The sequence below is a fragment of the Lynx canadensis genome, chromosome D3, assembly GCF_007474595.2.
Source record: "Lynx canadensis isolate LIC74 chromosome D3, mLynCan4.pri.v2, whole genome shotgun sequence".
Lineage (NCBI taxonomy): Eukaryota > Metazoa > Chordata > Mammalia > Carnivora > Felidae > Lynx > Lynx canadensis.
Window position 1 is genome coordinate 64504507 of NC_044314.2, and position 280545 is coordinate 64785051.

Below are 280545 nucleotides of genomic sequence, written 5' to 3' on the forward strand. Positions count from 1 at the left end.
AGACAAAAGTCCTTTGAAGAAAAGGTAGAGAGGAGGAAATGTAATGAGGTTGTGCCCCACAGGTCTTTTTCAGGTGAAGTGGGAAACGGCCTCTGCCAAGAATAAAGGAGAGCCAGCATGAGAAGTGGAAATGAGCAGAATGCCTATCTCTGCGAGGCCCTGATTGAGATGATGCCCATAAGTCTGTTGTGAAGTACCAATCCATGGGGCTTGGATGTTCTTCCCTGTGCAGTGGTGTTGTTAGCTGGCTTTGCAGGGTTGGGCAAAACAGAGGCCCAAGGAGGCTGGGGTGATAGGAACACAAGATCCATCACGTGTTGGGTGTAAAGATGCTTTTCTCTTTTCATTTCTTGGCCAGAGGAGCAGGGAAGCCATCGCCCCTTTTTTAGTAAGACCAAAAGGTGACAAAGCCTCTTATCAGCTGTGGAAATGGTGGGAGGACTGGGAGGGCACATCTCAGGTGGGAAGGAGGGGACAAGGAGATGTGCAGGGGCCCCAGGGCACATGGAACACCAAGGCCAAAGGTTTGGGGCCCAAGCACTGGTGGGAGTTCTGCTGCAGACTTGCAGCATGGGCACATAAGCTGACTGTCTGCTTGCAGAGGGTCACCAGGATGACAAACTGCCTTGGAGAGTGAGAGACCAGTGGCCCCATTACCACTCCCAGAAATCTCTGCTCCCCTTTTTTCCCTTCTAAACCCTGGACAGTGCCTTTACTTCCTTCTTTGCCACTACTTCCACACTAAAGTATTCCCATTCCTTGGGGAGCCAGTTGGCTCTATAGCCTAGAAAATGTGGAGTTTCTGAGATTGAGCCAACTACCCAGGGTGGGGAGAAGGGCACTAGTGCAAGCAAAGCAGGGATGGGAATGGGGATTGGTTTTTTAATTGCTTTTGAATTTTTGCTGTGTGCACACATCCCACACAGCAGTGAGTTTCAAATATCTTAATCACCAGAGCCCTTTTGTGAAATCAGTACAATTCGCCTATAAGTAAGCAAGGGTGGGGCTACCCAGCACCTTACCTGTCACCCTGCCATGAGTAGCATCATGCTTCTGCCCTAGAGGATTCAAAAATGGAGCAAGTACTGCAAAAGGCCAGAACCAAAGAAATAGAACAAGGCCCTGGGTGACAGCACGTCACAGTGGTCAGGGGTGGACCCACAGCTTAAGAGTTTCCGGCAGAAGTGTCCAGCAGGTGGGTTCAGTAAGACTCTCCTGGTTTGGAAGTATAGGAAAATTAAGATCACGATGGAAGTACAAATAAGGTTGGGGTGGGGCAGTAGATAAGAAAGATGAGCTTGTAAGGCAGCAGGGAACAAAGCCAGGGCTGGCGCTGGGCTCAGCTCGGACGAGTGTCAGGCACTCAACTGCGAGCAGTGAGTATTGCAGAGAACAAAACAAGCAGAGCTGCCCTCATGGTGCCCATCCCATGGCAGTGAAGACAGGCATTAAATTATTTCTAAAGTAAAAACTACAAACGTGCCAAGTGCTTAAAGGAGAGCAAACAAGAATGAGAGGCGCCAAGTCGCGCAGCATTAGAAGAGGCACCATTATTGCTAGATGGAAAAGTCCCTAAAGCTGTAATGAGCTGCGTTGGCTCTGAATATGTCTTGGTTAGAAGGGAGATGCTGGACCAAAGCAGGTTTCAAAAAGGAGGGAGTCGCACATCAGTGATTACTTGCCTTAGAATAGTACCACGGGGACAGTGTTTGCCCTTTGGGCCCCTGGAAGGCCAGGACGGTGCCTGGCGGGGAGCACAGGACCAGGAGGAGTCACAGGAGGACCCAGGCTGCCAGAGTTTAGTCCCCAAAAAGACAAGTAGCTACTGCCAGCAATATGCAGATGAGTGAGGCCAAGTATTTTAGTGAAATCAGAAGGACAAAGGCAGAAGATGTCATGACCGAAGAGGAAACAGGATGCCTCAGCCCCTGTTCTGTACTGTTTTCTCTCAAAGGTGAACACGGGCACATGTGCATTCATTTCTGGGGCCACTCCCAGGACTGTGAACCAGAACTCTGCGAGGGAGGGGCAGGGGCCACCCCTGGTTGAATTCTATCCAATTTAAGATTTTTTTTTAAGTGTTTGTTTATTTTGGGAGAGAATGTGTGTGTGCATATGCACAAGTGGGGGGAGGGGCAGAGAATCCCAAGCAGGCTCTTCCCTGCCAGCACAGAGCCCCACCCAGGGCTCAAACTCATGAACCATGAGATCATGACCTGAGCCAAAACCAGGAGTCAGTTCCTTAACCAACTGAGCCACCCAGGCGCCCCCAATTTAAGATTTAATTTTGTCTGTAAGAACAAGTCAGACTCCAAGCATGTCTTTCCCTTTCTCAGATGTGGCCATGAGACTCAGCAGACAGTGGAGACGCCATTTGATAGCTGACTCCCTCCCCAAGTGTGGTGTGCAGCTGTACTGGCCTGGGGCTGCAGGGAGCCCACCAAGCCAGCCCAGACACCCTCTCACACCCCCCTGTGTTTCCCATGTGCTATAGATGAGGCTGCATGTGTGTGCAAGCTCCCCTGTCTGAATGTAAGTGCATGCTGTCATCAAGGTGGCATGCCCCACCTGAGATGGGAGAATACAGGTCTCCCCCAGCAAGAGGAGCTCCCCAAAGGAAGGCAGATGTGCCTACCACCACCTAAGTGGCCGCTATCAGAAATGCCCTGAACTCATCCCCACTGCTGGGTAGCCAAGGGGCTTCAGGCAAAGCCATGTGGGCTCTCAGTCTCTGCTGGTAGAACTGGGGTGGCAGCACCTGCCTCCCAGTGACTCCCAGGACTCAGGTGTCCTGTGCCTGCAGCAGGTTCTGCACCAGTGCTCTCCTTCCCCTTTTCCTTTTTTGTTGGTTGAGCTTTGGGTTTGTTTTTCCTTGGAGGTAACAGGTATCCATTTCTGATTCTGGGGGGCCTCACCAGGCCCCTAAGGGAGCCCCCTCCACTCTGGTCCTTGACACCATGTCCCTGCCTCCATCACACCTTAACAGAAGCCACAGGCCTCAGGAATCAGGTCACAGTGATCTCCCTTGTGCAGAAGGCCCTGATCTTGCTCCCTGCGAACTGCTCCAGCCCACTGACCCCACGCCCTTCCAGGCTCGGCCCTCTGCACTCAGCCCCGAGGGTGAATTTGCTGTGTGTGCCCACCCGGTGTTATTACAAACTGGAGGATAGAGGAAAGGCCTGAGACCACAGGCCCAAGGCCTCACAGCAGAGACGTGAAGTCCTTCCCGTAAAGCATCTCCCCACTCAGGCTGATAGTCCTACTGTCCACCAGATTCACGTAGCACTCCTGTCACATAGAGGAATTTCTAAAATGCAGTTGACAGGTCTCAAGAGGTTTAATACTTTGTGTTACTCTGGCAGCTGGAGAAGGGCAACCATTACAGTTAGAAAACATTGCGTGGAAGTTGCCATATCCATGACTGGGAAGGCTGCAGACAGTGCTGCTTACTTATGTTTACTCTGTGCAAAAAGTAGAACTTGGGCTTTATTTACAACTGCATTTTGCTCCCCAGGACTCTAATCCATGCATTAAATCTGGAAAGCAGTTAATTTACCACTGCCAGAATCCTCTTGGGTCATGGGGCACCTGTATCTCTCACTGATGGTTCTCAAACCAGCTTAGTCACTTCCTGACCCCCACATCTCCTGAGAGCTTGTCTCCTTCAAATCTGGCCACTCAGTCCCTCTTGCTCTTTTCCTTATTTTTTTTTTTTTAGTAGACTTTATTGTTTTTATTTGTTTTGGATGGACAGAATAACAGTAGCTAGCACACAGACCTCCATGTACCCCCTCTCCCTTCAGTATACCTATTCCCCTTTCTCCTCCCCCTCACTGCTGGCAACCACAGATCTTTTTGCTCTGTAATCTCCATAGTTCTGCTTTTTCCAGAATATCCTGTAATTGAAAATATACAGAATTGGCCTCTTTCATTTAGCAATGTGCATTTAAGTCCACTTAATGTCTGTTTATGACTTGATAGCTCATTCTTCCTCCAGCTTTACTGAGATTTAATTGGCAAAATTGTGTGTGTGTGTGTATGTGTGTAATGTGTACAAAATGATAATTCAAAATACAATTACTTCATGAAATAATCCCCACTCTCAGGTTAATACATCCACCAACCTCACACAGTTACCTTTTGTGTGTGTGTGTGTGTGTGTGTGTGTGTGTGTGTGTGATGGAAACACTTAAAATCTACTCTTAGTCTCAAGTATACAACACAGTAACTATAGTCGTCATGCTGTGTACTACATCCCCAGAACTCCTTCATCTTATAAGTGAGGGCTTGTACCTTTTGACAAGCATCTCTCCATTTCTCTCACCTCCTAGCCCTTGGTAACCACCACTGTCCTCTCTGTTTACAACAGCACATTTCTTTTCATCACCAAATAATATTCCATTGTATGGATATACCATAGTTTGCCCATTCACCTATGAAGAGCATCTTGGTTGCTTCCCGTTTGGGGCAACTATGAATAAAGTTGCTATAAAATGTCATGTGCAGGGTTTTGTGTGGACATAAGTTGCAACTCATTTGGATAGTACCTACCCAGTGGTGCATGATTGCACCAGACATATTTTAAGGAAGAAATGATAGGAATTCTCTATTACAGTCTCCTCAGAAAATAGAGGGAATGCACCTGGTTCTAATGTACCCAAATCAGATAAAGATACTGCAAAAGAAGAAACTACAAACCAATATCTTTCATGGCCATAGATGCAGAAATATTCAACAAAATATTAGATCAAATCCTACAATATTATAGGGTCGCCTAGCTGGCTTGGTGGAGAATGCAACTCTTGATCTCAGGGTTGTGAGTTCAAGTCCCACGTTGGGTATAGAGATGACTTAAAATCTTTAAGGAGTGCCTGGGTGGCTCAATCAGTAAGTGTCAGACTTCGGCTCTAGATCACGATCTCATGGTTTGTGGGTTCAAGCTCCACGTTGGGCTCTGCTGACAGCTTGGAGCCTTGGGCCTGCTTCGGGTTCTATGTCTCCCCCTCTGCCCTCCCCTGCTCACACTCTGTCTCTCTCTGTCTTTCAAAAATAAACATTAAAACAATTATAAAAATAAAATATTTAAAGGCACCTGGGTGGCTCAGTCAGTTGAACATCTGAGTCTTGATTTTGGCTCAGGCCATGATCCCAGGGTCATGGGATCAAGCCCTATGTCAGGCTCCATGGTAAGTGTGGAGCCTGCTTGCGATTCCCTCTCTCTCTCCTTTTTTTTTTTTTTTTTTTTTTGAGACAGAGAGAGACAGAGCATGAGCAGGGGAGGGGCAGAGAGAGAGTGAGACACAGAATCTGAAGCAGGCCCCAGGCTCTGAGCTGTCAGCACAGAGCCCGAGGCAGGGCTCGAACTCACAAACTGAGATCATGACCTGAGCCAAAGTCAGATGCTTAACCAACTGAGCCACCTAAGTGCCCCTCCCTCTCTCCCTCCTTTTGCCCCTTACCCCTGTTCATGCTATGTCTGTCTCTAAAATAAAAAAAAAAAAAGAGCAGCTGAGTGGTTCAATCGGGTAAGCATCCAACTCTTGGTTTCGGCTCAGGTCATGATGTCATGGTTCATGGGTTGGAGCCCTATGCAGGGCTCTGCGCTGACGGCATGGGGCCTGCTTGGGATTCCCTCCCTCTTTCTCTGCCCCTTCCCCACTCATTCATTCTCTCTCTCTGTCTCTCTCTTTCTCTCTCTCTCTCTCTCCCTCCCTCCCTCCCTCAAAATAAACATGAAGAAAAATCTTAATAAATCTTTTAAAAAAAGAATTGCATACTCATGACCAGGTGGGATGTATTTCAGGCATGCAAGGCTAGTTCAACATTAGGAAATCAATTAAGGTAATCCATCATATCAACAAGCTAAAAAAGAAAAATCACATGATCATATCAATAGATGCAGAAGAAACATTTAACAAAATCCAACACCTTTCATCATAAAGACTCAGCAAAGTAGGAATAAAGGGGACCCTTCCCAACTTGACAAAGAATATCTACAAAAAACCTGTAGGTATGTGTCAACTATACTTCAATTAAATGATCAACAAGAACAAAAACCTATAGATAACATTGTTAATGATGAGAAGCTACATGTGTCCCCAAGCACGAGGCAAGGGTGTCTCCTCACACTACTCCTATTAAACATATTGAAAGAGAAAAAAAAAACACCAATCTAGAATTTTGTATCTAGTGAAAGTATCCTTCAAAAATAGAGAAATACTTTCTTAGGCAAAAGCTAAAGGAATTCAGGGCATCAGAGTGGCTACCAGTAGAGCATGCTACTTTTGATCTCAGGGTCATGAGTTTGAGCCCCACGTTGGATATAGAGGTTACTTAAAAAAAAATTGGGGCGGCTGAGTGGCTCAGTTAAGCATCCACTTTGGCTCAGGTTATGATCTCAGAGTTTATGAGTTCAAAGCCCCACATTGTTCTCTCCCTCTCTCTTTCTCTTTCTCAAAATAAATAAATTTTTAAAAATATTTTTTAAAAATGAAAATTTTTAAATGGAAGGAATTTGTTGCCAGGATACCTGCTTTGCAAGAAATGTTAAAAGAAATTCTTCAGGGGCGCCTGGGTGGCTCAATTGATTAACATCCGACTTCATCTCAGGGCATGATCTCACAGCATGATCTCATAGCTCATGAGTTCGAGCCCCACATCAGCCTCTGTGCTGAGAGCTTGGAGCCTGGAGCCTGCTTTGGATTCTGTGTCTCTCTCTCATTATTTCCCTCCCCCACTTGCATACTCATGTTCTCTCTCTCTCTCTCTCTCTCTCTCTCTCTCTCTCTCTTTCTCTCAAATAAACATTAAAAAATTTTTCAAAGAAAAAAAATTATTTAGAAAAAAGGAAAATTGTATAGGTCAGAATCCCAGATCTACATAAGCCTTTTAAAATATTCTACTCCCTCCTTGCTTGCATGATTTCAGACAAGAAATATGAAGTGGTTTCCATCCTTATTTCTCTATAGGTGAGCTGCTTTTATATTTTTGTTTTTTTCCTCTAGCTTCTTTCAAGATTGTCTCTTTGTCTTTGGTTTTCTGCAGTTTGAATATCATATGCCTAGGTGGAGTGTTTTTTATATTTATCCTGATTGGTGGTGTCTAAGATTCCTGAATTTGTGATTTGGTTTCTGTCATTAATTTTGGAATATTCTCGGGGCGCCTGGGTGGCTCAGTCGGTTAAGCGTCTGACTTCAGCTCAGGTCATGGTCTCACAGTTCGTGAGTTCAAGCCCTGCATCGGGCTCTGTGCTGACAGCTCAGAGCCTGGAGCCTGCTTCACATTCTGTGTCTCCCTCTCTCTCTGCCCCTTCCCTGCTCATGCTGTGTCTCTCTCTGTCTCAAAAATAAATAAATATTTTAAAAAATTAAAAAAAATTTTTAGAATATTCTCAGTTTGTTGTTTGGGTTTTTTTTTGTTTGTTTGTTTTTGTGTTTTTCCATGATGGAGACACACCAGTGCACCCACATGGCTTTCTGGGAAGCCAGGGCCCCACTCTGTTTTTCTTAGCACTTTTTTTTTTTAAGATTTTATTTTTGGGGCGCCTGGGTGGCGCAGTCGGTTAAGCGTCCGACTTCAGCCAGGTCACGATCTCGCGGTCCGTGAGTTCGAGCCCCGCGTCGGGCTCTGGGCTGATGGCTCAGAGCCTGGAGGCTGTTTCCGATTCTGTGTCTCCCTCTCTCTCTGCCCCTCCCCCGTTCATGCTCTGTCTCTCTCTGTCGCAAAAATAAATAAACGTTGAAAAAAAAAAAAAAAGATTTTATTTTTAAGTAACCTCTACACCCAACATGTTTGAACTCACAACCTGGAGATCAAGGATTGCATGCTCCACTGACTGAGCCAGACAGCGCCCCTCCCAGCACTTATGTTATTGCAAAAATGAGTTTGCCACAAATACTACTTTGTAAATGACTTATGTCACTTATGGAGAACTCATTTCTGTGCTGAGGACAAAAGCTCACTGTTGCTTAGGGGCTGTGATGCCTGGCTAGATGGCCAGGCTTACCTCTGGCTAAGGGAACTCAGGCTTCCACCTGTAGCTTCTGTGGCTATATCTGTCCCTTTCTGTGTCCCGTTCCTGTGATGCATCCATAGTGTGCTTGTGCAGAGAAGGGTCCCAGAATGCCCACTGGGTTTGGGTTACATGCTCCAATTCTGTTCAGCCACCCATTCCTGGATAGCCATGGTGGATGCTGCTCAGGTGTCCATGAGTTGTGAGCACATCGGCCATACCACCAGAAGTTGGGAACATATCTGGGGTTTACAGTGGTTCAGCCACCAAGCCCAGAGTGCCTGGTGCCAGGACGCACTCACTGATGCAGCACTCCGAGGCTGGTGCCTATGAAGGGGTGCTGGCTATACTGGGCCCATCCCCAACAGTGACAGGGTGCTCACCCAGCCCAGAGCTGCTGCTGTGGGTGCCTGGGCCTCTGAGCCACATGTCTGCCACCACTGACCTCACAGGACATGGGCAGTGAGTCCCAGCCATTACACTTTAAGTATAATCTTCTGTTCCTGTCTTCTTCCCGGAATTCCTATTTTGTATATGTGACATCTTTTATAATTGTCCTGTGGTTCTTGAACATTCTGTTACTTTTCTTTTTTTATTTTTATTTTTCTCTTTGCATTTCAGTTTGGAAAGTTTCTAGTGACATATCTTCAAGCTTACTGATTTTTTTTCCACCTATGTGCCCACCAAAGCCATTCTCCATTTCTGTTCATTTTTTTTTCTAGCATTTCCTTTTGTTGTTTTCTTAGAGTTTCCATCTCTCTGCTTACACTATCCATCTAATTTTACATGTGGCCCACTTTTTCCATGACAGCCCTTAGCATATTAACCAGAGTTGTTTTAAATTCCCTGTCCAAGGGGGGGAGGGGGGTGCCTGGCTGGCTCAGTTGGAAGAGCATGCAACTCTTAATCTTGGGGTTCAAGCCCATGTTGGATGTAGAGATTACTTAAAAAATAAAACCTTTAAATTTTTTTTAATGTTTACTCATTTAAAAAAAAATTTTTTTTTTAAAGCTGTCAGCACAGAGCCCAACACGGGGCTCGAACTCATGAACCAGATCATGAACAGGATCATGACCTGAGCCAAAGTTAGATGCCTAACTGACTGAGCCACACAGGTGCCCCATAATGTGTATTCATTTTTTAGAGCACTCAAGAGCAGGTGAGGGCAGAGAGAGAGGGAGACAGAGACTCCAAAGCCGGCTCCGCACTGTCAGCACAAAGCCCAATGCGGGGCTTGAACCCGTAAACCACAAGATAACCTGAGCTGAGGTCAGATGCTCAACCAACTCCACTCAGGTGCCCCCAAAAATAAAATCTCTAAATTTCCTGTCCAGTAATGCCAACATCTCTGCTGTAGCCAAGCGTGGTTCTGATGCCTACTTTTTCTCTTCAGATGGTGCCTTTCCTTTAGCATGCAATTTTTTTGTTGTTGTTAAATGTCAGACATATATTGGGTAATAGAACTGAGATAGACAACATTTTAATGAGAGGTTTTTATGTTTTTCTGGCTTGGAGTGAGGCTCAGAGGCTGCAATTTCCTCTCCTGTACTTGTTTTATGTTTCCCCTGTTGTCCTTGGGTTTCCCTAAAGACTCCTTCTTCAAAAGAACCAGTCTTTAAAAAAAGGAAAGGAGGGGCGCCTGGGTGGCGCAGTCGGTTAAGCGTCCGACTTCAGCCAGGTCACGATCTCGCGGTCCGGGAGTTCGAGCCCCGCGTCGGGCTCTGGGCTGATGGCTCAGAGCCTGGAGCCTGTTTCCGATGCTGTGTCTCCCTCTCTCTCTGCCCCTCCCCCGTTCATGCTCTGTCTCTCTCTGTCCCAAAAATAAACGTTGAAAAAAAATTTTAAAAAAAAAATAAAAAAAAAAAAAAAGGAAAGGAAAGGAAAGGGAAAGGAAAAGGAAAAGGAAAGAAAAAGAACCAGCCTTGCAGTGGTGCTCACTTGGGCCGCACATATATGGAAATTAGAACGATACAGAGAAAATGAGTATGGCCCCTGCACAAGGATGACACACCAATTCATGATGAATCAGCCTTGCAGCTTTTTCAGCTGTAATCCTCTAGTATGCAGGAGCCCTGTTAATGGTGCAGGAAGGCATGGAGGGAGGGGAAGTGTCCCAGGATCGTATGATTAGGTTTGTCTCCTAGTGGGCCTGTGGCCTGGCCCATGATCCTTGCAAGTGCTGCTTCTCTGGGATTTTTGCCCCGTTAGGGTAAGACAAAGGCTACAAGGGGCTGGGGTTAGGGTTATCCATTCCCCCGTGTTGGATGAGGCTCTGAGGAAGTTGTCTTCCTTGCTGGCTGGACTTTTTTTGATGGACAATGAACAATCTGGGCATATTTCAGATGGTTATATTTCCCCTTCCCCTTGTGTGATACACAAAAGAATTTTGCTCTGATCTTCATTCACTGTGAGAACCTGGTGGGACTCCTTGGAGGTAAAACCCATAAAAATGTCCCCCCCCCCCACCCACATTAGAATGGTTCTCTTAAGGGTGAGATTTTTTTGTTTTTAATTTTTTTTTTCAACGTTTATTTATTTTTGGGACAGAGAGAGACAGAGCGTGAACGGGGGAGGGGCAGAGAGAGAGGGAGACACAGAATCGGAAACAGGCTCCAGGCTCTGAGCCATCAGCCCAGAGCCTGACGCGGGGCTCGAACTCCCGGACCGCGAGATCGTGACCTGGCTGAAGTCGGACGCTTAACCGACTGCGCCACCCAAGCGCCCCAAGGGTGAGATTTTAATTCTCAAGCTCACCCACACTCAGCCTCCAGCATTTCACTGACACTACCATTTAAGGGGTCACGGAGGTGTTCCTACCAGTTCCTGGTTCCAGTGGCTTCTGCTACTGATAAGTTGTGATACTCTGTCTTTAATGTCTCTACAGTTTTGGGGATGGGGTGTTGTCCCATGACCTCAATTCACTGATGGATCTAAGAAAAGTCCTTAGGGGCACTTGGGTGGCTTAGTTGGTTAAGCATCTGACTTCAGCTCAGGTCATGATATCACAGTTTGTGAGTTCAAGCCCCCTATCAGGTTCTCTGTTGTCAGTGCAGAGCCTGCTTCAGATCCTCTGTCTTCCTTTCCCTGTTCCTCTCCGGCTCATGTTCTCTTTCTCTTTCAAAAACAAAAACAAACAAAAATATATGTATATATATATATATTTTTTTTTCAGTTATTTCAGCTTTTTTCTTGTTTTGAGGGCAGGAGTGATGATTGCAGGTTCTCTACATGTTGAAGCTAAACTCGAAGGCCATTCTTATTTTTATGCTTGCTGCCCAATGTCTTTCTAGCAAGTGTTTCTGGAAGGACAGACACTCAGCAAGTGTGGTTGGAGAAAACTGTTAAGAAAGATCTCTGCATCTGATTTTAACACAGACGAATGTAAACAGTGGAGGGTAACCACAGGAGCCTGGGGCACATCTGCCATGGGTGACCAATAATAAAATCTATTTTCCAAAACGTAAAAAAAAAGCATAAAAGTACGAAAGTATAAACACCTTGCCTCATTCCCAACTGATAGTCAATCAAAGAATATTATCTACTTATATGAAGAAAAGCATCCAGTGCCATTAGAAAATAGAAATTACTAGGGGCACCTAAGTGCTCAGTTGGTTAAGCATCTGCCTCTTGATTTTGGCTCAGGTCATGATCTCATGGTCCATGGGATCAAGCCCAACATCCAGCTAGGCACTGACAACATGGAGCCTGCTTGGGATTCTATCCCTCTCTCTCTGCCCTTCCCCTGTGCTCATTCTCTCTCTCACTCTCAAAATAAATAAATAAACTTTAAAAAAATGAAAATAGAAATTACCAAATTAAAGATCAAGTGCCATTTTGTGCATACCCTACCTTCTGTGTGTGTGTGTGTTTTTTTTTTTTTTTTTTTTTTTTTTTTTGGTTTGTCTGCTCATTTGTTTTTAGTGAAAGCAAAATTTTAAAAGCCAAACGTTGTGAAGTTGTAAGGAAATGTGCCCTTTGGCATTGCTATTAGTGCTAGAAATAAATACAATGGAATCTAATAAATGTGACTGGAGCCAATCAGATGTGTTTTGACTCAGTAATTCCATTACTGGGGTTTTTTTCCCCCTAGACAATAATCCGAGGGAGAGCAGCCACCTGGACAAAGGTGTTTGTACCAACACTATCTGAAATACCAAAAAGAATTGCCTCTACACCTGACTTTAGGGAATGGCCTGGCAAACTTGTAAGACAATACAGCAATTAGAGTCTTGACGTTACCACCCCTCACCCCAATGCTTCGATCCTCCAACATGCAAATCCCAGCCACATTTGTGAATCAGTTTTCTGTCCACTCCTCTGAAATGACATTGCTCCTTCTCTTGTCCACTTGCCAAGAAGTTCCTGGAAAGCACACTGTGTGGCTTGCTGATTTCAGGACACCTGGTACAAAGAAAGGCTCTAAAAAGGCTGCTGTGCAAAATGTGGGTCACAGACCCATTGCATCACCATCACTGGGATCCTGTTAAAAACCCACACTCTCTGGTTTAAGAGGGTAAACTTTATGTTAAATATATATTACCAAGGTTAAAAATTAGAATGCAGGGGTGCCTGGGTGGGTGTTTAAGTGTCTGACTTGATTTCGGTGCAGGTCACGATCTCCCAGTTTGTGAGTTTGAGCCCTATGTCAGGCTCACACTGTGGGTGCAGAGCCTGCTTGGGAATCTCTCTGTCCTTCCCCACTCATGCTCTACCTCCCTCTCTCCCTCTCTCTCTCTCTCTCTCTCAAAATAAATAAACTTTTAAAAAATTAGAGTGCAGAATCTCAGGACCCACCTCAGACATACTGCATTTCAGCAAACACATTTTAACAAATTCCCAGGTGATGTATTTACATTTTGAAAAACCCTGTATGTTGGATGTATAGTTACTCTTAAAATATAAATTCCCATCATTAGTTACTACTTCTAATCAAAGCATATACTTTATTTTTCTCCCTTACGTGGGAGGCTGCTTTTTATCTTCTCTTGGACTCCTTAATTTGCACGAAGAATGGAGACATTGCAGTGGCAGGTGGCAGACTCCAAGGACAGCATGATGCCATGGCAACGTCTTCCATCAGTAACTTAATTTCATCTCTGCTTTTACATCTTTCTCTCCTCAGTCTTGAAGCTGGGAATTTTTTAATTTGAAACGAACCTAAGATGGCTTGCGGTTGCCATGCCAACACCAAATGTACACTTCCTAATGGGCTTGAATCTCATAAAGGAAAGATAACAGAAAGTCAAAGAATTTTAGACCCAAGGGGTTACAGAGAGACTTCATCCCCTCACCTGGCTGAGGAGGGCCTTGGGGTTGGGAGGTGAGTGAGGCTCCCTGCCTGCTGCATGGCAACCTGCCACCCTGCTTTGAACTCACACCTAAGTGAGCTTCTCCATCTGGTCAACCCAGGGTTTTAGGCAGGATTTGGGGACCAAAGGCAGGCTGAAAGACCCTTCAGAAGAATTGCTTTAGGTGTCTTTCTACCCCCCCAAACACAGTAAATTCACTCACTTAGGGATGTCATAACAAAGTACCACAGCCTGGGTGGCTTAAACAACAGAAATTATTGTCTCAGAGTTCTGGAGGCTGGGAAGTCCAGGGTCAAGGTGTCAGCAGGTTTGGATTCTCCTGAGGCCTCTCTCCTGGATGTGTAGATGGACTGTCACTTTCTCCCTGTGTGTGTCCGTGTCCTAATCATTTTCTATCAGTGCAGAACCCAACATGGGGCTCGATCCTGCAAACCATGAGATCATGACCTCAGCTGAAATAATCTCTTATAAGGACACCAGTCAGACTGGATTAGGGCCCCTCCTAACAACCTCATTTTGTTTCTTTTGGTGGGGAGGGAAAGGGAGAGAGAATCTTAAGCAGGTTCCATGCTCAGTATGGAGCCTGACACAGGGCTTGATATCACAACTGGCCATGAGACCATGACCTGAGCCAAAATCAAGAGTTGGATGCTTAACCTACTGAGCCACCCAGGCACTCCCTAACAACCTCATCTTGACTTAAACACCTATTGAAGAATATCGCCAGGGGCACCTGGGCAGCTCAGTCGGTTGGGAGTCTGACTTCAGCTCAGGTCATGGTCTCCTGGTTCAAGAGTTCAAGTCCCATGTCAGGCTCTGTGCTGACAGCTCAGAGCCTGGAGCTTGCTTCTAATTCTGTGTCTCCTTCTCTCTCTGATTCTCTCCCCAGCTCACACTGTCTCTCTCTCTCTCTCAAAAAAAATCAATAAACATTAAAAAAAAAAAGACTATCTCCAAATATAGTCACATTTGGAGGGACACAATTTAACATGTAATAACTGGCCACACTAGATCCTCCAGGGAGGCTGGCCATGCCCTAATCCTCAGCCATCTCTGTGTGTGAGAGCCGTGCAGGTCCTGCTCCAGCACATGACAGCTTACATGCCACACTTTGTTCACACACGGTTCTGGAGAGACTCCCACAGGCATTGACACAACTGCAATGTCATGGATTCCATATTCCAAACCACGTTTGATGTGTGTAGCCTGATCCCTTCACCTATGTTGGGTTGGAGTCCATAATCACCAGGCAGGCTTGCTGGCAGCTGTTGTACAACACGTTAAACACCAAGCACCATGCTATGTGCACAAGGTTCTCATGAATTCTGCCATCCCTTCTCCTTGGTGCTGTTTCCAGCGCACTGGGCAACCCGGAGGAAAGACCTGGGCGTCTTAGAGCTCATTTACTCCTCAATCATCCTGCAGGAGTGGCTCGTTTAGCAAATGTTCCAAGCCCTGCAGATACAACTGAGAACAAATCACATCCTTGCCCTCAGGTGGCTCACATCCTGGTGGGGGGGAGATGGACAATAAACCAAACACAGAAGAAAACTGTGGTGGTGGTGGTGTGTTAAGGAGGAAAATCAAAGCTCGGTGGCAGGGTAGAGGGAGTGGTGGTCAAGAGCCCCTGTTCCCCAGACCCTGGAGGAGACAGCTTCTCTGGTGAAGACACATTCAAGCAGAATCCTAAAGAAATAGGGGCCTTCCAGGGAGAGGACAACAAGCACAGAGTCCCCTAGAAGGGGCAGCAAAGATGTGCTGAAGAGGATTAAGCAAAGGGAGGTGGTAGGAAAGAATTTAACCTCACCCCCAAAGAGCCTGTCCTTTGCCTTCTGCTTTGGGGAGGGAATTACTAAGCTCTAATGTTTGCCTGGGGGGGCTTTGGATAGCCTAACAATGTGATTTAAAGTAGGGACATCACACCACATAATATTCAGGTGGAACTGACCACAAACCACACAAGAAAAAACAAAATTGTGATTGGGGAGGGGGGTGGGGGATGGTGCTGTAGACTGAGATCACTAGGAGGGCACTCGATCAATTACACCTGTGCAATGGAGCCCCATTAAAAGCTCTGAGCACCTGGCTCTGATGAACTTCTCTATTGGCAGCAAGGTGCGTGTGCCGTCATTCATGACTGTCAGAGAGGGGGTTGTGTGTGGCTCTGTGGACAGGACAGCCGGCAGCTCAAGTTTGGCACTTTCCTAGATTTGTCCCTGGGTGCTTTCCTGCTGCTGGTTTTAATCTGCATCCCTTCTCTGCTATAAACTGTAACCATGAGTATAACAGCTTGCTGTGAATCCCTCCAGTCAGCCTTAAATCAGGTTCATCTAGGGGACTCCCAACCAAACCTACAGCTGGGTGTCAGAAGTGGGGATGGTCCTATGCAGACTGGTCCCTCCAAACGGCATAGTTGGTCAAATGCAGGCACAGAAGTAGGAAATCAGGAGGAATAAGGATGTGCCAGGTCCCAGGGGGGCATTGGAAGGACTCTGGCTTTTAGTCAGTGCAGCGGAAAGCTCCTGGAGGCTTTTGAGGAGTGACGGATCTCGCTCTTGTTCTCAATCAATGTATGAAGAGTAAAGGAGGCAAAGCTTACTACTCACCTATAGCAATTCTCAAGACAAGAGATGAGAGGGGCCTGGGTGCTAGGCACTGGTGGCAGGAGAGGGACCTGTCGAGAAGCCACTGTCGGGCATGATGGGGAGAGCCAAGGTGAGGGGGCTCTGAGGTTTTGGCTGGGTTGGAAGTTTGGCTATGCCTTTTACTGAGGTGGTGAGGGCTGTGGCTTAACTTATTTAGAAAAATATATTTATTTGGGGAGTGAGAGAGCACACAAGTGGGAGAGGGGCAGAGATAGAGGGAGAGCAAGAATCCCAAGCAGACTCTGTGCTGTCAGTACAGAGCCCAACACAGAGCTCGATCCCATGAACCACAAGATCATGACCTGAGCCGAAGCCATGAGTCAGATGCCCAACTGAGAGCCACCCAGGCGCCCCAGGCTGTGGCTTAACTTAGGGCACACTGGCTTTGAGGTGTCCGCTAGAGCTCTGAGGGTGCTTTAGAGTGTGCAGATGGCCTTGTATGCCTAAGATTTGGGGGTTGTGGGTCTGTAATGAGGCACAGGCTGGGAGACATCAGGCTGTGTGAAGTGCTGCTTGACCACCAGTGAGACGTGGTTGAGCCCAGATGTGAGCTTTGGCAGTAAACAGGTGCAGTGATTGTGGAGGGAGCCCAGGAGTGGGAGGAGCCTGGCCCAGCTATTCCTGAGCAATCTTGCTCTGAAGAATTGAAGAGAAGCATGGTGATGGCGAAAGATGGAGATGACATTGTGTCTCCTATCCTGATGGGACAGCCCAGTAAAGCGGGGATTGAGGAGGCAGGTTAAAGAGGGCACTGTGACTGAAGCAGATATGCATGCCAGGGGGTGGGCTGCATGCACAGTGACACCCGGGTCTTAGAGAACAGAGCAATGTGTGCATGGTGGTGGGCATGGGCCAGCAGAAAGGTTTAGTGTGGGAGCATCAAGGAAGGCTCTCCTGCTGACATTCACACCTTCAGTAAAGTAGGACACAGAGATAGTCCACGCAGAGGGAGGCACAGGATCACCTTTCAGGAAGGTGAGAATCCGAATGGCCACAACAGGTGGAGCAGGTGTAGGTCAGCCAGGAGGACTGCTCTGCCCTAAAAACTTGTCTCTCCAAGGGAAAACATTTCTGCAGCCATGCAGAGTCACATTACCTAGGACTGGGGTTCACCGGACAAGTATGTGGTGTGAAGAAGGTGCTAAAGGGAGGTGAACACATGAAGGAGGACAGCCACCAGGTAGGTAGATGGTGAGGACAGTGAGTTGTGGCTCCTAGCACAGATGGAGGCAGCTGTGGTCCAGATGTTAACAGGAGAGAGCCACAGAGCCCCATGGCTGTCTGAAATTGAGCTTATGGGTGGGGGGAGGGGGGTTGACAACAAGGACTAGGCCGTAGGTGGCAGACTGCAGGTCATGGTTGATAGACACCTCATGAAATCACATACAGTCATGTGCAGGATCTCATCAATAAAAATAAAACAGAAAAGGATTAAACAATGTTAGTGCATTGCACAAGAAAAGAGTATATATTAAATCATGAAATTTTTTTCATTTGTGTATTGGATCATAATGTAATATACATAAAGCATAAACTTTGCCATTTTAACTGTTCTTAAGTGTGTAATCCAGTGGCATTAAGTACATTTACATTGTTGGGCAAGCATCCCTACTATCCCCCAAATTTCTCATCCCACAAATTTTATACCCACAAAATTTATTTTTTTAATGTTTACCCATTTTTGAGAGAGAGAGCGCACACGCGAGAGTGTGAGCTGCGAAGAGGCAAAGAGGGAGATAGAGGATCTGAAGCAGTCGTCTGGAATTGGGTTTGAACTCACGAACCTTGAGATTAGGACCTAAACAGAAGTTGGATGCTTAACCAACGGAGCCACCCAAGCATTCCCTATAATTCTTTACTGTGGTCATAGTTTAAAACATTTGAAAGGCACTGGACAGTGGGCAGGAAGGTGGTCCATGGCTGGCGTCCTGCACAGGGAAAGATCCTTACAGGAGAGGTGACAATGAGTTCACAGGCCAAGGGCACTGAAAGAATCCTCCATGATTCACATACATACTTCAGTCACTTAGACCTTAAGGGAAAGATGTAATCTCTAAGAATTAAGTTAGGAACCATAATGGAAAAAACAATAGAAAATGTGGTGCAAAATTTTTCAAAGACTGAAGGATTCTGAAGAAACAGAGCAGAAATCATTGACGTGCCCGAACTACCACATAGTTACTTAGATATGTTAAGTTTAACATTCTGCAGCCACTAAAATTACTCATGAAAAATCGCAATAGAAAAATGCCCCTTCCCAAAGGGGCTCACATAAAAATCAGGATTTTTTTTTTCCAACAAAGGACTGAGGACAGATATTTGCAGTAGCAAAAAAATAAGTTTTTAAAGACAGTCTAAGGAATCTTGAAAATTTACAAGAAAAAGGAACATCCCCATCCCCACCCCCAGTTGGAAATTGAAGATCTGAAAGGCTTAACAGTTAATGAAGAGATGCCAACACACATGTGACAAACGCATCTTAAAAATGATCATGAGTTCCGACTTTGCAGCCACATTTGTAAAAGGAGGGGATTTGGAGACATCGCTAGGAGAATGGCTAAGTTCTGACAAATGGACGATAAACAGAGACATTCTAAGTACAGTAATCAGATGCACACCCAAAGACCTAGAGAGATCTTTAAAAGATATACTGCATTGTATATGGGGGGCCAGGACGGCTTCACGGAGGATGGGGCTTCCTGTCGGGTCCGATTTGGGGGTTCTGGAGCAGAAGAGAGCGAGATACAGATAGAGGTTGTCAAGTAGAGTGGCTTGGAGAGTTCAGGGCGGGTGGTCGGAGTGGAGGACCCCAGATTCTGGGGACCGAGTCTCTGAGTGGTCCAGCCAGGGAAGCCCGGGTCCCGCTCGTGACCAACCCGTGCGCCCTGCTTCGGTCCTGGAAGCCCTGGGCCCAGCGTCCCCTCGGCCGTTCCAAGCGAACGGGGAGACCGAGCGCCCGGGTCCAGGCCAGCCCGCGCTTGCGCGCTGAGGTCTTCTTTGAGTCTGCCCCGCGCCCCGCCTCGCCTCGCCCGGCGCGGCTCCGCCCCCTAAACTTTGCAATCCTCATAGGCTGGCTCCGAGGCCGTTCTCGGTAGGCCGGCCAATGGGAGTGCGTCGCGCCCCGCGGCACGTGCGCCCCCGTCCAGCCCGGCCGGGCGCGAGCTGATCGAGCTCCCGGGCGCCGAGCGCGCGGGGCGGGAACGCGCGGCGCGGGGCGGGGCGCGGGGCGGGGCGCGGGCGCTGCAGCGCGCTGATTGGCCGGCGCCGCGTTCCGAGGCCGTTAACGGCGGCGCGGCCGGGCCGTGGCTCCAAAACAAAGGGCAGGCGGCCCGCGGGGCGGCGGCGGGAGGATGCCTCGCGCCCTGCCGAGGCGCCAACGGCCGCAGCGCGTCCCGGGCAGCGCCGGGGCCGCCTGAGAGCCGAGCCCGCGCTGACCGGGGCCCGGGCCGGATGGGCGCTGCGGGCCGGGGCGCGGACCGCCGAGCGGCCGTGAGTACGGGCGGGCCTGGACGCTGTTGAGCGGGCGGCTACTTTGTGGCGACCTGCGGCTTCGGGCGGGGCCCGGAGGCACCTGTTGGGCGTCCGGGCTGGCGGGCGGGGCGCGAGCGGGCTGCACCTGTGGATGTTTTAATTTGCTATTTGGCTCCGTGTTGGAACAGACCACAAAGCCTAATCTTTGATTTTGTCCCCCTGTCTCCCCCCCGCCCCCCACGTCTCCTTCCCACTTCGGCCACGAAAAAATTAACAGAATGAACTAGATGCCTGGTGTGTAATAGGCTTGTCCCTCTTAAAAAAAAAAAAATGTTGTGACTGGTGAGGGAAATGAGGACAAAAGAGGTCTCCTAGGAATGTTTATTAAAGGGGAGGGGGTGTTTTCAAGTTGCCCACATAAAGATCGTGACTAAAATGAATTGTCCTCCGTATCAGTTCCCCGCTTGTGGCACTCGGATTTTACTAAAGCAGAGCTTGCAAAAGCCTTAGCTTGGGAAACCTGCTAAGTAGGGTCCCCCTCCCCCAGGCCTGCCTCTGACATCTTTGATGTCCAGATAATGCGCTATGTTCCAGGATGGAGGGGTGGGGGTGGGGGAGCTGTAATTTCATTTTGGGTAGATAATGACTTTGGAAGACCCCAGTTTTCCCACCCCCAAGCTTTTTCTGTTCACTTGCATTTTTTCTTCTTTGTAGTCAGAACGTACACACTTTAACCTGTTGTTTCTTTTGCCAAGAATATTCTTCTTTCCACCCACCTCACTCCTAAACTCCTACCCAAGCCTGAAGAGGAGGCTTACCTCCTCTAGGGAACACTTTCAGGTGTTTCATCTGAGCCAGCTGCCCCTCTCCCACACCCATGCACCCTCCAACCTCTGCTCCCATCTAGTAGGTGTGACAAAGGTTTGCTGAGTCCCTGCTCCATGCCAGGAGCTGTGTTTGATGCTGGTTTTGAGTTTAGTAATCCTGCATTTGTTCTCCCCTACTTCTGGCCCTGAGCTCTTGGGTGGCAGTAGTGGCATAATTGAGGAATGCTAATACTGAGGGCTCTCCTAGACTCTTACACCTCCCAGGGTTAGAGTGTTTCCTTCTCGTAGGAACCTCTCCACGGTAGCACGGGGGCAAAATCATATCCTACCATGGACCTACAGCACAGGGTCTGGCCTGTATTGGGCACATAAAAAAACAAACAAACAAAAAAAACTGATCTTAATTACCAATCTGAATAGTGGCCTCAAAGATTTCATCTTTAAGGAATCTCTGTACCCAACATGGGGCTCCAACTCACAATCCCAAGATAAGAGTTGCATGCTCCACTGACTGAGCCAGCCAGGTGCCCCAATAGCCTTTGCTTTTTAAACAAACTTTTTGTTATGGAATAACTTTAGATTTCCATAAAAGTTGCAAAGATAGTACAGACAGCCCCAGTATGCCCCACACCCAGTGTTCCCCATTGTTACTATCCTACAATGCTGTGGTGCATTTGCCAAAATGAACAACTGACATGGATACACCCTTGTAACTGAAGTCCAGACATTAGATCTTTCCGGTTTTGAAGCACTGAAATGTGTAAAGCCCTTTATATTGGGAGCAGTGTTCCTGTAATGCCTATTCTTTGATTCCTGCCCATTGTCTTGTCTCTAAGTTTCACAAGGACTGCTATGCTGAGGGGCAGGGATGAGCTGGGAGAGGGAATGGGACTGCCAATAGAGTTTTACTGCATTTTTCCAAACCCTCGGAGACTGATAAATGAAAACTAGAATATGAAGAAGCAGTATTCTTAGTTATTCGGTAGCATGTATAACCACGTCAGCCCTATATGAAGTGGCCCTATAACCACTTCAGAGCTGTTCCAATGCGCAAAGCTGGCAAAACCAATACTCAGCTGCTGGAAATGCTTTAAATGCCAAGGTCAGATTGCCAATAGACTCTGCCTGGGTGGATTTAATGCCAGAAAGATATAAAATTGGCATTTCAAGAAGCTGCTATGCTAAACTTTAATAACACAAATTCTTTTTTTTTTCAACGTTTATTTATTTTTGGGACAGAAAGAGAGCATGAACAGGGGAGGGGCAGAGAGAGAGGGAGACACAGAATCGGAAACAGGCTCCAGGCTCTGAGCCATCAGCCCAGAGCCCGACGCGGGGCTCGAACTCACGGACCTCGAGATCGTGACCTGGCCGAAGTCGGACGCTTAACCGACTGCGCCACCCAGGCGCCCCTAATAACACAAATTCTGTTACCCTTGGAGCCCTGATTAAAACACAGATAAGCAAGGAAACCCCTATTGTTAACTAAGCCCAGTGTGGCTATTTATTGCTATCCCTTTCAATTTGTAAGGGCTTGTCTGACTGTGTAATGACATCTGTTCTCTACCTGCTGGGTCTTTGATTTTGCCTTTTCCACATGTTCTGTTAGATCTAAGATACCGGAAGTAACTTCACTAACAACTTACCTACAGTTGTAGAAAATATGAACACTGAAAAAAAAAAACAGCAATAGAAGTGCTTTCAAACCATTCTCTGATGCTCTTCATTTGAGATTCATTTGGTTGTATGTTTGTTAGATCTGCTAATCAGCAAAACCTCTAGGGGGTGGAAATTTTGTCAGGAGGATCTCAGGGGAGGTTGGAGAAAGTTATGAACAGCCAAGACCCAAGGGCTGAGGGTTCTGGGGAGGACAATGCCAGTTGGATTCAGAAAAGCAGTCACCATTCCTCCTGTGATAGACACCCTGGGGCACCTGGGAAGGCTGCCTGCTGGTGATAGTAAAATGGAAATCCTGGAGCCAGCCCACTGTCGTCCACACCCAAGAAAGGGCCCCTTAATCTGTCACCTGCAGAGCCTCACAATCAGGACCAGATTCCCTTGGGGCTTATGAGGTGTGGAGACACCCTTGCCAACCCTCTGTCATACTGTAGCAATGACATGACATCTTGTGTAATTCTCTGGACCTCCTTGTGAATCACAGTTTACCCACAGATAAGGTAACAGCTTGGCTTGAGGTTCCACGGCCACCAAATATGTGGCGTGGTCTGAATTGACCCCTCTTGTACCTTTGGTTCCCCCCTGCCCCATACCACCGCCCGGCAGCCTGTTTCTTTCCAGACCTCACCTGCTGGCTCCCTCATGGTGCCACACTCTCACCCCTGAGCACTGGCCCACTTCTAATTGCTCTTTGCATCTCTAGTTTTTCTGTCTCTTGCCCCAACACAGGGCATCAAATGTTCGATTATGTTCTTTTTAACACTTTTTTTAAAGTTTATTTATTTGGGGGAGGGAGGGGCAGAGAGAGAGAGAGGGAGACAGAGGATCCAAGCAGGCTCTGTGCTGGTAGCGCAGAGTCCCATGCTGGGGCTCGAACTCACGAACTGCGAGATCATGACCTGAGCCGAAGTCAAGCGCGTAACTGACTGAGCCACTCAGGCACCCCACCCCCCATTATGTTCGTTTTAGTATGCAATTAAATAATTACAGGTTAAGATTCATACTCTCTGTCCTCCCACTTCCATTGGCATTTGGGTCTAGAGCCCACCCTTTCAAGTGAGAAGGGCAGTGGTGTGTGGATAGTGCCTTGGCCTTTCCCCCTTGTTGATAGCAAGGAAACCAGTAGCCTCTGCTAGGATGTGTCCCAACGCCCTGGCTCTGGGGAACTTTGTTACCAGTGGGTGAAATAAAAAAAGAAGGTATTCCAAGTTGTTGGAAAAGAAGGGCTCAGTGCGAGCACATTAATCAGTAGTCTGGTGGGAGACAGATGATGGAGGCAGGACTTGAGGCAGGAGGGAGGAGAAGTGAGGACTGGAGCTTGGAGAGCAGAGGCGCCTAGCCACTGGGTGTTGAAAGAGCCCAGACACCCCTTCCCAGATCCCCCAGAGACGCAGAGCCTGGGGGAGGCTAGAGGGCCAAGGGGGCTTTATTTGGGGGCAGCCAGATAGGCGGTAGGACTGAAGGAGTCTTCTCATCTCTCCCAGTGGGTCCACTGATCACCAGGCCTGCAGTTCCTGAAATGTGGAGGAAAGCATTTCATCCTGTAATTCAAGTAAGAAGGAAGACTGTATGAAGGGAAGCTGGTTCTGCCAAAGGCAAACTAGACTCATGCTATTGCCCATTGATGTGAATCCTTCCAGGCCTTTCCATGCACGTGCTGTGTGTGTGTGTTTGAACAGTGAGTACATACATTTGGTGTCAAAAATCAAAAGTTCCCAAAAAGCATAGTGTAAGGGAAGTTGCCTTCCCCCATCCTTCCTACCCCCAGCTGAGGTCCAGCCTTGGAAATGTTTATCAGCGCATTTACCCTTCTCCTTTGGTTAGACTTGAGATGGTTTCTAATGTTTTGTTATTGTTGAAAATATTGTAACAACCTTTATCCAGTTACTTGCACATGTGCATGTCAGTCCGGAGGTAAAATGCCCCAGATGGGCCTGTGGTCTAGGGGTGTGTGCCCAGGAGTACTGATAGGTGTTACCAGGTGGCTACAACAAGCCCTCAGCAGTGGTGGTATCAACTTTTTAAGTTTTATTTATTTAAGTAATCTCAACATCCCACATGGGGCTTGAACTCACGACCCTGAGATTGAGTCGCATGCTCTTCTGACTGAGCCAGCCAGGTGCCCTGGTGGTATCTTTTTAAAAAATTTTTGCCCACCTGCTGGGTTGTAAGACATACCAGACTGCCTTTAATTTGCAGCGATGAGTGAAGTTCACACCTGTTCATGTGTCTTCAGGCACAGGGGTCCAGGGCTTGGACTATGGCTTGGAATCCACAGCTTACTAGCTGTGTAACCTTGGCAGATTGGTTAACCTCTCTGGGCCTCAGTTTCCATATCTGCTCAGTGGGACTAATAAGAACCCCCCCCCCCCCCATCTTTTAGGGTTGCTGCCAGTTCTCTGATTCTCATGAAATCAACAGCTTAAAATAGTGCTGGTTTGGGCTGGGAGTCTCTTCAGAGCCCCTGTGTTTCCTTTTCTGTGATGGATGTTGATGTCCCTGCCACCCACCTGGGGTTCCACTTTCACCATGAACTCTAGCTGAATGCTTTCTCTGCCTGGTGCCTCCCTTCCTCCTCACAGGGGAAGTGGTGGGTTGGGACTGGAGCTTATGTGCCAGGAGCAGTAATACTGGGAGGTAACATGGTGGCACGGGTAGTAGAAAGGATGGGTATCCCCAGGTGTGGGGAAAGGAGCCTGCGGCCCTCGGGCAGCCTCCAGTCCATCCTGTAAATGTCAGAGCTGCTTGGTTGGGGCTTTATTTCTCAGTGTTTTTGTCTTTAGAAGTGTGATAATGGCACCATATGGACATGGGCCTGATTCACATTCTCTTAAAATAATTATACATGATTATTTTAGGAGAGAAATTTCTGAAATCCAGAATATTGTTTTTGCTCTAAGAAATTACCCTGCACAAATACCTTTTGGGGGGATGGTTGCTGCCCTCCAAACCCAAGGGAAACACAATGTCCTGTAGTAAACGTGATTCACTGAATGCATTTGCCTTTTAGTTACTTCACGGTGGTTCTTAACTTGCCAGTAGATCTGGTTGTAAAAGCCCATTTGTACACTGGTTGCCTGAAAACTTGCCCATGATTTCCCCAGTGCCACAGTGGATATCCAGCTTATTTACTTATTTATTTACTTTAACGTTTATTTTTGAGAGAGAGTGAACACACAAGGGGAAAGGAGGGTGGGTACAGAAGATCTGAAGTGGGCTCTGTGCTGAGAGCAGAGAGCCCAATGCAGGTCTCAAACTCATGAACCATGAGATCATGACCTGAGCCTAAGTTGGATGCTAAACCAACTGAGCCACCCAGGCACCCCTGGATATCCAGTTTAAAAGCCAACTGAAAACAGTGTGACATACCCCTCAGTGACCATGAATCTGGGCCTGGCTGTTTCTCTGCCAGGACACCCTTTGAGGGATGGTGACAGGGGTGGAGGTCAGGACAAAATGGTAAAATGTGTGTGTATGAGACACACTCCTGCTTTTTTTTTTTTTTAATAAATTTTTAAAAATGTTTTATTTATTTTTGAGACAGAGCATGAGCGGGGGAGGGGCAGAGAGAGAGGGAGACACAGAATCTGAAGCAGGCTGCAGGCTCCAAGCTGTCAGCACAGAGCCTGATGTGGGGCTCGAACCCACGAATTGTGAGATCATGACCTGAGCCGAAGTCAGACACTCAACCAACTGAACCACCCAGGCACCCCCACACTCCTGCCTTTCAAAGGTTGGCCATGAGTGCTGAGCATGGACAAGGCTCAGTAAAGGTGACAGGGCCGTTCCACAGAGGCAGACCTTCTGGACGCTGGCAGCTCCTCAGGTAGAGGACACCTGGGGCGGGGGCCGTCCAGTGGAGGCTCGCAGTGGAATGGCACACATCCATGCCATCGAGCAGAAAATAAACAGAAAACCCTTGGCAATTTGCCACTTTGAAAGCTCCTTCCCATACAAAGGGAATTGCACGCGAGCTAAAAGTGAGAGGTTTCCTCCGTTCTTATGAATAAAAGTGAAATCACTTTTTTGTTTTCAAGTAAACTCTACCCCCTGACGTGGGGCTCAAACTCATGACCCCGAGATCAAAGAGTCACATGCTCTGCCCACTGAGCCAGCCAGTCGCCCTGAAATCACTTGTTTCAAGGCTGGAGGGCAGTTTCTGTAGTTCTCCAGTCATGGGGAACAGTGTTTCGGCCACTAAAGGGACAAGACTCCAAATACCTGACCAGCTAGCTTGTGAATAATCTGAGATTCCTGTTTCTCGGCCTCTTCACTGTGTGCTTTTGGAATCTTTTAGAATCAGAGGGAGTCTGAAGAAAGGAAAGAAGGGACAAAACTTAAGCCTCCTTTCAATAAAAAGAGAAAACTCAGGTGAAGATATTGAAACAGACTCAACATGAGTTCGGTAAGAAATAAAGTCAGGAAGCACCTGGCTGGCTTAGTTGGTAGAGCATGCGACTCTTGATCTCAGGGTTGTGAGTTCAGGTGTGGAGCCTACTTAAAAAAAATAAGTCAGAACAGGTTCATTCCTTCCTTATTGGTCATTACTGATGGGTGGGGCATGTGTGTGTGTGTGTGGATCGACTTCGTCTATGTGGCCAGTGTGGGACATTGGGTGGGGACACAGGAGATGGAGCTGGGCCGGTGCAGGTGGTATCTGAATTGACACTCACCTCTGTGACCTCCCTCAAAGATGGGAGGGATGCCAGGGTTCAAATTCATAGAGTGTCCAGTAGTTTGGGGCAACCGAAAAAACCTGATAAAATGTATTGGGACTAATGTGATATCGTGAAAAAGTGAAAGTTTGAGGAATCATTGATCTGGAATATCTCACATAATCAGACTTCTTCAGAACTACCTTTACACTTGGTTGAGAAGACCATATTTTGGAGAAAGAAATGGAGCTTCATTTTGGAGGATAGATGTGTAGGTGTGGATGTGTGTTTCTTGTGTGGAAATTTCCTCCACAATATTCTTTTTTTATTTAATGTTTATTTTTTATTTATTTTGAGAGCAAGAGCGAGCGAGTGCGGGAGGGCGCAAGCAGGGGAGGGGCAGACAGAGAGGGAGAAAGAGAACCACAAGCAGGCTCCACGCTGTCAGTACAGAACCGGACAAGGGGCTCAATCTCACAAACTGTGAGATCGTGACCTGAGCCTAAATCAAGAGTCAGACGCTTAACCAACTGAGCACCCAGGTGCCCCCACAATATTCTTGTAGTTGAGTTTCTCTGTTGGGAAATGGGATGAACCATTAATTTTTGTTTATGGTATAAAATAGGATCCAGCTTTTTCTTTTCCTGTAGATGGGTATCTGTAATGTCCAGCACCATTTTTGGAAACCTCTCTTTCTCAGTGAGGTGTAATACCACTTTGCTATATCTGGTGTTCATCTATGAATAGGTCTGTTTCTGGGCTCTCTTTTGGGTCACATTGACCTGTTTTCCTGTCCTGTGCCTGTGCCTTGATGACCATGGAAAATGGCAGGACTTGGGGCAACTGGGTGGCTCAGAGCCTGGAGCCCACTTCAGACTGTGTGTGTCTCTCTCTCTGCCCCTCTCCCACTCACACTCTGTGTCTCGCACTCAAAAATAAACATTAAAAAAAGAAGAAAGGAAGGAAGAAAATGGCAGGACTTGCTCTCTGGCAGACTCCGGTAGAGTACATGCTTCCTTTATGCTCTTTAAGAGGGTCCAAGTGTCCTCACTAGTTTTTAAGCTTTTTTTTTTAACATTTATTTTTGAGAGAGAGCAGCAAGAGCACGAACAGGGGAGAGGCAGAGAGAAAGGGGGACAGAGGATCTGAAGTGGGCTGTCAGCACAGAGCTCAACACGGGGCTCAAACTCATGAACTGAAAGATCATGACCTGAGCTGAAGTCAGACCCTCAACCTACTGAGCCACCCAGGAGCTCCTTGTCTTCACTATTTGACCTTTGACATGATGGGGCTCAGGGTGTACTACCCTAAAATATGTCACCATATTGAATATCTTAAGCTGGAGGAATTTGAGAAAATGGCAGGAGGAGGAAGGTCACTCTGACCTCCCCCTTTGCCTTTATTCCCTGAAACAGGTCATTAAACTCCCATGTGAAAGGTGCCCTTCTGTACCAGGAGAATGGAAATTCTTACCACCAGAGACCAGGAATTTGGGGCAAAGAATTCTGTGTAAACAAACCTTGTTAAACCTACCCCACCTTCCTAATTATTTCTTCACCATGGTCTGCCCCTAGCCCGAACCCCTCTACCTTGTCAGTTCTTCACAAATAAGTGGTTTCTTTGTCTAAAACGTAGAAAAGCTCCCTGCTCCGCTACTACTTTGGGTCTTCATTCTTCTGTGAAGGCTCCCAGGTACATGTAAGCATTCAATAAAATTTGTGTGCTTTTCTCCTGCTAATCTGTTTTTGCCAGTTTAATTTTTAGACCCAGCCAGGGACCCCAAGAGGGTTGAGAAAACTTTTCCCTCCCCTACAGACACTTCTAGGAGAAGTTTTAAAATTACATCTCTCTTGCTGGCTCCCTGGCTTGCATATGTGTGTGCGCGTGCGCGCGCGCACACACACACACACACACACACACACACACACACCCTCAACACATCTTCCTCGATTTTTATTTGAATTGGATTTAATTTAAAAATTACTTTGGGGCATCTGGATGGCTCAGTCAGTTAGGCATCTGACTCTTGATCTTCACTCAGGTCTTGATCTCAGGGTCGTGAGTTTAAGCCCCGCACTGGGCTCTGTGCTGGGTGTGAAGCCTACTTAATTAAAAAAAAAAAATAGGGGTGCCTATGGCCTGGGTGGCTTAGTAGATTGAGCATCCAACTCTTGGCTTTGGCCCAGGTCATGATCTCCTGGTTCGTGGGATCAAGCCCCACTTTGGGCTCTGCGCTGACAGCACTGAGCCTGCTTGGGATTCTCTCCACCCCTCCCTCTGCCCCTTCCCCGCTTGCATGTGTGTGTGCGCTCTCAAAATAAATACAACTTTGAAAATAATAAAAATTACTTTGAGGAGAATTCATATGTTTATAATATCTTCCAGTCCTGATCTTGGTGTATCTCTCCATTTATTAAGATATTCCTCATTGTCCCTCAAAGTTGTATACTATTTTCTGTAAAGGTGTTTCAGATCTTTGAATTTATTCTTGCTTTGTGTTGTTACACTGTTGTAGAAATGTATATTTTCCATTCTAATCTTTATGCCTTCTTGCCTTGCCTTCCCCAGCTGGCTGGGATTTCTGGAAGTGCTGAATGAAAGTGGTGATATGGAGATTCATTCCTGATCTCAAAAAGAATGTTTTCTAAGTCTGACCATTGAACATGATGTTCACTGTGGGTTGTTTCATCTTTATAGGTATCTTAACAGATATCTATAAAATCTATCTATAACAGATACCTATAAAATTAACAGATAAGGAAGTTCCCTGATGTCCCTTAGTCTTCATGGAATGTTAAAATTGCGAATGGATGTTAAATTTTGTCAAATGCTTTCTCTGCATCTATTGAGATAAACAGATTGAGGGAACCATAGGCAGTACATTTTATTAACTAAATTTTCTAACGTTAAATGATTTTGTATTCTTGTGATAAAGTCAACCTAATTGTATTTTATTATCCTTTTAAAATAGTATTTGATTCTGTTTGGTAGTATGATTTAGGATGTTTGCATTTTGGCTTATGAGAAGAAAATTATAGTGAATTTTATTCTTTCACTGCCCTGGTCAAGGTTTAGTATCAAGTTAAGCTAGCTGTGTTCACTTTGATTTCACTAATGTTAATCAGATCTGAATTCAGGTTTGCTCTTTTCTTCCTGAGTCCTATTTTTCAGTTGTATTTCTTCCAGGAATTTATGTGTGTGGTTTGCATTTTCAAATATATTAAATTGATCACAACATCCATAAATCTCACTCAAAGTGATATTCCATTTCTATTTCTGCCAGATTATTGCTTTGATCTGATCTCTCCCCCACTCCCCACCTTCCCTCCAATCATTGGAACAAAGCTTTATCAGTTTTATTAGTCTTTCTGAGAACAAACTTTTGGCTTCATTGATCCTTGTATATCCATGTTTTTCTTGTCTGTTGCATTGAATTTTTTACTATTTCCATATATTTTCTTTAGGTTTCTCTGTCACTTTTCTAACATCTGAAAGATGGGTGTTTAGCTCATTAATTCCACCTGTCTTATTTTCTAATCTACCTTCTAGAAAATTTTATGTTTCCTTGTAAATACTAGGAAGTACTTATTGTTTAATTCAAAATATCTTCTAATTTTCATTGTCCTTAGACCCATGGGTATAAAGAAATATGTTCCTTTTTTCCTCTTTGGATTATACTTTAAAAAAAAATCAGTATAATTGACATACAATAAATATCTTAGTGGCTTCAGGTGTAAATCATATGGACTGGATAATTTTATATATTATGAAATGATCCCCACCATAAATCTAGCTATCCTCTGTCCCCATTCAAAGTTATTACAGAATTACTGACTATATTCTCTATCTGTACATTACATCCCCATGACATCTTTATTTTCTAAGTGCAAGTTCCTACCTCTTAATCCCCTTGACCTGTTTTGCCCATTCCCCCAATGCCTGCCCCCTCTGGTAACCAACCATTTGTTTTCTGGATCTGTGAGTCTGTTTTTGTTTTTTCTTTTGTTTTTTTTGTTTAGATATAAGTGAGATTGTATGGTATTGCTCTTTCTCTGTCTGACTTATTTCACCTAGTGTAGTACTGTTGATGTTGATCCATGTAAGATTTCATGGTGAGATGGTAAGATTTCATTCTTTTTATGGCTGTGTAGTATTCCATTGTGTATACACACCACATCTTCTTTATCCATTCATCTATCGATGGACAATTGGGCTGCTTCCATTGCTTCCCTTTTCTCCACATCCTCACCAACACTTGTTAATTTTTTGTCTTGTTGATAATAGCCAGTCTGACAGGTGTGAGGTGATAGCTCCTTATAGTTTTGATTTGTATTTCCCTGATGATGAGTGAGTGATGTTGAGTAGCTTTTCACATGTCTGGTGGCCATTTGTATGTCTTCTTTTGAAGAATGTCTATTAACGTCCTCTGCCCATTTTTTTAAGTAGGCTCCATAATCAGCATGGGACTCAAACTCATGACCCTGAGATGAAGAGTTGCATGCTCCACCAACTGAGCCAGCCAAGTGCCCTCTTTGCCCATTTTTTTTAAATTTTTTAAATGTTTATTTCTTTTTTGAGAGAGAGACAGTGACAGAGCATGAGCAGGGGAGGGACAGAGAGAGAGAGACACAGAACCTGAAACAGGCCAGGCTCTGAGCTGTCAGCAGGGCTCAAACTTACAATGAGATCATGACCTGAGCCGAAGTCGGATGTTTAACTGACTGAGCCACCAAGGCACCCCCCTCTCCTGCCCATTTTTAATCAGGTTGTTTATTTTGTGTTAAGTAAGTAAGTTGTGTAAGTCCTTTATATATTTTGGTTATTAACCCTTTATCAGATGTATGATTTGTAGATATCTTCTCCCATTGCCTGGGTGGCCTTTCGTTGATGGTTTCCTTTGCTGTGGAAAAGCTTTCCAGTTTGATGTAATCCTATTTGTTTATTTTAGCTTTTATTGCCCTTGCCTAAGGAGACTGGTCCAAAATACATTTTGCTAAGAATGATGTTAAAAAGCTTACTGTCCCTGGTTTCTTCGAAGAGTTTGTTGTTTTCTGGTCTTACATTCAAGTCTTTAATCCATTTTGAATTTATTTTTGTGTATGATGTAAGACAGTGATCCAGTTTCATTTTTTTTTGCATGTAGCTGCCTACAGTTTTCCCAAAGACCATTTATTGTATATTCTTGCCTCCCTTGTCATAAATTAATTGACTGTGTGTGTGAGGTTTTTTTCTGGGCTCTTGATTCATTCCATTGATCTGTGTGTCTGTTTTTATTTATTTTTTGTATTTTTTAATCTATATTTTTAAATTTAATCTTTTTAATGTTCATTTTTGAGAGAGAGAATGTGAGCAGGGGAGGGGCAGGGAGAGAGGGAGATACAGAATCTGAAGCAGGCTCCAGGCTCTGAGCTGTCAGCACAGAGCCCAACGTGGGGCTCGAACTCATGAACTGCGATATCACATCTGAACTGAAGTGGGAAGCTGAACCGACTGAGCCACCCAGGCACCCCTGTGTGTCTGTTTTTGTGCCAGTACCATACTGTTTTGATTACTGTTCATTTGTAGTATAGTTTGAAATTAAGGACTGTGATCCTCCAACTTTGTTCTTCTTTTTCAAGATTGCTTTGGCTGTTCGGGATCTTTTGTGGTTTTATACAAATTTTAGGATTCTTTGTTCTAGTTCTCTGAAAAATGCCATTGGTATTTTGTTTGGGATTGCATTGAATCTATGGATTGCTTTGGGTAGTATGAGCATTTTAACAATATTCTTCCAGTCCATGAGCACAGAATATCTTTCCATTTATTTGTGTAGAAAGTAGTACATTTCTGAATTTCTAAGCATATGAAAATTTTCTCTTGTGGTATTTTCTTATTGATATCTAAATTCAGTGTTTTGTGGTCAGAGAATATATTGTGTTTTCAATCCTTGGAAGTTGGTTGAGACTTGTGTGTTTGGCTTTTCTGAATGTTTGTGTGCTTTAAATGAATGTGGATTCTGAAGTTCTTAGATACAGTTTTCTCCATGTCTTTTATGTCTAGTTGGTCCATCACATCATGCACATCTTCTGTGTCTGTATTCATTTGTGTTTGCTCTGCCAGTCACTGAAAAGAATAAAATAGTATATTTATACTATATATGCTGTATATTAAGTGTACTATACATATGTAATAAGTATACCATGTTTATGCTTTATATACTATAATCAGTAATCCTGTGATTAAAGATTTATCTGTTTCTCCTTACGGTTCTATAAATGTTTGATTTATATATTTTGAGGCTATGTTATTAAGTAGTCAGATTTACACTTTTTTTTAATTTTTATTTTTTTAATTTACATCCAAGTTAGTTGGCATATAGTGCAACAATGATTTCAGGTTTTACTGCTTTATTTTTTTTTAAAGTAATCTCTACACCCAACACAGGGCTGGATCCCACAACCCTAAGATCAAGAGTTGCATGCTCTACACACTGAGTCAGCCAGGTGCCCTGTCCTTTTGCTGTTTTAGCTACTTTATTGTGAATCACATGCATATAATAAATACACAAAACAGGGGCACATGGGTGGCTTAAGGACCTGACTTCGCTCAGGTCATTATCTCACAGTTCATGGGTTCGAGCCCCGTGTCAGGCTTTGTGCTGGCAGTTCGGAGCCTTGAGCCTGCTTTGGATTCTGTGTCTTCCTTTCTCTGCCCCTCACCCACTCATGCTCTGTCTCTCTGTCTCCCTCTCTCTCTGTCTCTCTCTAAACATTAAAAAAAATTTTTTTTAATACATAAAACAAATATATTGTTAGCAAATAATTATAAACTGTATGTCTGTGTTGCCATCACCCAGGTTCTAGCTTCATCTTTCAACCATTCTGTGTCCTTATGTTTAAGATATGTCTCTTGTAGGGGCGCCAGGGTGGCTCAGTCAGTTAAGCGTCTGACTTCAGCTCGGGTCATGATCTCACAGTTTGTGAGTTCGAGCCCCACGTCAGGCTCTGTGCTGACAGCTCTGAGCCTGGAGCCTGCTTCGGATTCTGAGTCTCTCTCTGTGTCTCTCTTTCTCTGCCCCTCCCCCACTTGCACTCTCTTTCAAAATAAATAAATAACTTAAAAAAATATATGTCTCTTGTAAATTGCATCTTAGATGAATTTTGTCTTCTATCCAGTCTGAAACCTTAAACTACCATTTAGCTTGATTTGGGGCTTGATCCTACAACTGAGATTATGACTTAAGCTGAAATCAAGAGTCGGATGCTCAGCCGACTGAGCCACCCAGGCGCACCTACCGTCCTATCTTTTTAAAGCTGTACAAAACAACACTGCTGTCTTTTACTCACCTATTTACCATCTTCTTTATTCACCATTCCTTTTTTTAGACTCTGACGTTTAGGTAGTATTGTTTTTCTTCTGTCTGAAGCACACACATCCTTGTACTTCCTTTAGTGGTATTTTGCTGAAGTCAACCTTTATAGTTTTCTGAAAATGTCATTCTGGAATTCTTGAAAGATACTTGCACTGGATATAGAACTCTGGAATAGCCAGATATTATCTTTCAGGACCTTAAAGTTACCTTTCCTGACTACCCTCTGGATTCTGTTATTTTACTTGGGAAGTTGTTCTGTTGAAAGGTAGTTTTCCCTCTCCTTCTGGATACTTCTAAGACCTTTATTTCCTTTTCTTGGTGTTCTACAGGTGCTCTGCCCCATTTTTCTCCCACTTTACCTTCTATAAATCTAAATATTTTTCTGAGCTTTTACTGTCCTTTTCAAGAAATCAAGCCACATCAATATTGTAAGTGTTTTCCCCTATATTTTCTTCTAGGAGTTTTATAGTTTCCATTCATACATTTAGGTCTTTGATCCATCCTGAGTTAATTTTTTTCACTGTTGTTTTGAGAGGCAGCAAGTAGGGGAGATATGTGTGTGGGGGGGTGGTGACAGAGGATTTGAAGTGGGCCCCATGCTGACAGCAGGGAGCCCAATGCAGGGCTTAAACTCGAGAACCATAAGATCATGACCCAAACCAAAGACATTTAACCGACTATGCCACCCAGGCATCCATTTTTTGAGTCAGTTTTTGTATGCGGTGTTAAATAAGGGTCTAACTTCATTCTTTTGCATGTGAGTATCTAGTTTTCCCAGAACCACTTGCTGAAAAAACTGCCCTTTCCCTAATGAATCATAGCACCCTTGTTTAAAATCATTTGACCCTACACAAGGGTTTATTTCTGGACTCATGTAATTTTTTTTAAAATTTTTATTCATTTTGAGACAGAGCATGAGCAGAGGAAGGGCAGAGAGAGGGAGATATAGAATCTAAAGCAGGCTCCAGGCTCTGAGCTGTTAGCATAGAGCCTGACATGGGACTTGAACCCACAAACCATGAGATCATGACCTAAGCCAAAGTCAGAAGCTTAACTGACTGAGCCACCTAGGTGCCCCGAGGTATTAGTATTCTTTATGTATAATATTAAAGAATTAGATCTTCCAGTTCTGGCCCCCCCCCCCACCCTATTCCTCAAAACGCATACCCCCTGAACGTGCCTCCTTGACGTATTTTGTTCCCTCCATAACCCACTACTTTGTCTTGATTCATTGACAGGTTGTGACATTTTTCTCTCGTCCCAGCTGTGTGGACAGTGCCACACGCCCTCCGAACAACAACGGCTCTTGCATGCATATTTCAGTGTCTCTTTTGTCAGAGAGCCCAGCAGAGCCACGGTTCTTCCGGTGCCAGCCCTGAGCTGAGCGAGGAGTGCCCTGCCGAGATGGTGAAGATGACAAAATCCAAAACTTTCCAAGCTTATCTGCCAAACTGTCACCGAACGTACAGCTGTGTCCACTGCAGAGCCCACCTGGCCAATCATGATGAGCTGATCTCTAAGGCAAGTGGTTTGTGCCCAGAAAATGATGAGATCCCCCTGAGGATGATCAGACCTAATTCATAGACAAACATTTAACCATCGTGTGACTTTGTGGGTCTGTTGTGTCCTGGAAGTGTAGAGACTCCTGGGCAGCATTGATGAAAGTTTCGTGCATGGTGGAGTGTGACTGCACTGTGATGTTGGTGTGCTTAGTGTGTTGGTCGTGGTGTTTGTGCAGTGGGTGGGTTTTGGAGGGGTAGAAAATCACAAAAAGCAAGAGGAGTAGGTTAGTTTGTCAGAGCAGTAAAGTTAATGTAAAACCAAAACACATCAAAGGAACAAAGGAAGTCTAGCAAATCTGTGGGAAGAGTTTAATAATAAGGGAATTAAGAAATTTTAAAAACTCAAAATGCTTAAGGAGAAAACAGCCCATCATAGAGGAATGGGGGAAAGAGGATTTTTTTTTTTATGTTTTATTTATTTTGAGAGCGAGAATGCCAAGCAGGTTCTGTGATGTAAGTGCAGATCATGCTGTAAGTGCTATTGTGCTATAAGCACAGATTACGCAAAACTGTGAGATCATGACCTAAGCCGAAATCAAGAGTTGGACGTTTAACCAACTGAGCCACCCAGGCGCCCCGAAGAGAGGATCTTTTAGCAAAATCGTCAGGACGGACACTCTGAACAGGGCCACAGCAGCTGCCCTGGGCACTCTGTGTGGGACCGGGAGCAGCCTGGTAGATGAGAAAAGAACAGCCCAATTCCTTATTATTAAGTTGGACCCTTTTTTAGCAGCATCTGAGGTCTATAATCAACCACTTGTGAACACGTAAAACGATTCAAATGTAGTAGGTGGGAAGTTGTGACCGTTCTCTCCTGCCCATCCTTGCGGGTCACCACCACCTCCCCCCATCCTCACAGGTTTGCCTTCTTGGGCTACGTGAACCTCATGCTCCTTCAAAAACAAAGTCAGGAAGTTGGGCCTTTCAGGAATCCCTGCTTAAGCTTCGCACTTTAGTCAGTAGGAAGATCGCTTGCCTACTTGTGTTTTAGCTAGGTGATAATGAATGGTTGTCTCATTTCTGTTTATCATCTAAAATAAACACCGTGAAACGAGGCAGAGAGTTCCTGTGCTCTTGCTGCTGTGGCTCCTTTGTCCATTCAGAAGATTCAAGTCAGAAATGCGAGGGCCTCGGTTCCTGGTTTCTTGGGTGCCTTCCAAGGCAGGCTCCGTGTGTGTCACAGTGTCTGAGTTTGTGGAAGGCAGAGCCACTCTGTGACCGTCAGATGGGGCTGTGTGGCTTGGTGACCTCCCTGAGCCATGCCATCTCAGAAGGCATAGGTGTTTGTTGGCATCATCACGGTGTTGGTTCTGAAGCATGCTGGAGGCTCCATCATGGGGTGGGCCAAAAGGAATTTGGGATGCTTCTTTCAACGAGCCCGAAAGACTGTTTTTTAAATTACATTGAAAGTAGAGACCTGCTAGGTGGAAACAACCATGACCTTAACTGAGTATCTCAGGATGAAAGTCATGCTGAGAACCTAAATGCACCAAGCACACAGTCTGCCAAGAGGCATCAGACCTTGCATTTCAGCTGGTGATACAGGAAACTGCTGCTTTTCCTTCCATACATTGTTAGTCCATAAGTTACCATGTAGAGCAGAATCCAGTTCATATGAGGACAGAATTATTGTCTTGACAGGTGTTCACGAGCCTCTGGGGCCATCTTTGTCACTAGTAAGCAATGCCTTGGTCCAGGGGAGCTATTCCTGGTACAGGCAGGTCTAGTTGTTAGAAGGCTCTGATTTTATCTGTGGCCCACATCTGGCACACCACCTGTTTTCTGTGAAGTATTATTGGATCACAGCCACGTTCGTCTATTTATGTATCATGCCAGAGTAGTTGCAACAGAGGCTGCGTGGCCCCCAAAGCCTAAAATATTTATCAGCTGGCCTCGTTTACGGAAGTTTGTAGGCCCGCACTCTAGTCTGACTTCTATCTAAACCCGAACCTCAGATCTGACCATATCACTGATCCAAACCCTGTTTAAACAAGTAAGGATTTGCAGAGTAGGTGAGAGAATTAGGAAAATTGGTCTACCGAATTGAAGGCTGATAAGGATGTGCAGGAAAGCCTATGAGATGATTATTTGTTAAATTGGCCATGATGTAATATTCCTTATTCTAGAAAACCACTTGAAAACTCTTCTTAATCTGAAAGCTGTATATTTCTTTCTTTTTTTTTTTTTTTTTTTAAGTTTATTTATTTTGGGAGAGAGAACACACATGTGAGCAAGTAGGGGAGGGACAGAGAAAGGGAGAGAGAGAATCCCAAATAGGCTTCGTGCTATCAACGCACAGCACCACCCCCTCTCCCCGTCCCCCATGCAGAGCTCAAACTCACAAACTGTGAGATCATGACCTGTGTCAAAACCAAGAGTCAGTTGCCCAACGGACTCAGCCACCCAGGCACCCCTAAAAGCTATGTAACTCAGTCAAAACACTGGTAGCCTCAAGCTAGGTTATACCACAGTAACAAAAAGCCCCCAAGTCACAGTGGCTTACCACACAGGTCTTGCTCCGGTGAAATGTCTGTCCAGGGTCTGGGAGCACTGTGACTCCCGGGTCCTGTGTGGGGTCCAGAGCCCCAGAGGCCTATGGTAGCCGTTCCTCAGCTTGGCCCTCCACTCACGTTGAGGCCATGACCTGAAAAAGTGTCTCCACCTTTATTCCAAAATGCAAAACTCACCATCCCTTTTCATCTTACCACAACAGATATGTGACAGCTTTTTCTTCTTTGCAGTCTTTTCAGGGAAGTCAGGGACGAGCCTACCTCTTCAATTCTGTGTGAGTACCACTGCCGTTGGCCTGTGGACCTGCTGTGTTCATGGTCACGTTACATTTATTGCTTCTGTACATCCGTGCAAACAATTACTCAAAGGCTAGAATGACCAGAGGGTTTTTTTTTTAATTTTATTTTCATTAAAAAAATTTTTTTAATGTTAATTTTGAAAGAGAGTGCAAGTGAGGGAGGGGTGGAAAGAGAGGGAAACACAGAATCTGAGGCAGGCTCCAGGCTCTGAGCCGTCAGCACAGAGCCTAACGCAGGGCTTGAACTCACAAACTGGGAGATCATGACCTGAGCCGAAGTCGGATGCTTAACCAACTGAGCCACCCAGGCTCCCCTTTTTATTTTTTTTTTTATTTTGAGAGCGAGAGGGTGCGTACGAGCCAGGGAGAGGGAGAGAAGAGAGAATCTTAAGCAGGCCCTACACTCAGCACGGAGCCTGTCATGGGGCTTGATCCACAACCTTGGGATCATGACCTGAGCCAAAACCGAAAGTTGGACGCTTAACCAACTGAGCCACTCAAGCACCCCAGGTCAAGTGTTTTTAAGTGATCTTAAAGAATTGTACCCTCCAGTCAGAGTTTCAGGGAAGAGTGTGCTCTTACCTGAGGAACTAGCTCCCACATGTGGTGTGGTCTGTGCCCCATTTGTGGTGGGTTTGAATTTTACTGCGCTATGCACCACAGAACTGTCACCTCCCTAGGAACCTGGCCCATCTTGGAATTCTCCTGGGGAAATGAACAGTTGTTCCTTCTCATACAAGGTGGTGGTGGGCAGGGGGCGGGAAGGTGGGGCATTAAGAAGAAACACTGGTGCCTTTGGTAACCAGCTAGCTGGAGAAATAACCACCTGAGGCGGGAGCCGGGGAAATGCTCTGGTCTCCAGCGATTTCCTGCCTCCTCCCCTGTAGGGTGAACGTGGGCTGTGGCCCCGCTGAGGAGAGGGTCCTTCTTACTGGCCTGCACGCGGTCGCAGACATCTACTGTGAAAACTGCAAAACCACGCTCGGGTGGAAATATGTAAGTAACTGTCTATTCCAACCTCTTGGACACTGCACAGATTACCAGATAAAACACATTACTAACAGACACAAAATTCGCGAAGGAGTAAGCCCTCCCCCTGGAAGTGTCAATCCATGTTTTAAAATAGAAATTCTGAGCCAACTAAAGATAGACGTAATCACATAGGCACACCTGCCCACACCTGCGCTCCCAGGGCAGGGGTGACAGCCATGCCTCACAGTCCCACCCTGCAGACCTAGGCCCCTGAGGGGCCCCTGGAATGAGGGGAGGGTCCCACCTGTCTGGGGGATGCTCGCCGACTGGCCAGGCCTGCGGTGGCTGCTGACATTACTTAGCAGTAGCGATGTCAAGCAGAACCGTCTGTGGTGCTCAGAAGTTTCCGCCGCACCGAGGCCTGGCCTCCCCCTGCCCATCAGAGGTTTGGCCTGTGGGCAGCTTCTGCTCCCCCACACTCCCTGCTCCCGTTTTCCCCACCCCTCCTTTCAGCTCCCAGATTTGTCCCTCTGGCCCGCACACTTGGTGCCCCCTGGCCATTGAGTGCACGTCCACCCTGGGCTCTGGCATCTGAGAGGCGTGTCTGGGTGTGGCTGGCACCTGCCTTCATGACGTGCTCTTCTGCAGCGATTCTGGTCATCTTGGTCAAGGCCAGCTGCTCTCCCTCTTTCTGTAATTCCCGATTGTTCCTATTCTCTGCATTCCCCAATCACACATGGAGATGGGCTTGGTGAGGCCTGCACACACACCCAGCCCATTCCACTCCACTCTCACTGCCCACCCAAGGGCCTTCTCTTCTTCCTACGTCTTGAATGACCTCCAGGGCACTTGGCATAGTTGCCTTCACTTGCCCCTTACCCGAAGTCCCTGCAAGGAGGCTCTGGCTCCTCGGCCTCCCAGACTGCCTCGCACATGGTAGAGGCTCGGTAGCAAATTTGAATTAGCCTTTCCCTGTGAGTTTATCGGCAACTTCACAACGAGTAGGAGTGGCCTGTCCTGGTCTAGGTGTGCTTGTCACCGAGACAGACCCTGCCCCCCCGCCCCAGCCCTGGTCAGTACTGCACACAGATCACCTGGGGAGATTTAATACCATCCACTTATTTTCTTTACCAAGCGTGCAGTGAAGCCAAAGTGAAATCAATTCTGCCCTGAGACCTTCTTTCTACTTTTTTTTTTCTTTTTCAAGGAACATGCCTTTGAGAGCAGTCAGAAATATAAGGAAGGAAAATTTATTATTGAGCTTGCCCACATGATCAAAGACAATGGTTGGGAGTAAAGTGAAAACTTTGTTCTCTTCTGAATCCTATTTTGTGAAAGAAACTGTAAATGTAACGGAAACCTAGGAGCATCCTGGATGACAGTATTTCTTGAACTTTGAACCTTGTAGGCTGGCCTCTCCCAGCTCTTCTGGTGGTAAGGTGTCCCCTCAGCCTCTGTCCTGTTCATGTACATGGCTGTTTCCGAAATGTTTCAATGACCTTTTCTTCTCAAGTTCCAGAGAAAGAATTAACCAACTGATGACTTACCCGTCTAGTTAATACCTTCTTTTAACCTATGCCTTTACAATAGAGTTTGGTTGTGCTCTTTCATGTTTGATAGAAAACCAAACTGAATTTCTGCGGACTACAGGGTTAGGGTCTTTTTAGAGAGTAAGTTCATTCCTCTCTTTTGGAATGAGGGTATTATAGCCCACTTTTTTCCCCTAATTCGTGAAACTACAAATGCACTGTTCCTCTTGCAGATGAACTGTTAAGGCATAGTGCTCATTTAAGAATCTTCCAGAAGCAGCCAATGAATCTATATGCCAAGGGACCTTTTTCTTTTTTAAGCTTTGCTCAAAAACAGAAGACACCACTGATTACATTTTAGATAAGCTATAAATAGAGAAATATGCCTAATGGAACATCTTGTTTATTTAAGCCAACAGCTTCCCTATCTAGAAAGCAAGCATTAGCAAAGACTATTCCAGGGGTCTGCAGGGGCACGCTATTTAGGCTGCAGTCCAGCAGGGCCCTGGCGGTGGGGCTTCTGCATCAGTTGCTGAGGGTGGGTGGTCCACAGAGTTAGAGTTTAACACACTGGACCGAGTAAAATCGGATTTCCTTTTCTACTCTGATGTACTTGAAGAAAAAGAATTACTTTTGCATATGAAAGAGGCCAGAACGAGCAGGATAAACTTCCAAACTTGAGATTTGGGAGATTGTTTTAACATTTTTTTCAGGAAAGGTTAAAGTTCTAAGACCTATTTAAACTTTGTAAATGAATATGGGTCTCCTGTGCCCCATTGGTTCTGTCCCTTGAACTGATACAGAAGGGATCTGGGCAGTCTTCTAAGTCCTGTGTCTCAACCATCCACCTGTGCCTCTGCAGGGAGAGGGCACTGTGCAGAATTTTGGCCAATGTTCAGAGCATGGAGGTCAAAAATCATTCCCAAATAAGTTCTGTTTTTCAGTGTTTGAGCCTGACTCCAGCTGCTAGGCCTGGCCAGCTGCTCCAGGGGTCTGGTGGGGCCTCCAGTGTAGCTGGAGACCCCTGAGCCCCCATTGCTGGGGGTGGGGGCAGGAAGAGAGGGCCCAGGGAGGCAGGGAGAGAGAAGGGCAGCATGCCCAGAGGTTTCTCTGCTGGGCCAATGTCTGAAAGACAAGGTCAGCCCCGTGGCAAATGTGAGCTGGCTGCGAAGGCTGAGAACGGCTTCCAGTCCAGTGGGAGGTCCCTTTCCTCCTTCCAGCCCTCCTGAGCCCCAGAGCCCATGGCCCCCCTGGGTGGTTTTGGCACAGCTGCTCACCTAGTTTCCCTTTTGGCACCATCTCTCGGGTTAAGCCTTGGAACGTGGGGAAATGGCGCTGCCTTGCTGTGGGTGAGGGCACTGGAGTGCGAGCTAGTGTATACGCATGTCTCCAAGTATCGGAGGCAGATCTCTGTACAGCCGCGTAGGCCTCTGCGTGTACAGGTGCTCTAGCAGGCTGCTGCTTCCTGAGCTGGCGTGCCCCCCCCCCCCGGCCCCAGATGTAGGTTGTCCCAGAGCAGCCCCGTGTTTGAGTTCATGTGCAGCTATACAGCCTTCAGGCTCCCAGGGCACAGTCCTGCATGCATGGCACACTCATTGCCACGGTCAGAAACCTGAAGACGCCGCACTTGAGCTGGCATGTGAAGCATGGTCACCTGCAGCTTTGGTCCTTAGTGGCAACTTTGAAAGGACAGAAAGACGCCTTCGTTGAGGAGTACTCCTCTTTGAAAACTTCACCTAAACTGACACCTCCCTTCTTGCCTTGGTGCCTCCATGAGCCTCAGTGCTGTGTCTGAGGCTCCAAGAGGATGAGGGAAATGGGGGTCCTGGGGGTGCTGAGGGCAGGGCTCCCGAGCACTTCTCCACAAGATCTCCACGTAAACTGAAGAATCTTCTCAAATTCTTCTGACCGATTTTTGTATATACTAAACTTCTATTTAAAGCTTTTATATGTTCTGGGCAAGTTTACTGCTCCTTCGATTTGAGCACTTTGGTTTTTGTATTGTCTTTTGTGATGGCATTGAAACATTTTTACTAGTGGTCTTAGGAGGCCTTGTTTTACATTTTGTTGGTAATTGATACCAACAAAAACCCTTACCACTTTTTTTGTTGGTCTTCTGAAAAACCCAAGCTCCTCTTGAAACCAAAAGAACAGACCGTGAGCTGACTTCAGGGAAGGACATTCACACACGAGACCACAACCAGATGTGCTGGTAAAGTGTTGGAATGTTCCACCCTTTTAAATTCCTAAACAGTAAATATCATCCTGTGACTTTTATTTAAATTATTTAAAGTATTTTTTTCCTTGAAGTTTGGGAAGTGATGCCAGGATCATAAATGCATTTAAACTATGTGGTGTTCTCTGGCACAGCACATCTACTCTAAAAGTGTGGTTTAGTTTTGTTGCTGTTTTATATATACATATATATATAGTATTTTTATACCTTAACGCTTATTCTTGATGGCATCTGTCAGATATTACGCGAAATCAGAAATGGGAATCTTTTTTCAAAAGTCCTTTAATTTACCTGATGACTTCACCAGGTACTTAAAAAATCCAAGTGGTTTTAATACCTAGAAAACTAAGTTCCAAAATGACCTACAGAAATGTAAACCCTCATTTGTCAAAGGCTCTTGGGTGGATCTGCAGCCCAGAGTGGCCTGGCCATGCCTTGGGCCAGGTGCATGTGGTCACTGGGTGCAGCTGGAGGGACGGACCAATGGACAACAGCCCGAAGGTTTGCCCCTTGGAGCAGGACTGTCAAGCTCACGTGCACAAGCCTCCTTCAGCCTCTGCGTCCAGCCCTCTGTCCTCTGTGTCCGTGTGAGGTTCAAAAATAAAGCTTCCAATGTCAGATGTGTCCTTCCCAGTAGCACCTCCTGTTGTGGGCCCTGGGGGCCCTGGATTCCCACAGTTCTCATTGTCCATGGCTTCTCCCATGTGGGGTCCTCCTGTTCCTTGAGGTGGAGAGGCAGGTAGTCCTGGGTGTGGGCCACAGGGGAATGTGGCTGTGACTACCCATGGTCCTTGCTGGGCGGGCCTCAGTGAGTCCAGGCATAAGGCAACAGAGCTTTCCCTGCTGCGGCTCCGGTCCCGTGTGGGGCCATGCGGCCCACTGTCTCCTAGAGCTCTGTGTCACCGGGCTCCTACCAGTTGGGCTTGTGCACGTAGCCCGAGAACGCCTAACTTGAGCTCACCCCTCCTGAACGCTGAGGGGTTAGGAGCCCTCTGGGACTCCCTCTTCACCCCCACGTACCCGGAGTCCACGAGCGACTAGTCAGTGGCCTGCAAGTGCGTTTACATGGCTGTCACTGCATCCAGCCCTCTCCTCCTGGGTGAACCAGACTCTTGGGATACATTTCAGGCACAAACACTGGAGTGTAAGCCCTTCACTAATTGGGAGGGTAGTGGTGAGGAGGTCATGAAGAGGGATGAGGGCCAAAGGCAGAGGCTGAGAGGTCACTCCCTAGAGCCCAGGTCCCTGGTTCCAGTTATGGTCACAGGCAAGGGATTGCAGAGGCACAGGGTGCCTGTGGGGCTCAGCCTTGTTCTCAGCACAGAGGAAAGCTGGTGGCAGGCCTGAAGCAGGATGACCACAGGCTGATGAGCTTTAGGCGGGTGACACAGATATGACCTGTGTGGATATGCACAAGGGGCTTGAACAGATGCAGGTGAGAGATAAGGGGCTTAGACCTGGGGTTCAGCATTAGAGATGGAAAAAGAAGAGCCCCCCAGCATGTTCTGGAATTTGAAGTTTGGGTGAGGGGAAGAACCAAGGACAAGCTAGAAAGAGTGGTGGCCTGTGCTGACCTTTAGACCATAGGCCTTAGGAGTGGGTGTGAGGAGTGGACAGCCTTGGGGCCAAAGGAGACAGACAGTGGGAGGCGGCAGCTGTCCCCACCCTTCTGCAGAGGCACTTTGGGAAGGCCGAGGTAGCCGTGTCAAGGTCAGAAGCATGGAAACCAGGCTGGCACAGGCTATGGAATGAAAAAAAAAGGGTGGGCAGGCAAGCAAGTATGTTTTTTAAAAGACATTTATAGAAAAATAGAGTTAAGGGATTTTTAAGTCTGGAAACGCTGGTGAGGCTGGCCTAGAAGCTCTGGTGCTAGGGCTGGGGGTCAAGTGAGCATGTGGGGAGGCAGGGGGCCAGGGGGCACACCAGCTCTCTGCGGCCTTTGGCACATCCATTGGTAACAGCAGGCGCTGGCTGGCTTCTCCCATGTGTGGTCCTGGTCCTGTCCTGAGCCGGAGAGGTGGGCAGTCCTGGGTGTGGCCCTCGGGGGAACATAGCTGTGACCACCCATGGTCCTTGTTGGGTGGGCCTCAGTAAGCCCAGGTATAAGGCAGCAGAAGAGGTTTTAGAAACTGATGTCAAGGCTCTAGTCTAGCATCCTCAAGCCACCGGCAGCAGGGGCCCCCCAAGGTTTGGATGCCGAACCCTGCCCCCAGAGTCTCCCGATCAGAAGATCCGAAGTCTGAGACTCTGTTTCTAACCAGGTCCCAGGTGATACACTGAGTAAACAGTCTCAGACAAAATGACCGAAGTGGGGTGGGGAAGGGAGGAAGGCCAGAGTCAGGACACAGCCTTCCTCCCTGTCCCAGACCCGTGCTGCAGGCTGGTCTAAGGGCCACAGCCCACGCCTGGTGGTCCAGGTCGAGGGTTCTAGGTAGGTTCAGGCCTGGAAACAGGGCCAGGCCACTGTACCAAGTGAAGGTTGGGAAGGCCCAGGGGCCAGGAAAGGGGAACAAGCAAGAGCTCTAGTGAGATGTAGTCAGGAGGACAGAAAACTCTGTGATGTGGATACAAGTCCCCAGCCCTGAGTCCCTACGGGGACCCAGAGTGACAGACCTGCTGCTACCATGAGCTGAAGTCCCCAAAACCTCGGCTGGGTTTTTTCTTGGCTACAGGGACAACTGCACTGGTTGAGGGCTCTTCCTCTGCTACACGTTTCCTAGAAAGAGAAGAACCACTCTAGCTGCTGTGTACCAATTCCTGGAGCTGGGGGCCCACACCCTCCCACGGCTCCCCTCAGCGTGATGTCACCCAGCCACGTACCCCCAGCCCCAAGTCCTCAATCCCCAGCCTGCGCAGTGGCCCCCATGGCCCCTGCTTGTCCTCACCACTGGTGGGTTCTGACCCGTGGGCACTGGTAAGCTTGGAGAGCACCATGCAAAACGGGACAACAGCCCTCGCTCCACTCACGTGGCTGCCGGGTTGATGTACTTGCCCACCCCCTGGCGGTACGTCTGGGGGCCCTGGCTCCCCGGCTTGGGCTGGCTTGTTTTCACTGTGCTTTCTGGGGCCACCTCCTCGAGCTGCGTCTTCTTCCGCTCCTCAGCAATCTGTGAGGAAACAGGACAACAGCTGGCCCGGAGCTCCTCAGGCTGGGCAAGTTCCCCAGAAGCCCTGCCCACCTGGTGGCTGAGGCCCCCTCACCTGAGCGTCAGCCTCCTCGTAGGGGTCCACAAACACCGTGGTGGAGTCAATGCGGATCTCCTCCTAGCAGCAGAGGGAGGCAAATGAGGGGCCGGCAGAAGGCAGCAGGCCCCTCCTAAGCCACCTGCCTGATGCCAGGCCTGAGCAGCGGTCCCTCTACTCTCCCTGAGTACATACCTTAGGGCGGTCAGTTTTGGGGTCACTCTCCACGTTCTCCATGGCTGTCAGTGTGTCAAAGCCCCCAACAACCCTGCAGCAGGGGGACAGGGGTACTCTGTGCTGCAGGCAGTGAACCCCCAAAAGCCAAGTCCCTGTGGCATGCCAGGAAGAAGGGCAGAGGATGGGCCTGAGAAGGTCCCATAGGGGTGAGGGCCATGGCCCAGGGAGGAGGGGCCGAGGGGAGAGGTAAGAGCAGGGCCAGTGGGCCACCTGGCTTGTTGAAAGTTTTATTGGGACGTAGCCACACCCATTGCTTCTATGCTAGTGCCTTTGGCGCTACAGACAGCTGAGCTGAGGGTTGTGACAGACCATGAAGCCAGGAAACTGGAAATACCATCCGGGCCTTCACAAAACAAGAGGACAGAGAACAAACATGGACCAGACTTGAGAATTGGAACCATCCAGAGGAGAGCCTGAGGGGGGTGAGTTCAGGGAGGGCAGCTGGCCAGAGGGGGCTAGAGCTCCTCTCAGCCAGCAGGTCTGCATGGCCATGACCGTGGCAGTGATGGTGATGAGGGCAAATGAGCATGGAGCCAGGCGAGGGGGAAAGGCAGTGAGAGGGTCCCACTGGGGAAGAAGCCCACCCGCACCCCAGACCTCAGCAGCAGCTTCTCTTACCGCCCGAAGATAGTGTGCTTCTTGTCAAGGTATGCGCAGGAGCGGAAGGTGATAAAGCTGGGCAAGGAAGAGAGGTCATCAGGACGAGCGTGCAAGCTCCCCCACCCAGCCTGACTTGGGTCATGGCTTCTGGGCACAAACCAGGCGTCCTCGTCCCTCAAGAGCTATTCTGGGAAGCTGGAGCTCACTCGCGTGTGTGGCCTTCATGCCCTGCCCGTCCAGGGGACCAGGACCCCTGGCTCCCCAGGAAGAGGCCCAGGGCACAGCTGCCTGGGAAGGAGCAGGAGAGGCTGTGCCTCCAGACCCGGCTACTGCCACCTCCTGTCAGGCAGACACTGCCAAAGCCTGCAGGGAGAGGCTGCTGGGGGAGTGAGTGGCTGGGGAAACTGGACACCAGAGCCTACACCAGTGTGACAGCAGCTCAAGGAGCAGGGACTCTGAACTGGAAGAAAGGACACGAGCAGGAAAGGGAGCAAAGACACTGAGGAACATGGGTAAATACCCATAAACACTGACCAAGTAAATTTTTACATCTAGTTTGGTATAAAAATGAGTGAAATTCAAATGCCTAACTATACTAATGTGAGATGGTAGAGCTGGGGGGCCAGGACTGGAAGGATCTGTCTGGGAGGGAGAGAGATAACTAACTAGTAACTATAGACTTTAAATAAATCTACTTAAGTGACACATCTAATTTCCAAATCAGGAGAAAGAAATGAAAAATATTTTTTAATTTTTTTTAACATTTATTTTTGAGACAGAGAGAGACAGAGCATGAATGGGCGAGGGTCAGAGAGAGGGAGACACAGAATCTGAAACAGGTTCCAGGCTCTGAGCTGTCAGCACAGAGCCCGACGCGGGGCTCGGACTCACGGACCGCTAAATCATGACCTGAGCCAAAGTGGGCCGCTTAACCGACTGGCCGCCACCCAGGTGCTCCGAAAAATATTTTTTAAAAGGGTGACTAGAAAGCACAAATGAAGGTAACAGAAAGCAATCCAGACACTGTCTGGAAAGTTAGGTATGCACTTATGACTGTCAGGCTGAGGTAAAATAGTCCCCACTCCAGCATGTGTTGTTAGAAAGACAGCCCCAAGACTTCAAGGATCTAGAAAGCTCCAAGTTAAAGGATGGAAGGAGATGTTTAACAAGAGATGGAGGCAAAAGCATTCTGGGGCGGATCCCGGTGCATAAGGGCATGAGGCCACACCCCTGGAAGTGGTGCAGGCCGGGCAGCCTGCTGGGACACGGTGCGATGCCACCCACATCCCCGACAACCCACAGCATGCACACACGCACACACACCTGGCAGGGACGGAAGGCTGAAGCACATTCCTCCAGGGACAGCACTCCCTTGGGGCCCACCAGGTCTGACCCGATGACAAGGCCAGCGGGCAGGTGTCCACAGACGTCAAAACCCACAACTGTGCAGACCTTAACTCTGGCCACCGAGTGGGTCACTCGCTACCACTCATTTCTAACACACATGGGGAACCTTAAAAGGGAATGAAATAGTCCCAAAGAAAAAAAAGGAAACAAAAACAATGAAAGGGCAAAGACATAATACAAAGAAGTCTCAAATTAGTTCTTTGACCTAAGAAGAAAGTGCCGTCAACATATACAGACTCAAATGTCTTCAGGGTGGAGAGCAAGATGCGAGGCTAAGAAAGGAGAGAAAGAGAAGAGAAACAGGAAGAAGCCATTAAAGATGGAAACTGAGGGAACTTACATGAAGTAAAAACAGAGAAGCCTTTCGTGAGCCATTAAGGAGAGTGGGAAAGGAGATACGGTGAGCAACAGGAAAAGAGATGCCATGGAAGCAAGTTTGGAAATCTAGACATGGACCAGTTACATTCTGGCAAAACAGAAACGTGGGCCAGTTGGCCCACGGAGTGGAATCTGACTAAGGAATTAGAGTGAATGATCTGCAAAAGCTGTCCTTGACAAGCTAACTGAACAAGCAGCTGACTCCAATCTAAGTTTAACCACCCCAGGCTATAAAGTGAGGGCAGGCTCACTGTGCAGGCTGCACCCTCTCAGACTCTGGTCCCACCAAACCAGTTCTGACAAGCCACACCTGGCTCCAGAAGATAGATAGTGGCACATGGTCTAAAACAGTGGTCGTCGGACCATCATTGCACAGCAAGGACCAGACCGGGTTTACTCCAGAACAAAGGACTGACAGACAGCAAGGCTGGTCAGCCCAGAGGATACATCCACAAATTCCAGGAGGAAAGGAAAACCATAGGACCATAGTAACAGATGCTAAGAGAAAAACATCTGGAAATGCCACAGTCTCTCCAAAAAAGTAGGCCCCAAAACAAATTTGACCAGATGGCAAAACATGTTACGCCCACTCCTCTCCTTACAGGCCTATGAAGTGACTGGTGTTCACACTAGAAGAGAAGACAGAACACCACCTTGTGCTGATAAACGTGAGTATCTAGAAAACCCAAGACACTCTTAACAAAAACTATCTGAGTTATAAGAGAATTTGATAAAGTAGCTAGATATAAAATAGACTTTCTTGGGCGCCTGGGTGGCTCAGTCGGTTGAGCATCTGACTTCAGCTCAGGTCATGATCTCATGGTTTGTGAGTTCGAGCCCCGCATCAGGCTCTGTGCTGACAGCTCGGAGCCTGGAGCCTGCTTCGGATTCTGTGTCTCCTTCTCTCTCTGCCCATCCCCTGCTTGTGCTCTGTCTCTCTCTCTCAAAAAAAAATAAATAAATGTAAATAAATAAATAAATAAAATAGGCTTTCTCCACATGCGCAACAGAATTGGAAAAGAATTCTCATTACAAAAATATCACAAGTCATAAAATCCTTAATGAACAGGCTTATCCAGGAAGGCAGGGAGCCCAGGTGAAGAAAACTATAAAGCCACATTAAAAGATATAAAACACAGCCTCACAGAATGTCAAGACACATTCATAAATGGAAGAGGTCATACATCTATCCTTCCAAACTATCAACATCACATCACTCCAATTAGAACCCCCATAGTCTGCTGTAGATAAAATGATCTTAAAATCTGGGGTGTGTGGCAGGCTCAATCGGTGGAGCATGCACTCTTGATCTTGATGTTTTAAGTTCAAGCCCCACACTGGGTGTACAGCTTGAGAAAAAAATAAAATCAGGGCACCTGGTGGCTCCATTGGTTTAAGCGTCCAACTTTGGCTCCGGTCATGATCTCGTGGTTTGTGAGTTCGAGCCCCACATTGGGCTGTCTGCTGTCAGCACAGAGCCCACTTTGGATACTCTGTCTCTCTCCCTCTCTGCCCCTCCCCTGCTTATGCACGCTCTCTCTCAAAAAGTCTTTTTTTTTCAATGATTATTTTTGCGAAAAAGATCACGCGTATGCACACGCACACAAGTTGGGGAGAGGCAGAGAGAGGGAGACAGAGAATCCCAAGCAGGCTCCACACTGTCAGTACAGAGCCCAACTCGGGGCTCTTGGTCCCATGACCCTGAGGCTCAAGACCTGAACAGAAATCAAGAGTCAGATGCTCAACCGACTGAGCCACCCACGTGCCCCTGTATTTTTAAGAGCTTTTTAGTCATTGATATTCCAGATGTTTTTCCCAGGTATTTTCCATTTGACAAGATCCCAGATAATATTTTGTTTTAATGTTACTTTTTGAGAGAACAGGGGAGGGGCAGAGAGAAAGCAGGGCAGAGACAAAGTGGGGCAGAGCATCTGAAGCAGGCTCTGTTCTGAGAGCAGAGAGCCTGAGGCCGGGCTCGAACTGTAAGTTCGAGATCATGACCTGAGCCGAAGTTAGACACTCAACGGACTGAGCCACCCAGGCACCCCTGCCGTTGACTCACCTCTAATATGAGGGTGCCCATCAGAGCCCCTGTCAAGTGTGCCTGGTTGGCCCCAGACACCACGGGCACAGTGGAGAAGGGGGTGCTGGGACTGCCTGGGCCCCAGGGTGTCCTCTCTCAAGGGAGGCCCCTTTTGTATCCTGATGGTCCCCTAGCTTAGGTGACTCGTTCCAGGTGATTTTCCATAAATCCTTTACATCCTAAGCCAGGGCCCTCCTGCTGGGTGCTTCCTACAGAGAAGGTGCTCCTCCAGCAGGTGTTCTAGGAGAGGCCCGGCTCCTTTCCCCACCTCCTCCCAGGCATGTGTTACATCCTTGTGTAAATCAGGGCCTAATTCCAGATTATATATACATATGCACACACAAACTTCCTCATAAAAAGTGAGCAAAGAGGAAAGAGTTGACAAAGAACAAGCAGAAACTAAAGACTTTTAAAAATCAGAAATAATGAAACTCAGTGAACTCCTCCAGCTCCCAAGAGAGGGAATGATTGAGGCCAAGCGAAACCCTGCCTAGCTGGGCACCCCCATTCTACCCAGCTGCACGGCTCTGCGGGGGAATCCCATCAAACGTCCAGGAAAGCCACCACTCCTGCCCCGCTCGATGCCACCATCATCGGCCCCCACATTGCACAGACCGATCTCCCCTGCCCTGCCAGCCCCATTGTGCAAGGCTCCTCCGGAAAACTGTCTTGCCGCTGCCCCACAGACATCCCCCACCCCTGTCCCTCCCAGGTTGAGTCTGGCTGTTCCCCTTCCCACACTCACTTCCGGTGGGCCCTCACCCCTCGCCTTTTCATCTAGACCAGGGTGGCCAGGTCTTTACTTCCAGCTCATTCTCACCCCCTTGGCTGACCCACTAGGACCAGGCTGAGTGTCCCAAGCATCTTACACCTCAATGCTGCAAGCAGAATTCTCACACCCTCACTGGGTCTCCCCATTTCCAGAAATGCACTACAAGTTCTAGCCACCCCTGCCCCCCATCATGCACTCTCCCCACAGCCCGGGCCAGCCACACCCACACCCGCATCTGCCTCCTACAGCCGCTCTGGGTCTCTGTGTAACCACCCATGTCTATTCTTTTATGGGCACATACAAAGCACACACACTTGGGGGGTGGGGGAGTGGTGAGTCTCCCCCCGGAGTGCTGCCCACTTTCTGGGTGGGATTCAGGTAGTGTATGCTCTCTAGGGCAAAGCTGAGAGGGAGAACCCACCCACAGCTGCTGGCTGACTCACAATTGAGACTTGTTGGTGTTGGGCCCCGAGTTGGCCATGCTGAGGATACCCCGGCCCGTGTGCGAGAGGTTGGGCCGGAATTCATCTTTGAAGGGCTTTCCCCAGTACGACTCCCCACCTGGAAGAGAAAGCAGCATGACTGGCAGTAAGAATGACTGGGTCCCAGGCCAAGTGCAGCCCAAAGGACGAAGCCCAGCTCTGGAAATGTGTGTTGAGTCCCAAGGGGCACTGCTGCCAAGTACCTCAGAGGGCAGCCCTGGCCCCGAGGGACCCTCATCACTATCTCCCCATGGACTCCTCCCAGCCCCCAGGTCCTTCAGAGCCCCTACATGGGGCCAGGCCCCTAGTACAAGGAGTAGAAGGTGAAAACCACAGGTTATTACTGCTCACACCACGTGGGGTGAGGGAGTGGCCCGGGCCCAAGGAGCCAACAGGCTGAAGGGTTCAAGAGGCAGCAAGAAGGCAACATGTTGCTTTTCATCCTCTAACCAGGCCTTACAACCATCTCAAAATGAGAAAAATGAGGGATGTGCCTGAGGTCACACAGCAGGCTGGTGGCTGGTCTGTCACATTCCACATCTGGAGCTCTCAGCACAGCCTGCACCCACCTACCCCCTCGCGGCCTATGAAGCAGCCAAAGCTGCCAGGGTGGCCCCCATACTAGTACCTACCTGTGCCTGTGCCAGTGGGGTCTCCCCCCTGGATCTGTGAGAAGACAAGAAGCCAGTCAGCAAGCTGTACCCCTTGAGCCCGAGGCCCTGCCTGGCCCTCCTGCCACCGCCCACCACCACTGGCTGAATGAACTCCCCACCTGCCAGGGGGGCTCAAGGGAGTTCTGGGTGAGGACAAGGCCCTCCTAGGCCACTTCTCTGCACAAGCCTAGTGTGGCCAGGCTGGGGACTCTTAGGGGTCAGCCTGCAGGCTCCCTGCCCTGAAAAAAAGGGGCTCATAGGAATCACTCCCAGGAGTCACCTGCAGGACTCACGCTGGCCAGGAGTCACAGGGCCCCTACAAAGAAGCAAGTCTTTGGCCAGTGCTGACTCTTGTCACTCACCACAAAGTTCCTGATGGATCTGTGGAAGATGGTGCCATCGTAATACTGCTTCTTGCAGAGTTTGATGAAGTTTTCACAGGTTTTTGGTGTCTACAAAATAGCCCAGATACTTCTGTGAGGCAAGGAGCAACTGATGCAAGGATCACAACTGCCACCCAGGGCCCTTACCGTGCAGGGGCAATGGTCTGCTGCCCAGCCCAGACATGGTAAAGAAGGACCTGTGAAGCTAAGTGACAAGACGCTTGTATCTGCTGTGACCCTAAGCCAGGGCCGTGGAGAGACACTTGAACAAGTGGGGGGCAGGGGTGTGTGTGTGGAGCCTGACCCCTTTTGTGTGAAGGTTGTGCACGCAACTGCTCAGAGCACGGACCAAGGAAATGCAGTGCACCGCTAACAGGGTCCCTAACAGAAAGGGAGGTGGGGGCACCATACTTTCTGGAGACCAAGTGGAATTTTTTACCATGAGCATGTGCCAAGTGCAGCTATGTATTTAAGACCCTGGCAAGGGCCTGGACTTAGGTGGAGGGGATGGCAGCCACCTACCATGTCGCAGTGCAGCTCCAGGTTGAGGTCGCCCTTGTTGGTGTGCAGCCGCACATAGCCCTTCTTCTTCACAAACTGGTAGCGCAGCACATCCTCATCGATGGCAGCTGCAAACCGAGGCCAGAGCTCTGTGCTGCCCTCCATCTCGGGCAAGCCCACCCCACACCAGACTCTAGGGCCGGGGACGCAGCCCCAGCTTTGGGAAGAGCCCAAGAGTCTTCCTGGTCTGAGCATAGGCTCACAGGGGCCACAGTGGCAGGACAGGGTGAGTGTACAGGTAGAGGGATGAGGAAGGGCTCAGAGGTTAAGGAGGTACTAGAAAAGCCTGGACACAGCAGGCTAGGAGGGGCAAAGGGGATGGTGGGGACTTGGGAGGCTGAGAACACAAGAGGAAGGGGCGTGGGGACAGTGCCAAGGTGGGACGTGGGCTGGAGCCCAAGGCAGGGCAGCCCCGGCAGGTGGAGGGAGGACCTTCTACTCCCGGCCTGGCCCCCCTGCAGCCTCTGCCATCCCGGACAAACATACTTTCCAAAAGGGCCTATGGCTGCCTGACCATGCCTGAGTTGCCTAAGCACCCATGAAGGTCAGGCACGATAAAGTGATGCTCAAGGGGGCGCCCTGCCCTTGGATGCTGTTAAGCAGCACTGCTGGAGATGAAGGTGCAAAGGCAGCTACCTGCTTCGTGCGTAGTCTCTGGAACCATGGCAGTGGAGGTGAAGGAGGCGCTGACCTTGCCAGTGGAATAGTGCGCCTGGAGAGGAAACCACATGGGTGCATTAGCGGTGCCCTGAGAGGCTGGGGCCCCACTGCTCAGGCCCTGCTTGGTGCCCTTCCTCCAAGAAACTGTCCATGGCCGCCGGCCACAGAGCCCAGCAGGGACCTCCTGGGGGCTGGGCCCTCTAAGAGCTCACGGACTGAGGGGACCGAGCCGGGGTGCTCGCAACACAGGGCCCCGCCTGTGCAGGAGGCTAAGGCTGAGCTGGCCAAGGCTCTCATGTAAACTGAAACCCTGGAAGTAAGTAGAAACTGGTCACCTCTGGTATTCACAGTACCAGGGACTCTAGTTCTTTTGCAAACGTTTCAACTTTTTACAGTAAACACACTGCCTTTTTAATCAGGAAAAAATAAACCCCAATAGGTTTTATTTTTATCTAAGACAGTGGGAAAAAAAAGATTTCTCCCCATTAGAAGGAAATACATCAAAATACTAAGCACTGTTGTTTTAGAGGAATGGGATTATTAACCACAACCCTTCTTTTCTTACTTTTGCAAATTTTTCTGGATAATTCTTTAAGGATGGAGCCTCAGAGCCCCCTCTGTCCCCCTCATCCCCCATAGCCCTGCCCGAACAGGCCATGTGTGGCCTCCAGCACCCCACCTGCCATCCCCAGCCTCCTGAGGCCCATTTTCAATGCAGCCCTCCTATGGGCCTCCAAGGGGCACGTGGGCTCTGAGGGGTCCTGGCCACCCCCCTCCAAGTGTATCCCAAGGCCTCCATGAGTCCCTTCACCAAGACCTCTGAGGGGCTGAGCTGGGCAGGCTGGCTGAGCTGGCAGCTGTGTGGCCCTCTGCCTACTCACAGCATTCAGCTTGTCCACTTTCTTCTTCTCTGGGACTTTCATGGTGGCAGCCAGAACCTCGTCCCCTTTGAACTCTTTGTAGAGCTCCTGCAGCGTCTCTCGGGTCTCGGTGTTTGTATTTTTCAAATAATAAGATGGGTCCTGTTTGGCCTTTTCTTCATCTATAAAACAGCACAGTGGCCCTGATCAGCCGAGCCCCCAGCAATGTCCCCAAATGTGCACGACAGGGACAGGAGGCCAGAGCCTGCTGTAATAGTGGAAGCCCAGGCTAGGACTTAGGCTGGGTAACCTGAACCTCCATCACAGTGATGCTTTCCTGGTAGCTATGATGAAGAAAAGGGTGTGCAGAGGGAGAGAGAGCGAGGAAACGGCTCACAAGGGTACAAGTCAACCCGCCCACAGTGTTCTCCACAGTCGGCTCTGGTCTGTCCCCAGCCGTGACCTGGCCCCAGTGGCTCATACACAGCCCTGCACCAAATGACATTGGGAGCAGCAACCAACTAGCTGAGCAGTGGCCACAGTCACCACCCCTCACGGACTACCTATTCCCACAATGAGAACAGAGCCAATTTCTAAGAAGCGAGTGGAGGACCTGGGAGAGGAAGCAGCCTAGAAGGGCCTTGGAGCTGGGTGTTGAGTGGGGAAGAGGCGGCAGCCAGGCCTCCATGGCATGAGGCGGTGGGCACCAAGGATACTGGCCCCAGCTGGGACGCCCACAACAGGCCCCCTGTGGGCAGGCATGGGCCAACAAGGTCCTGCCAACTTCAGCACAGAAGCTAAGTGTAGCCAGTCTAGGCTTGAGCAAGACTCCTGGATGCTCCAGCCCCAGGAAGGTGAGGGCTTTACCCAGAAAGCACTGGCACCCAAACCCCTGGCACCCAAACCAGCTGCCATTGCACCTACCAGGATCTGTTATTTTTATGTTATTCTTCACATGAAAGAAGTTGGAGACATTGAATTTGTCCAAATTGGTGGGGTCCTGCAGCAAAAAGAACACACACAGCACAGTGAGCCAGGCAGTGAGGCAGGCAGGTGGCCTGAGTGCTGGGGTTGGGAAGGAGAGGCCAGTGGCAGCACAGAGATCTGGGGTGTCGAGCAGGGAATGGAGGGTGGGCGTCAGGGGTCAGGGGAGGGCTCTGCCTGAGCACGGCCAGGAGCAGGGGTGGGGTGGGGACAGTGATATAAATGGCTAGCTGCTCTCCAAACTGTGTCCCCTTCTCCCTAGCACACGGAAGATGAGCATGTCTCGCATCAGGCAGCCATGGGACGGATGCAGTTTCGTGGAGGGGATGCAGGCAGAATGGGGCACCCATCTTAGCCTCCCACATGCCACACCCCACGCTCCCTTCGGCCGGCTGCCACAGACCCCTTGGTGCCTCAGGTCCTGGTGACAGCAAGCCCACACTGTGGGAGGGAATGTGCACGGACCTCCGATGAGGACAGGACAAGCCCTGGATGGGAGGGGTCCACAAAGGCCACCCCTGGTTTCTAAGTCCAGGTCTTTCAGGAACCCACTCTCTGACACTCAGAGGCACACCCTAGCCCTATGCTCACCACTGGGGTAGAGCACACACCAGCCCATCCTCTCCCACTTGGATACGGAGATGGCTCTGGGGCAGAGAGGAGCAGCCTTGACGTAGCAAGGGCAGGCACTGGAAGAAGAGATGTGAAGCGGCCTCCTGAAGGCTCAGGCTGACAGAGAGCAGGGGTGCTGCCAGGAGCTGAGGGCAGCTGGGAAACAGCAGGCAGGTCACAGAGCCTGGGTGGAGAGGTGGGGTTGGCAGAGGGGTGCCACGGTCCCTCCTGGGAACAGCAGTGGGAAGGGGACACCCACCTGGAGGGTGATGATGTCCTGCCGAGAGAAGGGCTCGTCTGTCAGCAGGTCTCGGAAGTTCTTGGCCTTGATATTTAGTTGCTCCACTGCCTACAGCCAAGAGAGAGCCCACTGTTACAGTGCTGGCCCCAATGCTGGCACCAGGAGCCTGGAGCCCACCCAGATGACAGCGCCATCTCAGAGGTGAGGAAAAAGACGGGACCCACCAAGGGCTCACAGCAGTGACCCCACCACTGAGGGCGGAGCTTGATGAGCCTGAAAGATTCAAATTCAGCCATTTGAGCAAAGCTCACCAAAGGACACTCTCATGATACACATCTTATGTCAATAAGCAGGCTCAACAAGGCCAGCCATGCATCTCTATCAAAGCCCTTCCACCAAATCTGTGCACTCTTTGGGCAAAAGTGACCCCTGGAGCCCCGAGGGTGGCACTGGCCACCAGGACCCTGCCAACAGCTGGTGACAGGTCTGATAACATCTCAGGGAGGGTTTCCCTGCAACATGGGGCCCACACCCTGCTCTGTACCCTGTGCTGGCATACCCAGAGCAGGAGGACAGGTATGGAAATCAGGGCCTCCTCACCCTCACACTTGCCCACCAGCCTGCATCTGCTCCTCCTGGGGACTCCACCAGGACGCAGTGGAGGGGGGCTCCGTGCTCCCCTCAGCCCCAGGCCTGCCCTCAGAGCACAGGTTCCCTTCCAGGGCCCAGTCAGTGAAGATGAAGATGGTGGGAAGGACCCCTGGGGTACAAAAGAACTGGCCAGGTTTCAGGTCTGGAGGCTGCAGGAAGGGCACACCTCTTCCTGTCTGCGCTGACAGCTCTCAGAATGTAGGCTCCACGGGGACAGGCTGTGCCCACTGCACCCAGTGCAACCTTAACGCCAGCCCAGGGTTTCCCTGGAGCATACACCCAAAGAGCCTGCATGGGACACAGCTCCCAAGAACCCACCTCATAGGTATAGACATTGCCCGTGGTCTTGACAGCTACGATGTGGGTGTTGTTGGTGAACACGGTGAATAGCACTGGGCAGTGGTACTTTCCTAGAAAGAAGGCTCATCATCAGGGAAATACAAATCAAAACCACAATGAGATACACCTCACACCTGTCAGAATGGCTAACATTAACAACTCAGGCAACAACAGATATTGGTGAGGATGCGGAGAAAGAAGAACCCTTTTGAATTGCTGGTGGGAATGCAAACCGGTGCAGCCACTCTGGAAAACAGCGTGGAGGTTCCTCAAAAAATTAAAAATAGAACTACCCTACGACCCAGCAATTGCACTACTAGGTATTTATCCAAGGGATACAGGTATGCTGTTTCAAGGGGACACATGCACCCCCATGTTTATAGTAGTGCTGCTGACAATAGCCAAAGTATGGAAAGAGCCCAAATGTCCATCGATGGATGAATGGATAAAGAAAATGTGCTGTATATATATGTGTGTGTACACACACACACACACACAATGGAGTATTACTCAGCAATCAAAAAGAATGAAATCTTGCCATTTGCAACTACATGGGTGGAACTGGAGGGTATTATGCTAAATGAAATTAGAGAAACACAAATATCATATGACTTCACTCATATGTGGAATTTAAGATACAAAACAGATGAACATAAGGGAAGCAAAAATAATATAAAAACAGGGAAAGGGAACAAAACATAAGAGACTCTTATTTTGTTTTTGTTTTTTAATATTTACTTATTTTTGAGAGAGTGAAAAAGATACAGCATGAGCAAGGGAGGGACAGAAAGAGAAGGAGACACAGAATCCAAAGCAGGCTCCAGGCTCTGAGCTGTCAGCACAGAGCCTGACGCAGGGCTCGAACTCACAAACCACGAGATTATGACCTGAGCTGAAGTCAGATGCTCAACCAACTGAGCCACCCAGGCGCCCCTAACATAAGACACTCTTAAATATAGAAAACAAACTGAGGGGGGCGCCTGGGTGGCGCAGTCGGTTAAGCGTCCGACTTCAGCCAGGTCACGATCTCGCGGTCCGGGAGTTCGAGCCCCGCATCAGGCTCTGGGCTGATGGCTCAGAGCCTGGAGCCTGTTTCCGATTCTGTGTCTCCCTCTCTCTGCCCCTCCCCCATTCATGCTCTGTCTCTCTCTGTCCCCCAAAAAATAATAAACGTTGAAAAAAAATTAAAAAAAAAAAAAAAAAAGAAAACAAACTGAGGGTTGCTGGAGGGCTTGTGGATGGAGGCATATGCTAAATGGGCAAGGGGCATTAAGGAGAACACTTGTTGGGATGAGCACTGGACTCTACTCCCTGAAATCATTATTGCACTATATGCTAACTTGGATGTAAATTATAAATACATAAATAAATAATAAATGAATGAATAAATGGGAGGAAGGAAGGAAGGAAGGAAGGAAGGAAGGAAGGAAGGAAGGAAGGAAGGAAGGAAAGGGAAAGAGGAAGGGAGGGAGGGAGGGAGGAAGGACGGATGGACGGATGGAAGGAAAGACAGGAGGGAGGGAGGGAGGACACGCAGAGACCAGAGAAAGGCCCAAGGTCAGAGAAAAGGAGGAGGCAAAACTCTGTGTCTGCATGCCCAGAGTGGAGACCCAGAGGGACAGTCAGATACTCAAGCCCCCTCCTCCCACTCCACTGGGAAACTCCTAGTCATTCTGCAAAACCCAACCCTTACTTGGCCTTCCTTGGAAGAGTCTGCTCCATCAGCCCCCAACCCACTGCTAACTATCACCACCCTGGCCCCATCCTCCATCTCAGACCTTGCCACATTCCATCACCTATGTTACTGCAACAAACTCCCATTGCCCTCCCTGCCCCTGCCCTGCCAACTCCGCACCAGGCAGCCAGGAAGCCTGTTCAAGTAAGTCTCAACAAATAAACTGAGAAAAAAGGGCAGGAGAATATTTGCAGATTAAGAGACTTAGATATCAAAGACACGGATTTGTGTGGACTTAAAAAAAAAAATCTTGATTTGAAAACTTAAAAAAAAAAAAAAAAGGAATGCATTCCAGAAATTTGACCACTGGCTGGATATTTGACAATACTAAGGAATTCCTGTTAATTTTTTAGGTGGGATGATGGTAGTATGACTAGTTTTGGAGTCCTTATCTTTTGGAGATACACACTAACGTACTTAAGCATGAAATGATACAGTACCTGATATTTGCTTCAATATCACCTATGCACATGGCAGCACAGATAAAATCAGACAGCCCGGAGTGGATGGGACTGAAGCTGGGTGATGGATGTGGGGCAGGGGATCACCATACTAATTCTACTTTAATGTGTCTGAAGTTTTCAATTAAAAACAAAGCAAAAAGGGCAGTCAGTCATTTGAACATCCAACTCTTGATTTCAGCTTGGGTCATGATATCACAGTTCATGGGTTTGAGCCCTGTGTCAGCGTGGAGCCTACTTGGGATTCTCTCTCAATTTCTCTCTGTCCTTCCCTCGCTCGCTTGCCCACACTCTGGTTCTCTCTCTCAAAATAAATAAACATAAAGAAAGAAAGCAAAGAAAGGTGCTTACTGGTCAAAAGTGTTTAAAAAAAACAAACAGGTGAAAGGTCAAACTTGTCTTTTCCTCTCTGGCTGGTATCTGAGAGTCCTGTGGCTGCCTGGACCCTGCATGACTGCCCGGCACCATCCCCAACCCTGACCCCTCTGACTGAAGCCCCTGCTTCCACCCCTTGTACTATTCCAGCAATAATGGACTGCTCAGGGCCTTTGCACTGGCTGTGCCCCCTGCCTGGAATGCTTTCCCCCACATCTCCACAGGCCTCCTCTTTCATCAGATTCCCACTCAAATCCTATCAGTGTGTTTTCCTAGGAGTCTCTTCCCTCATCTTTAACTTTGGTTGGTGGTAGAAGCAGTATCTGACACACTAAGGTGATCTGTTTTCCAGTTTCCTCCCTTGCCATTCCAGAAGCTTTTATTCCAGAAGGGATGTAGCCTATTCTGCTCTCTGCATGTGGTAGGTGCTCAGTAAATATTTGCTGAATGAGAGACACACTGTGGGCCTCTCTAACTCAGCTGATCTCAGAGAGGAAGATCTACACCACTTGGCTACCGGTCCCTGACCTCCAGGGACTGTCCACAAAGCACTGTGCACACTCACTCATTTACAGCGAACTAGCACCTATTGTGAGCCAGGCTCTGGGGTGAGATAGGACTGCCCGGTCCCAGCTTCACGTGTTTCAGCATCTCCCCAAAATGTACGTTCCTGGTTAGCAGAGACAACCCCCACCATGGCATCTATATGGGCCAAGAGAACTGTGCCAGGCCCACAAAGAACCAAGAGCAAGGTTGGTGCCTGTGGGGGTCACCTCAACTCTGGTATCTGATGAATAAGAATGGTGGAGGGAGGGGTACCTGGGTGGATCAGTCGTTGAGTAATTAACTTTGGCTCAGGTCACGATCTCGCGGTTCATGAGATCAAGCCCGGCATCGGGCTCACTGCTGTCAGCACAGAGCCTGCTTCAGATCCTCTGTCCCTCTCTTTCTGCCCTTCCTCCACTTGCACTTTCTCTCAAAAATAAACAAACATTAAAACAAAACAAAACAAAAAAAAGAATGGCTGAGAGTGCAGAGAGATATAAAGCAGGAGGACCCCAGGGCTGGGGTGGGCTTTACAACCAGTGGTGAGGAGAAGCCCAGACTAAGAGCTGCCTGGCGAATCCATCACACTGCCCATACCTACTGCCCTGGGCCTCAGTCTGAGCAGCTTCTGGTTCCAGTGATGAGCAGACCAGCGCCTCATCCAGACAGGGTCCATGCCCACAGGACCCAACTATACACACAAAGGCCACCAACAACCCTCACAGCCCCACTGCCCTTGCGGGAAGAAATATCCCACCCACCCCCAGCTTTAAACAACTTGGACCTTTAAGGAAAAATTATACATCTTTTTTTTTTTTTTAATTGGGGTAAAGTACATATAAACCTTTGCTACTTTAATCATTTTATAATTTTAAGTAACCTCTACTGCCAACATGGGGCTTAAACTCAAGAGTCATGTTGTCCATTGACTGAGCCAGCCAGATGCCCCTACATCTTTGAAAAATTAAGTGCCTGGGATGGGGTGCCTAGGTGGCTCAGTCAGTTAAGCACCTGACTCTTGATTTCAGCTCAAGTCATGATCTCATGATTCAGGAGACTGAGCCTCGGGTCGGGCTCTGTGCCAATATGATGGGGTCTGCTTAGGATTTTCTCTCTCCCTCTCTCCCTCTCTCTGCCTCTCCCTCACTCGCACATGCTCTCTCTCAAAAATAAATAAACATAAAAAAGAAAAAAAACCATGTCTGGCTTGATCAGAAAGGAATGATGGATTCTGCAGAGATCTTGGTGAGAGACAGGGGCTATGGGGTCTGTGGGCCAATTTTTGAATTGGGTGTCAAAGGGATCACTCACCTTCGTTGTTCTTTGCAAAGTTCAGCTTGATCAGGGACCTCCCATCCAGCTTCTGGAAGGAAAATAATTAATAATTAGTAACAATGATGGGGCGCCTGGGTGGCTCAGTCGGTTAAGTGTCTGACTTCGGCTCCGGTCATGATCTCACAGTTTGTGGGTTCGAGCCCCGCGTCGGGCTCTGTGCTGACAGCTCAGAGCCTGGAGCCTGTTTCAGATTCTGTGTCTCCCTCTCTCTCTGCCCCTCCCCCACTTGCACTCTGTCTCTCTCTGTCTCAAAAATAAATAAACATTAAAAAAAAAAATAATTAGTAACAATGAATAAGTGGCTGATGTGAAGAAATGCTGAGGCTATGAGGCTAGGTGAAGCAGAGACTGGAGGTCTCTGACCAAGCAAACCTTTACAGCTACAGGCAAGAGGAAAAGCCACACAGGTGCTGACCCAAGGCCCCCAGGACACAGAAGTAACCTGGAGAAGATGGGCTGTACAACCCAGGCTCTAAGTGGGCAAACTGCTCACAGGGGCAGACCCCCAGCTAGAGGTGGAGGCTGAGTGTGGAGATTTGTTTTATACTTCTCAAATGTTCAGACATTTTTATTGTGAGCACTGATTACTTCTGAAGCTAAAAAAATGTGTGTGTTTCTTCTTCTGGGTGGTGGATACAGAGATGGGCACCTACAATTCTACTGTATGACTATTTAAAACAGAATATTAAAAAGTGGGGGGAAAGGAATCAATATACCCAAATGCTGAGTGATTGTGATGGGATCCTCTATTTTCCAAAGTTCCTGCACTGTCTGCAGTTTACCTCTTCTGTGGGAAACTTTACAATAAAACAAAGTCCAGGAAGCCAGAGGAAAAATGCTGCCCCAGTGTGGGAGGGCTGGGTTGGAGGCAGTGAAGGGGGCTGTGGAGACCCCAGAAGGGGAGGCAAAGCTGTGCACCTAGGAGCACCTGAGGGCCCACAACCTGGCAGCCTCTGACCACTCTGGTGCGGGCCCAACCCTGACTACCTAACGCACAGAGAAAACGCTGGGTGGGCATCCCTGGGCCAGGCCCCCATGTCCTCACCCTCCTGAGTGGCCAGGCCACATGCGAAGCCTTGTGAGGCCACTGCCTGCTGGCCAGCCCACCCTTGTTCCTCCACGGCTGGTTTCATTCCTTCCTTTGCCACTCAATGGCCCTTCTCACCAGTGCAGGTGAGCATTAGACTCTACGACAGACCACAGGGTCCCTGCTCTGAGGTTGCTCCCATCAGAAAGCCCTCCTCCTTCAGGCCCAGGCACATGATCCAACCCAGAGAGACCCCATATACAACTCCTGGCGGGAGGCCAAGCCCAGGACATCTACATGTTTTGGGGGCCCTGACAAGCACCTGAGAAGCAAAATGTCCACAGTAACAATATCCACTGGGAAGGAGACAGAGGACATATGGACAAGAAAACACGAGAGGGGTCAGGGGCAGAGTGGGGCCTAAAAGACACCATTGACACCACAAAGCAGACCCTCAGCAGCAGAGGAGCCCCAACATCAGATGCTCCACTGAGGCAGAAGTGACCTTCATGTCAGGGAAGGCAATGTACCCCAAACACAAGCCAATCGCACGGGGCACAGGCAGGCAGCACAGACCCCATAGGAAGCCCCTGGAAGCCCACAGTGGCTCCCAGCAGACAGCCTCACAGAAAAACACTGCCAGTCACACTTTCAAATGACAACAAATGAGGAAGGACACAGCAGACACCTGAAAGAGAGCACTCTCCTTAGGGAGGCCAGACCACCAGCAGCACCTCAACCACCTGAGAGAAAAGTCCACAGGCTCTGGGCAGCCGGGCCCAGAACATGCACCACTGGTCTAGCCCTGTCTCATCCAAGGGCAGGGGAGCCACTCACTTGATCCAAGGGGCTCAAAACACCCTACACCCTGTCACAAGTGCCAGAGGAGCCCAGATAGCACAGAAGGGCCTCCAGAAAACAGGTAATAAGACCTCGGCTAAGTAAAGAACCAGTGACATTTCACTTGTCCCAGGCTGCCAACCAGGACACTGTTCACATCGCTCACCCTCTCACTACCTCGCCCTCAAGCCTCACAGCAGCCAGGTCCTCCTGGGCCTCCCTGACGATGGCCTCCACTCTGCATGTTCTCAAGGGTCTCTGTCACAGAACTAGTTGGGCCACACCCAGCTTACTATCTTCTCAGTCAGGTCGGGACCTCATCCCAGCAGACAGGGTTCCAACCCCAGCCCCCTGGGCCAGCTCTCCACTCCACCGTGCCAGAACCCACCCTGCCCACCTCGTCCTCACACTCCTCCTCCTTGAACAGTCCATATTTCATCAGGTTGACCTCTTAGCCTCAAACACCTCCCTTGGACACCCTGGAGTTGACTTGTCCTCTAAAGTCCCACAGAAGTCCCCACCCTCCCTGCTGGCCCCCCCTCATTCCCCCTCCACTCCAACTGCCCACCCTCACTCCGTGCTCCCAGCTCCCTCCTGCTGCCCTGCCCATGGCTCTGCTTCTGAGGGATCCACCTTCCTGCCGAAGCTGCACTGGCCCGGAGCGCCAAGCACAGGCTGTATCACCCAGTTCCACCTGTTGTCCATGGCACAGAACGTGCTAACTGACCCAGTCCTCTCAAAACGTGGCTGCACTTGAAGATTTCTACTGAGCTCTCCCCCCGCCCTGGGGACACACAGACCCTGATGTGATGGCCCAGCAAGTCCCACAGGCCCACCCTTCACAGCCATCTTGGGTCCAGCCTCTTTGTGCCACCTCCCCTGCCTCACCCTGGTCCAAACTCACATACCACCTCTTACACAAACAAGTGCACAGCCCCCTCCCTGGCTGCTTTCCCACCTTCCACCCTTGACTCCACATAGTCCTGTTTCCCACAGGGCAGCCAAAGTGGGCCTTTAGAACACAGGCAGGATCACAACACGCTTGGGCTTGAAACCCTGCCCGGCTTCCAGCACCACCCCCCAGAACAAACTCATGCTCCTCCCACGGCCTCCAAGCCTCCCCCCACCGCCCATGTGCCTCTATCTGCCACCATTTCCCCATCCCCCTCCGTCTCCAGGTCTCAGCTTCAACGGCGCTGTGCTGCTCCAGACGTTCCCCAAGCCCCCCACCCCCAGCCTGCCTGTCGGTGAATACCTCTGCCTCCACAGCTCACGGCTCACTGGCCCTGCACACAGCACAGGCTACCACCATGCTGAATAAATGGATGCAACGATGCAAATGAAGAAATGAAGAAATGGGCCTGGGCTGCAGTGTGAGGGAAGGAGAGAGACCTCTCAGAAGAAAAGGGACCAACAGAATGTGTAAAATATAGGAACACCACAGGTTTGTGATGGAGGTGTGCAGTGGGGGGCAAAAGAGGAGAATAAGCTGGAACTTGGCTCTGGGAACCTCTTCCTGAGCAACACAGAATTCGTGTCATTGGACCTGTATACACGACATATAAATACCTGCTTAACCTAACTCATGATACAAATACAAATTAAGGGGCACCTGGCTGGCTCTGTCAGTAGAGTCTGAAACCCGTGATCTTAGGGTTGTGGGTTCGAAGCCCACGCTGGGTGTAGAGATTACATAAAAATAAAATCTTTAAAAAAAAAAAAAGTTAAAAAGTGTTTTCACTCTGAGGCAACAAAAATTTTTTAAAAAATTGATGATATCCATGGTTGTTGAGGGTATGAAGAAACAGGCGTTTGCAACTTCTCTGGAGGACAATTTGCCAGTAGCTACCCAAACTGAAAATACTCCCACCCTGTGACCCAGCCATCCTGGAAGGACACTCCCATGTGTGCCCAAAGAAACGTGCACAAGGGTAGTCCCTATCTGCTGTTAGTAACAGCAGGGGACTTCAGATGTGCTTCAGCAGCACATGTCCTCCCTACAGGAGGACACATGCAGCAACCACAGAACGCAGCAGGGCTCTATGCACCCATGTTCAGGTCTTCAACACACTGCGGGGGTGGGGGAGAGGGGAGAGCAAGTACAGAGGAGTTCGCGCCTGTGATTACAACCATGGCCCAAGGAAAGAAGATGTACGTTTATGCATATGCGTGTGCACGTAGGGAACATTTCTGGAAAGAAACAATGTGGGGAAGGGGGAGGAGGACAGTCCCGCTCACCATGCCTCGTGAACAGTCCTCTACCGTGCTTGCATGTACATGAAAACCACAGAACAAAAGGTCAGACAAGAGGATAGCATTCACTGGCATCACTTAAACTCCTGCCCGGCCACCTACCTCTCCATTGCTGGGGTTGGTCCCATACTTCTTAAGCCAAGGGACGATGTTACTGAAGGGAAGAGAAGAAACAGTGTCAGTAAGGCAGTCAGGTGCAGGCTGGTGAGGAGGCCACAGCTTAGGAGGGCTGCGTCCAGGTGAGGGCTACGAACAGGCTTTGCTCTACTTCACTTCTGCTAGCAGAAGCCAAGAAGAGGAGCATCCAGCCTTGACCAAGGAAGCAAGGGAGTGTTTCTGGTTTCAACACATGTCCAGGGTTTTTATTGTGGTTACATATAAACAACATAAACAAGCAAAAAAAAAAAGACATATATAAATGCTGATACGTCTGTGCAATGAGGTGCTGAGCCAGCATCAAAAATTATACTTCCAGGGGCACCTCGGTGGCTCAGTTGGTTAAGCTTCTGACTTGGGCTCAGGTCATGATATCACAGCTTGTGAGTTCGAGCCTGCTTCAATTCTGTGTCTCCCTCACTCTCTGCCCCTCCCCCGCTTGTCCTCTGTCTCTTTCTTAAAAATAAAAATAACAACAACACAAAAGTGTACTTCCAGAGAACTCTGAATGGCACAACTGAGTGAAAAATGGATTCAGAACTATCCTTGCAGTATTACCTCAACCATGTTGCCATAAATAACCTCACAGAAAAAGAGGAATATAAGTACTGACAATGGTTATCCTTGACAGTGTGATTACGGTAAGTTTTTCCTTTTACCGTCAAGTATTTTCCACATTTCTAAAAGGAGACTAAAACACAGGAAAGTTTTAGAAGCTGGTTTATGTTGGAACATAAGACCTTAAGCATCATGTTCTCATGGTTCATGAGTTTGAGCCCCACATCTGGGTCTCTGCTGACAGCTCAGAGCCTGGAGCCTGTTTCAGATTCTGTGTCTCCCTCTCTCTCTGCTCCTCCCCTGCTCGCCCTCTGTCTGTCTCTGTCTCTGTCTCTGAAAAATTAAACATTGGGGTGCCTGAGTGGCTCAGTCAGCTAAGCGTCCAACTTTGGCTCAGGTCATGATCTCAGGGTTGGTGGGTTCGAGCCCCACATCAGGCTCTGTGCCGAAAGCTCAGAGCCTGGAGCCTGCTTCAGATTCTGAGTGTCCCTCTCTCTCTCTGCCCCTCTCCTGCTGGCACGCTCTCAATCTCTGTCTCTCTCTCTCTCAAAAAATAAATAAACATTAAAAAAAAAAAAAAAAGACTAAGCAACATGCTTCAAAATACAGCACTGGGAAAGTATGTACCTGAATTATGGCTCTACTTTCATAAAGTGGAAAGTACTCAGTTTGTTAACATTCCAAAGCAGGATAGGTAGGCCAATTAGAACACTAGCCCCCCACCCCCCATGTGTGTAGAGAGGTCAATGCCACCCCAGGCAGGGACAGCAGCATCTGCCAGCAAGGTTGCCTGCCCAGGGGTCACAGCAGCACTGCTGTCTCATCCCTAAGGCCCTGGAAGTCCCTCCTGGGTCCCCAAGAGGCCCACTCAGGTCCCGAGGTTGCCAAGACTTCAGTATGGCCTGGCGTGGCACGGCCTGAAGACACAAACCCTCCAGCTGGTCCCATACCCCCTTGCTGAGTGGGTGTCAACAACCTCACCCCTTTTGTTAGCTCAAAAGTCGAGGGCAAACTCACAGCAAGTCAAAGACGACTCCTTCGGGGGTGCAGACTGGGTAGACGAAGGGCTGCAGAGAGAGACTAAGAAAGGACAGAGTCACTCCAAGTCATACAGTGATTCCCGTGTCTTCTCCCTTTGCTCCTCCCTCCTTCCCTCATTCCTGCAACAATACCAGTGCTCCTCTGCCCAGCCGGGGCTGGGTGCCAGTACAGAGGTGACCCCACAGCCCTGACCCTCAGAAGCTCCCCACACAAACCAATAAATACAAGGCAAGGGTCCCTGGAATGACAAAAGCCTGGTTCTCCCCACACTCTCTGTGTCATATAACACACACGTGATCACATTCAAGCCCCAAAGAGGTTGGGGGTTTGGGTTTGGGACTCCCCAAAACCTCACATAGCAGGCAGGCCATACTTTTCTACTGAAAACTACCCTCTCGCATCCCAAGAGACTCTGTGGAGCTATTGTGATCTGGGGGTGCCCTGCCTGCTCCTGACCAGAGTGTGCACACAGTTGCCCAACATTTCCAAGGGACAGGCACGTGACTCAGGCAACAGCCGATGCCCTAGGAGCCCTAGGTAAGTTCTAATACATGGATATGGGGGTAGAGGGGTGTGCAGAGATCCAGACTGCCACAAGCCATTTGCCACCTCAGGAGGGTTGGCTTTGGAAAAGGAGAGCCCACAGATGAGGGGAGACAGTACCTGGTGAGCTTCTTTATATCAATACCCTTTTTTCTTGCATGAGGTTTCCATCACTAGCCATCAAGAGCCCTGGTTGACCTGGCTTGTTTGCACCTCGGTCACCCAGATGGCACAGGCCAGTCCTCTGGACCTGGACCGCCTGGTGGCAATGGCATCACCTCCCCAGATGCTGCCCCAGAAAGCTCCCATGGGGCAACCTCACCACCTCCCCCTCTGGCCCAACCACTGCTCTAACCCAGTGGTGATCCTGGTGCTGCAGGGGACTGATGAGAACACGACCCAGCACCAAAGCAAGCTCCAAACGGCAAGACACTGCACATTCATCTTCTCCCAAATGGGCCTTGAAGGGCATATTCTCAAAGCACATTTTTACCCAGAACCCAAGGTAGTTAAAAAGTAGATGAAACACAGCTTAGAGAGACCTCTTGGAGGAACTGGAAACCAAGGACCAAAATATTTCCATAAAATCCATTCATACCCACTCTGAAGGATACCACATTCCCATGAAGGTGATGACAAAACTTGGTGGGGGTGGGGAGAAATCCAACCAATGAAGCCTGGGTCTCACTTGCTGACCCTCCCTGAGCAAGTGCTATGAGAAGGGAAAAGCCCTCACTCAGCACTACATGGGAGCCTCTCGGAGCCGACCCAGTGGCTGCATCCCTGGCCTTCCCTGCACCCTTCTCGCCCTATGGTGTCTGGCTGACCTGCCCCAATCAGGGTGCTGGGATCACTAGTAGAGCTTTGTCAGTTCTTAAGCTCATCATGCCCAATGGGACACACACACACACACACACACACACACACACACACACACAGCATGTGTCCAGGGCAAGGATGATCACAGCTTGAGCTTGGAGAAACTCAGGCCCAAATGGACCATTGGACCTGCCCAATCCCCAAAGCCCCAATGTCTTGGGGTTCATTAATCTTAGCCCCACTTCTCCAGCAGACACACCTGTTCATACACATACCAACCACAGTGGGAAGAAGCATCTGAGTGGCTCTGCAGCTGGGTCCCTCCTCATCCTCACCAATAACCTGTGCTCGCAGGGAAGGGGGAAGGGGTTCACAGTATCATGACTGTTGCTGCTGCTGTTACTGCTTAGACTGTGGACCAAAAGTAAAGCATGAAAGACATGGGCCCGGAGTCAGGCCACCAGGTCCAAGCCTCAATGGCATCACTTCCTGGATGTGACACATGGGTGAGGGACTTGCCACTTCTAAACATTAATCCTCTCACCTGTAAAGTAGGCTAAACAACAGAGTCTACCTACCTTGGAAGGCAAGAAAGAGGCTGGAAAAAAAAATGCAAATACATAGACACCGAATGAGCAGAAATATTAGTTCTTATCATTGTTAGGTCATCTTCTCTCAGTTCAAGGAAGATCTAGACAGGAGAACACAGACAGAACCCACATCTGCATCCCCAAAAATCATATTCACTGTCAAAATATGTCATTAAGTAACAGAAAACAACTAGGAGGGAAAGATAAACACTCAAAACTCTTACCTGCAGTGATCAAAAGGTAGGCGACGAAAATTTGCTTGTGGGATATCTGTTTAAGATGAAAATAAAAGATGGAAAGTTTATTCTGTAAAACACTTCATGTATGTGTTCCTACCAACAATTCAATTCCATGTTAAGAAAAAGTTCATGTGGAGGCACCTGGGTGACTCAGTCAGTTAAGCATCTGACTTCAGCTCAGGTCATAATCTCGAAGTTCGTGGGTTCAAGCCCCACATCAGGCTCTGTGCTGACAGCTTGGAGCCTGGAACCTGCTTCGAATTCCGTGTCTCCCTCTCTCTCTGCCCCTCCCCCACTAGTGCTCTAACAAATATTTAAAAAATAAATTAAATAAATAAATAAGAAAAAGTTCATGTGAATTACCTAGTGCAAAAACTGCTGTGGATTAAAAACCTTTCAATAGGTAGGACACATGGAACACATCAAGAAAGAACTTAGAGAAAAAATGACATACTTGCGTAAGCCGCTGGGGTTGGGTTTCTCCCATAATCCTAATACCCTTGCTGTGGGGCCTGGCTTTGCTTTCCAAAAATCCTGTGCTGGTTTTACCCCGGTCAACAATTATGAAAATGTGCTCTTTTTATTTCATCTTGTTTTGTGAATCATCTGTGTTCTCAACCCATTTGTCTGCTACACTTTGTGTTCTTGTTCATTGTTAATTTTTATAGTCTCATTGTGTAGTAAAAACATCATCCCTTAATTACAACACCCACCCCCCGCCCCGCCACACACACACACACATCCACATCAAGGAAAACAGAAAGATTTCATGCCTTACCTGGTTTCTTGCCACCATAGAAGTGAGTGTATTCAGCACAGGTAATGTACCTGAAGAAGAGACAGAGAATCTTATTACCACCCCCCTTTATAAAGAAGACAGTCTCTAGAAGTAACTGATGATTTTTTATTTATTTATTTATTTATTTTTCAACGTTTATTTATTTTTGGGACAGAGAGAGACAGAGCATGAACGGGGGAGGGGCAGAGAGAGAGGGAGACACAGAATCGGAAACAGGCTCCAGGCTCCGAGCCATCAGCCCAGAGCCTGACGCAGGGCTCGAACTCACGGACCGCGAGATCGTGACCTGGCTGAAGTCGGACACTTAACCGACTGCGCCACCCAGGCGCCCCAAGAAGTAACTGATGATTAAATCATTTCACTCATTCAGCAAATGCTTATTAAACACCTATAATGTGTGAGATGCAACACAGACATACACAAACTAGTAAGCAAATACAAACATTCTTGCTCTGCTCTGAAGGAAATGAACAGAATTTAACAGAAGGCTTGATGATGCAAAGGAGCAAGCCATGTGAAGATGTGCAGGAAGAGCTTTCTAGGCAGAGGAACCAAGCAAGCTTATCCCATATAAACGTCCTGACACAGAAAAAGCTGGTGTGTCTTCAGAAAAGGGTGAAGTCACTGAAGAAGAGTGTGCACGGGGGCATGTGGCAGCAGGTGAAGGCTAGCAGTTGGATCACGAGGGGCCCCACAAGCTGTGTGATGGCTGTGGATCTACTTTAAGCGGTATGGAAAGCGGCCGGAGGGTTCTGAGTAGGGCCCTGACATGCTCTAACATAAGTCCTCAAAGCATCACTCCAGCAGCTGTGTATAGAGGGACAAGCAAGAGAGGCAACAGAAAACCAATCAGGAGGCATCTAAAAATGTCAAAGGAGGGGTGCCTGGGTGGCTCAGTCGGTTAAGCGTCCGACTTCGGCTCAGGTCACAATCTCACTGTCCGTGAGTTTGAGCCCCGTGTCGGGCTCTGTGCTGAGTGCTCAGAGCCTGAAGCCTGTTTCAGATTCTCTGTCTCCCTCTCTCTCTGACCACCCCCCCCCCCACGTTCATGCTCTGTCTCTGTATCAAAAATAAACGTTAAAAAAATTTTTTTTAATAAAAATAAAAAATAAAAAAATAGGGGCGCCTGGGTGGCTCAGTCAGTTAAGCGTCCGACTTCAGCTCAGGTCACGATCTCGCAGCCACGTCGGGCTCTGGGCTGATGGCTCAGAGCCTGGAGCCTGCTTCCGATTCTGTGTCTCCCTCGCTCTCTGCTCCTCCCCCGTTCATGCTCTGTCTCTGTCTCAAAAATAAATAAACATTAAAAAAAAATTTTTTTTTAATAAAAAATAAATAAATAAATAAATAAATAAATAAATAAATAAATAAATAAAAATGTCAAAGGAGATGAAATACACTCCACCTACTGAGGGGTTTGGTGGATTAGTGAGTGCCTTCCTATTCCACATTTACTTCCTGGATGAGCCACAGGATTTACTGATGAACAGGGGGAGGAGAGAGCCTCAGGAAAGAGGCACCAAGGCTAACTCCCAGACTTCTGACCTGTGTAAACTAAGTAGCAGTATGACCACTGAGATAGGGAAAATGAGGGGGGAACATATTAAATGTGAGATGTCGGGACACCTAGGTGGCTCAGTCGTTTGAGTCTCTGACTTCAGCTCAGGTCACGATCTCTCCCGGTTTGTGAGTTGGAGCCCCACATCGGGCTCTGTGCTGACAGCTCTGAGCCTGGAGCCTGCTTCAGAGTCTGTGACTCCCTCTCTCTCTGCCCCTCTCCCACTGGTGCTCTGTCTCTCTCTCTCTCTCACTGTCTTAAAAATAAATAAAAACATTAAAAAAATTTTTTGTAAGTAAATGTGAGATGTCTATCAAACCTCCAACTGGAGATATCAAGTAAGCAGTTGACCACTGCAAGATGAGAGATGACCAGGGAGAACGTAAAGGGAGAAGAAACGTGGGGGACATGGACGTATGAAGTCTGAGAGAGTGGGAGAAAGACCCAGCAAAGGAGACTGAGAGAGGCCATTGAGACAGATGGAAAACAAATGGAAAAGGGCATATGGGGTCTCAGATATCAAAGAAGGGCCTCAGAGGGAGCAAGGTGGTCAACCGTGTCACACGCTATTGACAAGCCCAACAAAACGAGAACTGGGAATTGACCACTAGATTTAGCAACAGAGAAGTTACTAGGATCCTGACAGGAATAGTGCTGGGGAGAAAAGCCTGACTGGAGTGGTTTCAAGAAACAGCAGAAAACAGCAAGTAGACACAGGTCTTTGACGCCTTGTTCGGAAGAAAAAAAAAAAAAAAAAAAAACCACGGTGGCAGGAGAGGAGCACGGGGCAAGGCTGGTTTGTTTTATTTTTTTTTTAATTTTTTTTTCAACGTTTTTTTATTTATTTTTGGGACAGAGAGAGACAGAGCATGAACGGGGGAGGGGCAGAGAGAGACGGAGACACAGAATCGGAAACAGGCTCCAGGCTCTGAGCCATCAGCCCAGAGCCTGACGCGGGGCTCGAACTCACGGACCGCGAGATCGTGACCTGGCTGAAGTCGGACGCTTAACCGACTGCGCCACCCAGGCGCCCCAAGGCTGGTTTGTTTTAAAATGGAAGATTCCGGATGTGTGTAAGCCAATGAACGGCACACAGGAAGACTGGAGGTGGAGGAGAAAAAGGGGCTGATTAGGGGCAGAATTCGAGAGTGGAGATGGGGCGTTCCAGGGCAAAAGCCGAGGAGCCGAGGAGCCGAGGAGCCGAGGGGCCGGGGCTCGCACGGCGCCGACGCGGTAGGAAGGCCGCGCTCAGAAGCACTGACGGTGTTAGTACCAAGAAACCCGGGAGACCTCGGCGGTCGGGGTAATTCCCCTGCCTTGGAGGAGACAAAGGCTTCCGAGACGAAACGGCATTTAAGAGTGGCTCTGGGAACCAGCTCTGAGAGAGGGAAGAAGGGCGGCGCGGACTGCGGGTCAGGTGGGCACTGAGGCCGAGCGGGGCCGCGCTTCCGGCTGCGGTTCAACTTACATCTTGTCCTTCTGATGCTGCCGTTTCCCCATGGCGGCGGGAGCGGTAGCAGTGCCAGGACCAGCGAGTGAGGAAAAACGACAGCAAACGATTTAAAAGCCGACTTCTCGGCCGAGTTCCCTAACGACTTCCGGGCCCCGCAGACCCGCCCCGGAAGTGGGCGCAGGGCATGCGCGAACAGTGGCGCCCGGTGCCAAGTGCGCATGCCCAGTCGGTGCACCCCAGTCCTTGGGCACCTGGGCAGTCTGTGGTAGGGTTTGCCTCCTGCTGGGGGCCGAGGGGCCTCGAAGCCCCTCTTCCTCGGGCGAACAGAGATGGCTCTCTCTAGACCTTTTCTCCTTTCCATCCCCCCGCTCAAGCCTGCCCTGGTTTGACCTGGTTTCTCAGATTTTTTTAAAAGTCCACCTTAAGTCTCACCAGCCTCTGTCTCATCTCTGCTTCCTTCCACGGCACACGTCTCCAAACCTACGTCCACATTCGCTGTCTACCCGTTCTCCCATTCAGTCCCCACCACCTCCAGCCCTCTCCTGGGAGGCTTAGGGGCAAGTAGCCATTAAGCCCGAGAGTCCAAAGCCCTCACTCATCTCTCTTTCGGACCCTTCCCGCGGCCAGATCACTATGTTTGTGTGCCCCAGCCTAAGCCCCGGGCCTTCGTCTACACACAAGCACCTGGTGATCTTTCCCAGGCTTGTGGCTTTAAATACCACTCATATCTCTTGACTCACATCATTAAATGGCCAGCACTCCAGATTCCTGACCTCTATTTTAGGTACCATTGATCTCAAATTTAACATGTGTGGTCAAAACAGAATTCTCCACCCCCCCACCCTCCCTCCCCCTCCGCATAGGCTCCCCTTGCCACAACTGTACCGCTATCTAGTCACCCAGAGCCAGTGGTCCTTGCCCTTTCTCATTTCATGGCTGCCTCCTTATGTTTTTCTACGTTTCAACATAAATGTCACCTCCTCAGAGAGATCTTCCCTGACCACCCACTGCATACATGTCCAACTCAGCTTCCTTAGGGCTTATCACAATTTATAACCGTGTTATTAATCGGATGCACTGGTTACACATACAGTCACACACACACACACACAGAGGAGGATAGGATGTAAGCTCCTTAAGAGCAGGGACACCAACTGCTTGGTTTATTATCTCCAGTCCCAAGCAAGGTGTGGAGCATACACAAGGGTTCAACAAGTATCTGCTAATGTCCAGCAGTCATTAAGCATTTTGTGAGGGCTCATGTCTCACATGCAGGTTTGACTCTAAGGCTGGTGTGTAAAGCAACAAGAGTCACATCTCTGAAATTCCTTAGGGAGGTGCCAAGTTGGAAACTAACATGCCAGCTTATTTTCCTCCAGGGAGGGAACAGATCACTGTTTCTAAACCTGCACCCAGATAAGGCTTGAGTTTAGAGCCCAGGTGTAGGAAAAAATGATGGAACTGCAATTCAGTGAGGTCAAGTGAAGCTCAAAGGGGCCACAGAGTCACTGTAGAGAAGGGCAGTGCTGTCTCCTCACTCATTTCTCTTTCAAAGTGCCATGGCTAAATTCCCAAGTTAGAGAACAAGCAAGGGGACTTCACAGTAGCACTGACCTGAACAATTACTGTATGCAGGCTCAGACTAAAGGGCCTCTGGCTTGCACTATTCTGACAAACTCTTCCAGCAGGACGAAGCCCAAGGGACTGCACAGCCTTTAGGGAGCCCAGCACAAGTAAGGCACCTCCATGGGAACTTTATTCATTGATCTAGCCGTGGTCTGTAGGAAAAGAGGTTACGGACCCCTCTTGTGGGGCACAGACTCCGTGCTGCTAGGGTCATTCTCAGAGTCATCTTTGGGTCTTGGCACAGGCTGGAACTTGAGCAAGACAGGCGGGGTGAAGATGGAAGTCTTCACAGGAGGGGATGGTGTCTCCTTGGTGTTGGGGGAGCCACTACAGGCCAAGGTCCTGTGCAGGAGACAGCCAACACATGTCCATGAGGTGGGATACCGGCACACAGAGCCATCAGAAGTACGCATGACAAAACTTAAGGCTGTGGGATGGCCTTCAATACATTTCTACTTCCATAATGCTCTCTCATGGATGTTTTGTTCCAGGCTGTTCATCACAGCAATGTTGGTGATAATGAAAGCCTGGAAACAATCAAACATCCATCAAAGAATGGCTAAAGGAACCATGGACACCATGCAGCAGACCATTCTGCAGCTGTTTAAGTTCTGATGATGGCCCAGCCCTGGTGCATGGCCCCACAATTCTGTGAGGATCTGATGATGCCAACAATGCCTTGCTTCTACATTTTGCATCATAACAACACTGCACAAGTGATTGCCGGCAACCCCTTCTCCATCACTCGGCAGTCAGTCACCTTCCTACTCTTCCATCCTACCAGGAGGTAGGATGATCTGATTGGATAGCTTATTGTTTCCACTTACACATAATTCATGAATCTACATAATCAGGTTTAACCATGTTCATAATTTTATGTCTGCATAATATTCCGTAATTCTGTGAATGCACATTTAAGCTGTTTCCATTTTTTCTCCTTTTACACTGCCATAAACACTTTTGTACACAGTCGCTTTTTTCTTTCCCTTAATCATCTCCTTGAATTGAAACTCTCCCAGAATTGAAAATACCAGAGCAAAGAATATGAGAACATCTATGGCTCCTGATATTTTGATAAACTGCCTCTCAAAAGACTAACCTTAAACTTTGGTGATCCAAAAAGACCAGAGAAAGAGAGAAGATAACCCACATAATATGAGGAAATATTTTGCAGATCCTACGTCTGATAAGACTTGTGTCTTTGGCAGTCCTTCAAAATATATTTACCATATGACCCAGCAATTCCACTTTTAAGACTATACCAAAGAAGGGGTGCCTGGGTGGCTCAGCCAGTTAAACGTCTAACTCTTGATTTCAGCTCAGGTCATGACCTCACAGTTTTGTGAGTTCAAGCCCCACTTTGGACTCTACACAGAGCCTGTGTGAGACTCTCCCTCTCTCTCTGTGCCTCCACTGCTCACACTCTTATCTTTCTCAAAAATAAAAAAAATATTTATAAAGAGTGTGCCCAAGAAAACTGAAAACTATGTCCTCACAGAAACTTGCACAGAAACGTTCATAACAGTATTATTCATAAGAGCCAAAAATGGAAACAACCCAAATGCCCATCAACTGATGAACTGACAGATAAAATGTGGCATATCTACACAGTGGAATAATATTGTTCAACCATAAAAAAAAGTCAACCCATAGAATGTACACCACCAAAAAGGAACCCCAGTATAAACTATGGACTTCTGGGTGACGCTGAAGTGTCAATATAGGTTCATCAGTTGTTAATAAACACACCACTCTGGTGGGGGATATTGACAATAAGGGAGGGTATTCATGTGTGGGGGCAGGGGACATAGAGGAAACTTCTGTACCTTCCTCTCAATTTTGTTGTAAACCTAAAACTGCTCTAAAAAAATTAAGTCTTAAAAAAGAAATTTAAAAAGCAGGAAATTCAGAACTGACACATGCTAGAACATGGATGAACCTTGTAAACGTTATCCTAAGTGAAAGCAGCCAGTCACCAGAGACCATGTTATTGTATGGTTTCATTTATATGAAATGTCCAGAATAGGCAAATCCACAGAGAAATGTTAGTGGTTGCCTCGGGATGGAGGAGAGAAGAACTGGGGGTGACAGCTTAGTGGTGCTAGAGTTTTTCCTTTTTTTTTTATTGTAGTAAAATATGCACAAAATTTACCATTTTAACCATTTCTATGTGTACCATTCAGTGGCATTATACACATTCACAGTGTTGTGGTGACCATCATCATTATCTATCTCCAGGACTTTTTCATCATCCCAAACAGAAACTGTACCAATTAAGCAACAACTCATCTCCTTCTCCCAGGCCCTGGTAACTTCTCACCTACTTTGTCTTTAGAATTCTGCCTATTCTAGATACTTCATGTAATGGGAACCAGACAATAACCTGTCCTTTTGTTCTGGCTTATCTCACTTATTTCAACATTCTATTATATGGATAGACCACATTTTGTTCATCTTGGGTACACCTGGCTTATTTTCTCCTTTTAGCCACTGTCAATACTGGAGCTGTGAACACTCATATACAAGTATCTGTTTGAGTCTCCACTGCAATTCTTTCAGGCATATACCTACAAGTGGAATTACTGGGTCATATGGTAATTCTGTTTAGTGTTTTGAGGAACCACCATACCCTTTTTCCATGGTGGCTACACCCTTTTACATTCCCACCAGCCACACACTAGAGATTCCAATCTCTCCACATCCTCATCAACACTTGTCATTGTCTTTTTAAATTTATTTTATTTTTTAAAGTTTATTTATTTATTTTGAGGGGGTGGAGGGGCAGAGAGAGAGAGAGAGAGAGAGAGAGGGAGGGAGGGAGGGAGAGAGAGAGGATGAATCCCAAGCAGGCTCCACACTGTCAGCACGGAGCCCAGCTCAGGGTTCAAACCCAAGAACTGTGGGATCATGACCTGAGCCGAAATCAAGAGTTGGAAGCTTAACCGAGTCATCCAGGTGCCCCTTTTGTCTGTCTTTTTGATGGAAGTAGGTGGGAAGTAGTAGTTCACTGTGGTTTTCACTTGCATTTCCCTGATGTCTAATGATGTGGAGCATCTTTTCCTGTGTTTATTGGCCATGTTGTAGGTCTTCTTAGAAGAAATGTCTATTCAAGTCCTCTGCCCAATTTTTAGAATGGGATTTTGATGATTTACAAATATTTTCTCCTATGGGTTGTTTTTTCAGTCTCTCCTATTTGGCATGATGGAAATGTTCTAAAATTGGATTATGGTGATGGCTTCACAAATGTGAACATACAAAAAGCCACTTAAGTTGACACTGTAACTGGGTGAATTTATATGATACTATGTAAGTTATCTCAATAAAAGAATTTTTAGGAGCACCTGGGTGCTGTCAGTTAAGCATCCGAACGTTGATTTAGGCTAAGGTCATGATCTCAGAGTTTGTGGGTTCGAGCCCCACATTGGGCTCTAGGTTGATAGTGCAGAACCTGCTTGGGATTCTCTTTCTCACTCCCTCTCTCTCTCTCTGCCCCTCCTCCACACTCTCTCCCTCAAAATAAAAAAACTTAAAAAAAATTTTTTTTAATTTATTTAAGTATTTATTTGTGAGAGAGAATGTAAGCAAGGGAGGCACAGAGAGGGGGTCAGAGGATCCAAAGCGGGCTCCATGCTGACAGTGGAGAGCCCAATGTGGGGCTTGAGTCCATGAACCATGAGGTCATGACCTGAGCCAGAGTCAGATGCTCAACCGAGCCACCCAGGCACCCCCCCCCCCAAAAAAAAAAAGAATTTTTAAAAGAATTAAAACAGGGGCGCCTGGCTGGCTCTGTCGGTGGAGAATGCAACTCTTGATCTCCGGGTTGTGAGCTCGAGCCCCACATTAGGTGTAGAGATTATTTAAAAATAAAATCTTAAAAAAAACAAAAAGAATAGGGGCGCCTGGGTGGCTTAGTCGGTTAAACGTCCAACTTCGTCTCAGGTCATGATCTCATGGTCCGTGAGTTCGAGCCCCGCACTGGGCTCTGTGCTGACAGCTCAGAGCCTGGAGCCTGCTTCAGATTCTGTGTCTCCCTCTCTCTCTACCCCTCCCCCACTCTTGCTCTGTCTCTCTCTCTCTCTCTCAAAAATAAATAAAGATTTTAAAAAATAAAAAAAAAAAGAATAAAGCCATTTTATATTATTTTCACAGCAAAAATGAGTCTCTGCCTATAGCCTCAATAGCACAGGATTCTCTACTTTGGGCTTTTTGACAGGTATATAACATACATGCTAGCAACCTTAATGTGTACATCTTTCATTACTAAGTATGCCAAAAATATTTTTAAAGGTTTGCTTACTCTTTGGGTGTCATCTTGGATAAACTTTCCATCAACTAAATTTAGAATCAGCTTTATAGAACTGCGTAGGTTTCTTACAAAAGAAGCCATCTGAATTCTCACTCATTGCTAGTGGGAATACACAATGCTATAGCTACACTGGTAGTTTCTTCAAAACTGAACATATTATCACCATGTGATCAGCAAACATGCTCCTTGGTGAAAGAGTTGAAAACTTATGTCTGTAAAAAACCTGCACATCTATGTGTATAGCAGCTTTACTCATAATTACCAGAATTTGGAATCAGTCTTTCGGTAGATGAATGGATAAATAAACCACAGTACATCCAGACAATAGAATGTTATTCAGTGCTAAAAAGAAAGGAGCTATCAAGCCATGAAAAGACATGGAGGAAATTTAAAAGTGAGTATTACTAAGTGAAAGAAGCCAATCTGGAAAGGCCACATACGGTAGGATTCCAAGTATATGACATTCTGGAAAAGGCAAAACTGTGGAGACAATAAAAAGATCAGTGGTTGTCAGGGGTTACAGGAGAGGGAGGGGCACAGAGGATTTTGAGGACAATGAAACCCTTCTGTATGATACTATAATGGTGGACACATGTCATTATACATTCGTCCAAACCCACAGAATGTACAACACCAAGAGTGAGCCCAAACATATGACTTCTGGGTGATAATGATGTGGCATGGTAGGTTCATCAATTTAAGGTGGGGAATGTTGATAGTGGGGGTGCCTGTGTAGGGACAGGGGGTAGAGGGGAGCTCTCAGTACTTTGTCAATTTGCTGTGAATCTAAAACTCCTCTAAAAAACAGTATTTTTTTTTTTATGTCATCTGAAGCAATGAAGTGGTCAGTTTAAATATATACTTTGAAATAACACTCCATGGAATGACATGGGAAATACTTAACAACACCCTAAGTGGAAAAAACAGGCGACTAAAAAACAAACCAACAACCATATTCAGTAAATCCCTGCTTTGCAAGACACATGTCTATAAACCTTAGGGCTGCCCACAGTTGACAGAATTGTTTCTAGTGGGTCTCTGAGCTGCTTGTTTCTGATTCTTGCCATTACAAACACTAGGAAGGGGGAGTGACTTTTCCAGCACCCTATTACATTAGGGTCTTTTCATGAAACGCAAAGGACTATCATAAAGAACGTTTTTCTGGCCCTCATGCACACTGCCATGATGCCATCAAGCCAGGCAAGCCAGGATGGTGTCAGAGGCATGCTTACCAGGGGTAGCCAGGGCAATGAAGCTGATGTGCACTGTTTCCAGCCAAGTACGAGAAATGGAAGCCTCCGGGGTTGAGGACCAAGGGGGTCAGATCAACCATGTGGCTGCAAGACAGAGCGGAGAGGGTAACGTCAGCTCTGGGCTCCTCCCAGGCAGGCCCTTCCCAGCCTCATTGCACATGTCTATACACAGAGCAGACCCAAGCCTCGATTCCTTCCCTATTAAATGGGAATAACAACACCTCAGGATTATTGTGAGGATTAACAAGGTAGGGAAGGGGCGCCTGGGTGGCGCAGTCGGTTAAGCGTCCGACTTCAGCCAGGTCACGATCTCGCGCTCCGTGAGTTCGAGCCCCGCGTCAGGCTCTGGGCTGATGGCTCAGAGCCTGGAGCCTGTTTCCGATTCTGTGTCTCCCTCTCTCTCTGCCCCTCCCCCGTTCATGCTCTGTCTCTCTCTGTCCCAAAAATAAATAAACGTTGGAAAAAAAAAAAAAAATTTAACAAGGTAGGGAAGAAATGGCAACCGAGTGTTGGCACACAAGCTACCCAAAACACTCCTTTTTCATTTGCCCCAAGTTTAAATTCCACCTCTTTGGGTTCGATGACAGGCCAGCCCAGTTTAATTTCACTTCGGACCTTGTAACTTCCAACTTCTCTATCTGCGGTATAGAAACAAAATCTTAGGACAAGTTTGGGGGCCTCGCTGAGAAAAAAAAACACCTTATACAGGAACCAGGGGAAGTACATGACTGTCCTTCATTTGACAAATACGTCAGGGTCATCCTCAGTGCCCACCTCGAGCTTGGTGTTAGGGTAACAGAGAATGTGATGGGGGCTGGGAACTGACAGAGGATGGGGGTCTGCCTAGAGTGAGAGTGCGGGACAAGGGGAGATTAGCAGGGACAGGCAGATAGGAAGGCACACTGCAGAGGCACCTAGAGAGTGGCAAGAACACCACCCATGAGGCGAGGCAGGTGTGGGGCTGGAGACATTGGGGGGCAGCCATGGTTCTCCACCTGTCCTTTGGGCACCCCAGAATTCTGCCCAGTGTTTTGGGGACTGCCTCACTCAGCTGAAGCACAGCAGGTAAAACTCTGTGCCTCCAACCCTTCAACAAGAGCAGACCCCTTTTCATCTGCTTTATCCGTCACCATTCCACCCAAGATAGTGCCTGCAGATAGAGTTCTGCCACTTAAAAACAAAGTTCTGAGAGCCACTGCTGTGGGCCCAGGAGAACCACTGGGGTGGTTCTGAGCGAGGGGCAGAGGCTGCCCTTCCTGGGACCACATGAGTGGGGGATGCACTCACTGACCGACTTGCTGGGCAGAGGAGGGAAGGGGCCAAAGACCCTAGGCATAGTGTAGACAGACGGTGATGAGGCCACCATGGAGGCCACGGTAGTAGCAGTGGATGGCAGTGGTGGAGGTGGCAGCACGGTTGGTGGCAGGCATGGGGAGGTGGACTGGTCTTGCAAAAGGATGGGTTCTGGTTTCTTCAGTTTTGGCTTTCTTCTCTTCTTCTTGGCATCTGTGACAAAAGGGACCAGTGAGTGCCTACCCCACAGCCAGAACAGGATAGAGTGGGAGCCCAACAGTAGTATAGGGTCTTCACAAGGTTCCTCCCCCAAAAGGGACCACATTATAATGCCTAGAGCCACTGTTGACAGGCACCAACATGTACCATCTCATCAGCCCATAACTATCCCATGGGGAAAAGGTATTTTTGTCTCTCTTACAGATACAACTGTAAGCTCCAAGTGTACAAGGCACAGGCAGGATCCATACCCCAACTGTCTGACTCCAAGGCCAGAATTTCAGGGGAAGTGACAGAGTATCACCACCAACGAGGGCTTGGCTTGCCCTAGGCAAGTCAGTCTGCCACCTATGCCCAAGCACTGTGGAAAGCTCCTGAGTCTGCCAGCACCTTCATGAGGTATCCAGGCTCTGGACAGTAAGCTCACCAACTACACCCAGCCCCAGGGCCATCCTAAGGGTGTGCAAAGGCTCCTTTTTCTGTAAGGAAACCCATATGTACAAGGTCTTACAGAGGTGGGCTCAGGGAGGGAATCTTTGAGAAGCAGGACCCTCAGGCCTACCCCCTCTCCTCTTTCTGTATTAGGTTTTCCTCCTATATTCAACAAGTCTGGCTATTTCTACTGTTCAGAGTTATAGGAAACCAGCAAAGTGGGTGTGAACAAGTGCCTCATACAACCCATTAGAACGGCTCATCTAGGGGCGGCTGGGTGGCGCAGTCGGTTAAGCGTCCGACTTCAGCCAGGTCACGATCTCGCGGTCCGTGAGTTCGAGCCCCGCGTCAGGCTCTGGGCTGATGGCTCGGAGCCTGGAGCCTGTTTCCGATTCTGTGTCTCCCTCTCTCTCTGCCCCTCCCCTGTTCATGCTCTGTCTCTCTCTGTCCCAAAAATAAATAAAAATGTTGAAAAAAAAATTAAAAAAAAAAAAACAAAAAAAAAAAACAAAAGAACGGCTCATCTAGAATGATGATCACCACCACCAAAGAGCACTGACCCAGAGCTAAGAGCCTGAGCCTCAGAGCAACCCAAGCCCGAGTTCAATTCCAGATTCTACTACTTACTATGTGACATTGTTGTCACATAGTTGGCTACCCTCCCTGGGCTTCTATGCTCTCTTTCATAAAATGAGGATAAATAGGATCCCATACCTTGGGAGACTATGGTAGGAGCTACATATGCCATGGGTTGGGATGAAATGGTGACGTGGAGCACTCACACTTACCATCATGGAAAGTAGGACCCCCAGGTGAGCCAGGCTTCCTAACATAATGAAGCAAGCAGCTCCACCGCTAGGTAGTCTATCACTGAAGACAAATGCACTGAAAGAACTGAACCCAAATCTAATCAAGGCTTTAGAACGACTGTCCAAGACATACAGGCAGAATGGGCCGCCTGGGTGGCACAGTCGGTTAAGAGTCAGACTCTTGATCTCAGCTCAGGTCATATCTCACAGTTTGTGAGTTCAAGCCCCGCATTGGGCTCTGTGCTGACAGCAGGGAGCCTGCTTAGGAGTCTGTCTCTCCTTCTCTCTGCCCCTTCCCTGCTTGTGTGCACTGTTTCTGTCTCAAAATAAATAAACTTAAACACACAGACACACAGACACACAGACACACACACACACACACACACAGGCAGAGGAGAATAAAACAAACAACACCAATGAGCCATAACAACAGATATAAACCCATTAAGTGGATTACCCCAAAGGACAACGCAGTTCTTCAAGTTGATGGCAGGGGGGACAAAAGTGAGGGCATCCCATCTCAAGAGGTTTCAACAGATGTGGCCACTATACTCATTTGCCATCCCTGTGTGGTCATTAAAGTGGCCCCTTCCATTTCACTCTCACAAATGTCCTAATGTGGACACAAAGTATATAGCCATCCTAGTAATGGAAAGTCAGAGGCTGAACACCAACCTAAGTATCAGCTAATATTATGGAACTGTTGTCAATTATGTCCGGGGTAACACTGTGATTACAAAATATCTTTTAAAAAAAAATTTTAAATGTTTACTCATTTTTGAGAGACAGAGCATGAGCAGGGGAGGGGCAGAGAGAGAGGGAGACACACAATCCAGAGCAGGCTCCAGGCTCTGAGCTGTCAGCACAGAGCCTGACTTGGGGCTCAACCCCACAAGCTATGATATCATGACCTGGGCGGAAGACACACTCAACTGAGCCACCCAGGCGCCCCAGAAAATGTCTTTTTTTAATATCTAAAAAAGCATTCGAAAGTATTGAAGAATACAATGATGTCTGAGATTTCCCCTAAAATGCTCCAGAAAAAGAAAAGGGGGGATGAAGCAAGCATGGCAAGATGGGGAGAATTGCAGAAGCTGAAGGGAGACCAGTATCTGAGTGTTCACTGCAGTCTCCAGTTTTGTTTATGTTCGTTTTCATAATAAAGACTCAAAAAATAAACACCAAACAATCGAAAATGTACCAAGCACAGGATCAGGGATCAGGGATCCTAAGCCAGGTGTGCTGGCAGAGATTGACCCTCACCCTGGGAGTAGAGGTGCACGCGGTGGATGCTCCTCTTCAGCTGTTCCAGGCGCTGGTGCATTTCCAGGGCACCCATGCTGTTGCAACAATTCAGCTCCCCCTGGACTGCACAGAAAAACTTCGCCTACAACAAGGGGAGAGGCAGGGCAGGAAGAAGCGGGAGAGGTGACACAGCTGCCTACAGCACTCCCCACGCTGGGCCTCCTGGAAGACCCTACCCTGCAGCTCCACCTACGCCCGACGGCCCTCCCCACACCCGCTCCAAACCTCCAGTCTTCAGAGCTCCGCCCCATCGCCCGAAGCCCCGCCGGCGGACTCGCACCCAGAGGAAGGAGAGGAGCCCGCGCCCCTCGTACTCGGCCAGCTTGCCCTTGCGCACCACCCTCTCGGCCAGCGCGGGGTTGCGGTCGATGCTGCGAAAGAGGCGGCGCAGCGCGCGCTCCGTGTAGGTGGCCGCCTGCCTCTCGAAGTCCTCCTCGGAGATGAGCTGGCAGAAGGTCACGCTCTGGGAGAACTCGCTGTCGAACTCGTCAAGGACCTCCATCCGAGAGGCGCTGCGGGCTGGCTCGGGTGGCCTGGGGGCGGAGCGGTCGTCGGGGCGGGGCCACCGAGACTCCAGGCGCGCCGACTCCCACCCGCCTCGGGCCAGGAGGGGCTTCTCCCGAGGGCCCGGGATCGGTCGCCGAGGGCGGGCCGGGGCCAGTAGGGGCGGGGGCCGCCGGGACCCACCTGCTCTCTTTCCCACAGCCGCCGAGCCTACGCAGCCTCTCTCCGCGAGCCGCAGCCACCGCCCCGACCGTTCTAGCCAATCCCCCTGGAGCTTTCTAGCAGGGGGCCAATCCGCGCGAGGGGGACGCACGTGACAATGCCCGCTGCTCTGGGCATGCGCTCTGGCGCCTTCGACGGGGCGAACACTCGCGCGCGCGCGGCGGAACCCTGGTCCTGATGGGGTCCCGCAAGACTTGATGAGGGAGCGGGCCATGGCACGCTGAGAACATGGTCCGCACCCAAACTCTTTTTTAGGCCCTCACTCCTCCTTGTTCCGACAGCTCACCAACTCTCCTTGCGGTCTGTAGACAACACCCCAAGGACTTCACTCAGCCCGACTCATCTGCCCCAGACTTCACTCTTCCACTCCTGATTTACTCTCCAGCATCAAATCCACCCACCCCTCCCCCAGCTTCTATCTTCTCTCTTCCCCTGTATAACTCAATACTTTGTGTTACTTTGCTCAATACTTTATGTTGCCTCTTCAGCATCTAGCTGCTCCTTATGGGTTTAAGAAGGTCCTATCTTCATGGTACCATCTTGGACAATTTAGCCCACTCTGAGCTTCCAACTCAGGGCTGACTTAACTAACTCTAACTTATATCTCAGGCTCAGACCTTCCTTGAGTTCCAGAACCACATCCAAGTGTCCGATGGGGAAGTTTTGGGGGCATCTCATGCTGCACACATAAGATTGGCATATAGGTTCTTCTCTCCCAACCCCAAACCTGCTTCTTTTCTCCTCTCCTACTTGGTCAGCGATGACACCACCATCCACCCCAACCATTAACAGGGGGGTGCACCCTGGATTGCTTCCTTCCTATCACCTCCACCGCCCTTCACCCCCAACAATCCATGGAGTGTACCTGATAAGTCTAGACAATTTTCACCTCCCACCACCAAGCCACCAACCCTCTAGGCTCTGCTGTCCCCAACATCGGGCCCTCACTTCCTCCTGCTTTGAGGTCAGAGAGCAAGATGGAAACAACCAAGGAGGAAAAATGTTCTAGCCTAGGAGGACAAATAGACTTAGATACACCTGGATTCAAATCTTCATCCTGCTTCCTGACCCTGTGTAACTTAAAATGAGACTTTACTTTGAAATATGTAGTATGTGCCTTTTTATAAACAGCAGAAGCATCCTCTGAGGGGTAGAGTAGACCCCTAATTAATCTTCCCCCATGTTCTGCTAATAATACTTTACACTTTATGTACTTATTTGTATTTTTTTTAGTTGTATCAGTCCCCTCCTCTGTGCCAGGCACTGCCAAGAGAGATATAAAAAGGGATATTGTCCCTGCCCTCAGGGTCTAATGAGGACTTCAGCCACAAGGAGAAATTTCAATCTAACATGCTCTGCTGGAGGAATATTGGATGTTGTGGAGCCCAGGAAAGGCTTACCCTAGGACGGAACATTTGAGCAGAACCCTGAGTTCAAAAAACATCCCCCAGCAAGGGTGAGAGACAGATGTATGAGAGTCTCCAGGCAGTGGGCACAGAATCTACACAGAAGGATGGCCACCTCCAAGCATGCATGCCCGGGCTTCTACTCTCAGGGTGGGGTGAAGCTGGCATCTTGATGTGCTCAGCCAGGAGTGAGGGGTATTCCCAAAGGCCCATCTGGAAACCTGGGCCTCCTCTTAAAGGAGACAGGCTTGAATAACTGTCACTGGACACAGAAAAGCCTTTTGCATTGTGTCAGGTCCTGATGGTGGAGCCGGCCCTGCAAGCATGCCTGGGGCCTGGCTCTTTGACAGTGCCTTTAATTGTAGCTGTTAGGATGGGCATGCCAGGCATCTCTTGGTCCCTTCTGCAGTCTCAGGGCAGCACACCTCCCTGTAAGAAAACAAGCTGACATGGTTGATGGGCATCACCTGTGGTCTGCATATCCCAAGTCCACCTACCCAGCCCAGATAGTGCTGCTCCTAAGATCCCAGGACAATGTTCTCTCCAGAGCCTGACCCTCCCCAAGCCCTCAGGGAGGCCTGGGTGCAGTTCATCTGCACATGGTCAAGGTTGAGCTGGGTCTGAGCCAGACCCTGGCATACCCTTCATGCAATACAGTGAATCTTCATTTCTCCACAAAGCCCTGACCAAACCTGGAGTCCCCAGTCTTACCCAGGGAGTTGGTGTGGAAAGATCCTCTTCAAACCAGAGTTTTTCTGATCCCAGGGCCTCTGCCCCTGCTCCTGTCCAGCAGTATCCCAGAAGGAGAATTTGTGGGATGATCCCCCAGTTCTGCACTCACCTAATCCTCTGATGGAGGGTCCAGCCCAGTTCCACACCTGCTCCTGCTAGGAAGTGGAGCGAGGCAGCAAAACTCCCTCCCCTCAGGCACTGTGGGTGGTGGGCTGGGCCTGACCGATGCCCTTTCATCATTGCACTGCTTCCCAGCGGCCCACAGTAGTGCAACAGGGAAAGAGTGTCAGGCAGGCCTGCCAGCGCCTCTCCTGGTGGTGGTCAGTGAGGATCTGAGATCTGGAATGCAGGCCCACTGGGGTGGGGCCCCGAGGCCTGGGGGAAGGGTGCCCTCTGACCCTAGAGGCCCAGGCCTGGCCAGGATCTCAAGTTTCCATGGAGAAGGGAGTGAGCTGGGGAGGGCGGTGGGGGGAGGGGAGGGCCTGCAGGCCCAAGGGGCCCGGCCTGAGGAGGGTTGTGGTGTGGGGAAGGGGGGTCCCCAAGGCTGGTCCCAGATGCTTTGACAATATCATTGCACTGCTTCTCAAAGCACAGTAGTGCAACCTCGTCAGAGCAGCTGGGGCCAGCAGGGGAGACCCGCATGGTCCCCAGTAAGTGCAGAGCGGGAAGCTCAACCGTGGGTGGGTGGGGCTAGAATCCCTGTTCAAGACCACAGGGAGGGGAAGAGGATTTCAACAGGGCTGCTGTCCTGGAGATAGTCAGAAGGCCTGGGACTTTCTCCAGGCACTCTCCACACTGCGGTGCGGGAGAAACCCCAGACTGAGGGGTAGCTCCAACCCAGGAGCGGGAGAGGACGGGGGAGGGGGTAAACACACAAAGGAGAGGGGCCCGCGCTCCACCGCAGTCCGAAGCCCACTCGTGCACGGAGCGAGGGTGGGTACACCCCGATGACCCTACTCCCTCACTCGACCCAGGGCTGCAAGAGAAGGAGGGTGGCCCCATTCCGATCCACGCGCCCCTGTCGGCTTACGCCCCCATCCCTGGCCCCTAGTCCCCAACTCCGCTCCGTGTTCAGTCCTAAAGATTCTCTGCCTGGAGGCCCAGAGCGAAGCAAAAGAACGGGGGGGGGGGGGGGCTTCCCGCCCTGCTGGAGTCCCCTGCGGAGAAGGCGCCAGGGATCCGGGCTGCGCCCCTCCGCACAGTCCCACCGGGTAGGGCCGCCCTGCCCGTGCTCTCCACCTCGGACCCTGCTACTCACGCGGCGGGACACACCTTTCGAACCAGGCCAGGCCAGGACGCGGAAGGTTAGCAGGAGAAAGGTCTTAGCGGTTGTTCGCTCCCCTCGTACCCATCAGAACGACCCCGCACCTCGTGGCGCCCTCTTGCTCACCGGCTCCATCTTTAACCCGCTGACAGTCGGCGGGGCCCGGCCCCCGGCTTCTTAGCATAACGCCGCGCTCATTGGCCGGAGCCGACGCGGGGCGTCTCTTCCCGCACGCCTATTGGCTAAAACCGGAGCGATTTCAAAATAGCCTCCGGGCCTGCATTGGCCAGGCGCGGGCCAAGTCCCAGGCTCTGTGGTTTTAACAATGAGTACTACAAACACTTTCTCCTCATTCATAACTTATCAAAAGGAATTTTACCCGCCTTTTCTCGGCTCCAGTCTCCGCGAGTTTAGAAGCAGCGCCCGCGAGAGCGCTTAGAAGCCCGGGTGGGGGGGGGGGGAGGGGGTGGCGTCCGCGCAGCTGAGCTCGCTGGGAAGAGGGCTGCGATCCTAAGAATTCTGAAACCCTGAAACCTGTGTCTAGCCTGCTGTGGAGCAGGGCTGCTTCGTTTTGCGTGCTCACATCCCTCCTTGTGTCTCCCGGATTTGATATTCAGCTGCATTGGGTTTCCCGGCTGGGTAGCTCCCCTCCCCACCAAACCCCACCTAATCGTCCTGCTTGACCAGAACGGGTTTGCCTGAAGCAAGCCGGTTAGGTCTGAACTTCAGAGATCCGGTCCTGGAGCCCAGGGAGCCTTGTGGATCTGTGGGAGGTATGGGGAAGTGGGGGTCGACTTGAGTCCATTTTGTAGATAAGCATTCATTAAGTGCCTAACCGAGGCTGATGACCCAAAAGGATATACATTGGCCCTCACACAGCTGCAGTGTGTGTGTGTGTGTAGGCGGGGCGATGCTTAGGCTACATTGCTTCTGTCCCTTCCCATACCGCCCCCCGCCCCCCATTTTATTCTCAGTCCAATGGCTGAGAGTAAATGTTTTTGAGGCAGGCAGAGCTGGGTTTGAATCTTTACCAACTTGCTGCCTCCTCTGCAAAATTAAGATGATAATTGAGCCTGCTTCAGGGTTGTTGCCAGGAGCAAATGAGATGCTGTGTAAATCCTTGGCCCAGCACCTGACAGTGTTCAATAAATGAGTGTTCTACTGCTACCGCAATTTAATTTTTGGTCTTGTCCTGCATTCTGTCTGCAGCTATCTTATATGCTCCCACAGCTTCAGCCTTGGTTCCCCAAGGATTCCTATGTGCTGTGCACTTTTTGATTCTGCTATTAATCTAGTTGTACTCCAATCCTGTCACAGGTCAGGTGAGTGATGGGAGAGGAGGTTAAACTTGTAGACAGTGTCTGAGAGGTTTGGCAGTGGAGGGGTCAGGAGCTCTGTGTTTGACTAGAGCAGGAGCTCATGGGTTGGGAGAGTGGGGAAGTAATGGTTCAGCACCTACATGTGACCCACCTCCCCTCAAGTCTCACAATTGGCTAGAGCTATTCTCCCACCCCCATAACGCCAACAGATTTCTCACCTGCAGTGTGCTCTGCCCACATTCCTCCAAGCCTCTTCCAACCAGTTGCCACCCTCAGCATCTCCTTGGGCTCTTGTATTCTCATTCAGGAAAAGTGTCACTCTCTACCCCCAGCAGCTCCCTTAAACCCCTCCCCTCCTATATAAACAGCCACACCTGGGCCAAGTTTAGCAAATCCAGGAAGCCTGTAGTCTCCACCATAACCTCTAGAGGTCACCTACACACCAGCAAAACTAACTGTTCCCTTCATTAGGGCCCTCCTATTTATTGTTCCTGCCTTTAAGTTGCAATGTTTTGCTTGCCCAAATTGTGACTGTCCTTCCAGGAAGCCTTCTCAGATATCTGCAGGTAGCAGTTCTTTGTGGTTACTTTCCCTTGCAATATCTTTTGAAGTTCTGTAATCTCCTTGGGACCCTGGAAGGTTGTAATGGGGGCTAGAGATGCCCACATACCCAGGCAGGCTAGGGTGTGAGGGGTGCCATTTGCACCAAGAGTGAGGGAACTTGTGATGTTAATTTCCAACAGATGGGCAGTCTTGGCTTGGTGCTGAATCGAAGACAAATGTCAAGACTGCCACAAATGCTAGAGGAGACGTGCCAGGCAGGAGAACAGGGACCCGCCTCAAGGGATGAGGGCACTAGAGAACTTGTGCTTCATTCTAGCTGGCAGGCAGTGGGCCTACTGTTCATCCTGCTGAGGCCCTGGCCCTGGTCATAGCCCTTAACAGAAGATTGATGAAGCTCAGGGGCTAGGAAACTGGAGTCACTTGCTATTAGAGCATCTAAGGATAGAGAAGGGTGTTGTGATGGCCCAGGGCAGTGCTGGAGTACATGAAAGAGCATCAAGGTTTGGACAGGTTTAGCTGTCATTCCGTGCTGGAGACAAGGGGTTTTGCACTAAGGAAGAGACAGTGAACCAGTCAGGGAAACTGGGTACCTCCTGGCCACCCCAAGGCTCACAGCAAAACACAATCACAGACTAACATTCTTTAATCACAAAGGCACTTGAAAACCCCTACAAACCCAAAGTCTCCACCAAGAGTGGTCCTGTAGATGCCCCACCCTTCTGCCCTCCATCCACCCATCCATGGCACTCAGAGTTCATCGTGACCTGCAGAGGGATCCACACTGGGTTTGATGAAGATGCCTTCCATGGCCTTCCACGTATTGTGTGTATTGGCACTGGACATACCATGCACTTCGTGCTGCCCACGGATGGGGCTCCCATACTGCTCCCCGGTAACCGACAGGAACACGGAGGTGCCCACGTGCTGGAAGCGCACGGCAGCCTCTCGCTCCCAGTGCTGCCCTGAGCAGCGCACGGTCCACAGGTCCAGGTCGTCACCCTCACCGTCTTCCCCAAAGGCGCTCACCTCCTATGGGTGCAGGGGGCAGATGGACAGTGTTCACCACAGAAGGCACAGAGTCCCCTGTGGTCACTTGTCTGGCACCAACACTCACACCCAGAACACTGGGCCTTGGGTCCTTCCCTGTACCTTTCTGAGCCTTAGCTTCCATAGCTGCAAAATGGGACACTGCAACCGCCACTCCCAGCACCCAGTAGGCTCTCCCCAGCAAGGGCTCTTCAAATACACGTCCACCCTACCCCATCTGTCTGCGCGGTGATCACAGGCCCCCACATAGCTAAAGCCTCCTCCTCTCTCCATGTTCTCCTTCCTAACCTCTCTGAGACTCACTCAACATGATGCCCAACAACCCCTCACTCAATTTCATACTTTTTCTTCTGACAAGTCCCCTAAGCACTCAGTCCCTAACCCCACAAACCCCTCCCACCCCAACTCCACCCCTCTACCTCTCCCTCCCCAAGTTCCAGTGAACTCCATTGGAGCACAAGCTCTTCCCCAGGCCTGCAAAGCCGCTAGTCTCCCCTCTGTGGCCTAGAGGACTCCTACTCATCCTTCCTGACCCAGCCTGAGTTCCTCATCCCCTGCTGGGTTTCATGTTCCCCACCCCAAAGGCCTTATGGATCCTCTTCCTGGGTCCAACTCACCCCCAGGAGAATAAGTTATCCAGCCTGGTCTCTCTTCCTGTCAGTCGCCGGCAGAGGTAGTGCTCAGGCTCAGAGTCACTGAGAGGAGTCTAGATTCTGTCCCTGCCCCCCCCCCCCCCAACACAAGTAACCTCTCCCGGCCGGCCACTCACCTGGTTATTGGACAGCGGCGACGGAAAGTGGTGCGTGTGTAGGTTCTTACCGGTGAGCACGTGCGTGAGCCTAACCGCCTGCCCGCAGCGCACCGGGGACCCACGCGAGCACCCGCCCTCCGAGCCGCCACGGATCCGCCAGTAGCTATTGGCGTCGTCAGACGCCTCCACGCCAGTCACCGACTGTTGGCCGCTGCCTGTGGGGCGACACCCCACCCCACCGCGAGGTCGCGGTCAACCTTTGAACTCCCTATACTTGACTCAGACACCATAAACTTTCCCGACAACCTCAACCCTGGGACCCCAAGGGCTCACTCCCAGCCCCAATCCCTGGCCCTTGGTCTCTGGCTGAACTCTCAAGTCCCTTAGCCTGAAGCTCCTGGACGACCCTCCTCGCTCCCAATATCCCAACGACCCCCTTAAAACCGCCGGTCCTTGTCCCCCTGGGCCCCCCAACAACTCCAAGCGGCCAGTGAGGCTCCCTGGTGACCCCCAGACCCGTGGCTCTGCAGACTCCCCACGACCACCCAGCCTTCAGACTCCCAGCCCCGGGCTCCGCCCCCTGACGATGCCCCATTCACGGGCCTCTGCGCACCGGATCCGTATTTGATATCGTGCGAGTGCAGCCGCACCCTGTGCTGCGTGTTGAACAGCTTCAGCACCGACCCGCAGGTCACGAGTCCCGCGCCGGTCTTGGCGGCACCGCTGCCTGGCACCAAGAGAGTCAGCAGCAGTCCTACAAACGCCGGTCCGGCAGCTCGGCCGCGGCCCGCGCTCCACATCGCCCCGGCCGAGCTCCGGCAGCTCGGGCCCATGGGCCGCTTCCGTCTCCGCCATCGGCCAATGAGAGAGGCACTGGAGGCAGCCAATCGCCAGCCAGCACGGCTCTCCGCCTGCACTGCCATTGGGTCGGTATGGAAGGGACTCGCCCCTAGCTTTCCAGAGAGGCAACTGGGGAGGGGGCTGGAGACACGAGGAGGGTTTTGATTGGTCCACGCTTCCGAGGACCCACCAATGAATGATGCCTAATGAAGGCTGGTGCGGCGCCAAGTGGTAGGAGAGAAGCTGCGGAGTCGCGCTGTAGGTGAGGGCGCCCCACCCAGCAGCCGCTGAGACCCTGGACACCAGGCTGGGAATCCAAGACCCTGCGGGTACGTGTTCACAAAGCCCTTTGATCTTGGATCTTCGGGGCTTCAATCACGATCTTTCCTCTCGGACTCTTGGTCCTCAGCTTCAGGGTCTTGAGGTTGCCGGACTACTAGATTTTGTAGTTACAAGGTCGATGTGTCTCAGATATTGGATCACTTGGCTCTTCAGTCCCTGGATCCCGGGATTAGTTAATCCCCCAGTTACTCGGTCATTGCCTTCCTGACAATGGGTCACCTCAGTCTCTGGACTTTGTGGGTTTTTAATTCCTCTGACCACTCACTTTTTCCAGGGCAGAATCACATGGTCATTCGACTATCGGGCAGCAGAGGGCAGCAGAGATCTGTGGTGTTGAAGATGATGGGTTCTCTCACCAGGAGACCCCAAGGTTTCTTAGGAAATCAGAGCCCTGGCCAACCAAGTGACTTTGGGAAATAAGTGTAGATAACCATGTGTCCCAGGTTTCTGACACGAGTGGGTCCCAGTCTCACTGCCTTCTCAGAGGGCTGTCAGCTGTCTTCAAGGGGGAAAACTTATATGACTTTATTTATTCATTCGTGGAACATTCTTATCTTGACTTAACTCCCTGTGCTAGGGGCCACTGGGGAACTGGCTCTGGGCTGCATTGCTCAATGGGCTGACTACCCATGCACTTGGGGTGCAACAAAGCAGGGATAGAAGCTTATATTTAATTAAATCATTCAGAATTTTGCGTTCAGAAAGTCCAGAATAGAGCCATTTTAATTATAGAAACATGTTATTTTGGGGTTTTCATGTTTAATATTGTTTCTATTTTGAATTACATATGGTATAAGACACTTGATTCTTTCAGGGTTTAGGGTGTCTAAGTTGCTAAAGGTATGCCCTGGCATTGGCAGACCCTGCCCTTGAGGGGCCTCCACTCCAGGGTGGAGGGGCTAGAGTGTAATCTGGGAAGCAATGAAAATATCCTCTTGGATACCAACAAGCATCTCAGACTTATTATGTCCAAAGCAGAATTCTTGGTCTCTTCCCTCAAACTGCTCCCTCTCCCTAGAGGGAGTCTCAGTAATGGTACCTCCGCCCCCCCCCCCCCCCCCCCGCCACCGTTTGGGACTTATCTTCAGTTGCTCTCTTTACCGCATACCTAGCATCTCATCCAACACATATTGGTGGCTCTAACTCTAAAACAGATTGTGAAGCATCTCTCCTGCATTCCTTATCACCACCCTAATCCAAGCCACCCCATCCCCCCTCCAGATATTGACCACTGCCTCTTAACAGATTTCTGTATTTCCATCGCTCCGGCCCCTCCAAGTCATTCTCCAACAGGGAGAATATATACCTTTTTATACCTTAAAAAGCATATATCAGAGGGCACCTGGCTGGCTCAGCAGTAGAGCATGTGACTCTTGATCTCAGGGTCATGAGTTCAAGCTCCAGTTGGACATGGAGCCTACTTAAAAATAATAAAAATAAAAAGTCAGGGGCACCTGGCTGGCTCAGTAGGTGGAGTGTGTGACACTTGATCTCAGGGTTGTGAGTTTGAGCCCCAGGTTGGGTGTAGAGATTACTTAAAAATAAAATCTGAAAAAAAAAAAAAAAGCATATATCAGATCATGCCAGGCACCTGCTGAAAGCTGCCAACAGCTTCCCACTGCATGTAAGACCAGAGGGTGGTGAGGACACAGCAAGCAATCTCCCCGACAGGCAAAGACAGAATTCCAAGTACAGCAGAGACCCAAGAACTGGAATAGGAGAAACCAACATGACTTTCCATCAACTTTCTCAGAGCTTCATGGCTGGAGCTGTTCTCTTTCCCTGCTCCCCGCTGCATACCGGCTTCCGCAGCTGGCAGATGCTCAGGGCTGACTATGGTGTCTCCGCAGACTTCTGCTTTCCAGCCACAGTTTGTCTTCAGGTTCAGAAAAGAATCTGATCTGCTCCACTTGGTTCCAGGGACTGCTCAAGGTGAAATCAGCTATGGATGGGGAGGAGGGGTAGTAGCTGGTCTCCAAATATGGCTACTAACAGTTCCTTCCATCCCTGTAAGTGTAAGCTGCTTCTCTCATTAACACATGGACTCCATTTTCCCTCCCCTTGAATCTGGGCAGGCATTGCCATTCGCTTTGACCAAGAGAATGGCACAGAAATGCTGTTTTGGGGCTTCTGAGCAAAGCTGCAAGAGGACCAGTGGTTCTCGATTTGTCTCTCTAGGAAGCCAGCTGCTGCACCGTGCTGTAAGGAAGTGCAGGCCAGAGGACTGAATGAATGGGTAGGGGCCTTGGGGAGATCCTAGAGGGGGAGAGGCCATGTGGGATGTTCTGGTCTCAGCCATGTCCCCAGCTAAAAGCAGCCACACAAGAAACTATCTCCACCACTGCCAGCTGAGCCTGCCAACCACCAGCATCAGGAAAAATGATGACTTTGTTTGAAGCCACTTAAGCCTTGGAGTGGTTACATAGCAACAGATACCTGATACAGATACAGGAGCTAAAGTCAGATGTCTTTAGCACAGTGTACCAGTGGTTCCCAAAGGGGCTGCTCCCACTCCAGGGACATTCCCTAGACATGTGCCTCTGAGGCCAGGGTGGGTGTATGTTCTTTTTCCCTTGAGGAATTGGCAGAGAGACCTGGAAAGCTGGCAGATTTCATGCCAGCTGCTGTCTCTGAGAGCCCTAGGGCTCCCCTCCTGGTTCTGTCCTACAGACAGGATTTCTTGCCTCTCCAGAGGGGGGTGGGTGGGGGGGAGATGCTCCACACTGTCCACCCTTGTTTTTAGCACTCAGTGCAAACTGCACCAGAATTTCCCAGTCTATGCCAACATGCCTGGCAGGCTCAATTGGAAGAGCATGTGACTCTTGATCTCAGGGTTGTGAGTTCGAGCCCTAGGTGAGGTGTAGAGCTTACTAAAAATAAATAAACTTAAAAAATAAAAATCTCTCGGTCCACCCCAATTGCAAGCTCCTAGGGCAAACACCTGACTGGCCTAGCTTAGAATAGGGATGTGTCAAGAGGGCTAGTCAAATGTGGCCAAGTGATATGGCAAAAAGGTACAAAAATGTTGTGGCCCGACACTGTGGGTGGCCCTCAGGGAATGGGCCTTATGAGTTGAGCATATGCCCTAAAAGATCCTTGCCACAAGAGATCTCTGGAAAAATGGGTCCCTGATCCACCAACTTAGGACCCCGGTTGCTCTGACTGGCAGCAGAGCAGGTCTTTCTCCTTGAACCACAGGGCATGGGTGTGGTATGGAAGTTCCTCCCTGACTGGCTCCAGAGAAGCTCTGCAGTCACTGTGTCTTCACACATGGAGCGCTGAGCGTGGTCAGGCTTGGTTGAGCAGACTTGGGCTCTATACACCCAGGTGGGACCTGTGTGATCTGTGTGAGCAGGTGGCTCACACCTCCCCCATATCCCTGAAACAGCAGCCCACACAGCGAGTCAGAGTGGAGCATCTTCACATGTTCTTTTGACAGGGTGGAGGGGAGAGAGGTTGAGCGGTTCCCTAGGTGAAGATGCCTGAACAGCGGAACAAAATGGCTGCCCTGGGAAGGCAGAGAGAAGGCAGGTTCTGAGCTGGTAGCACAGGATGGCCAGAAGCCCCAGAAGAACCTTGGAGATGAGACCTGCCAATCACAGCACCAGCCATGCCCACAGACCCTTCCAGAGAAAGCTGTCTGGCCAGGGGCACTACTGAAAGGGTAGTCACATGGCCAGCCTGGAGCAGCCAATCCACAGCTTGACAGACCGTGAGCCCCCATGTGACCTAGTTTGGATCCTCCAGATTCAGGAGCTGGGAGCTGGGAAATACAAATTAGGAAGACAGGTAGGCATGGGAATATCAGGAAAGGGAGGATGCGTGGTTCCCCAATAGGAACATGAGGGTGTGGCACAGCAAAGGTAGCAGGTTGCTGCCCTGGCAGAGGAGGAGCTCTCTGGAAGCAGGAACCACAATGCTCAGGAGCCATTAGGAAAATGCACCATGAATCCTAAGAGGCTTGAAGAGTCAGGAAGGTGCACACTGGGGCAGAGAAGAACCATAAGCAGACACTTGTGTTCAAGCATGCATGTGAGGTGAAGGAGGGGGGGGGTGGTCAGGATATGGCCAGCTGTCATGATGGCTGGCTGTGTCCAGGCCTGTGGGAGGTGTTACTTCAGGCGCAGGTGCTCAGTCATACGGAAGCGGGGCTGAAATCTCCAGACAAGAAAACTGTGCTCCATCAACACAGACTTTATTTCTCCCTCTGGCTTTCCTGATAGGCCAGCAGAGCTCCTCGTGGGCATTCAGACCACCCTGACCTCTGCTCAGGGCAAGGGCCGGTGTGGGGGGGGGGGGCAGCACTCCATTGGAGCAAGAGGAGGAGCAGGGAATCAAGCACTGGGTGCAACTCATAGGCCTCACGGAGCGTGACTGTGGCCCACATCTCTGGAGTCAAGGCTGACATCGGCCTCCACTTGAGACTCGGGAGAGCTCTGGGGTTTGCCCTTGTCCCCAAAGAAGTCATCATTCTTGTCCTCGTCCTCTTCCTCCTCATCACCTTGACTGTCCATGTCTACAACTTCCTGACACAGATCGGAGCCCCTGTCTGTGCCAGTGAACATGAAGGGCCTGGGCTCCTCCTGGCTCTTGGGCTCCTTCTCCTCGAGTGTAGTATCCTCCTGAGCTGGGAGGAGCTGAGGGTCCAGCAACTCACTGTGGAGAGTGGGCTCTGTGTCCTCCTCCTGATTCTTTTGGGTGGACGGCTCAGGCAGCGTGGAGGGGGACTCCGTGTTGCTCCAGGGCGCCTCCTGGTGGGCAGTGCTGCGGTGGGCGGTGCCGCAGTGGGAGTCGTGCTGGGACCCTTGTCTAGACAGCTGTCGGGCCCACTCTGCCTCCTCCAGCTTGCGCAACAGGCAGCTCCAGTTGATCTTTGAGGACAGGCAGATGTGGGAGCCCTTCACTTTCTTGAAGCCCAGGAGGAGGTCCACGAGCGTCTCGGTGACAGGGAATGAGATGAAGCCTAGCTGCTTGGAAAGGTTCTTCTCGAATTTGTACTTGCAGATGAGCAAGGACACAGCCTGCTCCACCAAGTAGTTGATGAGCTCCTGGTACAAGGGGTTGGAGAGGTGGGATATGGTAGACTTGGATGAGATGGAGGGCAGTGGCTTCTTCTTCATGAGATTGTAACTGGGGCTCTAGTGCAATAGCCGGGGAGGGAAAAGGAGACACGTCATGCCATTCCTGATGCCTCAGGATGCCCCTCACACCCGAGCACCCTCCATCCACATCACCCACACAGATGCCACGCTTGTTGCACTAGTGTTATGGCCTTGCCACATCTGCTATCCTGTCTCAGTCAGCAGCTGAGCCCTGGTCCTGCATGTGGGCCACACCCTCACACTTACCACACTGTTCCCACACTTAACCAAACCGGTCAGGCCTGGGGCCAGGCTGATGATGTCAGTCACAGTGCCACCCAAACTGGAGCGTGGATAACCTGGGCTCTGGTAGATTGTCCCCCAGACCAAGGTTCAGAGGAAGGAAGCCTGCCTCGGCCTTGATGGGTGAGATGAAGGTCAGGGGCTGTGCTGGGGGTCTACCAGGGTGAAGCCACCTATGTCTTCTCAATACTCTTTCTGAGCAACTCCCTCTCAGCAGACACACTGGAGGATCCTAGGTTAGTGGGAGCACAGGTAGCTGGGCCTAGGATGTGGGGCCCCACTCTGGGTTTAAGCTGCTGTCTACAAGGGACAGGACCCTCCCCACATAGAAGGGCCCCTCAGATTCACAGGCAAATGTTACAAAAAGACCCAGAATGAAATCTTGGCTTTATTCATCTTCAACAACACCTGACAGTAACCAGGCCAGGATTTCTGCCCCCCATCAGTTCGTCCCCGGCTCAGGTGGTTTCCACAGTGCAGGGCAAGATACCTGTGATGGTGGCTAAGGGTGGTTGCTGAAGGAACCCTTCCCTAAACCCCCTTGTCCCACCCTTGAGGTCACCTCTGGATACAGTGAAGCAGATGGGGAGAAGCTTCTTACTGAGGAGGCAAGTGGTGAGAACACGGGGAGGTGGTGGGAGACGTGAGGGGAGAGGGAGATGAGAGGAACTGTGCCCTGGGTGGTGGGCTGGGTCTGGCTGGAGGGCCCTTCAACCACGATCCCAGGGGCAGGCAGGGTGAGGTGCAGGCTCCGCCAGGGCTGGGCCTTCTGGCTGAAGCTCAGGGGCCCCGAAGTAGGTATGGATGGTGTCTGTATTTCAGGGTCCTGGCCAGGCACCTCTTGTCTGCGGTGGGGTGAGGGGACCTTGGGTTCTTCTGTGGGTGTTACCTTGAGCCTGACTCTGGTGGCCACTTGGGCACTGGACATGGGGGAACCACCTTCCTTGGGCTTGGCCTGTCCTCTGCCCTTGGTGCTCTTTCTGCGAGCCATCTTGGGGCTGGAGGTTCTGGTGGGTAGCATATCATAGGGCTCCTCCTCATCAGTGGGTGTGGCTAGCTTGGAGCCTGGCATGGAGTCAGAGTTGGGCTCTGTTGCGGGCTCCCATTCTGATGGGAAGAGAGGGCAGCCATCATGGCGGCGGGCACCACGGAGTTTGTCCACAGCCTGGCTGACCACATTCTGCAGGGCAGGGAAGAGCTGGTGCTCAGCCAGAAAGTCCAGAGTCCGATGGGGCTCACGGAATGAACAGTAGCCAGGCAGGTCAAAGGATGCTGGCTGGCTCAACAATGACTTGATCTCCTTATTAAACTCTTGCTTGAGGCAGATCAGTTCCTGTTCTCCAGGGCCCAGCTCTGATGTTTGAGGTGTGCCTGAGCTTGAGCCCAGCTGGCCTGAGAACGAGGACAGAGGCGGCTCCCGGGTCCACTGGCTGCTGGCATGGCTGTCCAGTGAATCCCACAGCAGGGAGTCCCTCTGGAAGCAGGACTGATCCAGGCCTTTCTGCAAAGAGAGGGGGACTTTCAGGGGCAGCCAAGCCAGGCCTAACCCTAGCCCTGGGTTCTGGACTGGGGTCCATCCTGCCTACCCTGTGCCATGGCCCTGGATCTCACCCCTCTGTTCTCCAGCTTCAGCAGCCGTTTGAGGTTCTTCTCCAGCAAAAGTTTGTCCCTCATGGGTGGCAGTGAGCCCATGCCACGGGTGCCCAGGTCACTGTCCTGGCTGTGGGATCCCAGCCAGCCAGCTGTGAGGCTGCTATGGGAGTCAGACATGGAGCTGGAGCAGGATGGGTAGTTGTTGGGACATCCAGTGCAGAGGCTGGGCCGGACACGGTGCCGGTGCATGGTACTGAGGCTAGGCTGGGCACGTACCCGCCGCCTACCCCTTGGTACCTCTATTGGGTCCTGCACCTCCACCAGTGGCACTCCAGCCTCTGTCTTCACGGTGGTCATGCGCTCAGTGGCCTCCTCCACCACCGTCTGTAGGCTGTCCAGCACCTGGCCTTTGACAAGGAAATCCAGGAAGCTACCAAAGGGCCGAGGGTCCCTTGAGTTTTGTTGGTGGCCACGGAGCCCTGAACTGTCTGTGAGAGTGTACCTCGATGGTGGGTGTGGCATGTGGCCCAGCTTGGAGACTTGTCCCATTTCCAGGAACAGTGGCTTCTTAGGCGGCTGCACCAGAGCAGACAGGCATCATGTCATATAGGGCATGGATGCTCCACAAGGAGTAGGGGGTTTCCTGGAGGTCCTCCTAGGGCACCAGGAGCTGGGTGGGAGTGGGCAGTGGAAGGCACTGTGTGTGTGTGTGTGTGTTTTGTTTTTTATAAAATTTATTGTCAGGAACTATGTTTTAGAGTCAGAAAGTTTCTGGGTCTGGACCCTGGCTCTGCCACTGCAGGTTGTGACACCATAGGCATGATGGCCCCTCTTGAGGTCCAATTTCCTCTTCTGCAAAGTGAGGCTTGATTTCAGGTCATCCTAACGCTTCCCTGACACATACATTTCACATATATAATATGTGGCTAGGGAGTCAGAAAGCCCACTTCTGCCCTCACACAGGGCAGGAGGGAAATGGGCAATCACAAACCCCTTTGAACCCTACTTGGGTTCCTCACCTGTCCTTAGAGCAGACCAGTCCTGTCTCCACTGCACAGACCACCTGTAGTCCTGAACCCTCGGCTCCCCATGGCTGTTTCTGAAACTTTGAGCCTTGGGCCCTGAGTAGACTCCATGCTTCCACTCTGGAGTACCAGTCTACCAAGCTCCTCCCCAGCTGCTGGAGGTCAGGGGACACAGTGAATGAAGTTTGAGGGTGACTATGGCCCAGCAGGAGGTGCGAGGAGTGGTCAAGGTGATAAGGATGTCACTAAGAGGCCCAGAGAGGAGGTCAACAGGCACTGAGAAAGGGGGGCTGTGGTCTGGGGTGCTGGAGCTGGCGGGGAACATTTTGGGTGTCTTAAAGTCAGGGTCCTGCCAGACACACTTACCCGGGCCACGTAAGTGGTGTGGCCGGCCTCATCGTCTGCCAAGTATCCTGAGTGATGGCGGCAACTGGTCATGGTGAGGGTGAATCGCTGTCGGCCTCCTCTCTCTCTGGTTCCGCAGCACAGCCACGGATTCCTCTCTGCGCCGGGCGGGGAGATGGTGTGAGGGTCTCCCTAGGCCTCAATGAGTACGACTCTCCCTTCGTCTGTCAGCTACTGTGTCAGCAATCCCGGGATCCGCAGGTTCCTCGCTCCCCTCACCCCACGTCCTTCACATGTCGGGCCCTTCCTCTGCTCGGAATTCCCTGGGTGTCTGCGCACGGTCCGTGTCCAGAGTCGTCGGGGCTGAGGTCCCCAAGGATGTCCGCATACTATCTCTGACCATCTCTGGGCCTGGATGTTTCCGACCCTCCCTCCTCCTAGACCCCGGAAGCCCTGTTGTCTGCCCCTGGCTCAGAGCCGACCCGCTCACCAGAGTCCGTGCCTCGCTCAGTGCCAGGCAATATAGCCTCCCACTCCAGGGAGCTCTGGAGTTGGCCCACGTCAGCACGGCTTGCTCATTTACATGCTACGTCCTGATTGGCTCGCAATGCTTTCTAATTCTGCCACAATGGTTGAGGGCGGGACCCAGGCTGGCCCCTCCCCCACTTCGTCTGAATTTGCCTTGCCCACATTCACTGTGGGAGATTCAGGGGTTGCTTCCGACTGTTCCACGTAGGAGACTGGGCACCTGAGGGAAGCCCTAAGGGTCAAAGCCACAGTCTCCTCTGGTGACACAAGCACTTTCCTCCTGGGCCTCCTGATCCTTTCTAGGGTCCTCTCCTTGCCCAGTGTGGGGGACCCCAGGAGAGTCTTCAGCCCTCTCCCTCTGCAGTGTCCCTGAGCACAATGGTAAGAGTCCCGGCTCTAAGTCACAGACCTAGCTTCAATTCCTAGCTCTACTGTTTCCTCCCAGTGTGACTCAACCTCTTGTCATCTGCTCCTCCTCTGTAAACAGTTGAATGTTCTTCCATATGAGAATATAGAGATTAAATCAAATCTGCATACAACACACCTGACACCCCAATAAGAGCTCTGTGTATCTTTACCTCCTTTCCCCTTCTGCCCAGTAAACTCCTAATGTCCCTCCCAGGTGTCACCTTCCAAGAAGGCCTGCCACCCTCAACAGAATTACCAAAAAACCCATTCTAGGCTCTGCCACAAGGTATTGTTACTCATTTACCATATGGTGCTCCTTGGGGGTAGGAACAGAGGCACACACCCATAATCTCTAATATTTCTAATACCAGTAAGTGTTCAATAAATGTCAATTTCCTCTTTCCAATCTGCTTACCCTCAAGGGCTGTGGTCTTTTCAGGATCAGCTTCCCAGTGGAGAAAGATAGTTTAAGTCCAACAATTCAATAATCACAACTGAACACAATAACCCTTATGCCAAGAGGTTGATAAGGGCTCTATGAGGCCTCTGCTCCATACAATGTCCCACAAGGAACATATTATTTGTTATTCTCAAATTCAGCTCTGCCTTCTCTGCCCCTGACCCAGGGGGCTGCTAGGGTCTAGAGGACCAGGGTAGACCCAGAGCTTTGGAGGTCAAGTCGCAGCTCCACTACTGGCAGGGTCACTTTGGGCAAGCCACTTTTCCCCTCTGAGCCTCAGCTTCCTCATCTGCAAAACAGGAATAACATTACCAATCTCATGGGCTGGAGACAAATGCTGCACTTTCCATTGGGAAAAGAAACACAGCCACATCACAATGAAAACTCTCACTGTCAACCATGGTGACTATATAGTCATCAGTAAAGAAAGCTTTTCTGCACCATTGAGGAAAAAAATGAGATTATGAATGTAAAAGTTGTATCCTAGCACAGAGCTCAATTGGGGCAATCAAGGACTAATGCTTCCTCAAATGAAGCCATTGTTATACACGTTTTGTTTCATTTTCTTACTTAGAACGTTCTTTCTAGAATGTTTTTTTTAAACCTCCTCTTAGAAAAAAAAAATCACCAAAGACAAATAGGCAGTTTGAAAAAGTTCATAGTCACTATCAAAAAAATGAAACACTACAAGAATGGGATAACACTGATGTGATCATTATCTTCTCAAAACAAACAAAAACTTTAGGGTGGGGGAGAAAAGGAATTGGGTTTATTTGCTTAGAAAAATGCTGGAGGGACACTATCTAGAAAGTTAACATTAGTGACTTTAGGGAAGAGTAAGAGGTTTTTTTTTCAATAGGGTTTTTTTTCCTGTATTTTTCACATTAAATATAATTTTTGCAGTTACCGAAAGTTCCGCGTTGCAATAAATCAGGCGGAGCGCGCTGTGTGGTCCAGAGGATCGTTGCAGGGCCACATTGAGACCGGTAGGTGGCGAGAACAAAGGCGAAGTGCAGCTGCGTGAGGGCGTGCGCTTCAGGGCGGAGCCTGCGACTGCGTCTAGGGGTGGGGCCTGGATCCAGTCCTCTAGGGTCCAGGGTAGTCCGCGGAAGTGTCTATGGCTGGACCGCGCGTGCGCCTCGTGGTCACCGCAGACGACTTTGGTTACTGCCCGCGGCGCGATGAGGGCATCGTAGAGGCCTTCCTGGCGGGGGCTGTGACCAGCGTGTCCCTGCTGGTCAACGGCGCAGCTGCGGAGAGCGCGGCGGATCTGGCCCGCAGGTGAGTGGCGGACCCTCCAGGGTCGGGGCTGGCTTCGGGAGCCGCCGCCCCGCGGCAGCCAGTTCTCCCGCTCGCGCTCCGCCTGCAGGCACAAAATCCCCACGGGCCTTCACGCCAACCTGTCCGAGGGCCGCCCCGTGGGCCCGGCCCGCCTAGGCGACTCGTCGCTGCTCAGCCCCGAAGGCTTCTTCCTCGGCAAGATGGGATTCCGGGAGGCGGTGGCGACCGGAGGCGTAGCTTTGCCCCAGGTGCGGAGGTGCGGCTGCAGGAAGATGCTCGAAAGGATCCCCAAGGCTCCGCCCTGAGGGTACCGTGAAGCCATTAGTGGCAGGAGCTGGCGATGGATGTTTCCCTAGTTCAAACGAGCAGTCACACGGAGGCACCTGGAGGGAACCCTCCTTGGTAGCTGCTCCGGGACGTTCAAGGTGCCTGTCATCCTCTCTCTCCAGGTGCGGGAAGAGCTGGAGGCCCAGCTGATACGCTTCCGAGAATTACTGGGCGGGGACCCCACTCACGTGGACGGGCACCAGCACGTGCACGTGCTCCCAGGTGGAGGGCATTGTTCCCTGGAAGGGGGCTGCGGGTGAGAGGTGGTCCCAGGTAGTAGGAGGTGCTACTTCCTGACTCCATCCCGCCCGCAGGCGTGTGCCAGGTGTTCGCAGAGGTGCTGCAGGCCAATGGGGTGCGCTTCACAAGGCTGCCGGTGGAACGTGGGGTGGGCGACCGCGCGTGGCTCGAGGCCCCCGCGCGTGCCTTCGCCTGCTCGGTGGAGCGCGACGCCCTGGCCGCCGTGGCCCCCTTCTCCCGCTACGGCCTATGGTGAGGCCCCTATCCCGTATCCTAGTGAGCCCGGCCGGCAGTTCACCTGACAGCTATGTCCGTTCCTCATCGTTAAAGGCGGTCAGGCGTCGACTTACGTTGCCCCCGTCCCAGATCTGTCCAGTCACAGGCCTAGCCCTGCCCATCACATAGTCCTGCTGCACCCTGCCTGCCCCTGATGCCCCGACATCCACAGGTGGACGGATGCCTTCGTGGGCCTGAGCACCTGCGGCCGGCACATGTCTGTTCATCGCGTATCAGGAGCACTAGCACGGGCCCTGGAAGGCATACCCACGGGCCATACCCTGACAGCTGAGCTGATGGCACACCCTGGCTACCCCAGTGTGCCTCCTGCCGGCGGCTGTGGTAAGGGTCCCGATGCCTTTTCCTGCTCATGGGAGCGGCTGCATGAGCTGCGTGTCCTCACCGCACCCACACTGCGGGCCCAGCTTGCACAGGACGGAGTACAGCTCTGCGCTCTCCACGACCTAGATTCCAAGAGGCCTGGGGAAGCCACTCTGAAAACCTTCCTGGAGCGCTCCCGGCCATGACCCTGATAGCCAGCCAAACATAAACACCCATTAGTACACAAAAAGGGGGCCAGTGTCAAGCCCAGGGACATCCTGGAACCAGGCTGAGAGCCGGGGTCCAGTAACATACTTCCCTGGGCAGGACCCTGTCACATCTGTGTCCAGGTCCTCATGGCTCAGAATGGTGGCCAGAGCTTTGGCAACCCATCTTGGCTACAGATGACATCTGGGCCTGGGGCCTGCCAAGCATTTGGTGCCCTTCAAGTTGTCATGTAAGTTAGCATTTTCCTTGTCCAGATGTAGTAGAGATCGCTGTATTAATAAAATATTTGTCTTGTAAACTTGGATGGTTTATAAACTGTGCCCAGAAAACGTTTGCAGACACTTAAGGCAAAAGCAACTCAGGGCCCAAACCAGGTCATTATTCCAGAGTAGATATGCAAAACATACTCCACATTTGGGAGGAAGGGGTTTGGGAGAAGAATGTCTCACTCCTTGCCTACTTTTTGGGAGATACTATAATCTCAAATTTTATTTAAAAAGTCACCTGTTCCAGGCACCTGGATGGCTCAGTTAAGCATCTGACTCTTCATTTCAGCTCAGGTCATGATCTCAGGGTTGTAAGATTGAGCTCCAAGTTAACACCTAGCATGGGAGCCTGCTTAAGATTCTCTCTCTCTTTCTCTCTGCCCCTCTCCTGCTCTCAAGTGTGTGCACGCGTGCTCTCTCTTAAAAAGTCACTTGTTCTAAACAAGCAGTCCTTTGCCATCCTAGGGGCAAATAAAAGGAGGTCCTGCAAGCCTGTTTAATATTCTCCAAGAGGAACAGTCTGTGGAAATGGGATCCTGGACTCTTCACTGGACCTGGTGATGTGTGCATGCCCCGTCACTGGGGTTCATGTGTCTCGGATCAAGGAGATGCAGGGAGCAGATGGGGAAGGTGGTAGGGAGTTCTTGGGAGCACAGTCCTGCCCTGCCCGGCTCTAGAGTGTTGAAAGGCAGATGGAACGATGATCCTGTTTCATTTAATCTCAGGTAATAGTGCCTATGTGCAAGGACCAATGTCCTCATTTTACAGACCTGGGAGTGGCAGGGCTTTGAAGCTGCCTGTACATTTTTTCACCATGCAGTGTCAGGCAAGCAATCAGGTGCCTAAAGAGCTCTCTCTTGGCCTGGGCTGCCTTGAGGGATGTACAGCTTTCTTTGAGAGGTGAGGGTGGGATCTTGCTCCTCCTTTCTGCTGTCCGGATCCTACATCTCTAACCCTTGACTGTGGCTTCACGCTTTTCTTTCCTGGCTTCATCTTCTACTCTAACCTTCCCTTGACCATGATTCTTCCAGCAACAGGCCCTTTCCTCCATAGCTGTGAAGTGGAATCCCTTAGCCCCTCCAATTGCCTTGCCTCAGTGTACTGGGGTCTGGCCACATTCCTGCAGGCTGCTGGCCAGAGCTGGTAGGGGTGGCCTGAAGGCAACCTATTGGCACAGAAGCTCCCTTGAGGGAGGTTCTGCTATTTTGAGAAGAGGAGGCAGTTAGCTGTGTGGCTCTGAGGCTGAGGACAGAGATATGGGTGGACAGGAGAGAGATTTGGGATCTGCACAGCTAAAGCTGTGGAGTCACCCAGAGAGGGAGAGAGGGGTGATCAGAGATGAGGGCCCAGATCAGCCCTAGAGGCCATGAGGGTTTAACAGTGGAGAGGAGAGAGGCTGTGGCCAGGAGACAGAGTACTTCACAAGGGGTGGGAAAGTGATAAGGCAGAAGGCTGCAGGCAGATCAGGCCCACTGTGGGGCTGGTCACTAGCACCCCACTGGGGAGATGGGGTATTCCTTATGTCAAACCTGCTGTGCACTGGGTGGCTTGGACAAGGGGTTTACTGTTCTCTACCCATCAGTCATGTATGGAAGGTCTGCTCTGGGCCAGGCAGGACTGGGTGCTCAGATTGCCTAGCCTGTGTGGAGCTCACAGTCTGGCACATACATGGGCTTAGCTGGCTGGACTGCAGTGGGAGAGAGGGGGGAGGAACACAAAGTAGAGTGTGGGGCCAAAGTGGGGCTCCTAACCCAGCCAGGCCTGCTCAGGAAATGCTCTCTGGAGGAAGTGACTTCCTTCTTTGGGCCTTGGTTATGGGCCTCCATCCACCATTGGGCAGTCCTTTCCACTCTGATCCTCTGAGGCGTGTATGGTGTCCCCAGGAGCCCTCCTGCAAAAACATGTCCCAATCACCCAGGAAACAGCCATTTAGCAAGTACCACCTGAGCCAGGCCACCTTCAGCTCTGCTCCTCTGGTTGATGCCACTGCCCCACACTGCGTGAGGGAGGCAGGGAGAAGAGGAAGAGCCAGTGCAAATGGGGCAGGAAGAACTAAGACCAGTCTGGCTTTGCCTTTGATGGGGTCAGGTGGCTGCCCTGCAGAGTGGGGCACAGAGATGCTACCAAATGAAGAGAGTAGGCTGAGAGGCTGACAGCCTGTGGATTGTGCAATGAGGAAGTCCTGGGGCCCTTGCCAGGGAAGCCTCAGGAGGCTGGCCAGGGGCTGACAGAAGCCAGGCTGCAGTGGGCACAGGAGTGATGAAGTAGATGCATATTTTGAGCTGAACAATTAATACAGGAGTGAGGAAGGCAAGAAAATGGTGGCTCCAGAGTTGAGGAAGTTGAGAGAAGGTCCTGTAGAGCTCTGGTTTTGGGAAAGGGGTGGGGACTGTGGCTGTGTCTGGGGTCCAAGAACCTGAGTGATGGAATGTAACAGGCTCTGGAGCCAGACTGTAAAAACACAGGCCACGTGTCCTTGCCTGTCACTGAACTTCGGTTTCTTCCTCTGTAAAAATAGGGATAATGGTGTCCATGGGGTTGTCTTAAGAGTCACAGAGGATAAAGTCTTAAGAGGCAGCAGAGTTGATCACCCTGTTGATGATCAAGGGAAAGGACTAGCTCCTTGCTTGCAGGTAAAATGACACTCCAGGAAGGTTCCTCCTGGACACCTGCAGATGTAGCTGACAGGGCAGGTCTGGTATCAGCTTGTGTCAAATTCCCAAGGGGACTTAGGAGGCCTTGGAGGCAGGTTTCTGGCTGGAATCATTCAAGGAAATGGCCTAGCCTCACCCTCAGGTGCACCCTCATTTAGTTCAGTGAGGTTGAACAAGACAGCCACCCTCTAGGGGCCTCAGTCTGCTCCTCTGCTAAATGTACATAATACTACTCTCTTGGGACTGACAGATCAACTGAAGTGATGCATATACAGAGGCCACTGTCCCTTCCCCTGACACCCAATGGGTCCTTCCACAGGCCCCGATGGCCTGGATTTCAGCCTTTTCTGCTTCCCTCGTGGAAAGACCACACACCTGTGTGTGCCTCTTCTGGAAAAGCTGGGCATGGGGAGAGAGGAGCAGGCAGAAGAGCCTAGGTCCTGGCCACCCCTTCCCCATCTCCAAGAACACAGGCCCCTGGCTCTGCCCACCCCCAGTAAGGAAGAAACCCACAAAACCAAACCAGTGTCAGAGAGCATTTTTATTAAGGGCAGCAGAACGGGATCGCAGCATCTTAGAAAGCCTATTCTCTGCCGTTGGCAGGGAGCGGGAGGGAACCCGGCGCACTTCGAGGAACCCAGTGCTTGTGAATTCCTGAGTAGGCTCGGGTCAGTGGTGGCTGCTCGACAGCTCTCCCCTTCTCCAGAGGACCCAGCTGTTTGGTTGTGGAGCAGCCAGGGCTGTCCGCCAGCATGCTCAAAGCCTGCCCTGGGGACTGCCAGTCTGGAGGGGGGCAAGCTGCCCAGGCCTGAAGGAGGGACCATCCCCTGCCTTGCTCTCTGAAGGCCAGGCCTCTGACGGGGCAAACCATGGGGTGCCATGCCAGGGCTGAGAGTCCCTGAGGGGCTGCCAGCTTTGACAAAGGTATCCTCCTGAGCACAGATGTGAGAGGGTGACAGGCAGGCAAAGCTACGCTGGTAGAGATATGAAGCAATGGGACAGTTTCCAAGAATGGCAATATTTCTGGATTCAGAGAAGCAACGAGAACAAATGGTGGCTTATCTGGATAGCTTCTGACAGAATTTGGCATTTTATTAACAAATCTGTGTGTGAGTGAAATAAAGTCCATTATCACCTTTCTGCTAATGAAGAGACAGATGTGGAAACACTGGCCCGGTGCTCCTGCCTTCCTGGGCCCACAGGAGTCTCCAGAACCTGCCCTGGCGTACCTAGGACTGAAGAAGCCAAGTTCATTGCCACACTGCAGGGGCCATGCACCTGGACAACTAAACAACGTTCTGCTGCCTAACCTACCCATCACACCCACCTCTGCACAGGTAAAACCATCTTACAGGTCTGTAAGGCCCAGAAAGATCTCAAGTAAGAGAGCTAAAAACAGAAAGCCAGGTTTCTTTATCTTCCCCACAGGATCTAGTCCCTCCCCCCCCCCCCCCCCCCCGCCACCCAAGAGCCAAGAAGGGCAGCCGCCAGTGGCAAAAGAGTTGGTGACACACGGTGTTTGGACCATCAGCTTCCTCTGGGTGTCAGTGACAGGTATTCTCTATTTCAGGGGCAGTCCCACTTGCTTTGAAAAGACATTAACATTCAAATCCTTACAAGTTCATCTGATGATAAATTCTAAGGTCAATTTTTATTTCTACAAAAAAAGGCAGTCAAAACAATATAAAACACATGTAAAGGATATTATTGAGTGAGCTTCAAGTGGAGCTTGACTCTGCAAAGGCTGTGAGTCCAGAGGGAGGGGGAAGGCCGTCTTGTTCCTGGGCTGGCCGGCTGCTCCGAAGAAAGGGGCCAGCAGGGTGCCAGCAACCCCACACTGGTGCTGGCTACAGCCAAGTCCCGCCAACTCCAGCCAATTCCAACCCCGCAAAGGGTCAAACTGTGCCAAGGGAGGGTCGCAGTGGGGCTGCGCTGCACTGAGGAGCTGGGAGAGGGAGCTCCGTGGCACATTCAGATGGAGCTCGGTGACAGGTGAGCGTGGAATTTCACATGGACATTCTGGCTTTGGCGTTGTTGCCTGCACTGACACATCTTCTACAATGGCTGCAGGGAGGAGTGTCAACCTTTGGCTTCAGGAGCCTCTCTGGCGAGAAATTCCTCACACAAGTGCCAGCTCACACAAGTGCCAGCATCTTCTGGTGGGCAGGCCCTCCCCTGGGGTCACCACAGACATGGGTTACCCCAATCAGGCCAGGCCAAAGTTCAATCACGCACACAGACATCAGGGTTTGCCCATTTAATCAACATTATTGTGGTAACACCAGCCGGATTTTTACATAAGAACTGGGCCTCCCTTTTCACGGAATTTTTTTTTTGGGGGGTGATGAGGGGGAGGTGGTGGGGTGGTGAGTGGTAGTTTGCTTGTTTTTAAAATTTTTTTAAAGGATGTTATAAATTGGGGCCAGGAGAATTTGAACCAACTCCCACACAGGGCAGTGCAACGTGGGAGTAGAGAAGCCACCAGAATCATCAGGAGTGGTCTCTTCTCTTTGCGGAGGAGATGGGCCTGAGTCTGGGGAAATGAATGAGTGAAAAATAAACCGAATGCAAGAAGGTGGGAGTTGCAGGGGCAGGGGAAGAAAGGGAACTGCAACCTTTTTTTTTTTTTTCCTTAACCTTAAGGGCTAAATGTAAATTGAAAATTTTGGATCAATTTGGACAAGAAAAGAAATACCATTCTTTTAAAGTAGATTGAAGCAGTGATTTTTAAAACAAAGAAAGCAGAACTAGAACATCTTAAATTTTTAATCCTTTCTTTACAGGTTACCTAGACCACTTTTGATTAAGAAAACTGTAGAAAGTTAGTAACTGCCACAAGCAAACGCCAGGCGGCGGAACGTGTCAATTTTCCACAGAGTCCTGCTTTGCGGGGTGTCTGAATGCGCTGCTCGGGATCTCCGCTCACACTCGCTGGAATCAGTCGCGGCAGAGTTTAGTCCACAGGTCGCTTCTCCCCGTATTTCTTTGTAAACTCTTCAGCGTTCTTACAGAATTTTTTACGGTCCTTAGAGTATTCTTCAGCTAGGTCAGCCCGAAGTGGGTGCTCGGGCTGGGGGTCGTTCACCAGTGCTATGAGGGACTGGATTACTGCCAAGAAAAGGACCAGGCACCGCTGGTTAGAACAGTCTCAGAAAGCGCAAAACTTTGACTGCAACACTGATTTACATCGATGTGCTTTTACGAGAAAGCAGCCTCCCGTTTATCCAAAATTCTAACCACCAGGGCGCAACCCATCTTTTCTCTGTAGCTGGGAGAAGGTGCTGAGCCACAAGCAGCTAATACAACAGCAGTTAACTGGTCAGATGACACCTCCACCTCTCCAGGAACCTTCCTGAACTGACACCCTGGGGAGCCAGTCACCCTCTCCCTGCTTCTCCCAAATTGCGGAGCTCTCAGGCCTAGCAAGAACACCTCCTCACATGCACATACACATACTCGCACGCACGAGTGGAGCTTCTCCAGGGTAGGGATTGGGTGACGTGTCCCTCACTACAATCGGTTCAGGGGAGTTTCCATAAAAGTGTACTGAGAAAGCATGGCAATGAAGGGTGCATGACAGGTCTGCACAATGTAAATACATAATGAGCCCACCCTGGAAGACCACTAGGAGCTTCTGAAGCAGCTGAGAAAGGTTCACTTGACACCCGAACTGCTGGAAGGCAGGTAACCTTCAGCACTGTTATGCTCTCAATCCCACAGGCAGAAATCACACAGCTCAGGGTGGGTTCCACAATGCTTTCCCAAAGTACAGTAAATCCTAGATGTACTGGAAGGCTAGCCCTGGGATGGAAGGGCCACCAGGGAACAGAAGATGGGAAAGAGAGATCAAGGGGGAAGCACGGAAGGCTCAGGAACCCCAAGCCTCCTCACCTCAGAAGTGGGGTGCATGCAGCCACTTTGCCTTCTCCCACATGCTTCTCCTCACCCCGCCCTGATTAGGACTGGCACCCCCAGAGTTCCATGTTTCTTCCCACTGTCATGTTCCTAGCAAAAAAGGCATCTCTTCTCTGGATTACCGAAGCCATGGATTCCTTTCCTGGGAGCCATGTTCTTCACCCTAGCATTACAAGTTATGGATTACCTGCTACCACTGGCTGGGTCAGGTACAAAGACATAACCAGCCAATAGGTCCACTCTGAGTGGGGGGAACAGCACAAAGTACTCCTGGCCAGGCATCCAAATACCACCTGCCCTCACCTCTGTCTATTAGTGTTACCAAGTGAGACAGGGCAATTGAGGGTTCCTGTGACCATGGTGGGCACAGGCGAAGCCGATAGGGTCCAGGCTGAGTATGGAGGAGGTGGGCAGAAAGGATGGACTGGGGAGAGCAAGCAGGAATGAAAGGCCTGGAAACAGCTCTGTAGGTTAGGGCAGTTTCTCCCTATCTCCACACCACCCTCAGGGGCAGGCATTATCACCTCCCACCTGTAAATATCTCTTAAGAGAAAGCAGGCTCTGGAAGTATATTTCTATCTGTGTATTTAAGATTTACCCTTTCTATATTTTATTCTTGTGTAACAGCAGAAACAATGATAAAGGTATTTTGTCCCTATTTCCCCAACTTCAACCATTGGTATTCCACTATTTGCCGTGTTTCCACATATAACCTAAGTGACTACTTATCTAATATATTTCTCTAAATCACATTAAAAAATAAAAATATTTATATTTTATAAAGGAAAAGTAAATGTTAGTAACTCCAATGGAAAACCACTTTCACTCACCATAAACAGAAGGCATGCATCAACAAACATTAAAATAAGCACCTAAGGCTCCCTCCTGTCCAGCCAGGGGAAGCAAGCACATGGACAAACCCTCTTCCTGAGGACATCTTTCACAGCTTCTCCCAGATGCTACCCCAGCTTGCAGGCCAGGCCCTAATTTAGCAAGCTCCCAGATTTCTCCACCCCATGCTCAGCTGCGAGACTGCTCCATAGACTTCCCCATACTCTTTTGCTGCTCTTGACTTCAGGCTAGAAACTTGAACCACATCTGACTCACTGTGTCAACAAGGTGGCTTCCCGTCTTCTTCCATGATCAGAAACAGTTCTGTAGCAGAACTGATGCTTCATTAGCATTTCAGGAACCTCAGAGGGTTCTTGCCTGGATAAGTACTTTGTGGGAGGTACTGATGAGTTTTCAAGTTTTCCTGTTCACCCTCTGTGATGGATACTCAGGCTCTCTGCTGTTCACTAGCCCATCTTTTTTTTTTTTTTTTAATTTTTTTTTTTTTAATGTTTATTTATTTTTGAGACAGAGAGAGACACAGCATGAGCAGGGAAGGGGCAGAGAGAGAGGGAGACACAGAATGTGAAGCAGGCTCCAGGCTCTGAGCCGTCAGCACAGAGACCGATGCAGGGCTCGAACTCACGAATTGTGAGATCATGACCTGAGCCGAAGTCGGACGCTTAACTGACTGAGCCACCCAGGCACCTCAACTAGCCCATCTTAATACCTAATCTATTGGTATAAAAACCATTTTGTTAACTATTAAGGCTAGTTTTTTTCTTTTTTCTTTTTTTTAAGTTTATTTATTTATTTTGAGAGAGCAAGCGAGCAGAAGCAGGGGAGGGGCAGAATCCCAAGCAGACTCCACACCATCAGCGCAGGACTTGATGCAGGGCTTAAACCCACAGACTGTGGGATCATGACCTGAGCCAAGATCAAGAGTCAGATGCTTAATCAACTGTGCCACCCAGGCACTCCAAGACTGTTTTTTCAAAAGATGACTAATTTGTAAGATTTCTGTATCTATTTAATTCTTGTCTGGGAACTTGCTTTTGCTTATTTGATCAAGTCAAAATATTTTCCAATTTTTTTTACTTGTTCTGATGAGTATTTCACTCTTTCTCTGTTCCTCTGGGTGCATTTCTGGCTCCTTGGCTAAACTGTAATAAAGTCTAGCTGAGCTTAGCTTGCTTTGATAGTAAGGAAACTGACAGCTACAACAGATTTTCAAACTACAACTGTGGCCCCATCCCAGCATTTTTCATACATAAAACAGCGCATTCATTGTATTTTACAAGTGGTCTAGCCCTATTTTTTTTCTTTTAAATCTCTTTCCTGACCCAAATGCTCCTCAGGAGTATTTTTTTCTCCTCCAAAATGTAGGGGCTAAAGAACAAAATCAAATTTTACCTCCCACTCTCAATGTATAGTCAGAGAATAAAGGCTATAAAATTTCCTTGTTTTTGTTCTTAGTTTCTTTGTAATGGGGAATGTAAACAATATCCATGACATCCCCCCCCCCTTTTCATGGAGATCCGGGGGCTCCGTTCTCAGAGTAAAATGTGAATGGTACATTCCCCCATCCCTAAAGGCTGTCTGATGCCTTCCACAAAATGTACTACAAAATCTAATTAATCTTACACTGTTTATTATATTTACTGAGTCCTCTTTCTAAATTTTATCCACTTGATTTAAGATAATAATGCAGGGGGAACTGAAACATTCAATTAAGGAATTATTTTTCTCTTTATATATTTCTGTCGCTATTGTTTGGTACACACAGAATCCATATTATGCTGGCTTTGTTAGACTCCAATTTATATGGCAAATCTTATTCAACTACCACATTAAGCCCTTGCTCTACTGCTAAGATATCTACTAGAACCAGATACACTGCTATGCAAAACTTTGTTTTCACATTCTTTTTTTCTGGTATTTTTATTGTCAACATCTACTACCTCTCTGTTTGATACAGTTTTGCTTTGTTTCTTGACTTTTCTCCTGCTACTTTTGCTCAATTTTTTAAAATGTTTATTTATTTTTAGAAGAGACAGGGTGGAAGTGGGGAAGGGGCAGAGAGAGAGAAACACAATGCAAAGCAGGCTCCAGGCTCCAAGCTGTCAGCACAGAGCCCGACACGGAGCTGGAACTCATGAAACTGCGAGTTCATGACCTGAGCTGAAGTCAGACACTTAACCAACTGAACCACTCAGGCACCCCATACTTTTGCTCAATTTTTTTTTTTTAATTTTTTTTTTCAACGTTTATTTATTTTTGGGACAGAGAGAGACAGAGCATGAACGGGGGAGGGGCAGAGAGAGAGGGAGACACAGAATCGGAAGCAGGCTCCTGGCTCTGAGCCATCAGCCCAGAGCCCGATGCGGGGCTCGAACTCACGGACCGCGAGATCGTGACCTGGCTGAAGTCGGACGCTTAACCGACTGCGCCACCCAGGCGCCCCACTTTTGCTCAATTTTTAATGCTTCTCTACTTTGTAATTAAAAATCAAGGGGCACCTGGGTGGCTCAGCTGTTTGAGCATCCAATTTCGGCTCAGGTTATGATCTCAAGGCTCGTGAGTTCAAGGCCCACGATTCTCTGTCTCCCTCTCTCTCTCTCTGCCCCTCCCCTGCTCATGCTCTCTCTCTCAAAAATATACAAACATTAAAAAAAAATCTTAAAAATATACAAATTAAGTTGTTTTCAGCAGATAACACAAAACCGTGTAATACCACTACTATTTCATTCCAGAACATATTCATCATTCCAAAAACACCCACTCTTTTTTTTTTTTTTTTCAACGTTTATTTATTTTTGGGACAGAGAGAGACAGAGCATGAACGGGGGAGGGGCAGAGAGAGAGGGAGACACAGAATCGGAAACAGGCTCCAGGCTCTGAGCCATCAGCCCAGAGCCTGACGCGGGGCTCGAACTCCCGGACCGCGAGATCGTGACCTGGCTGAAGTCGGACGCTTAACCGACTGCGCCACCCAGGCGCCCCAACACCCACTCTTATAAAGAGTCACTTCCTAATCCCCTCATCCCACCCCTGACAAACACTAATCTATGTTCTATCTCTAGATTTGACTATTCTGGACATTCCAGGTACAGCTGATTCTAGTTTTTTTTGGTTTTTTGGGTGTTTTGGGTTTTTTTTTTTTTTTTTTTTGCAGTAGTTATGTACTGTAAAGTTGCTGTGAATGCTGAATTACAGAGATACTCAGCCATGAGTTACCTCAGGGATGACCAGCTACAGAACCATCCAGCTGAGCCCAGCCAATCTACAGAATGAGAAATACCAAATTGCTGTTATTTTAAGTCATGAAGTTTTAAGGTGGTTTGTAACATAATAATAGATAGCAGAAACAAGGAAGCATATCAGCAAGTGCCAGGGACAACATGCCTGATGTATGTGAGGACAAGCTACAGAACGATTTTCCAGAAAGAAACCCTAACCGTCCCAAATAACAAAATAGCAAGTCTGCCCATCACTTCACACACAACAGTACCCTGTACCAAAATTTTTATCTTAAAAAGCCTGCCGGCAAGGGCGCCTGGGTGGCTCAGTCAGCTGAGCATCCAACTTCGGCTCAGGTCGTGATCTCACAGTTTGTGGGTTCGAGCCCCGCATCAGGCTCTGTGCTGACAGCTTGCTCAGAGCCTGCAGCCTGCTTCAGATTCTGTGTCTCCTCCTCTCTCTCTGCCCCTCCCCCACTCATGCTGTGTCTGTCTCTCAAAAATAAATAAATGTTTAAAAAAAAAAGAAAAAATTTTAAAAAAGCCCACCGGCAAGTACCAAAAGAACGAAAAGCCTATCTCAGGTATCTGACAGGTATCTAATTTAGGGGTGGAGGGGAGCCCAGCATTTTGGCTATGCGCCTACATCTGCCCATCCTGAGCAGCTAGTCCCTGAAGAGGTGTGGAGCACTTTTACTTGTGTTTGTATCTCCTACAAGCCTCAATGCCCCTGGTCCCACTCCATTTCTCAGGTAAGGGAGGAGATCTTATAACTTTGAGGCCTGGCAGTCTTAGCTGTGGCGCAGCCAAGCCTGGAAGGGCTTCCCCTCCCAGGGCATGGTGTTAGATACACACAACTTGGGCTCCTGAAGTTGTGTGAGAGGCTGACAAGGTATTCCGGAACAAACGCAGCTACAGCCTTCCAACACAGAGCTAGGAATTTGTATAGAAAAACAAAAACAAAAACCAAGTATGTGCACTTAAGAACAACTTCATCGGTGGCGCAGTCGGTTGAGCGTCCGACTTCAGCCAGGTCACGATCTCGCGGTCCGTGAGTTCGAGCCCTGCGTCAGGCTCTGGGCTGATGGCTCAGAGCCTGGAGCCTGTTTCCGATTCTGTGTCTCCCTCTCTCTCTGCCCCTGCCCCGTTCATGCTCTGTCTCTCTCTGTCCCACAAATAAACGTTGAAAAAAAAATTAAAAAAATAAAAATAAAAAAAAAAAAAAAAAGAACAACTTCATCAGCTTTTATAAACATCACGTCGTCCATGATCGAAAGTCACGTCCACTGGAGATCTCTCTACCCAGACTCAACATTTAGACCCATTCCTTTCTACTACTGAGCTGTGAAAGCCTGATGGACACCTTTCATGATGATTATTTCAAACAAGAGAGGCTCAACTTCCCATGCAAAAGGATTTCAACTCCATCTTCCAGGGGTTCCAATGAAAAATTACTATATCAGTCTGAAAAACCATCGAGGCCTTCCACCCTCATTCACTCCCTTTAATCTGAAAAGACCGTATAGTGGTTCAGGTGGCTACGCACCAACAATATGAGATTAAAAGTTCAAAAGAAAGTTCTGAAGTTAAGAAATAAAAACTAGACACAGTCCATAACAAAATCTAGATACTTCCAAGGGACAAGAGGAAGGCCAACCATAATAATGAATCAAGTACCTTTCCCAGAAAAATTAGCACATGTATGTTCATACAGAAGTACCTGGACACATGGCCACATTCAATTGCAAGGAATTCCAGGTCCACTAAAGCCAACTTTGTGCTTTTATCTGGGCACACAGCCCTTGACCATGCCCCTTCCCCCCAGCACCACCCACTCTGAGCCACTGGCATTGTGCTGTCTGCCAGGTAGCTTTGATTTGCACCCTTCTTTTAGCCTGGCAGGGCCTCTTCAACCTCCCTCCCTCCTTCAAGTCTGAGTTCATGTGCTAACTGCTGTATGAGGTTACCTTAAACACCATTCGCCCTTTCCCACTCAAAGCAGCCCCACAATCCTTCATGAAAACTTCCAGGGACAGTACCTACACCCCCTAACTGCACAGGCAGCAAATGCTGGGCTGGTCTATTTACATGTGTCCCCACTGGTCTGCGAGCACAGGAGGGCCTCCTCAAATACCTGTGCAGGTCAATGGTTTGACTGAGATGTGCCCTGCCCATGAGGAATGGCGGGAACCTCAGCAGCACTTGTGCATGCACTGGAGTTGGGTCAGGTAAGATTTCTCTGGAATCTGTGAAACATGGCATTAGAAAGGACTGAGGGGCCCCTGCCCCACAACAGCATCCCCAGAAGAGCACCACCTGAGAAAGACACAAGAAGCATGCCTTACCTTGGTCGGTTTTGGTTGCTGGCTTCCAGTTTTCAGCACTAATTACTGGCAGACAGACCTGCCCCTTTTCATCGATGTTCGGGTGATAGATCTTTGTTTTAAATGTGATCTTCGGTGGTTTGAATGGGTACTCTGCTGGAAAGTTGATTTCGATTCTGAAGGCCCCCTTATCATATGGAGGGTTGTCCTGCAGGGAATGAGAAAAAATCAAAATGAACACGCTACAGTTCAAACACCTGTAGCTGAGACAGGACTGTCCTGTTTACTTGAAAAATTAACTTATTTCAAATAGTATGCCAATTGAAGCCTTGTCACCTTCAGGGCAACCATCAATCAGTGTTTCCGGAGCAGGATGTCCACAAAGCTGCATAAAGGTCTGCAACTGGCCGTGTGGTCTCTTTCTCTTTGTATCCTTAATAGACTTTGTTTGTTTGAGTAGGTTTAGGTTTACAGCAAAACTGAGAGGGAAGTACAGGTATCCCCCACTTTCCAGAAGTTTGAGTGACGCCACTTTGCTTTCTTGAAAGACCTATGTTAGTACCTGTTTTGCTAGCCAACAGACAGAAATCTGAAGAGGATTTTCACTTTTACCAAAAAAAGGCAAAAAATGAAAATAGCATTCAGCATCTGTTTTGCAGCAATCATTTATAGAGAGCACTGCACCTGGAGCAGCCAGAGTGGTGGCGCCGACAAGTGCCTTCTTCAGGAACTGCACTCAGCATCTCAGAGTCAAGCCGTCAGAGCTTTGAACTGTATCTGTAAACATCTGTGCTTTACCTTGACTTCTTTTGTCTATCTGTTAGCAAGACGTGTCCCTAAGGTATCAGACAAGCCTGAGAGGTTAATTTTGGGGTCTGGAAACACTAACAATTTTTTCCATATAAATTAATAGTAACTAAATGCTTCTTTGCTCTACACCATTTTGGCTTATAAAAGGTTTCCTAGGAATGCTCCAGTTGTGTGTGTTTGTGAGTGTGTGTGTTTTAAGACTTATTTTTAAGTAATCTCTACACCCAACATGGGGCTTGAACTCACAACCTTGAGGTCAAGGGTTGCATGCTCCACCAAATGAGCCAGCTGGGTGCCCCAGAATGCTCCCCTGATAGCAGGGGAAAGCTGTACTGAATTCCTATATGTCCCCTCCTCCACTATCAACATCCCCCATAGAGTGGTTACAATCGATGAACCTACACTGACAGCTCATTGTTATCCATAGTCCAGTTATACTAAGGTTAATTCTTGGTATGCCTTTTGTTGGTTTGGTATGGTATCATACATTATAGGTGGAATCATTCAGATTAGCATATTTCATTTAGTTATATTCATTTAAGGTTTTGCCATGTTTTTTCATGGCACGATAGCTCATTCTTCTTAGCACTAAATATTTTGTTTTCTGGATTTATCACCACTTACTCCATTCATCCACTGAGGGACATCTTGGTTGCTTCCAAGTTTAGCAATTATGAATAAAGGTGCTATACACACCTGTGTGTCAGTTTTTGTGTGGATATGCATTCCTAACTCCTTTGGGTAAACACTGAGCAGCATGATTCCTAGATTGTAGGTTAAGACTATGTTTAGTTTTGTTAAAAAGCACCAACTGTCAGGGTGCCTGGGTGGCTCAGTCGGTTAAACAACCAACTCTTGATTTTGGCTCAGGTCATGGGATGGAGTCTTCCAGCAGGCTCTGTGCTGGGCATGGAGCCTGCTTGAGATATATTCTCATTCTCTCATTCTCTCTCCCTCCCTCCCTCCCTCCCCCTCTGCCCACTTGTGCTCTCATTCTCTGTCTCTCACAAACTAAACATTTACATTTTTTAATAGTTATTTATTTTTGAGAGAGACAGACAGACAAAGCATGAGCGGGGGAGGGGCAGAGAGAGAGGGAGACACAGAATCTGAAGCAGGTTCCAGGCTCTGAGCTTTCTGCACAGAGCCTGACACCAGGCTTGAACCCACGAACCTTGAGTGAGATCATGACCTGAGCCGAAGTTGGACACTTAACTGACTTAACCACCCAGGTGCCTCCAAACTAAACATTTAAAAAAAATCACCAACTGGGGTGCCTGAGTGGCTCAGTCGGTTAAGCGTCCAACTTTGGCTTAGGTCATGATCCTGAGGTTTGTGGGTTTGAGCCATGTATCAGGCTCTGTGCTGATAGCTCAGAGCCTGGAGCCTGCTTCAGATTCTGTGTCTCCCTCTCTCTCAGCCTCTCTCCTACTCACACTTTCCCTTTCAAAAAAAATAGTAATAATAAACATTAAAAAAACAATCACCAACTGTCTTCCAAAGCGGCTGCACTATTTTATATTCCCACCAGCAACAAATGAAAGCCACCAAGACATCCTCCCCAGCATTTGTTAGTGTTAGTGTTTTAGACTTTTGCCATTCTAATAGGTGTGTATGGTATCATGTTACTTTAGTTTGCAATTCCCTAATGACAATATGATGTTGACTATCTTTTCATATGCTTATTGTCATCTATATATCTTCTTTGGTGAGGTATCTATTCAGATTTTTTGCCCATTTGAAAATCAGGCTCTTATTATATAGTTTTAACAATTTTTTGTATATTTTCAGATAGCAGCCCTTTATCAGATATGTCTTTTGCAAATATCTTTTTTGAAAATATGAACAGTCACACACAATATGAGCATATAACAACCCAACCAAGACCACACTGAGTGCTAATGGTTCAAAGAGGTGGCGGAACTCCAGCTGAACTCTGGGGAACAGAGCTTGCCCCTAGTTGCTATCCACACATGGCCAGAACCATGCCCCACATCCTTGTCCCTAGGACAGCTCAAAGATCTAGACTTCAGGACAGCTCAAAGATCTAGACTTCAGGGCCTGGATGCCCTGATGGGCCCAGGAGCCTCTGAGAGATGCCCCAAGAAAAAGAGCCCCAGACTCTTCCCACCCTCCCTCTACCTCCAGGGTTGAGCAAACCCTTCATCTACTGCCTTTTCCCAATACTCTGGCTCTCCTGCGTGCCATCCAGGTGTGCCATGTCACACCCAACCCAAAGAAAGCTAAGCTTCACAGAGCGCCCAGGAATGCTATTGGCAGCGCCCCCCCCCCCCAAGCCCCAAACCATCTGGGCATCCTCCAGCAAAACATGGCTCCTCTGCTGGGAAGCAAGGCTGGCTTGCACCAGGTCTCTATACTGCCCTATGTTCTAATCCTGCCCAAGGAAGGGAGGCATGGGGCAGGGGCTTTGGAGGACAGGTAAAGTTGGGGAAGGCTGAGGGGCGAGAGAAGACTTCCAGACAGATATGACTAAAGACTATGATGGTGGGGCCTGGAAGGGGCAGTCTGGGGAAGACAAGAGGCTGGGAGCAGACAGTGTGGCCGAGGGGTTACACAGGGTCTTCCTAAGGAAAGCCTGGGGCCACGTTTAGGGCTCCGAACTCCCCCTGAACAGCGGGATATACTCTCAGATTAACCTGTGGGGAAGCTTGTAAGGAAGTTGGAGACTCAGGGTCAGGAAGAAAGTGGAGATGCTAACTAACAGTCTGGGTCGTATGCCTGTGTGAGGAGACTGACCTGCACACACCTGGGAAAGGATGTTAGGAGAAGACATGATTGGGAAATCATTTTTATCCTAACAAATCCTTCCCTAATCCCTTCTTCATGAACACAGATTTTTCTAGAACACTGTCCAGAAGTTAAAGTGGTAGCAGACCCCTCCCAGACCTTGCCCTGTCTGCCCACCCCGAGTCACTACCTAGGACAGAGAGCTCAACTCACTGTTACAAATATACACATTTGTACAAATTACAAATGGAAGGAACTCAGAGAATACTGCTTTTGTTTTTTAGGAGAGATTTAAATTTTCTAAGTAAAAATCATGTTCGCTTATACTGCTCGAGCAAAGTGAAAAGAGCTTTCCTTTATAACTTTTGTTTGGCTTGTGATTTCTGCCAGATTTATTCATTCACTGCCCCAGACTAGTCACCAGCCTTGTGCCTTGCCTTGTGCTGGGCGCCGTGCTAGGAGCTGAGAGGCAAGAGATAGCTGGTCCCAGTTAGCAGTATTAACCTCGGTTCTACCTCCTCCTTGCTGGATAAGCCTGGGACATTCTTGAACATCTGTAAAATGGGAGTGTAACAGCAGCCTGCACTGATGATGAAGTATGAGCACATACAGTCTAATGAGCCTGGCATCTGGGAAAAAGTTCAAGAAAAGCAGCTCTCTTGCTACCAGAAGCAGGACAGGCTGAGCCTCTCACAACCCAGGGAGTGTGGCTAAGCTCACCTTAACTTCTCTGAGACTCTGTCCTTGTCTGGAGCTCTGGGGAGGACCAAAGGAGTGGCTCGAATGTGTGCTGACACACAGACTGTCCACCGGTCCCAGGGACTTTCGCTGAAGGTGTGCAAAAATTAAAACACAGAAGAAGCATATACCTTCCAGATAAAGGCCTAAAGCCCCACAACTTTTGACATTTCAGACCTAAACTTATTATGCAACGACCCTGACTAATGTTTTTCTGTCATTCCCACCTTTATGTATGCCTTGCATTCCCTTCAGCTCACATTGCTGTGTCAAGGAAAGTTTTTAGATGTAAAATTAATTTCTTCCGATAATTTTTTTTCTTCTGATAATTTTAACATGTCATAAATTACTGCACAGATTTTAAATTTTACTCTCTCTCCTGAAGATGCTATAGGTGATAAGCCAAACATGTATCCACTCTCCCTTTACATAAGTATATTTTATCAACAGTATGGTTGAGAAAAAAGGAAAAAGAAAAATAACTTTGGTATCGCTTTCGTGCTAAGAATCCCTTTTTCTGGGTCATCTGGATGGCTCAGTCAGTTGAGCGTTCAACTTTAGCTGAGGTCATGATCTTGGGGGCTCTGCGCTGACAGTGCAGAGCCTGCTTAGGAATTCATTCATTCATTCATTCATTCATTTTTTCTCTCCCTCTCTCTCTCTGTCTCTCTTCTCTCTACCCCTCCCCCACTCATGCTCCCTGTCTCGAAATAAATAAACTTTAAAAAAAAAAACCCTTTTCTGCATTTGCTTCTAGTCATTACACACATGCATGTAAATAAGATTCGACCACTCTTTACCAAAGACTTACTACATGCTAGCTGTTTTTCTGTCTTATCTCCAATTCACTTCCCCCAACAGCACCCTCAGGCAGACGCTGTCATCACCCACATCTGGAAACTTAACAAGTGAGGTGGAAGTTGAGTAATCAGCCTAAGACCCTAAACTCACCCTTCCTCTCCTGCAACACAACTTGCTGCATGTGCAGGCATACCTCTGGGCCCATCCTCGTCACCTCTGTGGGGCCTGAGGGCAAGAGGCATTGATGAGAATGTGCTGATGCTCATGTGGCTTGCTGTATCATGAGTCACGAATTGTCCTCTGTCCCTGTACAAGAAGTCTTTTGTCTCCTGCCAGCGTCCAATAAGCCGTGACAGGCTACCTTGTTAGCTTACAAGTAGGGTAAAAACTTCAGATCCTTCACAGTTCTCGACACCAACTTTGCAAGGCACAAAGTCATTCTGTGGCAACTAAGACCAAGAGGAAGCTCCTCCACACATGGCATCAGACCATCTAGGGCCGTTTACCCATGTGTCCTACTCCTAACCCTGTGGCCAAACCTAATCTTTCCTTTCCAGGGCAACCCTTCAAGAATCTCAAGACCCCATTGCACGTCTTCCCTTTCTTGAATGTTGACCCTGATTCCTTCAGTTTCCCCACAGAAGTCACAGTTTGTGTCACTGCTGTGACTGCGTTCTCTGTGATGCAATAAGGACACCACATAGCTCTCTGGCAGCCACAGAGGAAGTCAGTCCAATCCTCCCACTCCCTGACGTACGTGGACTGCTGCCACATGGTGTGTCCCCACAGCATGTACACAGCTAACTGTCTGACACCACATGCAGGACTCATGGCTGACTTGATGCGCACAGGTGGATCCTGGTTTAGAGCTAACGAACATGCTGTCCCTTCTTCACTCCAGGATGAACTAAAGGCTCTGTGTATCGCATCCACTTCTGTCCATTTTGGTGACGACCCCTCAGTCGCATCCCATCCTTTCCCCATGCCTCACCCAGCAAGCTAACAAAGCCCGAGATTCACAATGATGCCAAGCCCAGACCTGACCTGCTGGCTACCCGCCCCCCAGAGTTGAGCTGTGCTGTTAAAGGGGAGCTTTCTATGCTCTCATGCCTTCAGGGTCTACTCTAGAATCTTGTCAATTGGGGCTCCTGGGTGGCTCAGTTAAGTGTCCATCTTTGGCTCAGGTCATGATCTCATGGTTCCTGGGTTGGAGCCCTGCATTGGGCTCTATGCTGACAGCTCAGAGCCTGGAGCTTGGTTTGGATTCTGTGTCCCCCCCCAGCCCACCCACTCTCTCTGTCCCTCCCCTGCTCATCCTCTCTCTTTCTCTCTCTCAAGAATAAATAATCATTAAAAAAAATTTTTAGAGTCTTCTCAAAAGCTGAGATAAGCTCATGGGTCTTCTGAACACAGACGATGTCTTTTTACCCTTTGTAAACTGTCAAGTATTTATTCTTTTGTAGCTAGTCTGAAAATAAGCTTCCTGATTGCCTGAATCACAAAATCTGCTCAATTAGTAGGCTGATTTTGCACTAATGTTGCTTTCTGAATGAGTTATTTGTACCATTTCCAACAATTTGGTTCACAGGGTTTTTCACACTATAGTTGTCAATGAAGACCCCACACTACAGAATTCCATCATACTGAAAGTATAGTGGAAGTAATCTTAGAACTGGTTTTCCAATCTCTCATGACCAAACTACCCTATGAATTATAACTAAATTTAAAAATCATGCTCAGTGGGGCACCCGGGTGGCTCAGTCAGTTAAGCATCCAACTTTGGCTCAGGTCATGGTATCGCCGTCCGTGAGTTCGAGCCCTGCGTCGGGATCTGTGCTGACAGCTCGGAGCCTGGAGCCTGCTTCAGATTCTGTGTCTCCTTCTCTCTCTGCCCCTCTCCCACTCTCACTCTCTCTCCCTCTCTCAAAAATAAATAAACATTAAAAAAAATTTTTTAATGTTTTAAAAATCACAATATCCATGAACTGAATTCAATAAGGAATATTCTCTCCTCCGAACTCCTATGTACTTCTCACAACACAATCCACTATCCCAGGAATGAAGTAGCCTTATTATTATTCTTCATAGAAATATAACAAAAGCAACAACAACAAAGTATTAAACATTCCATCCCCCAGGTAATAGCTTTTAGTCCCTGCTGCATGGCCCTGCTATGTTCTCTATGCATATGTAGCATAAACAAAGACATTTTATTCTGGACATCTATACATATATATTTTTTAATTTTTTTAATGTTTATTTTTGAGAGAGAGGGCTAGCGAGCAGGGGAGGGGCAGAGAGGGAGGGAGAGAAAGATTCCCAAGCAGGCTCTGCATTGTCAGCATGGAGCCCGATGTGGGGATCGATCTCACAAACCATGACATCATGACCTGGGCTGAAAGCAAGAGCCAGACACTTAACTGACTGTGCCACCCAGGCATCCCATCTATACATATTTCTTATAAGTAGTTATAAAACTGAAGTCATACTGTCTATATAATCTTTCATAACTTCTGTTCATGTTGCTATCTATACATTGTCTTCCACTCTGCAATCCAGATGTTTCCCATTTCTGTCAGGCCACAACACCTTGCGGGTGGAGCCACACTCAATGTTACAGAGACCATGGAGGGCAGTGCCCCTGGTGGCTTCTGTCCACAAAGCCTGTGCCTGGCTTGGACAGGAGCTCAACAGTTCCCACCAACATGGAGGGATGCTCTTCTCCCTAAGAACATCCCCAGTGCAATCTGAGGTTGGTGGCAAAATTATTTTTTATGTATGGCTCTGGGTCAGAAACCAGGGCTCCCCTCATTTGGTTTCAACCATTACAGCTACAGAAAAGCAGAAGGAAGAAGCTCCAGGACAATCAACAGGAAAGCAGAGAAGAGCAGAAAACACAAACCAAGGCTGGGCCCTGAGACAGGCAGGACTTGGCTCCTCCTCAGTCCCAAAGGGCAATGTAGAAAAAAGGAAGGTATCTGGAGGGTGAGGATTTCCGGTGAAATGGGCTACAAAGTGAATAAGGATCCAGAAAGGAAGGTGAGAGATTACAACTACAAATGTAGCAACAAAAAGGTAAAAGAAGGAAACCAAAGCTTCACACACGCTCCTGGAGGCCAGGGTGGAGCTGAGGGAAATCTTCCTTCTTCCTTGACAAAAAATAACCTAACACTAAAGGAGCTTTTATATTGTGCGTGGGAGAGTGCCAAATACTTTTAATCAAGAACACCACACCAATCACCAGAGGGCAACAGGAAAAAAAGGAAGGAAAGGGTGCTTATGTCACAGACATCCGAACACCCTACTAGCTTCAGAAAGTAGGTTTTGTTACAAGTGGGGAAAAAACGTTTTTTAATTGAAGCAAAATTCACGTAACACACAATTAACTATTTTGGCACACACAATTCAGTAGTATTTAGTGAATTCATAATGTTGTGCAACCACCTCTAATTTTAAGACTTTCTTTGCCCTCAAACACTCTGTATCCGTTAAGTAACAAATGGAAAATCGAGGCAATAAAACTTTGTTCAATTTATTACATTTTTGCTTCAGTAGAGGCTGAGGGGGCTTGGCCAGAGGTGGCTAACTTCTCCCAGGAGGGAGAGGAGACAAGCTCAAGGTTGAAGGAGGGACCCTCAGACGGAGGCAGGCAAGCCAAGAACACACACTGCTTTCTACAATCTGGCCCTAAAGTTGTTAAAATAACGTTCAATACTAACACAGAGACAGAAATCCACGTTTGTTGTAGAAAATGTGGGATGTGGGCAGGCAGAGAAGAAAATAAGCTCCTCTAGTCTAGCCTCCCTGACAGAGGACTGGGGCCAGAACCCTAGTAGATGGCATTCCTGCCCCTTTTCTTTTAGGTGAAGGCACATGAGGCTGTCTCTCACATGCTGGGGAACTGTGCGCACAGTGCCGTAACACCTTTATTTACTTTACAGGCTGCCACCAACATTACCCTCATCACCCATGTACACTTATCTCCTTGATCTTCCTAATGGCTGCAGCATATTCTGCTGTCTGGATATACCACAATTTCTTTACTGCTACCCCCACTGCAGGGTGTGAACTCCGTTTCATTTGTAAAGACGATATCAATAGTATCATGAGTACCTGTGGGAGCAAGCATTAAAGACCCTACATTTTTTTTGAATTAAAAAACAAAGCTACCATGTATTCCCAAGGCATCATTGGCCAGTGCCCCTTCTTCACCACAGGAAAAGCACAGGAGGCAAGGTTGTAGGGAGCCATGAGGATATGGTAGCAGCACTCACTCTGGGAAGCCACAAGATCAGTGGTGTTCTCATATAAGAAGCCTGGGTTTATCTAAAACAGAGGGAAGTGGTAGCAAGGAAGCCTTGCTGTTCTGGTGGGCTCCTCACAGCACTCTGATAGCTGCTGCATTTTGATCACCTGTCTTCTCCATTAGTCCAGGAGATGCCTGAGAGCAGGGACCCAAGGCAGCCTTAGAACCATGCCTCAAATGTTTGCTAAACTCAGATTCTCTTCTCGATTATAAAATCATCAATGCCAGTGTTTACGTTATTCTTTTGAATATGGCCAGGAATGGGTCAGCTCTCAGAATAATGGTTTAACATACCTGAAACACAATGAACCCAGAAGTCAGAACCAGCCTGGAGCTTGTACACAGAAGAGAAAACATTTCTACAACTCTGGATATCCTAGGCACCAGTCACAGCTTAGAGTTGCTAATAAAGTAGGAAGTATGAGAATCTCAGAGTCAATCTAGGTGGTAGGGAGTCAATTCTAGGTCATTCACATGGAAATAACACAAGCTCTTATTAGGAAAGAAAATCTGATTATTGCCGCTTTTTTTTAAAAACCAAAGCTAGGGGTGCCTAGGTGGCTCAGTCTAGCTGAGTGTCTGACATTGGCTAAGGTCATAATCTCACGGTTCGTGAGTTTGAGCCGTGCATCAGGCTTGCTGCTGTTAACGTGGGGCCCACGTTGGATCCTCTGTCCCCTACTCTCTGCCCCTCCCCCACTCACACGCTTACATTCTCTCTCAAAAATAAACATTTAAAAAAAAAAGCTAATTACAACTGAATTAAAAAAAAAAAACAAACAGACCCAAATAACCCAATTCTAAGAATGGGCAAGGTAGGGGCTCAGTTGGTTAAGTGTCTGACTTCAGCTCAGGTCATGATCTCACCGTTCATTAATTCAAGCCCCATGTCGGGCTCTGTGCTGATAGCTCAGAGCCTGGAGCCTGCTTTGGATTCTGTATCTCCCTCTCTGCCCCTCCCCCACTCACGCTCTGTCTCTGTCTCTCTCAAAAATAAATAAACATTAAAAAAAAATGAGCAAGGTAACATGAACAGACATTTCTCCAAAAAATACATATAAATGGCCAACAAGCACAGGAAAAGATGTTTCAAATTATTAGCCAACAGGGAAATGCAAATCAAAACCATAATGGGATACCACTCTGTACCCACTAGGATGGCTGTAATTGAAAGGACAGACAATATCAAACGTTGGCAAGGATATGGAGGAATTAGAACCCTTACACATTGCTGGTAGGAATGTAAATGATACAGCCACTGCGTTAACAGTCTGGCAATTCCTCAAATGGTTAAACATAAAGTTACCATATGACCCAGCAATTCCACTCCTATGTAAATACTCAAAAGAAATGAAAACACACATCCACCTAAAAACCTGTACATGAATGTTCACAGCAGCATTATTCATAACAGCCAAAAAGTGGAAACGATCCAAATGTCCATCACCTGATGAATGGGTAAATAAACCATGCTATATCCGTTATAATGAATATTTGGCAATAAAAGGAATGAAGTACTGATACATGCTACAACAGGGATGAACATGAAAGTATTATGCTAAGAAAGAAGCCAGACACAAAAGGTCATATGTGGTATGATTCCATTTATATGAAATATACAAAATAGCTAAATCTACAGGGACAAAGTAGATTTTTGGTTGCCTCAGCCTGGGGGGATGAACTATGGGTGGGGGGTGATTCTTTTGGGAGTAATGAAAAATATTCTAAAATTGTAGTGATAGTTGCCTGTGAATAGACTAAAATCCATTGAATCATACACTTTAAAAGGATGGCATGTATGGTTTATGAATCTCAATAAAACTGTTTAAAAAAAAAATCAGGGGCACCTGAGTAGCTCAATCAGTTAAGTGTCTAACTCTTGATTTTAGCTCAGGTCATGATCTCACGGTTCTTGAGTTCAAGCCCTGCATTAGGCTCTGCACTGACAGCACAGAGCCTGCTTGGAATTTTCTCTCTCAAAGTAAATAAATAAACTTAAAAAAAACAAAATCAAAGCAAACACAGAAACAGTGGTTCTCAACTAAGGGCGATGTTGTCCCTCTCAGACAGGTTTAGAAATGCCTAAGGGTGTCCTTACATCGTCCCAATGACAAAGTTGGCCACTGGCACCTAGTGGACAAGAAACAGGGACAATATGACACAGATAATCCACACACACATACCAAAATACAGCGTACAACACAACCTCATTGAGAAATACTGCTTTAGGATAATTACAGATTGAATTTACAAACCGTGTGTGAGGTGCCTACTATGTGTGTCACATGGTGCTAGGCACAGGAAGTAGAAGGGAAACCGATTTCAGGCTCCCACCTGAATCAGAACTCACTGAGATAGATATCAATACCACAATACAGCAAAAGTCACCCTGTGAGCAGTGCCCAAATAGAAGGGGGCACAATGATGGGTGGGTCACACCAGGCCCCAACAGGCTGTCCAGCCAACAGGCATTCCCCCATTTCTTTGCTGGCAAACTTCTGGTTTTGTATGCAGTCTCACTGCTCCCTCATTGTGACCCAGGGGTAAATCCTGACTGGTCTAAACCTGTCCGACAGGTAGCCACCAGCTGCTAGTGGCTATTGTGCACTTGAAATGTGACTCTTCTGAGCTGAGAAGTGCTGAATGCAAAACACCACCTGGATTTCTGAGATCTTGTATTTAGTTTATTTTATTTTTTTAATTTTTTTTTAACGTTTATTTATTTTTGAGACGAGAGAGACAGAGCATGAGCGGAGGAGGAGAGAGAAAGAGGGAGATACAGAATCTGAAACAGGCTCCAGGCTCTGAGCTGTCAGCACAGAGCCCGACACGGGGCTCGAACTCACAGACCGCAAGATCATGACCTCAGCCGAAGTTGGATGCTCAACCGACTGAGCCACCCAGGTGCCCCCTTGAGATCTTGTATTTAAAAAAAAAAAAAAAAAAAAAAAAAAGAATGCAGAATATTTCAGTAATAATTATTGATGCTGATTATATGTTGAACGATATTTTAAATATATTGCATTACATGAACTATTTACAAAATGAACTCCCAAATGAATTTTTAAAAATTTTAATGGGACTACTAGAAAATTTTAAAGTACAGCTGTGGCTCACAGTATGTCCCCACTGGACAGCACTATCCTACTTCAGCCAGTGATTGCTACGGGGTGGGGTGGGGGTAAGCCATGTGTCCTGGTTCTGGATAACATGTGAGGGGCCTGTGGGCAGCTTCTGGGATAGGTGTCTTTGCTCTTGGTCACATCACACTACAGGTATGATAAAACTTCACAGACATAAACACACACATATTAACACGGGAGAAATCTGAATAAAGTCAGTGGACTGTATTACTTAATTTTCTGGTTATGATATGATGCTATGGTTATGCAATAGGTGAAGGGTACTGCCGATCTCTCTATATTATAATTACATGAGAATCGACGATTACCTCAAAATAAACAGTTCAAAGAGACAGAGAAGTGAAGGGAAGAGAAGGTCCTCTTCCGACCCTGGACACTGGGGCCCTGCAGGAGTCTGCAGTACTGCAGCAGCTTTCTGACAGCTGGGTAAAAGCTGGACTGAATTGAACCAAGGTCAGGAGAAGAGGGACAGGCAGAATTCAGGTCCTTGCTCACATCACTGAGTTGCTGGATTAACCGGCTAAGAGCACAGAGCATGCACCATCAGATTTTGTCAGGTGCAGTAACTTTCCCTTTGCAAAGTTAAATTGAGTTGGGGGCTTCACTTGGGAGTCAAAAGTGACCTCACCAGTACAAATGGTGACTGCAGAGAACACAGAAGGGTAAGATTCACCAAGACCACGGGATGGGGAGTTTCAGAGAAGACTCAGGAGGAGGAAGATGAGTACCCTAAGCACAAGGGGCAGCCTCCTAAGCAGGAATAGAGGTCATGTTCCTGAGAAAATGCGATGTCTCTCTCTCAAAGTTAACAGGAATTTGATGCAACAATTAGTTTTGAGTACCCTAGCCACAGCCCAACTTAGGGTCAACTGGTGGAGGGCACTGACCTGTAGCCCATACAACAAGGAAGCAAAGCTGTTTAAAAGAGGCTGGTATATGGGGCGCCTGGGTGGCTCAGTCGGTTAAGCGTCCGACTTCGGCTCAGGTCATGATCTCACAGTTCGTGAGTTCGAGCCCCGCGTTGGGCTCTGTGCTGACAGCTCAGAGCCTGGAGCCTGCTTCACATTCTGTGTCTCCCTCTCTCTCTGCCCCTTCCCTGCTCATGCTGTGTCTCTCTCTGTCTCAAAAATAAATAAACATTAAAAAAAAAAAAAAAAAAAAAAAGAGGCTGGTATCCAGCACATGTCAGGGAGATTTGACGATAAGCCTGTGAGGCTCTGCAAAGAACTCCTGAAATGGAAAAGCTTGCACAGAGACAAAGGTACTTCCAGTTTTCAAAAGACAACATTAATCAGTGCAACTGATGCCCATCCTCAAAAATATTCTGGAGGGGTTCACCAGAACCTGGTATGTGTGGGCACTGAGAGGAGACAGCAGTGAGCCCCAGGAGCCAGCACGGAGACCGGACAAACTGCAATGTCAGAGAGACTCTACTTCCTCTCCCACCAGCTGGCAGGGGGCACAGCAAGGAAGTACAAGGCTTCTCCAGAGAGCCTTCATTTCATTTTAAAAACAATTCTTGGGGCAGCCTTTGATATACAAGGCCTCAGGGATACAAAGATGACTCACAAGTCTGCAGTTCTGAAGCCCAGAGGCAAAGACAATCAGGGCAGCTGACTGGAGCACTGACCACAACATTGGTTGAAGTAAACACTTGTTCTGCGCCTGCCCTGCAGGAGCACCATCAACCTATTTAGTCCCCTGCCCACTGTGAGAGGCAGGGACTTAGGAGTTTTACAGATGAGGAACTGAGGCACAGACCCTTAGAAGGAAGCCTACTGTCACTGCTGGAATGTCTCCACCTGTGAACGTCTTACCTTCTAAATAAAAGGTAAAACTAGCAGCAGTACCACCGTAAGTTCAGGGTGACAATGACATGGCACAGGAGTAGCCCAGGCAAGAAAGGAACTCAAGATGGAATAAATTCCTGCCTTAAAGAACTAAGCACTCAAATCACAAAATTAGAAAAGGACAAAGAGCAAACACCAAGGAAAGAGAAGACATCATAACATAAAAGCAGAAATTAACATGAAAGCAAAAATTAGCTATTCACAACACAGAAAAAGAATGAAATTTCTACTTCATAATACTAAAACTAGTATGACCATCTTACCCAAATCCACTAGAACACAAAAAATACATTCCAATCTCACATATGAACACATATACAAAAACACTAAAGACTAGTAAACTTAATACAATGGAATTATTTTAAAAAATAGTCCACAGTGAAAGAGGGGTTAATTCAGAAAGGGAAGAGAGATTTAATTAACAGGTCACTTTGAAAACCCATATCATAAAATTTAATTGACAAGTAATATGGCCTTTAATGAAATCCACTCATTCCTGATTAAAATTAAAAGATTTGAGAGCAACATCAACAAAATGGCAAAGCAAGCAGCTCCAAACTCCTATTCCTCCACAGAAACATAAAACAAAACAAAACCAAACAAAAAATGCACGCAAGAAACTGTCAGAACCAATTTTGTAAAAACTTGGGAAAACAGTCCAAGGTTTACAGCAGCTAAATAAACCAAGAATCAAGAAAAAAAGCAACTGAAAAATGGTGGGAAAGCTTTTGTGGCAATTTTACCTGCCCTTACTCCACCTCCTCCCAGGCTGGGCAACAGACAGTCTTGCAGATGGCAGCCTCTGTTTCCAGTGTGGGACCCTGGTCCCCGGCTCCAGAGGGAGCAGAGCAGAACTTACTTGCAAATTATTGTGTCTGTCTGTTCTAACGTGTCCGGGGGCTACCTGAGGCGCTGACACACAGTGCTCATCTCTGTTTTGCCTAACTCAGAATCCACACAGGGTGAAAAATCATAGGCACTGCTCAAAAACATTGTAATACATAAGCCACCTGGAGCAAAAGATAATGATTAAGACTTCCTAAAGCAATGGAGGAAAAGCCAAGAAGAAATCTAGGGAAATTAGGACATTCAAAAGTGCTCAACTATACTGGGGAATTGAGAAAGCCATGCACATTCCTCGAACAGGCTACATGCTCAGAAAAGTCCTGAGAAGATCTGAAATTTTCACCCACTGTCTAACTACAGCCTCAACACAAGCAACAAGTAGAGGCTTGGCTCTGTGTTGAAGTAGTACCCTAGACAGAGCCAATCTGCACAGACCGAGACTCTTTTTTTAAGGCTTCTGGCATCAAGGAAATTTCAGCCCAAACACTGGTAGAACACAAGTGAAACCTTTAACAATCAAGAATAGCAAACCCCAGGGCGCCTTGCTCAGTCAGTAGAACACGCATCTCTTGATCCTGGTGTCAGGAGTCCAATCCCCATGGTGGGTGTAGAGATTAAACAAACAGGGGTGCCTGGGTGGCTCAGTCAGTTAAGCATCCGACTTCAGCTCAGGTCATGATCTCACAGTTCATGATTTGAGCCCTGCATCAGGCTCTGTACTGACAGCTCAGAGCCTGGAACCTGCTTCAGATTCTGTGTCTCCCTCTCTCTCTGCTCCTCCCCTGTTCATTCTCTGTCTCTCTCTCAAAAATAAACATTAAAAAAACTTTTTTTCAAACAAACAAACCAGCAAACCTTGGGCAAGAGGGAGAATCTGATTCCAGATTACAATATTCAAATGTCCAGTTTTCAATAACAACAACAACCACAAAGTATACAAAGAAAAAGACGGGCGCCTGGCTGGCTCTGTCAGTAGAGCACATGATCTTGGGGTTGTAAATTCAAGCCCCATGTTGGGTGTAGAGATAACTTAAAAATAAAATCTTTAGGGGCACACCAGGGTGGCTCAGTTGGTTAAGTGTCTGACTCTTGTTATCTGCTCAGGTTGTGACCTCATGATCAGGAGATGAAGACCCACGCTGGGCTCTGTGCCGAATATGGAGCCTGCTTGGGATTTTCTCTCCCTATCTCTCTGCCCCTCCCTTGCTTGTGGATGCTCACACACACTCTCTCTCAAAATAAATAAACTCTAAACATAAATAAATAAACTCTAAACATAAATAAATAAAGGGACTCCTGGGTGGCTCAGTCAGTAAAGTGTCCAAATCCTCATTTCAGCTCAGGTCATTATCTCTCAGTTTGTGGGATGGAGCACCGCGGTGGGCTCTGCGCTGACAGCACAGAGCCTGTTTGGGATTCTCTCTCCCCCTCCTTCGCGCACACATACGCCCTCTCTCACAAAATAAATAAACTTTAAAAAACCTTAACATTTATTTATTTTGAAAGAGACAGCACGTGCAAGTGGGAGAGGAGCAGAGAGAGAGAGGATCAGAGGACCTGAAGCAGGCTCTGTGCCGAGAGCAGATAGCCCAATGTGGGGCTCAAACTCACAAACCATGAGATCATGACCTGAGCTGAAGTCAGATGCAAGGTAAGCCACCCAGGCGACCCTAAGATTTTTAAGTAATCTTTATATTCAACATGGAACTTGAACTTACAACCCCAAGATCAAGAGTCGCATGCTCTACCAACTGAGCCAGCCAGGAGCCCCAATTATAACCCATTTAAAGGAATAAAATAAATCAACAGAAACCACTCCTGAGGAAGTCTAAACACTGGGCTTACTAGACAAAGAATTAAAATCAACAGTCTAAAACATGCTCAAAGAAGCAAAGGAAATAGCGGACAAAGAGCTAAATAAAACCAGGAAAATGATGTCTGAACAAAATGAGAACGCCAATAGACAGAAATTGTAAAAGGGAAACAAATTTTAAAGCTAAATAGCACAATAAGTGAAATGAAAACTTCAGTAGAGTAATTGGACAGTAGGTTTGAGTAAGCAGAAAGAAGACTAAGAAAGAATCACCTGAAGTTAGAAAAACTGAAATTATCCAGTCTGTGGACCAGAAAGAAAAAGGAATAAGGAAAAGTGAACAAAGCTTAGGGATATATGGGACACCATCAAGAAGACTAACATATACATTATGGGAGCCCCAGCAGGCTAGGAAAGAAAAAAGGGGCAGAAAGAATATTTGAAAAAATAATGAGCAAAAACTTCCCAAGTTCCATGAAAGATTAATCTACACATCCAAGAAGCTTAATGAACTCCAAGCAGAATCAACTCAGATCCATACCAAGACACATAGTCAAATCACCAAAGAGATAATCTTGAAAGCCATAAAAGACAAGTGATATGTCTGGATCTTCAGTAAGACAAACAAATGGTTTCTCACCAGAAACCACAGAGGCCAGAAGGCAGTGGAATAACATATTCAAGGGGCTGAAAAGACCGTCAGCAAAAACTATCCTCCAAAAATGAACGAGAAATTAAAATATTCCCAAATAAAAATTGAGAGGGGCACCTGGGTGGCTCAGTGTATTAAGCAACTGATTCTTGGTTTCAGCTCAGGTCACGATCTCATGAGTTTATGAGACTGAGCCCCTGACAGTGCGGACCCTGCTTGGGATTCTCTCTCCCTCTCTGTTCTTCCCCTGCTCGCGCACATGCATTGTCTCTCTCTCTCTCTTTCTCTCTCGTGCTCTTTCAATCAATCAATCAATCAATAAACTTAAGAAAAAAACCCTGAATTATCACTTTCCCTAAAAGAAATACAAACAAGAACCCACCCTTCAAGCTAAATGAAAGGACAGTAACTTAAAGCCATATGAAGAAATAAAGAACAATAATAAATGTAACTACACAGAAAAATATAAAAGCTAATGTTATAGATTATTGCACTCTAGGTTTGTAGCTGCTCTTCCTGACAATAACAATATAAGAATGGGAGGTAATGGAGATGTATAGGAGCAAAGTGCTTGAATACTACTGAAATTAAGTTGATATTATTCAAACTAAGTTGTTAAAAGATTAAGATGTTAATTGCAATCCCCAAGGTAACCTCTAAGAAAATAGTAAGTATATATAAAGAAAGAAGGGAATCAAAACAGTATGAAAAATCAACTATATATATATATATATATATATATATATACACATTTATAGATCAACTATATATATATACACACATATATATATATTGCCATATGTATATATTGCCATATATATATTGCCATACACACACACATATATATATACATAATACTTAATAAAAGAGATTGGGACACCTGGGTGGCTCAGTCAGTTAAGCATATGACTCTTGATTTCAGCTCAGGTCATGATCTTGCAGCTCGTGGGTTCAAGGAAAACAAATTTTAAAGCTGAATAGCACAATAATGAAATGAAAACTTCAGTAGAGTAATTGGACCGCAGGTTTGAGCTTGCACACTGGGCTCTGTGTGGACAGTGCAGTGCCTGCTTGGGATTCTTTTTTTCTTCGCTCTCTGCCCCTTCCCTGTTTGTGCACTCTCTTAATAATAATAATAATAATAATAATAGTAATAATAATAAATAAAAGACAAGAGATTGCCAGAATGGATAAGAAAATGCAATTCATCTATATGCTGACTACAAGAGACTTGCTATACAAAGATATAAAGTTAAAAGTAAAAGATGCAAAAGATATTCCACGCAATTAATAACCAAAAGATGACTATATTATTATCAGACAAGACAGATTTTTAAGTAAAAAGGATTATAACGAAGGATATTATATATTGATAAAGGCTCAATCCATCAAGAGGATACAAAAATTATAAACCTATAGACAACTAACAAACATAAATCAAAATACATGAAGCAAAAATTGACAGAGTGAAGGAAGAAATACAAGTTTTAAATAATATTTGGGGATTTCAGTATCCCATTTTCAGTAACAGAACAACAGAAAAGATCAACAAGGAAATGGAATACTTGAACAACCAATTAGACCTAACATATACAGAACACTCCATCTAATAATAGCAGAATACACATTCTTCAAGTGCTTATGAAACATCTTCCACAATAATCCACGTTAGGCCACAAAATAAGTCTTTAAATAAATTTTGAAAGATTGAAATCACACAAAGTATCTTTTCTGGCCAGCATGGAATGCAACTAGAAGTAAAAAATGAAAGGAAAACCAGAAAACTCACAAATATGTGGAAATTAAACATACTCTTTATTTTTTTAATGTTTGTTTATTTTTCAGAGAGAGATAGAGACAGAGCATGAGCAGGGAGGTGCAGAGAGAGAGACAGAGAGAGAGACAGAGAGAGAGACACACACACACACACACACACACACACACACACACACACACAGAATCTGAAGCAGGCTCCAGGCTCTGAGCTGTCAGCACAGACCTCAATGCAGGGCTTGAACTCATGAACCACAAGATCATGACCTGAGCCAAAATTGGACACTTAACCAACTGAGCCACCCAGGCACCCCCATACTCTTTTCTTTACATGTTTATTTATTTTGAGAAAGAGAGAGAGTGAGAGCACATACCTGCTCATGAGCAGGGAAGGGGCAGAGAGAGAGAGAGAGAGGGAGGGAGGGAGAGAGAATCCCAAGCAGGCTCCAACACTGTGAGCAAGGAGCCTGGATGCAGGGCTTGATCTCACAAACCGTGAGATCATGAGCTAAGCTGAATCAAGAGTTGGACACTTAACTGACTGAGCCACCCAGACACCCAGAAAATTAAACATACATATATATATATATATGTTTATACGTATTTATATGTATATATAAATTATTTTATATGTGTATATGTTATTTATTTTTTTTAAATGTTTAATGTTTATTTTTGAGAGAAAGAAGAGAGAGCACAAGCAGAGGGAGGGGCAGAGAGGGGAGCAGAGGATTTGAAGCAGGCTCTGAAGCAGGCTCAGAGCCATCAATGCAGAGCCCAACGTGAGGCTCAAACCCATGAGGCGGCAGATTATGACCTGAGCCAAAGTCAGATGCTCAACCAACTGAGCCACCCAGGTGTCCTGGAAATTAAACATAATTTTTTTTTTAATTTTTATTTTTGAGAGAGAGAGGGAGAGAGAGAGAGAGAGAGAGAGAGAGAGTGTGTGTGTGTGTGTGTGTGTGTGAGAGAGAGAGAGAGAGAGCGAGCGCGCGCGCGCGCGCACAAGAGGGGGAAGGGCAGAGAAAGAGTTGGGCAGAGAAAGGGGAACAGAGGATCCGAAGCTGGCTCTGCACTGACAAAAGCAAGCCTGATATAGGGCTCAAACTCCCGAACCACAAGATCATGACCCGAGGTGAAGTCAGACGTTCAGCTGACTGAGCCACCCAGAAATTAAACATATTAAAAAAATATATGTTTATTTTCTTGACCCAGTTAAAGAAAAAAAGTCACAAGGGAAATTAGAAAATACCTTGAGATGAATGAAATTTAAAGCACAACAAGTAAAAACTTACGGGATGCAGTGAAAATAGTGCTCAGAAGGAAATTTACAGCTATAAGAACAATAGAGAAAGATCTCAAATCAATAATCTAACTTGACACCTCAAGAAATGAGGAAAGGAAAGGAAGAGCAAACTAAACCTAAAGCCAGCAGAAGGAAGTTAATAACAACAATTACAGAAGAGATCAATAAAACAGAATAGAGGGGCGCCTGGGAGGCTCAGTTGGTTAAGTGTCTGACTTCGACTCAGGGCGTGATCTCACAGCTCTTGAGTTCGAGCCCTGCGTCAGGCTTTGTGATGCCAGCTCAGAACCTGGAGCCTGCTTCGGATTCTGTGTCTCTGGCTCTCTTTGCCCCTCTGCCATTCACACTCTCTTTGTCTCTCTCAAAAATAAATAAACATTTAAAAAAATGTTCTAAAAAGTAGAAAAACAACAGAGAAAAATCAATGAAAGCAAAAGTTGGTTCTTTGAAAAGATCAATGAAAAACTGACAAACCTTTGCCTAGACTCAGGAAAAAGAGAGGAGACTCCTATTACTAAAATCAGAAATTAAAGTGGAGACATTACTCCCAATTTTACAGAAATAACAAAGATTATATGAGAGTAATATAAACAATTGGGTACACCAACAAATTAGATAACTTAGATGAGATGGACAAACTCCTAGAAATAATCAATCTGCTAAAACTGAACCAAGAAGAATCTAACTAGATCTATAATGACTAAAGAGATTGAATCAGTAACCAAAAACCTCCCCTCAAGAGTGCTGAATCAGATGGTTTTACTGATGAATTGTACCAAATGTGTAAAGAATTAGCACAGATCCTTCTATAACTCTCCCAAAGAGGAGTGAACACTTCGTAACTCATTGTATAAGGCCAGCATCAGCCTAACAGTGAAGCCAGACAAAGACACTACAAGAAATTTACAAAATCTTACGAATTTTAAGCCAAACTCAACAAAACACTAGCAAACTGAATTCAGTAGCATATTAAAACAATTATTCACCATGACCATTTGGGATTTATCCTAGGAATGCAAGGATACCTAAATATACAAAAATCAATCAGTGTCATATACCACATTAATAAAGGAAAAAAAATCACAATCATCTCAAGTGATGCAGAAAAACCATTTGACAAAACTTAACACACTTTCATAATAAAAACACTTTATAAACGAGGTCTTGAACTCAACAAAAGCTATATATAAAAAAGCTACAGCCAACATCATACTCAATGGTGAAAGTCTGAAAGTTTTTCCCCTAAAATCAGAAATAAGACATGGATGCTTGCTTTTATCACTTCTATTCAACAAAGTATTGGGGTCTCTAGCCAGGACAATTAGGCAAGAAGCAAAAGATATCCAAATTGAAATGGAAGATATAAAACTACCTTTATTCAGAGAGGACCTGATTTTATACATAGAAAACCCTAAAGATTCCACAAATACACACACAAGCTATTAGAACTAATAAATGAGGGTTGCTTAGGTGGCTCGGTTGGTTAAGCATCTGACTCTTGATTTCAGCTCAGGTCATGATCTTGTGGTTTGTGGGAGCAACCCCTGCTTCCACTGGAAGTTAATGCAGAGCCTGCTTGGAATTCTCCCTTCTTCCCTCTCTCTGCCCCTCCCCTGCTCACTGACATGCACACATACTCTCTCAAAATAAATAAATAAAAATTTTTAAAAAATGAATTCAGCAAAACTGGAAGATACAAAAGCAACACAAAAATATCAGCTGTATTTCTATATACAATGAATAATCCAAAAAAGAAACTAACAAAACCATTCAAAATAACATTGTAAAGAATAAAATACCTAGAAACAAATTTAACCAAGGAGACTTAGTTACAGACTGAATGTGTTCCCTCTAAATTCATATACTGAAGCCCTAACCCCCAGTGTGACTATATTTGGGGTCAGCGAGCAATTAAAGTTACATGAGATCATAAGGTGGAGTCCTGATCCAATAGAGTTAACATACAGTAGCTCTCCTTTATTTGCAGGGTATACTTTCTAAGACCCACAATGGATATCTGAAACCACAGATAGTACCAAATCCTATATATACTATGTTTTTTCCCACACATACATACCTATGATAAAGTTTAATTTATAAATTAAGCACAGTAAGAGACTGACAATAAAAAAGTAGAACAATTATAACACTACATATATACTATAATAAGAGTTATGTGAATGTGGTCTCACTCAAAATATCTTATTGTACAGTACTCTTCTTCTGGTGATGATGTGAGACAATAAAATACCTACATGATGAGATGAAGTGAGGTAAGTGATGCAGGCATTATAATGTAGCATTAGGCTACTGTTGACCTAAAGATATGTCGGAAGGAAGATCATGTGCTTTGGGATCATGGTTGACTTTGGGTAACTGAAGCCACAGATTGGGGCGGGGAGGACCTACCTTACAAGAAAAGCACCAAAGAGCTTTTGCTCTCCCTGTCCATGAATCCAGGAAAGGCCATGTGAGCACACAGTAAGTAGGTAGCCATTAGCAAGCTAGAAAGAGTCCTCCCCAGAAACTAACCCTGTCAGACCTTGATCTAGGACATCTAGTCTCCAGAAATGTGAAAAAATTTATTTCTGTTGTTTAAGCCACCCAGTCTATGGTGTTTTGTTACAGCAGTCTGTGCTAATACAGAAGCATAAGACTTACACACTGAAAATTACAAAACACTGCTGAAAGAAATTAAAGGCCTAAATATACGAAAAGACATCCTGGGTTTACGGATTCGAATACTTAATATTCAGATGACAATACCACCCAAAGATTCAATGTGAGCTCTACCAAAATCCCAAGATTTATTTCTGCAAAATGGAAAAACCCATCCTAAAATTCATATGGGATCTCAAGGAACCTTGAATAGCCAAAAAAATCTTGAAGACCAAAGGGGTGACTGGCTGGCTCAGTTGGTAGAGCATGGGACTCTTGACCTTGAGGTCGTGAGTTTGAGCTACACATTGCGGGTAGAGGGAGGGAGGGAGGGAGGGAGGGAGGGAGGGAGGGAGGGAGGGAAGGAAGGAAGGAAGGAAGGAAGGAAGGAAGGAAGGAAGGAAGGAAGGAAGGAAGGAAAAAAAAGACCAAAGTTGGAGGATGGAGGACTCACACTTCCTATTTCAAAACTTACGACAAAGCTACAGTAACCAAAACAGTGTCTGGCAAAAAGACATACAGACCAACAGAACACAGCTGAGAGCTCAGGAATAAACCCTCACATGTATGTTCAACTGATTTTTGACAAAGATGCCAACCAAGATCAAAAGGGGGTGGGGGCTGGCTGGTTCAGTTGGTAGAGCATGAGGCTCTTGATCTCAGGGTTGTGAGTTTAAGCCCCACATTGGGTATAGAGCCTACTTAAACAAACAAACAAACAAACAAACAAACAAACAAACAAAAGGGGCACCTGGATGACTCAATCAGTTAAGTGTCCAACTCTTGGTTTCGGCTCAGGTCGTGATCTCATGGTTTGTGGGTTCAAGCCCCACGTTGTGCTCCATGCTGATAGCTGAGGACCTGTTTGGAATTCTCTCTTCCTCTATCTCTGCCCCTCCCCCATCACGAGTGTGGGTGCTCTTTCACTCTCTCTCTCAAAAATAGATAAACTTTGGGGGGGGGGAACCAAGAAGACCTACATGACTTGGATTTCTTAAATATGAGCCCCAAAGCACAGGCAACAAAAGAAAAAAAGAGATAAAATGGACTTCATTAAAATTAAAAACTTTTGTTCAAAGGACACTATCCAACCGGAAACTAATGTTAACGCTGTGTATCAACTAGCAGTTGAATTAAAAAAGAGAGAGAGAGAGAGAAAGACACTCTCAAGAGTGTGAAAGGAAGGGCGCTTGGGTGGCTCAGTGGGTTAAGCATCCAACTTCGGCTCAGGTCATGATCCCATGGTTCATGAGTTCAAGCCTGGCATCTGGCTCTGTGCTGACAGCTTGGAGCCTAGAGCCTGCTTTGGATTCTGTGTCTCCCTCTCTCTCTGCCGCTCTCCCACTTGTGCTCTGTCTCTCTCTCTCAAAACTAAATATAAATTTTTTTAAAAGTGTGAAATGACAGTCCACAAAATGGGAGAAAATATTTGTACATCATGTATCTGATAACAGTCTAATATCTAAAATGTATAAAGAATTCCTACAACTCAAAAACAAGGAGAAGACCAACACCCAACTAAAAATGTTTATGGCCACTTTATTCATAATTGCCAAAACCTAGAAGCAGACAAGATGCCCTTCAGTAGGTGAGCAGACAAACTGTGGTCCATCCAGACAGCAAAATATTACTCCATGCTAAAAAGGAGCTGTCAAGCCATGAAAAGACAAGGAGGAAACTTAAATGTACTGTATATTACTATAACTGAAAGAAGCCAGTCTGAAAAAGACTACACGCTGTATGATTCCAAACAAATGCCATTCTGGAAAAGGCAAAAGTATGAAGACAAGAAAAAAATTAGTGGTTGCTGGGGTAGGGTGGTAGCGAGGGGAGAAGGGCAGGGAAGAATGTGTAAGTAGAACACAGAGGATTTCAGGACAGTGAAAATACTCTGTATGATACTGTAACAATGGATACATGCCATCATACATTTTCCCAAACTCACAGAACATACAGCACCTACAGTGAACACTAATGTAAACTATGAGCTTTAGGTGATGATGACGATGTCAGTTGTAGGCTCATCAATTTTAACAAATGTACCATTCTGGTAGGGAATGTCCATAATGGGGGAGGCTATGCATGCATGGGGCCAGGGAGATATGTAGGAAATCTCTATACTCTTCTCTTAATTTTGCTGTGAAGCTAAAATTGCTCTTTAAAAAAAGAAAGAGGGCAAAGGCCTTGCTTGAATTAACAGAAATAAATATGTTACCCAAAGAACATATACAAATGGCCAATAAGCACATGAAAAGATGTTCAACATTCATAGTCACGAGGAAAAAGCAAATCAAAACTACAATGGAGGGGCGCCTGGGTGACTCAGTCACTTAAGCATCCAACTCTTGATCTCCTCTCAAGTCATGATCTCATGGTTTGTGGGACAGAGCCCCACATCAGGCGCCGAGATTAAGGCACTGACAGTGAGGAGTCTGCTAAAGATTCTCTCTCCCTCTCTCTCTGCCCCTCCCCCCACTCTCAAACAAAAAGATAAATTTTATGTTGTATATTTTACAATTTAAAAAAATGAAGCAAATTTTTTTTTAATTTAAAAGAAACTTTCAAGAATTCTTGAATGAACAAAAAAACCCAGTATTTTTCCCAGAAACAAAGGACTGATATACAGAATTCGTACAATTCAAAGAAGCACACTAAAACTCCAAAAGATAACAGATTACAGAAATATAAATAAGAAAAACCTTCAACTACAATAACAAAATTAAAAATGCACTGGGGCGCCTGGGTGGCTCAGTCGGTTGAGCAGCCGACTTCTTCAGCTCAGGTCATGATCTCGCAGTCCGTGAGTTCGAGCCCCGCGTCGGGCTCTGTGCTGACAGCTCAGAGCCTGGAGCCTGTTTCAGATTCTGTGTCTCCCTCTCTCTGACCCTCCCCCGTTCATGCTCTGTCTCTCTCTGTCTCAAAAATAAATAAACGTTAAAATAAATAAATAAATAAATAAAAATGCATGTTACTATGGTCTGAATGTTTGTATAGCCCCAAAATTCATATGTATAATATTTTTAAATTTTTTTAATGTTTGTTTTTGAGAGAGTCAGAGCAAGCAGGGGAGGGGCACAGAGAGAGGGAGACAGAATCCAAAGTAGGCTCCAGGCTCTGAGCTGTCAGCACAGAATTGGATGCAGGGCCAAACTCACGACCCGTGAGATCATGACCTGAGCCAAAATGGATGCTTAACCGACTGAGCCACCCAGGCACCGGCCCAAAATTCATATATTGAAAACCTAGTGCCTAAGGTGATGGTCTTAGGAGGTGGGGCCTTTAGGAAATTATTAGATCATTAGGGAAGAGCCCTCATGAATGGGATTAGTGCCTTATGAGAGGCTCCAGAAAGCTAGTTTGCTCCTTCTGCCATGTGAGGATGCAAGGGAAGTCTGTGACCAGGAACAAGGCTCTCACCAGACTGGCAGGCACTCTGATCTCCAACTCCCAGCCTTCAGAACTATGAGAAATAAATTTCTGTTGTTATAAACTAGATACAGAAAAATAAATTTTTTCAGATATTTAATTCTGTTGTCTGTTGTTCTAAACTAACCAGCTCCTGGTTGGTTATGTAACAGTCTGAATGGGACCAAGACACAAATCCAATTGAGTACTTTTGCACCTATCAAATTGGCAACAATGATTTCTTTCTGTATGCTTGTTTCACAGGCTCTTTACTACATAACTGCCAAATAGTTTTGCAGGCAACCCCACAAAGGCTTTAATAATATAGAAGAGACTAAGCACTTCACACACAAGCACTTACTGAACTTTTACAACAATCAGTGAGATGAAGAACTCCTTTTAGATGTAAGGATATTGGGACAAACTGATTAACTAACTTGCCAAAGATCCCCAAACCAGTTAGGGCAGGGCTGGGGTTCTCACCTGGGGCAATCGGACCCCACAGGCTGGTGCTGAAGTACTGCCATTCAGAACCCCTTTAATAACACCCAGCAACCTTCATGACATACAAAGGACATGTGCAGGCACTTTGCAGACAGTGGCCATGAGAATATAAATTGGCACAACCTTTCCAGGAGATAACTTGACGATACACAGGCTTATAGATATATATATAATATAATCTTCCTTCTGGTCAGGCTGTATTTTAAAATCAAGTCTAAAATAAATAGGGGCACCTGGGTGGCTTAGCTGGTTAAGCATGTGACTTCAGCTCAGGTCATGATCTCACGGTTCATGACTTCAAGCCCCTCGTCCGGCTCTATGCTGACAGCTCATAGCCTGCAGCCTGCTTCAGATTCTATGTCTCCCTCTCTCTCTGCTCCTCCCCTGCTCCTTCTCTCTCTCTCTCTCTCTCTCTCTCTCTCTCAAAAATAAACACTAAACACAATTTTTTAACTAATGAAAATAAAAAATAAAATAAACAAAGATGCACACTAAGACTTTCACATAAAGATGTTCTTGGGCAAATTATTTCACTTAAAAAACATTTTTTAAAATCCATTAACTTTTTAAAACTACACCCAATGTGGGGCTCAATCTCACAACCCTGAGAAAAGAGTTACACGCTCCACCGACTGAGCCAGCCAGGCACCCCTTTCAAGGATAAATTATTTTAAAACTGGAAAAACAACAATCCAAATGGCCAAAATCAAAGGAATGATTGAATAAATATATTATGGGATTTGTACAGTTATCAAAAATTATGTTCACAGAGTTTCAAGGCAATGACTAAATGATGAAAGTATGTAATAATTATGAAATTACCAAATGGTTCATTAAAAATTGCATGCTGGGGCGCCTGGGTGGCTCAGTCGGTTAAGTGTCTGACTTCGGCTCAGGTCATGATCTCACTGTTTGTGGGTTCAAGCCCCGCATCGGGCTCTGTGCTGACAGCTTGAAGCCTGGAGCCTGCTTCGGATTCTGTGTCTCCCTCTCTCTCTGCCCCTTCCCCGCTCATGCTCTGTCTCTCTCTGTCTCAAAAATAAATATTAGGGGCGCCTGGGTGGCGCAGTCGGTTAAGCGTCCGACTTCAGCCAGGTCACGATCTCGCAGTCCGTGAGTTCGAGCCCCGCGTCGGGCTCTGGGCTGATGGCTCAGAGCCTGGAGCCTGTTTCCGGTTCTGTGTCTCCCTCTCTCTCTGCCCCTCCCCCATTCATGCTCTGTCTCTCTCTGTCCAAAAAAAAAATAAATAAACGTTGAAAAAAAAAAAAAGTAATTAAAAAAAAATAAATAAATAAATAAATAAATAAATATTAAAAAAAAATTTTTTTTTTAAAGTGCATGTAAAAAGGTTGGGAGGAGTTGCTAATGGTTAAGAGTGAACATGTTCATTGGGTCAGAAATTCGAGAAGGCTCATCACCATACCTCCAGTTTCTAAAGGGCAGGTGCCCAAAACCTTACTGAATTTCTTTATGTTAGGCTTACGGGATTTTTTTTCCTTCCTTAGACATTACCTCTGAATTTCAAATGAAAAAAAAACAAACTACATAAAATTAAGCACTTAAGGGGAATAAGCCTGAAGTGCCATGGTAACAATGAAGTGTCTCCAGGTAGCACCACACCCGGTTCACTTTCCCTCTCTGGGGGGTCCAAGTCTGTCCTTGCTCTGAGCTATAGCTAGGGACTATTTAACTAAGTAGGACCAGATCCTGTGGTCAAAGCATGCTTCTGGACTACTATGTCTTTATCAGCCTGGCTCTGCTTTCACCCCAGTTGGGTGGACCCAGGTGAGTCTAGGTAGAAGACTCCCCAGCCCCTGTGGTGCAGGAACACCTGAGGCCCAGGTGTGGGGTATGACTGGGGGCCATGGAGGGGTTCATTGCCAAGAGCACCGTAACTGCTTCCTTGAAATGCTCCCCACACCAAGCCAGGAGCCCTGGACAGTAATTGACGGACACAAGAGAGGGGTGGAAAGAGGCAATGGAATGGTGAGAGAGTAGCTATGGCCTACTGTCTCTGGCACTAGCTTCCCCTAAATGAAAGGCAAGGCTTTGGCCTAGACACTCCCCAGAGCCTGGACTCAAGCACGCTACATTCCACCAGCCAGTCTCCACCTTGGGACTTATGAGACCACAGCTCGTTCCACAGGCTCCACCAAACATGACACCAGAGACAGGTCATAAGGTCCTGGCCATCCTTCCACTTAGCACCTAACAGTTCTCTACAGCAGACAAGGCCAGAGGTCACCGGCTGAACTTTCCCAGCCAGAGGCTTCTCCACCATCTATATACTGTGCCCTGAGCCCCACCATCGCCAAGCCTGGAGAAATCTAAAGGACTCATCCTCAAAGCCAGACTGGATACTCCCAGGTTTAAAATTTTTGAGTGTGTACTGAAATGCTACAAAAGCATATCTTTCCTTACTTATCCAAATGGTTATGAAAATAAAGCAGGAATCTAATATCTACTGTTGTGTCTCTTTTAAAAAGGCATGATCTGTAACCAGCATTAAGAAGAAAGTATCTACAGTAAGCATGTTCCATGTTCTGCTTTGGCAAAGTAGCCACTCTGCCCACAAGGAAAGAGTCTATACAATAGGGTAGGGCAGGGACAGGCACAGGAGAAGGGCCTGAGGCTCACAGGGAAAGTGGGGATGAAAAGAGGAAGCAGTAGAGGTAGAAGAACAGGAAGGAAGGGGGCATTCATGCAGAAGTCCCGGTTGGGAGCCAGGGAGACTAGAAGGCACACAGTGTCCAAGTAGGCTACGTCACAGACAGATGGTGTGGCTCTGGAGACAGGGCAGGAATAGAGGCAAGGACAGGACTCCTTCATGTACAGTAATAACCTAGTACGCTATGATGCTGGAAGATGCAGGGACCCCAAGAAACAGCATGAGAGATGGGCAAGAGACTAAACAAGGTCCCTAAGAGCTCAGAGGAAGCAGCAGGAAGACAGGTGTGAGTGGCGCAAGGTCACAGAACCAGGAGCTGGGACACCGCATGGGCTCCAAAGGCTGGGGAGGCAAGTGGGCTCTAGGGCTGTAGAGCCCGAGGCATGAGGACAAAGGGGAGCCCATGTGCTCAGTGTGAGGTGGTTCCAGGAGGGTGGGAGAAACTGGAACTACAAATTGGAGTTAGTACAGGAGGAGACTCGGGCGGTGAGGAGATGAAAAGATGGAAAAAGAGCAGACACTAAATCGAGAGGACAGTATGGCCACAGGAAGGCCCTTGCCAGGAGCAAGCCTGAGCCTATCTGAAGGCAGAAGTCCGTGAGGCAGGGGGAGCATGAGCTGTGGGGTTCAGACAGTGGAAGCAGAGGCCCCAGACAAGACACTGGGTGAGGGGACAAGGTGGGCTTGTTAGACAAAGGGATTTGAGACCAATGGCAGGCACATATGGGAGGGGACCAGGAATAAAGCCCGGAACGCAAGGGTCCAGAGGGTTAGACATCCAGATGCAAAACCAGGTGGGGAAGCAAAGAAAAGATCTAGATGGGAATGTCCACCATCTCCTAAGAGAGGTCAGAGAAGGCAGCACTGTCTGGACAAATGGGACCAGACACAGAGAAGCCAGGGAAGACAGGAGCACAAACACATGCTCCTTTCCTGGGCCGATAACCAAAGAAGTGGAAAACGCGGGCCCCCCAGAATGTTAACAAAACCACTGCAAAGACAGGATTCTACTTAGGAACCCGAAGTTAGAGTCCCTGCCTTATTATACCCTAGAGTGACAGCCCGCCTCTGTGCCTCTGTTGGCTGCTTCACCTAAGAGCCTACTTGGGAGGAGAGAGGTAAGCCCAGCACACACATCACCTTGAAGAATAATCTGATAAGAAGTGGAAGTATTCAATACTCACAGGAACAATAAGCCCTTGCCAAGTCAATAAATTAGCTTCATCAACCTGGATGTTACGGAAGTTTTTCATTCCACATTTGCGGATTTCTTCAAGCTCCTGTTGATTAACAAAGCATAAAGGGGTGTCAAACAGGGGAAAGCACCACACATTAAGATCCCTCCTGACTCCCTCAAATTAAACCAAGTGTCAACACCACCAATGACAAAATTTTAAAGTGTGGACTAGACCGCGCCCAGTCTGGTTAAGAGGCCCAGAGCCACAGCGGTCCCCTCAACCCTTGCCCCAGACCAAGACAAACCCCCACCTTGGTGACCCCATGGAACTCGGTGGGACAAATAACTGTCTTCTGCAGACACACTGCCTCCTCTTTGGGCTGGTCACCAGACCTTTGTTTAAACACCCTCGGACCCCTAGACAGGGCAGCCACGTGGCAGGGGCGCAAGAAAGGTGTTACAGACTTGACTTCTTCCAACCAAGATTTATTAAGCTATGAGTCAGGTGTTGAGGATATAAAGATAAACAAAACTGGGGACTAGAGCCAAACACATACCTACCAGGTTTTCTACCCAGTGCTGTAGGTGTGATTTCAGAACTCTGCCTCAGCATGGACACACAGGGAAGAGAACAACTATCCACTCTGGGGTGGAGACGGGGACATGTGCCTTTCACTGAGCCTTCACTTCCTCGGCTTCAACACAGACGCAGAATCAAACACAACAAAGGGGCAATGACTATGCAACAGAACTCTTTGCAAATGAGGGATTATTATTAAACAGTTCATGCCACAAATGCCATTTGGTCCAGAAAGCACAATCACCATGACTACTTCAGGGCCCTACCCGAGAAGTCTTTAGTCTACAATTGTCTTGTTACTTGTTTCTCAACTGTGCACTGCTGCTTCTCCAACAACTCAAGTCAACATCAAGAGGCATTTTGACCCAAGCCACCCACTGTGCACTAGCCTGCCCACATTCCCAATATTCCTCCATTCTCAGACACCTGGAGTGACACAATCCCTCCAATGTCTCAACCTGGTCTCTTGTTCTTGGTACAAGTCTCCTCAACATCTCTTGGGTACACTCTTTTCGGCATCCTCAGAGCACCACCTAGCTGAGTTCTGCCTCTCTTGCTGAGCAGGCAGAACAGCTTCCTCACTGGCCCTGGCTTCCTCCTTGTTGGTCCAGCCCACGCACCCTTTTGGAACTTAGAAGCCCCTCTGTGTGTGGTGCTATGGCTCACGATGGCACCGGAGGCTCTGAATAAGCCCAAAAGATCCTCTGCACCTTACATTCCCATCACATAGGAAACAGTTTAAAAGGCCCCATGAGCAAACAATTCCAAAGAAAGTAGGAAGTGAGCCAGTGTTACAGGTTCTAAGTTGGAGGATGTGTGGTATGGAGTAGGCAGAGAAGGACAGTGTGTCAAATGAAGGCACAGAACAGGCAGTTGGGATGTGCTGGTGCTTCATGGCAGGCGACACACCCGACCACGCTTCTTCCTACAGGATGCTGCTGCTTGTCAACCCTAGCTGCCCACTACCACCATCTGGCTTAGGCCCCAGCCCTGGAAATTCTGGTCCAGAAACTGTGGGGTGGAGTCTGAAATAGGGATTTTTAACAAGCCACACAGTGACAGGAAAGCTCCACTTCTAAGCAATGCTCAGCTTCCATCAGGAAGCTGGTTGCAATGGTTGTGGCCACTGCAATGGGGAAGGTGTGGTCTGGCTCCTCTTCCCGAGCCTGCAGGGAGGAAAGCATGGAACCTGAGAGACCACTCACTTGCCAACTGCCATCTGGTCTTCCTTCTAATGCCCAAGACTCATCAGAAATGGTCCCCTGGGGACAATGAAACCTTCAGGATGGGGAATAAATAAATCTCACTCTAACACTCTGCCCCACTCCCCAAAGAGCATATAAGCTCCATGAGGGTAAGCTTGAGGGCACGGATCTAAAAGCCTCAGGAGCTCATGGTAATGTTCACTTGCTTAATTATCAGGGTAGTGAAGGGACAGGAAGCTGGGGCTTGAGGAAGAAAAGGCTCTGGGATGGGAAATGCTCTCCATGTATTTTGATTTTCTGATCCCTGGTATAAGATATCAGAGTAAGATTCCTGGCTAGAGACAGAACATATCATATGTCACTTAAGAGCTGAATCTTACCAAGCTATCAGAAATGTTTTAAACCACATACAGGTAGGAAAACAATTTCAGATAGAACATTGAAACTAGACAACAAATGAGATTATATTCAATTTTCATGGAAGAAAATTAATTTTAAAATAATCTGTAAATTTACTCTATGGCTTCAGAAATTCACGTACTAATAACAACAGGAAGTATCAGTAATAAACACAAGAAGGTAAATTTCAAAAGAATTACAAAAATGAAGCAAGATGAGACTCAACTGCGGGCGGGGGTGCAGAGAGGGCACCTACTGGTGTTCTGATATCAAGAGATACATGAACAAAGATAAAACAAAAACTGTGGGAGGGGCGCCTGGGTGGCTCAGTCCATTGAGTGTCTGACTTCAGCTCGGGTCATGATCTCATGGTTCGTGAGTTCGAGCCCCGTGTCAGGCTGTGTTGACAGCTCAGAGCCTGGAGCCTGCTTCGAATTCTGTGTCTCCCTCTCTCTCTGCCCCTTCCCTGCTCATGCTCTGTCTCAATCTCTCAAAAATAAACATTAAAAAAAAAATTTTTTTTTCAAAAACTGGGGGAAGATGCCATCCCTCTCACCCCCTACTAGAGAAGAATGGGCAACACTAATGTCAGCTGAACTGGGAGGTTCAAGAAATCCAAAGCTCAGTTTATTGATTACTAGTTATCAGATAAACTCTCAACTTGCTATCAAGTTAAGCTCACCAAAGAGCAGAAGAGACAACCTCCTTTGCATAATTCTAATCAACAGGAAGAAGTGATTGTAAGGCAGAAGTGAGAGAAACCAAGACAAACAAACAAGCAAGCAAGCAAGCCCTGTAATCTCCAGGGAATGCTAGGCAGCGTTTCTCAACAGGGTGGTATAGGCATCCAGACAGGACTCTGCACTTGACCATCCTGAGCCCAGCCCATTACATGCCAAGCATTGTGACACCACTCCACCCTGGTTTCCCAATATCCTCTAGAGCCCCAGCTGCTGAGAACCACTGGCATCACTGGTAGCCAGGATGCTAAAAGTCCTGCATTGCACAAGCAGGTCCTCCAGATAAGAACTGCTTGGCCCAAAATGCCAATCACACCCCACCAAGGGAAACAACTTAAAGAGGATGGATTCTAGTCATTCAGAGAAAAGACAGGTTCATCTGAAGGTCTGAGATTGGAAAAGGCAAGATGACTCAAGAGGCTTAACAAACCCTCAAGCAAAAGTGCACCCCTATAACTGAGAATAATCCTCAGATGGAAGAACTGGGGAAGGAATTTAAAGAAACCAATGTAAATTCAAAGTTCAAATTCAAGGGGTGCCTGGGTGGCTTGGTCAGCTAAGTATCCAACTGTTGATTTCGACTTAGGTCATGATCTTGAAGTTTGTGAGTTTGAGCCCTGCGTAAGGATCCATGCTGACAGTGCGGAGCCTGCTTGGGATTCTCTCTCTCCCTCTCTCTGCCCCTCCTCCATGTGCTCATGCTCTCTCTAAATAAATAAACTTAAAAAAAAAATTTAAGTTCAAATCAAAAGGATATTATTACAAATGATGCGAAAAAAGGGACCTGACAAAGGAAAACTGTGAGTGGCCCGGCTCTAGAACAGAGTCAGGAAGACCAAAACCAAAAAAGACAGGAGCTTACAAAATAAGGCCACAAAAGTTTGTTTCAGTTCTACTAGGAGCAAGAAGCTGTCCTGGGTCAGCTGCTCCAGGCCGATGGCGCCAGTACTGACAAACCAAGAGAAGAGTGCGAGGGAAAGCAGAACCAGCCAGTGAGCTCATTCCTTCTCCCAGTAGGAAACAGCAGGCTTCCCACCCAGAGCAAGTGATGAGGGAGAAAGACAGCAATGCTTCTCAAAATGAGGTCCATTTCTGAGCCCAGAGGTGGATCTCAGTGTATTGAGGGAACTTGAAAGAGCCTGGGTATGCTGCCCAGCTCTTCAAAAAGAGAAAAGTCCACTGCCCAGACTATAGCCCAGAGAGCCTGATGCCCATGCCAGGCAGGAGTGTGGTACAGTCCAGAAACAGACTACTGCCTAACAATTCTGCAAGCACTAACAGGAGACAGCCCTGGCCCTGCACAGAAGCCTTGGCTTATCCCTGAGAGGACAGCAGGAGTCAGCTATACACAGTGAGCTCTCGGTCACATAACTCCAATGTATGCATCCAAGTTCAGGCAAAGTAGCTAACGGTCTCCCCCCCACCCCCCCTTCTCTGGAGATCTATGCCAGTGCCTGGAAAAGCAACCATTCAAAATCTCCCGGGGCAACCCTCACGCAGCACTGACGGAGAACCCTTCAGGAGCCAGCGATTCTCAGCTAGCTGTGGCCATGGTCCTCTTTAAGAAATCCATTCAGCAGACAGATGGGGGCGCCTGGGTGGCTCAGTAGATTAAGTATCCCACTCTTGATTTCTTCTTTTTTTTTTTAAATGTTTATTTATTTTTTTTTTTTAATTTTTTTTTTCAACGTTTATTTATTTTTGGGACAGAGAGAGACAGAGCATGAACGGGGGAGGGGCAGAGAGAGAGGGAGACGCAGAATCGGAAACAGGCTCCAGGCTCCGAGCCATCAGCCCAGAGCCTGACGCGGGGCTCGAACTCACGGACCGCGAGATCGTGACCTGGCTGAAGTCGGACGCTTAACCGACTGCGCCACCCAGGCGCCCCAATGTTTATTTATTTTTGAGAGACAGAGTCAGAATGTGAGTGGGTTAGGGGCAGAGAGAGAGGGAGACACAGAATCTGAAGCAGGCTCCAGTGTCCAAGCCGTCAGCACAGAGCCCGATGTGGGGCTCGAACTCACAGAGTGTGTGAGATCATGACCTGAGCCGAAGTCAGACACTCAACCGACTGAGCCACCCAGGCGCCCCTCCCACTCTTGATTTCGGCTCAGGTCATGATCTCACAGTTTCACGAGTTCAAGCCCCACGTTGGGCTCTGTGCTGGCAGCATGGAGCCTGAGACTCACTCACACACACACACACACACTCTCTCTCTCTCTCTCTCCCCCCCTCCCCCACTTGCACTCTGTCTCTCACAAAATAAATAAAAACTTTAAAAAAAATAATAAGAAAACAAGAAACGTATGCAATCACCTCATGTGTCTGGGAAGCAGCTGGGAGCCAAGTTTGGCTGGAGTCTTAACTAACATTAGGGGACTCTCAATTAAGAGTGTACCCAAAGGCCCAGGGGGAATTGTTCAACAACCACATGCAGAGAGATGGGGCAGAGAGGGAGTGTGGAGGGAGAAAACCTGACTTGTGCCGAGGCCTCATTCTAGACTTGCAGAAACAGTCTCCTGAGTAAGGCTGGGCACCTATGCCAGGGGATCCCCCAGTGACTGTGAGCTGCACTCCTGCTTAAGAACTACCATGCCCATCCAATCCTGTCTTTTAGAAAGGAAGATCCTGAAGCCCTGATTAATTCAGTGTCATTTCCATGACTAGAAATAAGCTCCTAAAAGAGCTAACACCTCCCACTAAGCCAGGCACACAGAAGCAACGTAAGGAATCCTTCCAGCTGCAACAAGTTTGTGTAATAGAAACCCAGAAATCTTCCTGAACATTTTTTTTAAAAAAGTGAATGCTGGGCACCTGGGTGGCTCAGTTGGTTAAGTGTCCAACTTTGGCTTGGGTCATGATCTCACAGTTCATGGGTTGGAGCCCCACGTCGGACTCTGTGCTGACAGCTCAGAGCCTGGGGCCTGCTTCCGATTCTGTGTCTCCCCCTCTCTCTGCCCCTTCCCACTCATGCTCTTTCTCTCTCAAAAATAAACATAAAAAATAAATTTAAAAAAAAAGAAAAAGAAAAACATAAGGCAGAGGAGTTGCTAAGAACACATCACCACCACACTCCCCTTAGGCGGGCAATAGCTTAGTGTCACCACTTACAAAATCCCAACAATAAACAAATGGAGAGATGCCAGGGAAGAGGTCATCTTCTAGGAAAGAGCGTTATTTCTGGGGACAACCTTCAGAAATGAAGATGCTAGGGAAAGTGCGTACCTTCGGTGTAGGAGGCATACACCAAAAGCAGCCATGTGAAAAGCAGGAGCAAGACTCAGAGAAGCGTGAGAAGTGGTTGGTCACAAGAACATTCTGCAGTGTTTACAACAGACAGCACACAGAATAAGACTGGAAGCTCACAGACACTCAGAGATGGGCAAGTCAGGCATATTAGCTTCTTACAGATGGTAAAGCTGAAGTTCAGAGAAGCCCAAATCACAGACCCTTTGTAGGGTAGGGCCAGGGCCAGGACCAGAAGCAAACCTAGAATCTCTCTCAGCCACACAAAGCAAAAGGTGAGGGTGGCAAGGGGTTCCACTAGAAACAGGCAATGCAGGGGCTCTTATTTCTTCAACAAGATACTTGCAGAGCTTAGCTTCCCAAAATTTATAATGACAAAAGCATGAACATATATAGCATTTGCCCTAGCCCTTCACAGCTGGTCGTTAAGTGTTTATGCCGTGCAAGGAACATTTCTAGGCTTGTCTTGTCCAGACAAAGTGAAACCTGGCAGATGGAGCTGCATGTCTAAGGGGAAGCTACACAAACCTGCCTTAAATCTAAGTACAGGGATGCCTGGGTGGCTCAGTTGGTTAAGCGCCCAACTCTTGGTATCAGCTTGATCATGAGATCAAGCCCCAAGTCAGGTTCCGTGCTAAGCGTGGAGCCTGCTTGGGATTCTCTCCCTCCCTCTCTCTTTCTCTACCCCTTCCCCTGCTCACACACACACATTGTCTCTCAAAATAAATAAATAAGCTTTTTTTTTTTTAATCTAAGTATAGTATAGCTCTCAAATACCAGCTACACAACTGGGAGGACATTAGTTATTTGAAAAAGCCTCTTCCTGCTTTTTTGTGTGACGGTAGCCAAGTAGCTAATTTTGACAGATAGGTGCTTTCCAAGCTCACACAAAGCAATCAGTGGCAAGGATACTAAATCATGACTTTAATTCAAAATACTGTAGGAGTGCCTGGGTGGCTAAGTTGGTTGAGTGTCCAACTTCCACTCAGGTCATGATCTCGCGGCTCATGGGTTTAAGCCTGGCATCAGGCTCTGTGCTGACAGCTCAGAGCCTGGAGCCTGCTTTGGATTCTGTGTCTCCCTCTCTCCCTACCCCTCCCCTGCTTGCATGCTCTGTCTCTCAAAAATGAACAGTTAAGAAAAAGTTATATCAAAATACTGTATATGTTTAGATATATACAGGTTTAGATATATATAGGTTTCAGAGCCCCGCAAATATGATTCTCTTATTTCAATTAATAGTTAGCAAAGGAGGCAGGACCCACAGAAACACATCACCCCTTCCACGGGTCGGCAGTATACCATCTTACACTTAGTTATTTTCACAACTAACATATTCAACTACTATCACAACTCTATGAAGTAGTTTTATCATCCTACTGCAGAAATCAGGACACTGAGGCTCAAGGTGATGGCACAAATGAGTCCGTGATAGAAGTTAAGATCTGAATTTGACCACAGCACACTGATCCAGGATGGTGGGCCACTTGTCAAGAGGTCATTCTAAGAGGGTATGGCTGAAGAGAACACTCAGTACAAGCTTATAGGCATACACTGCCCACACACCTCTGGGCAAGCATGGCCCAGGCCCAGCTGAGTGGACTCTGATGCCAGCTCCACACAGTCAGCTTCCGGATGTCAGCCTGGCTCCTGGAATATGTTTCTGTCTCCATATGAACATGGTTGTACATGGCATTCTTGAGTCCAGCACCCCAGCACAAGTGACTGGAATGGGAACCACGTGTGTAAAACACATGGCAGATCTCCTTCTGTAAGGTTAGCTTTCCTGAGCTGAGCTTTCTTAACAAGATGTACATTGGTGTGAAGGACATATTTTACAAACCATGTCAGAAAGCACTCAGAGGCTGTTCAACTTCTGAGTCGTACCCACTCCCTGATCCTGTGATAGAATCAGGCACCATCCTCGCTCAGAAAGACAGACCACCACCATGAGCACTAGATTTGACGTTACTGACTTGCTTGCAAATGTGCCTGCTGGGCTAGGGACTGTGAAAACAGCATTTTCCTCTGCTGCTGAACTATGTTGGCAAAAAAGCAGAAACAAAATCTGATAAGATCATGAAGTAAAGAAAACTATAATCAATACAGACCTGGAATTATTGCAAACTGAACAAAAAACCCACCACCTGACCTGAAATGAATTCCCCTCCTCTCCACCTTGTTCCTCCTTAAAAACCAAAAGCAGTCATGTGAGCAGGAGCAAAACCCTGAGAACAGGGAGGCCTGGGCAATGAGTGTGCCCAGTGCCACTGCCAGCCTGTGGGTGGTACCCCCACCCCAAGCCTCAGCCTCTTGTCTGTCAAGGGTGTTCCTCTCAGCTCTGGAATTCTAAAGAGACTGTGGCGAGGGCCAGGAGCAAAAACGGATCAGCCACCAGAAGCAACCTTTCTTAACTTTCTGCTTCAGGGCTGAAAGAGAAGACAAAAAGCAACAATTTTATTTCTGGGACTGCAACTACTTCTTCAAAGTATTTCTTGCAAACTCCCACCCCTTACTGCCAGCTCAGCATCTTTCCGTGCCTTCCACAGCACCTGGACTCATCTTTGGACACAGTGACGGTCACTGCACGGCACATACATGAAGGACACGAAGAGATAATGTAAGTGTGAGATTCAGAGATACCGGAAAGACAAAATTTTGAATTCAAGAGCTTTTTAATTTTGTTGGAAAAAGTAAACATTTTTTGAACAAAGACACATTCACACAGCTGCCTCAAGAAACTTCTTGCTAATCCTAAGGAACAGGTTATTTCAAAAGGCAGAAGAGCAGGGTGGGAAAGAGAATGGGCTCTGCCTGGGTAATGAGGTCGTGTCCAGGCATGGTCCAACCCACCTTTTCAGTACCATCTCCAAGCCCCTACCCTCCTGCCAGGCTGCTCTGTCATTGCCCTGGGATATGTTTTGCTCACTCCCGATAATAACAATCTATGTGTATCTAACACTTAGGATATGCTAAGCACTCTCTGGAGCATGTGACATATACTAACTCATTTCACTTTCGCACACAGATGAAGTAACTAAAGCACAGAGATTAAGTAATTTGCCCAAGTTCCCACAACTAAGATATGGCAGGCCCAGTACACAACCTCCAGAACCTGAGCTCTTAACCAGGATACCATATTCTCTCTCCCAATAGCTTTGAATGAAACACCCTTTCCTCCCCACTTTTTATTGGGGTGAGGGTTAGGTTTACCTATGCCCTCAAGAACAGACAGATAGGATGAGACTGGCTAGAGGAAACCCAGAGGCAAAGGCTCTCACATGTGAGCAGCCTGCTGCTTCTCCTGGATGTTACAGCTGAGGATACATCTGACCCCCCCAACTGAAAGGCCCAGACATCTCTATGCCACCTGTCCTTAAACTCATCAGCATCACCTTCTGCAATGCCCCTTCATGGAGAGACAAGTCTTCAGCGGCTGGCCAGAGAATGTAGCCCTGCAGGGAAGACGGAAAGAGGGAAAGCTCATAGTTCTGGAGGGCCAGGTGCACTGGATATACCAACCTAGGGTAAAACCAGGCCACTTACCCAGTGCTTCTGGAAAGTGCCTCAGGGCTGGACTAACTGAAACCAAAGGAAGGGACTGCACAAGGTCAGAAGCAGGCAGCTGTTTGGGGGGGGGGGGGGGGGGGAACTGTCACTGCGGTTCCCCAGGGCATCTCTCCTAGCCACCACCCACATCCATTTTGAGGGATGAGAGCTACTAAACCTTACTGGCTGCCAGGCCCCCCCTTCTCCAACAGCCCAAACCCTTGCCTATGCTTCAAGGGCCAGACCAAGTTCCACCTTCTTCTCAATGTCAGAGGATCTTTCCCCTTATACTCCATTATTCAGGTGGCAAACATCCAGCATACAGTGGACAGACCAGAATTCCTTTGTTCTAGGCGTATGCCATTTTTCTCCCTCACTGAGCTCCTCGAGTGCAGGGCTAAGAGGAGGTGCCTGTGAGTTGAGTCCTAAAGGACAAGAAATTACCCTGATGTAGAGAAAGGGCAGGGATACCAGGGCAGGGATACCCATCAAGAGACCCCGGGGTGCAGAGCATGTGTAGGGGATCCCACGGGCAAGTGCAGAGAGAAAAGACTCGCGAGATCAGACTTTGAAAGAACATGCTAAGGAATGTGGGGTTTTAAATACAGATCTCTGACCTCCCGAATTGAGGATAGACTGGTGAGGAATAAAAGGAAACTACCAAGGAGTCTAGTGCAAGTGGCCCACCACAAATGGATGGCTTGAACTAAGGGAGTGGTAGAGAGGGTGGAGAAAGACAGGCAGAGGCCAGAGAGGATAAAGGCCTAGTTCAGCAGAATCTGGCAAGTGGCTAGATGTGGAATGAGGAGGCGAGGTGGGCTTCTCCAGGTTCTTCCTTGAGTGGCTGAGTAGACAAGTGGATCATTAACTGAGAAAGGCAAGACAAGAGAAGCGTGGGGGCTGTGGGGACACAAGTTTGGACAACCACAGGTCTATATGCCATTCAAAGGGAACTTCTCCAGGCTGTTAGATACAAAGTCTGGGCTCAGGAGAGATATCTTGGGGTCCTCTAAACGTTAATCCCTAACTTCCTGTTCCAGTAAAGAAAATAGAAATCTCTCTTGAACATTTAGTGATACTTTTCAATGGAATGAGAATTTTCCAAGTGATTTGGTACAATATACTGCTAATTTAACAAACTCTTTATAGAATTATAAAAAGGCCAGAATAGGTCCACCAAGTACCCTGAGACAAATGTTTTTGCTCTAGTATATACCCTAAGAAAAGCTCCCAAATGTTGCAACAAACAAGTCCATTCTCTTTCCCAGGGCCTGTCCCAATTTTCTTTTAATAGGGAAACATTTACAATGAGCATCATTAAGGGAAGCTGGAATAGTCCGAACTTACTGGGATTTTACATTTAGAACAAAAAAAATACAATGTTTTTCTCAATTCCCTAAAACCAAGTGGATTCAGGACATTTATACCGGCATAACATCATCTGAAAACCTCCCCTCACCCTCTGACACACACCTACCAGACACACGTTCACAGCTCTATCGTGTTAATTACCCAACTTCAGAGAACATAAACTTGTATTCAAAAGCAAACCGGTTTATTGCTTTTGAATTCCAAGGAAAGAACTATTATTAGTGACTCCTCTTACTTATTCACGTGTAGTTATGGACTGAAAGTACACCATTACAGAGTTCTGACTGAACATCATTTAAGTAGTATTAAAAGGTTGCTACAATCTCAATTCCTCATCTCAACAGTTACAGCATAATGACTGGCAAAATGTCACATACCCCCTTCTTAAATCCACAACTTCCCCCACTGAGAAAAGCCCTTCTGGGAAGATACTTAGCTGGAGGGCCCCTAGGGGAGATGTGTGCAATTGAGAGGCTGAAAAGAAATGATCAGACTGCAATCAATTTCCTTAGCCACACCTACAGGTTTCACTTTTGTAGCTATTTCCCTTCCTGATAGAAGCATGGTTACAATCTGGTTGTTACCATCAATGCTGAATTTGCTGCTTGCAAATTAAAATGTATTTAATGTTTTATTAACATTCTTTCCTAAAAAGGGTTCTGAAAAAGGCTAATCCTTTTAGCAAATGCTTTTTAAATTAAAGACTTTAGTCTATGGGGGAGGGGAAGAAAAAAAAAAAGAGGTTGGAGAGGGAGAGAGCCAAAGCATAAGAGACTCTTAAAAACCAAGAACAAACTGAGGGTTAATGGGGAGTGGGAGGGATGGGAGGGTGGGTGATGGGTATTGAGGAGGGCACCTTTTGGGATGATCACTGGGTGTTGTATGGAAACCAATCTGACAATACATTTCATATTTAAAAAAATAAAAATAAAGACTTTCTCATACTCACTTTGCCTAAAATAACTTCTTAGCCAATATATGCAAATACTCTACTTTCAATAATGTATCTTATACAGTCCATGGTTACAAAGAAATCAGACTCTGAGTGTCCTGGAAAATAGTTTTTGAGGAAATCTAAAGTTCTTTAAGATGTAATTCATTTGATTATTCAGCATGTTTCTTTCATCATCAAAAACCCCTTTATTTCCACCCCAAGTATTGATCAATATGCACCAATAATTTGTTGTTGTTTTTAACCAGCTTAAACACTGACTCCCAAAGCCAGTGATCTAAGTCATTTAACCAGCATTCCTCTACTGAATTGAAAGAGTTTCCATCCACAACTCAAGAAACTACACAGTCCTCCATGTGTCCTTGGAGTAAGAAAAGAGGCATGGACTTTGGGATTTGAAACTAGGGAGATTTAACATCTTCTCTCCCCACTGGTCTGCTTGCTACTCCACCTCAGGTAACACTCAACCTATCTAAGCCTCATAATTCTCTCATTTGTAAAATAAAGATGATAATATGCTAACTTAAAGTGTTAACGGAAAATAATTTATGTAAATGATCTAGCACTTAAAAGTACTTAGGGGCGCCTGGGCTAAGCTTCCAGACTCTTTGATTTCTGCTCAGGTCATGATCTTGCAGTTTGTGAGTTCAAGCCCAGCATCCCGCTCTGTGCTGACGGTGCAGAGCCTGCTTGGGATTCTCTCTCCTCTCTCTGCCTCTCTCTCTCTCACTCTCCCTCTCAAAAATAAACACTAAAAAAATAAAAAATAAAATAAAATAAAGTACTTAATGTTACATGTTTGTTTGTTTTTTTTATTTTTTAAAATGCTTATATTTTGAGAGCGAGAGACAGAGCACGAGTTGGGGAGGGACAGAGAGAGAGGGAGACACAGAATCTGAAGCAGGCTCCAGGCTCTGAGCTGTCAGCACAGAGCCCAATACAGGGCTTGAATCCCCAAACTGTGAGATCATGACCTGAGCTGAAGTTGGATGCTTAACTGACTGAGCCACCCCAGGTGCTCCATACATGTTCTTTCTAAGCTCCAATTTTTGGAAACATAAAAATAATTTAAAAACCATAGGAACTCCCCTCTCAGAGCTCTGGAAGCCTGGGAACCCCAAATTAGGTCAACTTGGGTAGACTAGGGGATACCAAGATGAATTGGGTCAAGATTCCTGTCCTTAAGGAACTCAGAACTCTGTAGGAAAGGCAAGTCTAACACAAATGTGATTGGGACAAGTGCTCAAAGAGAAACATAAAGAAAGCACTGTGTTGGGGCGCCTGGGTGACGCAGTCGGTTAAGCGTCCGACTTCAGGAAGGTCACGACCTCGCGGTCCGTGAGTTCGAGCCCCGCGTCAGGCTCTGGGCTGATGGCTCCGAGCCTGGAGCCTGTTTCCGATTCTGTGTCTCCCTCTCTCTCTGCCCCTGCCCCGTTCATGCTCTGTCTCTCTCTGTCCCAAAAATAAATAAACGTTGGAAAAAAAAAAAGAAAGCACTGTGGTCACACAAAGGAGGAAACAACTTATTCTGAAGGGGTTTGGGGGAGAAGGCCTCACAGAGTAACTAGCATTGGAATTGGAATTGGACCTAGGACTTCCATGAAAGGGAGGAGAGGCAAGGGGAAGGTAGCCTTTCTCAGGTAGATCAAACAGCATGTGCAAAGGACACCACATAGCAAGTAAGTAAGAAGAGCAGGGGGCTCTGGAGTCAGAACTTGAGTGAGGTCACAGCTCACCCTCCCTAGCTAGGAAAATTGGGGCAACCCAACAAATCCCTCAGCATTCCATTTTTTCACCTACAAAATGGGAATAATAATGTCTACTTTCAGGGAGGATTAAACATGATCATGAATGTGAAGTACAGGGCAGCACAAAGTAAAAGCTTAAAAAAAAAAAGGTAGCTATCATGATTTGCAAGGGTAGTGGGAAAACAAGGGGCAGGAGGTGAGGCTAAACAGATTACTTTCAGCCAGCCTAGGAAGGGTCTTGCATGCCAAATAAGAAGTTAGGATTAACTGCTGAGGACTATAAGATCAGAGAGGTTTTCAATAGGAATGAAAGGATTAAAAACTTGCTTTAGAAAAAGAACTTTGGTGTCCAAGAAGGGGAGTCAGAAAAACTCAGTATGTACTTGGAAAAGCATCTGAGAGATGAGGGTATGGATTCAGGTAATTTCGGTAAGATTAGGAAGGAAGGCACACACTCAACTCTCTCTAAAGTAAAATCCACAAGGCTTAATGGGTCACTGCATTTGGGGAGAAGAGTACAGAAATAAGTGAATAACAGTCCTCTCATCTGGATGACTGGGTGAATGGTGGTGTCACCGCAGAAAAGAGATGAGAAGTTTGGAATCTGCTGACTGTTCTTTTGTGCCCACTTCTAACCCAGTTTTATGAAGTTAAACGTCGTCTCCAGCCCTTACTGAACAAAAGAAATGTTCCCAGGGAGGGAGGGCCCAGAAGCTGTGACTCCAAGTTCAACGTCTAGTTCCAACAAGCACCACTCTGCCCAAGAGGAATCCTAGCTCTTTATCTCCTCTCAGGAAATCAGCTCCTGCTCTTTTTTATTTCCGGCTCGATGCAACCCGGCAGCACTACCGGGGCGCCAGCTCACAAATCTTGGCGAGGTCGGCTCCGGAGGGCGCCGGCAAACATACTCGGGAAAGAACTAAGCCAGTTTAGCATCTGTAATCCTCACCAAAGGAGCCACTTAACAAGAAGGCACCCGCTGCATTCAAGATACAAAGTACCAAGTTATTTTTATAAACTTTGGCCGGTTTGAGTTCGAACGATTGAAGCCAACCCCCACCCCCCAAAATGTAGGTTGAAAAGGAGACAGGGAAGGAGAACCGCGCTGCAAATGCGGCCGACCCTACGCCTTCCTGGAGTTGGAACTTACCCGCTGTGTGACTCTGCAGTCACAAGGCGACAGTTTGCTAGGACCCAGCTCAATTTCAAACGACCCACCAACAAACTGACCTAACTTTTGTCGCCCGACCTCCTCCTTCCTTCCCCAGCCCGAGCCTCCCGGCCTCCGGAGCTGCGACCCGGCCGAAAGGGGCACCAAACCCAGTGCGCTGCGGCCCAGGGCGGGGCGGCTCCGCGGCGCGGGCTCCCGGCCGGAGCTCCGGCGCTCAGGCCTTCCCCGCGGGCGCCCGGTTCGGGACCTCCCGGCCGGGCCCCCACATCAACACCGCTCTGGGTCCGGGAGGCCGCCGCCACTAGGAGGACCCTGCCCGGTTCCGGGCGGAGGACGGTGTGGACGCCCCGGGCCAGGCGGAGGGGCCAGCGGCAGCTCCCAGCGCGGCCTGACGCTCCCGCCCAGGCTGCGGCCTAGGCGGCCCCGTTAGCTCCCCCAGCCCGCGTGCGGTCCGGAGGGGCGGTGGGACCACGTAGAAGCGGGAGACCGAGCGGCGGCGCCCCGAGGAGTCCCAGCCCGCCGCGGGGACCCCGGGCTCGGGACGCCGCACCTCCCTGCCCGGCCGGCGCCGGAGAATGGCTTTTACCTTCATCAGCCTCCTGCTGGCCGCCATCTTGGATCTGGTGCTGCTACTTCCCCAGAATGCATCGCGGCCGGCCGGGCGACTGGAGCCCCCGCACTTCCTGGAGCGGGGGAGGGGCGGGCCGGGCACTCCCCAACGTGCGAAGTGCCTACTGTGTGCTGGCCACGGTGCTGGGTGAACACAGGTGAACGGGTCTGGCGGAAACCTTGCCTTTACGGGCCGTCCAATCGAATGGAAATTACAAAGCGTGCTTGGCACACAGTAGGCGCACAATAAATAATGGCTGCATAAAATAAGATCATTGAATAACCAAGATTATTTCGGACACTGATAAGTGCTGTGAAGAAAAGAAAACTGGGTGGTGGGAAAGTGACTCTGGAGACCTACTTTTCCAATGAAAGCCTCACTGAGGAAATAGTATTAATAACACTGGAACCTACAGAGCGCAGCTCCCCCCTCCAGTGCTTCATTTTCCTTAGTCTTTGAAACCACCCTGTAATATGGTTATCATTAACAGCCCATCTCACAGAAAAAGCAAAGGAAGGCCAATGATTTGCCCAAGGTCATGCAGCCAGCTAGGAGCAGAGGGTGAGCTGCTGGCTCCAGGGCCAACGCTGGAAACTGAAGGATGGGATAGAGCAGCTGAAAGGCTGGGAGGAGATTGTTTCAAGCAGGAGAAAAGGCGCTGGCAAAGGCCATGTGGCTGTCTAGATGGCCAGAATGGAGTAAGAAGTATTAGAAGGAACAAGGGAGGCAGGTGACAGACCGGGACAGCCTTACAGGAACAGAAGGGATTTGGCTTTTCTTCTATGCTCTGTGAGAGACCTTTGATGGATGTGTGTAGCAGCCACCTAGTCAGATAAAATGTTTAAGGAAAGTACTATGATTGAAGAATGGGGAATGGAGGGGGATAAGCAGGGGAGTAGGGGCCATTTGGAAGCCTGCTGTAGCCAATCAGGCAAAAGTGATAGTGGTTGGGACCTAGGGTGTCAGTGTAGGCAAGGAAAAAGGTACCGTTTCAGTACACATTTAGGCCATGTGAAGGCATTTTTCTTCATTCTAAGAGCAATGAGTTTCCCATGAAAGGGGAGAAGAAGAAAGAACTGGAGATTTTGTAGCCTGGAATGGAGCCGGCCTTCCTCACAGTGTCCTGGGAGCCCAGGTTTGATATGGGTTGGGAGGGACGAGATGACAAGCCTCATGCCATCAAGATTCTGTTTGCCTTTTATCTCTCCCCGGGGCTGGCACACAGTGGGTGTTCAATAAACATTCAGCAAATGTGTGAGGGACTCCATTAGCCAGGTCCCTAGAGGCATGGGGGACTTGGAAGTCTGGCCCGGAGACTAACTCCATGATCATACTGTGTACACCGAACCTGGTGCTACATTGGCCCAGGTCAAAGAAAGACAGCTTTATTGGGAGCCTGCCCTGAAGAATTCCAAGGCAGTTGAAGAAGCACAGTGATTCCCTCAACCTGGACATGTGAAGCTGGCAATAGAAGGCGAGGTTCAGTGAGGGCAAATGAAAAAAGCTAGCCTTTGCTGCGGCATCTTCCTATTCCCTCACCATCACCTTGCAAGACGGCTCCCTTGCAGGTGAGGAGTGAAGGCTCTAAGCAGCAGAGTGCCACTGTTAAACAAGCATACAGAGAAATGTACCCAGTCCCAGTGGAAAAGGTACCTGGTCTTCGGGGCCCCTCTCCTACTCTAAAACCTTTATTTCTGCCCATGGCAAGCCTGGCTTCTGATCATGCCAGCTCCTTTCCACTCAGCTAACTCATGTTCATTCGGACCTGGCCTTAGTGTCACTTCCCTGAGCCTTCCATTAAAAGTGGCCTCTTCCTCCTCTTCCACTCCTCCTCCTCCTCCTCCCAGACTCCAGGCCATTCTGGATACAACTTACCACATGCTGCTTCTTCTCCCAATCATCACAGGGTCCTGGATGCTCACCTGCTGATGTTCAGAGAGGTAGATAACAAGGTGGCACCTGCGCTCAAGCAGCTTGCAGCATCCTGGGGAGGCACCAAGGAAAACAACAGAATGTGGCAATGGTTTGGTGAAGTGTGGGAGCCCAGAGGAGAGGGCTGACAGTGGCCAAGGGAGGGGCCAGGGATGGAAGGAGCTCCGGGACAGGCTGACTGTATGCCCAGCACTGGGCCCTGCACATTTATACCCACCACCAAGTTCATTGGCACCACAGAGCAGCACTAAAATGTTCTGTTTCTCAAGGTAAGGAAACTGAGGCCCTGAGAATAGTAGCTCACCCTTCATCACCCATAGGAAGGGGCTCCAGAAGTTAGATTCTGATCTGGTTCATGCTGGTGAGGCTTTGCCTTGACCTCCTTCTGTTGGCCCAAAGCCTCATGTCCTACATTTCTCCCTTCCTAAGACCAGTGTTTCTGCCACACTATACCCCCTGCCTCTGCCCTTGCTACTTCCTTTGCCTGTAATGCCTTTGTCATTCCCTCCCCCCATACTACCTTGTCCATCTGGCAAGTGCTGATCATTCTTAAGGACTCAGCTTACCATGGTGGCTCACTTGGGTGACCTGTCAGCCTGCTGTGTGCTGGGCTCCCAAGAGTGCAAATGCACAAGTGTTCTTTTTTTTTTATGTTTATTTTTGAGAGAGAGAGACAGACACAGAGACAAAGAGAAACAGAGCATGAGCAAGGGAAGGGCAGAGAGAGAGGGAGACACGGAATCTGAAGCAGTCTCCAGGCTCAGAACTGTCAACACAGAGCCCAACATCGGGCTCAAACTCACAAACTGTGGGATCATGACCTGAGCTGAAGCTGGACACCCAACCGACTGAGCCACCTAGGCGCCCCACAAGTGTTCTATTGACTCCCCCAATGGCCCTCTGAGGTCAGAGCTGTTATCAGCCCCATTTACAAAAGAAGAAACTGAGGCTCAAGGGGTCAGTCAGCTTTTCAGCCCCCTGGCTGTTCATAGGGTCAAGCCTGAGTCTGCTCTTGGACTGTGAGGGGGAAACCAAGGTCTGTTTGGGAGACTCAGCTGACCTAAAAGTCTCCTTCTTTCCCTTCTATTCTCCCTCTCAACCTCCCTCTTTCCTTCCATCCTTCCTTCAGTAAATCCCATTGGGGGTACTCTGTGCTTAATGAGTGAGGAAATTCACATGGTGTCTGGCCCTGCCTTGACCAGATTGGGTGCTCAACAAACATTTGAAGGACTGTCCCTGACCTAGAGCAATGGCCAAATGACTGGACAAAGGGTCTTGCCACTGGTGTCAGTAAGAAGTAGATCAGGACTTGTGCTTCAGGCTGCATAGGAAGGAGGGCAGCTGGAAGAGGTTCAGAGGGGAGAGAAGTGGAGACGGCAGAAAACAGAAGATAGGTCTGTCCCGGAAACAGTGGAGGGCTGGAACAGTGATGCTGTCAACAGTAATAGGGTCCTCAGGAAGCAGCAGACATTTGTCTGAAGGCTCAGGGATTACAATTACCCTCAGACTGCCAGAGCTCATGGGCCAGGCTATACTGGCACGAGTTCAGAGCCCAGACTTGGGTCACACAGGCCTAGGCCCAAGTCCTTATGTGACCCTGAGCAGTTTCCTCCTCTGGAGAGGACAGGGCCAGCCTCCATGGCTAGTGAGGACTCAGGGCCAAGGCCATCCCAGAATTCCGGGGAGCCCTAGCCAGAGAGCTAAAAGGTAGCACATGCTTGTGTGCCCAGGAGGGCATGGAGCAGGCCAGAGATGGCTTTAGGGCCTGGGAAGTGGGGGCAGACAACAGCACGGGCCCTCTCCAGGTACACAGCCCCATCCAGGAAGGGGCAGTCCTGGGGGTTCCAGGCCTTCCTACAACTCAGAGTAAGAAGACCTGGCTGGGCCTCTGCTGAGTGACCCTTCCTCTCTGAGCTCCAGTTTCTCTCTAGGCAACTGAGGACTGGGACACGATTGCCAAGAATCAATGCCAGAAGAGTATGGGCATGCCTTGAGCAGGGTGGGCATGGGAGAGAGCAGGTGTAGGCAGCTAGACCATAGAGGGCTGGGGGCTTTGCAAGGCCCTGCTGCCTGCAATCTGATCCCTAGGCAGCCCACCTGGGCTCTTAGGGAAGCCTGCTCTGGCAGAGGTCTTCACCCCATTGGCACCATAGCCCTCACTCACAGTCCCTGCCCACAATTCGAGCTCACTACACTCCTTTGCCATATCTATGTTTAACCTGAGGCTTTATCCCTTAGATTATAAGTTCCATGAGGACAGAAAGCACACCTGGCCTGTATGCCTCTGTCTTCTTCAGTCATGTATTTGTTGAGTACATACTATGTACTAGGCATTGTTCTAGACACGGAGGAGACATCAGAGAACAGATAGAAAACACATTCACCCAGGGGAGCCTGGCTGGCTCAGTCGAAAGAGCATGTGACTCTTGATCTTGGGATCATGAGTTAAAACCCCATGTTGGGTGTAGGGATTATTTAAATAAATAAACTTTTAAAAAAAGGTTTAAACTTAAACTTAAGTTTAAACTTAAAAAAAAAAGTTTGAGTGGCTTGATTGGTTAAGCATCCGACTCCTGATTTTGGCTCAGGTCATGATCTCAGGGTTGTGGGATCAAGCCCCATGTCGAGCACTGAGCTCAGCATGGAGCCTGCTTGAGATTCTCTCTCTCTCCCTCTCTCTCTGCACCCCCTATTTCTCTCTCTCTCTCCCTCTCTCTCTCTCTCTCAAAATAAAATAAACATTAAAAAAATATATGGGGCACCTGGGTGGCTCAGTTGGTTAAGCATCAACTCTTGATTTTGGCTCAGGTCAGGATCTCACAGTTCGTGAGATCAAGCCCTGCATCGGGCTCCGCACTGATAATGCAGAGCCTGCTTGGGATTCTCTCTCCCTCTTTCTCTGCCCCTCTCCATGCTCTCTCTCTCTCTCTCTCTCTTTCTCTCAAAATAAATACAATAAAAACATAATGAAAAATAAAAGGAAGGGAAAAAAAGAAAACGCACTGACCCAAAAACAAGGGATGTGGAGGGAAAGCTGGGGCTACAGGGGTCTGGAAGCTTAAAACCCTCCAGTGGTCTCTCTGGATGGAGCTGTCACCACTCACAAGGGCCAGGCAAGCTCTGTAAAGCTCTGGGCATGGGTGGCAGAGCTGAAACAGGGCCAGGCCAGGCTGGCAGAGGAGGGATGTGAAGAGATTGTCCGGGATCCCATACACCATGACCTCATGGCCCAAAGGTCACAGACTGGTGCTGGGAGGAGAGGCAGCATGGAGTACAAGGCTAGTGATGTGGGGCAAACCAAGGTGAGGGGAACAGGTGCCTTCTCTCAGGGTCAGTGAAATCACTGGGTGTCAGGGCAATGTGTGTGCAGTTAATAGACAGGAGGGGCTCTAACCCAGAAGTTTTCAAACTTGCTTCTAGCAATATGCCTCTTTATTAAGCTAAAATCTTCCTTAGAACCTAAATAATGATACTAACAGTTGGATGTGCTCTGTTGAAGCAAGTAGGGACAGTGTTTCCCATTTAGCTCTGGGCACATTCCCCCGCCCCCAACAATCCTACAGTATTTCTCAGGAACCTTGGGGCCCTAAGGAACCCAGTTTGAAAACCACCCATGTAATCAATCTCTTTTATATTATAGACAAGAAAGCTGAGACCCAGAGAATGCAGCTACATGGTCCATGCTCTCCCTGAGCTCAGAGTTGATGGGGCTGACAGGCAGGTCACTGGACAATCACTGAACAATGTGATGAGTGTGGGGATGGCAGAAGCCTGGCACTGGAGAAGCCCTGGTTTGCTCAACCACATTCCAGAATGCCTCTGACATGCCACAGGTGGTGCCAGCCCAGGCAGCAGTTGGATGGTGACTGTAGAGTTCCCAGAGACTCATCCAAGGGTCTTCCTCCTTGGCAGCAGCCTACCTTCCTGACCTGATGGTACCACTCAAGGCTGCATCAAACATCCAGGCTGTGGAGCCCCACCCATTGCCCTGAAGTGACAATCCAGCTCTGCCACAGCTGCCTATATGCCCTGGCAAGCCACCTTCTCCCACCAAGCCCCAGGTTCTCCTCTGTCAAACAGAACTGTAGTGGGGATTGCATGAAGAATCTCTACCTGTGGCTACCACATCCAGTGGCCCAGCACCAGTTGAAGGGTAGAGCTGTCTCTCCATCTTGCCTACACACTTGACCCCCATATCCACCTTGTTTCTCAAAAAGAACATTAGGAATCGCCATTCTCTGTTTTCTTGCTACGTATCGTTGCCCAAAGGCATCTATCTCCCGTGGCACACCAGTGGTTCAGAGGACCCATGTTTGAAAAACATGAGTACAGAGGCACTTGGGTGGCTCAGTCGGTTAAGCAACCAACCCTTGAGTTCGGCTCAGGTCATGATCTCACGGTTGTGAGATTGAGTGCACGTGTTAGGCTTCTCATTGAGCATGGAGCCTACTTGGGACTCTCTCTCCCTCTCTTTCTGCCACTCCCCTGCTCATTCTCTCTCTCAAAATAAATAAACATTTAAAAAAGAAAAAGAAAAACATAAGTATAGCAAAAAGTGTGGAGCCCACAGAACCACATGCTGAATGAACACAACATGTGCTTCTTTGAGCCTCTGTCTTCCCACCAGTGAGATGGGGCTAAGATCACCTGCCCACCTACCTGGAGACATAACTGTGTGAGTGAAAGGGCCTGAAACACAGAGAAGCCATAGATACCATAGACAGAGTCACTTGGTGCTGGAGCAGGAATAGCAAGGAGGGAGGAGCCAGATTTAAGTAGGGCTCCTGAGTTCCCAAGCCACACAGATGGCCTGGCCTAGAGAGGCTATGAACGCATGTATGTATGTGTGTCCCGCAGCTTTGGACCCCATCGACATCTCTAATGAGGCCTGATCCTCATTCCAGCCTAAAGCATCTGCCCAAAGCCCTGATAGGCATCCCAGAGCCTGGGGCTTCAGCCCTTGATGCCAGGTGGTACCTACATGTGAGAGGTAGTCAGGTTGGGTGGCCAGGTTGGGCAGTACCCTTTCTGCCCTTCCTGCCTGCCTGTCCCTGGGTCCCTATCCCTCCTTTCTGGAGAGGGACTTTTCACTTATTCCTTCTCTGAAACCACTCTGGGCAAGGACACTAATGTATATAAGATACATCCCTGCTCCAAATGGAAAGATACCAGGTAGGATGATCAGGGCTGTAGAGTTTTAGGGAGTCCAGACTCAGCCCTAAGAGTCAAGTAAGCCTTCCTGGAGGAGGAACTGCTAAGCTGAAGCTACAGGACAAGACAAGGTTAGCAGCAGGTGAGTGGACAAAAACTCTTGATCCACTGGAGCTTGAGGCTTCCCATCTGTAAAATGGGTAGTTTAAATAATGAATGGCATGCATTTAGCACTGAGCATGGCACACAGTAGGTTCTTGGTCTGCAATGGTCATTGCCGTTATTTTTGTGTTGGGCAATACAGGCATCCCAGGCAGGGGGGAACAACACATGCAAAGGCCCAGAGGCCTTTGAGGCAGGGGGATTCTTTAGGTCCTGGAAGAAGCTTGTGAGGGTCTAGGCCAACCCATAGATGGGACAATGGGAACTTACACAGACCTCGATGCAGCTCCTATTGCACACCTGGCCATCACCTGACAGAGTCCTGGTGTCTCTCTAACCATGGAAGACTGGTGTTATCAATACATCCATTATGTAGAGGCCAGGAGAGGTGAAGTAACGAGCCTTAGTCACTCAGGCAAAAAGTGGCAGAGCCTGGATGGATACCCAGGTCTCTGAGGTTTCCCATCTGCCATGAGTCATCTGGAGTGAGTCCTAGGGAGCACAAAGAGTACCTGTGCTGCCTTTACCATGGCAGCCCTGACTGGCTTCAGCCAAATCTTTGCTTGCAGACCTGTTTCTGTAGCTGCAAAAAAGGGACTGGGATTAGAATCAGTGAGCTGCCAAACAGAACCTTGCTCTGTTCTAGGCACTGAGTGCTCTTGCCTCATTGAATCCTTGCAAACAGTAGAAATGGGTGCTCAGGGAGGTCAGGGAACTCTGGGAGGTCACACAACACAGAAAAGGGCTGCATTTATTAGCCCATTTTACAGATGAGGACATGAAAGTGGCACAAGAAGCTGCAGGACTGTTTGACTCCAAAGGCTTGCCAGTCCTAACCATCTGACCACTTTGCCCCTTGGAGAGCCATGAAAAATTCTCTGGCCTTGCTGCATCCAGGGAGGGGGGGATAGAGAGCCAGCTGGGCCCATAAGGATCTGTGACTTTACCTTTTGGAGAAGTAGGAAGCCCTGGACACTCCTGGACCAGATAAAAGGTAGGCTGGGCCCCCATGGCATCCCCATTTTCTCACCTTCCTCCCTGGCTGGCCCCCAACTCTGGGTTCTAAATGACCCTCTCTCCTTTTGCATATGCAAAGTGTGAGACCCTGTCCTGGGAGAAAGAGTGGGGAGTGGTCTTCATAGCCATAACCCTGAGGTTGGGCAGATGGAGTAAGAGTACCCACGGACTCTGGAGGCAGAATTTTCTAGGTTTCACTCCCTACTTAGCTACTTCTGGGCAGCGTGACCATGGAGAGGTCCTTATCGCTCAGAGTGTCCTTGCAAGATGATCGTAAAAATAAACCAAGAAAACATAGGCCAGGGCTTTGGATCTCCAAGGAGGCCTTCTCCCCTGTCTCAGCTGGCACCATGCCCAGACTATGGGCTCAAGACTTCTCATCTGTAAAATAGGCATAGGAAGTTTAAATAGATAATGCATGCAAATGTCCAGCACTTCCAGGGGTCCTTGGAAGGGTAGGTGCCTTGAGGGTGCAGACACCAGATGCATCCCCCAGTAGGGGTTCAGGGCTCACCCCCAAGTTTGGGGGCATTCTTTTGTGTTTCCCAGCCATTTAGCCCAAACAGGTCAGCTGAACCCATGACAGAGCCAGGCGCGATCTACCCACACCCCATCCTGATTTTGACCCATACGTGGAGCCCAGAGCAGTAGCCTAGGCTTCCCACAGTGCCAGTTGGCCTGAAAGAGATTGTACAGTGTCTGGGAGAGTATCCCCCCGGGAGGGGGTGGGGGGGTGGGGAGAGGGTCACAAAGGACCTGGCACCAGGAACAGGGAAAGGCCTGGGATCACAGAGACCCCTGGGCATCCCAGAAAGGTCATGGGCTGCGTTGAGCAGGGGTGTCTGGAGGCCAGCCGCCTCACAGGCAGCCCAGAAAGGAGATCAGGCTAGTGCATCCGCGCCAGAGGATGGGGGAACACGCTCAGAGGCGGAAGGGGCGCGCGGAAACCCCCATGGGAAGCCGGAAGGGGCACAAGGGGCGGTTGGCCGCAGCGGGGGCGGCGGCCGTTGGAGAGCAGCGGCCTGGGCCAGGCGAGGTCTGGCGTCTGGCCAGGCCCGGGGCTACCATGACCAAGGACTCGCCCAGCCCTTTGGGCTGCGGCCGCGCGACACCCAAGAAGCCGGGTAGTCCGGGTCCATCGGCAGCGGTGCTGGAGGAGCAAAGGCGGGAGCTGGAGAAGCTGCGGGCGGAGCTGGAGGCGGAGCGGGCGCGTGGACGCGCAGCGACGCAGCGCTTCGCGTCCCAGGCGCGCCAGCTGAGGGAGGCGGCCGAGCGGGAGAGGCAGCAGCTGGTTGACCATCTGCGCTCCAAGTGGGAGGCTCAGCACGACCGGGAGCTGCGGCAGCTGCAGGAGGACATGCTGCGGGAGCGTGAGGCCGAGATTCGGCAGCTGCTGCGCTGGAAGGAGGCCGAGATGCGGCAGCTGCGGCAGCTGCTGCACCGCGAGCGCGACGGCGTCATGCGCCAGGCCCGGGAGCTGCAGCGCCAGCTGGCAGAGGAGTTAGTGAACCGTGGCTACTGTGGCCGCGCGGGGGCGCCCGACGTCGCTGCTGCTCAGTGCCGCTGTCGCCTGCAGGAAGTGCTGGCACAGCTTCGCTGGGACACCGACGGCGAGCAGGCCTCGCGCATCCGACACCTGCAGGCGGCGCTCGACGTGGAGCGCCGGCTCTTCCTCAAGTACATCCTACAGCACTTCCGCTGGCATCCCGCTTTGCCCGTCTCCCCCGACCCCCAAGCCGTGCATTCTACGGAAGAGCCGCCCCTCCATACCGCCGGCAACTCCCCCAGGCCCCCAAAGTCCGTCTGTAAACTCGAATCCTTGAATACTGACAGCCTGAGCGCTGGCATCCGCCTGCGCTCCCGCTCCCTAGACGTGGTGCCAGCCAGGTGCTCCAGCTCCCCAGACAGCCTGCTCCACACGCCGCGCTCCTGCTCTCTCGATTCTTTGGCACCAGCGCGTTCCCGCTATCTCGACAGCACCCTCAGTTGCCCCAAAGCCCCCGAATCCAAGAAGCCGGCCTCCTGGCCAGACACCCCCATCTTAGGCTCCTCGAGTCCTCCGCCCCCGCTACCCCCACCACCGCCACCGACATCGAAGCACAGGAGACCTAGTGACTCTCTAGGAGAGGACTCCGGGAGCCAGCCCTGCGAGGCCCTGACTCCCTCGCCGCCGGATCTGGACTACCAGGAGCTTGTGAAGCAGAACTCGGAACTGTCAGAGGCGTTGCAGGTGCTGGCACGCCGCTGCTCGGGACTGTGGGAGGAGAACGTGCAGCTGTGGCGCGCAGGTTTCCAGGACAAGTCCGACGAGAAGGTGAAGCGGCTCAAGGTGAAGCACGCGGAGCTTGCAGGCCTCGCGAGGCGCCTAGAGGACCGGGCCCGAAAGCTGCAAGAAACCAACCTGCGGGCTGTGAGCGCGCCTGTGCCAGGCGAGAGCCGCGCTGGCCTGGAACTGTGCCAGGCCTTTGCCCGCCAGCGCGCACGGGACTTGTCGGAACAGGCAAGCGAGCTGCTGGCCAAGGACAAGCAGATCGAAGAGCTGCGGCTGGAGTACCGCTTGCTGCAAGCTCGCGTCGCCTCAGGCATGAATAGTGTCCCGCACCCTGGCGGGGGTGCTGCCCAAGCCCAGTGGCTCAACATCAGTGAGTTGGACCGGCTGCAGCGCGAGTCCCAGCGGGAGGTGCTCCGCCTGCAGAGACAGTTGACGATGCAGCAGTCCACCGGCTGCGCCCGAGCTGAGGCGGACGGCGAGAGCGTACCCTTCGAGGAGGCGCGGCGGCAGGTGCAGGCACTGGAGCTGGAGCTAGGCGCCCAGGCGGCCGCGGCACGGCGCCGCGGCGAGGAGGGTGAAGCGCAGCTGCGGGCGGCGCTACGCGAGGAAGCCTGGCTGGCGCAGGAGAACGCGCGGTTGCAGGCTCAGGCTGACTGGACGCGGAAGGTGGCGGCGGAAAACAGCGATGTGCGCAGGCAGCTGGGCTGCGCGTGCCAGGAGCGCGACGCCGCCGGCATGCTGGCGGAGCAGCTGCTACAGCAGGCTGCGCGCGGGCAGGACAGGCAGCAACAGCTGCAGCACGACCTGCAGAAGGCCCTGCGAGATCTCCAGGCTGCTAGGGAGGAGATGCTGGCGCTGCAGTGTCAGACTGGTTACCTTCCCCAGGAATCCCGGGAGGCCCCCCAAGTCCCGGAGGCTCAAGTCAGAGATAGTGGAAGGACCAAGTTCCAGCTGGCGCCTGAAGAGCAAGCAGCTTCACAGCCCAGTGCAGACAAACAGGGAAATCAGGAAGCTTCTCAGCTGGAAAGTCCAATTGCTATCAGGGAGCCAGCCAGTGACCCTCAAGTGCCAGACAGAGTCCCAGCCAGCGGACCTCTGGACTCCGGGTCCCTAGCCAAGAAAACTAGCTCCCAGTCGAATTCTCCCTCTGAGTTGGAGTCCATATGGACCACGGTGCCATCTTGTCCTCCTCTGGATATGGACACAGCCAGCGAGGCGGAGGATCTGGAGCCTGACGGTGTGTCCTCTACCTTGGAAGCGAGGAGCTCAGAGGCCCCCCTGACCCCTAAGCTCAAGATCTTCCTGGCTCGGTATAGCTACAATCCTTTTAAGGGGCCTAATGAACATCCTGAGAGTGAACTGCCCCTCACAGCTGGAGATTATGTGTATGTTTTGGGGGACATGGATGAAGATGGATTTTATGAAGGGGAGCTTGAGGATGGCCGGCGGGGGCTGGTGCCCTCCAACCTGGTGGAGCAGATTCCAGACAGTGACATCCTGGGCTGCCGGTCCCCCAAGTCCCCTGACTTCAGCCCTACTCGACTCCTAGGTAGACACAGCAAGTTTTTGAAGGAAGACACTGGTCACAGCTTGTTGCCTGGGAAAGCCCAGGGAGCTATGGACAAGGGGACATGCCAGATGGTGAGGGCAGGCTCCAAGACAGAAGTGGCAATAGAGATCTCAGATGCCAAGAGAGAAGAAGACAGCTGGCTGGGCTCGCTGCAGTATGGGGAGGAGAAGGGCTTCTCTAGACCCCTTCTGGGGGCCACAGGGGCTTTTTGCGTGGCTCCCATGCAACTACACCTGCAGAGTGTTGCAGCCACATCAGCCAAGATTACCTGGGTCTACAGCAGCAGCAACCACCCCCACATGGTATACCTCAATGACCAGGAGCATGCCCTGACCCCAGCAGGTGTGTGCTGCTACACCTTCCACAGCCTGCATCCTAGCACACGGTACCGGGCACGAGTGGAGGTGCAGCTGCCATGGGACTTGCTGCAGGTGCACTGGGAAACAACGTCCTCCACCATCACCTTTGACACACCGCTGGCAGGACCTCCTCACCCTCCTCTGGATGTGCTGGTGGAGCGCCATGCTTCACCAGGCAGCCTAGTGGTCAGCTGGCTCCCTGTAACCATCCACTCTGCTGGGTCATCCAACGGAGTCCAGGTCACTGGCTACGCTGTGTATGCTGATGGGTTCAAGGTTGCAGAGGTTGCTGATGCCACTGCTGGGAGCACCCTGTTGGAATTTTCCCAGCTCCACCTGCCCCTGATGTGCCAGAATGTCTCTGTGAGAACCATGTCGCTTTGTGGTGAGTCCCTGGATTCAGTGCCAGCCCAGATCCCTCATGACTGTTTCACCTGTCACCAATTGCCAGAGACTTCTTCCTTTAGCTACAGCTGTGGTGACCTGTCTACCTGCAGAGTCACAGTCCCTGTCCATCCTCAGAGGCTGGCACTGGCTCCCCTGAGTGCTAAAGCCAGCCCCCACACTCCTGGAAGCTGCAGGGAGCCCCAGGTCGAGTTTCTAGAAGCATTCCCTGAAGAACCCTCAAGGAGGCAGTCCCCGATGTGCAACCTGAGTTCAGAGGGAGAATGTGCAAGTGTGGGGTCTGGCAGCCAACCCCAGGGGCCTATAGGGGCCCAGGAGGTCTGCAGAAAGGACTTGCTCTTTCAGAAGAGTTCCCCAAACCACAGACCATCTCTGCTCAGTGGACAGTCTAGGGGAGAAGAAAACTGCTACTGGCACATGGGCGCCAGAAAAAGCCATGCTTCGGGAGTCGTCCATCTGTTCCCAGAATTTGGGCTTGAGAAGCAACCATATCAGGAAAAGGCTGCTTTTGAAAAGGTCCTTAGGCAAAAGCAAGATACCGATGTGTTTGCCCCTCCCCAGCTGGACACCAGCCAACCATATGTGTCTGACTTCCACAACATTTTGCAGGAGGAGGAGGCAGTGCACGTCAATCTGTGGGGCCCAGAGGGGCGAGAGCAGAGAAAGGAGTTTAGGACCCAGAACAGGAGCTGTCAGGCTCTGGGGACCAAGAGAGAGTGCCAGCTCCTGGAGCCCAGCCCAGCACATTGTCCAGCTCCATCCAGCAAAGTCATTAAGATGTTCAGGGGTTGCCCCTCACCACTGGGGACAGAGGTGGACACTTTGGCCAGGGTCTTTGTGGCCCTCTTTGATTATGACCCCCTGGTGATGTCTTCCAACCCCGAGGTTGCAGAGGAGGAGCTAGCCTTCCAGAAAGGGCAGCTGCTAAGAGTGTGGGGCTCTCAGGATCCTTGTGGCTTCTACCATGGTGAATGCAATGGGCAAGTGGGCAACATACCTGGGCATCTGGTGGCCGAGGTAAAGGTAGGCACAGAGCAGACTGATGGGATGTGGCATTTGCCAGCACAAGGGCACCTGTCCTCTGTGGCCCACCTCGATGACTTTGGGGGGCTCACCAGCCCCCAAGGCTCCTTTCCTATGCCCCAAGGGAACCCCCGGAGGTCACCACTGTGGACTCCAACAACCATGATGACAGCTTTGGACTATGACCCCAAGGATGGGCGAGCAGGGGGCCAGGTAAAGGACAAGCTGTCACTGAGGGCAGGGGATATGGTCATGGTCTATGGGCCTGTGGATGACAAGGGATTCTATTATGGGGAGTCAGGTGGTCACAGGGGCCTGGTCCCAGCCCACCTGCTGGATCACCTTCCCCTCCATGGAAAGTGAGCAAGGCTCCTGCCGGGGTAGTGGCCTCTGGCCACCCACACCCCGCCAGAGGAGAAGCAAGAACTGGGACCCTAACTCCAGCATCCCTCCTCGACTCTGTGAGCAGCACTTGCTCAGAATGTCACTGTGAGAAATTGACACCAGTCCCCAGGAGTCCCCTGGCCTCTGAGAGGAGCAGGGCTTCAATCTGAACTGAGCTGTTCCCAAAAGAAAACAGAACAAGCAGCCCACGAGAGTCTGACAGACTGTTTTGGAGTTGTCAGTGACTATGACAGGTATTTGGAGAAGGGCCTTTTTCTGTGCTCAGTATGCATTTTCTCTAGGAGTTTCTTTAGAAGTGTCCTCATCCATTGCATTGTATGAAAGTCTCAAGAAAAGCCTGCCTCTTAAAAAAAAAAAAAAAGTGACCAGAATGTTATTTTTCTATCTTATGTTCAACCCCTCATTAAAATGTTCATAGAAAAAAGAAAAATAATACTTCAGAAGTAAAAGCACAACCAAGGGAAACACAAATATAACTCTCTTCCCCTCTCTCTTCTGTCCAGGGGTCCTGCAATGGCTGCAGACATGTGTTCCCAGCTGGGGAGGGCACCTCCTTATTCTTTGGAGGGGGCTTAGCTTACGGTCTTCTGGCAGGACTATACAGGGGTCAAGCCAAGAGCCAGGGCTGAGAAGCAGGGCCCCAATGGCTCAACGAGGTTGACATTTCCCACAGGCTTCCCTGCATGTGGCCTGCGTCCCTGGGTGCCAGCCTTTGTGGAGAGTGGGATCAGTGTCTCCCGACTGGGGATCCCACTCTGCATGGTGTTAGTAATTGCCCCCTTTCCCCAGGGCTTCTCTCTGGGAGGGTGTTTCTATATTTACCCCATCTTGTAGAAGAGACTCTGAGGCTCAGGGGGCCCCCTCTTGTCAGGTGACACAGCTGAAAAGCTGTTTCCTCCCACAGTCTTCCCGGCTCTCCCTCTAGGAGAGCGAGAATGAAGGGTGGTCTTCATCCTTCTCTGCCTTTTTTATAAAGTTTTATTTAAGTAATCTCTATACCCAATATTGGGCTGGAACTCACAACCCCGAGATCAAGAGTTGCATGTTCTTCCTACTGAGCCAGCCAGATGCCCCCATCCTTCTCTGCTTCTGTTTGATACTCTTTTGTTTCCCTGAGTACAGCAATGATGTCAAAGGAAGGGCACTGGGTGCAGGAGGAAATGACCAGAAGCATTCCTGGGCATGTGAAGGATTGGAGCCACTAGCAGTTTCCTTGGGGAGTTGGCAAATTAGGTCCGGAGGGTTCCACCATCTGTCCCAGGGGCTGAAGGCAGGAATTAGGAAAGAGCGGGCCCAGGGGTTGTCTCAACCTGACACACAGCTGCCTTATCCTCAGAAAACACAGGAATGTGGCAGCTGTGGTGTGCACACACACCACTCATGAGTGGAAGGCTCCGCTCCAGGTCTCAGGCTGGGAAGGAAACTGTTCCTTGTTCCCCATCCACAGGGGAGGTAAATCATCCCTTCTCATGTTTATACCCACCCATTTTACAGTGAGAAGGCATGCTCAGAACGCCCTGCAGCTAGCCTGTGGAGGCAACCCAGACCGATTCACAATTTGTTTTTAATTGTGATAAAATATACACAACAAAATTTACCATCTCGACCATTTTTTATTTTTATTAATTTTTTAAAAGTTTCTTTATTTGGAGGCACCTGGGTAGCTCAGTTGGTTAGACTTCCAATTCTAGATTTCCACTCAGGTCATGATCTCATGGTTCGTGAGATGGAGCCCCACATCCAGCTCTGCACTGGCAGTGTGGAACCTGCTTGGGATTCTCTCCCCCTCTCTCTCTGCCCCTCCCCAGCTCGAACGGTCAGCAGGGACAGCAGAAGCAAAGGCCCGGAGGCATGAGAATAATGAGTGATTGAATATTTGGGGGAAACTCAGGGAGCAGGAGAAAGAGACTGGGACAGGTACCTATCCTCTGGTGAAGGCCCCCTCTCCTGGAAGGGCTTCAAAGTCCCTGGGAACTTCCTGCTTCCGCCACCAGGGGGCAGCCTGGGTGAACCAAGGGTTGTTCCCCAGGGACTGTACACTTGGGCAGACCTGCCTGGGCCCACACCTGCCTTCTCAGGCCCTGTGCCCTGGTGTCAGGGTAAGCAGAAATGTCTCTTTGAACTGGAAGGCCTGGGATTCAGGCCCCACCTATCCCTGTTCTCTCCCTCCCCTCTCCCCAATACACCCAGAGGAGCCCCTCCTCCCTACCGCCAACGGTTGTCCTTCTGGGCACCCCAGTGTCAGGCTTGGCAGGTCTGACACCTGGCCATAGGAAAGCCTTACTCTTCAGAACTCTTTTCACAGTCCTGTTCCTACAAATCCTAGTTCCCTTGAAGCCACAGGAAGTTTTAGTGAGTGAATAAAGAAGTTCAAGCCCTGGTGGCCTGGAGGGGGCAGGGCCAGGGAGTGGTGGAACAGCTGGGCTCAGAAACCCAGCCAGCTAGGTCCAAACCCTGGCCTGCCAGCAGACAGCTGGAAGGCTTGTCTGAGCCTCAGTTTCTTCATCTTTTTTGGAAGGCTATTTTTTAAATTAAATATATATATTTTTAATGTTTGTTTATTTTGAGAAAGAGCACAGCAGGGGAGAGGCAGAGAGAGAGGGAGAGAGAGAATCCTAAGCAGACTCCTCACTGTCAGCACAGAGCCCGATGCAGGGCTCAACTCACAAACCTCAAGATCACGACCTGAGCCGAAATCAAGAGTCAGACGCTTGACCGACTGAGCCACCCAGGTGCCCCAGTTTCTTCATCTTTGGCAGGGCTGGGAGTGAGGGCAAGTGGTTGTCTTGAGCAGATCATGTGTACAGAGCTCTCAGCCCAGGGTCAGGACCCAAAGGAAGACCAAGAAAGCTGGTAAGGACACAGGTCGCAGGGGCAGATGGGGCTGGGTCCAGCTTGCTTCCTGCAAGGGCCCTGAGAACCTGAAGACTTGGAACAGAGGCACAGGAAGGCCACGCGGGTCTAACGAGGTGGGTAGGCTAGGAAGGAGCAGGTGCCTGGTTGTGGCCTGCCCTGGGGCCCCTCCCCAACTGACCAGACCACCTGGAGGCCCAAAGCCTGCCCAGGCCTGCTCAGGAGGGGATGGAGGATGGAAAGCCCAGCTGGCCAGAGGGCAGAGGAACCTAAGGAGTGGGCAAAGGGGCAGCATCCAGGGAGCCTGGAAAGTTCTGGAGCAAGGGTCACCAAGCCTGTCCTGGTGCTGTCCACTTCTTCCCAGGGGCCTCTGGTCAGGGCAAGTCTCAGCACCTCACCAGCCCTCCCCCCATGGAGGAAAGGCTTTCAGTTATTTCTCATCAGGGACCTTGTTTCTTGCTCCCACTCCCCACAACATGGTTATGGGTTATCCCATTTCACATGTGAAAAGAGAGACCCAGTGGCAAGAGAATAGCAACTGCCACAAAAACAGCATGAGGATGCCCAAAGGACTCCTTTTAGCCTTTCCCAAGGCCCATCTGCCATAGGGACCCCTGTCCTGCCTGAGCCCCCTGGAACTAGTCCGTCCCTCCCCCTTTACCTATTGGTGACCTGCTCCCTCTAGCCCTTTGTCACTGTGAATTTTCAAAGTATCAGGACTCAATTAAAAAAAAAAACTCAAAGATACTTCTGAGGCCCATTTTAAGCTCATTCCACCTTTTGGTCACACCCCCTTCTGCCTATCTCACCCCAGTGGAAGTCCGATGGGTGGGGGTATGTGGGAGATCAGAGGTTCCACCTAAGGTCTTGTGAAACCGGGTGGAGCTGCCTCCAGGAAGCAGGGCATGAAGGGCTCCTGGGGCCATGGTGGCACTATTGACACCTCATCTGGCCCCACAGGTGCAGTCAGCCTCTGAGCTCAACCCCAGCTGTCCCTGTCCCAGGAGGTGGGTGGGTCTGCAATGGGTCCACTCTGGGCTGCAATATCCAGTATTTGCAGGTTCCCCCTGTCTCAAAAGCCCTGGCATCTGATACCTGGCTATAGGCCTGTGTACCTGAACCCCCAGGTGAACTCTCTTCAGATCTTCTGGTAACTGACCACCTGGCAGGCTAGTACTTGCCTGCCTGAAACTCTAGGACATTGACCTCAGCCTGGGAGACCCCACTGGCCACACCCCTTGAGCAGAGTGTTTTGGCTAGAGTGTGCCCTCTTGGGGGCTTGGCCCCTTTTGCTCATCCTGAGAGTGAGGAGGGGGCTGAATCCGAATCGAATTCTGAATCACCTACTTCAGGTAGGGCAACCTCAGGCAGTTTTTGTGATTCTCAACTTCACTTTCCTCTTTTCTAAAACTGGCCTTCCAGCTGGGCTGCTCTGCCCCTTCAGCCAGCTTACTCCAAGATGTCCTTCAAAAGTGCCCTCCATCTAGTCTCTGGGCAGCTTCTCCATGTGGCCCCACCCTCACAGGGTTTAGCTGCCCCTCCCTTGAGCATGAACAGCCCCCAGGCATAATCCCTGTAAATAAGTAAATTACTCATTCATTCCAATTGCCTCTCCCATCATACTGGGTCTAACTCCACATTTCACCCTCAATACCTGGCATTGGGGTTTGTGGGCTGGCACGTTCCTAATTTAGGACAGGGGCACCAACTGGCTGTAACTGAGACAGTCCCAAGAAAGTATTGGCCTGGAGCTATTGTTGGGTGCTTCCAAATGAGAACTGACCTTTATGAGCCCTCACCATGTGCCTTAGCTCACGTCCTGCTCACAAGCAACCCTATCCAGATGGTGTAATTATTTCTCCCTTTTACAGATGGAGAAACTCAGGCTCAGAGAGGGGAGGTCATTCATCAAGGTCATTCAGTTGGTAGGAGAGTCAGGGTCTGAACCCAGGTGTGTCCCTTTGCCCCTTGCCCTTATCTGGAGGATTCCACCCCCAGCCTGGGGGCAGGCCCTGGGTCTAGGGAGGAGAGCAGAGGGAGGGATAGCCAGGAATTCAAATTGGTAGAGTTGGTTGGGGGGAGGGCAGGAGGTGCTGGGGAGTGGCCAGTAGTTAAGGCTTGGGCAACAGGGTGCTCTGCAGAGCTTCGCTTCAGGGAGGGAGGGGACAGTGGGGCAGGCACAAACCTGCTGGGCCAGAAATGCCCAAGGGTCTCCAGGGGAAGGCATCGGGAAGGTGGCTGTGAGCTGGGGCCAGCAAAGCAACCCAGGGGGGCAGGCCAAGTAGAATTGGGCACTGAGGCCCCACCCCAGAACCATGGGGATTTAAGGAGAAAGAGGCCTCGGAAAGCGCAGGAGGCCACATTTTCTAGAAGGAGGGAGTGGTCAGCCTGCACAAGGTCAGGCAAGATAAGAGTCACTGGGCCCAGCCTCCCTCGTGACTGTGACCAGAGGCTACTGTCTCAGCCCAGGGGCTTCCGTGTACTGGCCATGGTGGAGTTGGCCCCCTCCCCCACTACCACATGAACCCTGGTGATGAGGGAAGCCTTCCCGAAAGAAAGCTGCAAAGTTGGGGGACACCTGAGTGGCTCAGTTAGTTAAGCACCCAACTTCAGCCCAGGTCATGATCTCACGGTTTGTCAGTTCGAGCCCCAAGTGGGGCTCTGTGCTGACAGCTCAGAGTCTGGAGTCCACTTCAAGTTCTGTGTCTCCCTTACTTTCTGCCCCTCCCCCATTCAAACTCTGTCTCCCTCTCTCAAAAATAAATAAACATTCAAAAAAGTTTTAAAGAAAACTGCAAAGTTGGAATTTGGAAATTCCAAGCCCTCCCCACTATGCAGCCTTGGTCCACTCCTACCTCTATGGCTACATGAGCAGAGGCCCCCGGGGTACTTCTCAGTACTCCACAACTCTGTTCCCTGCTAAGATTCCAGAGGAGACTGCCCTCTTAACTCCTGCCCCATTCAGCTTCTGGAGAGGAACCTCACAAGGGAAATGAGCATTGCCTCACCTTGGCCTCACCTTTTGCCCTAAGGTACTTTGCCCACTTTACTCCCCTCTCCCCATCTGCTAAGGCTCTGGTGGGCTTCTGCCTGTCCCATACAAGCCAATGAGGCAGATACAGCTATCAGCCCCATTTACAGGTGGATAAACTAAGGCCAATAGAGGTCAGTACTAGGGCAGCTGGCTGGTCACCATTACAGCCAGGATTTGGATCCAGGTCCAACCTCCTCTCCTTGAGCTTACCCCAGAAGCACAGACCCACCAACCTTTGTCTCTACCTTGCTCTTCACGGAGCCAGGACTGGGCCTCCTCCTTCATCCATCCATTCAGTGGAGCCAGCAGCTATTCAGGCACAGGGGTCTCGGCCTCCTGCAGAAAGACCCCAGAACAGACACTGCCAGTCTAATGGTAGAGGCAACCAAGAAACCAAAGGGTTTAGTGGGAGGTTAATCGAAAGGGGGAGGCTCAGGGCCTGGGTGGGCTTGCAACCAAGTAGAAGACAGGCAGTTTTCCAAGAATGGTAACCAAGTAGAAGACAGGCAGTTTTCCAAGAATGGTAAGCCTCACTGAAATCTTTCTTTCTTCTTTATTTCATAATGGTTTTTCCCAAAAAATAACAAAAGTAATACGTAGAGGGGGGAGTCAGTTAAGTGTCTGACTGTTGATTTCGGCTCAGGTCATGATCTCACAGTTTGTGGGTTTGAGACCCACGTCAGGCTCTCTGCTGACCACGGAAGCTGCTTAGGATTCTCTCTCTCTCTCTCTCTCTCTGCCTCTTCCCTCTCAAAATAAATAAATTAATTCCTTAAAAAAAGTAATACATAGAGGTGATATAATAATTTCAACAATATAGGAGATTAAATGTGGAGTTACATGTGAAGACTCCATCCTCTCCCTCCCCCCCCATTTCCCCTCTTCCCCTGAGGTTCCCACCCAAACTTTCTTTAGGGATTTATGAGCATAGATAGAAACGGAAACATACAGAATTTCTAAAAACCATCAATGTGATTACATTTTACATATTGTTCTACATCTTGCTTCTTCCACTTAGGAGAATGTCTTGGCCAATAGTAAACTTTTCACTTTCGTTGGCCAGTCTGTCTGGTGACAGTGTCACTGTCTTCAGCTGGGTTCCAGGGCTGTGTTGCTTTCCCTTTAGCCTTCCCTGGGTTGCAGGTGGAGTGGACTTGTCTACACGCTTCCAGTGCAAGCATGTTCAAGCCTCCTGCTGCTGGCCTGGGCTGACAAAGAGTGCACCAAATCGTATGTATTGACTGTGTAGGTGCCTGCTGCCATCCTAGCTACTTTCTGCAGCGGTGGAGAGCAGATGATCGTGGCTTGAGCAGAGTTCCCATTGTAGGGAGAGCGAGAGATGTGAGCAAAGAAGCACCTACATCAGTAAGGTCTTCACAGGTAGTGCAAGACCTGAGAAACAGATAGGGAGTGGGGACGGACAATGAAGGGCAACTGTTTTAGAGCAATCAGATGAAGTTGTACTAGGAGCAGCATTGCAGCAGATGCTGAAACATAGCTTGCCAGGTAGAGGGCACAGCATAGGCAAAACCTCTTCCTTGGCCCTACAAACCAGGGCAGTCAGTTTCTCCGTTATGACCTTGCAAAGCAGTCTGCACATCTCTTTGCCCGGATCCAACCCTCCTCTGAATAATATTCTCTCATCTCCTGCCTTGACCATGGTCTTCCAGGGCCAGGGACCACCACTGGGCTGTTTGCTAACATGGTGCCCACCTCATCATCCACGGTATCAGCAACTGTCAATTGAAGGACAATGGAGTGTGTGGCCTCTCTTGGGCTCAGGGTGTCTGGCTCTGCCTGGGGCTGTGGATGGCAAAATGAGGGGAGGTGGGTAGTGAGGAAGCTTCTCCCCAGCAAGGCATGGCCTTCACTCTAGGGAATATGTGGGGGGAATTTTCTTCAGATGGGGTACTGTTCTAAGTGGCTGCACCAAGCTCTTACCTGTCAGAGGGGCTTGGGTTTGAGCTTAGCTGTGTGACCTTGAACAGGTGACCTTAACCTCTTTGAGCCTCAGTTTTCCAATCTATAAAATGGGATCATAACAGCATCCTTTTCATAGGTGGTGATGAGAAACAGCAAGCCCATGTGTGTACAGTGCTTTGCTCACATGTAGAGTAAGGACTCAGTGTTGGGAGCCAATCACAGCAACCAGGAATTGGTGAGGCTGATGTTCTTGCAAGGGATATTCTGCTTCCCAGTTGAGTAACCTGAATACCAGGTTTCTGCAGTGCCATTCTATCTCCTGTGTGTACCACTCACATTACATCCTTTATGGTAAGGAATAAATGAACGCTACATGGCTCGGGAAGCAGTAGATGGGGTGCATGGTGGTCGGAGGGAATGAGGTGGGAGTTGGAAGGAAATTCATTCATGCATTCATTTGACTTTTTAGTGGAGCCTGACTATTTGGTGGCAGGCATGAGCTGGGTAATGGGTCTACAAGAATGAACAAGACAAAGTCTTCCTGCTGTCATGGAAACTGCCCATCAGCAGCATCAGGACTGCATCAGGGTGAGCAGGCTGGGGGCAGAGGAAACTTCCTGAAGGAGTTGATGTCTGAGCTGGGGAGGAGTTGGCCAGGCAGAGGTGGGGAGAAGGAGGAAGGGTGACACAGGCAGGAGGAGCCCTGGGTGCTAATGGCCAGAGGTGAGAGGAAAAATCATGGTGTGTATAGGAGCGGAGAGTTTGTCAATGTGGTTTGCTCTTGGGATGGGGGCAGTGAGATGTGATTTTACATGGGGTATACTTACATTAAAATACTATAGGTTGTTTATCTGAAATTCAAATTTAACTAGGCATCTTGTATTTTTAAAATTTTTTGTTTTAAGTTTATTTATCTTGAGAGAAACAGAGACAGTGCAAATGGGGGAGGGGCAAAGAGAGAGGACGAGAGAGAGAATCCCAGGCAGGCTCTGTATTGCCAGCTCTGTATGAGCCAGATGTGGAGCTTGAGCCCAAAAAGCCGTGAGAGATCATGACCTGAGCTGAAACCAAGAGTTGGAAGCTTTACGACTGAGTCACCCAGGCACCTCTAGGCATCCTGTATTTCATTTTATTTCGTTTTATTTTATTTTATTTTATTTTATTTTATTTTATTTTATTTTATTTTATTTTATTTTATTTTATTTTATTTTATTTTATTTTATTTTCTTTTATTTTATGTTAGAAAGCATGCCAGGGAGGGGGGCAGAGGGAGAGAGAGAGAGACAGAATCTTAAGCAGTCTCCACACCCAGCACAGAACCTGACTCAGGGCTAGATCTTGTGACCATGAGATCATGACCTGAGCTGAAATCAGGAGTCTGGATGTTTAACCAACTGAGCCACCCAAGCGCCCCAGCATCCTGTGTTTTTTATATTTGTTAAACTTGGCTATCATGTTAAGGCACTGTGATTTACCCTTTGGGGATGTTTTGTATCATTTGTTTTCCTTTTGTTTGTTTTTTAATTGAGAAAAGACGATGGTAAAAGTGACACATCAGCTCTACTGTCCTTACTTGATCCATACTACATGACATAGCAATCATAGAGCTACTTTATCCAGGGCTTGCCAGAGCTTGCCAGAGCCTGATTCTGTACTCTATCTGACAGTTTCATCTTAATCAGTCCTCACAAGAGCCCCATGGGCAGGTGCCATTATTATTCTCAAATGACTGATGAGGAAAGATGATCAGAGAGGTTAGGTCCCATACTAGACACACAGAGGGAGCTGGAGTGCAAAATAAATCCAGTTCTCAATGGTTCTCCTATCCTCATTACTGTGTGGTTTTTATATTTCCATACTACCTTCCACCCAAATAGAGTTTTATGGGGTTGCTTTCAGTGAGAACAAAATCTTGAAACCTGCCATTTTCATTTACTATATCGAAAACATTCCCCCAAATTTTAAAGTTTAAGTGCTTATGTACTATTGCACTAGAAGCATGCTTGGATTTTATTAAGTGCTTGGCAGGAAATGGGCTTGAGGGTGAACACTGGATGTGGGGAGACCATGTAAACCTCAGAACAGAGATGGTAGGAGTCTAGTACAATATGATTTAGAAATCCTTTCTTCCCTCCTTGGATTTTTCTTTTTTCCTACTGAGTTTACTTATTTATTTTAAATATTTTAAAGTAATCTCTATACCCAACACGGGCTTGAATTCATAACCCCAAGATCAGGAGTCCCATGCTCCACCGACTGAACCAGCCAGGCACTCTCGTCTTTCTGATTTTAAAGGGACTATGTACTAAATATGGAAAACTTGGAATGTTCAGGAAAGTTAAAGAAGCAGGAATAACAAAACCTTAACAGGCTTGATATGAATTGCTACACCATTTGGGAAGTATACCAGGTAAGACCTATCCAAATTGAAAATGTTCACGTATCATTTAGCCCATAAAGTCTATTTCTAGTAAACTATTCTGCACAAGTGAAGGCAGAAGGATGTAAAAATATATATTCAATGACTTTAAAAATTGTTTTTTAAAAGCACTAAACTGGGGTCCCTGGCCGGCTCAGCTGGAAGAGCATGAGACTCTTTGTCTCGGGTCATAAGTCTGAGCCCCACATTACATGTGGAAATTAGTTAAAAATAAAATCTTTAGGGGTGCCTGTGGCTCAGTGGATCCTCTGACTCTTGGTTTTGGCTCAGGTCATGGTCCCAGGGTGGTGGGATCAAGCCCTGTGCTTTGGGCTCTGTGTGAGTGTGGAGCCTGCTTTTATCCCTCTCTCTCTCTCTCTCTCTCTCACTCTCTCTCTCTCCCTCTCCCTCCCTCCTTTCCTCCCTCCCTCTGTCCCTCTCTCTGGTTTGCACACACACTGTCTCAAAAAAAAATCTTTATATATATATATATATATATACACACACTAAACTGTAAGTAATCTGAAAAGCTATGATTAAGGGAAGTGTTTATGGAACCCTCATACTCTGGAATCTGTTAGCTATTAAAAAATGAATTGTGTGATATGAACTAGAAAGATGTCTGTGATAGCTTCTTAGGGACAAAGAACAGATGTCCTGTAAGTTCTAAAGTGACTTGCCATTTATATGGTATATTATTTTGTAGTTTTAAAAAAGTAAGATTGTTGTGTAACATGTGAACAGATACCTGTTGATGTCAGATGTACATGTCAAACTGCTAATGTTACTTCAGAAAACATATGGGAGTGAGGGGGAAGGAGAATGAGAAACTTTAAAAAAATGTAGCTGGAATTATTCCTATTAGAAATGTTCCTTTTGTAATAAAACACTAAAATATACATGTGCATGAAAAAAAAATCCCAACCCCTAGAGAGAACCTCTGTAAATATTTTGGTGTGTTTTCTTCAATATTTTGCATGTACCTATATATATTTGTGCACTTTTTATTCTTAATATCATTTGCACATTTCCAGATCATAAAACATCTTTGTAAACACCATTTATAGTGGTTCCCTTACATTTTCTCTTGTGGGATATTTGACCAATCCCCTGTTGTCAGACATTTACTTTGTGTATGATTTTTTTCATTATTATAAATGACACTTGAAAAAAATTGATTGTACATTAATTTTCAAATGCAAATAGAACAAGTGACTACTGAGTGCCTATTAAGTCTCAGGTGTGTTCTTGGCATTGGGGTTCCAAGCTTATGATCTGGTTAGAAAGATCATCAAGCATATGGTCTGCAAATGTGGTTAATTTCTTTAAAACAGAGTCCCAGAAGATGGATTACTACTGCTCCAAGGGGGTATTGATCATTTGAAAAGATTTTTATACTTGGCTCATACTGCCAAATTCACATTCAGAAATTTTGAAGCAATTTATGTACTTCCAACAATATATGAGAGTGATTACTCACCAGACCCCTGCCTGTTTGAAGATTATAATTTGAAACTGATTCCTGAAAATAAAACCAAACCCTCAGTATGTTGTAGTTTATTATTTTTTTTAATGTTTATTTATTTTTGAGACAGAGAGAGACAGAACATGAATGGAGGAGGGTCAGAGAGAGGAGGAGACAGAATCTGAAACAGGCTCCAGGATCCAAGCTGTTAGCACAGAGCCCGACAGGGGCTTGAACTCATGGTTCTGGTCCGTGAGTTCATGACTGAGCCAAAGTTGGACGCTTAACTGACTGAGCCACCCAGGTGCCCCAGTATATTGTAGTGTTAACTTGCATGTCTTTGGTTAGTAGAGTATTGACATTTTTTCAGTAGTTTCTTCGATCACAGAATGTGCCTTTTCTTCCTTACCGATGTTTGATATTTCTCTTTTCATTTGTTATGTTCTTACCATTTCTAGGATCTGTTTCTAGGCTTTTTGTCCCCTTTCTTTCTTGGTTTGTACCACACTGAATTGACTGTGGTAGCTTTATAATTTAAGTATTATTAAAGCAAGCCCACCTTCATTTGTGGGAAATGAGAGCTGGTTTTGGTTATTTATTCTTTCAGGTGAACTTAGAATTTTGTCAAGTCCTGTTAGGATTACATTAATTTTACACATTACATTAAATATACATTTACATTTAATATACTTTAAATTTATGCATTAATCTGGAAAGAATGGTCGCATAAACAGCCTTCAAGAGGGGGTCTTGGCTAGTGCTAGGGCACAACTTCTCTGCATGGCAAGTCTGGGTTCCTCTCTCAGACGTTGACAGTGGTGTGTTCTTTTGTTTGGTGCTCAAAGTAGAGAGAGGTCCATTAAGTAACTCCCTAGAGAAGCGGCCACGCTCGGGGCCAGCTCCAGTCCCTCAGCAGGCCATCGGGCCACGAGCTTGGGTCCAGGCGGGCCAACTTAGGCGCGTCGCTTGACCCCAGGGGCCAGTGAGGGTTTGTGGTCACCGGAAGGGGCTGGCTGAAAACCGAATGCTCGAGACCTCCGCGTCCTCTGAGCAGGTAGGGCCAGCCCGGGGGGCTGCGAGAGCGGGGACCCGAGGGGTCGCGGGGGTCAGGGGTGGGGGTGCAGTCCCTTTCTCTACAGGACACAAATAACTTGGGCCTCCTTGGGAGCCCAGATCACGCCACCTGCAGTCCCCGGGGGCTGCGTCTTTGACGGCGAGGTCCCTGCGGGGGGCACGGAGCCAGGGTGCGAAAGTGTCCTGGAGGTGGGGCGCAGGTTGCTAGGGGTTGGGGGGGCTTCAAAGGGGTCAGGGTCAGGCTCAAAGGGGGTCAACTCTGCGTGTGTGGGCTGGGCGTGGGCATGTGGGGGTCCAGAGTCCCCATCCCAGGGGGTTGGGCGGTCCGGTTGTTTCGGGGTGAGGTCGCGGTCCTACCCCTGCACCTGGGGTCTGGGTCAGGCGGGGCGCCCACCGTCTGGGTCCCGGGTGCCTCCTGCGCGCCCCTCCCCCCACGGCGCCGTCCAGCAGGCCCACCGCCCCGCCCTGCCCAGTGTTCGGACCTCTCGCCGGCTCCGCCCCGCCCCTCTTGCCCCGCCCACAACGAGACCCCGCCCCAAACCGCCCCCGGCCCCGCCCCGCCGCTCGCCCATTCAGATGTGGGTCAGGGGTGAGCGGGCGGCGCCGACGTCACAAGCTTCCAAGATGGCGCCGGGCGGGCGGCTGTGAGCGGCGCTCGGGGCGCGCTGGGCGGGGAGCCGAGCCGGGCCGGCGGCGGGCGGACGGGGCGGGCGCAGGCGGCGCAAGCCGGGCGCCGAGGACAAGGGGCCGCGGGCAGGGCCGGCCGGCCGGCGGGCGGAGCGCCGCCGCCGACGCACACGAGGTGAGAGGCGGTCAGGGGCAACGGGGGGCGCGGGCGGGCGCGCCCCCGGGGAGAGGGGCGTGGGCGGGCGCGCGCCCGCCGGGTCTGGGCGGGGGCGCACGCGGGACCGCTGGCTGGACCCAGCCCGCCCGGGCTTTGTGGTCCCGGTGCCCGGCAGGGCGCGAGCGGCGGGGGACCCCGGGCACAAAGCCCCGGGGCCGCGCCAGGCCGGGCGCGGGTCTGCGGAGCGGGGGTCGGCGGGCGAGCGGGCGCCGGCTCTTTGTGCCTTTTCATTAGCAATCTAATCCGAACAGCGTCGGGAGAGCTGCGCTGCCTGACAGGCGGGCGGGCTTCCATTATGCAAACGGCCCAGCGCCTGCGGCCGCCCCTCATAAGGGGATTTTGCTATTTCCAGAACTGCGGCGCTCCTCTGCCTGCGGTCCCCTTTTCTTGCCCCCTCCCTGCGGGAAGACCGGCCTGGGCAGGGGCAGGGTTGGCCTTGGAGGAGCCGCTCCCAGAGGACCAGGCCCTGCGGCTGGTGGGCTCGCTGCCCTGCCCCCAGACCTCTCCTGTAGGCAGCCACTTGGCAGGAAGAGAGATGGGCTTGGGGGAGGGGGTCGGCTGGCAGAGGAAGGGGGCTGAAGGGCCCCAGCTTGTCACTCTGTTTATCTACTAAGATGGTTCATATTCACGTAGACCTAGTTGGTTGGGGGTGGGGGTAGGGGGGGAGGCAGGGATGCCTCTCCCTGGGGGGCAGTGACTTCTGGCGAGCAGGGAACGAGGTCAGATAATGCGCCCAGCGGCCCCACCCAGAACAGCGTGGGACTGCCTGGAGAAGGGAGCCCAGTGCTGATCCAGATGGGTTGGAACGTTTTTGAAGTTATTTATCCATGCCTTCTATCCCCTCCACCCCCAGTGTCTTTTTCTAGTAGGAGTTGCCAAGCACATCTGGAAAGCTAGGTTCCCGCGCCCCCCACCCACCGCCCCAACAGCAAGGAGGGGTGTAACCCGGGGAGGCCACCCCTCTGACATATGTGGTGGGGGGGAGGGGCAGAGCTTTGCCCATAGGAATCCTGTGGCGGTGGATTGTTGACTGATGTGGGGATTGCTGTGCTTCTTGTCCTGAGGGAGTGGGTGGGGGGGAAGGAGAGCTGGCAGGTAGTGGAGGTGCCTCCAGAGCTTCTAGGCTGAACTTGGGCCTATTCTCGAGGGACTTTGGCTGGAGGGATGGAGCTAGGTCACTCAAACCCAGGACCTTTCTGGAGCTGTAGCATTTATTGCTTCCTGGCTCCTGGCTTTACTTCTTCCCCTCCATTCCCATCTGCCAACCCTGGACTCCTTGGCCCTTTCTGCAGACATTTTCAGTAGCACAGGCCATGTGGCTGGTCTGTAGCCCTGGCTCAAGGAGAGACTGTACACTTACAACAGGGTTGCTGGAGTGGTCTGAAAAAAAGCAGATGGGCCGGCCTCAGGCTGGCCTCTAGAGACAAAGCTGTGTGGTGAGATTGCTGGTTTAGCGGGCTCTTAGCACCAAGAGGGGGGGGATGGGAAGCTGATACTTGGGGGTTGAACTGAGTCTTTTGGCCCAGGAGTAGGTCACCCTGCATTCCAGGGAACCTTTGGTCCTGTACAGTTGGGGTTATGAAAATCTCTGGGTCCCATGGGCAGGCAGTAGACTCAGAAGGCTGGGAGGGGCTCCCCACCTGACTGCCTGCTTCAAGGGTCGGAACTCCCAGGTTGGTCTGCCTTCCTTTGGCTTCTGGCTTTCTGTGGACCAGTTTTGGGGAGTTGCTTAGTGCCTCTTGCCCAGCTTCTCTGGCCGTTTGACTCAGAGTGCTGGTGTGTGCCCAGAATTTTCCCTGCAGTGTTTTCCTGCCAGTTGTTAGGACTTGTAGATTAGTCACTCAGCTTTTACAAGCAATTCCTGAAAAGAAAAATCTCCCTCTGGTTGCTGGCTCTGCTTAGAGGAAGAAGCAGCCCGAGGGAGCCAGGTCTGTAATTAAAGCAAAACTGAAATGATTGCTTCAATTGCTGGAAGGAGAAGAAGAGGCGCAGGTGGGGCAGAGGCGATACGTCCTGTCCTGCTGCGCAGTACCTGCTCTGGGGACAGGTAGGCACGATCCTGTCTTCATTCCCTGGTCTTGGCCAGCAGCCCAGCCTTCTCCACAAGCTGCAGTCCTGGATTAATCCTCACGTAGTGTTTTCTTTCCATAGATCAGATTTCTCATTTTGTTAATAAGCACAGCCTCCGATCCACTTGAAGTCAGCTGTCGTGGACTTGGAGCAACAGGGTTTTGCATTATTGAGCTGACAGGCCTGCTGCCTTCCCGGTGTCCTTATTGTCTGTCAGGGTCAGATCTGGGGGTGGGGGCAGTGCCTTTTAATCAGCAGCTAGCCCCCCAGAGAAGGGCTGGCTGGGCAGTTCTGGAGAGTCGGAGGAGTGAGGAAGGAATAAAGTTCAGTTTACCCAGGGGACCTGTGGTGTTGCCCTTTTGCTGGCCTGTTGGCCTCAAGCTGTCAGCCCCACCCGAAAGGTTGCTCGCTTTGCCCACTGGGGCTGAGAGCCACTGCCCCCAGGACCTGATCACTAAGAGGGTGGGGTCTCTTGTATCTGCCACCTGGGAGCAGCTTTCACCATTGAGAAGAAACAACAAATCAGGTTCTTGTCCTCCTGGCTCTTGGAGCCTGGCTGAGGAGGGACTCAGAGCGCAGTGAGAGGGAACTGGGCTTAGTTAGAAAGTCTGGAGCGTGATGCAGTCTCTGCCGTTTACTCTCCGTGTGACCTTGGACAGTGATTGACTCTCTGAGCTTTAGTGTCCCTCTGTCTAAAATGGGAGCAGAACTTGAGTTTACATATACATATCGCTGCCCTCCAGAGCTCACTCAGCCTGGGGAAGACTGACAAACAAATGATTGTTAAGATGGGGCGATAAGGTCTGGCACTGTGCTGTATGGAGTGTAGAGGGCACCACGGGGATGGTGGCTGTAGCTTCCAGGCACGGAGGAAGGGCCCAGCTCTGGGGTGGAGGAGATCCATGAATGCCATGCTGAGTTGAAGTTGGTCATAGAAGAGTTTTAATGGGGAGTTCACAGGAAGACCGTGGCAGTGTGGAGTGTGGCAGGGGAGACTGGAGAGCAACAAGGCAGGAACGTGAACCTGCAGATGCTGTGTGTTAGAGAAGCTAGCACCGGAGCACCCACTGCGGGCAAGGCACCTGGGAGGCTCTTTCACAAGCTTTTTATTTATTTGACAAGATTTTCTGAGAACGACACAAGGGTGCAGCACCCAACTCCTGTGGCTAGACTGGATCATGCTGGTCTCTGCCCTCTGGCACTCACAGCCTTGCCAACAAGTGGTCAACCTCGGGACGGGAGATAGGGGCACACTTAAGTTTTCTCCAAATCCTTCCAGGTCAGCACACCACCACTTAGTCTCCTCTTAAACGGACTGGTAAATGAGACTCAACTGGGAGGTTACATAATTTGCTGGGGCTGCAAGCAAGCAACTGGTCAGGCTAGGGCTGGAGGGTAAATGCCTTTAACTCCAGGGCTTTGTGGCCCATGTAGTGTGGAGTCTGGAGAGGTCTGAGCTCCAAGCCGGGAGAGGCCAGCAGACAGCCCCCTCCCCAAGAGGATCCTGGCTCCGGTTTAGGGGCTTCCAAACAAGCCAGGCCAGTTTGACTCTGCCTGGCACGGCCAGCCTGTGCTTCCTGCTGGGAGAGGCCTTGCCCTGAGGGATAGGGACCTGGGCTGGGGGAGGTCTCAGAGCTGCAGTCAGGAGTGGCAAAGCCAGAGAAGCCGTGGGGGGTGGGGTTGTGTGTGGGCCCCTAGTGAGCTTGATAAGGAAGGGAAAGCCGGGAGGTGACTCCAGGCCCACCACAGTCTAGGAGGGAAGGGCCCCGGCTGGGGTGCCTCTGCTGAGGGAGGGTGTGGCTGGACTGAGTGCAGTGAGTGACTCTAAGAGCCTGCCTGGGACATTTGGGAAGGGGTTCAGAGCCCCTCCTTCAGACTGCTTGGTTTTCATGTTTTTCATGGTAGTGTCCCATGTGGGTGCAGAGGAGGGCGAGTATGGCCTTAAAGTTAGAGCAGGTCTTTCTGTGGGTGAGAGGGGACAGGGCAGCCATTTGTTGCTGCCTCTGAGATACATAGTGCATAGTAGGTGTCTGTTTCCTGTTTGAGGGTAAGCCACCCCTGTGAGCACATGGGGTATGAATGAGGAGGGAGAGTGCGGTATGGAAAGGCAGGTGGCCCAGTCTTCCAGTGCTGTACTTCCAGCTCTCTCCATCCATTCCATGGCAATTCTAAGGGCCACTAAGGAAAGGTGGTGTTTGGGCTTGGCTGGGGGGGCGCTTCCAGGTGGGGAGTTGGCCTCTTGTGGAGATGGAAGGGCTGTTGGCTCTGGCACGGGTGTGGCCGCTGTGCAGACTTGTCCCATGCGTTCCAGGCTGCTTCTGCTGCGGCCTCAGGCTTCTTTCCCAGCAACACCTGTGGGTGGGTGGGTTCTCTCAGGTGAGTGTGGGGAGGGGCCACTCCAGTGCTTTGAGAACAGTAACTCCCCCACCTCCACGGAGTAGAGGTGCTGCTCCCATCACACACTGGAGTCTGAGCTCCCTTGGCCTCTTTATCAGCCTGGTTATAGGTCCTTCAAGGAGAAAAACTGCCCCATGGCCTTTGCAGTTCCCTCACCTGTGCTGCTTTGGAAGTTTATCAGATCTTGGTGAATTCTCGTACCTGAAATGAATGAGAAGCGACAGTAGGGTTGATGGCTAGGAAAGTGGGACCCGGAGCCTCAGTGGCCTGACCCTCTATGGACATCATGGAACTTTCCTTGTGATGAGTGTGTGCTGCTACCCTTGCTTCCTGGAAGAGGCCTGCCTGCTGGTGCCCTGGTTCTCAGCTCTGGACCTCAGGATCATCTGGGAGCTGGTAGAGGCCAGCCCAGCCTAGACTATTTCTAACGTCCATGTTTCCTAAGACTTGGAAATGAATTCAGTGTGCAGCCAAGATCGAGAACCACTGCTTTAAAAATTTTTTTTTTTCAACGTTTATTTATTTTTGGGACAGAGAGAGACAGAGCATGAACGGGGGAGGGGCAGAGAGAGAGGGAGACACAGAATTGGAAACAGGCTCCAGGCTCTGAGCCATCAGCCCAGAGCCTGACGCGGGGCTCGAACTCACGGACCGCGAGATCGTGACCTGGCTGAAGTCAGACGCTTAACCGACTGCGCCACCCAGGCGCCCCGAGAACCACTGCTTTAAAGAATCTTTGTTGGTAATAGAATCAAGCAAGTGGTGAGTCCAAATCGACCAGTGCATTATGACCTGGGGTGGTCATGAACTGCTTTACTCTAATGGCCCAGTAGGATTGAATTTATTTGCAAAACTAGTTAGGTTGATTCTGTTATGTTAGTTACCAGGGTCTTGGAGAAGCACCAGACACAGAAGGGGCTCACTCTTTTTTTTTTTTTTTTAATTTTTGAGAGAGACAGAGCATGAGCAGGGGAGGGGCAGAGAGGGAGAGACACACACACAGAATTTGAAGCAGGGCCCAGGCTCTGAGCTGTCAGCACAGAGCCGGACATGGGGTTTGAGCTCACAAACTGTGAGACCTGAGTGGAAGTCAGATGCTTAACCAACTGAGCCACCCAGATACCCCTGGGGCTCGCTCTTTTCATGGTTTTTCTTACTTGGTGGCAGTGGGAGGGACCACAGGCTGGTGTGCACTAAGGGGACAGCTCTTCAGAGGTCCCTGGGGAGCTGCTTGTTGCCCTTGACTCCAGAACTCTTGGTCCTGCTTGGCTTTCAGAGTTTACCTGTTCTGGTTTTGTGGTGGCGTTCTTGGGCCCTGGTTGGCCTCTGTGTGCCCTGGCAGGGCCTGACATAGTGACATTTGGGAATCCTTGTGGCTCCCTCATGAGTCCACTGTGGCCATAGCTGGGGATCCCTGGAACCTGAGCCCCTGTTTTTCTCTCTGACCTCAAGGTCCCTGGGGGAGAGAGATTGATCCCTGAGGTTGCTTTTCTGGGTTGTTATCTGGGTAAGGTGTATAAGGGGCCAGGAAACAGTGTGGGGGGGGTGGCTGTGAGAGGCAGAGCTTCAGGTAAGACCTGGCTGGCCTGGCCCAGCTCCCTTTGCTGGAATAGAACAATGAACTGTCCTGGCGCTTAGTGCATATCTGTGGGCAGATGGAACATAAGACAACCCTGCCTGCTCTGGGCAGCTTACAGAATGAGGTGAGCAAGTGTCTTGAGTCTGGTGTGGTTCTGGTTGTTGTCTTGGGTAGGAAGTGCTGTTTTTTAGGGAAGGAAGACCAGCCTGGGCTGTGGCTGTGAAGGAGAGGGGATCAAGAAGTGGTGGCTGGTAGTTGAGGAAGAAGCAGGTGGTGTTGGGAGCACAGGCAACATGTCCTCCCTCTCTGTTCTTTTCCACCTGTACACATCATGGTAGGTGGACTCTGGTTGTGTCTTGAGAGTGAGTGGTCCTGGGGTCTGGGTTCCTGCCTCAGCTCTTTTTGCCTCTTCCTCCTACCATGCCGCAGGACTTCCCTGCCCTTCTCTCTAGTAGAAGGTGGCTGATGGTTTCTGTCTGACAGGTGCTACTTTAGCTTTGCCTGAAAACTGGGAGAATTCCTGACAGAATGCTAGGAAAGTGTGGCAGAAGATGGTTGGGCGCTCACTTTTAGGCTCTTACCCCATGCTAGCCCTTGTGGGAGGCGTTCGGAGTTTAATCCTTGGAACATAACCTGTGCAGTGCCAATCATTTTATCAATCTTCACTGTATAAGTGACTTAGAGAGGTTAGGCAATTATTTTCAAGTCACATAGCTAGGAGGTGGGTAGAGAATTTCTAAGGGTAAGGTAAACACAATCACACATGTGTGGCAGCCTTGAACACGTATGTATATTTGTGGGCTTCCTCTGAGCAGTGCCTGGGCCTGGAGACAGTCAAGGTTTTCGTTTGGAGTGGGGTGGCAGGATGACTGTCTTGGACAAAGCCTGGAGGTGACTGGTAGTCCCTTGATAACTGCGGAGGGACCACTACAAGCTTGGTGAGCGGGTCCATTCCCCACCTCCCTCCAGGAGCTGGGGGACAGAGGGGACTCTCTGGGTCATCCTTATTCTACCAGTCTCAACTCCTTCCCTTCTGGCACATGGGACTCTTCTGTCCTATGGAAACTTTGGCCTTTGCTAACCACTTCCAGAAGAGCCTTGAGAGGGAGGCTTTGGGGGTTCCTGGGAACTCAGAGCTGGGCTCCTTTCCTTCTCTTGGTATTCTCACTGTGTCAGTGAATGAGAGGTGCTTGGGCCAGCGGTGCTGTGTTGTGTGACATTGGGCAGGGTGACCTCTCTCTCAGCAATGTGAGGCTCTTTCTTGGTAGATGGGTGATCTTGGTGATGAGGGGAGAGGCCAAGCCATAGCCTCTTCAGGTTCCCTGGGCCACCTCCAGCAGGTGCCTTTCTCACCTGCCACGAGGCTCCAGGTGCAGGTGGGTTGAACGCTGGGCTTGGGTTGTCCTTTGGCTGTGGTAGATGAACCTGAGTGCCAGAGGGGTGCAGGCAAAGGGGAGAGGACTGTTTCCAAAGTCCCACATTCCATGCATGTGTTGACGCTGATAAGGGCAGCAGGGCTGGCTTAGCTGCTTTGGGCAGGAGGGGACTTTGACTTCATGCCCCCAGCAGGCAGCGGAGCTTGCACATCCTGCTTCCTGTAGCACCCCTCCCCCTCCTCCCTCTCTGACCACCTGTGACTACTGCCTCTGGAGGGCCCACGACATGCAAAGGCCCAGCTTGCTCCCAAAGCATTGCCAGCTCTGAGTAAGCAGGCCTCTGGAGATCTGTTTGGAGTTTCTGTCAGCCCTGCCTTTTAGAGTATTTGGTGAACAAGTGTGGTTTTGAGAAGAGTGCCTCTCTGTGACTCATTTTCCTTGCCTGTAAAATGGGTTGTTAGAAATATTTGAGCTAATGCATGTCAACTGTTCTCAGAGTGGTTTGCAGACCCCTTGGATTTCCCAAGACCCTTTTCATAATTCTTAGAAGTTACTGGCCTTTGTCTTGTGCAAAGCTGTGGTGGGTGTACGTGTTGCCCAGAGTTGTGTTCTCCACTGTTGGTGCTCCAGACTGAGACATTCAGTCTTACGAGTGACTGGGGGAGGCAGTACAGATGACTGAGTAGTAAATCTAGACCCTGGGGTACACACACGTCTTTTTAGTATTCCATGTGATAAAATGGGGAGTATGTGTGACTACTGTGGAGTACAACTGTTGTCTCCAGAAACATACTTTGCATTTGCTTGGGCTGAGCCCTGAACTAGCTGCTTTCTCCTCATGGAATATTGTTTTTACTTGAAAGAAGAACCAACAGACAAGGTATGGTTACTCAGACTTGGAGAATTTGTGCAGATATTTTCTCAAATGAACAAAGTGAGCTTTGCCACTTTGAGGAAAACAACTGATGATATTTGTTGCCAGAGCTAGAACCCTTAAGGGAAAATGAGAGTTTTGGAAAACTATTCATACGGTGAGCCTGACTTAGACTTCACTGATAAGATCAGCGGTGATATTAACACACGGATTTTTTTGGTGTTGTATAATGAAATGTGACATTTGGAAGATCTGATTCACTCAGTGAACCAAATGACCAGTGCTTGATGTTGCAAAATCCTGCGTGAATATGAGTGCAGTGTAAACCAATGGATTTTTGTGTAACCGAATTTGAGATAGTCACAGATACGATTTCAGAGTCTCCATTGCAGCTTTTAAGAAACCTCTGCTTGTCGGGTTTTAGTGTGATGTCAGTGAAGAATAGCCACAGTTAGCTGAAAGGATTATTAAAATACTCCTCTCTTCTATCTGTGTGAAGTCACATTTCTTGATAGACTTTAATCAAAACCAATTATCCTAATGGACTAAGTGTAGAAACAGATATGAGAATCTAGCTACTTCTAAGCCAGATGTTAAAGAGATTTAAAACGTAAAACAAATGCCAAATATAAAACAGTACTACTCTTTTCACTAATTTTTTTAAATTTTGGAATCTTTTTTTTCATAAAAAAGCATTTTTAATGTATTTATGTTAACGTCGTGGCATTTATGTTAACGTGTTTTTTATTGATATTCTGAGTCAAGTATTTGTTTTAATTACCAGTTTTTTTTAATACAGTAAATGTAGAACAGTAGCACCAACTACAGTAACATGTAAACCACATGAAAGTTCTTTGGTTCTTTGGGAGTCCTAATTTTGAAGAATGTAAACAATAGTTTTGGAACTGCTGACATGGCAGGGCGCTGAGCAGCCTTCTCTCCTTTCTTGTTGCCCCCTTCTCACCGCCTCCTTGTCTTCTCTCACGTATTGTTTCACTCTTTTAGCACTAAACCTTTCTGACCAGCATTTGCTCACCTAATACACCTTTATGAGGGTCTGCTTCATGCACAGTGTAGCTGTGGCTGCTGGGCTAGTGGGACACAGGGTCCCTCACCTTTGGGAGCCTGCTTGCGGTGGGTAAGGGGTCTGGGGGGAGGGCATGAGCACAGGGCGGGTGCACAGAGGGAAGCAGCTGGGCGGCTAGTGCTGACATAGGTCCCGGGAGAAATGCAGGGCTGGCTTCTCAGAGGGGCACTCAGGCATGTCTGTGGACCAACCAAGCTGAGAGGTGGGCCAGGTCCTCTCTGGGAAGCACCCTGCAGGCCGGGCTGGAGTGTGGACTTTATCCAGGCATCGGGAATGCATTGAAAGCTTTAAGCAGGGGAGTGACTGGATGAGATCGGTGTTTGAGAAAGATAACTCAGGGTTGATTGGACTCCGAATTGGAGGGGGCAGAGGCTGCAGAGGGGACATGTATGCTAGACTTTGATATTTTCGATTAGAGTGGCGTTAACTGCCCTCTTCCCCTCCATTCCTTGGGAGGGTTCCTGGGATTTCCATCCTGTTGGGTAAGACACACTTGGCCTCCCAGGTATGGAGGCCCTGCTTTCTGTTGCTTTCTATTTAGGACCGAGTGGTACTTTCTGGGCATCTCCAGTGGGATGGAGCTCTCTGAAGCCCTTGTTGGCACATTGTTGCCATATTTGCCCAGCCATGTGGCTCTGCAGTGTGGGGTCCTGGGTCAAGTGATGGGAGCAGTGCTCAGCGAGTATCACACAGCTGTAGTCTCTGGCTCCTCCTTGAATCTAGAAGGTCTTGTCCAGGGGTGTCTGGGTGGCTCCGTTGATTGAGGGTCCGACTCTTGATCTCAGCTCAGGTCTTGATCCTCAGGGTTTTGAGTTCCAGAAAGAAAGAGAAAGAAAGAGAGGGGGTGGTGGGGGGGAGGGAGGGAGGAAGGAAGGAAGGAAAGAAGGAAGGAAGGAAGGAAAAGAAAGAAAAGAATTCTAGAAGGTTTTGTCCTGCTCCCCTTTCTTTTGGGACTTCTGCACAGAGCATGCCAGCTTCCTCAATTGACTTGAAGATTATGCTCCAGGTTATTTACAAAAGTGTTAATGGGAGGGTGTAAATTACACATGCACACATATAGGTATAACTAGTGAGCAACACACACCCTTGCTTCCCCCACCCATGTAAGAAATAGCCCCTGGACACCCACCTGTGTTGCTCCCCAGCTTATCCCTGCCTCCCCCCAGAAATCACCACTCTTTTAGATTGTGGGTTAACTGTTCCCTAGCTTTTCTTTGTAGCTTCCTTGGGCTTGTCTGGATCCTTGAACAGCGGTTCACTGGGTTTGCTCTTTGTGTACTCAGAGCCAGGCACTAATCTCTATTTTGAGATTCACTGAAGTGTTGTGTGTAGCTGTGGTTTCTGTGTTCCTGTCCCTACTTGGAGTGTTCCAAGGTGGCACTGTCCTACATTTCATCCTACCCCCTGCCAGTGGGGGTTCCGGGTGTTTTTAGGGCAGAGTTTTTGTTACCTCCTAAGTAGCCCTGTTTTCACCTCACCCCCTGGCTCTACTTCTCCAGGAAGATAAATACCTCTTTATCTTCCTTCCTTCCTTCCTTCCTTCCTTCCTTCCTTCCTTCCTTCCTTCCTACCTTCCTCCCTCCCTCCCTCCCTCCCTCCCTCCCTCCCTCCCTCCCTTCCTCCCTTCCTCCCTTCCTCCCTTCCTTCCTTCCGCCTGTAAACCCAGTTTCTTAATGCTAAACAATCCTTCCAGCACCACTGAGACTCCATTTTAAAAGTAGAATGACACTGTGTGTGTTTTTTTTCAAGTCTGAGTTGATCTCTCTGTCCGATTCCCTTCTGAGCTGTTGGCCTCTCCTGTGTCAGACCCTTCAAGATGACTGCTGGATGGGTGAGACCTCGTCTGTAAAGTACCACACCTGGAGGCTTTAAAGAGCCTTGGGCACAGGACCAAAGAGTGTGAGATTCTCTATAGAAGTTCACCAATTTTACCGTTAAAAAGGCCTTTTTAAAAACTTTAGCAGGTGCCTATGGTATCTCTACTTGATTTTTTTTTTTTTTTTTTTTTTTTTGGATTAAAACAACCTAATCTTTGATCTTTGGCTGTAGCTCCTTGAGTCATTTGTTTCCTTCTGCTTAGTGGCTCCCTTTGACCCCCTATACTGGAGGGCTACAACTACTTTCTTCCTGGCTTCCTCCCTTTGATCCATCCAGCTAGCTGCTCAGGGACCCGCTTGGGCCTTGGTGGAAGGTATACTGTTTGTACCTCACCTGCAGCTCTGAATTTTCCTCTCCTGGGCTTGCCTGAGTGGAGTTCTTCCTATCTGTTGAAATATCAGCTAGATGCTAGGATTAAAAAACGTCATCACATTGTTGTTACTTTGAATGGCAACAATGATTTTATGGTGGTTTCTAGATTTCCTGTAGCTTCCTGGCTGGTCTGTAGAGTTCTCTCTTCCAAGACGGATATTCTGCCCTGGATGTGGCCACTCTGTCCTGTCAGTTCTCTCTTTCTTGTCTTGTGATTGTTGTTATTAGTGGTTCAGGGAGGTTATTTCCTGGCTTGGATCTACTTGCTAATCAGGACCAAGACTGGGCCTTGCTTCCCATCCTGAAGGTTTCTGTGCACTGTATTGTATTCAAGTATATCGTACGTAGGAAATATGTGTAGTTGTGAATGACTGCTCCGAGGGTTCTTCACAGATGGACATACTTATGTAACCAGCATCCAGAATGAGAAACACAGCCCCAGAAGCCCCTCGTGAGTCCTTTGAGTCACCCCTTCCCCCTCCCCACTCTCCTCTCATCCCTGGATCCGTGTTGCCTGCTTTCCAATTTACATGAATGGAATCACACCACATAGTCTCTTTTGAGTCTGGCTTCTTCGGTCAACAGAATGCTCAAGAGACTCATGTATGTGCACGTAAATCAAACCGTGTGACATCACCAACATTTTTAACCTATAAAAAGCACACCTGTATGTGTAAATGTTCAGTCCTGTGCATGGCTGGGTAACCGTCCTTATACTTTCGGCTACCCCCTGTCGTGTAGGTGTCGGGCTCCTGTGAACAGGGCTGCTGTGCACATGCTTGCCCGGGTTTTGGTGAGCATGTGGGTAGGTTTCTGTTCGTGTATACCTTGGAGTGCACTTCTGGACCATAGGGCTTGCATGTTTTCATCCTTGGTCTTATTTCTAAAATAATACCTTTCTCTTTTTCCTCAGGAAGTATTCTTTAGTCTTTGCCCGGCCAATTAAAGTCCCATCATTACTGTCTGGTATCAGGTTTTGTTTTTTCTAATTCTCCTTTAGGGTGCGATTTCTTTGTCATCCTGGCCTGCCATGTCATGGGGCAGGGCAGCGCTGCCTCAAGAGTTCTGACCAACCCACAATGACCATGGGGGTGAAGGGTTGTCAACCACCCTTTCTAGGGAAGGGCTCCTCTACATTGAGAGGTGGTTCCTCCTCCTTTTTGATCATGAAATATTTTCTTGTCTGACATGTGAAGTAGAAGATGGTAGGAGTTTGGGTTTGCTTTGTTTGGCTTTAATTCTTTCAGAGTCCTTGGTGGGCATAAGAATTGTTATTCTTACGACTACCAGGTTTGGTTTTGAAATTGTGGAGTGAGCAATGGGCTCGGCAGCTCCTGCTCTGTGACTCAGCTGTGTCTCTTGCTCTGGGGCTCAGTTAACCTCATCTGAAGGATGTCCTGGGCCAGGTGAGACGACCTTGATAGTCTTTTACCGTAGGGCTGCCCAGGCTTTCTGGGTGCTCTTTAGCTCCTCACATGTGGAATTTCCACCTATTTACCACAGTGCTGTCCTGCTCCTCTCCTCCCTTGAGGTCTCTGCCTACCACTCAGGCCCGGCAGCCCCTACCCTTGGCCGTGTCCTGCCTCCATAGATGCCTGGTGACTAGGCTCTACCTCGCTGTCTTGTGTTCCAAGCCCACCATTTTTATTAATCACTCTCTGGGCTTATTTACCTGGGAAATCATGTCTTCCCTTTGGGAGCTATCTTCTTTCTCTCGACCCCCAACGGCTGAGCATTTACTACTTAGCGTTTACAGAGCATTGGGCTTTCCTGGTGGTAGAAAACTTATAACCCACCTCAGTGCTTCCCAGACTTGAAATGTGCATGTGAGTCCCGTGAGGTTCAAATGCAAGTTACGCAGTGAGGTCCGAGCAGCAGCATTTCTTGTGAGACCCTGGGTGGTGCTGCTGCTGGTAAATGGGGCTGGGGCCACAGAAACCAGTGCACTGGGGCCTCTCTGCCTCTTGACTGAAGTAGCTCTTGGATTTTCACTTGTTCCTTGCCTGATGGAGATGGCAGATGTCCTCTCCCTGCTCTGCTGTCCTGTTGGCCAGCCCACCCCATGGGCGCTCCATGCCTCCAGGCTCCTGCTCTGTTGCTGCCAGTGAGCCTTTCACCAACAGTTCAGGCCCCTCCTGAAGGGAATGCAGTGGGGGAGAGAGCCTGGAGGTGAGTGTAGCTTTTGTATGAATAATCATGATCTTAAACTGCTCTTCCCCTTCTTCCATCAGTGCTCACCTGCCTCTCCTCAGTGGCACTTAAGGTCGTGGCCTGGCTTGGTACACTGCTAGACCTGGCCCTCCAGTGGGACCCTGTCCTTTGCCTTTCCTGGTGCCAGCTAGCCAATTGTGTCAGAGCCAGCAGAAGAAATTCAGTTGCAGGCCCCCAAGACCATCCTGGCCTTGCTTCTGGTTGGCTTTAAAGCCAGGAGCAATGGGAGGGTTGTAGGCCTGGAGGAAGGAGGGAGAAGACCCAAGGCTGTCTTGGAGAAGCAAGGTTTGCAGGCTGTGGGGCCTGTGCAGTGTGGAGCTTCCTGCCAGGCCTCTCCTCACACTAGCACTTTCTAGCCTTTTCCTCTCCGTGTTGTTAGCCAGGAGCTGGCCCATCTCTTAGATGGGAGTGCACGGAGACGAAGGTGGTCAGGGCCTAGGCAGGACTTGGCCCATCACAGGCAGTAGGGCCTAAGGGAATTTCAGGACAGACTCAAAGTCCAGCTGAGGTGGATGCCACTTGCCTTGCTGTTCAGGGTAAGCTGGTGGGTGGGTAACAGGGCTGGCCTGAGGGGCAGAGAAGGATGCCAGCACTGGGTCCCTGATGATTGTGCTACCAACGCACTCAGTGGAACCCAAATGTTTATTTCGTAGAAGCCGCGTTGGAGGGAGGGCTGGGCTCCTGGCATTCGCAGAGCCTGTTGCTTTCCAGGAGGATGGTCTGGGAGAAGAGCCAGGAGCTGCTGGCTGGCATCCAGGGCTGGGCTAGATTACACGGCTGGGCTTGCCCAGAGCACTCAGTCCCACCCACCACCAGCCCATGCCTGGAGGAACAGGCCAGAGAGGTCATGGAGGCCAGGCAGGGGTGTTTCAGAAAAGCAGCATGCACAGCCTGGGCACCCAAAGCAGGCTGTGTGACCGGGGTCTCACCTTGTCGCTTCTAGCCAGAAGCTTCTCACTGGCCTCAGGTAGTAAAGGAGTTGGACTGACCTTATACATGAGGTCAGGAGAATGCAGCCCAAGTGAGGCCCTGCTGTGATGGGGAGGTGGGTGGTGGTGGGCAGGGGAAGGTGATGGTGGAGGTGCAGACCAAAATCCTTCCTTCTGGCTCTGCATGGAAGGTGGTGTTCCTGTACGTGGCACTCCTGCCTGGCAATGGGAAGTGCATGCTCTCTGTCCATGGGGTAAGGAAAGTCTAACAGCGGCTCTAGATCAGGCTTTGAGCCCTTATTCTGCCACCTGCTTGCTCTTGTGACTCTGTACAAGTTCCTCAACCCCCAGAACCATATCTGTCCCTGGAGGTAGAGATCACTCCTTAGTCTTCCCCACAGGCAGGCTGCCGTCTCCTGTGGGGCAGACTGAGGTAGGTCAAGGTGCTGTCTGGATGGGTGGGGAAGGGGAGAGAGGCTGCCGGTGAAGGGGATGAAGAGACTTCATGGAGGAATACAGAGAAGAGGGGTGTGGAGGAGGATTCCCGGCCATGGGGACAGGAGAATGCAGTCCTGGGCTTCTGGTCTGCTGGACTGGTTGGTGGGTTGGGGGTGGGGCCTTGGCTTTTCTGGATCCTGAACTGCTTGTACCTTCCAGGTTGTCTCCACCATGCCCTCAAGCTGGTCTCTTGCAGCATGGGTGGGGCCAGGCCTTCAGGGAAGAGGCACTTGTTTGAGCACCAGGTGACCAGTGCCTGTCAACTGTGACTGAGGCCAGTGCTGACCTCAGATTCAGGCTTGGGGACAGTAGCCAGCATGTTTGGTGCCCTCTCTGACACAGAAGAGCTAAACCCCTGTAGGTGTGGAAGCTGCTTTGTGGCTGGCTGTACCTTGCCCAGCTGTGCCCCTCTGCTTGGCACTCTTTTGTGCCTCCTACCTGTCAGTGGAACTCTGGGTGGGCGATGAGGGGCTGGAAGATTCCTGTATCTCTGTTACTTCTGGCCAGGTGTGGTTAAAGAGAAAAGATGGTCTCCTGTTGGGTACTTTGGGATGGGCTATCCTCCAGCATAGCCCCAAGACTCTTGTGAGAAGTACCACTTGAGGAAGTGAAGGAGGGCCACAAGAGAGGGAGGTGGGATGACAAATTTTCCAGGAGATCTGGGCAAAGAGGCCGGCCCAGGGAGAGAAAGCAGGTGGTCCCTCTTTCCCTGTCCTTTATCTTTCTCTCTAGGGCCCACCCTTCTGGTTGGAAGGGAAGGTGGAGAAGTTTTCTGAAATCTGGAGGCCTTCAGTCAAGGTGCCCACAGTGGTGTCTGGAGTAGGGGTGGCGTGGAGGGGGGGGGGCGGGGTTTGTTCCTGCCTGCAGGAGGTCAGGCATTTGAGTAGAACAGATAGCATTTTTCTGGGGCATACTGCTCATGAGGGTCAGGAGTGCCAGGTGTGAAACACTCCTTGGGTTTGGCCCCTATCTGTGGGGCTGGAAATGGGTATGGGGTGTGCTCCACTTTCTTCAGGAGGGACGCAGTGCCTGCTGCCAGGCCCCAGGGAGGTGAGGCTGCCAGCCTGGTCTCCAGAGGGCACCACACCACTGGAGGTTGAATGACCAGGGCAGTTCTTTTTTTTTTTTTTTTTTCTTTCTTGATTTTTAAGTGATCTCTACATCCAACGTGGGACTTGAACTCATGACCCCAAGATCAAGAGTTGTATGCTCTTCCACCTGAGCCAGCCAGGCATCCCAGACCAGAGCAGTTCTGAATGCCCAGGTCTCCTGGAGCCCAGGCTTGGACACAATGGGTGTCCAGGCTGAGTTAGGCAGTTCCCATGAGATAGGTGGTTGGAATTGTTCTCCTGTGCTCTCTGCTTAACCAAAGATCACTTTAAAACTTCTCATGGCCTCTGAAAGGCTGGACTAGTGCATGCTCTTCTGCTTTTTGTAGAATGCTAGGAAAAGAGAGAGGCCTGGAGGTGACCCTATTCTAGCCTCCCCATGAGCTCTTGAGGCCATGTAGACTGCCTGGGATCATGGGCAAGTGGGGTTCCTAATGGGGTGCTGCTCCAAGGGTCAGGAGGCCATGGGCCCTGCCTCCTGCCATCCTCATTGGCTTCTTGTCTAGTGTGTGTTTGATGGGATGCAGGGTAGGAGATCTCAGGTCAGTATCCTTGACCTAGGGCTTTGAATACCTACCATGAACCTGTGATGGCTGCCTTAGCCAGGATGGAATCAGGAGGGACAGGGATCTGTTCTTGCCATTACCACTCTACCCTCTTGGGCTACTTGTGTGCCTAGGATGAGTGAATGTTAGGTGGTAGTGGGCTGCTGAGAAGGGCATGTCCTTTGGAAGCCTCCGTTCTTTCACTCTTTGTTGGAATTTTTTTTTCAATATGAGGTAAAATTGACATATAACATGGGACCCAAATTTCTGGTGAGCCCTTGAGTTTTGACCAGTGAGTTCATTAACCTTAACCCAAACCTAAACCCAGATATAGAGCCACCCTGGGCCTAGAAAGTTCCTCATGTACCTTCCCAAACAGTGCTCACCAAACCTTCTACAGGCTCTTCTGATTTTGTTTCTACCATGATTAGTTCTGCCTGTTCTAGAACTTAATTTAAATGGAATCTTGCAGTCTGTACTCTTTTTGCAAGGTTTCCTTCACTCAACATCATGATTTTGAGACTTATGCATGTTCGTACATCGGGTTTTTTTTTTTTTTAGAACTTAAAAAGTAATACACACTTATTTTAAATTTTGAATATTATAGAAATGAACATAACAGAAACTATAGTTTTCCTGTACTTCCACCCCCCCCCCCCCCGCCTGCCCCAAGATAATCTTGTTTATTGGTTGGGTGTTCATGCCCCCAAGATGTTTCTTTACTGGATGGCATTGCCTGGTTGGGCCTTTCATGCCTTGGTTGAGGAGGGTAGAGAGGAAGAAGCAGCAGACAGGTGCGGGGAGCTCCCCCTGGCTCAGCTCTATTGGCCTGACCTTCCCTTAGATGGGTGTGTCTTTTAAAAGTCTCGGATGTCTGGGCCCTAGACTTGTCCTCACTGTGTGTATGTGGGGATTGCCGTTGGCTTTTCCGTGGCAGGGACTTGGAGGGGAAGGAAAGAAAATGTTACAGCCCAACTAGGTAGGTGGATGTTGACCATTTTGTAAACCGGGACCTGGGAAGGTAATCCAGCTGTTACAGCCAGGTCTTTCTGTTCATTACCACCCCTACCCCACCCTCAGCTTTTGTGTTCATAAGAAGGAAGGAGGCAGAGCTGGCTTTCCCCAGGGACTGTGTTTCTCCTGCCCTTACCTGCTGGGGTCAGCCTAGCCAGGGATTCTCCACACTACACCCCCAACCCATCCCACTGCCCCAGATCCTGGGTTTCCTGGAGCCAGTGCTCTGGCAGGCAACGGTTTTGAGCTGGGTGTGGATCCTTGGGGCTGATAGGCACGCTGCCTGGGCCTGCTGCCAGGGGGCTGCTGGGTGCCAGGAGCTGGTGCCAAGAGGTATCCTCATCCCAGCCTGCAGGCTCCTGCCAGGGCTGAGCACCAGCCCATGTACCCAGTGGGGTGTTGCACTGCCGGCTTACTGGGCCAGTCCCCACAGCCACGTTTCTAGTTACCTGCCACCCCCCACCCCCCGGCCCGTCGCCTCCCCAGAACTGTGTCCTCTCTAGCTTAGGCGCTTGCTGCTCCCACACCCTGTGTTGAACAGTAGGGCAGAGGACTCTGCTGTTTTTTGCTGGGAAGAAAAGAAGCAACGCCTTGCAGGGGTCTTGGCCCTGCAGCAGGGGTCACCCCCTCACAGACATAGTGGCGGCCCACTATGCTGGCTGTGAATTCCCAGCAGGCAGCTCCACCGGGGCCCCACCCAGTGGAGGGTGCAGCGAAGCCTACTCAGTCCTGTGGGGAAGTTTGGGCTCAAGAAGAGTCCTGTCTGACCCAGCCTGGGAGGACTTGGTCAGTCAATGTGCCTTTCCGGGGCTGTGAAGTGGCTGGCACAGCTAGAGCAATGGGTACCTGTGGAAGCCCTCAAGTTCTGTTTTGCTGCCTGCTCTCTGCCTGGTTTTCTGTAGTTGGACTGATCTCCCACAAGGGCAAGTAATCCCTAGTTGCAGGGCCTGGCACATAGTGAAGCGGAGGCCACTGTGTGGATGCCTCAGCAGGGCTTGGGTTGCCCTGAGATCTGGTGGGGAGCAGGCAGTGGCACAAGGCTGTATGGTGGGTGTCTGGTTGGCTCGAACATATCGCTGTGGCTCCCTGTCCATTTTTCAGGGCTGCTCTCACCAGCGCCCAGGTGGTCTCTGCCCCCTTCCCAAGGCTGGGCTCTATTCTGTGCTGGCCATTTCTGGTAACACCCAGCAGGGGAGCCTGAACTCTTTACACAGGCAAGGGGCCCAGGCCACCTTAATTAAATGTAGATGCCCTCAGGCCTCTGGACCTACGGAGCTGGTTCTGCTGCCCTCTGGGCCATGGGTAGGTTCCTGGACCAACCATCCCCCCCTCTCCATTTCCCCCACACCCCTGGGCTACCCCGTGAGAGGGGAGCTGTCCTAGGGGCCAGAGAGACAGCTGGTAGGCTGGAGCTGAGGCCTCCCAGCCACCCCGCACCCCGGGTCTGGTCACATTCCTGAGGGACCTGCTGAGCCTCCCTGGCCCAGGGGGTGGGGGAAGGGCAGGCAGGGATGGGCCTAGGGCTGCTGCAGGCCTCCACCCCCACCCCTGGCTCCATTCCAAGGGAGCCCAGACCTGCCTGAGTTGGGTGCAAAAAGCCAGAACCTCAGGATCCTAGGGATCTGCAGCTCTGGGGGGTGGGAGTGGGGAGCGGGAGCCCCTCCGCATCTGGCTGCAGCTGCCAGCTGCTCTGGCGGGCTGGTATTGAAAGGCCTGTCTTGCAGAAACTCCTGCAAGGGGAGGCCATGTGGTCAGGCTGGGCTGGGCAGGAGGGGGCTGGGTCCTCTGGGGGGTGGGGGGGGGGTGGCAAGAACAGATCAGGAAGGGAAGGAGGCAGGAGAGCCAGAAGCGGTTGAGACTGGTTCTTATAAATAGCCCATTGCACCAGGGCCTCCAATTTTGACCTTTTGTTATGTAAATGTGGCCAGCCTGGGAAGGGCCTTGCCCAGGCCTCCTGCCACCACGCCTGCCCGCCTGGAATTACAGAGGAATTACGCGCCTGCCACCAGCTCCCTGACAGGCCTAGGTGGCCCCTTAGAGTACCCTAAATCTCTTGGGTGGGAGGAGGGTGCAGCCCTGGTGAGCTCTCCAGACCTGTGACCTTCCCTGCCACCAGGCCTGACTGCTGGGCACTGTGGCCTCCGTCCTCTGCCTGGCTGCCCCTTATGTCCCACCCAGAGAGACCCCAGACTTTCCTGGGAATAAGGGCTCCAGGGCCACCAGGTGCCTTCTCCTTCACTGTTCCTCCTTCCCTCCCTTGCTGGTGTATATATGGGTGACCCTGTCCATCTTCTCCTCCCCAGGTGACCAGGCATTGATGCACCCCCAGGGAGGCCACGCGCTCAAGGAGGCCACCCCCGCTGGCTGCTGCTCACATGGTTTCTGGGCCCCTGGCACTACGGTAGGCTGGGGACAGGGAACTGGCAGGATGGAGGGAGGGGGAGACATGGGGGAAGGCTTTTTGGGCGGCCCACACAGCCTTGCAGTTCTCAGCCTGGTCCTTTGTGTGTATGCAGTGCTGGGGTGCATGGAGGGGAGGTTGGGGCCCACTGTTCTCAGCCTGCAGAGGAGGGGCTGCTGTGGCTCACATGCTCTTGGAGGACGGGACCTCCTGCCCTTGGCCTGCCCCTTGCCAGTCTGGGAGCACCAGGCATCCTGGGTGCTGGTGGGGCTGACACCACATTTCCCTGGGGCTGGGTGTCCCTGCCAGTGTGGAAGCTGTGCCTTGAGCTCTTTGTCCCTGACTGGCTGGCTGAGGAGCAGGGAGTGACAGAGGGTAGGTTCTCTTGGGACCTGGGCTCTAGCCTCTGAGCCCCAGCTGAACGGTCTTATAAGGCTGGGTTGGCTGGGTTGGCTGAGCCCGTGCTTGCTGCTCCTATCAGGCCCTGAGTGCTAGCTTGTGGCTCTGTCTACCCATGTGTGTTCATGGTGAGTTCCAAGGCCTTCTTTGGGATGTGCATGGTTATTAGAGTTTCCGTCTATCAGAGCAGGTGTGGGGTAACTGGGAGTGGGAAGTGTTTGTGTTACAGAAAGCCAGCATGGGCGTGATCCCTTCAGGCTCTGCCCTAAGGGAGGCAGAACTGGGTTGGGTACACTGGTAGAAGCTGGGAGGTCCTGGGTAGGGTGAGGCTCAGAGCAGTCAGTTACTTTTGGAGACGTGAAAGCACATTTGTCAACTGCATGGCACAGAGTTGCCTGTGTGAGGGGCCAGAGGGAGCATGGAGCCACACTTTGTGCCTTGGGTCCTGCTGCTCATTTGGGTGGGTGCATGGTCAGAGCATTACTGCTCCCAGAGACCATGTGCATGCTCTTACAAAGCCCACCTGCAGGATTCTCGGGGAGGTCAGAGGTTTCTGTGTGTCTATTACTTAATGACATCAGTGACTGTACCAGGCTGACAAGGCCAGCTGGCTGCCGTTCCCAGGGCCCCAGTGGTGCCAGAGGCTTGGCCAGGCCACCTTTTCTGCTCAGCACCTAGCGACCCAGGCTGGGGTGCTCAGGGCCCTCCTGAGCTGGGAGCAGGCATTGGCAAGGGACTCTGGCTGGGCTGCAGTGTCTGAAGGCAGGAATGTGACGTTGACAAACCTGTAAGTTTGGGAAGCCACTAGGGTTGTTTGAGAGGCACTCAGGGCAGAGCAGAGGTCACAGGTGGCGGCTGCATAGGAAAAAGAACCTTTATTTGACATTGGGAGGTTTAGCCTGGCAAACTTAATTTCTAGTTTGCCCTAAAAACCAGGAAGTTATATGCCCATGTGGGAAGTGAGCCTGCCCGGGAGCTTCTGCTCATTTCATTCCCCACTGCTTCCCAGTACCTCACAGTCCCCTGCTGGTCATTTTTAAGTCCCCTGTGGGCATGTGGTCGACTTTAGTGTGGAGACGGTACCCTGGGTTGTGGAACCAAATTCATATCCGATTGTCTCTGCTTAGCATCATGTGACCCTCATTGTCCTCTGTTTCTGTTTTTCTCATTGGTGCAAATGGGGCCAGTGCCAGTGTCTCTTTTCAGGCAGCATGAGCCCCAATGGGTAGTGTGAGTTCCCTGCTTGGGTACTGTGCCAGTGAGGCCCCCTGAGCACCACTGCAACCCCACATTGTCTCCAAGCCCTTGGATGAGGCTCCCAGGTGGTTAATGCCCCATGTGTTCTTGCCCACAGGTGGTACGCGTGGGCAGGGCGAGGGGACATGGGGCCCGACATGGAGCTGCCCAGCCACTCCAAGCAGCTCTTGTTGCAGCTGAACCAGCAGAGGACAAAGGGCTTTCTGTGTGATGTCATCATCATGGTGGAGAACTCCATCTTTCGGGCCCACAAGAATGTTCTGGCTGCCAGCAGCATCTACTTCAAGTCCCTAGTCCTGCACGATAACCTCATCAACCTGGACACGGACATGGTCAGCTCCACGGTGTTCCAGCAGATCCTGGACTTCATCTACACGGGCAAGCTGCTGCCCAGCGACCAGCCAGCTGAGCCCAATTTCAGCACTCTCCTCACTGCCGCCAGCTACCTCCAGCTGCCCGAGTTGGCAGCCCTCTGCCGTCGTAAACTCAAGCGAGCCGGCAAGCCCTTTGGCTCCGGACGGGTGAGTGCCACCGGCATGGGGAGGCCTCCCCGCAGCCAGCGGCTGTCCACAGCCTCTGTCATCCAGGCACGGTATCCGGGGCTCATGGACGGACGCAAGGGGGCCCACACCCCCCAGGAGCTCCCCCAGGCCAAAGGCTCGGATGACGAGCTCTTCCTCGGAGGCTCAAGCCAGGAGGGCGTGCATGGCCTGAGCCGGGCCGTCTGTCCCACCAGTGGGGAGGCTGGCCTGGGCAGCTGCAGCACCAATGGGAGCAGTGGGGGCTGCGAGCAGGAGCTGGGCCTGGACCTGTCCAAGAAGAGCCCTCCCCTGCCCCCTGCTACCCCCGGTCCCCCCCTGACCCCGGAAGACCCGGCCCAGCTGAGTGACAGTCAGCATGGCTCGCCCCTCTCAGCCTCTGCCCCTCCTGTTGCCAACAGTGCCTCTTATGCTGAGCTGGGGGGCACCCCCAATGAGCCCATGGATCTGGAGGGGTCTGAGGATAACCACCTGAGTCTGCTGGAGGGGCCTGGTGGGCAGCCCCGGAAGAGCCTGCGGCACTCAGCCCGCAAGAAGGAATGGAGCAAGAAGGAGCCTATGGTGGGGTCCCCCTTTGAGCGGAGGGAAGCGGGGCCCAAGGGCCCTTGCCCGGGGGAAGAGGGTGAGGGGCTAGGGGACAGGGTTCCCAATGGCATCCTGGCCAGCAGCGTTGCGGGGGGTGGCCCCAGTGGGCCTTACACGGAGCCCCCGTACTCCTGCAAGGAGGAGGAGGAGAATGGCAAGGATGGAAGTGAGGACAGCGGGCAGAGCGGGAGCGAGGGGGGCAGCGGCCATGCTGGTACCCACTACATGTACCGGCAGGAGGGCTATGAGACGGTGTCCTATGGGGACAACCTGTATGTGTGCATCCCCTGCGCCAAAGGCTTCCCCAGCTCTGAGCAGCTCAATGCCCACGTGGAGACACACACAGAGGAGGAGCTGTTCATCAAGGAGGAGGGTGCTTATGAGACAGGCAGCGGGGGCGCTGAGGAGGAGGCTGAGGACCTGTCGGCGCCCAGCGCGGCCTATGCTGCTGAGCCCCGGCCCTTCAAGTGCTCCGTCTGCGAGAAGACCTACAAGGACCCTGCCACGTTGCGGCAGCACGAGAAGACACACTGGCTGACTCGGCCCTTCCCCTGCAACATCTGCGGCAAAATGTTCACCCAGCGCGGCACCATGACACGTCACATGCGGAGCCACCTGGGCCTGAAGCCCTTTGCCTGCGATGAGTGTGGCATGCGCTTCACCCGCCAGTACCGCCTCACTGAGCACATGCGCGTGCACTCAGGCGAGAAGCCCTATGAGTGCCAGCTCTGCGGAGGCAAGTTCACCCAGCAGCGCAACCTCATCAGCCACTTGCGCATGCATACTTCCCCCTCCTAGCTCCTAGAAGCCAAAGACCCTTCTCCCCGGCCCAAGGGTGCCCTCTGCAGACTCGCCCTCGGGAGCCAACGGAAGGAAGAAAGAAGCACGGAGGCCAGGCAGGAGGGGCCAGGACCCCCAGGTCCCACAGGGGTAGCTCCTGGTGGCACCTCCAGCCAGCCCCCCCCACACCCAGAGCTTTAATGGACAGTCTGTACCAAGGGAAGAGAGAGGAGGGAAGCCGATGGGCCCAAGCTCCGCATGTGCATTGCTGGTGTGCAGTCTACCTCCCGATTCCGCCCAGGCCTCTGGCTCCCCGAGACGGCCACTGCGGGGCCCATGGGAGTGGGTCATGGGGGTCTTGCTGGGATCTGGCCCCTTTCCCGCAGGCCGGGTCAGAGCAGGGGGCAGTGGGGGCCTCCCTCTGCTGGGGAGGAGCAGGGCTGCCCCGTGGCCAGGGGCGGTGTCTGTGTGCATGCACGAGTGCTTGTCTGTGTGCGGGCCACCCTGGCTCTTCGGGGAATGGTGCTGGAGGGGAGGGGACAGAGCCCCCCTTCCTGGAGCCAGGGGTCACTGCTCACTGGCGCTGGGACAGTCAGGGGGGCCCCCACCGCCTACCTCTCCACAGCTAAAGAGCCCTCTGGGCCTAGGTTGCTGTTATTCCTACTGATCTGTTCCTTTTTTCTTTTTGAATTTTGTTTTTTAAACCAAAACTAACAAGAGTTTATTTTCCTCCCGGCCCCTCGGGGCTGAGCCTGGGTCTGCAGACTGAATGTACAGGGGCAGCTGCCCTCCTGCCCCCGCCCCGGCTGAGGGGCGCCCACCCCTCCAGGCCCCAGAAGCCCTTCTAGGCCAAAGGCTTCCCTGGGCCCCGAGCCCCGCCTCGGCTGCCTCAGGAGAGAGAGTGATTTACCTATAGTTTCCGAGGAATATTCTTTGTTTAGAGGTACTTCTTTTTTATTAAGAGAAAAACCAGTGTAATGTTTATGTGAATGTTTGAACTGGAAGGTCTGGGACTTGTGGGGGGAGGGGGGAGGCTGGACTCAATGCCAGAGCCGTCGGTACTCTTCTTTTTCATTTTGTGTGTGTGTGTGTGTGTGTGTGTGTGTGTGTGTGTGTGTGTGTGTGTAGTGTGCTTGGTGCGTGTGGACAGATATTGCGCTTTCCTTCCTTCCTTCCCAATCAAGGTGGAGAGACTTCTGACCTTTTGCTACCTCTTGAATTCATGAGAACAGTACGTTGGTGACTGGCAGTTGAGGCCGTGACACTTGTTTTCCTCCTGTTAGTGTGCATAGGAAGACGCGCGTTTGAGTGAGCCAGGCTCTGCCTGGCCCAGGTGGCCCTACTGGGCCCTCCACCCCCAGTGCTCTTAGAGGGGAGCTCCTGCAGCTGCTGAGTCAGCTCGCATGTGTCTTTACCCCCAGAGCATGCGGCTAGCTGTGTCCACCCTGTGGGTGTTCTGAGTCCGTTGTGAAGCGTCAGGGAGCCTGCGTGTGTGCCTCTGATCTGGGGCTGGGTGAGGCAGGTGAGTGCTCCAGCCCCATGGGAGATCGGGGCCTGGAGCCAGCTCCCTGCAGTTCCCTGCCAGGGCCAGGATGAGGTGGAAGTGAGCCCCCCCCTCCATCCTGTCTCCTGGGCCTGCAAGAGCTGGGACTTGGGAGAGCAGCAACCCCTCCCAGCCAGTGCAGAGGCTTAGGGAGGCACTGGCCAAAGCGATGTATACCCTCCTTGGGGACAGGGAGAGGTTACCTACCCTGCTTTGGCACCTTCTCTGAGCAGTCCTGGCTGCTTTGGCAAGAGGCTGGCTGCCACCCACTCAGCCCTGTCTGGAGTCCCACCCTTTACCCCTCAACCCTCACCTTGGGGTTTCTCTACCCGCCACAGGACCTCTCCATGGGCTGGGAGTCGGGCTCACAAGGCCAGACCAAGGTCGCCGTTGGTCCCACTGTCCTCAGCTGACTGGAGCCACAGGATTAGGCCAGCAGCTTTATCTTCATTTTGCTTCATGCTTTTCTTTTTTTTTTCCTTTCTACTTTACATTCAGACCAAAAAATTCCAGAGTCATCCTCCACCCTCACCCCTCCAGAGACCCTCCAGCTGAAAACAGCCTGAGTTCAGGGACCCGAATGGTGAAGGGTGTGTTTTGCAAGTGAGGGCTTCTGGCTGAGCGCATCTCAAGGCACCCCCAGCCCCAAGCTGGATCTTCTTCCCTATGGGTGGGAAACAGAGCACTAGACCTAGTGTCTTGTGTTCCCACAAGTCAGGTGAGGAGGCACGGTGCTTTCCAGGCCCCTCTGCCCTCCCGACCCCACCCCACTCCATCAGCACTTAAGCCACACGACACAAAGTCTGTACCACACGGGAGTTTTATGTGCGCCTGGCCTGTGTGTGGCCTCTCGGGCCGTGGGCAGCCGCATCCATGAGGTGACCCGTGAGAGTAGGTAATTCATTTGCAGAGCTTCAGGGACTGGGCGCAAAGGCCCCTCACTCAACGACGTTCGTGCGACATAGTATTGTACCCACCTGAGTATTGTATCGAGCCTTTTCTGTATTTTAACAAGAAAGCAAAACACTAGTTTCCTATTTAAGATTTTAAGGGTTTGTGGGGTGGGGTGGGACTAACACAACACTTGGTTTTGTTTTCTTTTTCCTTTGATTTCATGTGGAGTGTGTGCTTGCGAATGTGTGTGTGGAAATGTGTTAAGAGCCTCACAAGGAAATTAGGCCGTTGGAGGCCAAGGGCGGCTTACAGTTCTCTGCTTTAGTCACTTAATTCCTGAATGTTTCGGAGAAACAGGAAACAGAAAATAGCAGATGTCATGTAGGAAAGAGAGGATAAACAAAAAAAAAAAAAAAAAAAAAAAAAAGCTCATACCCAAATTCACAAAACCTATTTTTTAAACCAAAGCACATTTTGAATGAGTATGGAACCTCAATGGGCTCAGAAAAAAAAAGATACTAATATATTTATCTCATTGTTTACATAAACTTTTACAGTTTCAGACCTCAGCAGCTGTAAGGCTAGTCCCAGTGAATCCCCACCTTCCGCTGGAGGCCCTTCTGAGTTGGCTCACGGGCAGAGGGGCAGGCCTGGAGGCCCCCCAGATTCACCTGAGCCCTCCTCCCCAGCCTGAGGCCTCTCAAAGCCCAGCTGGCACCAAAGAGCTTGGGCCGATGCTGACTGCCCCCCAGGCCTCCTGGCCAGACCTCAGAGGTCCTGGCTAGCTGGCACAGCAGGGGGTGGCCATCAGCTCTGGCCACAGGACCCGAGTCTGGGGTTGGGCCCCAGGATGGAGGGTCCCCCACTCTGCCCGTGACCCTCGTGGTGGGTTGATGTGAGGGTCCCTCTCAAGCCAAAAAGCCGGGATCTTTGCACAGCTCCGTTAACTCCAGTGGGTCCCCACCCCCAGGGGACACTCCCACCCCCGGCAGTGGGGGGGTGCTTCCTGGGCTGGTCCTTACCAACACGGACGGTGCAAACACTCTGAACAGTGTTGTTTTTGTATCAATATGTTTGTGCAGTGATGAATGTATTTATTTCTCAGACTTGGGGCGAGTGAGCGGCCGGCTCCGCCACCGCTCGCTCCCACCAGACCGAGCCATCGCAAGGGCTCCTCCAGGATTGCAAAAAAGGTAAAAAAGAGAAGATGAACCTTTAAGCAAAGAAGAATCTCAGAGACTCGCAGCATAGCCATACACCTCAGCCTGTGAAATGAATAATTCGGACCCAGACTGACTTGGAACCTCACGCAGCCTTGTGTGTGTATTTCCCGCTCGTCACCACTCGGGGGCGCTGGGCTGCCCCGCTATGCTCCCACCCCCACCCCGTCAGTATTCACTGGACTGGACCGCGTGCAGGAGTGCGATCTGGGCCGGGCTGGCTGGGCAGGCAGACCCTACCGCCCTCCCCACAGCCGTCCTGAGTGGGGGAGGCCTGGGCAGCCAGGAGGGTAGGGCTCAGGGAAGGGGGGGGGGGCTGCATCCGTCCACCCCCTTGGCTTGGGGAGGAAAGCAGAGGCACCGGGCCTCCAGAGAACAGACCAGGGATCTCAGCCCTGTTGTACCCCTAGAAGGGACCAAGGCCCTTGCTCTTCGCCAGAGTCACGTTGGGGCAGACATTACTGAACCTGTGAACTGATGCCAGGAGTGCTAGGATGGAGAGAGGGACCTACTCAGCCTCAGTGTGACATTCCAGATCAGGGGGTGGAGGTTCGCTGTGGGAATGGAGGCTGCCCAGGCCCCCGTTCCTAGGACGCTTCTCCCCTGCCAGCTTCAGTCACCCACTTTAATTTTTCTACCGGGAACCCCTCCCCCTACCTCACCTTGCTATTTATTGCTGTAATTTATTGACCTCAAAAATGCTGCATAACAGACCTCACTTGGGGCAGGGAGGTTCCCCAGGGCTCCCCCCCTCCACTTGGTGGGGCCCCGTGGGGCCAGGTGCTGAGGGGAGCCTCTCTGTATCCCACCCATCACTTGTTTTCCCCCTCCCCCCTTGGGGGACCCCAGGTTGGGCACCTGCCCATTCGCAAATACCTCGAGGGGGAGGGGGAGGGATGGGGTTATAGCCGTTTTGTTTAATCGGAGAAGCGGGATCACGTCCTACTCTTATTTCCTTCCCGGAAGGGGGAGGGGCACCGTGATCGCACTCCTGTACTGGCCACCGCCGCTATCCGTCTTCGCATCGAGGTCACTTCCTTTGAGAGTTTGGATAAATTCAGGTCAGAGCTGCAGGTACGCAGCCCACAAGTGTCATAGAAAAAGCAATTCACCGACGACTGATCTCTCCATTCAGAAGCGTGCAGTCTTAATGTACAGTGATGAGAAACTGTTATTTTATGATCTTTTCATTAAAAGCTTGATTGAAAACTATCTTGTATGGGGCCTCTGTGTTCTGTGCCTGTTCTCTTCTGCTAAATGACACACTGCTTTCCTGTGTCCAGCACTTGCAAGACCTAGGAGGGTGGGAGCTGGGATGGGCCATCTGCCCACTATTGTCCTAAGGGCGGGTTTCAGGTGAAATGGCCCCAGGGGCTGGAATCTCACTTGGCCATGTGTGTGCATCCTGGGGTTGGGCTGTGGACCAGGGAACCAGCACCCTAGGGTCAACATCCTTTTGGGCAGTGTTGGCCTGAGTTAGCCTGTTCAGGAAGCAGTGGATATGTAGATAGGGACAGGGACCTGGTGGCCTGGATGAAGGGAGGTCTGGCTTGGGCCCAGGACCACCTGTTGGAGCAACAGAGTCATGCTGGGGCAAGACAAGGGCTCTCTACTGCACACTGCTCCTGATTCCTGCTTAGGGTAAAGGGGGGAGGAAGGAAAAGATAGTCTTAAGTTTCCAGGGGCAGAGACAGTAGTTCCAGTTCCCTGGTGGATTGTCCCAGCTACCAGAGGGGAATCCCAGAATGAGTGAAGATCCAGTAGGAGGGGCAGGGCTGGGGCCAGGAAGGTGGTCAGCCAGCTTAGACCCCTGATTGGACTTTAGATGTCCAAGTGGCTCCAGGTCAGCAGTGGATGACCTCAGACCCCAAAACTCCAGAAGAATACGGACATTGCTGCTCTAAACCATGGTAAGCTCCATTGAATTATTTTTATTTCTTCTTTCAAGTGTGTTTTTTACATTTGTTTTTAAGTAATCTCTACACCCAACATAGGGCTCGAACTTAACCCTGAGATCAAGAGATGAATGTTCTACCAACTGAGCCAGCCGGTGCCAACTGTTCAATTCTTTTATTTATTTTTTTTTTAATTTTTTTTCAACGTTTTTATTTATTTTTGGGACAGAGAGAGACAGAGCATGAACAGGGGAGGGACAGAGAGAGAGGGAGACACAGAATCGGAAACAGGCTCCAGGCTCCGAGCCATCAGCCCAGAGCCTGACGCGGGGCTCGAACTCACGGACCGCGAGATCGCGACCTGGCTGAAGTCGGACGCTTAACCGACTGCGCCACCCAGGCGCCCCTGTTCAATTCTTTTAAAATTCATGGGGCACCTGGGTGGCTCAGTTGGTTAAGTGCCAACTCTTGATCTCGGCTCAGGTCATGGTCTCACAGTTCGTGGGTTCAAGCCCCAGAATGGGCTCTGTGCTGATGGTATGGAGCCTGCTTGGGATTCTGTGTCTTCTCTTGCCCCTCCCCTGCTTGTGCACGTGCACGCTCTCTAAATAAACTTTATTATTTTATTTATTTTTAATTGTTTAAAATCTTTATTTTTTTTTTCAACGTTTTTTATTTATTTTTGGGACAGAGAGAGACAGAGCATGAACGGGGGAGGGGCAGAGAGAGAGGGAGACACAGAATCGGAAACAGGCTCCAGGCTCCGAGCCATCAGCCCAGAGCCCGACGCGGGGCTCGAACTCACGGACCGCGAGATCGTGACCTGGCTGAAGTTGGACGCTTAACCGACTGCGCCACCCAGGCGCCCCTAAAATCTTTATTTTTGAGAGAGAGAGACAAAGTGTGAGTGGGGGAGGAACAGAGAGAGAGGGAGACACAGAATCTGAAGCAGGCTCCAGGCTCTGAGCTGTCAGCACAGAGCCCGACGTGGGGCTTGAACTCACGAACTGTGAGATCATGATCTGAGCTGAAGTTGGATGCTTAACCAACTGAGCCACCCAGGAACCCCAAATTTTGTTATTTTCTTTAATGTTTGTTTATTTTGAGAAAGCACGAGCAGGGGAGGGGCAGAGAGAGATGGAAACACAGAATCCTAAACAGGCTCCAGGCTCTGAGCTGTTATCACAGAGCCCCACTTGGGACTTGAACTCACGAGCGGTGAGATCATGACCTGAGCTGAAGTCGACGCTTAACCGACTGAGTTACCCAGGCGCCCCATAAATAATAAAATAAAATAAAATAAAATAAAATAAAATAAAATAAAATAAAATTTGTTTTTGTTTTTTTTTCCACGTACTAACTGAACATAGTTTAAATAATCAAAAGCTTCTTTAAAAGGCTTAACACGGGTGCCTGGGCTGGCTCAGTTGGAAGAGCATGTGACTCATGATCTCGGGATTGTGAGTTTGAGCCCCATGTTGGGTGTAGAGATTACTAAAAAAAAAAAAAAAAGAAAAAGGCTTAAAACAAACAAAAAAATAGTCTTTTGTTCCCTTAACCCCATCACAATGTATGCAGACCCCCACTTCTAATTTGTAGCATCATTTATGCATTTATCTCCACATTTCTTAATAGTAGGCTTATACTGCTGTCTTAACTCATCCTTTTCAGAGTTGGGACCTATAGATGGGGATTTTAGTTCAGCTTAGTGCATTTATACCCTCTTCCCCTTCCCTTAAATTCCCCCAGATAGTTTAGTTTAATCTAGGGGTTGGCAAACTTCTGTAAAGCAGCCAGATAGTAACTATTTTAGCCTTTGTGGGCCATACAGTCTCTACAATGACTTCTCAACCCTGCTGTCACTGTGCAAAAGCTCCCACTAACAACATAAGGAGGTGGGCATGGCTAAGTTTCATTTAACTTCATTTATAAGAACTGGTGCAGGGGCGCCTGGGTGGCTCAGTAGGTTAAGCATCTGACTTCGGCTCAGGTCATGATCTCATGGTTCATGAGCTTGAGCCCCACGTTGGGCTCTGTGCTGAAAGCTCAGAGCTTGGAGCCCACTTCAAGTTCTGTGTCTCCTCCTCTCTCTGCCCCTCCCCCATTCTCTCTCTCTTTCTCATAAATAAATGAATAAATTAATTAAATAAATAAAACTGGTTCAGTGTGCAATTTCTGAATCCATACTTGTTATTATCACCATGTATTTGTTTATTGCTGAACCAAGTGGTGTAGTGCATCTTTTTGTACAATCTTTTGTTCTTCTTGAGGTTAATTATGTTTTCAGTTACTCAGATTGATTTGTGTCTCCATCTTCCTCCACCCTTTAACTCTGAAATGCTTCCCAGTACAGCTTTCCACAGAATCAGATGCTGTCTATTCTTTTTCCCTCAAGGGACATTCTTCTGGAACCTGATGTTTTCCTGCACCAATTTGGCAGGAGTTCTCTTGCTTTTTTTCCTGCACTGGAAGCCCACTTTTCTGGATCCCATGTGTTGTTTTCTCAGGTTACCTCCTGTGTAGGTAGGATGTTTTATCTGGTACATCCTGAGAAAGAACACATGGGAGGTAGGTTTTTGAAGCTGAATGTTGAAAATGCTTTTAAACTACTCAGAATTGATAGTTTGGCTGGGAATAGAATTGTAGGTTGGATTTCATTTTCCTGTTGAATTTGCAAGTGTTGCTTCATTGGCTTCTACCTTCCAGTGTGATGAGAAGTCCAGTTCCCTTTGTATGTAACCTTCTCTGGAAACTTCTAGTATTGTCTCTTTATTCTAGATGGTTTGTTCATTCATTAGGTTGGGCACTTGGTGGATTGGTTTCATTCTGGAGACCCATTCCCTTCAGTAAACTTACTGATTTTTAAAACGTGTCAGCAATTATTTTGAATTTCCTTTCTTGTGTTTGTGCTTTGCTTATTGCATTTTGTTCTCTTTTCATAGATGTAATCTCTAAGGAAAATTTAATTTTTTTTACATTTTCTTCTGTTCCTTGCATAGTGTCTAGTTCCTTTTTAGATCGCCACTTTAGCTTAGTTTTTATACTTAAAAAATGTAATTTTAAAGGCTTTCTTCAAATGTTGGGTGACCTTAGCAGGCTCTGATATTCAAGAATGAGACCCTAGGGGTGCCTGGGTGGCTCAGTCATTTGAGCATCCGACTTCAGCTGAGGTCATGATCTCATGGTCCATGAGTTCAAGCCCCGTATCAGACTCTGTGCTGACAGCTAAGAGCCTGGAGCCTGCCTCAGATTCTGTCTCTCTCTCAAAAATAAATAAACATTTTAAAAAATGAAACCTGAAAAAGCAGCTTGGAATCAATCCAATAGTTACCTAAGATGTGTGGAATGGAGGGAGATGAGACACTGAGCTGGCAGTGGCACTTCTGACAGAGCCTTCTGCCAAACTGGAGATTCTTAGCACTAGGGGCTTGAAGAACATTCTAGAGAATGGTGAAAGGTGAGACGAAATACTCTATTGCAGGCAGACTCTAAGACAGGGCCAGGCTGGGGAGTCGTTCCATGGTTAGAGATCAAAGACAGGTTCTGAGCTGTAGGTATCACTGTTCCCTTCCATAAAGTGTTTGGTTTATTATTTTTTTAAAACGTGTTTTTAAACTTTTTTATTTTTTACTTTTATTTATTTTTAAGAGACAGAGACAGAGCATGAGCATGGGAGGGGCAGAGAGAGAGGGAGACACAGGATCCGAAGCAGGCTCCAGGCTCTGAGCTATCAGCACAGAGCCTGACACAGGGCTCGAACCCACAGACTGCGAGATCATGACCTGAGCTGAATCGGACGCTTAACTGACTGAACCACCCAGGAGCCCCTGGAGTGTTTGCTTTAAAACATGCCTCTTTTCAAAAGCCATTTGAGGTAGATGGCAGTAAAGGAATTCTTTGTAGTCGAGAATGAGCCGAAAAAAGGAACAAAGAGGGAGGAAAAACTACTCTGTTGCCATTAGGCCAGAAGATGTGACTGAGCGTGCTAGTTGGCTCTGTGTGCCTAAACAAGAGGGAGGGGAAAAGGTCAGGAAGAGTGAACTAGAGGCTGTTTCCACTTTCGTGCATGAGGAAGTATCCTGGATGCTAAATATTTCAAGAAATGTTTCCCACAAGACTTTCTACGAGAGCATTTGCTAAGTTGCACACCAAATGTACAGGAAACTTTTGAATGGTTCATTCTTCAAACCTGGTAAAAGCCAGGGTGTGTCATTAGAGTCTCAGGTGTGCTGTGAAATGTTACTGTTGGTGATTCCAAAGTGCCACCTGTGCTTCTGCATGTCCTCTGCAGGTAATATGCACATCCACTCTGAACGAGAACGTGTGAGACCTACACTAAAGTGGCCTGGCACCAAATCTGCTCTGACCACCCCCTTGGCACAGGCTGGCCTCTGCCCTCCTACAGCCCTGGGCCTTGAAGAGGAAGGAGCCTGCTGGGAGGCAGTGGGGGACCCTTCCTAAACCTGGAACCTACACAAACCTCACGCTAAGGAGGGCAGTCACCTAGCAGCTGGCTGGAGGAGTGTGGTCAGCACAGGCTCCCTGGGAGAACAGGTAGCCACGTGCCCCAGATTGTCCTCTGCCTACAAGAAGCTGAAAGATGGCCTCTATGCTGTAGAAACCAGATAGGCAGAGAGAAAAGGTCTGATTCTTGGGAAAGGCAAGCTGGGCAGGCCTTGGCATCAGCATAGGAGGCTGACCCACCCTCGGGGCCCAGGCTGTCTTCCTCAGCATCAGGCAGTGTAGGAGGCAGGGATGCTGGAAGTCTTACCAGTTACTGCCCAGCCATAAAGAACCCCCTGTCCTGGGCACTTGGCCTTCTGGGAGGAGAGCAAGCAGCTCCCCTCCCCACTGCACTGGTCTCTGCTAATGCCACTGACCAGTGAGTTTAGGAAATGTCAACAGTCTTGGTGTTAACCTATTTCATGTTCAGCCCTTCTTTCTGGCCACAGGCGACAAAGCTGGTTGCCACCTGCAGGCATCCCTGGTGTGAGATCAGGGCCGGCACCAACGGAATGTCACCATTGGCTTCTCTCTGTCAGGTGGGTGTGCATCCATGTGACATCTGAGGAGCCCAGGACAGTAGACTGTGTGTTGGGCCCAGAGTCCTGGGTTCATTGACGGTGCATGGACATGGCCCCTGACCTCTTGGATCCTTGAGTCATGTGAAGGCGACAGGCAGATAAAAACTAATGCTGGGGCGCCTGGGTGGCGCAGTCGGTTAAGCGTCCGACTTCAGCCAGGTCACGATCTCGCGGTCCGTGAGTTCGAGCCCCGCGTCAGGCTCTGGGCTGATGGCTCCGAGCCTGGAGCCTGTTTCCGATTCTGTGTCTCCCTCTCTCTCTGCCCCTCCCCCGTTCATGCTCTGTCTCTCTCTGTCCCAAAAATAAATAAACGTTGAAAAAAAAAAAAAAAAAAAAAAAAAACTAATGCTAACCCGAGTCCTCCATAGCCAGCACTGTACCAAGTGCTCAGCAGCACTAGCTCTTGCGTTAACTCAACCCTGGGGGTAAATGGTAGTACTGCCCCTGGATCACCTGAGATGAAACACGTCCCAGAACTCACAAGGGAGGGGGACGATGTCCACAGGAGGCTTCTGTAGCTCTCGAGAGGGTCAGGCCACTTGGAAGGGGACTGCAACCAGAAGCAATGGCAGTGGGGGGCTAGGGGGAGTGTCCCAGGCAGACACAACAGTATATATGAAGGCCAGGAGGAGGAGTCAGTGTATTTTTGGAACTGAAGCAATTTTCTTGTGGCCAGAGAGATGTGTGTGGTGGGGGAGGGTGGCACCCAGACTCTAGCCAGGCGGGGAAGGACCTCCAAAGCCAAATCAAACAGTTGGGCTGATCCCAGGGTGTTGCGGCAATGTGTACCTTCCCACCATTGCCATTGCCTCCCCAAGTGGGCCCTGCGCTTGGGGGGCCACCCCCAGCATTCTGTCCACCGGTGGGCCTGGCCCATCCTCAGGAGAGGGAAAGGGGTGTATGCGCATGCTCAGGTTGTCATAACAGAGCACCACAGAAACCAGAGCTGAACAGTAATTTCTCACGGTCCTGGAGGCTGGAGGCCTGAATCCATGTCTCAACAGAGTTGGTTTCTCCTGAGGCCTCTCTCCTTGGCTTGTAGATGGCTGTCCTCCCTCTGTGAGTGTCTGTGTCCACGTTTCCTCTTATAAGGATCCCAGTCAGATTGGCTTAGGGGACACCCTAACAGCCTCATGTTAACCTAATTACCCCTCTAAAGACCTCCATCTCCAAATACAGTCACATTCTGAGGTGCTGGGTCTTCCAAGCTTAGGGATTCTGGGGGCCATAACTCAACCCATAACAGAGGTGTGCCATGTGCAGCTTTAGGTGGCCGCAAAGGTGCCAGGCAGCCCTCTGTCCACACCACAGGCTCTGCAAGCTTGGCCTCCTGGCCTCAGTGTCTGCCTTTCCTTCTTCGGGCAGTAAGCCCAGCGCCCAGGCCCTTGCTCACTCAGATCCTCTCTGCCCTCAGCAGGCACCTGCTGGGCCCCTATGTCCTGCAGTGAAGGCGTCTCATCCACAGCAGGCCACCTGGGGAGCTGGTGAGGCTCCGTCCTGGGGCCCTTTGGTGGCTGCCTTCCCTGCCCTCACCCCACCTTCCTCATCAAGCTTTCTTGTCCCATGTCCATATTGCACTGTCGCCTTGGCCACAGGCTACTGCAGAGGTGTGTGGAACAGTTGGTTGTGGCCACCAGGGGCCTGCGGTAGCCATGGAGGGGGTGAGGGAGAAGTGGTGGCTTCCATCTTGGAGTGACAGGAGGCACCAGGAGCCCGGTTGGTGAGTTCCCAGAACCCCAGGCAGGCCTGCAGTGGGAGTCTCCAGGCTGTGTGCCTCTGGAGGTGAACGTCGCTGTCTTCAGTCCCCTTTCTTGGCTCATGCTAGTGGACTGTCAGCAAAACCCCTGGGATCTCACCTTCCCATGTCCCTACATAGCCTGTCCACTTAGGGGAACACAGACGGCAGCATTCAAGAGCAGCTCAAGGGAGGCAGCTGCTCACCAGCCTCTGTCCTTTGGTAGGAGACACAAGGTACTGCTGGGGCTATTGCTCTGCTGCAGTGCCAGGCAGCTGACCCAGCCAGGTCGGGAAAATGGCAGGGGCACCAGGGTCCAGGGGTGTCCTTTCAGGGAAGCAGAGGCAGGCCTAGGGGTGTGGCAGGTTTTGGCAAATGAGCAAGGGGCAGGCTGTGGGGTCAGAGGAAGGACGTGGTTTGGGGCCACAGCTCTTCAGGGTCATGGCTGGTTTGTGGCCTACGCTCTTGGACAAGATGCCACATCTCTGCAGTGGAGACGGCCTGTCCACATGCCCATTCAACAACTCTGTGTGCCAGGCCCTGTCCTAGCTGTGCTCCTATTCCAGTGCAGGACACAGTACAGATTGTAGGTGGGTACCCATGCTGGGTAGACACAGGAAAAGTGCTGTAGGAGGTTGTGATTTGGGGTGGGGTCGCCAAGAAAGGCTTTCTTAAGAAGCTGGAATTGCGGGGAGGGTTGAAGGACATGAGGAAAGGGCTGGGCAGGGGGAAGAGCAGGTGCAAAGGCCCTGTGGTAGGTAGGTGAGTCTAAGGAGCAGTAGGGGACAGATTCCTGGGCTCTGAGGCCGGTTGCCTGGAAGAACAGGCTAGGCTGAGCACCGTGAGGGCATGGACTTGTGGGAAGCTGCCAGAGAGCTGAGAGTGTGTGTGTATGCATGTGTTGGAGGCAGGGGGGGAGCAGTTGACCCCTGGTTGCTGTGGGTAGATGAGGTGGGAGCAGGCTGACTACTTAGGAAGTTTTGGAATGATCCAGCCTGGAGGAATAGCATTGAACATGTTTAAAAGAGGTCAGAAATTGGAAACTTGTTTTTTATTTAAACTTATTTAACAAGGGTTTCTGTGTCACTTACTAGTGCCAGATGTGTTCTAAGGGCTTTGCAAACATCAGCTTCTTTATTCTTCATAACAGCACTGATGAGGTAGGTGGCTCATCACAGTGGAAGTGGACGGACAGGGCAGTAATTTGCCATGCAGCAGGCCCCAGGATTTGGGGATAGGCTGGAGGGAGGGTGAGAGAGGTCAATGAATCAGGTTTCTAGGACATCAAGAACATCAAGGTTTCTAGGACAACAGCTGGAGGAGAGGGGGCAGGACTACCTGGGGGGGGGCCATGGGGGCAGTGTTGGTGGTGAACCTCCCGGTGAGGGTGCATGGGGAGGGGGTCACCCCTCAGGGTGGCAAATGGGCATCACCACATGGGGAGGGCTCAACTGCAGGACACTGTGTGACATCTCCGAGGGAGAGAGGGGATGGAAGAGGAACAGCTGTAGTGAGAGGGGCCGGAGATGAGGGAACCCGGTGCAGGGAAGGGGCTTTAACCAGGAAGCCAAGACCTGCTTCCCTTGGGTGAGTCCTTGGGATCATGGGCCATTCCCCTCCCCCTGAATGAGCCTGGCTTCGGGAGAGTCCTGGACGCCTTTCCTGGCAAGCAAGCTATAGGGCAGGTTGGCACTGGTCAGAACTGGTGGCCAGGTGCCCATCTTCGAACAGCACCTGAGACTCGGCTCTCTTCTCCAGCACCTGTCCTGAGACTTTGTATGCCATGCAAAAGAACTTTTGATTTTGTATTCTTTTACATTTTTAAAAGTTAAAAAAAATATTTTTTTTAATGTTTGTTTATTTTTGAGAGGGACAGAGACAGGATGCAAGTGAGTTAGGGGCAGAGAGAGAGGGAGACACAGAATTGAATCCAGGCTCCGAGCTGTCAGCATAGAGCCCTACGCGGGGCTTGAACTCACAAGCTGTGAGATCATGACCTGAGCTGAAGTCAGATGCTCAACCGACTGAGCCACCCAGGCGCCCCTAAAAATATTTGTTTTAATTTTATGTTAGAGCACAAATGAGCAGGGGAGAGGGGCAAAAGGAGAGAGAGAGAATCCCAAGTAGGCTCCACACTTCGGCGTGGAGCCCAACGCAGGCCTCTACCCCATGACCCTGGGATCACGACCTGAGCCCAAAATCAAGAGTTGGAACTTCAACCTTCTTCCTTTTAAGAACATCTTCTCCTTCTTCCTTTAAAGATCTTGCCCATTTACCTGGTAATCATAGTTATTTTAGCATAAGTCCTAAATCATATTTTTTCACTAGATGAGATATCTCTAGACATGCCACCTAATTTTTAAACAGAACACTAATGATTACAAGTTTCCTTTTTGTGATTACTGTAAAGCCTTTAACGAACCATTTAATGCCTAGTGTTTTTTCTTTTTTAATTATTCCCCAAATTTTCAGGAGTGGAATAATTGGGTCAAAAGATCTGATGGATCCTGATATATATTTCCAAGTCTTTTCCACAGGAAAAACTGACCAGTTTGCAAGTTCCATCTTCAATTGGGGAACCAATGTTGTCTCCATTATTCTGCATTAGGTATTAGTATTTTATTAAACTTACTGATCCGATCTTGGCTCTTGCATAACATTTTTTGCGTGAGGGACGAAGCGTGATCCTGCCTGACCCTAGTCTACCGCGGCTCTGGGCGGGGCGGGGGTGGGGGGGGGGTGGGGGGCGTTGGAGGGTGCGCTGTGCTCGGGCGCCCCCTGTCGCCCATTGTGACGCCGGTCGCGTGCCGGATTCCCTAGGCGAGCAGCGGCGGCGGCGGCGGCGGCGGCGGCGGGGCAGAGCCCCTAAACCATGGCCGAGTCACAAGAGCTGCTGCTGCAGCTGCAGAAGGACAACCGCGACGGGCGACTACGGAAGCAGGAGCTGGAGGAGCTAGTGCGGGGGCTTGAGGCCGAGAGCGAGAGCCTCACCGGGCGCCTGCAGGACCTGCGGGAGCGTGAGCGCAGGTGCGAGGGAAGCGGGGCTCAATGGGGACGAGGCGGGCGCGCGAGGGTCAGTACTACGGGTGGTGGCACCCAGGCCTGGGCAGAGCGGCTGGCCGGCCCGTCGGTTACGCCTCCCCGCAGGGCCCGAACCTCCGCTCTAAGCCGGCGGGACCTGGAAGATCTACTCAGGGGACCCACGAAGGGGAGGGTGCGGCGACCCGGCGCGGGCTTCCTCAGCCTCACTAGTAACTGGCCTTTCCCGGCGGTTGCGGGAGTCTGAACACCCGCCGCCTCCCTCGGTGGCACCGCCTCAGTTTCCCCTCTGCAGCCTACAGCGGAAGCGAAGCCAGGCGGCGCGGGCCCAGAGAGGGGAGGCGCGCGAGGCGGCGCGGGAGCGCGCGGAGCGCGCGCGCGCGCTGCTGGAAGCGGCGGAGCAGCACAAGCAAGACTTGGTGGGGCCTGGGCCTCGACTGGGGCTATGCCTGCGGAGAGGGCGGGGCCCTAAATAGGACCCGGGCAGGGTCCGGACCCAGTTTGGGGCCGTTCCGATGCTGGGACCCCGCCCCGACTGGGGTAGGGCCAGCAGCGGAGCCTGGGGTCTCTGAGAGGCCCAGACTGCCCCCCTCAACCCTATCCACAGGAGCAACACAACCGGCAGTTGCAGGAGCAGTGGGAGGAGCTGTCAAGTCAGGTACAGTCAGGAGGCGGCCTTGGTCTCTAGCTTTCCCTAGGAAGTCCCGTTGTAGTCCTCGCCCCGGTTTTTACCCTGTCCCGGCCTTTAAGGACATCCCCTACCCCTTGAAGCCCCGCAAAACCCGTCCTCACAAGACCCATCCCTAGCTCTTCTACTACGGAGGGGAACAACTGAGTCAACAGCGCGCAGAACAGCAACTCGGGACCCAACTGATGGCTTTGCAGGTGTTTGGGTGGGGCCCCCAATGCCGGAGCGGCGGTGCGAGCAGCTCCCTGAGGGGCGGGGGTGGGCCAAGAGGACGCGTGGGTGGGGTTCCGGGAGTGCTGGGCTCCTGACATTCCTTGGATCCGTCGGAAGAAACAACTGGAGGTGGTGGAGGCCAAGCACGCCAAGCAGGCCGAGGGCCTGCGGCAGGTGCGAGCGAAGCTGGGGTTTGAGGGAGAGTGTCGGTTTCGAGTGTGGGTGGAGCCTGGGCAGGTGCAGGATGGAGAGGGGTTATTATCCCAAGTCTCATCAGGGCCCCCCACATCCCAGGGCGTGCAGCGGACGGAGGAGGCTTGGGCCAGCTTTCAGGAGCAGAGCGGAGTCCTGCAGGTACGACCCCCCTCAGTCCCAAGAGCAGCTCACCTCCGACTCCACTGTGGCTCCCACTCCTCCACCCCCAGAGCTGCTCCTCTCTCTCCCCGCCCCACCCCACCCCCAGATCTCCTCTGCGAGTCCTGGGGCCTTACTCCCTCCCCGTCCAGGAGCTGCAGGGAAAGGTGATGGAGGCGGCGGCTACGCTGGACGCCTCGAGGGGCGGCCGGGAACTGTAAGGGGTTCAGGACTGTGGGGGTAAGGTGGGGTGGCTGTGGAACCGAGGCAGATCGTCCACCTCGATGCCCTTCCCGGCAGGTGCGACTCCCAGCCTCGACGGATGCAGGACTGCGCGGGCTCGCTCATGGAAGAGGTGGCCAAAGCTGACTGTGTGAGCGCGGGCCCTGGGCGGGGCGCGCTGGAGTCGGGACCCAACACATGGGAGATACCCACACCCACGGGGTCCCACCTGCCCTCGAGGGCCCGCCCCCCGACGGAATCGCAACCCCCGTACCCGCCCTGCGGGAGACTGGTCCCCTACGATTCCCTCCCGCTCCTTGAGAGACCCGGACCTCGCGGCGCCCTCCGCTCCGGCGCTGAGCTGGACGCTGCTCCGTCTTTCCGTAGGAGAGGCGGCTTTTCGGCGGCACCTGCGGAGCGGGCCTCAGGTGAGCCAGTGGCAGGCGGCGGGCGCGCTGGGCGTCTTGCCCGCCACTGCCCGTCTATCCGTCCGTCCTTGGGTCCGCAGGCTGTGGGGTCTGGGCGCGCTGCAGACGCTGCTGTTGCTCCCGCTTGGTTTCCTGGCGCTGCCTATGCTCTGCCTGATGCTGGTGAACCCCTCCGCCCTCCGCGGGGGGCTCCCGCGCTTCGACTTGGACGCAGCCTTCCGCGGTTTGCGCTACACTCTGTCCCCGCTGCTCCAACTGCGCGCGCGCGGCCTGCTGCCCGCCTAACGCGCATCATGCCGGCCGTGGCCACAAGCACTAAGCACTTCTGTCTCCTGTGTGGTTTCTGGGCGCCTGGGGGGAGGCCGAGGGGAGACTCCTGGGGTGGGGGGTGTAATGTGTCGCTCGGCCCAGCGGCCCTGGCACCTCCGGCGCAGAGGGTGCTGGGCCTTCCAGGCGGTGCTTAAGTTTGCAGAGGCTGTCCCGGGCGCCTCTCCGCGGAGCCCGCGACTCGGGAGTGAGCAGGGTGCGTCCTCGTCTGACACCGGCGCCTTGGGCTGGCTCGCACCAAGGAGCTCCCGGGAGGGGTCCCCTTTCCTGCAGCCCCTGCTGCCACGCCTGAGCCAACTCGGAAGTTGGCCAGTATCTTTTGCTAAACTTGCTTTTTCCCTGCTAGTAGCCTGGGGGTTGGGGGAGCAGGCCGGTCAAGTCCTCTCCGTGGAGATCCGTGGTTCCTCTGGCCCGGCTGCTTGGGGGTGATTTAGTTCCCCACAGTACCTCTTGTTTTTTTTTCAGGGTCGGTTCTTCTTGGTGCGGGTTCGGGCATTCCTCTCCTGTGGTCCGCCCCGCTTTCCGGGAGTCCCAGCCCTGCTGGCAGTGTACGTGCAGCTCACCACTGCAGTCTTTGTGAGAACTCGTCTTTTTACTCATGTGAAATGCTCTGCTTAGTGGAAATGATGAACCTTGAGTTTCATTTTGCCCTACTTTTACCCGTTACATTTTTTGGTAGTAAAATTGTTCCGTGTATCTCCTTGTTGCCGGCGCGGCACACAGGTTTTTGCTGTGGCCTCCAAATAATCGTTTTCTTATTGATTTGTGGGTGTTTTTTTAGTCTTTTGGGAGTTAAATTTGTTTATGTAATCCTGTGTATAAAATTCTATCAAATTTAAGACTTAACGTGCTGTGTCCTAAATGGATTTCATTCTTGGGGTGCCTGGGTGGCTTGGTTGTGTTTGACACTTGCCTAGGAGTTGTAAAGATATTCTCAAACGATGGCTTATTTTTTTTAATTTATTTTTAATTTTTTAAATTTATTTATCTATTTTTAGAGAGAGAGAGAGAGAGAGAGAGGGAGAGAGAATTCCAAGCAGGCTCTGCACAGTCAACACACAGCCAGTCACAGGGCTCAAACTCACCAACTGTGAGACTACGGATGATGTTAGCTTAAATCAAGAGTCCTGTGCTTAACTCAGCCAACCAGGTGTCCCTCTCATACCTTACTTTTAAAAGAATTTTATTTTGAGAGAGAGAGGGAGAGAGAGAGAGAGAGAGAGAGAGCGAGCGAGCGAGCACGCGTGGGGGAGGGGCAGAGAGAGAGAATCCCAAGCAGGCTCCACACTGTCAGCACAGAGCCCAACGCAGACTCAAACCCACTAACCTTGAGATCATGGCAAGAAATCGAGTCCAGCGCTTAACGGACTGAGCCACCCAGGTGCCCCCCCTTTAATACTTTTAATTGTGTAAACATTTTGTTTAGCCATTCATTATAACATTTTGTTGCTAACCATTTTGTTTATTCATTCATGCATAGATGGCCATTTGGGTTGTTTCCACCCTGTGGTTGTGGTAAATAATGCTTCTGTGAACAAATATTTGAGTCTCTGCTTTCACTTCTTTTGGGTGTGTACACAGAAGTGGAATTGCTCGATTAGTAGTACTGTGTTTGATTTTCTGAGGACCTGCTCTACTCTGTTCCACAGTGGCTGCTGCACTTTACATTTCCACCAGCAGACCACAAGGGTTCCGATTTCTCCACATCCTCACCAACATTGGTTTAAGTTTTAAAAATAAGGAAAAATGCATGCCTTAGTTGGTTGAGGGTCCAACTTCCATTCAGGTCATGATCTCACGTGAGGTGGAGCCCCACATAGGGCTCTAGGCTGACAGTTCAGAGCCTGCTTGGGATTCTGTTTCTCTCCTTCTCCCACACTCATGCTTTCTCTCTCTCTAAATAAATAAACTTTAAAAAATTAAAAATAATAGCCATCTTCATGAGTGTGATTTTCTTTTGCTTTCAGTTTTTAGGCATTGCATTATTTTTTTTCTTCCAAGTTTTTTATTTATATTTGTCTTTATTTTTTATAGCTTATAATTACAGAATCAAATCCATGAAAGAAGATGTTTTGGGGAAGTCTAGCTTTTATCCCTGTGCCCTCTACCCTCTTGCCTGCATTCCCTTAGAGGAAACATTTGATTGTTTTAATGGACTCTTCTTTTTTCCCCTTAGCTAAGTGAAATATATCCAGTCACAACCTCTTCCCTCTTCCCAGTCACAACCTGTTCCCTTCTTAGGTGAACACATGGACTTCTCTGCTCCTCTTTTAGCAGCTGGCTTTGAGCAGTGTCAGAGAAGTGGTGTCCTTTACTGAACTGCAATGACATGGGTGGATTCCTGTGATTTGCTATATTACATCAATAACTCAATGAGGAGCCTTCTGCTAACACTTTTCTGTATTTTTCCAGATAGTCTTTGAGATGGATTCCTAAAAATGGGATTGTGGGTCAAGGCTGGCTCCATACAGGATAGTGCTGGAGACCTGCCCTTTCCATTCCCACCATCACTGGATATGTCCCCTGTTGTCACACTGGGGATTTTTGTCAGTCTGAGAGGTGAGAAATGGCACTTCAGTGCAGTTTTAATATGCATTTATCTTATGATCAAGGTTAAGGAGCCCTGTGTGGGGCTCAAACTCACGACCCTGAGATCCAAGACCTTAGCTGAGATCAAGAGTCAGATGCTTAACCAACTGAGCCACCCAGGCACCCCAAAGTTAAGGATATTTTTATATTTAAGTGCCAGTTACCTTTCTTTTTCTGTAAACTACTCATATCATTTGCGTATCTGAAAAATGTAGGATTGTAGGGTTTTCTTCTTCCTCGGTTGGCATTTTCACTTTGAGATCTTTACTGTTTGTCTTTTACTTTGTTCATGGTGTTTCTTTTGCTATCCATACACTGGTTGTAACATTGTACCTGCCTGTATTGATTCTGGATTTTGGTTAGGAAAGTTCTCCTCACTTCTAGGTTATTGAGGAAACTTACCCATGTCGTCTAACATTTGCATAGTTTTATTATTATTTTTTCAAGTAATCTCTATGATCAACGTGGGGGCTGGAACTCATGACCCTAAGATCAAGAGTCAGACACTCCTCTGATTCAGCCAGCCAGGCACCACTTGCATGGTATCTTAGTTCACATTTCAACCTCCAGTCCATTTCAGACTTAACTATGGTTTATGATGTGAGGATCTTTTGCACGTCTGTAGAAATTTTAGACTCGGCTTGTCAATTCTCATAAAAATGTCTGGGAAGTGAATGCACCGAATTTAGAGATCAATTTGCAGGGACTTCAGTCTTCTAGTCTTCAAACATGATGTCTCTGTCCAGTTTTTACTTCTCTCAGCAATGATCTGTATTTTTTTAGTGTGACGGTCTCGCACATCTTTACTTTTAGCCCTAGATATTTAATTTTTTAAAATTGTTTTAAAAATTAAAAAAATTAACTTTTTAAAAAAATTTAATATTTATTTTGAGAGACAGTGAACAGGGGAAAGATAGAGAGGGAGACATGGAATCTGAAACAGGCTCCAGGCTCCTAGCTGTCAGCACAGAGCCTGACACAGGGCTCGAAACTACAAACCATGAGATCATGACCTGAGCTGAAGTCAGATGCTTAACAGCCACCCAGATGCCCCAAAAATTAAAAAAAAATTTTAAAAAATGTTTATTTATTTTTGAAAGAGAAAGAGAGAGTGCAAGCAGGGGAGGGGTGGAGAGAGAGAGAGAGAGAGAGAGAGAGAGAGAGAGAGATCTGAAGCAGGCTCCAGGCTTTGAGCTGTCAGCTGTCAGCACAGAGCCCGATGCAGGGCTCGAACCCACAAATTGTGAGATTATGACCTGAGCCAAAGTCAGACGCTTAACCAACTGAGCCACCCAGGCGCCCCTCAGTATTTTATGTTTTTGAATGCTATTAAAAATGGTGAAGATTTTTTAAAATTTCATTTTCCAACTGCTCATTGGTAGCATATAGAAATACAACTGACCTTTGTATATTGACCTTGTGTACTGCGATATTGCTGAACCCCCTTAGTTCCCTGAGCTTTTCTGTAGATTCTTCAGGACCTTATAGACAATGTTATTGTGCATGAGCAGGATGGTTTCTCTTCCTCCTTTCCAATCTATCAACCACTATCCTTACTGCACTGGCCACACTCTCCCCCAGTACAATGCTATTAGAAGTGGTGATAACGGGCAGGGCACTCGTGTCTTGCTCCAGACCTTGGGGTGGGGGAGGGTACGTCTTGAATATTTCATCGTTAACATGTTAGCTGTGAGTTTTTTTCTCAGATGATCTTTATCAAATTGGAGATGTTTCTTCTTTTTTCTAGTTTGCTATACTAGAAGAGTAGAGTAGTCCATACTGACAGTTGCCCTGTTCCTGTATTTCTATTGCATTTTATTCTATCACACGAATAACCACAGTTATTTATCTATTGTTGAAGGACATTTTGGTCAGTTACAGTTTTTGGTTATGAATAGTGCTCCTCAGAACATTCCTATTTGTGTCTTTCGGTGTACAGATTTTGCACCTGTTCGGTACCTATGTAGGAATGGAATTACTGGGTCATAGAGTAGGAGATTCTCAGCTTTAGTGGACATGTCAGTTTTCCAAAGTGGTTGTAGCAGCTTGCACATCCACCAGCAGCTTCGGAGCATCCTGGTTGCTCCACATGCTCACGACACCTGATATTGTCTTTTCAGACACGCAGGTGGGTTAGTAGGTATCACGTTGTGGCTTTAACTTTCATTTTAAGCTGAACACCTTTTATTATTATTCAATGGCTCAGGATAATCTGTTTTGTGAAATGCCTCTTCAGCTCTTTGTCCATTTTTCTAGTTTGTGTCTTAACTGATTTTTAGTAGTTTCTTATAGAAGTCCTTTGAATAGATACATGTACTGCAGACATCTTTCCAGGTTTGTGGCATGCTTTTTTTTTTTTTAATACTTTTTAAAAGCTGATTTGTTTGCATAATCTCTACACCCCACGTGGGATTTGAACTCATGACCCCAAGATCAAGAGTCACATGTTCTACCGACTGAGCCAGCCAGGCACCCCTGTCGTCCCTTTTCAGATAGTTGAAATTAGTTTTTTTCCTTTTATGATTAGTGCTGGTTTTGGTTCTAAGAAATCTTTGTGTGTCCCAAAGTCATCAAGCCTATATTTTCTCTTCTGTATCTGTATTTTTTCCTAAAAGCCTTAAACTTTACCTTGAACATTCAGCTCTACATTTCACCTGGAATTTTTATGTCTGATGTGACACAGGCAGTGAGGATTATGTTTGTTTTTCTATACTGATATCCAGTTGATGTGACACCATTATTGAAAAGACTATTCTTTCCCTACTGCCCTGCAATGTCTTTATGTATGTGGGTCTATTCCTGGACTTCTCTTCCATTGTAAACCACGTTGTCTCAACTACTGTAGCTTATGGATAAGTCTCGATATCTAGGCTCGTTGGTCTTTTTTTTTTTTTTTTTCTTCAGCGTTTTTTATTTATTTTTTTTGGGACAGAGAGAGACAGAGCATGAACGGGGGAGGGGCAGAGAGAGAGAGGGAGACACAGAATCGGAAACAGGCTCCAGGCTCTGAGCCATCAGCCCAGAGCCCGATGCGGGGCTCGAACTCACAGACCGCGAGATCGTGACCTGGCTGAAGTCGGACGCTTAACCGACTGCGCCACCCAGGCGCCCCAAGGCTTGTTGGTCTTTAAGATCGTAATAGCTGTATTTTGACCTTTGTATTCCCATATAATTTTTAAAAAATATTTGAGAGAGAGAGCACGAGCAGGGGGAGGGTAGAGAGAGAGGGGGAGAGAGAATCCCAAGCAGGATCCAGACCCAGCATCGAGCCCAACATGGGATTCGATCCCACAACCCTGAGATCGTGACCAGAGCTGAAATCAAGAGTTGGGCACTTAACTGACTGAGCCACCCAGGCGCCCTTCCCATATACATTTTAGATGTGCCAGTTTCCACCATAAAACTTTCTGGGATTTTGATTGGTATTTGCAGTGAAACTACAGATCGATTTGGGGAGAATAATCTGTGGGATGTTGAATCTTCCAATCCATGACTATGTTACTCTATTCGTTTAGGTCTTCTCTCAACAATTGTACTTTTCAGTATTTCTTCTTTCATTAGATTTATTTTCTGATATTTGATGTTTTAGGATCCAACTCTAAATGATACGGTTTTCTTTTGTTGTGAGATATATGTTGTACACATACACACACAACTTGACTTTTGTATATGAATCTGTATCCTATCACCTTGACTATAGATATTTATCGATTATCTGGATTTTCACGTACACAAATTCCACTTCTGAGTTTTGTTTTTCCTTTCCAGATTCTTAAACTGTTTCCTTTTATTGTTTGGCTGGGCTGACTAGGGCCTCCAGCACAAGGTCACCCAGTGCTCACCTATAAGCAGGATGGGTTTTTTGCAAACACATCAAGGAAGTTCCTGGTCCTTGGGGCATGGCTTTATTTCTAGTATACCCTATCCCAAGTGTAGACCAAATTTCCCTAATAAACTCCTCAGAGGCATCAGGCTCTTGGGTTGGTCTTTAGTCACCAATGTCATCAAAACAGGGATATTATTGTTCTTAAGACTGATTTATAGGGGCGCCTGGGTGGCTCAGTCGGTTGAGCGGCCGACTTCGGCTCAGGTCACGATCTCGCGGTCCGTGAGTTCGAGCCCCGCGTCGGGCTCTGTGCTGACAGCTCAGAGCCTGGAGCCTGTTTCGGATTCTGTGTCTCCCTCTCTCTGACCCTCCCCCATTCATGCTCTGTCTCTCTCTGTCTCAAAAATAAATAAACGTTAAAAAAATTAAAAAAAAAAAGACTGATTTATAGAACTTAGGTCTTTTAACTTATTTTTTAAGTAGGCGTCACGCCCAATGTGGGGCTTGAACTCACAACCCTGAGGTCAAGAATCGCATGTTCTACTGACTGAGCCAGCCAGGCACCCCTGTTAAGATTATTATTTAAAGAAAAAGAGTAGGCAAGAGGGGAAGAGAGAGAGGGAGAGAATCCCAAGAGGGCTCCATGTTCAGCACAGAGTCTGATGTGGGACTTGATCCCATCACCCTGGGTCATGACCTGAGCTGAAATCAAGAGTCAGATGCTCAACCAACAGATTTATTCGGCCCCCTCTCCTTCACCACCAGTTAAAATTTTTAAATTTGTTTTCAGTCTCTAAAGAGACCTTATTTTCTTGTCAGCTCACAGATTTAGGTTTTCTGCCCAGTATTATAAATAGCGTTTCTAATTTTTCAAGATCTATAGTTTGCCATAATGCCAGAACCGTGTATGTTGCATTTGACTTCCTTTTTAAGGCCAATTTGACAAGTCTTTTCAAGGAGTGTGGTTTGAAATATTTCTACTATGTTTGAATATATTTCTACCATTTTACAATGTGTTTATATCCTGCTTTTTCTATGCTCTCCCCACCCTTATGTTCTGGTTGATCTTTCTCCAAATTACACCCTATTTTCTGGTATCTTTTTAAATTTTTTTTTATATTTTTATTGAAAATATTTTAAATGTTTATTTTAGAGAGTGCAAGCAGGGGAGGGGCAGAGAAAGAGGGAGGGAGACACAGAATCTGAAGCAGGCTCCAGGCTCTGAGCTGTCAGCACAGAGTCTGACACAGGGCTCGAACTCACGGACTATGAGATCATGACCTGAGCCGAAGTCGGACACTCAACCGATTGAGCCACCCAGGTGCCCCTGTAGACTGCTTTTTGAACAGGCTTTGCATGAGGAATGGGGCATGAACCGTGAGATCATGACATGATCATGACAGTGTCCCTGCCCGTCAGGATCATGACATGAGCCAAAATCAAGAGTTGGACGCTTAATCAATCTATCCGGGCATTCCCTTTTGAATTTTTTAACTTACATAATTGGCTTTTTCATACTTTTTTTTTTTTCTTTTTTAAGTAGGCTCCACACCCAACATAGGGCTTGAACTCACAACCCTGAGATCAAGAGTTGCATGCTCTATTGACTGAGCCAACCAGGCACCCCATATTTTTTTTGAATATACTGCTCAGGACTCAACTGTGCTTCCTGAAGCTGAGTATTTATGTTTATCACCAACTCTGGAATCCCACTGGAAGCTGACTGGAGCTTCTTCTTCACAGCTTCCCCTTTTGCTTTATTTTGGTAATTTCATTGTTCTCTGGTTTTCTCTTCATCTAGATCTACTGCTTAAAGTTAAAGATGCTGTTTAAACTTTAGTGACATTTCTAGTTGCCCTGTGTCATCCTCTTCTTTTAGTTTGGGGTCTTCCTATCTGCTTAGAGGGTCACAGTGGGTAGGAGTAGGTGGCTGTTGGGGGCTGGCTGCACAAAGGTTTTTGAGTCCTGGAGCAGAGGCAGGACATGGAGCCACACCTGTGCTGGCAAGAGACACGGATGGGGTGGTTGGGTGGCTTTTAACAGGAGCCGGAACAGAGCAGTTCAGGAAAATGCAGTGTGAATGTTGGTGCATCTGCGCTGTGATGAGTCAGTTGTGAAGTGCATTAACCTGGGCCCCTAGAGGCTTCCTGGTGGGCTGCACTCCGGGTGGGAGAGGGAACACTGCCCTGCTCCCTTCCCAGCATATCCAGGAATCACCCCTCAGCTGAAGGTACACCTGGCACTCCACACTTTTGCTGGTTTTTATTTTGTTCACATTGGTTAAATCTTAAGTTGAATATAATTTTTTATACACAAGAAAATACTTCATGTACCTAGGGAATGTGTTGGGAATGTGTCCAGTGCAAATGAATTATTCACACCCATGCAGAAAGTGTCACCAGAGGATTGTCAGTCATCTCAGTCTCACGTGTCACATGTGGGTTACACTAGGAAGGAATGGATTGCCAGGCTCTGCATGGTGGACTTTTGTCCTATAAAAATAATTCCAATGGATGGAATGATGGGGCCACCAGCAGTTCACCCCCTTTGACCACGCACAGCAGCCAGGGTGGGGCTGTGCTCTCTCAGCTCTATGATTGTGGGATGGCTGGGGGGTGGCCATGATAGCTGGTCCAGCTCCACCCTCAGTAGGGGATGTCGTTCTGATAGTACTGGATCATGTCGTAGGTCCGGCTCCTGGAAGGAGAGTGGAGGGAAGCTGTAAGGAGACTGTCTCGGGTCTGGGTCCCTCTCCCCGCTGCGTCCTTCATGTCTGCCTGGAGAGCTGCATTGGGGAAGTGCCCCTTTTCTCCTCTCTGAAGGTGCAAATGCAAAATCGCAGACCCTCTAGCCTCCCTGCCAGCCTCTCTTCTAGGGACACTCTTTTCCCCACCTGTGACAATGACTGTGTGAGCTCCTTTCTGCTGTCTCCTCCTGGGCCTCCTCAGCCAAACACCACTCTGCCCCACACTCTGGTAGGGGAAGTGTTAGCCAAAGATACTCCGTGTCCCCAGACATAGTGAGTGACTCTGCCCCCTGGCCTGCCACGTGGCATGCAAACGACAGCTCATTCTCCTCCTGTCACACCCCGCAACCCACGCCCGTCCTACTCTGCCAACAAAACAATCGAGACCTCCCTCGTCCTGCCTTTTACACCCCTCTTGTCATGTTCCTCATGCTTGCCCTTGAGCTGCCTCCTGTTCCTCTGCTCCTGTTAGGCCCACCCCAGCCGGCTCGCCGTCTTCCTTGGGTTCCATGTCTGCACCTCCCAGAGGGGAAGCTTGGCTCCCCGACTGCCCAGGTGCTTAGCCGCTCTGCCTTCAGAACTGGAACCCACCTCTTCTCATGGCTCCACTATCATAATGGCCAATTGGCCTGTCTCCACCCTGGGCCACCTGTCACTGCCCAGGCAGCAGCATGAGGAAGGTGTGGGGAAGCAGGGGTGGGGCTGAGGCCTCTTCTGCTCCTCAGCCAGCCCACTGGGCTGTGCTCGCCTCCTTGCATGCTCTTTGCACCAGCAGCTTGCTTGGCCTCGCAGGCTGGGTCCCAGGTGGGCACGGTTTCTGGCCTTTAGGCCTCTGTTGGGTGTTCCCCTCAGCATATCCCTGGCCCCTCTAACCCAGTACCCTGTCACTCCATGAGGGCTCCCTTCAGGAGTTGTGGTACAGAGTACCCTGGGACAGCAGCATCTTCGTCACTTTGGCCCAGGCGTGGCCCCACGCAAGGTGCCTGGAGAACATTGGTGTGTGGCAGTGGGCTCCGGAGGGGAAAGTGGAAGGGGGAGACTCACCTGTTACTGAGGAAGCAGCTCTGAATGACCTTCATGATGAAGTTTGCAGCCTCTCTCTCGGTCATGTTGGGGCTGAACCTGTGCCTGGGGGGCAAGGGCTGTGTCAGGGCTGTCCCCTGCCACCTGTGGAAACTGCTCCCTCTAGGCTACTCTCCCGTGGGATGCGGTCTTGCTAACAGACCACTTAGCATTTGTGGGAATTTGTTCCCTCCTGGGAATAGCTGTAAGGGGGAGGGGCACTGTTCCCAGCTGGCTCTGGAGGGCCTGTCCCCTTCCCCAGCAGAGCCTAGGGCTAAGCCGCTGCAGCCTCAGGCTGGAGGTAAGGCCTGGCACTGCATCCTTGAGAAATGAAGGGATACCTGGAACATCTGCAGCCTGGTGCAGTGACAGCGCCTCACCAGGAACCCTGTCTGCTCTGGGGTTCTGAGGAGAGCACTTGGCCTTGATAATGATCACATTTACCAGCACTTGAGAGGCTCCCACCTTGAGGGGACAACTGCCCCCCAAATGGCCTGCGCATCTGCCCAGGACCTACTTCAAGAGCTTGATTGTCTGGCCACGGAAGCAAGGCAGGCCCGTGTCCAACATGAGAGTGACCAGAGAGACAACTGCATCCATGTAGGGCCTGTGGAGAGACAGGGAGGGAAGGGGAAGGAGGCTGGCCTGAGCAGGGTGGCCTTGCCTGCACTCCTGCAGCCCAGCCACCAACCAACAGCTGCACGTGTCGGCCCACCTCCCTGCAGCTGCCAGGTGGGGGCTGCTCACACATCCTTGAATGGGCTGAGCATCCTGTCCCGGTCTGCCCACCTGAGGCCTCTGGCCACGGTTTCTGTGCCTGGCTGAGGAAGCGCAGGCATGCAGGGCAAACATACCCTGACCCTCCTTTTCTCGTGGGGCAGGTGCACTGAGTGGGCGTGACACAGGCTCCAACAGACTCTGGGTTGGAGTCCAGGCTGCTGTGTGGCCTTGGCTCTGTGACACTCTGAAGCCAGGACAGTAAGTCTTCAGGGTGCAGCTGGGAGGTGGCAGATGCTCACACTTGGGTGAAGGGGTGAATGGCGTGCTCACAGTGAGGAGCCCAAGGTGTTGCCAGGCAAGGCCACACCCAGGAGACTACAAAATGTGGACACTGACACCCGGAGCACTGACACCCAGAGCAGAGACACTGGCACAGGTGGGCAGAGTGGTGATGGGAAGGCAAGGCCCAGGCTGCCTGGACCAGCAGGCATCCTCTCGAACCTGCCTTGCTCTCTCTGAACGGCAGTCCCTCGATCCACAAAGGAGCCTGAGACGGCCCCATGGGACCTCTGAGGGATCTTGCAGGACAAGTGGCACCCAGGACTGGTGCCTGACCACCCTCCTCCCCACTGGCCCCTCCCTGGGGCTCACCGCACAGCCAGGTAGCCACGGACACACATCTCCATGAACCATTTGAAGGGCGTGGCCTCCATCTTGCCCCCCATGATCATCACCATCTCATCGGTCAGCTTGATGTCTGGTTCCCAGCCAAGGTTGCCACCCGGTGAGCTTTCAAACATGAAGCCAAAGTCTGCAAAACCCCCAAAGCCATTCGTGACAAGATCAGATGACAGGGCAGAGATATGGGCGTGCTTCAGCCAGGGCTTGGAGCCACAGGCTCCCCACATCCCACAAGCTGGCCACAGGCCATGTTTTCTTGGAGATGGTAGGGGCAGTGGGGCGGGGGGGGTGACAGCAGGCAGGAGAGAAAAGAGGTTATGGAGGTGGGGAGCCAGGCTGGAGCGGAGATGAGGCTGGCCCCGGGGCTAGATGAGCTGTTCTCTCCCTGGTTCCAGTTTTCAACCCCAGAGTGCCCCATGCACTGTGGTACCGCTGCTACTCGCCCCCACAGCCTAGTGGCCAACAGCTCTGGTCTCAAAGCTGGACTTGAACCCTGACTGGCTGGGTGACCCGAGCATGCTTGGCTCCTCTGTGCGATGGGGATTGGTGTCCTGCCCTGGGCTCTAGGGGGTGAAGGGAGAGGAGGAGGGTGGCTCTGGGAGCTGGCTGACCGATGTGGATGATGTGGCCCTTCTTGTCCAGCATGATGTTGCCGTTGTGCCTGTCCTTGATCTGCAGCAGGAACAGCAGGAGGCTGTAGGCAGCCATGCTCCGGATAAAGTTGTAGCGAGCCTGTGTGGAGAGGGCCCAGGTGCTCACGGATGGCCCTAAGGCTGTACCTCCCAGGACCTTTGGGCATCTTCCTGCCTTGTTCCTGGGACCCCAGGGCCTACAGGTGTTCTCTGGGCTCTTGTTTCTAGCCTTGGAGGTAGAGCCCAAATCAGCAGGCCAGATCTTGGGAACAGGAGTGACAAGTGACTGCGTCTGGGGGTTTAGGGGTTTAGCCCCTTCCTCCCACACCCACGAATTTGCTTTCTTCTGGGGAGTCCATTTCAAGGTTCCTTTGAATCCCAAAGAAGGTTATGAGGTGCCCTTGTTTTACCCCCAAACGTACAAGGACTCAGAAAAGCAGGGAAAGTGGGAAGCAGGGTGCTGGCCCATAAGCAGTGCTGGGAATGGTGGGATGGAGAGCACAAGCAACCTCTGGTCTGGGGGCTGCCCCGCTGGTCACCTGCTGGAAGGCCAGGGTGGACTCGTCCCCATACTGGCGCGTGAAGTAATCATACATGCCGAAGTCCGTCTGGCGGCCCAGCTGGTCCCGAGAGGTACAGTCGGGGATGCACTCAATCACTCCGCACTGGAGAGGAAGGGCCAGGTGCTGAGGCCTGCAGGCAGGAGCTGTCTTGGCCTAAGGCATCGGGAACACCCCCTGGGCTCCTGGGAACTTACCCCAGGGGCGGTGGCCACCACCCGGTATGGGAAGACAAAGAGGTCCAGGCCAACCAGCTGGAAGATATTCTTGAAAAGGTCAATAATCTGCAGGGCCAGCATATCCTGGAGACCAGGGAAACAAGGGGTGGTCAGCTGGCCGCCTCCTGTGCTCTAGTCCACATGACTGCTAGCAGCCCTGCCAGTGAAGAGGGAGAGAGGGAAGGAGAGAGGGAAGGAGAGAAAGGGAGGCCATGGCCAAGCAGGAGTCTGGAGCATCTGGCCTCACTGCATACCATGCTGGGCTGGGCTCTGACCACTGGGCACCGGGCTAGACTAAGGCCATGCTGTCTAGTGGGGGATGCAAGTCAGGAGTGCCTGTCCTCCAAGGCAGTTCCCGCTGGGCGGCCAGGGGATGGGCAGTGGGTGGGAGCTGCTGGAGAGACCCCTGGGTTTGGCAGAAAGCCCTGGTTTCCTCTGTGGCACCTCAACCCAATGTGGGAAACAAAGATTGTGGTTCAGCATGTGAGGTGTGACCCCTAAATGCACCCGGAGCCTTAGGAAGAGGGCAGGCCTGGCCCCACTCACTACCTGTCGGCAGTCATCTCCCACTTTGAAGATGGCCGCCTGCCATGAGATCTTTTGGCCATCAGCCTCCTGTGTGCCACACTCGTCGTCAGAGTCTGAGCGGCACCGAAGACCTGTGTGTGGGCGGTGGAGAGGAAGCCAGTTAGCCTGGAGGCAGGGAGAGGCCCTCCGGGCCAGGGCAAGTCCTGCTCACCTGCCTGGAACCCTGGGAATCTTGGGGATTGTCTCTGCAAAGCCCCAAGGAGGCCAAATGAGGCCCAGCAGACAACTGGGGTCAGCAGATGGAGCCACGGGGCCAGGGATCTCTTCTGAAGAATGTTTAGGCTTAGATGGAACTGAAGATAGAGCCCCTTTTTCATTGGAAATGGGGATCCAGGTGTGCCTGGGATCAGCAGAGGGCACTATGAACTGGGGGGCAGAGGTGTGTGTCTGTCTGCATCCTGGGGTGCCTGGGAGGACCTGGGGGCCAGAGTGCAGGGAAGGCCATGGAAGGCATGTCCCCATACTGGCAGGGGACCACACCTCCTATTCTAAAATTCATGCCCACTCAAAACTGCAGAATGTGACCTTTTTTGGAAATAGTATCTTTGCACATGTAGTCAAGTTACTGAGGGTTAGGGTGGGCCCTTATCCAATGACTGGTGCCCTTATCAGAGCAGGGAAATCTGGACACGGGGACACAGGGAGAAAGCCTTGAGAAGACAGAGGCAGAGGTCGGAATGACGAAGATGCCAAGCATCACCAAAACTTGCCAGCAACCACCAGAAGCTGGGAGAAATACACGGAACAGATTCTACTCATCTTCAGAAGGAGCACGGCTTGGCCGACACCCCAATGTGGCACTTCTGGCCTCCAGAACTGTGAGAGAATAAATTTCTGTTGGTGAAGCCACCCAGGCTGTGTAACCTGCACGGCACCCCCCAAAGCTCTGGGCTACTCAGCCTCAGGAAGGTGCCTCCTGGACTCAATGGCTGACCTGGGGCCGGTCTCCAGGTGTCTCTGTCACCGTATATAAGCTCTGTGCCATTCCTGAACAAGGGCTCAGACCCAGCGTGGATGGATGTCATCTTTCACAGGGAGCTGGTAATAAACTAAATATGCCCCCTAAAACTGGCATCATCCAGAGAAAACACTTAGATCCCAAACCGTGTCAGAGTTTCTTCACTGACCTTCTTTTTCGAGTTCACTAACACCACATCGTTTCACCTTAAACTTAGCCAGATACGGGGCTTTTGCAGCACTGCAAAACAACAGAAGGAACATGGGTGCTGGAGCAAATGAGAACTTTGTGCAAGGGAACTGCCGAAAGACAGGTGGCCTCTCACCTCTGCATGGGTGTCCCGGACTTGTAGTCGATGTCCAATACGATGGCCTCGGGGTTGCTGGGCAGGTAGCAGCCTGTGCAGGGACAGAGGGCGAAGTTACAGGGAGCCCCAAAATGACTCCCTGCCCCCAGATGGGGCTTCTAGGTCCTCATCTGAGGCACCGATATTTTATCCTGTGGCCATTACAGGTCCATCCTCCCTGATCTGTGGTCTTTTCCTGGACCCTTCCTGATATCTAACAAAGGAGCTGCCACCTCCCAGGAGACACTTCTCCAGGAGGACACACCAACACTCAGCTTTACAGACTTAGCACACTGCTCCTCGGGGCCCCACTGGCCGACCAGTGCCAGGTGGGGAGCTGCCTGCTCTTACAGGGCATGTGCAGGAGCTTTCTACCCTGCCTCCATTTACCTGGAACACCCTCAGTTCTTACACTCACCCACTGGCTGTAGCTCCCCTCTCTCAGCACACATGTCAAGTAGGGAGGACAAGAGAAAGCCTATTCCTGGTCAAGGAACTGGCAGTTCCCCTGGGGGGCTGCGGTGTGCTCCCTGAGACCCAGGAAGCGGGGGAGAGATCCTGGCTAGGGAGTGGGCTTCTAGGAGAGGCCCTGACACAGGAAGTCCTGGGACTCCTGGGAAGCAAAGCGAGGCCTTGCTGTGGGGTCAGGTGGGCTTTGCCACCAGGGGAAGGAGGGGCAGAAGGAACATGCTGTTCCCTCAATGCCCTCACACCGTCCTTCCCTGGCCAGTTCTGGTCTCTCTCCCAGAAGCACAATCTACTGCTCTGCCCTGGAGTCCTGGCTGGCTCCCCAGTGCCTCCAGGACAAGACCCGGCAGCATGGGCTGCAAGGGTCTGGGAGCCTGCTGACCAGGGAAACTGCAGCCTGTGTGGACGTTGAGCTTCTTTGAGCTGATCTACTGTTTACACTGGGCAGGGCAGGTGGCTCAACAAGGGTCAAGGAAAGGTCAGCCAGTGTGGGCACCCTCAGCCCAGTACACCTGTGACACTCCCACCCATGCCTACAGTCTGTGCAGCCTGTGTTGCTCCTATTCCACTGGAGTTCAGGAAATTTCTAGAATCATGGCTGCCAAGGACAGTGTCTAGGCTTTAAGAAAAACAGAAAGCAACAAGGAAGATAAAGAGTATCTGCTGAGAAGTAGCTCTCAGCTCACCAGGGGCAGATTATGGAGAGGGACACCAGTGCCCCAGGGCCCAGGCTCATGTGGGCTGGCCGCCTCCCTGATCCCGGTGCCTACCCACACTGCCCACCCACAGGAAGAGGCCCATCTCATCCTGCTCACCAGGCTGCACTTTTACTTCAGACAGAGCCGACAGGCATGCTTTCTTTCTCTCGTCGCCTTTAGGGTAGGGCCTGAGAAACAGGACAGAAATGCTTTGCTTTGTCTCTGCAGGAACTGGCCTCTGGGGCTTCTGGGGGACAGCCCAGAGCCCCTCCTGTCTGATTCTCCTTTCCTCTCCTCGTAGTTCTAGCTACTACTGAAGGCTCTGCTAGACCAGTTCTTCCCGGACCAGGGTGGAGTTTTCTGGCTGTCACTGCCCCTTGCCTGTGTGGGGTGTGTGTATGTTGCTGTCAGAGGCACACAGGGGACACAGTTGGCTCTGGGGTCTATGCTCAAGTGCTGGCTCTGTTGTTTACTTGCAGCATGACCTTGGGCAGGCCCCTTTGTCTTTCTGCATCCCTAGGATGAGGATGACAGGGTAAAGTGGAATCAGGTGCCTGACATGATGCCCAGGAAATACCACCTCCCACTCCTTTATTTTTGCGGGCTAGAAGCTGCTGCACCACCGCTCTACTTAGTACCAGGCCCAGAAAAGGGCCTCAGGGCACACAGCCTAGGTCACTTGGTGACCAAGGTGCCAGGGAACAGCCCACGGAATGAGGCACTTGAGAAAACAGGAAGCCAGTGCTCCCCCTGCCAGGGCCTCTCCCAGGCACTTGGCCAGTTGACTCCAGGGCCCTGTCCCACATAAACTGGCAGTGCCACAGATGCCCCAGGATGGCATGAGCCCTCACAAATGGATGGCCCAGGAGGTAAATCAATAAAACAACATTGGGAGTTACAAATGAGTCTGGTTTTCCCAACACTCTTCAAAACTTGGAGAGAGCAGAGTGGCTTCAAGTTAGGGGACAGTATCTAGAATGAAAGATATGTTTTCTGAAATTTGCAAGGCTGTGCATTTTGCTACACTTTCAAGAGACTTGAATTGCCAGGGCAGTGATTCCCAACCCTGGCTGTTCATTAGAACCAGTGCGGGCCCTCCATGCAATTCCCACAAGCCAGGACTGATGCCACTTACTTGATGATAGCAGACACGTTGGTGATCTTGTTAAAGAAATCAAACTCCCGCTGGTAGAAGTCCTTGGCTGGGCCTGACAAGGAGCCTGTGATCTCCTCCACTAACTGCTCCAGGAGGTCGCCGATGTCAGCTGGCAGAGAAACCAAGAGGGTGAGCCTGCAGCCATGCCACAGAAGGCCCTCCAGGAAACCCCACACATCTGCCAGATGTACAGTCCAGATGTCCAGGTGTCCCCCAGCAGCGAGGTCAGACATTCTGAGTGTGGTCTGCAGATGCCTGGAGAGTCCCTGGGACCCTTCAGCAGGCTCCCCCCAGTCAAAACCATATTGACAGGCTGTTTGCCCTCCTTGTTGTGTAGACACCTGCGAGGCTGTGCACAAGCCATTGGCCAAGGTGCTGGTGGTCAATGGATCTTCATGGCTCTGCTCCCACAGTATAAACAAAAGCCAGTGTCACTAAGAATGTCCCTGGTGAGGTGATGAGCATTGACTAATCTGACTGAACTCTACCCTGAGTATATCTTTCTAACATTCTGTGTGTGATGAACTGGACAGTGTCCGGAGCCCCCTGCTGTATGTGAAGCACGCGGATGCTGTGGTCTCAAGGAACAGCATCTTGTGTTGGTGTGACTTTCGGGCTGAACTAATCTCTTTTTTCAGGGAACATCATTTTTTACTTGAAAGAGTGACTGACAGACAAAAATAGAGTTATTTGGACTTAGGTACATGGGAGATATTTTCTTAAAAATCAACAAGTCGAATCTGCCATTTAAGGAAAACTACAAAGTTTTGGAAAACTTGCATCTGTGCCGGTGAGCTTGACAGCTCCCCACCACTTGACAATGTTTCTGTTTGGTAAGGCCAGTGGGGCACAGGCAAATGTGAGTTTGAATGCTGTGAAATCCTGTGGGGGGTGTAGTGAGTGCTGGGTAGACCAATGGGCTTCAAAGAAAGAGCACGAGAAACTCGCTGCCATGATTTCAAATCCACATCGCGATTCACCTTTAAGAAAACTATCACTTGTTGTGTTTGGTGCAGTATCAGCAGAGACTACGAGACCACCTATAGTGACCAGAAAGACCACTAAAATGGTCCTCCTTTTTCTAGCCACGTGTCTGTACCAGGCTGAATTCCCCTCATTTACTTTAACCAAACAACAGGGTAAATGCAGAAGCAGAATGAGAGTCCTGTTGTCTTTTACTAAAGATGCTGTGGCATTATTACAGACATTAAAGAGATCTGTAAATCTGTAAAGCAACACCACTCTTCCTCTTTTTGAGTTTTAGAGTCGTTTTTCATAAAAATGTTATTTATGTTAATATGTGATGGGCTTGTATTATTTTTTAAATGTCTTGGTTTTCATGTCTAACATTGGTTAACACTGAGAACCAAAGCCCACATAAACCAAAGGTCTCCGGGGGCCTCACTAGTTTTTAAGGGTGTGACGATGTGAAGATGTGGACAACCTCTGAGGACTTCCTTGGGTGGTTGCCTCGCCCCCATATGGAGTCACTGGGTCAAGCGCAGGGTGAGGAGAGGCTCGGCCTGAACAGGAGGCTCTCACATGTGCTTGGGGAGCTACAGGATGGTGCCAGGGCAGGGAGGACGTCTGGAGGGGAGGATAGCAAAGGCTTCACGAAAGAGGAGGATCCTGCTCCCGCTGGGTGTTGAAAGGTGAGAATTCCCACCAAAGGATGGGAAGCAGAGGGAACCATGGGCTGGGACAGCACGGGCCTAGGAGGGTTAAAGTTGGGGGGTCAGGCCTGAGGGAAGATGACAAATACTCACGGTCCTTCTGGTGCCCTTCTTCATCCAGATAGATGTTAGTTTTCATGTTCCAGATAAACTGGTGTGCCAGAAGCTGGGATTTGGACGCTGCCCACAGAATATACTCCCGTACGTAGCCCATCTATAGGAGAACAAGGTCACCATCAGCTCAGGCTGGGCGCCTCTCCACCACAAGACACTCTCACCCAGTGTAGGAGTAGACTCCTAGCACTTGCAGACCCAGCAAGAAGTAACGCCCAGTGGTTTCCGGCTGTGTGAGCAAGCTTGTCTGGTTATGTGTGAGCCCAACCTACACAGGCCAAGTTCCAGCTGGCTAGCTGGCCGGTGGGGCAGATGGAGCCCCACGTGATGGTGTCTTCAATATAGGAAGGAGCCGGCTTTTGTTTCCCCTGTGACTTCCCCTAGATTCTAAGAACCATGACTCTCCAACCAATTTCTGCTGTTGTCAAGTACGAGGAATGAGTAGGTTGGGGACTAAAACTCAGTTATAAGCTGGTTGTTTGGAACAATGTTCCACAGTGATGGGCAGGTTCCAAAAAAATTCTAATACACAGATACTTCATGAGTTGACACACGATGGCCACTATCCTAAGGACCTTTCCTCTTTCTTCTTCTTAGTTGTATTCTACTACTCATAACTCCAAGTTTTAATCACCCTTTTTTTAAAATTAAAAAATTTGCTTGTTTACTTATTTTTGAGAGAGACAGACCACAAGTAAGGGAGGGGCAGAGAGAGGGAGACACATAATCCAAAGCGGTCTCCAGGCTCTGAGTTGTCAGCACAGAGCCCACTGCAGGGCTCAGACTCACAAACCATGAGATCGTGACCTGAGCTGAAGTCAGACACTTAACCGACGGAGCCACCTAGGCATTCCTTAATTACCCTGTCTTAAGGTTTAAAAAGGTGCTGGCCTTTCTGGAAGACTCCTGGAGGAGTGGCTTCTCTCCTCCTCACAGTAGTCTGTGGCCTCCCATCTAGTAAAGTATTTTGGGGACAGATGTCCTCAACTTGGCTGGGTGGGCTTACCTAGTAGGTCAAACTTCAAATAACTCCTCGCTATGGGTTTCCCACTGCTAACCCAGTAAAAGGATCTAAAGATAAACTATGAATATTCAACTTGTAGTCTGCTTAAATAAAAGTTTGTGGAGTTTCCGAATTGGTGGAGAGGCTGGGAGAGCCAGGCGCCTGAAGAGCGTGGAAACTCCACAGCCTTCCCACATCCCTTGCCCTATCCTGCCCTCGCACCTGGCTGTTCGTTGATTATGTCCTTTTATGATGCACTGGTAATCCAGTCAGTTTTGCTGAGACCACAGAAGGGGACTCAGTGCAGTAACGAACAGACTACAACAGGGAAGTGGAAAACGGCAGCCGTCTGAACAAGGAGGAAGTGTCATCAGTCAGAGGCCCACCGAGGCTTCTAGCTTTGGGAAAGGTTTTAGCATTTTATTCTTGTGTGTTCTTTCTTTTTTTCATTTTAAAAAATGTTTATTTATTTTGAGACAGAAAGAGAGTGTGAGTGGGGGAAAAGTGCAGAGAGAGAGGAGAAAGAGAAAATCCCAAGCAGGCTCTGCACTGTCAGCACAATATCAAAACCACCTGCTCAGAATTGGAGGGCTTTTGGCAGCTACCTAGCTAAAACAGGACTCAGTGTTTCAAGAGAAGTTGGCTGCAGTTCTAGAAGCACTTTGGTCTATGGACCAAGACAGAGCATCCTGCCAATCTGGGAGGAAGAAGCTAGCCCTGGGATACCCAGCCACAGTGCTCATAGCCACCACAGTGAGACACAGCACTTGCTGCTACTGCAAGGACTCAGCCAGGACACAGGGGAGTCTGGTGTCTTATGCAGTGGGGAACAGAATCAGCAGGAACAGGAAAGGGGCAGATGTTGCTGCTACACTTAGACTCAAGCACAGGTCAGGGGGCCGGTGCTGGGATGAAGCACGGGCAGTGTGGGTTCTGGGCTGTGGTCACCTCCGGAGGGGTTTCTGTGCCAGGCCCTGTGGTTAGGTATCTTATGTACAAGTGCTATACGTGATGGGTTGAACTGTGCCCCCCAATTCATGTGTTGAATTTGTATGCCTTAGTGCCTCAAAATATGATGGTGTCTGGAGATGGGCCTTTAAAGAGGTGATTAAGTTAAAATGAGATCATTAGGGTGACACTTAGTCCAGTGTGGTGTCCTTATAAGAGGAGATTAGGACACATACACACAGAGAGAAGACCATGTGAGGACAGAGGGAGAAGGCAGCCATCTGCAAACCAACCCTCAGGAGAAACCAACCTTACAGGCACCTTGATCTCCGACTCTGAGCCTCCAGAACAATGAGAAGTACATTTCCATTGTTTAACCCCTCACTCTGTGGTTCTCTGCTATAGCAGCCCAAGCACACTAATACCTCCATCATTTTGTTTGAGCCTCCCTGATTCCGACTGAAGAAACGAGGGAGCTAGATTCAGGGACTAAGGAAGTGGCTAGCAATACTTTTAGGGCCCACCCACCCTGCACAGCAGATGGGGCCTCAGGGTGAGACAGGGTGAGTGGGGCCTCCTGGCCATGAGCACCGGCCACAACCATGGTGGGGGTGTGTGTGAGAGGAGCTCAGAGACCAGGTCACAGCTTGGCAGCCCTGCTTCCAAGGCCCCATCCCTGTTACTGAGGACCCCCTCCGGACTGCCCAGCACGGCTCTCAGAGGGAAGGACAGCACATGTTGGCACAGCCTTACCTTGTCATACCTGAGGGCCTGCACAATCTGGGGGATGTAGAATAGGATAGCATCCTGCAAAGGAGGAGGACAAGTGATAATGACTTCCAGGAAGAGAAGACAATTCCTTACCTCTAGGAAGGTGATAACAAACTCAACACAGATGGCTGTCCCAGGGCCCCACTCCAACCTGGAACAGCCCTGATGTCACTGAGCCCATGGGATACCATCTCACTGGAGATCACAGAGGACTGAGAACTGCGGAAAGTCCAGAGGGTGGCAAGGAAAATGGCCAACGACTTGAAACACGATGGGTGAGAAAAGGCAAAAGGAACAAGGCTCCTGTGCCTGCGATGACAGGTGAAGTGCCCGCTCATGTATGTTCCCTGCTGGGGACCTGCTTGGGGACAAGGGCTGAGGTTCTAGCAGATCCCTGTGTTGGGGCCTCCACGAGTCAGCTACCAAATCTGTCACTGTGGCTGTCTCATGGGATCCCCCGACCTCCCAAAAGCCCACTGCTGGAACCAAACTCAAATTCAACTTCCTTCTGTAACTCAGACACCAAATTAAAATTAAAAAACAAGTAATACCAATAAACATATCTGAGTCAGAACTAAATCTGTCTTCTATGACTGCCTGGACAGAAACAGGGTGAAGACATGCTCTAAGATGGACCGATGTTTCATCAGGCCTGCATCAAGTGGAGATAAAGCTTGTCCTTACTGTCTCCACCTAAACACTGCCAGATAGTCCCACCGAGGCTGATTCAGGCAGGACGTGGGCTCACCGGAGGGAAGGACCGCAGGACTTTCACCCCGTACTGGGCCGTGAGAGGGTGCGGTGGGTACATGCTGGAGAAGTAGGAGAGGCCTGTGGGCGGGTCTGCGGGTGCCCAGCACAGCACATGGCTGAGCTCAGGGGCGTCGGCATCGATGGTGTGCCAGGTGACCAGAAACTAGGAAGGAAGCAGGGAAATGGTCTGGCACAGGGAGTTCCTGAGGGCCCTCTGGAAATACCTGGCCCCACCCCATATTATCTCAGGGATGGCCCCAGATGATAATAATAAAGCACTTATAATAATGTGGGGAAATACTTCTCATATATTATGTAAAGTAGCATAATTTCAACTAGGGTAAAGTATGTTCGGTATTTTTCTGCTGTAAGCATAATAAATGCCTCATTTGAGAAGTGGAAAACACAGGAAATTAGAAACATCATTCTACCACTGAGGCTGCTAGGTTTTTCTAACACTTCTAGGTTCCAGATGTTTCTGGAGGCAGTTCTGTTTTTGTGCAGTTTGAGCCCAGGCCCCAGCACGTGCTATACTACCTTGATAGCTTCGGGGATGTCACTAACGGCTCCTGGGTCCAACCGAACGAGACGGGTCACTTCGTTGCCGATGGCTTCTGTGTTCTTAAACCTAGGGCACAAAAAGGGTGTGAAGGAGATGGCCTCTCCTGCCTCCATGTAACGGGGTGGAAGAGCCCTGAACTGGAGGGATGCAGATTAATGCCAAGTGACCCCTTAACACTCTACACTACTGACATATTGGTAACTCTGAACATGAGTGTTTACAATAAAGAGCACTATGATTGGCTATGACAAAATGCCAGAACTATCTAAAACAGGAATTATCCTATATTCTGCATTCAAAAGACATCCCCTTCTATAGTCCTTGCTTTCAGAACGCCCCCTTGCCCTGGCCCCCAAAGCAGCCTGTCCATGGCATGGCGAGGCCACAGGCCAGAAGGTACATCCATAGATGGGAGGGTGGATGCAAGTTTTTAGGGGTCATGACCCCAGGCTAACACAAGGTAGACTTTCCATGAACACTGTCAAGCTGTGGTCCTAATCCAGAGGACTGGGTTAGAACCAGAAGAAGGAAGCAGTGAGTAGGCAAGTGTGGGCTCAAGGGAAAGAAATGTCCACTCCTGGATGTGGGGTGGATGCACTCCCCCTGGTGGGATTTAACACAGGGGCCTGGGAGGCCCCTCTCAGCTACTGGTTTTGTCCTTGGCAGAGCTACCGGGGAGAGTTCACAGGACACTCGGTTGCAGGCCACCTCCTGTGAGTAGCCTGCTGAAGACCTCTGGGAACAAAGCCCAAAGGATCCCCAGGCCTGCTTCCCTGTAGTGACAGCCTCCATGTGCTTCCTTTCTTCCTTGAATAGGACTGCGGCCCTGAATGTGCTCTGATGTTTCCTGCTTGGGCTCTGGGATATTAGGACATCCCAGGCAGGAATCCATGCTGTGTAACCAACCACTGCACAGAGAGACTGGGTCAACATCCAGGGCAGAGGACCAAACCACTAAGATTGCTTCCCCAACCATCCTTGGCAGTGACCACATCATGTTCCTTCCCACTCAGGTACCCTTGGACTGGACTCTGGCAAGGCCCTCATCAGGCAGGTAGGACTAGGACCCACCTGGCTGGCAGCTGCACGGCCAGGTAAGGAGAGATGCTCCAGGCAAGGTTAACATTGTCTTTCCACTGCTTCTCGCTCAGGCTGATATATTTGGACCTCCAGTTGGCCACGCTGTTCTCTCCGGCCTGGTCCAGCTCCAACTCCGGGGCCGACAGTGGGTTGTACCATGTGATGAGACGCTCAATCTCAGTGGCCTGGTGAGATGAGACATCGATATGCCATCTGCGTGCACCCATGTGCCACGCTGCTCCTGTCCTCAGTGCTGTGGGCATATGGCAGGTGTCACCTTACCAGCAGGGACAGCAGCAGCGTCCTGCGCTTCATGTAGTACTTGTGCAGCTGGGAGCCCCGGTTAGTCTTCTTGGACATGCCTGTGGAGAAACAGAAGGCACAAGTGTGTTCTTCAGAGTTCACTGACCTACCCTTCATTTCTAGAACCTAGAAGAAGCTGTCTTTCAGCATTCTGCCCACTGTCTGAGCTGCCAGGATATGACTCAGACCCAAGGGACCTATCAGCAAACCTTTAACCGACCTGACTTCTTTGAGATGGTGGACATGCCACTGGACAGCGGGTAGGTGTTGATCCAGCCTTGAGTGGCCTGTTGCCGAGAGCCAACTGCTATGTCCAGATTGCTTCGGGTGTCTTGGTTATCTGTGGGCAAACACATTACTGCTTCCAGAATGAGGTGTCTAGACTTTCACCAAGGGCACGAAGGGAGAGACACGGTGTTGAAGAAATGATTTGCAGAAAAAAAACAACAGCCAAGATTTTTGTTTTTTTTAATATAAGCTCTACACCCAATGTGGGGCTTGAAGTCATGACCCCAAGATCAAAAGTTGCATGCTCTACTGACCGAGTTAGCCAGGTACTCCTAGGAAGTTTTTAACCATTCAACATGTAAAGCCTACTAAAATGTATTACGTTCCTCCTAGGATTCAAAATGGAATAAAACAAATGTGAGTGGTGATACTGATAAATTACAAACAGCTCTCTCATCTCTGGCATCATGTTGCTTTTTAATATGGTGGCAACTCGGGACCCTTGCAGGCAGGCAAGAAGAGATGCTGGCCCTGCTCTATGTGGAGCCAGGAAGTTGACTCCGGAAATCACTGCCTGCTTTTCCCTTTCCTTTTTTCTTTCCCTTTCCCATTTATTGATAGAGAGTGAGCAAGTTGGGGAGAGGGGCAGAGGAAGAGAGAGAATCTTAGGCAAGCTCCATGCTCAGTGTGGAGACTGATGTAGGGCTTAATCCCATGACCCTGGGATCATGACCTGAGCCAAAATCAAGTCAGACGCTCAACTGACTGAGCCCCCCAGTGCCCCATCCCTTCCTTTTCCTATAGTCAGGTTGTCAGCTGTGGGTCTGTCTGCAGAACCTGTACTCCTCATCCCTAATTTGTGCTGTGTAATCAGCTATGTGCTCAGAGAAACAAGAACATGTTTCTTTGTGGAGGTTTGTGGCTTGCTTACACCTTACCTTTTCTTTAACCTTATCCACCCTAGCTTGCTCCTGTTCATCTTTGAAGCTCAGCTGTCACCTCTTCCAGAAAACTGTCCCTACCTCCCCAACTCTGGTGGGCCAAGTGCCTGTCCTTGAGGGGTATTCCCATGATCCCCTCATGCTGACATCACCTGTAGATTTGACTATCTTCTACCAGATGAGAGCAGATGGTGCCTTATTCATCTTGGCATATGGGACTTATCCAAGTATGGGTCTGTCAGATATGCAGGGGGGTGGCTGGTGAACTGGGCTGGTGCTGGGAGAAGTTACATGGAATGGCCTCTGCTCAGGGCCTTCTACACTCATTCATGCTTGTCAGCTAGGGCTAGAGGACAAGTGGTGGCCAGGCAGGCTTTGGGCCTCTGGTGACCATGCAGCATGGCTAAGGCCTGGGCTCAGTGAGACCCTCACTATTCTAACCAGACTCCTTCAGGGCTGCCCACTGCGCCCCACTGTCCCACCTGCACCTATGTGTCCCCACCACCCACGAGCAACTGTGCTGAGAACAATGCTCACCTGGGGGAACAAGCTGGCTGGCAGTCAGGTACTTCTTATCAGAGAACATGGCTGTCCAAAATTTAATCATAATGCTTATGTCTTCACGTAGCCTCTTTTCTCCTTGAGTGGGGAACTTTGGGGGGCAACTTCAAACAACCACAAGAGGACAAGAGTTGAGTGCCTGGAGTCTGGGACTAGAAGCCACATGTATTATAAAGCGTGTGAGAGGGTGACACAAGTGGTCTCTTAATGACCAAAGGTGAGCCCAGAGCTGGTCATCAGCAACAATTATCTCATTAATTCGCAAGGAAAAGCGTGATGATTTTCTGAGCTTTCATGGTTGCCTCCACCACTATCCCCAGCACCGTCGACAGCCCTTGGCTGCATGGTGTGCTTGTGGTGGGTCCTGCAACTGCAGCTGTCTCCATACAACACAACCTACACACTCGCAGAGCCCCAGGCAGCGGGTGATTGCAATTCTTTGAGCAAAAACCACTCCTAGGAACTGGAAAGTTAAATGAATGCACAGTTGAGCTGGGGGAAAACATGTGTGCATCTCGTAGAGAGGCTAGCTCTAACTAAGTGCACACATGGAAACATGGCACAGGGCTGAAGATGTTCAAATCCTGGACCACCAGAGCCGCAGAACAAGGAGGGCAGTGCATAAATCAGGCAAAACCATTTCTGCCGTGACTTCCTGGGATCTGGGACAACTGGGGGCACTGGGTGCAGTGGGCTGTCACTGCACATGGTGCACAGCACAGCGGGGGTAAGTACCTGAAGTAGTCAAAGGCGGTTGAGTAGATCTTCTCGCGAAGCACGTTGCGAATGGTCGCGTTTGGGACCACATCGGCGTGCAGAAGGGCCAGCCCCAGAGTCAGCAGTCTACAAGAGAACACTGGGGGCTGAGTCAGAGTGTGGAGGGCCCAGGAACGTCCCAGGGTCCCTAGCTCCTGTGCAAACCACTTGGCCCTTGGGCATATCTCTGGATGACAGAGCTCTCAGGTGCCAGGACTGTGGCACCAGCCAAGTTACTGCCATTCAGGTTTATTGTACCAGAAATGTCTCAGGAAAGGTTTTTTAAAACCATCACTTTAATTGGGGGCAAATGAACAAGTTGTTTGTTCATCTACCTTGGCCAGAAGCTCGTCTATCTCCAAACTATATGCAAACTACTTCCTGAGTGCAGTCACCAATAAGTGCTACAAAGGTTAGAATATTTAATTCAAGCTAAAAGAAAGATAAATTTACCAAGCACCTGGTTTCTGCCAGGTCAGGGCTACTCAATGGGCATCTACAGATAGTGTTGGTCTGTGATGAGTTAGTACAGAAACTGTGGGGATTACCCGCTCATTTCTATAGCAATTTCACATTGTTATGACAGTCCAGTGTGAATCCTTTCCTAGTAATTCATTCTCATGCATTTTATAAAGGTACAGGTCTATGATGGGCAGGAAATGAAGGGAACAGAGTACTAGCCCTTCCCTGCAGTAGTCTGAGAAGCATGGTCCCAGAGGGTGCCCAGTGGGCTGCAGGAACATGGGTCTGGAGCTCAGGGGAGGGGTGGAAAGAACTGGTGTTGGCAGTGGGCAGCAGGAAGGGGTACAGGCAGGAAGAGTGGCATACTTTGAAAGGGGGCCCCTCACCCTTCCTCCAACTGACCACCCAGGCACCCGAAGGCCCTCCCCACACCAGACTGACCCTGCCTGCTGTGTCCATAGCACCTGGCCTGAGCCTGCCCACTAGGCCATGGACCCCCTAAAGGGGGTATTCCCCTGGTGGGGTTGATATTTTGCATGTCTTGGCAAAAATCGACTTGCTGTAGTCAGCATGATCAGAAGTTTTCCATGAACATTTCAGAGGAGTAAAGTGACTGCCCTAAGTCACTGTCAGCCTCCCAGTCTGAGCTTGTCATACCTGGGTTCTGCTACATCACCTGTTTTTTAATCACCACTATGTTACCAAAATCCTTTTGCTGCTATCCACCCCCAAACAATTTAGAAAGGCTGCCCAACATTTGGTTGCCCAAGGTCCATGAGTGAACCACCTTCTTGAACACTCCCCTGCTGAAGACAGCATGCTGGCTGACTTCCTCAGCCCTGGAAGGGCATGGAAGGCAAAGTCATTCCATTCAGGTCCCCTTCCCAGGAGCCCTGCATGTACTAGGGGCTTGGTCAGTTTCTGGCAAAAAAAAAAAAAAAAAAAAAAAAAAAAAAAAAAGACCAAGCATGGGAACCTCCTGTGGACTACAGCACCAACAACTCTGGTAGAAATTTCACCCACACCGTCCCTGCCACCATCATAGGAGGAGAGGCTCTCACTTGAAGCGAGGCCCGATGGCTGCCACGTGACGGTTCATGCTCCCCTTGGCCCCACCGATGTTCAGGGACATGGAGCGCTGCAGCAGGCTGGAGAAGATCTCCACTTGGTCGGAGCTGCAGTACTTCGCGATCTCGAACCGCTGCACCAGGAACTGAGTGGGAAAGAGAACATATTGCTGCTGGGGCCTGGCCTGCTCACCTACAGAGCCAGCAGAGCCAACTGATGTGGGGCTCTGGGCCAACAGAATGGTGGGTATGGGTCTTCAGGCAAGTGCAATGAGTCCAGCAGAGGCCTGGGCAGAAGGCAGGAACAGCCATCCCTCCTCCCCAGGTAAGGCGTCTTAAACCTGGAGTCCCATGCTTATTGGGCCACTGGCCCCAAGGGGAGAGCCCCTGACCTCCTGCTAGGGTGGGAGGAGCCTGGGGAAGCACTTACGTCAATCCAAATGTAGTGGGGGGTCACTTCGGGGGCACACGGTTTGGGTTGACTGGCTTCTGATGCTGCCAGGGGGTCTGCTTCCTTTATCTCCGCGGAAAACAGGCCGAACTTCTGCTCCACTGTCATCTGCCAGGCTCCTGCCATCTCCCGCATAAACTGCAAGCATACAATGACCATTAGTGCCTCTGCGAAGCATAGAAAAGTACTTACTGTTGTTTAATTTTAAAAGGACTATGTGCTTAATGAACAAAATAGAAAACCAAAGAAAGTATGAAATAAAAAATAAAGATCACCTATGATCCAACTTCCCAGCCGTTTTCTACTAAAAAGCCCATTCTCGAAATATCAGTAGGCCAGGTGCTGTAGTCCTGCTTTGTGGTGTCAGCACACCTGGGATGTGCCTAATGCCACGTGGACTCTCAACAGGCTCCGCCTGGCTGAATCTTCCTAATAATCCTGAAACCATCTATGGTTCCAGAGGTGAGCAGGGCCTCCAAACTAGCAAAGGCAGGACTGGATTTTGCTTCTGGAGCCCAGTTCCTTTTCTTCATCCCATGCAAACCCTGCACATCAGCTTCATGCCACTAATCAGGCCCAGGGAATAACTGCGGGAGCCAAACTGAGTCTGCAACTGCCACCGGGTGGTTCTACAGGTGAGCAGCCTCCCCTTTTGGCCTGACAACACCAGGCAGCAACATGGAGGGCATCCAGACCCGCTGCAGAGAGGCGGCAACTGAGGCTTGGTGCCCAGGGTAAACGCCCTGGCTCCTGCCCAGTATCCATCCCTGCCTTTATTATGGTTTTATTTAGGGAGGCCAAGTAGCTGGTCACCAGTACCCCCACCCAGGCTTCTGCTGGTTAGGGTGGTCAATGGTTCTCATTAGCAATAATCTAGTGCTGGCTGACATCAACAGACATCGACTGAGTCAAGGTCAGGGCAGCCAGCATCCTCTACCCTCCTTCTTGCTTAGAGGCATGCTAAGGGTGGCAGAGTTGCAAATGTGAGCCAAGCTATCAACAAGCTGCACGTGACACCAGGAGCATAGCCCCTGGTGGTCAAGGCATTGTGTCCAGTTTCTGTTTCCTGCAGCCAAATGTAAGTCTTATGTTAGAGGAAGAAACCGCAGGGCTAACAGGCCTGATGAGCCACAGTCAAGGCTGCACGCCCACTCATTTGTTGAACAAGCACATCCTGGTTGCTGCCTCTGGGCCTGGTTGCTTCCCCTCCAGGCTCTGGGAATGGAGCAGTGAATAAGACAAACATCCACCCAGTTTACAGCAGGCTACAGATAGCAAGAGAAGTAAGATACAGATATTAGACACTGATCAAAGCTAAGGGCGAAAACAGAGCCATGAAAGGGCTTGGAAGAATGAATGAATCGATGGTTGTGTGTTCTAGAACAGGGTAGGCAGGGGACAGCTAAGACAAACCCTGAAGGAGATGCAGGAGCGAGGAATGCAGCTGCCTGAAAAGAACACTGAAGGAGAGGGAAGAGCTCTCCCAACCTAAAGCGAGCACGCCTGGAGGGCAGGGGCAGTAGGGACCCCAGTGCGCCTATAGCAGGTCAAGCAAGGGGAGCAGAGGGGCCTTGCAGATTACAGAAACAAGTGTGCCTTCTACTCTGAGTGGGCATGGGCAGCACTGGCAGGTCTGGGGCATAGGGGGGACCTGATACGACCCATATTTTACTGACTTGCTCTGAGCGCATGTGGAGAAGGCAGAGAGGGCCTGGGTAGAAACAGGGAGGCCAGGGGCTGCCCTAAGTCCAGGGCAAACGAAGGATACTGGGACCAGGGGGCAGGAGTGGGATGCTGGGAAGTGGTCGGCTTCTGGATATACTTTCAAGGTAAAAAGGTAAATCTGACAGGATTTGCTGAGGGTCATTTGTGGTTAGTGCAAAAAGGGGAATCAGGGATGGCAGTAAGGACTTTGAGCAGAGGGAAGGACTATGTTGTCATTCACAGAGATTTGGAGGCAGATGGGTGGAGGTGAGGGGTTAGTTCATTCGTTTTGAGTCATGAATTTGAGCACCATACCAAGGGATCAGCATTCTTTCCAATCTTAGTGAGATAAGGGCCCCAGACTCTCACAAGGAAGGTCTTCATGCTGAGATGAGCCCAACAAGCTCATAGCTCTCTCTCTCCTGTGACTGCAGGAGACATCAGGATTCTATCAGTGATTGTCTCTAAAGTTGGAGTTATGAATGATTTTCATTTTTTTCATTATGCTCATATCTTCCAACTTCTCTATAATGAACACACATTGCTTTCATAATAGAAAAAATTAAAAACCAGAAGCCAACAATACAAAAGACACTGAAACAAAAGTTAAGTCTGTCCAAGATGTTGCTGGGCCTGGACAACAGGTCCTTACAGAGGTAGAGACAGGGAATGAGAGGAGATAGATGGACTTCAGTCCCAAGTGAACAGCAAGAATGATCTGGAGGATATAAAAACCATGCCTATCTGGACGGCTGAGGAATGGCAGATGAGAAAGCCGCAAAGAACTGATTTACAGAGACTTCACCAGGAAGCAGCAAGCTCCAGCAGCTCATGGGCCAGTGCTGGGTCTGGACACAAGTGAGTGGACAAGGCCTGCCAAAGGCCAAGATACCTGAAGCCAGCAGAGCTCCTGTTGATAGCAGAGGAAATAGATCAGAGTTTAAAAGATCCCAAATGAAACAGCAATTTGATTGACATAAAAATCCTTTCATGACCCCTCTTCTCTCATTTTGATGGGGGAAGGGGGAAAGGGAGGTGAAATTGGGTAAAAGCAAGAAGAATCCATCCTTTTGGCCAAGACTAACCCCTAGGGGTCAGTGACCTTCATTTTAGTCACCTGACATAAGAAAGATCTATATTCTGGGAAAATAAACAGCAGTGCCCCTCAGTCTCCACTGCTTTTCTTTCCTTAAAAAAATTTTTTTTAACATTTATTTATTTTTGAGAAACAGAGTGAGACAAAGTGTGAGTGGGGGAGGGGCAGAAAGAGAAGGAGGGGCAGAATCTGAAGGAGGCTCCAGGTTCTGAGCAAATGGTCAGCACAGAGCCTGATGGGGGGCTTGAACCCATGAAATGTGAGATCACGACCTGAGCCGAAGTCGGACGCTCAACTGACTGAGCCACCCAGGTGCCCCTCCACTGCTTTTCTATATACAGAGTCCAGAACAAAACAAAAACATTTAAACACTAAAGAAAAAAAAATCAACAGAAACAAACCCACAGATGACCTTGATACTAGAACAAACCAGATAAAAATTTTAAAATAAATATTACAAATATGACCAAATATTTATAGGTAAAGATGAAAAGACTAGGTGAAGACACAGAGAATCTCAGCAGAGAAATACAAACTATAAAAAAGAAACAAAAATTTTATGGGGCACTTGGGTGGCTTAGTTGATTGACTTTGGCTCAGGTCATGACCTCATGGCTTGTGAGTTTGAGCCTTGCATCAGGCTGCTTGCTGCTGTAAGTGTGGAGCCTGCTTCAGATCCTCTGTCCCCCTCTCTCTCTGCCCCTCCCCCTACTTATGCTCTCCCTCTTAAAGTAAGAGAAGAGCACTCCCAGACAAAAGCAAGAGCTTCTTTTAGTAAAAAAAAAAAAAAAAAAACCAAAAAAAAACCAACAAAAAAAACAAAAAAACCCCACACACATACAAAAATTCTAGACCTGAGAATTACAATATCTGAAATAAAATATATAGAAGATGGCTTAACAACAGGAAAAATAAGGCATTAGAAAATAGCACTAAACTGGAAGACAGACCAACTAAAATGAACCAAAATGAAATGAGAGAGAGATAAAAGTGAAAAGCACTGAAGAAAACATTAATGATCAAGGGACAATACGAAGTCACCAACATATGTGTGTGGAATTGAAATCCCAAAATGAGACAAGAGAATGGAGAAATATTTAAAGAAATACTAAAATTTTCCAAGTTTGATGAAAAAATCTAAATCTCTAAATTTAAGAAGCTCAATAAATCGCAAAGGGATAAATACACAGAAAACCACATACCAAAGGCAAACTATTAAAAATTGAAGATAAAAGGAAACATCCTAAAAGTAACCAAAAGGAAAAACAAAAAACAGGGAACAGAAAAAGAAAATACCCTTTGACCACTTATCTCAATTCATCTTAAGAAACACAGAGAGGCACCTGGGTGGCTCAGTGGGTTAAGCGTCCAGCTTCAGCTCAGGTCATGATCTCAAGGATGATGGAGTTGAGCCCCGAGTCAGACTCTGTGCTGACAGTTCAGAGCCTGCTTCGGATTCTATGTCTCCTCTCTCTCTGTCCCTCCCCTGCTTGCGCGCTCTCTCTCTCTCTCTCTCTCTCAAAAATAAACAAACATTAAAAAAAAACAACAACAGAAAAAAAGCTGCCAAATTCCCTGTTAGGAAAATTAACGAGACAACAGTTCTTAGGTATTCATCCAATCACCTGAAAGGGTGTGTATCACCTTGCCTGGGGGCTTCCTCCAGTAGCAACTTCAGAACTATGGACACCAGGAAGGCTGCCCCTACCAAAGGTAGCAGGCCAAGAGAAATGTCTTTGTGGACAAATACAAATGCTCCCAATTACATCCCATGTGTTCTACTCTCAGAGAAATGGCTCCCTCTACTGAGATTTTGAAAAACAACAACTTCTGGGCACCACTAGGATCCTTTCAACACACACACACACACACACACACACACACACACACACACACACACATATAGTATATAGTGTAGTATATACTGTGTGTGTATGTATGCATACATACATGTATGTATGTATGTGTGTATATATACATGTATATATATACACACACACACATATATATGTATATATACACACACATATGGTCCCTGTGGTCTCCATGAAGCCTGGTGGTCAGGCATTAATATCACAGTCTTACATACAAGGACACTGAGGCCTCAAAGGGTGAGGGGCTTGCCCAGGGTCTCCAAGCTTGTCAGCTAAGCAGCCAGGCCAAGCTCTCTCCATCTCTGATGAGCCCCACCCTCGGGAGCTGAACACAGCCAGTGTCCTACCGGCACTTCCACTCCGTTCTTGCCAGCCAGTAGCCACTCCCAGCAGGCCAGGGCAGTCTCCATGCCATGCTCGTTGAACATCCGGAGGGGACCCCAACACAGATGATGGAGGAGCTGTGGGTCACAATCTGCAACCAAACAAATGCTGTTCAGAAGAAGCTTTGAACAAAGGCTGAATCCTATGCTTGCCTCCCCACATCAACAAGACAGAGCACCAGGTGGGCCAGAGATTGTTTACTTCCAACCCTGGAAAACATCACAGAGATCTCTATTGGGGGAGCTCCAGCTCACTAAGGAAGATGAAGGTAAATACTCATTTCTAAATGAGCCCAGAGTTCCCTAGTGCGTCTGTCTGTTACCTTTGCTGCTGATGAGCATTGCTGTCAGCTTGAACATGGCCTGTGTGTAGTGCTGGGGATTACTGAGATCTAATGCTGTATTCAGCTCCTGGACCATCATTTTGTTCAGGTCAGATATCTGGCCAGTGGCATCTGAGAACCGAATCATTCCATACACCTGCAAGAAGCACACTCGTCAAGAGAATCATACATAATCCAGGCATATGGGCAAGGTGTGACTAGAGTCTCACTCTCTCATACTGGAGCTTGTGGGTACAGACAGTGACAGACTTGTTTCAACAATGCTACCACTGTTCACACCTTTCTAGGGAACTTGTCTTTTAGCGCTGTGTGTAGGCATTCCCTTCATTCTAGATGGTCCCTGAGGGCAGAGACCTGGTCTTGTCAATTTCACATTTCAGTAGCAAACTCCAGGTCTGAACCATGATAGGGCTGCATGAACGTGGGCTGAATGAATACAATTAGTGACTCAACCAAGAGCATCCTTACTATTTTTAAAGTTGTACATCATCCCCCCCCTCCCCAAAAAAAGTATGCTGCTCTCTTATTTATAAGACTTGACTATATAGAAAGAATCTGACTCCTTCCAAAAACCAAACCTACCCCCAAAGACAGACTTCCCACCACCACCTAGGTATCAAAACAGGTGGAACAGGCCCTCAGAGCAATTCCCAGCAATGGAGGATGTAGGGTCAGCGTCAGCCTACTGGAGAGAGGGGCCCACCTGCCCAGGGCCCAGGAAGAGGAAGAGCGACTGCTGGAATGAGGGAGTCACAGAGTAGCGGGGGAAGACCCCACTCAAGACTAGGCACCAGTGGACTTGCAGGGACCTCTAAATAATGGCGTAGACTAGCGTCTGTGTTTTTATAGATTCAGAAACTGAGGCCCCAAGTGGTGAAGCAACTTGCTAGGCTGGGCTAAAGTGTGGCGTGGTAGACAAAAGCCCTCATAGTGATCAGATGTGGTTCCCGACCTCACTCTGCCTATACGACTCTGGCAAGTTACTTCATTTTGAGAACTTCAGTTTCATTATCTGTGAAACTGGAATAATAGTCTGTATACCTTACTAACTGCCCCAGTTAGTAAGTACACAGCACTCAATGAATGCCTGCTGCCACTTAAAAAAGAAAAGCCAGAAAGGGGCACTTGGGTGGCTCAGTCCGTTAAGCAGTCGACTCTGGTTTTGGCTCAGGTCATGATCTCACAGTTTGTGGGTTCGAGCCCCACAATGAACTCTGTGCTGACAGTGAAGAGCCTGCTTGGGATTTCCTCTCTTTCCTTCTTTCTCTGCCCCTCCCCAACCTGCTCTCTCTCAAAATAAATACATAAACTTAAAAAAAAAAAAAAAAAAGAAAAGCCAGAAAAATAGAAAGCTTCAGCATGGCCAGAGTATATGTACATGAGGTCATCCCTTTGCAGAGGTGGTAAGTGGTAGTCATAAATGCTGCTGACTGGGCTGGTGAGTCCCAGGGCCCCATGGCTTCAAGTCCACATAAAATGAGTAAGTTCCAGAACCTGAGCTCGTTTTCCACTGGGAGCTGACTGGCAGTAGAGTGAGAGGAGACTTTGAAAGCCTGCGTCAGGATACGCACCTCACCCGCATAGCGGTTGCGTAGATTCAGGGATGCCATGAAATTGGAATAATCTTTCTTCACACAGGCCGGGCGCTCTGTTAGCTGAGTTGCCTACAGAGAAATATCAAGAATTATTTCAGACCATTACCACATGTTTTCTTTGTGTTCACTATGGCTAAGCTTAAGTCCAATTAAGAAGTCAAGTTCAGATCCAGAGGTTATTAAAAATCTTCTATGCTGACAAGCTAATAAAGTGAAATACTTTTAATTTTTTTTTAACATTTATTCATTTTTGAAAGAGAGAGACAGAGCGTGAGTGGGGGAAGGGCAGAGAAGAGAGGAAGACACAGAATTTGAAGCAGGCTCCAGGCTGTGAGTTTTCAGCACAGAGCCCGACACAGGGCTTGAACCCACGAACCACGAGACTATGGCCTGAGCCGAAGTTAGATGCTTATCCAACTTAGCCCACCCAGGCACCTCAAAAAGAAATACTTTAGAACACCTTCCAGTCTGATAAGAACCACGGAAAAAGAATTTAAAAACAATTTTAGGATGAAAAATTTTCTCTGGAAGGCAGCTTGTGATAGAACTTCACTTTGCCACCCTGACTGCTTTCATCCCAGTGGTGAACAGGTCTTTTGCAAGAGAAATAATCATCAGATCATTATGAAAATCATCATAATCTGCAATGAAAATGCTGTGAAGTTAGTGCTCCCGGGCTGTCTCCTCTGTGGGTGCGTGCTGGTGTGTAAATGTGACTTGAAGATGGTGAATGGTGAAGTTGAGAGCATAGTGACAGTGAGCATAAGCCAGCAGGGGCTTGGAGATACCCAACAGCTGCCAACAGTCTAAGAGCAGAAGACAAAAGGGGCGCACTCTGAGTACAATGGCAGCCCACAGGATGGGGAAAATATTTTCAGACCCCCCTTCACTTCCTCTGCTTCAGCTGCACCTCCCACCACTTGGGGTCCTGATGACTGCTCTCCCTTACCCTGGCTGGTCACTGCTACCATGCTCCTCACTGCCCTTCCCAACATCACTGAAGACTAAGAACATCCACTGAAGATGACCTTTCACCCCTTTAGCGCCTTTTACTATAAACCAACAAAACCTATCCACTTCTTGACATTCAGGTCCCATTGGGGAAAATGAATCTCTCAATAGTTGAAGTTTGAGGGATTATTTTTTTGGAGGGAGCAGGCAGGTAGGGAGAAAGAGGGTCAAGAAAAGAAAATACGAAATTTGGGAAAACATAAGCAAGAACAAAAATACATGATTTTCTCATAAAATTATTAAGCTGGTCTATTTTGCAAAAGGTCATGTAACACTACTTTACATTTTTTGGAGACAGTGTGGCCTATGGCATCAAGCAGGCCTACACTGGAACCTGGCTCTGCCACCAACCAGCTATGACGCCCTAGGGAGGCCACTTGCTGTCCCTTAGCCTGAATATACTCCCCTGCAAAATGCGGAAAACAATGGCCTTCTTACCAGGGATTCCGTGATATCTGCGCAGCCCCCAGACAGCAAATGGCCTGCACTGCAGCCTACCTCCCTCCCTGGTAGAACTACTCCAACTGCTTTGGCTCAGACGTCTGGTGCAGTGTGATGAGGAGGGCAGCCCTACAGGAGTTTTCTGACAGTCTCTATGCAGCAAGAGCCACTGGCCTGAGACCATGCTTCTCAAACACCCCCTAAAAGCTGCTCTTCCCTGAATGCCATGTGATGGGGAGATGTCACTCTGGTGGCCAGCAGGCTCCTGTGCTTTTCATGGAGCAGGGGCAGGTTGGCCAGGATCTCCATTACAACCAACAATCAGAACACACAATACATATATCCTTTCCTCCTCAGCAATAGAAAAGGGAAAACCACACCTAAATCTCTTTTTCTACAAAAAAAGATTTAAATCTTTTAGGAAAAACTGACCTCTTACAAGCTAGCCTAGAAGAGGACAAGGAGTTGTCAAAGGCATTCTAAGGAGTGCCCACTTCTGGCCTCTGCTTGTGTCCTCAGAGTGGTGGAGAGACCCAGCTCAGGGAGCTGATCTTACGTCGCTGGGCCTGGCCTGTAAGCACAGGGTGTACTGGTGACACTAGTATCTTCAGAGAACATGGAGTGACCTCTGTGAGAGCTCTGAGGATGACACGGGCTGTGAGAAGACACTGGCTACCTGTGGCACTGCGCCAGGCTCCACAAGGAGGCTGAGAGCCCCCAGACCACCTAATGGGCTCCTCCCTTCCTGCTTAGACTTGTGGCCATGGTGAGAAGTGGCAGCGCCATCCTCCCTCCTCTGCACCCCCACCCTATCATGTCAAAGACATGATAAAAGACAGGCGGCAGCCTCTCCACCTCTCCACCCCGAGAGAGTTAAGAGGCACAGAGTTAAGAAGCACATAGCCACACTTGCTTGAGACAGACATCATGGTAGGCCCTAAGGCTGGGAGACACCGACATGCAACACCGCCAGTCAGATCACCTGCTCTCAATCTGCTACTTTGATCCGAAACTCTGATTTAACTAAGAAAGCACTACTTCATGGATGTGCTGCCCTCTAAAGTGATCTTCAGTGGAACAAGACCAAGTTAAAGATGTGTGTGCACATATGCTTTGGCACCTGCTGAAACAGGAAAATCCAGCAAATGTTTCCAATCAACATGACTATAAGATAATGCTGACCTTGTCTCAAAGAGATCAGTTTCCTTCCTTGTGGATACACAGAAATCCAAATCTGATATCATTAATGAAGCAAGAAACAGTAAGGATGGGGAGCCTGGGTGGCTCAATTGGTTAAGTGTCCGACTTCGGCTCAGGTCATGATCTCATGGTTTGTGGGTTTGAGCCCTGCATCGGGCTCTGTGCTGACAGCTCAGAGCCTGGTGCCTGCTTCAAATTCTGTGTCTCTGCCCCTCCCCCACTCATGCTCGGTCTGTCTCTCAAAAGTAAATAAATATTGAAAAAAAAAGAAAAGAAAGAAAGAAACACAGTGAAGAAATGCCTGTTCTACTAACCTACTCTCTCTGAACCCGAGTATCTTACATGGGATTCCAATCTGCCTACTGCTAGCATGGCTGCATATATCAGAAAAAGCTACATATCAGCTTTGGTCTTGCCCCTCATATTGTGGCTCCCATTGCTGAAGGAGACTCCTGTTCCTCAGGAGGCACACACATACCCCGAGAGTGGTGTTCTGCTTGTTGTAGCCGGCAAAGTGAAGGATGCTTTCGGTGGCCATGGCCAGCCCCGTGTGCTGGGACAGTCCTGATACCCAGTTCTGATGTTTGTTCAGATATTCCTGAAGTCGGAAAAAAAAAAAAAAAGGCTGTTTTACTTTAAAGGTAAGAATAATACTTTATAAAATAAAGTGTGAGGTAGTAGAGCAAACATTGGTTCCAATGTTGGGTCCATCCCTTGCTGTGGAACCTTCAATAAATTAAAGCCCCCCCCTTCCCCAACTGACTCTTGCTCATGTGTGAACGAGGACGATTTCCCCAGAGTGGCAGGCACACAGTAAACGTGACAGGACTGTTTATTCTTTGGGCACATCCTTGCTGAGAATTTGCCACCTGCCAAGTCCTGTGCTAGATACCTGGAAAACAGTTGTAGAGTTCTGGTCCCACTGTCAACACGCAGGCAGTTGTACTGTTTGCCTGAGCAGCCCTGCTGTGTAGGAGCGACCCAACAAACAGCTGGAAGGCAGAGTAAGGGCCAGAATCTACCTGGCCAACTAGTGGAAGGGGACACCTGGCAGAGCGTGGAGATGTGAGAAGGCCTTCTGCTCTGGGGACCATCAGGGGTCAGGGGTTAGCACTGCAGGAGCAACAAGTACAAGGGCTAGATGGCAGGCAGCCAGCCTGGGCCAGAGATGGGCCAGGCCTGAAAGGCCTTGTGTGCCAGGTGAAGGAGTTTAGAGTGAGGCACAGGACTCCCCTCAGGAAAGTGCACGTGAGCACTGACTTACAAAACTGTGCCAGTGGTTTTGGAGGGTTCATAGAGCCCCAGAAACCCAACCATGGACCCCGTGGCGATGGGGAGTGGCTAATGAGCAAAGGTAGCAGATTTGCTATTGACACCGGCCCAGCATGGTGGATGACTCAGGACAGGCTACAGTGATGTGCCCAGGCGGGTCGGGGCCACTAAGGGTAGGCAGTGAGGGCCTGACAGGAGGTGGGGTAGGGTTCAGACAGACTAGATGTCCAGGGGAAGGGAAACAGAGCCTGGGGCAACACCAAAGGGAGGCCTGGTAGAAGTACCAAGACCAATTCAAGCCTCAAGCTTGTTCATTTTCCACTCCTTTCTTAGGCCATGGTTGAAGAAATAAACAGCTCTCCCAATTAAGGCCTTTTTTTTTTTTTTTTTTTTTTTTGCTTAATGAACCCTTTTAGGAATGAAAGGGGCTTCCCCTCTTTAGAGCTCAGCCTTGGGAGCTGATGCCCCTTTCCTCCATGTGAACCAAAAGAAAAGTCAGTTCCCAAAAAGGAACAGTTTGAAAAAGTACCACAGTCTGAAGAATACTAGTGTATCCACTAGACAGTGACAGCTGTCAAGCTATAGGCATGGCCTAGTTACAAGGCCCATCGCTGTCCAGCTTAGCTGCTGAGTGCCTGACAGAAGGCTCCATTTTTTTCATTTCCCCAATTGCTCTAACCTCACCACTCCTACATCTTTGTGGAAGGAAGAACTTTAAGGCAACACAAGGCACCACCCATGGGTTCTTGCAAAATGTGTTTCCAAACAGCCTCCAAGCTGCTCGGTCCTTCCTGGATTCTGAACACAGAAACACTTTGGAACTAGCTTTATCTTGACAAATGTTGCTGAGGTCAACTTCACATGCTCCTCTAGATGCAACTTCTCTTTATTAAGCCAGATTTCTTCTAGTGGGATTTTTCTTATCTTTGATCCCTTTTCAGGTGACTTTTTCCTCTCATGAATTGTGGTATTTTTGGTCCATCTCTGCTTGACCAGAATAATGGCTCACTTTGTAGTCATTTGTGTTCACACGTCAGCACTTTGGTCTGCAAAGGCTCATGTCCAACTCCACATACAGCCTGGATAGGGCTCTAATGGGACAGCAGCCTCACTCCAGCTCTGGCATTCGGCAGAGGTGCTGCTACTAGACTGGCAGGCCTCCTCGCTCGCGCCCAGCCTGCCACACACCTGGCACCTACCTGGTGTGAGTGGTCAGTTCTCTGGGCCTGCCTGCCCACAGATCCCATCGCACCTGCCCCGCTCACCCACAACCAGTACCCTTACCCCACAAGGTGTTCCTAACAAATAGCAGCCTCTGAGGCCTCTGTTATTCCCAGACACTAGACTAATGTTTTTGGTCTCTGTTTATTCACATTAGCGCTGTTTCTATTTTGAGTTCGCAGTCTATGAAAGTTCTCTGGATCACTGGAAGGAGCTTAACAAAATTGCTTTTTGGTGATTTCAAGAAAGTACCTGTAAGTGGGACTTGGTGACCGTAGGTGCCCACTTCATTGCCTCCTGTAGGATCATTCCACAGCGCGCCGCGAAGTCCTTCACGATGCTCTGGAAGAGGGTGTGATCAAGCCGAGGTCAGTGTATCTGGGCTGTCAGAGGATGTCAGCTACAAACTGTATTTAGTTACTTTTGAGGGCTGAAGTGCATCCCCCTAAAATGCATGTGTTGAAGCCCTAGCCCCCACTACTTCAGAATGTGACTGTATTTGAAGATGGTGCCTTTAAAGAGGTAATTAAGGTAAAATGGTATCACATGAGTGGACCGTAATCCAATCTGACTGTGTCCTCGTAAGAGAAGATTAGGACACAGGCACAGAGGGAAGACATGTGAGGACACAAGAACACGACAACCATCTAAAAGCCAAGGAGAGAGGTGTCTGAAGAAACAACCCCGCCAACACCCTGACCTCAGATCTCCAGCCCCCAGCACTGTGAGAAAATAAATTTCTGTTGTTTAAGCCACTCAGTCTGTGGTATGTAATCATGGCAGCCCTAGCGAATGATTAGAGTGACTATGTTCTAACACTGAGCCTTGGGGTAAAGGGCACAGACATCCTGGTCTGTGGTCCTGGTGTAAGGCTGGGCGGCAGGGCCTACACTAACAGTGCCTCACATGGCCACTGGGCAACATATGTCCTGAGTCATTAACTGAAGGAGAACGCAGGCCATGGCAGGTAAGAACCGGTGCAGGGGCCTCGTCACCGTGTGGGGAACTCCCTGCCCACAGCTGAGGCCCAGAGGTTGGGCCATGACCTGGCCCTAGGTCTGAGCTGTGGTCTGAGCTGAGCTTCAGTCTGCCACCATGAGGGCTCTGAGTCAGACCTCGCACAGCACAGCCTCCTTATCCGGAGCTACTTACTCCATCTATTTCCCACAGCACCACAAAAGGCGAAGTCGTTCCTCACTACCACAATGACAGGTAGTCTGCACACCTCACAGCAGTGAAGTTCATCTGACAGTCATACTTGCTCAGGCAGCTTTGAGAAGCTATAAACTGACAGGCAGCAGAAAACCTCTTTGGCAGCTGAACTAAGAAAGGGCTTAGAGTCAACACGGCTGTGGGGCAGGAGGAGGCTTGGTAGACAGTCCCAGCTGGGAGTGAGTCAGCACCCCACTCATATTGTGAGACTTTCTCTCCTGCGGGCTGGGAGAGAATGCTCACACCTTAAACTTCTGGGGACTGAATGACACAGTGTGTGCAATATGCCAGCCCTGACACTAGAGAAGGCAATGAAAATGGCCGTTAATTAGGAGACAGCTGCCACCTACCTCTCGGGCTTCACAGGTGTCTGGAACGGTGATCCGATAGGGGGCGTCAGGAATGTCGTAGTAAGGCTGGTCCTTGTGAATGTCCTGAAAACAACCAAGCTCCCTTTTCCAAACCACCTTCCCTGGGTGCCTCTGCTCATGCTGGGCAGCGGTGTTTGCCTCCATTCCCCACACCTGTCCGGTCTGTGACAGGCTTCCAAACTTACTGCAGCTCATTGGTAAAGGCCAGGACAGGATCTGGCCTCCCCACCTCCAATTTGGCCACTTGCAGCATAAATTAGGCTCTGGTATATGGCAGGGACACTCACAGCGCTCAATGACAGTGACAGGGTCTGGAGGATGTCCAGCATGGTCTTCAGCACTGTCCCGCTCCAGAGCAAGTGGGGAAACCTGCACAGACAGCCATATCTCAGGGTCCAGGAGACAAATCTTCAAGGAATCTGAGTTCCTTAAAGTGCTGCCTCGAGGGGTGGGGCAGGGTGGGGTAACAGCCCCACCTCCTGCTGCCCAGCTGACGGTTGGAGGAGGTCAGGAGGTCTCCCAGGCAGGGCACTCTGTCAGAAACACCCCCTAGGCACTTGCCAGTCCCACTCTTCAGAGCCTAGATGTGGCCTCATGTGACCTGCTCTCAACCTAACACTGATACTGGCTGGGACATGCTCCCTCACTCCCCAAAGTGATCCTCCTTGTTTTTGACCAGGGGTCCCCAATATTTTCACATGATGGCAAAATAGAAAATGGCCATATCTGCATGACACTCTAGCTCAAAGAGAAGAAGCTGCTCCTGGATGTGGTGGCCAGGGTGAGGGGAGCAGACTCCGTATAGCTGTGACTCATCATGGCCCTCTGCTTAGGAGGTCCAGCTCAGACACATGTCATATACGTGCTAGACTTGCTTTCTGGCCCTGCCTAGACCAGGCGCACAGCACCTGCAGCAGGCTCCAGAACTCCTGGACGCTTGCATGGAGCTGAGGGCAGGCCCAGCGTGGCTGTTTGCTGCCTCTGGCCTTTACATTGCAGACAGGCTGGTCCAGCCCACCTTTGAGGGTTCTCGTCCATGTGGGGGCATGTCCCTTGAAAGTCTGCTTTGGCTCCCAGCACAGAGAGCCCGGAGTGGAAAAAGGTCCGTGTGGGCTCTCCTTCCTCTCTGAGGAGCCTGGAAGACACTGATTCTACCAGGGACCTCTGGCTGGGCTCTGGGGTAGGAGGTATCGCTTAGGATGGCTGTGAGCTTCCCAGAGTGAGCCCAGAGAGGCCCTGTGGCAGGGGAGGGTGGGATGCAGAGACACAGAGACATGACACCCCTTGTCAGGAGCTGCACTGTAAGTAACATCAATAGCTCAGAATAAGTAGAGGTT

General features: G+C 49.6%; 11 protein-coding genes and 1 pseudogene across 18 annotated transcripts in view; 6 read left to right on the top strand and 6 right to left on the bottom strand.

Moving 5' to 3' along the window:
- The first annotated feature begins 9941 nt into the window (after window positions 1-9941).
- LOC115498917 lies at window positions 9942-10054 on the top strand (annotated as a pseudogene).
- Window positions 10055-19410: 9356 nt separating this feature from the next.
- On the top strand, window positions 19411-43674 carry YPEL1 (yippee like 1). Of its 2 annotated transcripts, none has more exons than XM_030335753.1 (5): window positions 19411-19454; window positions 35185-35467; window positions 38250-38293; window positions 39205-39313; window positions 40497-43674. In XM_030335753.1, exons 2-5 carry the CDS (start codon window positions 35351-35353, stop codon window positions 40584-40586), a joined length of 360 nt encoding a protein of 119 aa, XP_030191613.1. In that variant the 5' UTR covers window positions 19411-19454; window positions 35185-35350; the 3' UTR covers window positions 40587-43674. The 2 variants fall into 2 exon arrangements, with proteins under 2 accessions (XP_030191613.1, XP_030191612.1); XM_030335752.2 differs by lacking the exon at window positions 19411-19454 and adding an exon at window positions 23451-23618.
- On the bottom strand, window positions 43321-74634 carry PPIL2 (peptidylprolyl isomerase like 2). Of its 2 annotated transcripts, XM_030335749.1 has the most exons (21): window positions 74481-74634; window positions 71437-71486; window positions 70644-70689; window positions 68444-68506; window positions 66815-66866; window positions 62569-62620; window positions 58120-58211; window positions 57169-57258; window positions 56238-56313; window positions 55335-55495; window positions 54430-54505; window positions 53755-53861; window positions 53212-53301; window positions 52829-52862; window positions 52158-52275; window positions 47093-47149; window positions 46433-46505; window positions 46256-46318; window positions 46022-46161; window positions 45668-45770; window positions 43321-44452 (listed from the first exon to the last, which is right to left on the bottom strand). In XM_030335749.1, exons 1-20 carry the CDS (start codon window positions 74510-74512, stop codon window positions 45674-45676), a joined length of 1569 nt encoding a protein of 522 aa, XP_030191609.1. In that variant the 5' UTR covers window positions 74513-74634; the 3' UTR covers window positions 43321-44452; window positions 45668-45673. The 2 variants fall into 2 exon arrangements, with proteins under 2 accessions (XP_030191609.1, XP_030191608.1); XM_030335748.1 differs by having other exon boundaries at window positions 43324-45770.
- Window positions 74635-75333: 699 nt separating this feature from the next.
- LOC115527959 lies at window positions 75334-86484 on the bottom strand. The gene is made up of 7 exons (XM_030335751.1): window positions 86396-86484; window positions 85989-86241; window positions 85667-85790; window positions 82942-83156; window positions 82218-82288; window positions 81630-81734; window positions 75334-76433 (listed from the first exon to the last, which is right to left on the bottom strand). Exons 2-7 carry the CDS (start codon window positions 86208-86210, stop codon window positions 76259-76261), a joined length of 912 nt encoding a protein of 303 aa, XP_030191611.1. The 5' UTR covers window positions 86211-86241; window positions 86396-86484; the 3' UTR covers window positions 75334-76258.
- Window positions 86485-92344: 5860 nt separating this feature from the next.
- Window positions 92345-94365, bottom strand: SDF2L1 (stromal cell derived factor 2 like 1). Its single transcript, XM_030335763.2, has 3 exons — window positions 94131-94365; window positions 93536-93732; window positions 92345-92748 (listed from the first exon to the last, which is right to left on the bottom strand). The coding sequence occupies exons 1-3, from the start codon at window positions 94348-94350 to the stop codon at window positions 92467-92469; spliced, it is 699 nt and encodes a 232-aa protein (XP_030191623.1). The 5' UTR covers window positions 94351-94365; the 3' UTR covers window positions 92345-92466.
- A 217-nt stretch (window positions 94366-94582) lies between these two features.
- YDJC (YdjC chitooligosaccharide deacetylase homolog) lies at window positions 94583-107413 on the top strand. 2 transcript variants are annotated; one of them, XM_030335762.1, is made up of 6 exons: window positions 94583-94686; window positions 105346-105723; window positions 105812-105971; window positions 106173-106272; window positions 106365-106542; window positions 106739-107413. In XM_030335762.1, exons 2-6 carry the CDS (start codon window positions 105560-105562, stop codon window positions 107091-107093), a joined length of 957 nt encoding a protein of 318 aa, XP_030191622.1. In that variant the 5' UTR covers window positions 94583-94686; window positions 105346-105559; the 3' UTR covers window positions 107094-107413. The 2 variants fall into 2 exon arrangements, with proteins under 2 accessions (XP_030191622.1, XP_032451350.1); XM_032595459.1 differs by lacking the exon at window positions 94583-94686 and having other exon boundaries at window positions 104690-105723.
- On the bottom strand, window positions 98924-104137 carry CCDC116 (coiled-coil domain containing 116). Of its 3 annotated transcripts, XM_032595457.1 has the most exons (4): window positions 103062-104137; window positions 101695-102252; window positions 100973-101584; window positions 98924-99837 (listed from the first exon to the last, which is right to left on the bottom strand). In XM_032595457.1, exons 1-4 carry the CDS (start codon window positions 103137-103139, stop codon window positions 99061-99063), a joined length of 2025 nt encoding a protein of 674 aa, XP_032451348.1. In that variant the 5' UTR covers window positions 103140-104137; the 3' UTR covers window positions 98924-99060. The 3 variants fall into 3 exon arrangements, with proteins under 3 accessions (XP_032451348.1, XP_032451347.1, XP_032451349.1); XM_032595456.1 differs by lacking the exon at window positions 101695-102252 and having other exon boundaries at window positions 103068-104137; XM_032595458.1 differs by lacking the exon at window positions 98924-99837 and having other exon boundaries at window positions 100441-101584; window positions 103068-104137.
- A 4246-nt stretch (window positions 107414-111659) lies between the features above and the next one.
- UBE2L3 (ubiquitin conjugating enzyme E2 L3) lies at window positions 111660-167164 on the bottom strand. The gene is made up of 4 exons (XM_030335764.1): window positions 167090-167164; window positions 151550-151645; window positions 120366-120552; window positions 111660-113143 (listed from the first exon to the last, which is right to left on the bottom strand). The coding sequence occupies exons 1-4, from the start codon at window positions 167114-167116 to the stop codon at window positions 112989-112991; spliced, it is 465 nt and encodes a 154-aa protein (XP_030191624.1). The 5' UTR covers window positions 167117-167164; the 3' UTR covers window positions 111660-112988.
- A 9262-nt stretch (window positions 167165-176426) lies between these two features.
- Window positions 176427-181863, top strand: LOC115527966 (RIMS-binding protein 3A-like). The gene has a single exon (XM_030335759.1). It carries the CDS (start codon window positions 176442-176444, stop codon window positions 181365-181367), a length of 4926 nt encoding a protein of 1641 aa, XP_030191619.1. The 5' UTR covers window positions 176427-176441; the 3' UTR covers window positions 181368-181863.
- A 33102-nt stretch (window positions 181864-214965) lies between these two features.
- HIC2 (HIC ZBTB transcriptional repressor 2) lies at window positions 214966-223787 on the top strand. The gene is made up of 2 exons (XM_032595406.1): window positions 214966-215361; window positions 217115-223787. Exons 1-2 carry the CDS (start codon window positions 215336-215338, stop codon window positions 218937-218939), a joined length of 1851 nt encoding a protein of 616 aa, XP_032451297.1. The 5' UTR covers window positions 214966-215335; the 3' UTR covers window positions 218940-223787.
- A 10377-nt stretch (window positions 223788-234164) lies between these two features.
- Window positions 234165-236521, top strand: TMEM191C (transmembrane protein 191C). Of its 2 annotated transcripts, XM_030336939.1 has the most exons (10): window positions 234165-234319; window positions 234627-234750; window positions 234939-234989; window positions 235139-235216; window positions 235350-235406; window positions 235527-235586; window positions 235739-235803; window positions 235887-235959; window positions 236196-236236; window positions 236317-236521. In XM_030336939.1, the coding sequence occupies exons 1-10, from the start codon at window positions 234165-234167 to the stop codon at window positions 236519-236521; spliced, it is 909 nt and encodes a 302-aa protein (XP_030192799.1). The 2 variants fall into 2 exon arrangements, 1 of the variants encoding a protein (XP_030192799.1); XR_004344311.1 differs by lacking the exons at window positions 234165-234319; window positions 234627-234750; window positions 234939-234989; ... (2 more) ...; window positions 236196-236236; window positions 236317-236521 and having other exon boundaries at window positions 235328-235406; window positions 235887-235945.
- An 8704-nt stretch (window positions 236522-245225) lies between these two features.
- Window positions 245226-280545, bottom strand: part of PI4KA (phosphatidylinositol 4-kinase alpha) — a 111506-nt gene continuing 76186 nt past the window's right edge. For both annotated transcript variants that reach the window (XM_030292318.1, XM_030292320.1), the window contains exons 26-55: window positions 279496-279577; window positions 279188-279271; window positions 277878-277967; window positions 275611-275730; window positions 272457-272549; window positions 270865-271021; window positions 270506-270633; window positions 265464-265622; window positions 265028-265179; window positions 263484-263591; window positions 262725-262852; window positions 261239-261358; window positions 260998-261077; window positions 260707-260900; window positions 259611-259701; window positions 259069-259236; window positions 258303-258356; window positions 255578-255698; window positions 253791-253920; window positions 252773-252843; window positions 251469-251541; window positions 251313-251383; window positions 250147-250256; window positions 249577-249681; window positions 249359-249484; window positions 248799-248919; window positions 248158-248317; window positions 247304-247393; window positions 246769-246852; window positions 245226-245675 (exon numbers count right to left, since the gene is read on the bottom strand). In XM_030292318.1, the coding sequence (XP_030148178.1) occupies window positions 245624-245675; window positions 246769-246852; window positions 247304-247393; window positions 248158-248317; window positions 248799-248919; window positions 249359-249484; window positions 249577-249681; window positions 250147-250256; window positions 251313-251383; window positions 251469-251541; window positions 252773-252843; window positions 253791-253920; window positions 255578-255698; window positions 258303-258356; window positions 259069-259236; window positions 259611-259701; window positions 260707-260900; window positions 260998-261077; window positions 261239-261358; window positions 262725-262852; window positions 263484-263591; window positions 265028-265179; window positions 265464-265622; window positions 270506-270633; window positions 270865-271021; window positions 272457-272549; window positions 275611-275730; window positions 277878-277967; window positions 279188-279271; window positions 279496-279577 (3322 nt within the window). In that variant the 3' untranslated portion in view covers window positions 245226-245623. The remainder of the gene's footprint in view (window positions 245676-246768; window positions 246853-247303; window positions 247394-248157; window positions 248318-248798; window positions 248920-249358; window positions 249485-249576; window positions 249682-250146; window positions 250257-251312; window positions 251384-251468; window positions 251542-252772; window positions 252844-253790; window positions 253921-255577; window positions 255699-258302; window positions 258357-259068; window positions 259237-259610; window positions 259702-260706; window positions 260901-260997; window positions 261078-261238; window positions 261359-262724; window positions 262853-263483; window positions 263592-265027; window positions 265180-265463; window positions 265623-270505; window positions 270634-270864; window positions 271022-272456; window positions 272550-275610; window positions 275731-277877; window positions 277968-279187; window positions 279272-279495; window positions 279578-280545) is intronic.

Bases quoted from the DNA above. Each gene is read 5' to 3' on its own strand.
- YPEL1 (XM_030335753.1), top strand. From the start codon at position 35,351: ATGGTGAAGATGACAAAATCCAAAACTTTCCAAGCTTATCTGCCAAAC. The intron at 38,294-39,204 runs GTGAGTACCACT...CCTCCCCTGTAG, and splicing joins GCCTACCTCTTCAATTCTGT to GGTGAACGTGGGCTGTGGCC. The intron at 39,314-40,496 runs GTAAGTAACTGT...TTCTTTTTCAAG, and splicing joins CCACGCTCGGGTGGAAATAT to GAACATGCCTTTGAGAGCAG.
- PPIL2 (XM_030335749.1), bottom strand. From the start codon at position 74,512: ATGGGGAAACGGCAGCATCAGAAGGACAAGAT. The intron at 55,496-56,237 runs GTAGGTGCAATG...GCTGTTTTATAG, and splicing joins CATAAAAATAACAGATCCTG to ATGAAGAAAAGGCCAAACAG. The intron at 45,771-46,021 runs GTGAGTGGAGCG...TTCTCTTTCTAG, and splicing joins TACATCAACCCGGCAGCCAC to GAAACGTGTAGCAGAGGAAG.
- LOC115527959 (XM_030335751.1), bottom strand. From the start codon at position 86,210: ATGGAGGTCCTTGACGAGTTCGACAGCGAGTTCTCCCAGAGCGTGACC. The intron at 82,289-82,941 runs GTCAGTGAGTGC...TCTATACCGCAG, and splicing joins CTCCTCTGCCCAGCAAGTCG to ATAGAGAAGTTGGAAGTTAC. The intron at 81,735-82,217 runs GTGGAATTTAAA...TCTGTCTTGCAG, and splicing joins CTGTCATCGAACCCAAAGAG to CCACATGGTTGATCTGACCC.
- SDF2L1 (XM_030335763.2), bottom strand. From the start codon at position 94,350: ATGGGCCCGAGCTGCCGGAGCTCGGCCGGGGCGATGTGGAGCGCGGGC. The intron at 93,733-94,130 runs GTGCGCAGAGGC...GTCGCCCCACAG, and splicing joins CGATATCAAATACGGATCCG to GCAGCGGCCAACAGTCGGTG. The intron at 92,749-93,535 runs GTGAGTGGCCGG...CTGCACCCATAG, and splicing joins CGCCGCTGTCCAATAACCAG to GAGGTGAGCGCCTTTGGGGA.
- CCDC116 (XM_032595457.1), bottom strand. From the start codon at position 103,139: ATGACCAGTTGCCGCCATCACTCAGGATACTTGGCAGACGATGAGGCC. The intron at 101,585-101,694 runs GTGAGATCCAGG...CTCTCTTTGCAG, and splicing joins TGAAGCTGGAGAACAGAGGG to AAAGGCCTGGATCAGTCCTG. The intron at 99,838-100,972 runs GTAACACCCACA...CTATTGCACTAG, and splicing joins CCACCAGAGTCAGGCTCAAG to AGCCCCAGTTACAATCTCAT.
- YDJC (XM_030335762.1), top strand. From the start codon at position 105,560: ATGGCTGGACCGCGCGTGCGCCTCGTGGTCACCGCAGACGACTTTGGT. The intron at 105,724-105,811 runs GTGAGTGGCGGA...CTCCGCCTGCAG, and splicing joins GCGGCGGATCTGGCCCGCAG to GCACAAAATCCCCACGGGCC. The intron at 106,273-106,364 runs GTGGAGGGCATT...TCCCGCCCGCAG, and splicing joins GCACGTGCACGTGCTCCCAG to GCGTGTGCCAGGTGTTCGCA.
- UBE2L3 (XM_030335764.1), bottom strand. From the start codon at position 167,116: ATGGCGGCCAGCAGGAGGCTGATGAAG. The intron at 151,646-167,089 runs GTAAAAGCCATT...GTTAATCAACAG, and splicing joins CCAGCAGGAGGCTGATGAAG to GAGCTTGAAGAAATCCGCAA. The intron at 113,144-120,365 runs GTAAGGCATGCT...TTTTCTTGGCAG, and splicing joins AGCAACCAAAACCGACCAAG to TAATCCAGTCCCTCATAGCA.
- LOC115527966 (XM_030335759.1), top strand. From the start codon at position 176,442: ATGACCAAGGACTCGCCCAGCCCTTTGGGCTGCGGCCGCGCGACACCC.
- HIC2 (XM_032595406.1), top strand. From the start codon at position 215,336: ATGGTTTCTGGGCCCCTGGCACTACG. The intron at 215,362-217,114 runs GTAGGCTGGGGA...TCTTGCCCACAG, and splicing joins TCTGGGCCCCTGGCACTACG to GTGGTACGCGTGGGCAGGGC.
- TMEM191C (XM_030336939.1), top strand. From the start codon at position 234,165: ATGGCCGAGTCACAAGAGCTGCTGCTGCAGCTGCAGAAGGACAACCGC. The intron at 234,751-234,938 runs GTGGGGCCTGGG...CCCTATCCACAG, and splicing joins AGCAGCACAAGCAAGACTTG to GAGCAACACAACCGGCAGTT. The intron at 235,804-235,886 runs GTAAGGGGTTCA...CCTTCCCGGCAG, and splicing joins TCGAGGGGCGGCCGGGAACT to GTGCGACTCCCAGCCTCGAC.